This window comes from Cricetulus griseus, chromosome 3 (assembly GCF_003668045.3).
Source record: "Cricetulus griseus strain 17A/GY chromosome 3, alternate assembly CriGri-PICRH-1.0, whole genome shotgun sequence".
NCBI lineage: Eukaryota > Metazoa > Chordata > Mammalia > Rodentia > Cricetidae > Cricetulus > Cricetulus griseus.
In genome coordinates this window covers 223,694,628-223,982,985 of record NC_048596.1, presented here as the reverse complement: position 1 = coordinate 223,982,985, position 288,358 = coordinate 223,694,628, and the positions used below count along the sequence as shown (strand labels likewise).

The following is a 288,358-nucleotide window of genomic DNA, read 5'->3' as shown; positions in this document are numbered from 1 at the left end:
CTGGTTGCCAATGGTCTACTCGAAGTTGAATGTTGCAAAGGAGAAACTGTCTTTTACATCTTTTTTTTTTTTTTTTAAGCCTCTACAAGACAGAGGATTCCAAAAGAATCTGCTGTCTTGTTCTCTAGTTGGCTATAATAAGGTAAAAATAATTCCAAAACATATTTGAATAACAACTTCTGCTCATGGTATATGCCAGAAATTGGGATGTGAAAAAAAAACAAAAAAACAAATTAAGAAGTCATTGTTCTACTTTAGTTCTTGTGGGAGAGACAGGGAATGCACAAACATATGATAGTTTTTTGCTGTATGTTTCATTAATTTGGATTAGTGATGGCCTCTATTCTTATTTAGATTTCTCTAGGATGCTCTGAAAAAAAATACTTATAAGTCTGTACAAAATACTTCATTAAAGTTAGAAAATGTTGGGAGCATTACTAGAGAGATGACTGTAACTTGAAAATGGCAGTGGCATGGAATTTGACTTTGACTTTAAAATATAAATAATATATTATCAGACAAAATCATGGGTAGGATTTAGGAAATAGAAATTATGAAATCATGTACTTGAATTCATACACAGTCTGCTTTTGTGTGAATAATTAAAAGTATTGCTTAAACAATGTTTTAAAAATCGCTAGTTTTCCATTGGAGGGGAAATCTCAGATCCTATTGATAATTAGAAACAAATCCATGGAAAGGGGAACAGAAAAAAACACATAGTTTGTTCTAAATTCTGACAAGAGAGTGGGTAATTATAATCTAGAGATTAACAGACCTCTTCAACAACAAAAAGTTCTTTTGCTATCAAACACTAAGGTCATCAGTATATATACACTTTTAAGTGAGCCTAATGACCCTGTTAATATCATTATGGAAATACAAGCTCTAGCACATTAGGAGAATCCTGTTGGGATAATCTGTTACTATTGCATTTTGCAAAGGGTTTCGTTTCTGAAATTTTTCTACAGGTAAACATCCTGTGACCTCATTATAGTTGCTAATAGGTAATGCGGTGGCCTTCTGAATATTCATATCTGTTATTTTTTCTTACAATTCAAAATTTTGAGTAAATTGCATTAATTCTATAATGAAATTCCTCTCCTCAAATTTAATTTAAAAGAGTAAGTATAATCTAAGGTTTCTGTAATGTTATCATTTAAGACATCATAAATCAGTTTTCAATTCATTATAGAAAGGAAAACTAAACCAAAAAGAAAAAATTGCCTTAACCAACATCATGATATTACTTAATGGCTGACTTGAGTCTGGCAGCCAAATCTCTAATTCTATTTAATTGCGATCCTTAGTGACCACTGGGCAAAATAGATTTAAAAATTTGAACAAGTGCCTCAGAATACTATGAATTAAAAGAACAAGAGATTGTTGAGTATATCTTGACTGGCAAGTTGTTATTGGAGAACAATAGAAACTCCCTTTTTGAAAGTTCTCCATAGCACTTTTACATGTATTGTTTAGTCTATCCCAACTACTTACTTTAGGTTATTAGTATTGTTGTTTTCCTCGATTTACATTTGAACCATAAAATGTAAAAAGTTTACATGACTTGCTGGAATTTATATGTGGCTATACTGCAAAATTTGAATTCCAAAGCAGATGATCTGACTCACAGTCTTTATTTCTGCCTCTCAATCTATCTATCTATCTATCTATCTATCTATCTATCTATCTATCTATCTATCTCTAAAATGAGATATGGTCATTGGAAAGTTTTATTCCCAAATTTCCATCTTCCTTGTCTTCAAAAGCAGCTTTTATAATTTTATAGTAACTGTATAGTTGGTAAAATAAAAAGACTGAGGGGCTGGAAAGAAGGTTCAGTGGTTAAGAGCACCGATTGCTCTTGCAGAGGACCCAGGCTCTATCCCTAGCACACACATGGTAGCTTACAACCATCTGTGACTCTGATCCTAGGGGACTATGACCTTCTGGTTTCCATGGGTACCAGACACACATGTGGTACACTTGCAGACAAAACATGTATACACATAAAATAAATTTTAAAATTTAAAAAAACATTTAACTGCACATGACTGAAGTTTCATTTAAGTCCAGTATCTCTGCCATTTCTACAGCCCTATAATATAGGGCAGTTCATTGAGGAAAAGCAGGATCTCCCTGGTTGAGAAGGTGATTATAACTACTGCAGCACTCATAGTGATAGCAACCTTTTTGTTTCCCCTTTGCTTTTAGACTCTTCTGACTTGAGACAAGATTCTGAACTGAACAGTATCATTTGTATCTGCCACCTGTGTCACCTGAGAGTAAAAGCCACATCTCTCTCCGAAAATCCAGAGGAGATTGGGATCTAGGCTCCTACATCATTACATAAATAAAATAGTGTTGTTGAGAAAGGTGTGATGGAGCAGGCTAAAATATTTGATAACATTGAAGCAGCTTTTTTCCTCTTTTACAATTAGTCCATGTCTCCATTTGCAGTTGTAGAAAAAGTGCCTGACAGCACCAACAACAAAGTAAGAAAAATGCACAGCCTGAGCAATAAATCTCTCGAGGCATTCAGCAAGTGCCACAGGGCTCATTAATCTTGATTATTTCCAGTAATAGATAACTTCACAAATCAGCTATTATTCCTAATCATGCACATAAAGATAACGGATGGATAATAGCTTCTTGCATGGTTAGACCAAGCTAAAATTTCATTACAAATACATTTCTATAAATTCCAGTGAGTGGTGTTTCTACTCTCTTAAAGAGGCAGGGAGAGGTGGCTGTTACAACCACTGCAGGAAAAAAATGATGTTCAAGCATGAGTTTTAAGACAGAAGACTAAGTAGGTTTCAGTGGAGACATCTACCGACTTTTGTGTTACCATTTTACAAGGTAGGTTTAAGTACACATTACACAACAGAATTGTGCAGTTCTAGTTTCTAGAGGCTACTATATCATTATATAAAATAAAATACAGTCTTTGAGAAGGTGTAGGTGGTGTTTCTAGATGATGTTTAGGAACAGTACCCAAATGAGAAATGGTGGTGTGAGGGTTGTGTGATAATTTTTAAAGAGTGGCATATGCTACTTGGATTATCCGAAGCATGCTCTTCAAATATTGAGCAGAATAAACAATAGAGGGCATTATAGGTGATGGGAGATATGTTTTCTATGTAGTTGGATTATCTATAAATGATTAAATGGTTTTGGTTTTGGTTTTGTTGTTTTAGGAGGTACTACTAGACTTACATAACTAAAACCTCACAGGGGAAAAAATGAGTGTACATTGAGTGCTCAAAGAGAGTTCTAGCTAAAGTTGCCCAGTGATGGATATTAGTAACAGCCTTCCTTTTGAAATTATACCTTTATTTGGGCATTTCAGTTGCCTGGGAAATGGCTTTGTTAACATATAAACAGAGGCTACCCCTCCATTTTTCCCTCAAAATGCCAGTGCTTAAAATACGGACTTGAAATGAGACATTTCATATTTATGATAGGATCTTAACTCAAATTCAGTTTGTAGCAATCGCCCATCTCAATAATACATACTTATAGAAGCATTGCATCATAATTTATACCTTTTAAACTGACCATATACATTGGCAGAACTTTAAGTTCCTAACTTTTAAGTTTATTTCTAATCTTTTCTATACCTAATATAAACTAGTTTTGCTTTTTCAGAACTTTGAAGACTTCAGGGCAGGAGGTACACTTTTCACGGCCTACTACATATTTAATGTTTGTTAAATGTTAAAGTAGAAGATTTTTTTTTAGTAGAAGAATTTTTAAACCAGTATTTTTTCTGAAGATGCCTGTGCAAGGCAATATACTAGGAGCGACAGCAATTCTAGAAATTCAGTGTGAGTCTTTAATGAATTTTACAATTCAACAGAAGAGAGAAAAATATGAAAATACTCATGAGATTAAAGGTAAGACATGTCAGAAGGTAATAAACACCGGGAACATTTGTGTATAGCAGAGCTGCACATTAAACACATAAATTCATAAATGTATGTCTATGGTATGAGAGAAAAGTACTTGAGCAACGTCAGAAAGGTTTAAGCACGAGCAGATTAAGGCTATCTATAGAGGACAGTAACTAAACAAATTGAGTTAGATGGTCAGCAATATAAAGAAAACATAAAGTGTAAATGTAAACTAAATTATGGAACACTGCATGATGAAATAAAGAATTTGGTGGGGGTTTTTTATAGATGCTGGTGATCCATGGGGGGAGTGGTATTATATGGTCTGTAGTTTAAAAATAGTGATTCAGCAATGTATAGACTCAGTTAAAAGAGGAACAAGTAGAAACTGAGTCAGTGTGCAGACTCCCACTCACTTTGTCTTATCTTGGAAAACATTGACTTACCTTACCTGTGTAAATGGATATGAGACAGCCAGTTCCTGGAAGGCAGGAGGATCCAGGAACGATTTGTGATTTTATTGGAGATAGTACTGTACTGTACTATTACTATAGTTACTATAGTGTAACAGCCTCAAACTTGGCTAAGAACACCTCTACTTCTTTGAAAACATGGCTTTTTGGTTATTGCTCTACAGTGTCGTACAGCATCAGCTGCAATTGTTCAAATGGCTGATGATAACTCAGATGCCTGATACTGGTATCATTTGGAGATCTAGAGACTGCTTTGCTTACATGTATAACATGCAGGTTGAGATTCCTAGAAAGCTGGGTTATGATGGACCTGGTGACTAGAATACATATAGACTGTCCTAAATTCAAAGGGAAAGAATAAATATCCCTTTCTTCATTGGGAAATGGTAAGGTCTTAATGTACCAGAGTATTGGAAAATTGTTATTGACTACATCTTTTAAAAACAGTCTGTTAAAGTTGGCAGTTGGCAACAACAAAGATTACTGCTTGAATTTTGTACTTGTCGTGTTTGAGATATCTATAGGATTTTGGAGGAGGGAAGGTATGGGAAAAATTACAGGAATTAATACTTCAGTATAAAGATAGTGCATTTTAAAGGACTGGGTATGTGAAGATAAGAGAAGGCATTTTGAGATTAGCAAAGTTCTTTCAGGTATTGTTATATTCAGAACAAAAAGAAAAGGAGCATAAGAGACACAGCTGGATTCTTGAGAGAATATAAACCATGGAAGCTGAACTAAGAAAGCATTTTCAGAAAGGCATACTTTACATGATCTTTAAAAGAGGTTCAGTGACTAGTAGAAGCAGAGGACAGATGGCAGATGCTTAGGGAGTTAGTAAACAGTGAGAAAGTCAAAACAGTATGTGGCCTGTGGAGCACCTTAACTCTGTTGAAGCAGAGAGGAGGTATTTAAAGATGCAGCATTAGATATTTTTATCTAATACTGTAATGCATACTTAAAAGAATAAATAGCAGTCCCCCAAGATGATAGGCTTTCTATTTTTAACCTTTGGAAAATAGGGAGTAAGTCATGTCTGATTCTATATATGCCTCCTTTAATGCATTTTGGGGGATTATAATATTCAGAAAGCATAATAAACTCACTTGAGAGAATTCTGAGTGGTTGATTTTTAAGTGTTCTTGAAATTAAAGAGTCAGGTGCAGCATTAACAACATTGTAGTCAGCAATGAACCATGTTTAGGTCAGTGATTCATTCTTTTAAGTAGGATGATTTTAGAAGGAAAAATTCATGCGCTCGCGCGTGTGCACACGCACGTGCACACACACATACACCCACACGCAGAGGGAGAAGGGAATGCTGGCTGGTGCTCAGCTCTTCTTTTCATTTTCATGTAGTCCAAGTTCCTAGTCCATGGAAGGGTACCACACACAGTTGGGGTGTGTCTTCCAATCTTTTACCATGTTAAGGCAGTATCTGTTGTCTATCTTGTTTCTACTACTTTATCCAGGCTCCATGGTCCTTGAACTACTGCTAGAATATCCTGTATACATCTTTTTCTCATAAGAACTTTGGGGTTGCGAACTTATGCTGATCGCATCCAGTTTTTGTTTTTTGTTTGTTTGTTTTGTTTTTACATTAGTTCCAGGGATCAAATTCATGTCATCAAGTCTGTGCTGCATTTATACTTTTTTGGATGAGCAAATTCCCAGACTCCAAACAAGGTTTTTACATGTGTTATCCAAGCTGTATCTTTCAGTCCTTTGACTGAGAGTTCAGTTAACACAACTGAGATTGTCAGTGTAATCTCAGCTTCTCATTCATTCGTGATCTATATTTTTTAGCTAGAACTCCAGAATAAATTACAAATAAAGCCAACCTGTGATATAATGATAGCCCCAGACTTTAGCTCTTATACTCAGACTAAATTAACTCTTTTAAGGTTGAGTCAGTATTTTTCCATTATTGTCATGGGCAATTAGTAGCCACTTACAATTGGTTACGGTTCATTTCTGCTAATGGTATTACAGATGAGATTGTATCCATCACATGATAGTTCACATGAGTTCTTGGAGACTGGATGTCCAAGTGGTATTGGAAGTGATTCCATTTTCCAGGCCGATTTGGAAAACTGCTTTTTGTAGGTTTGCCATGCTTTATTTGTACAGAATTTTATGAAACCTGTCTTTACGGCAAATTAACTTGCTGGAGGCCTTAATGCCTGAATGAATTGAATTGTGAGCATTAACTTTATACTAAGTACATAACAGTGACAAGAACTGAATGTGATTTTAGAAATATGAGACTGTTATTTTTCTAAAAGGCCATCATTTCTAAAGAATAGCTTTGTAAGAGAAGTGTGTCAGAATTACTAGTGATTTGAGAGATTCCAGTTACCAATATGAAATCCATTTATGACCAAAGAGCTGCATTGTTTTTCTGAAATTGCTTTGTCTTTTTGTCCTCATTCTTATTAAAATGAGCTTGTGAGCGTTTAATTAAAAAGGTGACTTGAAACATTTTAATGTTTTTTCAGCCTTTCAGTATTGAAGTTGTCTACAATAACAGCTTCCATAGCAACTGGCTTTTTTCTGAAAACATTTTCTTTGAAAGTGGGGAAAAGAAAAAGAAAGCAAGTCACGTTTATATTTAACACTTTGGCTGATTTAGACAAAGTATTGCAAGCACTGTGGGAAAAGATGACAAGTCTTGTGTCTATGCCATGGTGTCACGTACACTGAATCCTCATGAGGAAGAGTATGTTTCTGGCACTTTAATCTTTTTTTTTTCATTATAAAATAATTTTTATCATTTTTATTTGAATTAGATTGATTTACATGACAATCCCAGTTCCCTCTCCCTCCCGTCCTCCCCTACCACCCCCCCAACTAAAACCCTACCTATCACATACCCTTTCTTCTATTCTTCACCTGACTCAACCTTTCTGCTCCCTCATGACCTCTGCATCCTTCCTCTTCTTCCCTTCTCATTGTCATGGCTCCCTCCCCCCTCTTCCCATGCTCTCAATTTGCTCAGGGGATCATGACGCTTTCCCCTTCTCCAGGGGACAATGTTTGTCTCTTTTAGGGTCCTCCTGGTTTACTAGTTTCTCAGGCAGTGTGGATTGTAGGCTGGTAATCCTTTACTCTATGTCTAAAATCCACATATGAGTGAGTATATATCATGTTTGCCTTTTTGTGATTGGGTTACCTCACTCAGATAGTGTAAATTCTTGAAATAGGGGAAGTTGGTAAGAATTCTAATGCAAAACCTTTAGGGAATATTGCTTTTTTTAATTTAATGCCATTCTCTACATTAATTATTGTGTCCAGTCTAATTTGCCAAAATGGCAAATAATGATGTGTGAAAACAGTATAATTACATTTTGATATTTTTGGTAGAGTAATAACTGGGTTTGATTTGCTTTTGATCTTGAAGTTATTTATTATTCTCAGCAATCATTCATTCTTTAAATTATATCTTTTCCCATTTTTCTGTTTTTATTTTTTATTACATTGCAAAATCAGCCCTGCTCCTGATCTGTGTTCCTATGATACTTTGTGTGGGAGATAGACAAAATGAAGTTTTTTCCTGTGTTGGCTAGCAAAATACTTTGAGAGTCTCTTCCTTCAGAGAAGTGGTGCTAAAGCATGCTTGTCTGCACACTGGTGCACACACAATATTCTAATGTAATAATCAGAGTTGGTGACTTCCTTAAAATTAACATCTTTGCTTTTGTCTGGCAGTAGGATGTTGTTTGGTTATTGTCAGGTCCTAAAGAAACCCAGGACAAAGGCTAACTGTGGTACCTATTAGCAAACTAAAATGTATGCTGGCTTCTAAGCTCCTCAGCATCACAGGTATCTATTACAGAATTCATGCTGGCATCCTGGCTCCTCTCATTTCTTCTCATCCTGTACCCTACCATAAGTTCTCAAGCTCAAGGACTTCCAAACCCCAACCCTGTCATTCCTGTATAACCCTACCACTTAGGTCATGTGCTCTCTTTGCTCTCTTGGTTCTCTTGCTCTTTTTGTCCTCTGGCTTGGTCTCCTTTGCTCCCTCTCTCTTCCTCTTTCACTCTCCTCACCCCCACCCTCCTCTCATGGCCTGGTTCAGTCTACTAGTCATGTTTAGTTAACTACTTTTTCTCCCTTCTCTGGACTCTCCCCATATAACTCTGGTTGTAGTCTCCCTCATATCTACAATAAAAACTTTCTCCTCAGCCATACATTGAAGCAGTCATGTCCTCATTTTATACAGTTATGTTCTGGATAATTTCAGAACATATCATTTGGATATAATCACCAAGGAATGTCAAGCGTTCTTGTCTGTAGTTGAATATTGTCCTTTGTAGCTCCTTTCCTTTAATCTTAACAAGAAGGAAAAATAAAACATTTATTTTTGTATGTTTGTAGTGTGTGTTGTCATGTGGGCTCATATGCAAGCTCATGGGTTTGTACACATGGGTATGTATGGAGGCCAGAGTGGGACATTTGGTGTCCTGCGCCATCACTTCCACTTTATACTTTTATTTCTTGAAACAGGATCTCTCACTAAACTTGAAAGAGAGGTTGGCAGCCAACAAGCTCCAGCAAGTGTCTTGTCTCTGTCCCTAATAACTACATTCAGGAAGGTTAGGGATATGAACTCAGATCATTATTCTTGCACAGTAAACTCTTTCTGTGTATTGATCTATCTCCACAGTCTATAGGCTTTTTTTTTTTTCCCTTTGTCACCAACTTACCAGAATCAAGTTGCAATCAAGGAGCATGTAATTCACAGCCTGCAGGGGGTTGGGCAGCTAAGGTTTCAAAAGGCATGTAAGCTTGTGTGTCTATTGCCTTGTGTTTTTAACTATGGCACAGAGTTGTTATTTGGAAAATACTTTTCAGCTTAGGAAAAGGTCTTATTGATTTTCATCTTTTAAAAAGTTGTGGTAGATTTTTTGTTTGGAGACAGAAAAAGAGTAACAAAAGCTGTCATGAGATATGCTCTGAAAGGTGATCTGGACATTAGTATTCATCATAATGACAGGTGACCCTTTGCAATATAACATGAGAACAACATTTAGAATTGAGAATAAAATTATGAAACCACTTGTGAAATTCCCTTGTGGGGGAAAAGAAAGATGGATTTCAAACTGACTTTTAGAGTAAAACTACCTAGTGTGCTTGGACATGTACTTTGCATTCTCAGAGGTTACTGCCTCTTTTTACTTCCTGTTGCCTTTGTACTGATATCAAATCTGGTTTTACAAAGACAAAGAAGTAGCTGCATATTCAGCTATATTTATTAAAGGAGCATTTGTACCAAATGCAGAGGAGATATATTTACTTGCAGATCTAAATAACTAATGCTTAAGTAATGCCTTTCACTAAGGCATTCTTATGAATCAATTTTATACTTAAATTATAAAATCTGTATCCCCACCACCACCTTCTAATATCCTTTCTTTTGTCTTACTTTTAACTTGCATTACTTAAGAAAAGGAAAAATCTAGTTCCCTGCCCCCGTCCTTTTAAGGAGTGACAACTATAATGTTTATTTAAGCTCATTATTTTGAATGAAAACTGCATTGTCAAGGAAAAGACACTAGCTTAATTATGATATCTAATTACAAAGAAGAGTAAATCACTAAAAACAAATTAATGCCTTAAGTAAAATGGAAAATAAAAACAGTTAACAAAGTGGGGAAATACTGCCATCTCTAAAGTCTGTTTAAGTAAGCTAATTGAAGGCAGCCCATGTTGGCCAAACTAAGGATGGCAAACTTTTGCCATGGAACCCTTCTGACCAAAATAACAGAAATAAACATATTGAAAGTTCAGATGCTAAACAGCTCTAAGTATCTTTTAGTTGTAAGCTAAGAAGCAATAGGCAATTGCTCTTGGCTGTGATTCAATCTGACCTTTAAATAATTATAACCCTAACTTAAATAAACTGAAAAAAATAAAGAGGAAACTTTATGGTTGTCCTTAAGATATTCAGATATCTGAAATAAGCTCATTACTAACCAAATCCATCTCCTCATTCTACTTCATTAGTATTAGTATCTTATGACTTCAGATGCTTCCCAATCTAATGTTAAAAACAATTTAGGAGAAAGAAGTAGTTAAAAATCAGGTTTTTATTTTTCTATTAAATGAGCCTCAAAGTTGCAACCTAAGGAATGCTGTTGTTTCTTATAAAATTCTCCCTATCTTGACAATTTCCATATTGTTTTATCTAATGCAGGTTAATGGTTATTATAGTTCCCACAAGTATTCCAAGTAGAGCTACCCTGCCCATTCATTTTTATAGTATATCTATAGTAAAAATTAAGAAACAACAGCTGGAAGAGATATTTCCTTGAATGGTTAATAAAAGAAACTTGCCTTTGAAGACATTTATATAATTTCCCCTTGATTTACATATGCAAATGAAGTTTCAGTGGGCATTGTTTAATTTTGACATATTTAGAGAAAGGCCAGAAATTTTTTTTTAAAGATTTATTTGTTATGTACAGTATTCTGCCTGCATGTATGCCTGGCAGAGGGCACCAGATCTCATTACAGATGGTTGTGAGCCACCATGTGGTTGCTAGGAATTGAACTCGGGACCTCTGGAAGAGCAGCCAGTGCTCTTAACCTCTGAGCCATCACTCAAGCCCACCATCATTAGTCCTTTATTTTGAAAATGTTGGTTATACTACCTTTAATTTTAATTTAAGGGATATTTATAGCTTGAAAATGTAAGGGCAATTATTTTACAGTAATATATACTGTATGCAAATGATAAGATAAATATATATAAAATACAGACTATAATAAATGTATGATTATGTATATGTGTGTTAAGTTCCTTGATGATTTTTCTTTATTTATTCTTCTCTCATATATTAAATCCCAACAACAGTTTCCCCTCCCTTCTCTCTTCCTAGTACCCCTTCTCCCTTTTCTCTTCAGAAAAGAGTAGGCCTCCCAGGGATATCAACCAAACGTGGCATTACAAGTTACAGTAAGACTAGGCACATCCCCTTATATCAAGGCAACCCAGTGGAGAAAAGGGGTCCCAAAAGCAGACAAAAGAATCAGAAGCAGCCCCAGCTCTCACTTTCAGGAGTCCCACAGAACCCCAAAGATATGTGGCCATAATGTGTGCACAGAGGGCCTAGAGCAGACCTATATAAATTCCCTGGTTGTCCATTCAGTGTTTATGGACCCTTATGAGATTAATTGATTCTGTGGATTTTCTCATGGTGCCCTTGACCCCTCTGGCTTTTAAAGTCCTTCCTTTCCCTCTTCCACAGGGCTGCCCGAGCTCTGCCTAATGTTTGGCTGTGGGTCTCTGTTGGCATCTGTTCCTATCAGTCCTGGATGAAACCTCTCTGATGATGAGATAAAGGCCAGAAATTTTAAAAGTACACTCTTGAGTTGAGAAAGATTTTAAGAATGAAAAACAGAAGATGAAAATAGGACAGAAAACCTAACTACCCACTAAAGTGACCTCTTAGGGTAGTTCTTTTACCTACAGTCACTTAACTCCCGATTTTTGTAAGGTTTTCTAAACCCTGAACCCTGAACCCTGGGACCAGATAAGAAGTGAAGTAGTGTTCCAGTTCAGGAGCAGGAATCCTCCACTCCCTTTTCTGTCCAGTGTCTTGGCTCTGATAACCAAAGAGCCATCTCTTAGTTTTTGTGACCAAGTACACAGGTAGTATTCATCTTGTTCCTGATTTTAGGATCCTTCTGGGTGCCTGAATTTCTACAGTTTCCTAACACTTTGCTTTTTCTGCTAGGGATATCTAACAAATAACAACTAACAAATTGACACCTCATTACCTCTAATGAGGGACTTAGCTTGTAATAGGTTAGTTTCTTCTCCAGACTCTGGCCTTCCAGGATGTAATGCACCCTACCATACGACCACATGGAGGTATTAACACAAGATGTCACAACACGTGATTTTAGGTTCTCATCTTTGTGCTTCAGTTATTAAATTTTGACATACTGTGTTACTCACTAAAGGTCATGAAGTCTGTCACTTAACCACAGCATTCCTCATATGCAACAGGAAAACAAATTCTGAATTATTGAAAGAAGTGTTAGTGATGCTTAGAATAGATCAAGTAAAGGACGATGTTGTAGCTGAGACAAAGAAGCTGGTAAGTAAATTGTCCTTACCATCAACAGAAACAAGCCCCTCAGCCATCTTCATTCCTTTTTGTGAAGTGTCATGAGCTTATTGGCTTCTCTCTAGTTCATCTGAGAGCAGTAGATTCTGGTCTAGAAGCTAGGGCTGTTTAAAAGCACATGTCTAATTCTTGCTCCTGATTAGCCCTGTTTGTTCTTGGGTTAGGGCAAGTTTGATAACAGTTCAAATCCAAGTTTGCTGGGGAGGACAAAAGGATCCCTAGCATTGGAAAATGAATCACAGAGGAGGAGAAACTTATTGGGGAAAATTCAAAGGAGGAAGCTAAAAGGGGATATAGTAAACATTGGCATCACTCATCCTTTTAGAAAAGAAATGCTACAGGTTACCTTTCTTTCCTTCCCGCTTAAGACAGATAGACTGATTTTTTCTGTTACATACATTTATTTCTTCATTTTGTGTTCATTCTCTCTCTCTCTCTCTCTCTCTCTCTCTCTCTCTCTCTCTCTCTCTCTCTGTCTCTGTGTGTGTGTGTGTGTTGTGTGTGTGTGTGTGTGTGTGTGTGTGTGTGTGTGTGTACAAGAGCAAGTGCGTGCTATGACAGACATGTGGAAGTTAGAAGACAATTTGTAGAAGTCTATTCTCTCCTTCCACTGTGTGGACCCTGGGAACTAAACCCAGGTTGTCAGGCTTAGTGCCAAGCACCTTTACCTGCTAAACCATCCCTCCAGCTGTAAGACAGATAAACTTAGAATTTAACAATAGGTATAAGAGCACACTTTTCTCTATGCATAAACAATGAATATCCTATCTAAAGTAGCATATCTGTTCTTTCTCTTCTGTCAGTGGGGCCTTCCATCCTCTAATTTCTGTGGATTGCTGGAGAGATAATTTGATGGAAGTTATGCCCTGCATATGGTGATAATACTACCTTGGCTATGAGCTGAGGGGAGAGTATACAACTCCCTCATAACCCTCTTATCTCTTCAATTTGAGTAGACTCCAAAAGAATTTTTTAAAACCAGTTTAAGATGTAGATAACAGGCAGAAAGGCAATTAGGGTTGTGCTACAAGAAACACAGAGATGATGTTGGCCAGAGAATTGAGACTTTCCTCCTGGGACATCAGACATACTTTACACCAGAAGTTCCTCTCATCTTTCAGAATCTACAAAATAGGAGAGTTGCTTGAAAAAAACAAGGATTACATGCAATTGTGACTTCATGAGGAAGTAAATGTGCTTGTAGAATACCTTTACCTTTTAATACCAGTATATTGCATGAACTGTGAAAATTATTAATAGCCCTCATCCATCACACTATACAGTGTGGTAGATCTGAGTAGCAGAGAGCTTATAAAATATATTTGGCAATAATTCACAAAACATATTTTAATAACATTTTGAAGGAGAAAATATGTTTTTCAATAAATTCTGGCACATATTCCCTCCAAATTTTATTTTTCAATTAAGATAAACTTGGGGTCAATTTTCCCCACTTCATTGGCTCTTTACTTAGCTTTTTTTTCCAAAGATAAACTTATTTCAGAGAAAGATTGGAAAGAGGATAAGCACATAGCCTTGGAACTCTAGAGCTCCTATTTCTGCCTTGGTTGTAATACAGTTAACACCAGTGAAATTGATTATACTGAAAGTTTGTATGGTTATTCATGATCAAGCAAAACTGTTTCTCAACCCAGTTAATTTCTAGATTGTTCTCTTTACATATTTAGCTTTTCTTTGTAGATAACTTAGTTCTCCTCTCTACTATATAAGTTAGAGAGTCATTCTTAGGAAAATTGTTGCTACAATTTTAATGTAAGAACTGTATTTTTACCTACTTGTCTCTATTATTAGAACTCACAGTTCCTAATTTTTAAAAACATGACTTGTTTCTACAATGTATATCAGCTGGTTGGTACAGTGGAATATCTACTAAGAATGATACTAATCGTAGAAAAGTCTACTTTTTTGCCCTTTATAGGTAGCCAATACATTATTCATAAGTGACATGAGCCAGATTGAGTTCCTAGTAAATACAAGTATGCTGTATTTTCTGAAAAATGAAAAATTAGAACTATGAAATTTGTATTTATACTTAAGAAATGATACTTAGCCACTTCTCTACTCTCCACACCCCCACCAGTATTTGAACATTGAAGTTTATAGGTGTAATAATGTACAAGATTTTTCTTGTTTGGAAGAGCTCCCATAGTATTCTATAACATGAAGCACTTTCAGAGCATGGGAAAATGTTTAGTATTCAAAGCCAATGAACATATACCTCGGGGCAGGTAGGAAAAGCAAATTTTCGTCTGTGTTTGTAATGTGAATATCATATTCCAGCTGGCCGATCATCTTCTATGATTTGGAAAACTTTGGTTAGTAAAATGAAATCCAGAATAGGATACAGATGGTGAAATGTTGACACACCAGGCTGAGCCAGATATTTCACTAAATACCTCTGAGGCTTTCTAGTTATGAGTGTGAAGCTTGATTACTTCTAATGCTTTTGTTTCTCCATCCTACACATCTTTTAATTGAACATTTTAGGTTGATTTGGAAAGAGAAGCAATAAAATATTATGGATTGAATTGAATATGGTGAGTGAGAGACATGGAAGGTACAAATGACTCCAGTGTTTGTGTTTACTTCAGGGAGTAGTGTGATGAGAGAGAGACTACCACTGGAAGAAAAAATGTGTTTAGAGGAAATGATTGAACGGGAGTGTTTAAGACTAGATGTGTGGAATGAATTCATACCTTTGAGACATCCAGGAAATATGATAGTGAATAGTACACAGAGATCTCAGCATGATAAGAAAGATCTGAGTTGAAGACCTATCAACTATACGTATATAAAATCATTTCAGTTATGGGAGTGAGTGAGGTTGTTTAACCATTCATACACTTAGGAGCACGACAGTTGGTCTGCACAGGAGGTAGGCAGGAATTTTCCTCATGGAGGAGGAGATGAGGCGAGTACCAAGACAGCATTTATAGCTCAAACTAATAACCTGAATGACAAATGTGTGACTTTCTCTACCAGTTCCAGCATTGTCAAATGCACAGTCACATGTTGGCAACACCATAATCTAAAATTTTGTAGTAGAAAACTAGCAAAGATGCACCTTTATTAGTTGACTGATATATACATTTACTACTGTACTTTAATGATGAAAAGAAAGCCAACCATTGTATTCCAAGCATCATTTTCCCTTTGCCCGCAACAATTTTGCTTTGGTACTGCCCTGTGGGAAAGGTATCTAGTTTATGCCCCATTTTTCATGTTTTATATGGGATTATAATGATAATCATTTTTGTTGACAGTTTAGCTAATGACAAGAAAATATCATTGTTCCTGAGGTATCCTTGTTTAAAGACATTTCCTAGGAGAAGGCATCAAATTCTCACAATAAAGTTGTAGTATAAAATTTTAAATGTATTTTTTAATTTTTTCCTTTGCATAGAAGCATCAGGAGTCTTTATTGAGCCAGTTATTGTAGTAGAGCTACCACGTTGAAGATTCTAAATTTGACACTCATTTTAGAACAAATTGTAATCTATTACATACATAGAAATATATGAAAAATAGTAATCACTGTTTATTTTTCCCTGCATTCCAATCCATGACAAAAATAGGACTCAAGATACCTTTACCAGTATGCTGGCCTTAAAATATTGAATTAAAAGAGGAAAAAACATCAGCTGATTATTTTTAGTATACAATAAGAATCACAAATACCTAAGCAATTCTTACTTTATAACAACTTCCGTTTTTCTATAGAAATACTACTGTTATAAATAAAAACAGAGCAAAATTACTCACCACTGATTCTTCTGGCAACTTATCTGGGTCTTAACTGCCTGACTTTTGGTTAATAATAAAAAGTTTTCATATATTAATGTATATTTTCCTTAAACTGAACTTCTTTTGGACCATCATAAGTAGACCACTGCCATGTAACTTTTGCCCTGGGGGGGGTGGTTCCTCAAATTCTTGGGCCTATTTTCTTCCTAGGATTAAATATCTATAGATACTGTATCTGAAGATACCCATACAACACTGACTTCCACAACTTTATCTAAAGTTCTCCTTTTTGCTTGAATTGCAGTTAATTTTTATTGGATTTCTATTTAGACAATGAAGTTCAAGTGTAAAATGGAACTTGAAACTCCCTGTTCTATATCTTTTTTCTCTAAAGAAATCAAGTTTGTGAAGCGTGCACCATAATCATGTTTTATTCCCTACTTTCCCCCTCCCCAACAATTAATTAAACACTCACCTTGTTCGTTTTTCTTTCCTAAGTACAATTTAAAAATTGAGCATTTTTCTCTTCATAATACACAGACAGGCCATCTCCTCAATCGTGTAATTGCAGTAACTGCTTCAATCATCCCAAGCATGCTTACTAAACTCACTGACTTTTTAAGTCCAGACTCACTATCTTCTTCCTTATTTATAATTCTCCAATGTCTTACTTACCCTTGCCTAATGGATGCAGTTTCAACTTCCTAGAATATCATTAGAGCACCTCATAATGTGGCTCCAACCTGCCTTTTTCCAGTATCTTGTTTAGCAGCTTTTATTCACTCTTTACCACAGCTATCCAAACCCATTTTTAAGAACTTAAAAAAAAAAAAACAGTTTGTCAACAGCCAGTCCCATACCGTGATTTTGTCTATGAATATCAATTCTTAATTCAAAAGTCAGTTGTAAATTTTGCCCTCATGCCTTCCTATACATGATAGGTAATTTATTTCTTTTTCCTCTTCCATGACAGTGTATCAACTTGCAATAAATATGTTTCCTTTTACATTTTGTTAACATAATTACAGGAAGCTTGGAAGCCTGGTGCTTTTTAAAAAGGCATAATCTTGTGAATTATATGAACTTGAGTTTTTGAAGCCTGAATTTTACCAAAAGTAACTATGAAACCAAGGTATTTGACCTCTCTGAATTTTATATTCCTCATTACAAATTTTTCAAAGGGTTGTTGTAATTACCTGAAGCACATTAAACACTGTACATGGCTTATGTTCTATTTTTGTGATATTGGTAATATTTGTCTTTCAATATTATGAATGATAATAACTGGTGATTACACTGGGGAGGGTCTAGGCCCTGCTCCAAATGATATGACAGACTTTGAAGATTCCCCCATAAAAGGCCTCACCCTTCCTGGGGAGCAGAAAGGGGTTGGAATAGGGAGGTCTGTGGGGGGCCGGGGAAGAGGGGAGGGAGAGAGAACTGAGAGTGACATGTAAAAGAAGATTGTTTAAAATTTAAATTAAAAAAATAAATTACAAAAAAATAATAACTGGTGATTAATAGAATCAGGAGGCAGGTACTTAATAAAAGACTAACAAGTAGGCTAACTCACATATGAGTGATAGCTTCATATTCCGAAACACTAAACTAAAAATTCTTGTGAGACACAATACTATTCCATGAGAATAAAATTATTGGGTTTTTTAAACTTGAAAAGATGGAATGTTATAATGCTTAAATTTGGCCTTTCCTGCAATAGGGGGAATTTAGTTGTAATGTTAATATTCAGTCCCTTGTTTTTTTAATTCAGCAAAGCTTGGGGAAGAGTTAGTTACTGAAATAGAGACTGACATCACTCTTCTTTAGCTTCTGATATTTGAATCCCAGCATTCATTTGATTTTCAATGAGTGCCTACTATTCATATCATGCCAGTGTTTGAGATGTCCTAAGCTATATGAAATTAATCAATTCCATACGTTTGGAAGAAGATGATTTTTAAAGAATTGTCTAGTAATTCATTTCTTTGTTTGCATTTTTCCGTATACTATCAAAGTATTCTGATGCTCTGTCAAACAGCTTCATTTGTTTTAATTTGCTTTCTGTTGCTGTGTTAAACACCTTGACCAAAAGCAGTTTAGGGGAAGGAGAAAAGTGATTATTTTGTCCTAAATTTCCAAGTTATAGGCTGTCTTTGAGGGGAGTCAATCAGGAACCATGAAGGCATCTTGGCTTACAGGCTTAATTTTGTCATGTTTCTACTCTGCTTCATATACAAGCCAGGACTGCCTGTTCAGGGATGGTGTAGTCCACAGTGAGCAGGGCCCTCCCACATCAAACAACAATCAAGAAAATGTCCACAGACTAGTCTGATCTCAGCAGTTCTTGAATTGAAGTTCTCCCTCTTACCAGGAGATTCTGGGTTGTGTCAAGTTGATTGCTGAAGCTAACTATGAAAACAATCAAGATTTTGAAATGTCAACACCCAGAGGACAATATACAAAAGATCACAATGATGTTTACTTAAAGAGCTTAGATAAAACATAGTTTTAAAAAATTATTTAAATCAGATACATGTAAGTAAGGGGGGGAATGGCGCACACCTTTAATACCAGCACTTAGGAGGCAGAGGCAGGTGGATCTCTGTGAGTTCAAGGACAGCCTGGTCTACAAAACAAGTTCCAGGACAGGCTCCAAAGTTACATAGAGAAACCCTGTCTCGAAAAATTAAAAAAAAAAAAAAACTTAAATCAGATACATCTCATTTTATCCTTGCTATCTGGAGTTACATGTAGTCATTTTTTGGTAAAAATGGAGTATTGAAAGCTTTTAAGTCAATATGTGTAGTTTTGTATTATAGTTGTGTTATATATACTGTGTGCTAGGCACCAGTAGCTTAGTGAGGAATATGAGTATTACCTATGGGAGCAGCTGCCACTTACAGTTGTATATTAGCACCGCTGCAGATTTACAGCTAGAGAATAAAAGCCTTCATTCAGGTGTGGTGTAACTTGGGCTAAGCATCTTAAATAGTGTGATTTCATGACTGGCAAAATTAAAACACTGATCTCAATTCATGTCCACTTGGATTATATGTTAGAAATAAGAATTCTTAGGTCCAGATTAATAAAGACATCTAACTTTCATTGGATAAAAAGTAAAAATAGGTGTTCTCTCTCTGTACAGTGGTGTTGAAGAGCACAAATTCTGAGGCCAACTTGAGTTTGAATCTGGCTTTTCCAGTATATAAACTGATACCATGATTGATCCCTGGTATGATTAAGGGGAAGGATTTTTATTGTAGATATTTGAGAGAGGGAACAGCCAAAGGCATCTGGAAGAATCCAGAGCAGAGAGAGAAAGAAGCAGAGAAAGAAACCTAGCCTGCAGACTGGACATGGACAGAGATATCTAAAAGATATGGGAGGATAGAGAAAACATAGTAGGAGAAGCAAGAGCAGAACAGAGAGCGTAGCAAGAATAGAAGGGTTATAAGGAGAATGAGTATCTGGGGTAGGAAAGCCTGTGATTTAGGATAGGGGAAGAAGTGTGAAGGGACTTTGAAATGTACTTGTGATACTGAGGGGCCCAGAGGCCAGCATGTGCTTTGATATACTAGTAAGTCCCACATGTAGCCATATGTCCCTAATGCCAGAGGTCAGGAAAATGACTTCTTTTGGTCAAGGGGAACCTGCTTCACAAGTTCCTGGGGAATGCTTCCTTTTATCCAACTACCAGAAATCTTCCCATAATCCAGGTTGAGCACATTTCTGGATATTTGGGCTGCCTTTTAGAGTTTGTGGAATTGGAGTGTCTCTTGGACCTGACAGCCAGCTTATAGTTGTATGGCCTTGAATTGATTGGTTTGGTTATGGAATACAGTTTCCTAATCAATAGAATGGAAAAGTTATATTCTAATCACAAAATGGTGTTACAGTGATTGAGATGATATGTTCATAAAAGAGCAGCTCCTAAAAAGTGAGAAGTGGTAGCTGCAATTGCTCTTACCTTTCAGGATGAGTAACCCACAATTTTTTTGTTTGCATCCAAAACAGTATCACGCTCCTGTCTATGTATTCAGTCCCTTTTATGACAGCTAGTTGGTATTTGTTCGGTACCTAGTAAAGGTCACTGCTGAGTTTTCTTTTTAGGCTGTATATATCTACCTGTAATTTAATGTAATTTTTGTTGTCCTAGCCTATTCTAGATGGTCCCTCTTCCCCATTTCTTGCTCTGTTTTCTCTTAAATTCTGACCTTCCTCATGTTTGAAGAAACCTGAAAGTACTTCTCTTCAGTATCCTTGCATTTACTCTTTCCTTTTCATAGCTACGTAGCTTGGAGTTCCCACATTTGATTTGGGGTCCTGTTCCAATGTTAGGTCTCCAGAAAGTTATTGGGGGAGGCTGATGAGATGGTTCAGTGAGTAAAGGTACTTTCTGCCAAGTTTGCTGAACTGAGTTTGATGGTCCCTGGGATTTACCTGATAGGAAAAAAAGAAGATTCCTACAAGTTGTTCATTGACCTCCACACACATGCCTTGGCATATGTGTCCTCTCCTACAAAGAAATATAGAAAGGAAGGAAGAAATGTAATTTTAAAATTTTAATTATATCTTTCTTTATTATTTTGTATAATATATACTCAATCTTACCCTTAGCATTACCTGTATGTTCACTTACAGATTTTTCTTAACTGAAACAAATACATGCTATATATGTATTCCTTTAACTGTTTTGATTTGGCTTTATTACTGTGTAGCACAAATTCACATTGCAAAGAATATGGCAATATAACTCTCACCAGAATTTCCACAATCATTTTGAGAAGGTATGACTCACTTTAAAGACAGGCTTATTCCAGAAAGAACAATTAAAGCCAGAATTTAGTCATGTCAACTCTTTTAACATTGGTTTTAAAATATAAGCAGTGTATTCATTTAATAGAACTATGAAATGAGAAGATTCAGGAACCCTTGGGTAGAATTCTTAGAGTTCTTAGAACCATTTGCATTAGATATTTCATTAAGGATGAGAAAAGTGATATAAATTGAACAATAAATAGTCATCACTTGTACTTTCATCATCTTAATGGAAAGATGTGATATCTGATCAGGAAAATAGTGTGATATTTTGAAGGAATGCTGTCTAGAGGGAGAGTGACTTCTGGGTATATTGGCTTTCTGTCAATTTCAGCTTCCTGTCTTAAGTCCCTACCTTCAAAAGGGTTCTTAGGGACTTCATATGTTTAAATATCTTTCTACCACAGGAGATCTTGAGAGCTTCCCTTTCCATGTTCTGTTATTTTCTGCTACTTCTGATTCCAAAGAAAGTAAAACCTTCATTCTAGGCATCTTACTTAAATGAGCTTAATACCCAGTTTAAGATAGATTCACACCATTTATATTTAAGGATCTGTGTTGATACAACTTATAGCTTCCTCTGAAGCTCTTAGGGATGCATGGCTACTTCCCCCTACTGGCAATGAGTGACTACATGTAGTACCAACTCGTGTGTGTGTGTGTGTGTGTGTGTGTGTGTGTGTGTGTGTGTGTGTGTGTGTGTGTGTGTGTGTGTAGGCCCTTAAGACAGTATGAACAACTAAAGAGAGTAGGTTTGGCAGAATAGGATCACATGTCCCCTATAGGAGGGCAGCTCTGAGAACTCTCAGGCCTAGATTTAATGTGAAATCTAAACATTGATCAATTATTATATTTTAATGAATATTGTCTAAACTGTATCACTTGTTCCTTAAAGACAAAATTGCATCATTATCAGACCTTTTAGCATTATTCTTGTTTAATAAAAACAGAAAATATTCTATATTGTTATACTACTCATGGGAAAACCAATTAGTACTCAGCAGGTGTGTGTGTGTGTGTGTGTGTGTGTGTGTGTGTGTGTGTGTGTGTGTGTGTGTGTGCCTGTAAGTTGTAGATATATTTCTTTTTTGGTTCCTTTTTGGGTTTTTTGTTTTTGTTTTTGTCGAGACAGGGTTTCTCTGTGTAGCTCTAGCTCTGTAGACCCAGGCTGGCCTTGAACTCACAGAGATCTGCCTGCCTCTGCCTCTCAAGTGCTGGCATTAATGGCGTGCTCCACCACTGGCCAGCTTCTTAACCCCTTAACCTTAGAACTTGTCCATATAAGAATTTACAGAAAGCCAGCTTCCATTTACCCGCTACTTTCACTTTTCCGTCCCTTTGATTCCTATCCTCCTTTCTTACCCCCTTCCTATTCTTTTCTTGTCCTGTTACCTTTATCCTTCCTCTTCCTCCCTTTCTCTCTCCCCTGCTTCTTCTCTATCTCTAGTCCCTTTTCTCTACCTATCTCATCTATCCCCTTCCCTTCTATTCTTGCTCTCTTCTTTTTCCTTGTGTTACCATACTCTTTTCCTTCCCCTCTTTTCTCTCCTGCAGACATACAGTAGGGATAGATAGAGCCTGTTGTTTGGTATCTGACAGCAACTTGTCATTATCAGACCTTATAAGAATACTGTCATTTCATTTTCCCTTCAGCCAGTACCCTTATTCTAAGTCCCATCAAAGATAATCACTAAAGAGCCTTAAATGTTTGTTTAGATGTATGTTTTTCCTGGAGAACCATATATTTGCATGAATGAACTTTATAATTAATTTATGTAGGATTATAAATTTCTACTTCCTGTGTTTTGTTTCATTGATGCTTTTAGAGCAATTAAAGTTGCTACAAAGAATCTCATTTCTTCTGACTGCTCCATGATATCCTCTCATGTAAATCTTTATTTATTCTATTAATAATGCTCACATGAAGCAATCTCCCATTCCCAGGTATTTCACGTAGTTTTGCTATGAATATACTGTCAAATTATGGTTTTATGGGAGAATTTCTAGTTCTACTCTCAGGGATATGGGCGAGGACTGTGGGATGAATGAGCAAGAGATCACCCTCCACAGTGACTAGACCCACTAAGCCTTCCGAGAGCTGTGAGCAGTGTTTTCCCTTATCACAACTTTGTTTTGACTTTGTGCTTTTAATGAGATAACTGTGTGGCTGTCATTTTAATCTGTGTTTCTTTGATAACTGATGAGATAGAACTTGCTTTACATACTGCTTAGCCTCTGGAAATTATTTTCTTCTCTCCATTATAAGTTGTATCTTTTGCATATCCTTCTGTTCATCTTCTTTTATCTCATTCATCTATACATTTGTAGTAATATTTCATTCATTTTAATATAGCAAATATCTCTTTTGTTACTATGCTCTTATGATATAGGCATGTTTATTAGTGTATTCCTTTAAATGTTTAATAAATCCTTTGTATTCCATTCAAATGAGCTGCCAGGATATTTTCCAATATAAATTATTGCTGTTAGTTTCATAATTTCATAGATTGAGCATCTCTAACTAAGAAATCTGAACTGCTTTACAGCACTTAAATTGAGAATTGATGCTCAGAAGGTTCCAAATTAGAGATGCTTAACTGCTCAAGTCCATACAAAGCCTCTAAATCTGAAAAACTTAAATATTAAATGATTCTAGAACCAGACATTTCAGATAAGGTCAGATAAGGGTCATTTGATCTACTCTTATTTGACAGTTGATACACTGGGGGTGGGAAGTAGGTTTGTTTGTATGGCAGTGAGATAATGATTCACCATTTTTTGACTGTGGAAGGCTGGTTTATATAGTTCCATCTTGTAATTCACCTACTTCGAACTGATTTGCATTGTTACCTCTTTCATATTAAAAAAAATTGCCATATACACAAGGATCTTTTTAAGACCCTGATTCAGTTTTGAGATAGCAGACAGACCTAGGCCCCAGAGGCTTCTAATAAAGCAGTGACAACAGGAATTCTGAAAGCTGCAGAGAGTTAAAATTGAAAAGGCTTTAAGTATGGCCTACTTCCTGATAGAGTTGAACTAACTCAGAGTGGCATGCCACTGGCTTACTTAGGACTGTGAGCCAACTTTTCCCTAGGGCAGATAATGTTTCTGAATCAGTTAGGTCAGGCTGCTTCTTACATTTCTACCTGCCAAGCAGGTATTTTATTATACTAACTTTGTATTCCTACCTGTTAATTTCTAGTTGTGTGATTGTGCAGTTCACTTGTTTGTTTTTGTTTTGGGGAGGCATTCTTCTGATATTGAGCTGGTTATTTTCTGAGTTGGGAGCAGATGTTTCATATTTTCTCCACTTTCCTTTCTTCCCTTCCCTTTGTAGCAAATACAAATTTATTTTTACCAGTCCAGGAACAGGCAAGAAGTCCAGCTGTAGAGCAGCAGTGACAAGAATAACCTCTGGATTTCTTGTATTTTAATAGGTCTCAAAAAAAATCACCTACCTTTATTCCCTTCTAGAAGCAAAGTCTTGAGTTGCATTAACAGGATGGTATCTGAGTAAAAATTTTACATTTACAAGAGCCACCCATTCCTCCAATTTCCTATTAAGTGATAGAAAATAATTGTGTGAAACATCTCTTTTGAGAAGCCATTCAACCCTTAGTAGTTCTTTTCTGTTGAGCTACATAAGCATGAACCAAGCCTAATTTAGGCTTCTTATTCTCTTTGCCTGGTCTAAATACTGTTTAGGTATATAACGGAGTGAGGCTCTTTCCTATGTAGCACAATAGTGCACTTTACTGAATTCATATTTTCAAAACTGCATAACTATGTAAATGGTATCAGGAGGCATTTGGGGTGAGTGACTATCAGGTTTGGAGTCAGTGAGCTGAGCCTCTTCTCTGAGTGGTATATGTCTAAGATCTTTTCCATGCTGTTACTTGTATCTGAAAGTGAGAGCTGTCATTAAAAAGCTATGTAAAATCCTTAGCTGAAAAAATAATACATTATTTAAGAAATAGTGTTCATGTTTGTTTGTTTTGAACAGGTTCTTGTTATGTTGCCGTGGCTGGTCTCATTCATCATCCTCCTGCTATGCGTTCCAAGCACTAAGATTACAGGTGTGCACAAAACCACATCCCGGTAATAAGATTTTTCATTCAGACAGAGTTTCTGGTCCTCTGATGGGTTAATTTTCCTGTTCCTACAGGGTATTAAAATGATCAAATTGACTAAATAAGCTGATAATCTCTATATTCACTAAATAAGTCATTGTGTGTTATCTAAAAGTAGAGTAGCTCTGTGGAATATAGTATTTAGATTGTTTTGATTATGAGTAAGCTTGGTTTTTCTTTAGTGCAGATTTCATAAAATCTGTCTCATGAACTGAAAATTTTTCCTCTCTATCAAAGCCAAACTTCAAACTAAGTTTTTTTTTAAGATTTATTTATTAAGTATACAGTATTTTACCTGCATGTATGCCTGCTGAACAGAAGAAAGCACCAGATCTCATTAGAAATGGTTGTGAGCCACCATGTGGTTGCTGGGAATTGAATTCAGGACCTTTGGAAAAGCAGGCAGTGCTCTTAAGTGCTAAGCTATCTCTCCATCCACCAGCCTGAGTTTTTAATTTTTACTTTTCCCTTTATTAAAAAAGATGTGTGTCTGTTCTTTGTGATGGAATAAGTCCTTTACTGTCTTATGTAAAAATATTCTTGTAATCTAACTTGGAGGTCAAAACCTGAGCTTCAAGTCAGGTCTTATCACCAGCCCCTTAATAAGTCAATTTTAAAAAATTAAAGTAATATAGGAAAAGTGAGATTGGTTTAGTGTGGGCATATTGGAAGAGGAAGCAATCCAGTGACTCCCAAAGTCTGCCTTGGGGTCCTGAAGGGAGATCCTGAATTTGAATGGAGGGCCAAGGATTTGTACTTGTAAACAGTGCTAGTCAAGGTGTGGTCCCACCCACTGTCAACTCATTGTCTGGGCTTCACTTTATTCTTTGAAGGTGGTCTGATAGGTTGTTAGAACTGAGACAATACAGGTATAGAGAGAGGTATGGCACAGGGGAAATGTTAGGGGATCCACAGGGATGACCCCAACTAAGAATCCAAGCAGTGGTGGAGAAAATGCCATTGATGCCCTTCCTCTATAATGAGATTGGTTCTACCTTGGTTACCATTCCTAGAGCCTTCATCCAGTATCTGTTTGAAGCAGAAACAGGCACCCACAGCTAAGCACTGAACCATATCCCTGGAATCCAATTGTAGAAAGGGAAGAGGGATGAGCAAAGAAACCAAGACACTGCTGCAGAAACCTGCAGAAACAGTTGACCTGACCTAGTGAGACCATGGAGACCCTAGTCATAAAACTGCGGAAACAGCATTGGACCCAACTAAGCCTTCTGAAAGTGGGTGCCAGCTAGAAGGCCAAAACAGTCAATGGGACCTCTAACAGTGGAGCCCGTCTTTAACCCTAGAGCACAAATGGACTTTGGGAGCCCATTCCCTATGGAAGGATACTATTGCAGCCCAGATACAGCAAGGAGGGCCTAGGCCCTCCCCCAAACGATATGACAGACTTTGAAAGTCCCTGGTGGAGGGCCTTACTATTCCTGGGGAGGAGTTTGGGGATAAGTTGGGGGATTTGGGGAGGAACATGGGAGGATAGGAGGACAAGGGAATGGGGGGTGGATATGTAAATATGAGTAGTAATTAAAGAATTTAAATAAAAAGAAAAAAAGAACTGTGTAAAACCCTCTCTAGAGACAAGTTCCCCTTTGGTTGTGACCCTTTCCCTCTCCCAGCATGAGATTCCTAGGGAAATTCATCTTGGCAGAGGGCAATGGGGAAGGAGAGGGTCCTGGTTTTTTGTTTGTTTGTTTGTTTTGTTTTTTCTTCAATAGTCTGATAGATTAGAGGCACCAAATATGTGTCTCTTTAGAATATCTTTATTTTTGCCAGGCTTGTTGTATTCTCTCTCACTAAACAATGGCATAGACGTTATAGAAGAAGAAGAATTGAAATTATCTGAATAGGTCACCCTATTCCATATCTAGTAGAGGCAAAAAAAGTCACTGACACTAGGTGTGTTTTCATTAGCAACTTGAGAACTAAGCAGTACTCAGAAGATGACGTCTTCCAAAAAGAATCTTCTAAAGTGGTTTTGATTGGAAATAGTCATGTTTTTTGGTGGGGAAGCTGGCTTAGTGAGTAAAGTGCTTGATGAGAAAGCATGAGGACATGAGTTTGGTCCCCCAGCACACAAATAAAATGCTACACATGGTGGTACATACCTGTAAACCTAGCTCTGGAAAAGAGAAGACAGGAGGATCTCTATGAATAATTGGCTAGCCACATTAGCCCAATTAGGATGCTTCTGGAATGAGAGACTCTGTCTCAAAAAAACAAGGTAAGGAGGAATTGAGAAAGGCACCCAGCTTCAGCCTCTTGCTCCACATCATAAATACAGAGTAGTACTTGGTAGAGAAGCACTTCATTCTTTGACAAAAGATAAGTCCATGCTATTCATGCACCACAGCCTAGCTTTTATAAGGAAAACATGCTAAGTATTTGAGAATACTCCAATGTGACTTTTAAATCTACTTCCCTATCTATGTCTTATCTCCAGTTGAGTATGCCTTCTATATTTACACCTTTAAATATACATCGTATTTTAGCACTGATTTTTTTCAGCACCTTATGTTACTTATGTGACTGTTCTACTCAAGGAAATCTTATTAATGATAGGATTTTTCATACTGTTCTTCATCTTAGCCATGGGAATAGTGACCTTTTTTGTTTCTAGGTGGAGCTCAGAATGTAGAAAGAATCTTTAGAAAATCACAGGGTTAGATTTGTGTTGATTATTGCGTGCTGCATGCCCTCAAGAATGATCCGTAGTCTGTAAGGCTAAGATTTCTTTATTCAGATAAACACCAGCCCAAACACAAGCCAGAGTGTGCCAGGGGCAGCAAGGCAGCCAGGCCAGAGAGAAAGGGCTATTCACGTGTGCGTGGTCCCTTAAGAATCATGCCCAAGTCACCTTACACCTCCCCTGACCATGCCCCAGCGGTGTGTCCCTGCACACCTGTTGGGGCTACTAGGAGGCAGGGCTACAGTGTCTCCCTACAGATTTGAGATTGTGAGTTATTTGATCTGAGAAAGAAATTAAACTGAATAAGTAACTGATGAAATTAAAGATAATAACAAGTTTACATTCATAGCAAAGCATATTCATATGTGTCTGTATGCCTGGTAATCACAGACATGTGTGCACATGGACACACATAATCAACTTCATACTAGAGAGACTGGAGCTGTTGGCTGAACTACTATAGGCTTATCAGTTTTCTAAATTATAATAAAAGCAAATGCCTCAAATGAACTATTTATTACGTTTTAAGTACATATTTGTTTTTAGCAGCAAAGTGTATGGTAGATGATGAATGGTCAGATAATTGCCTTAATATTTGCTTAAGGAAAAAGAATTCAAGGGCAATCAACTATAGCAACAATATATATATTGGAAAAAAATCAATCTTAGTAATGTAGGACAAAAGAAATTTGTGACATAAAAATGATTTGTAAACAGAGCTATGTCAAATGTACATTTATGATGAAAGGTAGCTTTGAAACAGAGTCATTGTAAATGGATTTCTTTTCCATACATTTCAAAAGTTGATGTTCTAACATCAAAGAAACTTTATCCTAACTGTTGGTATTTAGAAAGAGCCAATGGACAAGGAAATGGATTTTTTCACTCTTTTTTTACTAGTGTATCATATACAAAATTATGGGTTTCATTTTGACATTTTTTACATACATAAAAAATGTATGTGCTTTAAGTCATCGTCACTCCAACTGTTAGTCTATCTCAGCTGCTTTCCCACCTTAATCCCCACATGGCTATATAATAATCCCCATTCTGCTTAAATGCTATGGCTTTTTAAGAGAAATAAATTTAGTCTTTAATTCTTCAGTAAATCTATACAATATTTTAAAATATGGAGGTCCTAAACTTAAATTTTATCCCTGATGATGTTGTGATTCTTTCCAGTGTGTTGCAAGTACCTCATGATGTTTGGAAAATGTTTCTAAAAGGAAAAATCATGATTGTTTTATTTGCTATTACAGTGGTCGTTTTAGGTGTTTTAAATTCATTGAGAATACATAATCAGCATCATCATTACTATTAATAGAATTATCATCACCACTAGATGGTGTGTGGGGAATTAGGGGCCCTGAATATTATAGAATTAATTTTCCTGTCTGCTATCACTAATTGGCTGTTAGGGGAATATAGGAATGTATTATAGAGTAGAAGAAAAGAGTGATAACATTTGATGAACTCTTCTTGCTAATTAAAGTTGTCTTGGAGGTAGGGGGATAGATGGCAAAAGAGAAGGTCTCCCAAATTTACACCTTTAAGTTAAAATAGAACACTAAAGTGGGTTTTATAAATACCTTTCAGTGGAAGCAAATATTATTTAAACTGCAGTTGAAAAGGGTCTTATTTTCCAGTGGAACTAGGTTCTTGAGAATCTCTTACTAAACAAGACAGTTTGCCTTAATCTGTGTTTCCAGCAGGACTGCATATATGAATTTGCCTGAATGGAAGTTCTGACTCAATTCCTAGCTTATCCTCTCTATGTAGCCTCCTTAAAAATGAGAAATGAAATAAAGATTTTTGATCTGACAGGTATCATTTCCAGGACCATCACTTCTTCATTTCTTCTTTCTTCTGTGATTTTAACAGACTTGAGGGAGGCTCTGATATCAGGAAGTGTGCTGCCCTTGAGCTTCGTGTGTGATGTCTTGTGTCAGACTTTCTCTAGATTGAAAACAGAGTGGAACACATTACAACTGATGACATTCTGATGATAACTGAGCAAAAGCAGCTCATAAATCCAATTCTGAGAAATGGTTCTATGCTTTGATTATTATTTCTTTCCTATTCCTCATTTTGCTTAACTTTTAAAAGTAGGATGTAGTATCTTATGTAAGGATTTGGTTTCTCATTTTTTTTCTAATCATAGAGCTTAACAAATGACCCAACACTCAGCATGCACAGAGAATAAAAGCCCATAATATTATAGTTAATAATGACCCAAAATACTTGCAAAACTGTTTTAAACACTGAAATTGTTTCTTAATATTTGTAAACATAATAGGTTAATAGTGATAATTTTAAAATACCAGGATAAAGCAGATGAAAAGATTGTTAATAAGTAAAGATTATATACCTACCAGTAAATAAATAGCTTGCTGAAGACAATTTAATATTTTAGATGTTGTACCAAATCTTTTGATATCACAAAATTTATATTTGTTGTAAGATATTTAATAGCTACTGAAAACATTATTCCTACTTAGATATATTCTTATTGAGTCATAAATCAGTATTTAGGCCTGGGGTTGAAATTTTAATGCAATGCAGTCAGATGACTTTTTTGTGGAGTTGAGTGAGTGAGAATGATGATAGACTTTTTAAAGAAAAGATTCTGTGATTATCTACTTGTGTGTTAGTAAAGGCCTTTTTAAAAATTGGTAAATTTAAAATAGCAAAGATCTTTAGCCTCACAAAGATGTTTCCACTGTGGGAAGACTAGAATCAATTTTATGTATCAGAGAATGCAGCAACCTTATCATGTAATTTTGAGTTTTCATCAGCCAAGATATATAATAAGCACATAAAAATCTTTTTATTTTTTCTGAAAGTTCATCAGCTCAATGACAACTGGCATTCTATATGTAACTCCACCCATCTTGTATTATCAAAATGTTTGCAAAATATAGCACATGGCTTTTGGCATATATTAAGGGCTTAACAGATGTTTTATTTATATTAATGGATATATATTTTATACACCTAGAAAATAAAATTATCCCCATATAATTATGTGGGAATGTACTTGTTATAAATAGTGCATTATACAGATTGATCAAGATCACCTAAAGACCAGTAAGCAAAATGCAGGAGACATATACACTGGTACAAATTTCAGTTCTTTTCAGCTTCATTTTGATTGGTAACATTAGGTGGGACCTAGTGGTAGAATTCACACTGGTGGCTTTCTGATGAATTCAAACATTTGGTGTCCAAATCAACCTATACTATTCATCCTGTTGGGATGAATAGATCCCACTGTTGTATGCATTTCACAAATCTTTGTTGAGTTCTTGAAAGACAAATTCAGAATTCAGTTAGTTATTAAAATTTTCTCCTTTTCTAGTAGAAAAGAAAGGGCTTGCTTATAAAGAAGTTGTATTTATGAGTCATAAGGATCCATTATCCATATCTGCTGAAGGGCTGACAGATATAGGAAGTAAATTTAGAGACCTACTTGTCTCTTTAGCTATTCATCACTGTTGACTGGCTCCAGTGACAAGCAGCGGTAGTTTTAGAAAAACAAGTGATAGGGAATTTCTTCATGTACAGAATGTTATTTGATACCATTACTCAAAGCTACTCAAAAAGTCACAACTGAGACATGACAGAGCTACAGAAGAAAAACAATAGTTCTAAGGAACAAAATATAGAAATATGTGAGAAAACATAAAGATTCAAATTACTCATCACTACTACTAATCCAGTTTGTTGCTACTCTAGTTTGTCAGTGGTATTAAAAATAGTTTTCATATGAATCAGTTTTATGCATGTCTCTTTCCACTATCAGAGAGTGAAAAAATGGCTGATTTTTCACATCTTATACTGTTTTCTTTTGAATATATGTAACATTTTTGCTTTGACAATTGGTATATGAAGACAAAACATAAAGACATTGGTCCCTGTAGCCGCCATGCAGGTTCTTGCTCTTTGTTTTCAAATAATGAATGCAGGAAATAGCAAATATTCTTTAAAGTGGTTTTAGTATCTTCTAAAATATAATTTTGAATTTACTAGTATAATTAATGTGTTATAATTTCTTTTCTGTGAGAACTCTAGACAGTACAGATAAGCAGACCAATTCTTCAAAATATCAAAAGTCTAAGCCATATGTAGTTAGAACTGTCTGTAAATGGGTATCTCTTCCCCAAAGAAGATCCTTTTCATCATTCTTTTTCTGACATAGTACTGGAAATGGTGTGTGTGTGTGTGTGTGTGTGTGTGTGTGTGTGTGTGTGTGTGTGTGTGTGTCATAAATATTCTTTTATTCATAAACATCTCTCTCTTCACATCTTTTATTGAACTCATTAAGAGATTTTGCTGAATGCTATCTATGTTAGATTTAGAAGTGTCTTTCACTTGTAACATTTATTGTGTGGCTTTGGAAGAGTTATCCTTTTGAGTCATTTTCTTAATTAGAGTAGATGCAAAAATTCTGTTGAGACTATCAAAGAAAAATATTCTGTAAAACGCAAAGCACTATAGAAAAGAAATAGACATCAATGAGAAAGACCAGAGTTTCTCCAAAGACAAGAATGCTTGTGAGGGTCTTGCTGGCTTTCCTGTGGTTCAGCTTTCCTACTGTTCAATTAGCCACTATATAGGGGCTGCTTTCTTTAGACTTGGTCTTGCTTGGGATGTCTTATCTACTTAACATTCATGATAAAAGAAAAACCCACATATGTATGCGTATGATCCTTTTACACATTAAAACTGATTAGTAGAATCTCCATTCTAAGTGATAAGGAGCATACTCACCGAAGTATTTTTTAAATGTATGACTCTCCAAAGAGAGTAACATTGAATGGCTTTGGCACTGACCATGAGCAATGTGATATTGCACTTCTAAAGCATCTAGCTCAGGCTAGCTAATATTCATCTTTGCTTCTGATTCTGATCTTGTAAAAGCTAACTCTTGCATGCACAATATATTAGGCCATGTTATGCGTCACAGCCCTTTTCTGTGCTATCCTTTTATACATTTTTAAGGCAGGTATGTCCAAAGCATTCTGTCTCAAAAGGCACTTTTTTCTAATGGCTATGTAGAAATGTTTATTCTCTGCTTCTGTTTTTGTTTTCTTTTTAAGAGAGTAATGAAAATGGCTTAATTGTCTTAGATGTTCAAGTAATTAAAATTAAAAGTTACTTTTTTAGATTTTCAAAAGTATAAGCATATCTGCTGATTAATATGGTCCTTTGTTGATCTTGATATGAACAGCAAAGTGATATACTATTTAGTAATGTCAAAACTTTATAAGCAAATGCCATTGAAATCTGTGTTTCTTCTCTAATCCTCTTCACTATAATTTAATCCAAAGATTGATGACATTTTGTTACACTGGGGTCTTGCTCAACTCCCCTTTCCCATTCTCTGTCATCCCATTCCAAAGATGAGTGAGCTATTGTTAATATGTCAGCTACACTGGATGATGCTTGTTTTGGTCTTTAATACATGACCCCCAAACCATGTTAATTTCATCCATCTTGAAAGTTTGAGTATACTCAGAATTCTGCCATGTTTGTTTAAAAATTAATTTAAAATTTCAATTGTCAGTTCTTCTAAGTTTTGATCAGTTGTAGCTTTCTGTAATGGTCTCCATAAGCTAATAAAAGAAACTTTTCTGAAGAGGAATGCAAATTACACTTAACTGTGGGCATAAGGATAAGCATTTAGAATGCATTTAGGAATTATACAGGTTTAGGATTGTAGCAGTAGTAGATTCTGATCTAACATCCATGATCTTATTACAGGTTTATAGGCTAGGTTTATAGTAACAGGTGTGAATTCTCACATACTGAGTGTGTTTTAAGTCCAGCTAGATGATTGATAAAATTACAACACAACTAAGAGAACAAGACTAAGACTAAGAGAACATCAATCATGGAAGTGGGCAGAGGATTATAAGAACCAAAGAACCAGAAAGTCTGCTGTGAGATAATGTCTTCTATATATTGTAGGAAAGTTGTACCAGTTCCATCTGAGCAGTTTGGCTGCCTAAACAAGACATGAACCTTGACAACACCTTTTAACATGCCAGAGTGTGATAAGGGACCCAACTCCACCCTAGATTAATATGCCCCAACCTGCAGGACTTCAACCTGGGGCAAGAGAGTCAGGGATAGGGAATGGGGACAAGAGACGCAGAAAGAACAACCACAAGACAGGATTCTGATCAAGTGGCAAACTACTTTTCTCAGGCTAGCTTATATAGTCAGGATATGGGGAGGAGCAGAATGGGTTGTTTGCACACCAGGTGTTGGTATAGGCAGGATATTAGGAAGCCACAAAGAGGATGTTTGGCAGGGTAAAGAGTTTATGAGTAAGTGGTCCAAGAAGGGTTGCCTAGGTGACTTAGCCTGTGGGTGGAAGACTGGGTCAGGTTGTTTCTTTTCTTGAGCTGAGGTTCTAAGGAGCTGCTATGTAAAGGTTAACTATGTGGCCTGCCAAGCATGGCCTAGGATCTCATGCCAAGCCCTGAGATTTGGCCCCCAACGTTAATAGCTACAAGCAATTAAAGACTGCTGGGAAATGGAGGATTAGTCTTCTCTAATCCAGGTGCTCAGCCGTAAACACAGATACATATAAGCATCACTAAAAGGACTCAGTTTATATATACATATATACATATACATATACATATACATATACATATACATATACATATACATATACATATATATGCATACATAGTGTGCATGTATAAATTTGAGTGGCAATAAGGAAACATGGATGAGGTTGGAAAGATAAAGGGAAAGAAATGATAAAAACACAATACACATGCATGTAATTTAAGAAATTGTTTAGTAAGTGCTTCTTTAAAAAAAAATTGACTCTTTGGGAATTTGAAATCTTGTACCCCAATCCCACCCATCTCCTAGTCCCTCCATATCTGCCCGTCATGCTTGTAGTGTCCCACCCAGGAAGAACTTAAATAATAAAAGAAAGATAATGAAAATAAAATAAAATAAAAAATTAAAAGTAAGATATCATTATTAATTAAAAACAAACAAGCAAACACAACAAACAAAAAACAGTTCACTCCCCTGGCTTCATGTACACCGTCGACAGTAAGTACTTATTACTGTCCCCGTTTTATAGACAGAAGATATAAGGAATAGCAGCCTCAAATTAATGAGTAATGTTACAGAAACCTAGCAGAAATACTGGTTGCTAACTTTTGGATTCTTGGCATTCAGTTTTCCCTACCAAATAGCCTTTCCTTTGGATATCTAAGGGAAATGTTAACCTACATAAATGTCTGAATTCATCATGTATAAGGAAGAGACAATCAAAAGACTATGTTATTTTACAGTTCAGAAGTTGTTTCTCTTGTCTTTGAATCATTTTAGCAGTAGACAGACAAGGAGGTCAGTAAACCCCAGTTCTATTTTGTTCCTGACCAATGACAGGTTGTATGACTTTTCACAAGTCATTTAACTGCTCTGTCACTCTCTGCTAAATGAGCATGGAAGGCCCTGCTCCCCTGCCTGTCTCAGACAGTGACTTTATCAGTAAAGGTAAACGTTGCTGCTTAGATAGAGTGGCCTGCTTGTAGCATCCAGTTGTGCAAAAACATGAATGAGGACAAAACTAAACGAAGAATGATGTCTTTCTAATAAGAGATATCAAAGAAACTATAACATTTGTCACCTTTTATCTTTTTGTGTTAATGAGGATGTGATCATTCAGAAGTAATATTTCCTTCCTTAAACTTTACATTTCCTGAATGTTTCTGAACAGACTACTTTCATAGCTCAATAAAACAAAGCATTCTTATTTCTGGAAGTCAGAGTTTATTACAGCCTTCTTGCTAGGAAACAGTACTGTTTAGCTGTCTCAGAAGACTTGGGGGATTTCCTAATTCATGATAGTAGTCCTGATTCCCTGTGAATTGGTGTAAGTAGCATGCTCTCCATAAACAACCCCAAAAAAATCTAATAGAGAAAATATATTAAGTAATCAAATTTAAGGTTTACTCTAACATAATCTAACCACTAATAGCTCATCCCATTAATTAAAGAGAATTGACTTATTCAGAAATTATATCTTTATGCTATAAAATTTTTGTTTTAAAGCATTTAAAATATTTTATATATTTTGAAAAACTACTTTTCTTTCCAAAAATCAATAACACTAAACTAGCTTTTCACATAAGTATGCAGAATGCTAATCACAGACACACACATATAATTTTAAATGACTATTTTAAAAAAGCATGTTTATTTAAATTTAAACCCCTGTTGTACTATTTCATTGATGGTCGCTTCCTTTTTTTGTTTAATAAATTCTGACTTGGCTAAAGTGGAATTCATCATTTTATGTAGAGTGTGATGAATTTTAATGTTTGAATACAGTTGTTCAACTTCTGCTATAATCCATCTAGTTCTTTATATATCCATTTTCCTGTCTCAAACTTTTCACTACATAAATAAGAACTTGATGGGAGGATCAGTCCAGTGCTAATTATACAGGTCATGGGAGAATTCATTTGCAACAGTAGTCACTGATTCTTCAGGCACCATTATCAGGTGCAAAGAGATCAACTTCAAGGAGTTTGTATAGCAGGAAATATAGACAGTTGCTGGTAGAAGTACTCATTTTGTCTATTAATTTATACATTAGAGAACAAAGAAACTCTTACTTAGTAACCGTGACATACACCCCCCCTAAGTAGTTATTGATCAAATGGTAGGACTGTTCTCTTAAAGTATACTATTTTGCCCAAGAAGCAAAAGGACAACTTGATGGGGTTTGCTCCACATCCATAATATCCAAACAGGTCTCCCTTTTCAACAATTGAATCATGATTAAATAACAGAAAATTTACCAAGACAACTTCAGGCTCAAACTAACACCAGACTATCTAAAGAATTGCCTAATCTGCACTATGTTTGAAACTGAACTCTCTGTATCAAGCATCTCCAAACGCCTTTTTTGAAGCCCACAACTCCATTCACTTTTCTAAAATCAAATTCAGATTCAAAAAGCTCCATTAGACTGTGAATTTCTGAGTGACTCTTGACTCTCACCTTGCTATATCTGGGGCACTATTGATTTCCTTCAGTCCTTTGCAACTCCTTCATAACATGGCTAGTATAGGCTGTGAGTTTCCTAGTTTATTGCATAAAAACAGAAAAATGCTGCTCCAAAGTGCTTACAGATACCCTGGGTGTTCCTACCTAAAGCTTGTAGTCTTTGGAGTGCAGAATAACTGAAGGTACAGTGTAAATACTGTTTAGACTTGCCTCTCAAGTAATAAGTTCTTAAATTACAATCTTATTTATTTGTAAATTGTTTGTTTATTGTAGAGGCAATGCGACCTTACACATAAGCATACAGCCTACAAGTGAGCTCAGTGTCTACAGTGTAAGTGACTTAAACCCGAGGGCTTATTTTACTTGGATTATAAAACACCAACTTAAACACGTCTTGCCTGAGATATTTTTGTCTGCAAAGTTATATTTTACAACTACATGCATTTTTGTAAATTCAGAAGTAATAAAATTCCCACCAGTTTCTAGACACAGAAAACCAATTTCTTCCTTGGTGGGTCCAATTACATGGTTGATATAAAATGTCTACATCTATTTTGATGATTTTTAAGGATAGCCACTCCCCATGGTCTTATGGATGAATAACACATGTAAGATATTTGAATATTTATAGATATGATGTGAACTATTTAAATGTCAAACCACTAAGCATCACTTTCAGTTTTGTACTGCTCTTTCTTCTTGTCTCCTTTTCTTGGCGGCTATCCATTTCTTCTCCAACAAACATGTGGAGCCCTACTGTGTGCCAACCACCATTCTATTCTGTGGTCACTTTTATGGACAGAAACAAAAGTGATTTGTTTACTTGAGATTCTTGTCACCAAATAAAGATACAGATATTAGTCATATAATTTCAAAACGAAACCTAAATTCTTTATTTTGATTAGTACAATGTGAAAATTTTTCTTCAATGCTAAAAGTTAGTGTCTTTCTTTTCTTTAACTTTTCATTTCTGGAAAATGATTATGCCATGTATTTTTGAGCTGAAGAATGTTTCCATAGTGCTTATTGCAGACACTGTCTTTAGGTCTTTAGTGGGGCTCTTATTCTAAATGCACAGAACCTCAGTATGCTTAGAGAAAGGCTCTAGTGAAAGGAAAGAAAAAATAATGCCTTTATAATTGAGTCAATTCACACTTCAAGGAAAGACTCAGTACTAGGTAAGGGGCCTTTATCTTTTGGATTTGCCCAATAACTGTGTAGACAAGAATGACAAATAGAATATGAGCTCATGTTAAAGGATCTGAACTACTCCAGGTAATATACCCCCAAGATTAGAGCACCTGTGGCCACTGCTTTTTGGTTCCTATCCCACTTCTGTTGTGTTTACAAGAATGGAATACTTTCTTTTCTTTTTTAAAATGTACATAGTACTATTCTGCATTTGGAAAGGCTGTTTTGAAAATGTGTCAATGCTGCAAGGCCATGACTATGTCCTGGGTCCTCTCTGAATATGATATTATGTCACTCCCAGTACTGCACTGAACCATTGTGATGCTTTCCATTCACACTCCTTGACCTCCTTATTTCTCCCTTCCCACTTTTAGCAATGAAGATGGCAGCCATTAGAATTATGTAAACCGTGCTTACTAGTGAGTTTAGTAACAAAATTTCAAAGGCTTTCATGATGTTCAGAAATTGTCAGTCAAAAATTCTAGTGGTAAAATCAGGTGGTTTTATTGGTTTGTTTTGGTTTTGGCTTCCATCCAGTTAGCTGTATCCATTAGACAGTAACATTGAAAAGGTCTTCAAAGACTAGTTCAATTAAAAATAGTACTTTAGCATACTTTCTAACTTAATTATGGTATTTCTTGTCCTTTCTTTTCTTTTGGTGTTTGCTCCTTTAAACCAGAGATAATATTCTCCAAAAGCAAGTAACTCTAATAAAATTAAATTTTAAAATGTCTCTTGCAGAACTTTAAAGCTTCATTTATACTTAGCAAATATTTATTGGCCAAACTTTTTGTCCAATAAAATAATTTTTATCTTCAGGAAACTTATACTCCTAGACTGAAACAGGAAAGTATTTTAGCACTTGAAATTGCAATAGATGTTGGTTTGGAGACCAATTAGGATAGGACTTACAGGAAACTTCCTACAGGAGCGAGGAGAACATCTATTCTAGCAGATAAAATTATCACATCTTGGACCCAAATTTACAATTTTGAATATCATTTTCTGTACCAGTTTGTTTTCTGGTAATGCAAAAGCTTAACCAAGACTGTGAGGCTTTTAACAAATAAGTTTCTTTTGCTCATGTTTATAGAAGCTGAGAGATCCAAGACTATGGGACTTCATGCTATATCATAATACTGTAGAAGGGTAATCATGCACACATGAGACAGAGAAGAAAAACTGTTCCTCATAATCAGTAACCCACACCTAAGATACCTAACCCTCTCCTGCTATATTAGCATTAATCCAGTTATGGAGAACCTCCCTAATCACAGCTCTGAAGATCCACCTCTACTTCCTTGTGTTAAGAAGTATATTTCAGCACAGATTTTAGAGAAGACATTGAAAGTATGGCTGTCAGAAGAAAGGAGACAAAGAGAGAGAGGAGGGGTAGGAGGGGGAGGGAGAGAAGGAGGGGGAGGGAGGGAAGGAAGGAAGGAAGGAAGGAAGGAAGGAAGGAAGGAAGGAAGGAAGGAAGGAAGGAAGGAAGGAAGGAAAGGCAGAGTGGGTTTTTTCCTGCCTTTATATTGCCTGTCCTACTAGCTGATCTTTGGAGTAGAAGTCAGAGATGTAAAAAGAAAAGAAATTTTCTCTAATAAGAAAATTAGTGGCCTCTGAAGTGTCCTTGTTTACAAAGATATTCTGAAAGAGGACCTTCAGGTACATGAAATACAAAGCTCTGAAGGCCAGAAACCATAGTCTATGTGAATCACCATTTCTGACTTTAAACCTTTTCTGGTTATCTCTTTATAGTTATACTTTTAACCCTTCTCCATTCCTTTCCTTGGCCACTATAAAACTCATCCTGTATCAAGAAAAAAAACAATCCTGTATCAAGAAAAAAACAAAAATAAAACAAACAAAATGATATAAAAGTAATGGGCCCAAAAGACACAATATTGCTCCAATGCCAATACATGCAGTATTGTGTGGAGAGTCGGGCTTTGTATTTCTTCTTTGGTTTTGATTTTGAGACAGGGCCTCATTGTAGAGCCTAAGCTAGTCTGAAAATCATTTGTAAAGCAATCTGGCCTCAGACTTGAGATCATCCTGCTCAGCCTCTTGAGTGTTGCTATTATAGGCATTGGCTCCTAATCATAGCTAAGATCCCATTTCTGAGACAGAATGGCAATAGGTGGCTAGAGATCAATGTTTGCTTAGACTATTCTGTGAAGTTCATAATGGGACTGGGATGAACATCCTCTGAATTTGGGCATGGTTCTTTGAGAATTTGAAGTACTTGTTCTATACTGAAAACCTGCTTCTGTTTTCTTGCACATTGCTCAGCATGCTCTAGTGACAACTCTATTGCCAGATGACAAGCTGGTGAAGTACTTTTGAGGAAGGGAATCTTAGGAAGTTAATATGTACAGAAGGTGAACACCTGTGTCGTTCCATTGTGTTTACTCTCTCCCTCTTTCCCCTTATTCCCTCTCCTCTTGATTAGACATGTGCATCCAAAAATACACACCTAATATAACCATGCTTATTATTCTTGATGATTTTCCTGTGGAATGAGATCTCATTTTTTAGTACTAGTAAAGATGAAAATGAAATTGAAAGAAATATAAAAGCAGCTCATTTGAAAGTAAGAAGTAGTACAAATATGCATGCAATTCATTTCATGTTTTTCATATCTGAAACAGACACTGATTTTATATTTTGAAACAATATTAAATGACAATATTTGAAATTTTCAGAAAACTAGTGATCATTTGTATTGGAGAACAGGAAGTTTTATGAAACATTGCCAATGATTCATTGATTTATCTACTCCATATATATGAGTGTGTGTGTGTGTGTGTGTGTGTGTGTGTGTGTGTGTGTGTGTGTGTGTTAAATGCCTGTAGTATGTCGTGCACTAAGATATATACAGTCATAAATTCATAGTATCTTACGGATAAAACTGAAAAAGATTGTAAAATGATTGAAAACTGTTTTGATACATACTGATCACTTCTAATTATTTCGTAAATTTTATGAATAACATTGTGCTCTGATTCACACTTACTCCTTAAAAAAATACATGGAATTGCTTCTTAGACAAAGGTGGAAAAGGAGAAAGAAACTGACTGAAATTTTTCTTTCTTGAAACTATAGGAATATTCAAATAGGCATAAGGCAAAATTTCCTGCTTTTCCTTGTGTGGTTGCTTTACTAGTTATTTCAATCTACATTACTTCTTTTCTAGTAGAAACCACTTAGCTGGACCATTAAGTGTGGTGGTTTCAGGTTCAAAGGCTCTCCTTTCAAGCTGACCCAATCAGTGGTAGAAATCACCAAGAATTTAGACAAATCTAGTGTGAAGACCTCTAAGCCCCAGCTGAGATCTGCTCATTAAACAGCAGGTACTGGACAAACCAAACTCCTAAACTGCGATATACCCAGAGTTTTGAGAGGGGGGGGGTCATTTTTCTTGTTGGCTGTAAAAATAATTCCCTTGAACAAAAATATAAACTACTTTGAGTCAGGAATCATGTTTATTCAATGACCTTTGTTACTTGTAATGTGACAATAGGGGAAAAGACCCTGAGTATGAAACATTGATAAAGAAAAGCAGTTTTAAGCAAATAATTTGATTTTAAAAAAATCACTTTCACACAGGAGCCAAATGGAAACTATAACACAACTAAATTCTGAAAACATTCCTCCATTGAGAATGTCAACTTCCATTCACCTTCTTTAATAAATTGATGATCAGTTACCTAATAAGTCCCTTTTCTTCATTTTTAGTTACTTTAAAATGACAAGTGGTAGAATTGATGCTCTAAAATAGTAATAGTCTCATTTTGTCACATTGCCTGTCACCTCTCTGTTTCACAACCCCAACTCCTTACTTTGTCACTACTGCCTTAAATCCCTGCTGCCCCCATTAAAGTGTCTATTTGTCTCCTAAAAATCATTTATTTGGTTTGTTTTTTAGTCCTCTGTGGTAACTTAATTTATATGTCTGTCATTTTCAAACAGATTAATACTCTGCTCTTCACTAAATTTTCTGTGTTGTAAACCTCAGCCTTTTGATTTGCTCTTCTACTGATGTAAACCATTCATCTCATTCCTCTCCTACATGTACACATAATATTCAGTATATTTCTTCAAATTTTCTTCTCATCACTCTGAAAAAGTGGTCTGTTTTCTTGACATATTACATCCCACAATGATGGTGGCTTGACCAACCAGAATGCTTTATCTAGAAAGCAATGAATCCCTAATAATGTTTTGTTTCGATGACCAGTAGCATAGAAGAGAGCAATACCAGTGACTTCCCTAAATTTCCACTTTATGTTATGTTTAAAAATATTTCACAGCCCTTTCTTTAATAACCAAGAAATCCTAGTTTCAAACCATATGTGATCTCTGTATCTCTGAGCCACTTCTTGTGTTTTCTCCCACCATCCATCTATTCATGGTTATCAATATCAAGAATAGATCTGAATACTTGCCTAGGTATGAATTCAACTCCTCCAAAGATATTAAGGAAATTAGTAGTAAGTGAGGATTTAGACATGTCTGCAGAAATTTCTAAGGTGGTAATATATATACAAAATCATATATACATGAGTATAAACCTATTTGTATCAATATAATGAGATTATCTTTTTAAAACTTTGCTGAAAGACTATTACTATTGCTGAGTATTTTAAAATATCATTGTGTAAATATACCACATTTTCTTTATCCATTCTTTAATTGAGGGGCATCTAGGTTGCTTCCGGGTTCTGGCTATTACAAATAATGCTGCTATGAACATAGTTGAACAGATGTGCTTGTGGTATGAATGTGCATTCTTTGGGCATGTGCCTAAAAGTGGAATTGCTGGATCTTGAGGTAAACTGATTCCCATTTTCCTAAGAAACCGCTATACTGATTTCCAAAGTGGTTGTACTAGTTTGCACTTCTACCAGCGATGGAGGGGTGTTGTCCTTCTCCACATCCTCACCAGCATAAACTGTATTGGTGTTTTTTATTTGAAAGTGGGAAGTACTCTTGGTATAGGAGACAACTTCCTGAACATAACACCAGTAGCATAGGCACTAAGATGGACAATTATAAATGGGACCTCCTGAAATTGAGAAGCTTCTATAAGGCAAAGGACACAGTCAGCAAGACAAAACAGCAGCCCACAGAATGGGAATAGATCTTCACCAACCCCACGTCTGACAGAGGGCTGATTTCCAAAATATACAAAGAACTTAAGAAGCTAGTCACCAAAATACCAAATAATCCGATTTAAAAGTGGGGTACAGAACTAAATAGACAATTCTCAATGGAGGAATCTAAAATGGCCGAAGACACTTAAGAAATTGCTCAACATCCTTAGCCATCAGGGAAATGCAAATTAAAACAACTCTTCGACATATTTATTGCTAGGTTATATACAACTAAATGTAAAGAATGCTGATACCTCTGGTTATAGAGCATGAAAAATTCTCAGAAGTGATTTTAGTGCATTTCTTTATTGTTATAAAGAGATATTCATTGAAATATCCAAGATTTAATAGACACACTTTCATTCATTCACTCACACACAAAATCACACACAGTAGTTTGTAACCAAGAAACAGTGTAGACTGACTTGCTTCACATTTTGCAATTACACTAAAATATGTTTAATGAAAATACAGCTTTAAGGTTTGATTATTTGGCTTAGTGGAAAAAAAATACTTACCAGGTTTGGAGATACTACTGAGATATGCCTAGAATCTAAATCAAAGAGACAGTTGAAAGATCACAGTGACCTTAACACATGCCTTACAGGCAGGCATCTCTCCAGAGTACTTTCAGTTTTATGAAAGATGCTATGTTCCAAAAGCACAATGGAGACTGGGAACTTGCTGTGGACATGGAGGATTGTGTTACTACAGAAAAGATGTCATGGTGTTTTTGTCGGACTAGGTGCAATGTCAATTTCCCGGGTTATCATTGTTTAAGAAACAAAACAAACTTCGGATTAGCTTTTGGATACCCTGGTCATAATAAACATGCTGTGAGAGCTTTACAGTTTTTATTTGTAATATCCAAGTATATTTAAAAAAACAACAGCAACAAGATTTTGTGGCAAAGAATCTTTAACCATTTTTTAGAAGTAGGCTACCTCCTTTAGTATTGTCTGCATATTATTGCCCCTGAGGACATGTGATGTATTTTCACTATTGAGGTAGTAAGCCTAACTGCATATTGGAGTAAATGTGTCCTGATTGTGTGTGTGTGTGTGTGTGTGTGTGTGTGTGTGTGTGTGTGTGTGTGCACGCACACACACACATGCGTGTTGTTTTACGTCAACACTACACAAATAATAGTTAATCTGGAAGGAGGGAACATCAATTGAGAAAATGCCTCCATCAGATTTCCTATCAACATGTAGGTAAGTTGTTGTATTGATTATTGACCTGGGAGGGCCCTCTCCACTGTGTGCAATGCCATCACTGGGCAAGTGGTCCTGTGTTGTGTAAGAAAGCAGGCATTGCAAGGTATGGAGAGAAGCCTGTAAGAAGCCTGTTTCTATTGCATCTGTGTCAGTTACCTCTGGGTTTCTGCTTTGAGCTCCTATGTTGGCTTCTCCTAGTTATGAACTTTAACCTGTAAGCCAAATAAAACCTTTTCCTCAAATTGCTTTTGGTCATTATTGAAGCAATAGAAAGCAAACTAAGACAAAAGACAAAGGGAAAGGTAAACTATTATACATAAAATATACTCTGTAGCTTGTTTGAATTCAGTTATAAATTGACCATGGTTTTCTTTTATGTTGTTTTGTTTTACATGGGAATAGTTCTTTAGTGAAAGAGGGATCATTTAAGTTTTGACCTGGGGATCTAGTTGTGAAGCTGCTTATTTAAAAGCCAGCATTCCCAAATGGTAACACTTAATGAAAAGTTGAATTTCTACTAACTCATAAAGAAAATATTTTATTATTGTAAGTAATATTTTTTAACAGATACTGGTTTGCTTCTGTCTTTGAGGCAGTCTCATGTAGCTCAGGCTAGTCTTTTTTTTTTTTTTTTTTTTGGTTTTTCGAGACGGGGTTTCTGTGTAGCTTTGGATCCTATCCTGGCACTCGCTCTGGAGACCAGTCTGGCCTCCAACTCACAGAGATCCACCTGCCTCTGCCTCCTGAGTGCTGGGATTAAAAGTATGCACCACTAATGCCCAGCCAACTCAGGCTAGTCTTAACTCACTATGTAGCCAAGGATGACCACAAATTCATTATCTGTCTCTATATATTTCCAGGTACTGATTAAATTTTTATTCTTGCATTCAGAATTAAAACTCATATTATAAAAAGTGAAAACTTCTGATGATTTAGATCTTTATAAAACAATTTAGAGGTATATCCTGTTTTAGATATTTTTTATTTTCTGTGATAAGACACTATGACCAAGGCAACTTATAAAAGAAAGCATTTTTGAGGGGCATTTAATAAGGTTAAAATCTATGACCATCATGGTGGGGAGCATGGCAGCAGTCCAGTGTACATGGCACTTATGCAATAACTAAGAGTTCACATGATCCACAAGTACAACGCAAAGAGCAAACTGGGAATAACCTGGGCATTTTGAACTTCAAAACCCCAGTGACATACCTCCTCCAACAATGACACCTCCCAATCTTTCCCAAGCAGTTTCACTAACTAGGGACTAAGTATTCAAACATAAATGAGCCTATAGATCCATTTGCATTTAAACCATCACAACATGTATCTGTTCAGTCAACTCTCATTGTATTAGTTGTATTATTGTCATCCCTTGCCTTTGTGTTTAGGAATTTCCATGGAGATTAAAGCTATCCTTGAGTGTACAGTCAAGAGAAAAAAGAGAGGGTAGGGAGTCACTGGTGATATTTCTTGCTAATGCTATATTTGAAAGGAGCTTCTGAGTATTTTTACGTATTAATCCATTTGTACAATTTTTTCAATAGAATATTTTTCACAGAGGGAAAGCCCTACAAGAGAGTAATATCAAGTGAAAAAATATGGTTATCTTTCTATGATGATAAAGGTTAATGTGGCCTTAACATGACAGTCAAGGAGTGAAAACATAGTGCTTCCACACTTCCACAGAAAAAAAATAGAGCCCTAGAAATCAGCACAATCCTGAATACTCGAGGCTAAGTGTGCTAAACAATGACAGGGCTAATGAAATAGTCTTGGTGTTATTTTCAATTTCAGTTACAGAAAGCTTCAGTTCATTCAAGACCTAATATCCATAATGTAGTCTGACAGCAGCAACATCACTCTACTGGTAAAAGATTTCAATGAAAAGCACTGATAAATGCCTGCCTTGGATATAAAATGACACAGTGTTGTCTAATTGCATGTCCAAAGGGTGTCGTAGGAAACAAAAGAATAGAGCAACCAATTGAACTCTTAGGCCTTTGTTATCATGCATACCAAATATTGATTGTTTGTACAGTGGTATCTACTTTGTTCAGTCACCAACAGAGTCTCTCAACTTCAAAATAGAATAAATAATATTATGAATGATCTAAGAAGCAGTATGGGAGGTTATTTGAACAAAACATACAGTAATAAGAAAGAAGTAAAAATGTGGGTTCACTATGAACATGAAAATACCATTAGAACTGGTCTTATGTTCAAAGGAGAAAACTGCAAAGAGTTTGAAGAAAACAGTAGGACTTCCTGTGTATTCTAAAATCTTGGCAATCTTTTTATCATTAAGTAAGAAAACAGGAAATGTGTATATAGGGAAGACTAATTCATTCTAAAGAGATCACTTTGTGCAAAAGGAACCATTAAAATAGTACCAGATAAAAATAACAAGGGTTGGGGTTTTAATAGATAGGTATCAAAAACCTAAATTTCTTAGGATTTTTATTCCATTGAAATCTTAAAAGCTAGAACCATTGAGTCCACCCCCATCCTAAGGTTGATTCTAGCCACACTGAAAGATAGATCTTGTATCCAGTATGTTATACTTTGAGACAAAGAACAATAGAAATATAAAATAGTCTACATTCCTTAATTTAGAAGTCTGAAGTTATATTGTAATTATTGGTGATATTAATAAAGAATTGCGAAGAAGCCTTATTTACATACACATCCAAGCTATAGAATATGTTAAGGTCCTGACAAAAGAATAAACAAAAACATAAGAGAAATGTGTTATATTCACATTGCTGTGATAAATATATCTGAGATCAACTTTTTAAAAGGAAAGATTATTTTGACCCATGGTTTCAAAAGTTTAAGTTCATGGTCAGTCTGAGCCTTAAGTGAGGCTAAGTATGTTGCACAAAGCCGCTTAAACTCATTGTTGCCATGTATTGTACAAGTATAATAAGAAGGGGCCATGGACAAGCTATACACATCAGAGATACCAGCACCCCACTTCTACCAACTAAGTTTCTTTTTTCACTGCTCCACCACTTCTAAATGTTCTGTTGAAATTTTGAATCCACCAGAAGACTAGGTCATAGCTATGCTCATACTGTTGTTCTCTGGAAGTGCTTTCACTGACATATCCAGAGGTATGCTGTTCTAGTGTGAGTATCTCTTGTCTACTCTATTTGACATTCAAGAGTAACCAGCACAGCAAATGGTGTATATAAAGGCCAGGCTGACCTATTTATATCATTGCTGCTTCAGCCTACTGAGTGTCTTCAATACCGATTTGTAGAGGAAAGTCAAGTCTCAAAAGGCTAGGGAACTTACCTACTGGGTCTGTCTCCTGCTTGCATACATGTAGCCTTTGCTTGACTTGGTGATATTCATTGACCCAATTTTTTCATCCCTAGAAGTCTAGTAAAATGTATGCTTCCTGACATAATCTCTGGGGACAGATCTGCTTAAAAATTTGAAATCCTTTAAGAAGCTCCTTTTCAGGACTGGAGAAGTGGCTCAAAGATTGAATGTAATCTGCTCCTTCCCAGGTCCTGGGTTTGGTTCCCAGCATCACTGGGTGTCTCACAGCCACCTGTAACTACACTTCAAGGGGATCTGAGGCTCTCTTCTGGCCTTTGCAGATCCACTCACACACAAATAAAAATGTTTCTAAAAAGAAGCCCCTTCTTTCCTCAGCAAATTTTAAGCAAAAACAGGATAAATATTTGTGCAATAACTTGTGTGGTATAACAGCTGCCTTTTATCACAAATAAATTCTTTGTGTCTTGGATTGCAAATACATACATATATAAATATTAATTCATTCCACAGACTATAAATTTATTAACATAAATACATACATATACTTTTTGTGATTACCAGCACTCTTAAAGAGAACTGAGTACCATTGTTGTTCTTTCACTTGTTCCAGCTCCACACCACAGGAATGCACAATAGTATAGCAGTCATCACAACCTTATATGAAGCCAGAACATTTGCCCTTGCACTTTCTCTAAGTTTCAAGTCACTGTTTCGAGAGCTGTATTTTGATTGTGTAGCTCTTCCTCTTCATAGTAAAGTGGGGAACAAGCTGTTTTAGGGAGCTCTGAATAAAAGAGTGATATAGGAGCAGATCATCATGTATTGCCTCAGAAATGCAATCTATTAGAAGTTTTAGATGACTCCAAGCAAGGCTTTCTGTATAACTATATTTTACCTGATAAAAGCTTTGGATTTTTGCATTGTTTTGTCATCACTGTTGTAGTCTCTCAAGATATGCTGTATTTTTCCTTCTAGTATTTGCTGTGTTATGGACCTCCATAGAGTGTTTACTAGGTGATAGAATAAATTAATACTGTCAAGTGTAGGCTGTTTGCATTGCCCTATGACAGGTAGAGAGCAAAGAATCAGAGGCTACAAGGGAAACCTTCCATTCCTATGCCTCCACTCAATCAAAATTGCTGCTGGTTGATGAAGGTGAGGGACCTTAAAGGGGTTTTATATTTGTTATATAAATGTATTAGTTTCTTTTTAAATAGTTAAAACAGCTATAGACTCTGGCTTAATAGAATATTGCAATCATAGTACCTAGTGTCAATGGTGTTTGAAATTTTAGGTGCTCATCATTAAATTCTGGTTTTTGCAAATTCAAAGACTCACAGGTTCTTCTTATAAGGTGTGTTTATTAAGCAATGCTTCCCAAAGTTGGAGGACACCATGGGGAAAAGATGAATGCTTGGTTTCAACTTTCTGCACCTTTCATTTGAGAAGTTATCTGCACCAACGAGTTCTGGCATATTATGACAATATTTTATTCTGTTTCAATTTTATTCAAGTTGTGTGAAAAGAACACTGCCCAAGGTTTCTCCAATAGTACTTTGATGTTTCTGTCAGAACTTGTTTTAAAATAATTTATATTCAACCTCTCTATTAACCTGCACACCCTGACACTCCTCTTTTTCATACATGACATGAACTAGGGGCAGTCAGAAGTTAAGATCAAGTCATTATCTTTCCTTTGCTTTGCTACAGAGCCATGAAAACTCTCACGAAAAAAATAACATTTCTTCTTGATTTGACACCATGTTAATTCAGGGCTTTGCAAACAAAGAAAATTCTAAAAATTGAAATGATTTTATCAGGTGGAAGGAGAGAACTAGTTCCACAGAGTCCCTCTAACCTACAAACACACATGATTTGGGATATACGTGTCCACACATGTCACATAAAATAATAAATTAAAGAATGATAATTGGACAAATGTCATTAGCTGCCTTTGTTTAGTTTTTTTCCAATCTATTTTCCTTTAAGAAGCTAAAATGTGAAAATGAATGGCATATTTCCATTGGGAACCCATCTTCTGAGTATGTTAAACAAAGTAGTGTTCTCCCTCCTAAAAAATAATGTACAGTGATTTAAGATGGAACCTTGATGCTGTGACTGAAAAGGGTCATAAATTATCATGTCTAAGAGAAAGTCAGTACCAAATTGATATGAACTAATATGTAATTACTGGCTTTTACACTGTAATTATAATGTTTATATTTTATTTTTTCTATTTTCCTTTGGAAAATACAGTATAATTATTAACTATAGATATAGGCCCAATGACATGAGTCATCAAAATAAGTTACCATTGTATTGAGAATTTATCAACTAATATGTATTAAGAATAACTATAAAAGTAATAATCCTTTAAGGGAAATGGAATGAAAAGATGTGAAATTTACATGAGAGGTTATAGGTAAAAAACAATGTCAAAGTTTGATAGTCTATATGCATGATATATAGGTATTATATCATTTGAGTTAAGTTAAATTTTTAAATGATAAGGACTTTGTTTTTAAAAAGTTTATCTGCAAAATACACTTTCAAATTGTTTGGAAAGAACTTTAAAACAGAGTTATACTTCAGGATTATTTTTCAACCCTTGATCTACTTTTTGAGGAATATTTTGAAATGACTAAGAAAAAGTTACATTAATACCAATAGTACTATTTGTAAGATGCAGATATATTAAGGTCTCCTCAAAAATATTTTGGTTACTATAGGGGCAAAACTTCATTCAGATGATACAATTTTTTATATAGAAGTAAAACCCGAGAGAAGGAAGTCATTATCACCCATGCTTGTGTGGTATCTCAGTGCAATTAATAGAACATTTTCCTTATTTACATAGAAGCTCTTTAGATAAAACCTTTGAAGTTTTTAGTTATTTCCTGTTTTTTTTCTACTAAGTCTGATACTTGAGGCATCCTACTTCTAAATTCTAATTTTACAAATGCATATTGTATACTGTCCCTTTCTATTTCTAGCACCTTAAAATCAACTACATCACTCATTTATTTTCTTTAACATCCATCCCTTCAGGTCATGTCTACATGTCCCTTGGGTCTGCCTAATTGATTCACTTCTCTTACTCCCCATCATTAACACTCTATATTAAACCACTTTCAGTTTCTTACCAGCCTTGTGCTCTGGGATGATAAAGTCAGAAACACTCTCAGAGGATTTCATTTAAAGCAAAGCAAAGCAAAGCAAAAAAAGAGGACATTTTTGGCATTTGAACATGTATAGCCCAGTACTTCCTTGGAAAACCACCTCACCTCACCTCACCGTTTAATTGGTTAATCAGAGATAACTAAAGTTCATTTAAAAGAAATCTACTTGGTATGTTTTTATATGTACCCAGAAGGTCAGTAATTCCATGGAACATGGAAAGCATTATCTTTGGCTGTCACAGTAACTCATTTCAGTTGTCTAGTATTTTCCTCTATGAAATGTTGTGGGAACAATATAATCTCCACTCTCCTTTTATTTAACCTCATGAATCTCTCTGCAGTGGTAGAGTATTGGCTTTAAGAAAAGTCATTGCATTTTATGAGCATGTGTTTTTAACCATGAAAAATTGTTATATTCAAAATATGTACAAAATATTGGATTATCTTTGTCATCTTATAAATATATCAATTTCAGTTTAATGTCTCCAGCATTTTTAAAGTTTTAATTTTCTGTTGAGGTCTTTGATGCATTTGGAGTTTAGTTTTTGTGCAGGGTCATAAGTATGGGTCTATTTGCATTCTTCTACATGCAGATGTAGGAAGCAGTAGTCTAGAAAGTTTTTCTAAGATTAATGAAAAAATTAAGGAGTCCAGGATCTTTTTTTCCTTCTGTTTAAAAAGCAAACATTGCTCTGCTTCATAGGTGCTCTGCATTTGAGGTGTGGTGAGATCTTTGCTGTTCACAAGATATAGTAATGGTTTAGTTCCTTATAAATAGGATTGTGGGGAGGACATACAAAAAGTAATACGGAATTTTGAAACAGTATCAGAGCAAGTGAATTTTATTTTTTTGTTCATTGTTGGTGGTTTAAAAAATTCCCCCATGTTAAAAAAAAAATCCACCCATGTAATTATTGTGAACACCTTGCTTTGTGGTCACTGTAACATTGGAGGAGAGGGGAGGAAGTAATAGCCCACATGTACCTGACATTTGTTCAAAACGTGCAGAATGTAATGCTCTTTTATAGGAAAGGTTTCATGGTTTTAAAAATAAATTTACTGAATCTGGAAAAAATAATTTTTTCCTTACTTGCATTAAAAGATGGGACTGCTGTAGTGATGACAGCATAGGTTTTAAGCCCAGCACTTGGGAGTAGAGGCAAGCAGACTTGTTAGTTTAAAACCATGCTAGTCTATATAGTGAATTTCAGGCCAACTAGAGATACACAGTGAGTCAGTCTTGTTTCTGTCTTTCTCTCTCTCATATCATTCTTTCATCTCTCCCTGCTCCCCTCTCTTCCTCCTGTTTCTATCATGTTGTCTTTCTTTCTCTTTTCCTCCCTTACCCCATCTGTCTCTGTCTCTCTTACACACACACATGCGCGCACATGCACATGCGCATGCACACATGCACAAAGATGGATAGATATAAATATAGATAAATAAATGTTTGCATTCATTCATAGAGTAAGTAACGATTCTATACATTTTTTGATCTGTGAGGCTCTGAGAATGAAAACACGTCTTCTTTGAAAGGGACCTTTGTCTATGTCATATGCATGAAGCTTTTTTACTTAGAGCTTCCTAAGAAGTGTTTCAATAGCAAATAAAATTTTGCCAAATAAATGTAGGTGATGGGCATTCCCATACTGGAGAGCAGTAGAAGGATGAATTGGGCATATTCTGGGACAAATGAGAGACTAATATGTCTGGGACAGAGAATTTGAGTAGGATAATAGTGACATTATATAGAATTTTACACCAGTCTGCTCCTAGAAAGTCATGACCATTCTCAAGAGTTTGAAGATTCTGTGAAGGAGCTTTAAAAGATTTTAGGGAGAAACAGAAGCATATTTACATTCTTGAAATATCCTCTAGAATCCAACTGGAAAATGAATTAGTGTGGACAAGACAAGTTTGAAGTGGGGAGGAATACTAAGCAACAGGCTATGGTTCCTCGGGCCCTTTGCCATTGACTTTGAAGTACAGAATAATCCATCCTTGCATATTTATTTAGTTCCTGTTGTTCAGGATGTGTCTTGATAAATGAAGCTGAGAATTCAAAGGACTGTTAGACCTGATTTCTGCCCTTAAGACATTTAGAGTATATTTCAGAAGAAAAACAAAAAACATAAGGTATAGTATATAGTGTTTTAATAGCTTCCAGTATATTTTTACATGCAATACCTTTTTTATATCCTTAAAATACTGGTCTCTCAGAGAGTAACTGACATTTGTTAAATGAAAGCTTGTAATTCATAAATATAATTCCAAATAGTCTTATTGACTCGTAGGAATATGATCTAGCCACTACACTGTACTTTTCTACTTGTTAAAAACAAGATCAATGGTTGATGTATATGGTAAAAAATATGTGACATTGTGTAAAACATGACTACTACTCAGACACTTTGAAAGACAAAAATTATGTCGTAAATTTGCAGAATTGATCAGTCTGTCTTGGATGATAATTTCTTAATAGAGTAGGATGCCAGTTCAAAGGTACTTCTGTAAAGGAAGAAATGTATGCAAACAGGCAACGGGATGTGAGACTTGGTACATTGTGCTTCTTGTAGGAGAGCTTAAGAAAGATTTAGACTCATCAGTGGAATGTGTCTAACAGTAAAGATCTTAGTGTCAATGTTTAAAGTGTATGAAATTTTCTAAATAGGGTAGTGGCCACAGAATTCAAGAAATACAATTAGAAAAAAAAAAAAACATTGGAGTAGCACTTGGAATGAACGGGCAGAGAAAGATAGATGTGAAGCCAGGTAGAAAAATGTTCTGATAGATGTGCTCTTCCTCCAATGGACAAACTCACTGTTTTTGTTCTGTTTCTTCCTCACAGCCTTTACTTGCCTTGAGTTCTCACGCTTATCTCACACCTCTGTGTCGTTCATTTCATCTTCTTGTGCATCTGGTTAATGAAGTGTTTTGTTGTTCTTTAATCACCATGGTTCTGATGACTTGAAAATCTGGAAACCCTTGAAATGTTAGACTTGTAGAAAAACACATTTACAATGCCAAGCATGGTGCTTCATGCCCAAGGTCCCAAAGCTAGGAGGGAGAGGCTGGAGGATTGCAAGTTAGACATCAGTCTGGGCTGCATAATGAGATCCAGCTTTGCAGAAGCAAAGCAAACAGAACAAAACACAATATTACTTTTCAGATCCTAGACACACAGCCATTGAACTTACAATTTTTGCACTTCTTCCACTTCAATTTACATTTTGGTTAGGCTCATCCTTAACTAGAAGATCCTTACCATTTCTGTCTCCTATCTTCATTGACATTTAGAATATCTGCAATTTTTGTTTGCTGTTTTGCTTTTCTAAATAGGGATTCACTTATATAGCTTTGGTGTCCTAGAACTCGCTCTGTAGACCAGGCTGACCTCAAACTCAACGGAGATCAACCTGCCTCTGCCTCCCAAGTACTAGGATTAAAGGCATGTGCCATCACTGTCTGGCTGGATGCATCTTTTCTTCCCAGAGGAATTAGTTGGTCATTCCCATATGCTTATGTAACTTTGAACAATTCGCATGCCCTACAAAATTGCATGCTGTTTATTCCATTTCAAAATTTCTATCACAAATGCTAGTCTTCATCTAGAATTTGAACTGACTTTTCTAATGCCATATCAAACATTAACCCAGACAGTCTCCAGACATATTTTTAAATTTATTGTAACCTCAAAACTTATTTTTACTTTAACACCTATGCCTAAGTTATAAATAAAAATTTTGAGTGATAAATTTCTTACTCCTTAAAAATTGGAAACTATTAAATAAAATACTTGGACTTAGAAGAGCAAGTTCTTTAAATATGTTCATAGCATTACCATGTAGCTATGGCCTCACTGATGTAAAGCATCTTGGTGGATCTCTGCAGTTAGTGTTCTGTTACATGTTCAGAGTTACTCTCTAAACTTGTAGTGTAGCTCATGGGGACATTACCTAGTGAAAATGTTACATTTTGTAATGTTGAAATGAAATTTCACAGCAAGATATTTGCAGCAGTACATTTACAAATCAGTATCTGACTTAGTAGTAGCAAGGTCAGAAAAGAAGAAGACTTATGAGAAATTAAAAAATAAAGTTCCTTATGTTCATAATGATTGTTGTAGTTGGGCAGTTAGAGAAAATACAAAAATTAGAGTTTGATGTAGGAGCAGATTTAGCCACAGAACATAATGTCATCAGGAATGTCATCTTCTTTGAACAAAATACAATACTACAGGTAAAATACTCTGCTTTATAAATGGATAGTACATAGCTTCTAGTACAGCTATTTGCTGTATTCAGACTACTGTTAGCAGAGAAGTCAGAACAGTAGACTAAGGAAAATAATTGTAGAAACTAACTTCAACATAAACTACATTTACTTTTTAACCCCAGTGAAACTCTGACTGGAGATTGGAAGTTGAAAACATACCAATTTCTATGTTAGAGGCAAGATAACTTAATAGAATTTTAATATGACTAAATTCAGCCATTTAGTATAACTGTCTGCCTTCTTCTAATGCTATAGCCAAAGGTAATCTGCTTGTTATGCACTTTCCTTTATGATCCCAGCAAGTCACACATTCTGGAAGTAAATGTTATATTTACCATAATCCATGAAAGGAAAAAGCCTGAGCTAAAAATACATAACTGAACAAATGTGAAACACTGCTGCTCAAGTTTTGTAATTGCTCCATAAATGAGATTCAGGCATCTGTGTGGCAGAGATACTTTTATGTATCATTGAAAGAGCTGGCTGAACTTCAGAGGGGTTTGCAAGGGCATCAAGATTTGTGAGCATCTATGAAATATGTTTTGTGCTGACCAAGCAAATAATAGCAGGTTGTATGTAGGACTCTTAGGTTTGAAAACACAGTTGCCTGGTGAGGGATTACATTTAATATTAGAATCAGGTAAAATTGTCTGCATAGAGCCAATTGGTAGAGTGGAGATATTAAAGGATAGAGTTGCTCTGGGAAATCTATATTGTCAAACTAGCTACAGAGAAGGATGGGAGTGCAGAAAGCAGGAAGTAAAATGTGGAAGTGAACTGTGAGTGACTACAGACAGAACATCATGTAAACAGTGAACTCTGTTCAGCATGAATGTAGAACCACAAGGAAACCAAATAGAGTGTAGAAAATCTAGCTGGCCCTCCATAGTAGATGAGAAACTATTTATTTTTCAAATTTCTGTAATGTCATGATCAACATATTTAAGCTTTATTTAGCATTATGGATTCAGGGATCATGTTAAGCTGTGTGGATTCTATCTTTAAAAATGTATTTATTTTGTATTCTGCATATTTGCTTTATATGAGAAACAGTATTATTTATACACACTTTTTAAAAAGTGTCTTTTAGATTCTTCCTTACCTAAATCAGAAAACATTCAGCCCGTACTCTTTCCCAGCACTGTTAAACATGCAACATTTTTTGTTTAATCCTCACAGTAGAACGGAGAAGCGTCACATGCTCATCCTGTGCCTGTGTTATCTGGAATTCTGAGTAATTTTGCCAAGTTTTACAGAGCCAAGAGTGCTGCATAGCTTTGAATCAAACTTGGGTGTGGCAAAACCCCTCCAATTCATTACACTTTCTCAAAATATAATATTTTACAGGGACTTATATAATTAATGGATTATTTTAAATAATTGTACATTACTAGAAACATTCTGTACATAAAACCATGAAGTTCCCCCAAAAGAAAAACTCCAAAGTCTAATCAAGCTTTTTAACCAAAATATTTTTAATTTTTTAAATTTGAATTATTTTTTCAGTTTTTGCTGTTCTTGGTTTTTAATATTAATTTTTCTTGATAAGTTCAAACATGTATAAAGTAAAACGCAATTATATTCAGTTCCCATTTCCCTCATACAGCTCTCCCCAAACTCCCTTCAGCATGGCCCCTCCCAATTTCATTTCCTTTTTTTTAAAGATGTGTTTAAATAACATCTTTGGTCCTGTAGTGCTACCCATATGATATAGGTGTGGGACCATCCCCTGGAGCATGGGTAATCTACCAGTAGCCACACATTCATAAAACAAAGAATGATCCTCCACAAGCAGCTATCATCTTTCATCAGATCCTCAGCAAGGAATGGGGCCTAAAATGGGGCCATCTATGCCAGAATGTCAGCTGTATGAGTCTCCTGAAGGCAACAACAGTTGGTGTGAGGTCATGAGTTAAATAGCCATATCAAATTCAAAAGCCTGTACTTCACAACCTTCCTTCCCATCAACAAGTTCTTACATTCTTTCCATCTTCTTCTCCACAATGCTCCTTGAGTCTTGGGATGTGATGTAATTAAGGGAAAATGCCCATTCAGAGCAGAGCACCAGAGTTTCTCCTCACCACTTTGACTAGATATGCGTCTCAGCATTGATGCAGCTCACTGCACCCCCCCAAAAAAAAGACACCCACAGCTAAACACTGAGCTGAACTCTGGAATCCAGTTGCAGAGAGGGAGGAGGGATGTGCAAAGAGGCAAAGGGGTCAAGACCAGGTTGGAGAAACCCATAGAAATAGCTGAACAAGGGGGAGTTTATGAACCTCAGACTGATAACTGGGAAACCAGCGTAGGACTGTTCCAGACCCCCTGAACGAGGATGTCAGTATGGGGCCTCTGGTAGTGGATCAGTATTTATCCCTAGTACATGAATGGACTTTGGAAGCCCACTCCACATAGAGGGATACTCTCTCAGCCTAGACACATGGGGGAGAGTCTAGACCCTGCTCCAAATGATATGACAGACTTTGAAGATCCCCATGGAAGGCCTCACCTTCCCTGGGGAGCAAAAAGGGCATGAGATGGGGGTTGGTGGGGAACAGGGGAGCAGGGAAGGAAGAGAGAACTGGGATTGACATGTAAAGCAGGCTTGTTTCTAATTTAAATTTTAAAAAAGGAAAAAAATCTCTTGACCAAGGTTGAAGTCTACGCAGGTCTATGGGTATAAACATATTTAGACAGCAATTTGACAATATAACCATTTAGCAAAATAACAATAGGTTCTAATCTAAGGTCTGTCAATTCCCCAGTCATAGTCACTAGGCTTTTGACCCAGCCATGAAACTCCCTTGTATGGATCAAACTTCAATTTCACTCAGAATGCACTTTACTGTCTATAACAATAATGCCATTACCATACCAGTGAATACATCTTGCCTAGAAGGTCAGTATTGTAGCTTGTAGAGTCCTGCAATAGGGAAGACCACTCTTTCTTCCCTACAGCCTACATGCTACCATCTGACACTGTTAAAGCTACAGTGGAAAGAAATTTCCTAGTTGGTTTATGATTGATTTTTCTGTGTCCTATAGGCAATGTGTGTAGGACTTAACAGCAATATATCTCTTGTTCCTTTTTTGGTGTTTATTTGTTTCATTTTCTTTTGTTTAAGACAAGGTCTAATATGGACCAGACTTGCCTCGGATTCACTTTATTATCAAAAGGCTGACCTTGAATTCCTAGTCCTCTTGACTCCCACTTTTGATATGCTAGGATTACAGGCATGTACTACCACAGTTGGCTCTAAGGCTATTTTTTTTAAACATACCTTTAAAAGTTAGAGTACAAAAAAAATAATAAGCATACCTATATTCCATATCTGAACATTCAAAACTTGTATAAAAAAGGAAAGATTTTTGTTATAATCTCAATTTAGAAACTTCATTTTTCCCCTTTTCTCTTAACCTTATGTGATATGTGTATCTTCTGGTTAATCTTTAGCTTTTTTTTAATTAAATTCCACAGAAAGTCAATTGGAGAAGAATTCCATTGGATCACATTGCCATAGTCTGTGGTTCCCTAATAAGAAAAGGTCTCAGTCTCTATCTGTGGATTATTGCTGTTTACTTTCTTAAAGAGTGGACTCTTTTTTATAGTCTAAGAAGTCTTTCCAGATTCTTTTCCTCAAAGACCAAAGGCTTCTGGACTCTCCATGTCATTGGATACCTTATCTTTCATTTATAGTTCATAGCCACATCCCCAAATGTATTCATCCATAAAGTATTATCTTTGCTGAGCTCTCTGATACCCTTAGGTAAAAAAGCAGTTCATCAGCTACTCATCTTCAGAAGGGAATAGTGCTGATTTGGTAAATGTAGCTATTCAAAGGGATAGTGAGGTTACGTGGCATGTTAATAACAGTTGTTAGGAACCATTAGGTTAGATCAATACTTGAACTAAGAAAGGTTACTACATCCTGTTCATCTATCTGATATCTTTCTGACAACCCCACCCCCTAGCACATGGGGGTGGGGCTGGGATGGGGTGGAGAAATGGCTCAACAATAAAGAAAACTAGCTGCTCTTCCAAAGGACCTGTTTTGAGTCTCAGCACTCACATGATAGCCAAAACCATTTATAACTCTAGTTCTAAGGGATCCAGTGCCCTCTTCTGCCCTCCGTGGGTACTGCATGCATGTGGTACATAGATACATGCAGGTAAAACACCTGTTATATACATAAACTAAAAGTAAATAAATATTTTAAATGATACATGGGCTAATAATGACCATAGTACTGAGAAGTAGGAGGTAATTCAAAGAAATTATTACTCAGGAATTCTTTTTTTACTAGTCTCTCATACAATATATCCATATCACAGTTTCTCCTCAATCCACTCTTCCCAGCTCCCCTTCCCAGATTCAGTCCTCCTCCAATTCCCTTCAAAAAAGAGTAAGCCCCTGAGGGATATCAAGTGAACAATAAGAATAGGCACAAACCCTTCTGTCAAGGCTGGATGAGGCAACATAGTAGGAGGAAAGGGGTCCCAAGAGCAGGCAAAAAAGTCAGAGACACCTGCAACTCCCATGTTAAGAGTCCAGCAAAAAACACAATCTGATCAACCACAAAATATATGTAGAGGGCGAAACACAGACCCATGCAGGCTCCATGATTGTCACTTCAGTCTCTGAGCCCCTATGAGCCCTGCTTAGTTGATTCTATGGGTTGTGTTCTTCTGGTATTCTTGACCCCTCTGGCTCCTACAGTCCTTTCTCCCCCTCTTCTTTGGGGTTCCCCAATCTTTACCTGATGTTTGGTTGTGGGTCTCTGCATCTGCTCCCACCAGTTGCTGAATGAAGCCTCTGATGGTGATTGGGCTAGGTAGTGATATATGAGTATAGCAAAATATCATTAGGAATCATTTCATTGACATTTTTGTCAGTAATATTTGGTTCTATCCTAGGTCTCTGGGCTATCCAGCCTCTGGTTCCTGGCCATACCAGCAGTGACAGGCATGCGCTCCCTCTCATTGCATGGGTCTCAAGTTAGACCAGTCATTGGTTTACCTCAGATTTCTAAGTGTTTGCTTTCATGAAAGATACTTGGTGTCAGGTGATTGCTCTGACTGGCCTTGAACTCATTATGAAGCATTGTCAATAGTATTGGTGCCAACAAAACACAATGACTAGACAAACCACAGAGATGGTATTATAGTTTCTGAATGTTTAAGAAAACCTCTGAAAAATCTCTCATTAAGATTTTTTTATTCAAAGGTAGAAGTAATTAAAAGTCAATCCTGTTTCTCTTTTTTTTGTTGTTCTTTTAATGTAATGATTCCCAAGATCGTCTATAGTCATTAAAAACTAAAATGCTTGTGCAAAATTTGTCTGCATATGCCCTTTTGAGTGTGACTTCTATGAATATCAACCAGAATGTCTTTGTTAAGTGGGCCAATCCTGTTAAAATCATTAGGTTCAATGTTTCATAAGCACAAGGAAATATATATGAAACAAATTGATTTCCCTTGTCTTGAATGTGGAATGGATGTTGCAGAAGCATACATAATAACTGTTTGCCTTCTATTAGAAAGAAATTACTCTGATTATTATCTCTATCTCATAGAGTGGAGAGCTTGTAGTTCTGTGTCACTTGAATATCCCTTTTTGTGAATACCTGTCTATAAGCCTATAAAAATGTCAAGCAGATCTTTGTTGGGGCCAATGCACAGGGCCCAACTGCTTTCTTCCACTAAGAACAATGAGGTAGCAATAGCACAGAGACTTCTCTGTCTTGGAGAAAGTCACATGTCAGAGTTAGGATCAGCCTGAAGGTGTCAGTAAGGTCATAGACCTATGTGAAGTTAAAAATAGATTTTACATTAAAGGACTACTACAGCTTAGCACCAGCAGAGCTACCAAAAACCTGTACTGGTTTATTTGTGAATGTTTCACAGCAAGACCTGTCACCTGTATAATGAGAATTTGGTTTAATTAGGAATGGACTCAACATGCTTCCTAAATGCATGTATTATGTCCTTGTAGTAAATTGATATAATAAATGGTAGGTACTCTAGCCACATTTAAATTGAGATTATTAGTAATAGGACCACTGTGCTGTGTTGCATTGTTCATCATTCATATTTTACCAGAAATAGTTTTTTACTTCATTTACCCAGTACAAAGCACAATAAGCTGTTTTTGCTGACTGGTCTAAAATACTAGATCAAGTGTAAATATTAGAAGTGCATTTTGCCCAATGTGCTGCTTTCTTCTATCTTTAACCAATAGAAATATGGAGTTGTAAATAATGGAAACTGAGACCTATCCAGTATTAGAACCATACATGAATTTTAATAAAAGTCAATGCTTGCAAAGCAATCCACCTTTTATATCTTGGGTTAGAATAACATTCTGTCCTTCCTCTTTCTAAGATACTTTGATTTTTTTAATGACCACCTTTATTTAAATTAAGGACACATTTAGAGTAATTTTAACAAAATATGGTTTCATTCATAAGTAACTCTTTAATTTATTTCACCATAATACTTCTCTACCAGAGTTTTCAATGATTTTGTTAATTTAAAAAGGCAGTATTTACTTTGACCCAACCAACCTAGTTATTCTTAATATAGATTATTGAAATAAAAGCAAACAAACAAAATTTCAAACAAGCCTAGTTAGCCTGTCAATAAGGGCCAGTTAGTGAACTAAAAATTGCCTTAGTAAACCTCATTGTATGATTTCACAGGGAAAATGCATCCTAGCTAGAAGCTATATAGAGCAGTAACCTTATAATTTGCGACAAATCCCTGCATCCACACCTAAATATTTTGATATATGTGTTATATAAATCGACCATCTCCAATAGTTTATGAGATTTTTATTTTTCTACACAGCTAAATCCACAATTCTCTAGATTTTATTTCACTTGGATAAAATATGCTGAAGCCCAATTCCATTCTATAAATCCTGTGTCAATAAATAAGAGAACTGTGCTGTCAACTTTGGAAAAAAGTATTCCAGTTTACTGTGTTGAGTTGGCATTGTACAAAAATTATCAGTCATATTGGTCTAGAAATGTTGAACTTAATTTTTTACCATTTGTACAGAGGTAACACACTGTATTAAATATGTAAGGTCTTAAAAAAAAAAAAAGAAGGGATTTTGAGAGCCCATCCCTTGTGTAGGGATGCTCTCTTGACCTGGACACATGGGGTAGGGCCTAGGCCTGGCCCAGGATGATGTGGTAGACTTTGGGGAGCCCCTTTTGAGGGCCTTACCCTGCCTGGGGAGTAGAGGGGGGATGGCTAGGGGCAGGTGGGATGTTGAGGGGAGGGGAGGGAGAGGGAGAAGGGATTGACATCTGAAGCAAGCTTGTTCCTAATTTGAACTAAATAAATAAATAAATAAATAAATAAATAAATAAATAAATAAATAAATAAGAAAGAGCACTGTGCCAAAGCAGGTGCCATTTCCAGAAGTACTGGCCAAGAAAGCATGAGGGTTTGCACTCTTGAGCATGGCCTTAGTACAGTCTGTTTCTGTTATTTCTAATTTTGCTTATGGTCTACTCTCACCTACTTTCCTTGACTCCTCCTTATTCTGAACTCAGTGTTAAGGAGACCCATTGCCAAGCTACTCTTCATGTTTGCTGTTCATTGGGCCACTAATGAAATATGTTTGGAAGTCTCAAAAACAAGCTGATCTCAGTGTGTGTGTCTATAAAGTTTCGGGCACATAATTAGGAAGCCATCTCATCATCTTTCATTCCTCCCTAATACTATTTGTTCTTGGGTGAGCATTCACTTAGCTGGGTGCTCATCAACTTATCTCTAAAAGTCTTAATGCCTTTGTACTCTTAAAAATCTATTCCCAATACTCTGAATACAAAAACTCACACAGCGCTTAATTTCCCTCAGAAGTGTAGGGTTTCTGATATTTATATCATATGATTTTGTGGGGGGAATTGAGATCATTTTTTAGCCATTGGGGTTGTTCTTAATATTTCTATCCTTGATAAGTGCTCGGGCTTCAACATTAATAATGTTTCTGTGTCATTTTTATTTGCAGTAATATAAGCCATAAATCTTTCAAAGAAGTTTTGTTCTCCATCAATCATTCCTATAAAGGAAAAAGAAATTTTGATTTTTAATAACTGAAGGTAGGAGAATAGGTATCATAAATGTTGCCTTGGCATAGTTACTAACTTTGTGATGCACAGCCTTATAATTGTATTCCTGTTAAACACAAACCTAGCATCCATGTTCATGTTGTTCCAGAAAAGTGTATTTAGTAGTAGCAATTAGATGACTCTATAGTTTGGGAAATCTCCTTTCAATTTATTTGAATTGGTTACCCTCCTTAAATTGCTTATTCAAAAAATATATAAAAAGCTAAAATCTAACAGATACCTGGAAATGGAAAGTGTTGCTGTTCTAGCAATGGCCAGCACTGACTTCTTGCTTTCAAGTCAGTAGACCTTTAGACATTGAAGATCTTCTGCATAGCCTAAAGTCCCCACATTAAACAGGAGTAAGAAAGTGAAACTCAAGAGAGAGATCTGTATTTTCAGCTTTCACTTTTGAACTTGTTTTTTATACAAGTGCCACATTCATAATATTCTATTTATTTCCCACATGTATAACTCCTTTCACTTCAAGAAGGCTATTTAGCAAATATTGTCAATTCAGGAAAATTATGATTGCAATTTTGGTTGCCCCAGTTTACAGCTGTTATTTTAGCACAGAACTATTTTAAGACTGTGTTACTATTAAAAATCAGTTATTATTTCAATAATTTAAAAATACCACAAATAATAATTGTGGGTAGTTTTCAGTTTCAGTATTTGACTTCCTGAGTATTTCTCAGCGTATTATCATGAAAAGACAATGGAGGAAATATACAATATTTTTAAACAGAAATTTTCTGGAAAGATAAAGTTGCGTGATTAGAATTGTGATGAAGGAATGGTGTTGATAATCTTTTTTCATTCAACAACTATGGATGTTTCCTTATCCGGTGTTTAGAAGAATAGTAGTAGAATTTAATTTACAGATGTAAGTTCTAAATTCTAAATTCCATTATCAAAGTTGTTAGATTTAAGTTTCACAACTCTTCCTGAGTATTCCCTACTTTAGGTCGCCAATTAGAACCAATACAGCAGTCATATAGCTAGTATACTGGGTTTTGTGTGTGCTTCTTGAATTATTTTTCCTTCTGTATCTTTTCATGAGTAGGACAGCAGGAAAATCATCCAGGAAGTGGATAGGGGAAACATTGTACAAGCTTTTATTGTTGTTGTTGATAGTATTTGGTCTGGCTTGTGAGTAATTTTACTTTGAGGAAAGGCTGTCTCTTGTGGTTGAATGAGTTGGTAGAATTTTGAGCTCCGAAGTCTATGAGTTTATGACTCCAACAGATACACCAGTATTATATATATACAGTAGCCTGTAAGCCACAGTATAGATAGAGCTTATTGTTCTGCATAGTCAGTTTGACTATAAGACATTCAAAAGATCATTGTGGCTTTTATACTAAAAGGAATTGAGATAGATTCTTTTAACAAAACATTTTTAGTTTCATTTTACTTATGTGTATGTGTGTTTTCACTTGCAAATATGTATGTGTATCACATGTATCCCTGGTACCCACAGAGGTCAGAAAACAGTATAGAATTCCTTGGAACTGGAGTTATGGATGGTTTTGAGCCACCATATGGGTACTAGTAACTGAACCTGGATCAGGTGCTTTTAACCTCTAAGCCAGCTCTCTAGCTCCCTAAGACAATTTCTGGTAGACCAAACCTTTAAAAATATCCCCGAGTTCTCAAATCTCATGTGAAGTGAACAAAACTGAAAAGAATAGAGCTAAGTGTGACTAGAAAAAGTAACTAGAGGCTCCAGATGAAGTCATACTGCTGAATCTCACCTTGCTCATTCATCACACCTGTGAATGGGAAGCAGCACTATGAAAACACAAGAAGCATGTGGAGTTACAAAAGCACATTCTAAAGAGAAGAAATCCTGTGTGGGGAGCAATAACTTGCACTTTTTTCGTAATTGGTGCTGAAAGTTCCCACCCTAGCACCCTAGCCCACTTACATCCTAGACTTTTTTTCCTGAAGATTGTTGTGGAGTAAAATGAGCCCAGAGTGACAGTGAGTCAGGGAGGTGGTTTGATACAGCCTGCTGGTCCTAAAGTAGAATTGTAGGCTTGCCCCAGAAAAAAACTTGTTCATACAATAATTTAAAAATAAACCAAACTTTGAATAGAAAGAAAAGAACATCTTATTTAGAACATTGGATGTCAGATTGTAAAAGCTAGTAAACAAAGACATTTGCAAATAGTGACACTGTTGTCACTGTGGTCTAAACCAAGTGACTAGCATACAGTACATTCTTAGTAAATACTTGTTACATAAGGGGAAAATTTACCTTTCATATTAATAATAATATCAGTTAAATAACAATGTAGGAGTTAGCAAAGATAGCATTAACTGTGTAAGAAACTCGGATGAACAGGTCTATCCTATGTACTGTCTTCTGGGTTTGCAGAAAAACAACCTTTAACTTAATTGCTTTAACTTGACTATTCTTTTTAACTAATAATACTGAAAGGATATTTTTGAGCATAACATAAAAATGTCCCTCATTTCTAAGTAACATTTATGGCTATTCCCACAAAATAAAGTTTATTTTTTCCATTCAGTTTTATTTAATGGAATCCTCCCTTGGTTGGTGGTATAGTTTTAGCCTCCATCTTCAGAATGCATCAGATTCATAAAGATCCACAATTGTCATTTTTTACCCTCTAAAATTTCAGTGGCATATCTTTATCTGTAGAATAGTCAAGGATAATTCTGGATACTGGCAATCCAGTTGGTTACCTATCTAGTAACCTAGAAAAGAGAGGAATATGTGGGCTAAATTAGTTCAGGTGCCATGAATTGTGGTAGTAATTTCTTTAAAGCTCTCCATATGCCATGGCTAGAATTCGTAAAGGTCTCAGCTCCTAAAATAAGAACTTCCTCCCTAACCATGTATTTGAAAAATTATGCCACCATTGGTTGAAAAAAAAAAAAAGCATTTCTGGATACCAGCTGAAACATCCCTAAGAGCCAAGAGTAATGTCTAATTTACCAACCATAGAAATATAAGCTATTTCTAGAGTGATCTCTCCCCTCTTTTAAATATAGATAGATACTTAATTTTTAATACTTTCCAGGTTTTTGACAGGTTCACATATGCTAATAGAAAATAGGCTTATTATTTGAAGCACAGAGCTGCTTGTCACTGAAGCTTCATTAACACTGTTATCGCTGCCTGACATTTATCTTATAATTTTCTGGAGCTGACTGTTGTGTCTCCATGGAAACCTAAATTGCAATTGAAACAAGTATGATAATAAAGGCATCGACCAAGATTGACAGCAAGCAAAGCCTAGTTACATTTGTTTATAGTTCCTTCAGTAGCTACAGCTAGAGGCAAAGAATGTACACTTTGGGTACTTGGAATTAACTCTCTCCTGTCACAGTGGGACCTGACTCAGCCTAGATGGCAAGCTTATTATAACATCTTCAGCTATGATGTTAGTAATAATGATACTCATTTTTGCTGGAATCATACCAAGTCATTATGAATATTGAACATAAAATTAACCATAATCTTATTTCAATTCAAAAGAAAAATTTATATCATTGTACCACTATTCAGTGTTGGTCAGTCCTGAACTGCCAGCTTGTGATAATGTATGAATAATTTGTTTTAGGGTAGTGGGAACAACCATAGTTGTACTAATTTTTCCCTTAATGTAGAGGAACATGAGCTCTCTCAAGTTCATGACTTAACATTGATTTGGTCTCTGCCTCAAAGCAGAGTCATGGAAGTAGAGTAGGTCCAGAGGGAATTGATTTAAAATTTATTTCATTCTGAAAGACTTCATCCATCTGGCTGTGTTTAGGAAAGGTACTTAGAAAGATATATAAACACATGATCATCTGCATTCATTGTGCCAGATGTAGTGTCCAAAAAATGAAGAAATGTCTCAAACATTATCTATGGGGAATTTTTATCATGTAAGAGCCATTATGATTTAGCACATAGTCTTATTTTAATTCTATTTGATTAGAAGGTTAGCTCTAATGGTAGATAGTTTTTAAGAACAAGTAATTTAAATGCCAAAGTCTATTTCTGATCGAAGATACTAAGTAATTTTTTACTGGTGATTTAAGCTATTAAAGGCAATTTCTTTCTGGGTGGTTGTGGTACATGCCCTTATCCCAATACTCAGGAGGCAGAAGCAGGTAGATCTCTGTGAGTTCCAGGCCAGCCTGATCTACAGAGTGAGTTCTAGGACAGCCAGGGCTACAAAAAGAACCCCTTTCTTGGTGGGGTGGAGGGCATGTAATTTCTTATTGGAAGAAAGGGATACAAATTTCCAGATCAGTATGTTCTAATTGTTATTAATTCAGCTTATAGTTTAATTTAGGGATTTAAAAACTAGCCAAGTAAGTTGTCATTTGGATTTTCCCTTTTCATGGATGGTTTTATAACATGAAAATCTACCAAATCAGTATTTAAAACAAATAATAAACTTACATATTGCTAGCAGCCTTCTTTCAACTGCAATTGCATTTTATTTGTATTCTTTGATTACACATCATTTAAGGCCATAAATGACCAAGAAAGGTAGGCCAAGAGCAGGTTGAAGAGAGACCAACTCAAGCTTAAAAACAATGGAATCTTTAAATTCGCAGGCAAGTGGGTGGAACTAGAAAAAACAATCCTGAGTGAGATAACCCAGTCACAAAAAGACAAACATAGTATGTACTCACTCATATATGGATTTTAGATATAGAGCAAAGGATTACAGCCTACAATCCACACTGCCAGAGAAGCTAGGAAACAAAGAGGACCCTAAGAGAGACATACATGGTTCCCCAGAGAAGGGGAAGGGGACAAGATCTCCTGAGAAGATTGGGAGTACAGGGTTGGGGGAGCATGGAGAAAGAGAAGGGGAGAAGGGGAGGGGAGAGGAGGACATGAGGGATCAGGAAGATTGAGTCAGGGGAAGAATAGAAGAGAGCAAGAAAAGAGATACCATAATAGAGGGAGCCATTATAGGTTTAAAGATAAATCTGACACTAGGGAAATGTCCAAAGATCTACAAGGATGACCCCAACTAACAATCTAAGCAATAGTGGAGAGACTACCTTAAATGCCCTTCTCCAATAATGAGATTGATGACTACCTTATATGCTGTCCTAGAGCCTTCATCCAGTAGCTGATGTAAGCAGAAGCAGACACCTTCAGCTAAACACTGAGCCAAACTTCTGGAATCCAGTTGTGGAGAGGGAGGAGTGATGAGCAAAGGGGTCAAGACAAGGCTGAAGAAATTCACAGAAACACCTGACCTGAACAAGGGGGAGCTCATGGACCGCAGACTGATAGCTGGGAAACCAGCATAGGACCGACCCAGACCCCTGATCTTGGGTGTCAGTTAGGAGACCTGGGCAATCTATGGGGCTGCTGGCAGTGGATCAGTATTTATCCCTAGTATACAAATGGACTTTGGGAGCCCATTCCACATAGAGGGATACTCTCTCAGCCTGGACACACAGGGGAGAGCTTAGGCCCTGCTCCAAATGATATGGCAGACTTTGAAGATCCCCCACAGAAGGCCTCACCCTCTCTGGGGAGCAGAAAGAGGGGAGGATAGGAGGTTAGTGGGGGTAGGGGAGGAGGGGAGGGAGCAGGAACTGGCATTGACATGTAAAACAAGCTCGTTTCTAATTTAAATTTTAAAAAAGGAAAAAAAATCCTGAAAAGCAGGTGACAGTGAAAAGCTATCCATACAGCACTCATTAGTGGCAAATAGAATAAAGCCGGACTGTTATTAAAAGAACATTATTTTTTAAAACAATTTTGTTTTGCCATGATATGTGATGAAATGAATAATGAATGGATGGGTGATCACTGTTTAACAGAAAGGTAGGTGGAGTCTGAGTGCCAGGTTACTAGTGGTTAAAGCAGGAATTATTTTCCTTGAGAGGCACACCTGCAGAAACCTAGTCTGCAGTAAACCAGACATTATGTTATTAATTTTGAAAAACCAGTTCCACCATTTTGTCCAAATTAAGGCAAGCTTTTATTAAAATATTAAATACTGACCAAGATGGCATTTGGTCAAGACAATCAGCTGGAAATTTTCCAGGTGAGTGACCCCTAGGCATTTGTGGGGCTTATAAGGACAAAACCCACAGTTCACTGTACTTTCCCATAAGGCTTTGTTATTTTCTAAGAACTACAACTCCCAGCATTGCAGGAAGTTACCTGGGCTTTGGATAGGTGGGGCAGATGGGACTTACAAATTAATTTAGGGTGTAAAAGTGTCTATATTATTTGCTCCTCTTTTGTGAATTTTTTATTTTTTTAACTTGATGTTAGATTTTTTATATAGGTGGGACAGGGGATAGAATAAAAAAAAAAATCAGTGTGTATTTTGGGAAGTGTGAGCCCATGTTGAGTTCCTGTAATATCTGTCTTCATTTCATAGTGATCTAATTTTCAATTCGTTGATAGCTAAACTAATCTCGCAGTCATCCATTCTCTCATAGAGAGCCATTTTCAATTAGTTACCTGCAGCAGACAGTCACATTTGGCAGTGAGGTATGAGCAAGTAAAGCAGACTGGGCGGACACTTTCAGTTGGTGACCTGAAGAATTTTCTTCCCTGTAAAGTAGAAGCAGTGGTAGTGACCTTGGCCATCCAGAAGAGGGCGTGTCCTGTGAGTCTCTGTGCACTTTAGAAAGGCGAGGGCCTCTGAAAGTCTTATTTGGGATGATTGTATCCCTGTTGCCATTTCTAAACATTCATCAGAAACATCTATCCTCTAGTGAAAATGCCTTCTGCCAAAGCCCTAAAGTCCACTAAACTATTTGTGACAAATCTCAGCAGGAAATGAGTTTTTCAATGAGGGCGGTCTATAGCCAGTGCTTTGCTACATTCCCAGCAAGAGTTATTGTGTGTTCAGCCATCATGTACCCTCCTGCATACCTCCAAATTTACTTCTTTGTGGGGGTTTTCCAGCTTTCTGCTTTTTACTAGCAGTCAAATTGAAATAAGGTAATCAGGTTTCCTTTTCACTTCATGGGTCCAAATGCTGGTGTTTTGTGACCTTTTCTAAAAAGAAACAGTTCCCCATGAGTAACAGTTACTTTTTGCCCTCATAACAGAGGTATATATAGCTTTCAGATCTCTGACAAGATACAATGCAGTATTAACTCTAGTAATTTAGTAAAACATCCGTCACAAATGTGTTGTTTCCAAGATGCTTGTCAAAGAAAATGACGTCCTATACATGCTTATGGCATTTCTTTCCCCTCATTTTTTGTCAGAGCTTATAGACAAGCAGTATTACATGTATGTTTACATAGAGTAATCTTGAATTTTTCTTCAGAATAACACAAGCTAATTAACTTAAAATTTTATCATTGGAGAAAGGTCTTACTCTTTCAGATATTTTGGGATTATTTACTTCAGTTCATCTTGATGAAGTTTTTTGGGCTGATGCATGGCGCTTCCACCCCAAAGATCTAGGGTCTTATTTTATAATTGGGATGGCTGTAATTCAACAGGTTTTGCTACACATGATAAGCGATAACAGTATCTGTTCCAAGTAAATACAGGAACATCATTATTATTATGTCTTATTGACGGTACAATTGATATCAAGAGTTTTAAGTTTGTTAAAAGTATTCAGCTACCCAGAGCCTCAGTACAAAGCCTTAGGACAGAGTTGGGTAGCCTAACAATATTCAAGTGCACCTTGCTGAAAGGCAGCCAGGAAAGACCTCAGGAGGTTTTTGTCAGGTCAGACATTTAAAGGAACATTTTAAAAGGAGGTGCAGTTCCCATAGCTTGACTTGAAATTTTGATTCTTCCTTTTAAAACTGAAAAACTGTAATAAGTTTACAATGACAGTTGAACTTCAGGAAGTTGGATAAGTTGTGACTATCCATGCAGGCAACCATACAGTGGTTCTGCCTGTTGGTTGCCATGTTGTCAGTCTGTGAAGATAATGTTCTTATTAAATGACCAATACAAGATGGACAGTGCAGAAGATTGTTAGCTCATCCTGTGGTCTTCCAGAAGCTCAGACCCATTGCCAGTCCTCTCTTTTCTGTTCTTTCTTTCTTTTTTGCCTTACTCATCTCTCTCTCTCTTGGGTAGTTTTCTATGACAACCAGCCTAGTTTTTTGTGTGCTCTCACTTAAGTACAAGTGATATTAAAAATTATTTCTATTGAAAGAGTGGTTTTGTCAGCTGATTGTAATGATGGAATTACAGATCATTTTGTTATGAAGAATGCTGGCACATATTATGAGGGATGGCTCTTTGACAGCACCCTTGGCAGTTGGCCACTCGCAGTTAGTTTTATCTGAGCCTGTGTTGCTCCCACAGTATACATGACACCTTGTCAACTCTCTAACCTGTGTGCAGTTGCCTCTGAGTTTGGGGATTAAATTAGACACAGAGGAGCATCATACTGAAGTTTCAGGTCACTGGTCATAGTCTGTAAATTACCTTTTCTGTAGTCACTCTATGCAACCAAACCATAACCAAACACACTGAAGGTAGAATAATTTTTTTAAAACATTAGTACAAGTATTTACAAGAACTGATCATTTCTTATAGCCTTTTTGTAGAAATTATAGCCAAATAGGAGAAGCTGCTTGTTCTCTTCGGATTACAAGGGAGTGGGGTAAGTGAGGAGGGCACATGGTTAAATTGATGCTGAGCCAAGACCAGCCCCATTGGCCCATTATCTGCTTGTAGTTATGAAACTCAGCATTAGTAGGATTTTCAAAACAGCTCCCTCAGAATAATATATTTAGAGGAATCTCAACTCTAGTCAGTGTTATTGTTTGGTTGGTTGGTTGGTTTTGTTTAAAGATGATAAAAAAAACACTTTATTTTATTCAGACTTGCTTTTTCTACACACATCATCATCATATCTTGGGTTTTTTTTCTATTTTTTATTTAAATTAGAAACAAGCTTGTTTTACATGTCAATCCCAGTTCCCTCTCCCTCCCCTCCTTCCCTGCCCTCCACTAACCCCCATCCTATGCTGTTTCTGCTCCACAGGGAGGGTGAGGTCTTCCATGGGGGATCTTTAAAGTCTGTCATATCATTTGGAGCAGGGCCTAGGCCCTCCCCCATGTGTCTAGGCTGAGAGAGTATCCCTCTATGTGGAATGGGCTCCCAAAGTCCATTCTTTTGCTAGGGATAAATACTGATCCACTGCCAGAGGGCCCCATAGATTGCTCAGGCCTACAAACTGACACCCATGATCAGGGAGTCTGGAATTAGTCCTATGCTGGTTTCCCAGCTATCAGTCTGGGGTCCATGAGCTGTTTCTCTGGGTTTCACCAGCCTGGTCTTGACCCCTTTAGTCATCGCTCCTCCCTTTCTGTAACTGGATTCCAGGAGTTCAGTTCAGTGTTTAGCTGAGGGTGACTGCTTTTGCTTCCATCAGCTGCTGGATAAAGGCTCTAGGATGGCATATAAGCTAGTAATCAATCTCATTATCGGGGAAGGGCATTTAAGGTAGCTTCTCTTCTATTGCTTACATTGTTAGTTGGTGTCATCCTTGTAGTCAGTGTTTTTAAAGAAGGAAAGGGAGTATATTTGTTTCTAAAGGTATTTAAATAAAATTAATAAAAATTCATTTATATAGTTACATTAGCCACAGCTCAATACTCAGTAGTCATATGTAGCTAGTGCCTAGCATACTCAGGTATACACATAGGAATCATTTCCATCAGGATAGACTTGGATAGAACCCAAGAAATAAGAACAGGCTAAGAAAAAAAAAAAAAAAAAAAACCTGGACACATGGGGAAGGGCCCAGGACCAGCATAGGAAGACTTGGTGGACTTGACTTGGCAGAGCCCCCGTTGAGGGCCCTACCCTGCCTGGGGAATGGTGGGTGGATGGGGTGAGGGGTAGGTGGGGGGTTGGGGGGGGGGAGAGAGAGGGAGAAGGGACTTGAAATAAGCTTGTTCCCTAACTAGAACTAATAAAATAAATTAAATTAAAAAAAAAGAACAGGCTAAGAGCAAACAAATAAAAATATTAAGAATAATAAAATTGCTTACAAACACCAATAAGATCAGCTATCCTTAGTCAAGAGTATTCAGAAAGAGGTATCTTTTGCATAGTATTTTTGGTTTAATACATTAATGTGGGTATTTATTGGCACTTGGAATTTATCACAGCCATTTTGTAAATTTGTTTCTTGTTTTATATAGATAAAGGAAGTTAAACATAGAAAACTATCCAAAGACAAGATACAAAATCAGAAATTTGTTTCTCCTGTTTCCAGTCTTGAAAAGGATGCTTGAAATTTTTTTAGGTCTTATAAAACCTTTTCCTGGAGTTAATAATGATAACAATAATGCATTAAACCACTTAATTTTAATGATATTCTGCTTTCTCAGAGGAACATCTTCTCTGCTGATCTGATTTCTTATTACTAGAAAATAGAGTAGGTAAGTAGGTCAGTGCAGTGCTAAAAGCAAAATGTAAGCACTGTCACCATCCTCCCAACATCATTAGGTTTTCATCTTGGCTCTAAGACTCATACCAACAATGTCCCCTGGCTCCATGCTCTTGACTTATAGTCCCATTCTATTTGGCACCTGTCCTAGAGGAGTCACAGAGTAGGTTCTTTGCCAAGGGCAAATGCAGAATTGGTATTCAGGATTCTGTTGAAATTCTTAGGCAAGGTGCCTACAGATGTATGTGTCTTTGTTCAAGATCTGCAAGTGGTCACAGAGTCCATGTGAAACATTCTGTTGGGGTTTCTCCAAAGTCCAGTTCATGGAAAAAGAAGGGGAAACAGTTGGCTCTTAAGTCTTACTGTATTCTTATTTTACTGTCATGATTCCTTATGGGTGTTACATAGGAAACACATTATCCCTGTGGCTCTCATTTGCTTCATCTCTAAAATGAAGATGATTCCAACTGGAGCTGTTGTGATATTGTGTGACAATTACTTGGCAAAGGTTTCTGGCAGAGGTTAGGCCCTCGGTAAATTTATTTGGATTTGAATTCTAAATTTCTGCACTATAAAAAGGATTCCAAGGAAGGTAAGGAGTGAAGAAAAGCAAGCTAGTCCTGATTTTCTGAGTCAATCATATTCCTTTTTTTTTTTTTTTTTGACAAAGATCTTAGTAGAGGGTTTTGCTGAGATTGGGGTATATGTATCAATAATTCTGTTTGAAGAGTACCTTGGCTCTCTGTGACCTCTGTCAGGGAATCTCCAAAAGTTCAACTTAAAACATGATTAACATATCATCTTTGGCTTACTCAGAAGCATCTGTGCCTACAGCCCATGAGAACAGAAGTCACCAGATTGCCAAGAGAAATGAGTTTCAGCCAAAACAAAAGATTCAGAGTCCAAAGGAAAAGCTTAGGTGTATTAAAGCAAATTTAACTAAATTGTCAGATACATCAAGATGCAGGAACAATAAGAAAGTCACTGTGATATGAATACCTATCCCAAATAAAAATTTTGACTGAGAATTTTGGGTGGTGATTTTAATTTATACTAGAATTGTTGTACATCTCATAATGGATACAAATGGTAATTTTCAAAATGGCAGACAAGAAAGGATGAAAATAAGGATATGTGACAGCTACTCATCAAAGTGACTCTGTGGGAATAGAGATGAATGGATCTGGACAAACAGGGATCTTACGTGATGACTGAGAAGATATACTATTCAAAGCAGCCTTAAAGGCTCATAAGTTGAGTGCTAGCAGCTTGTTTCCCACAGATAGAAGAACCATGTGTGTAATTTTTTTCCAATATTGCTTGTTTTTATTTGGGTGTGTGATTCTAGAGACCCAGTAGGACTTGCTCTGGAATTTGCCTTCCTCTTGATTTGTTATGAGCTGTCTGCACTCTACTCAAGCCAGACTATACAGAACGTTTGGCCACATTGTGGATTAAAAATACTTTGCCCTTTTGGATCCAAGGGGCATAAATTTGTATTCTAACTATAGTTTATAATCTGGTAACCTTAGGGACAGAATGTATTTCTCAGATGTTGGCATTTGAAAAATACTAGTTTCTCCGAGGGTTGTCTTGAGGATTAAAATGTAAAGCACTGCCAGATGTTGTGGTTCACCCATGTAATCATAGCTCTTGCTAGGCAAAGGCAAGTAGATCTCTATGAGTTCAAAGCCAGGCTGTTTTATATAGCCAGTTCAGACCAGACAGACAGATCTACATAGTGAAACTGTCTGAAAAACAAACAGCCCCCAAACCAATAAACAAAAAATGTAAAGTACACAACATAGTATCTGTATATGTAAGATACTATTATTACTAAGGATATAAGCCATGTTTGGATTTATACCAAAAAAAGTTTTAATTGAAAAATAGATGTGTGGTGGTCACTCATTTCAGTTATGCAAAGGAAATAAACACAGTGATATTGGCAGACATTTATAGAACACTTATTCAGGGTAATGTTATTTTATGGGGCATAATCTCTTGTTGCCATTTTTTAAATGAAGAACCTGAAGCTCAAAGTAGCATAGTTAGAAAGTGATGATGGGGCCGTGGTGGCGCACACCTTTAATCCCAGCACTCGGGAGGCAGAGGCAGGTGGATCTCTGTAAGATTGAAACCAGCCTGGTCTACAAGAGCCAGTTCCAGGACAGCCTCCAAAGCCACAGAGAAACCCTGTCTCAAAAAACAAAAAACAAAAACAAACAAACAAAAAAAAAAAGGAATGTTCATTGGAGAGCTAAAAGTAAACAAGTGCTTGCTCCGGAATTCTAAGTTTATATATTAGACAAGTATACCATGGCCTAACTCTTGTACTATATTAATCATGGTCCAACTTCCACTTTCTGTTAGCTTAGACCTGTGGCATTACCTTCCTCTTTTCATCTAGCTGGTTGTCAACAGCACTAACCACGAGTCCTTCCTGTGCCAAAAGTGAGTCTTGCTACAGCTCAGCTTTAAGAGCGCTATAAACAATGTTATACTCTACTGCAAAGAATTGTGCCACCTCCAGCTTGTGCAGTCACAGCTCCACGGGTTAAACTGTTTATTGAATTCTCGGTGATGGAAAATAAGGAGAGGTGCATGAGAACAAGATAAATGATCTAGCTCTAATATAAACAAGCATTGCATTATACCTGAATTGTTGAAAAAGATCTTGTACTCAATATTTTATTCAGTAGAACATTTTTATAACAATAAGGTTGATTAGAAAATGGTCTGAAAATGCTTCAAGTTAGACACTCTTTTTGCTTCAAAGATAAAAAAAACAAGTAGTAAAATAGGGAGGTAGAGGTAGTAGAAGTTGAAGCAAAACCTAGTAAAAGTAATCTGACACCATTCCCTCTCCGGATTAAATCTGAATTGAAGTTTCTCAGTTCTTCTAGACTTTGGCTTTTAGGTAGGTAGTGTGGTGTGTGTGTGTGTGTGTGTGTGTGTGTGTGTGTGTGTGTGTGTGTGTGTGTGTGTGTGTGTGTGTGTGTGTGTGTGTGTGTGTGTGTGTGTGTGTGTGTGTGTGTGTGTGTGTGTGTGTGTGTGTGTGTGTGTGTGTTCTCATGCTAAAGAATGCAGTCATGCTGGTTTTGTTTTGTTTATTTGTTTAAGGGCTCAGATCTGGTGAACCTAGGGGGTGTGTGTGTGTGTGTGTGTGTGTGTGTGTGTGTGTGTGTGTGTGTGTGTGTGTGTGTGTGTGTGTTCTCATGCTAAAGAATGCAGTCATGCTGGGTTTTGTTTGTTTATTTGTTTAAGGGCTCAGATCTGGTGAACCTAGACCTGTAGCAGCTTTAGAGTGTTTGGGGGATTTTTGGTTTTTGGGGGTTTTTTTGTTTTGTTTTGTTTTTTTCCTTTGAGACAAGGCTTCTCTGTGTAACAGACCAACCTGGCCTCGAACTCCCAGAGATCTGCCTGCCTCTGCCTCCCGAGTGCTGGGATTAAAGACATGTGGCACCACTGCCCGGTTTAGACTATTCTTTTTATTTGTATGTTTTTTGCACCAAAATAAGAAACTCTGTTAAAATCTTTTTCCAGTACATTGTTGTTTTTTTCTGAGGCTATTATTTGCCATTTACAGATTAGTGTATCTTTTTTCTGTCCTACTTATGTAGCAGAATGGTCACCTGCAAGGCTGCAGATCCTGGGCTGCTGGCTGTGTACTTGTTCAGGTGCTTTATATTTTCACATACTGAGGAACGGGAACCACCAGTATTCTGCTACAAATGGGCACATTCCATAGCATTTAGTCTTCCTAAGAAAGGAGCTGGGATATACAGTGTGCTAGTTGGGGGTTATGAAGAAAAAAAGGTGTTTGGTTTGCTTTGTTATTCTAGTACAAAGGGGTTGTCTAAGGTAAAAAGGAATGACTTCTTCACCATATCAGGCTTGAAACAAGTATCCTTTTCCAAATGTGGGTCTGGGAAATGATAGGAGGAAAGACATAAAAGCTTGTGCTTTAGTTCTTTGTATCCACCCCAAATATTTACTGAAGCTAGGAGAAGAAAAAGCAGATCTTTTTTTTTTTTCCTTTCCCAAACGTGTGATTGTTTAGAACTTAAGTGCAACATCTGGAAGTCAGATATACAGAGAGCAATTTATGGAGTGTGAAAGATTTAAAATATTCAGTGTCCTTTAGTGGGAACTCAACTTTCAGTGCTGTATTTTTTCCCCAACACAAAGAAAGCAATTCTGAGATCACTTTTGCTTCTCTGAATTAAGCCCTTTGTATTTGGGTCCCATAAACAATATGCTTTTTAAAGGGGAACCCCCCCCCAAAAGCTCTGGCCCTTTCCTCCAGTGCAGGCAGCCAATCAGCTGCACCGAGCTGCATAGCTGGAGCACTTTCCTTTCTGAGCAGCAACAACGTACTAATTTGATGCACACATGGATGCCTCTCGCACTCTGCAAATTCATCACCAGCATCTTGCATTAGTCATCTGATGGACTGCCAAGTGTTTCATTTTCTTTCCATGTGACTTTATTATTACCACCTCTCTCCTCTCTTCCAAAACCTCTGAAAAAGGGCGGGGAAGGGGAAGAGGGTGAGAAATCCAGCAGAAATCCAGCTCAGCCTTTCTTTCCTAGCGATAACCAGTGCAAAGCTGATAATGCTGCCGATTTGTGATGTGTTGATGGCAGCCTTGCCAATTGAGACCTGCACTTAACTTGCAGCTGCCTCCCAAACCTGGGTTCTGAGATGTCTGTGCCCTGGGTGACAGGGGGCCAGGCACTGCCCTGTGCTCGGGAGTCAGTGCTGAATAGCAGCAGCATGCAGTGAAAGCGTCGCGCACTGCCGCTGAGAAGCCACCTAATGGTGCCTCTGCTTTGTTTTAGTTCATCAAATTTCTACGAGTCATTAGGCACTTTCCCCTGTGCTCCTCTTCCTCTTTCCGCCTCCTCACCCCCAACCCCCACTATTTTTTTCTTCCTGTCCTTCACCCTGAAGCCCTAACTCTGGCTCCTGGTTCCGTTTTTTTGACAGTAACGGCACAGCCAACAAGATGAACGGAGCTTTGGATCATTCAGACCAACCAGACCCAGATGCCATTAAGATGTTTGTCGGACAGATCCCTAGATCCTGGTCAGAAAAGGAGCTGAAAGAACTTTTTGAGCCTTATGGAGCTGTCTACCAGATCAACGTCCTCCGGGACCGGAGTCAGAACCCTCCCCAGAGTAAAGGTACAAAATGCATGTGGCACATGGGGTAGGGGTCACTCAAGTGTCAGGGTGGGGTGTTAGTGTTAGTGGCTGGGGTGGGCATCCTGGGCTGGCCAGAGCTCCCAGAGCCTTCCATCTGCAGGAGGGAGGGCGACAAAGAGGAAGAAAAGGCAGTCTGAGAGCTGCTGGTGCTGGCAGCCCTGGTGTTCTGACTGTGCCTCGGGCTCCTCCCAGAACTCCCGCCTGCTGGGACAGGTGGGACTCAAGAAGGAGGGCATGAATGAATGCTGCCCAGCTTTTTATGGTCTCCTGATTGCTCTATGAGGTCACTTTCTAAGCAGTATGGCCTCTGGGTGGGGCTGCTGACCCTGTAAGGAACAGTGTTTCTCAGCCTCTTATATCAGGAGCTAACTCTGTCTGTGCTACCTTCTCATGATTACTCATGTAATTACAAATATATTACACTTTTCCATAGCCTGTAGACCTTGAAATGATTTGCAAACTGTTAGTGTGATGCCACTGGTGGGAAAAAGGGGTTTGAAGATGGACATCCATTCTTAGAGACCAGTAGGGATCATTAGGAGAACTGTGCCTGCTGGAGCCAGGGGTAGTGCCCTAGTGACATGAGATAGTTAACACCTTCAGGGATACTCAAGGCTTACACCCTTATAACAGGTAAGATTAAACAGAAAAGTCTGGTGTTTATTACCACCTCCATTTTAACAGAATGGTGATGAGGTGGAGGTTACGATTATTAAAATAGAGGCCAAGAATTATACTAGGTTGATGCTTCTGTATTCTTGGGTCCTACATTGTAAGCTCTGTATGGACTATATTTAAAATACCTCCTCTGCTGCTACTGCTTGGTGTCTGTCTCTATTTTAACCTTCTTGTTTAGTGATGTTCTTTTTTGGTCTTTCCTCTCAGGGCCTCTCCGTCTTCTGTGGATATCCCACTTCCTTTTTCTCTGTGCCTTGCTATGTCTTTCTAGCCTGTTTTATTTTTATGTGCATCTTGTAAGAGGGAGCTCATTGCCTGGCTTGTATGTGCTCCTTAGGTAGGCACATGAACCTCTCCTCACACTTTTCTTTGAGCATTTTGAAAATAGAAGAGTAAGAAAATGTTAAGGCCAACATTCTGTAATTCTGTGAAGTGCTCGGCATCTCCTATTCTCTATGGTGCTAAGGTCTGTTGAGCTTTGGGGAGCTTTTAAAGGGAATTAAAAAGCCCATAGCAAATACTCACTTTGTAAAGGTCGACCAGCTTGCCTTCAGATTTTGTTAACAAACTAGGTCTTTTTTCCAACATCCATGTAACACTACAGCTATTAAAGAGATTAGAATTTTGTATCTGCAAATATGATTGCCTATAATTAGAAAAGTAGAAACTCAGATCTAAAATCAGTAAAATATAAAACCTCAGAAATCAGGATTGTATTAGAGACCTTTATGAATATTTAGATATTTTCCACACAAAAAACCAGTTAATTTTAATACTTTAATAGTATCCTACTTAGGAAACATACTATAATGCATGGTTATCAACTAAATAGCTTTCTAATTAGCATCCTTCCCATTTCTTAAAGTAGTACCCAAAGAAAACTTAGCTATGCTAGCATGCATATTTCTTCCTTACCTTGGAAAATTGGACACTGAAATTGGATTTATTGGTATTTTTCAAAATGACCTCTGGCAAAATAATCAGAACTCATTTATTATTATAATGCCTGACTGACTGCTTTTTATCTTTTCAGTATATGTTCCTTACATTGGCCCAAAAGACCTTTTCCCCTATCAAGTATATTCTGTGTATGGTTTAGTTATGTTACTATTTCCTCTGTCTTTTCCATACATGCTTCATTCATACCTTATCCAGACTAAGTTTGAGACTATATACATTGTTAATTCCTGTTCACTGGGTCTAAGTAATTTCATGAAAGTAGTTTGCGGAAGCCCCAGCTCTTGAAGAGGGAGAGAAGCCAAATAGGGTAACTTCAGGGGGTATATGCAGTATTTCAGGTCCTCTAGTAAGAGCTTTATTTATGTTTTCATTTATCCAGATTACCAAAATGTTGAAGATATGTAGTATGAGTCATAGTGTACAGATAAGGATACTGAGGCTCAAAAAAGTTAAGAAATGTAGCTCAGTTTCTCCTGCTGGAAGTGTATATGTGACCGCTATTCATCAGACACTTCACTGTTTTGTTGCTCAATCAATGAGATCAAAAACAGCACCATCTGCTCCATTTCATGGCTTCATTTTCATGGCTAAGTGTTCCCCAAGTAAAAGGAAAAGATTTTTCCCTTTAAGAGCACTGATGGTTTCATTTCTGCCTTTGTGTTTTGTTTTTATACTCGTGGGTTTGGGTAGTATATCACTCAGATTCATGGTGTCATGGGATAGGAGTTAGAGATGAAATCATTCAAATCTTACCTTTGGAAGTATAGGTCAATTCCCATTATTGTGAACTCCAAGTCTCACACCAAATATTGCTTGAAATATGTGGGCTGTCAGCCAAAGCTTGAAAGGGTTTTGTTATACAGACATCTCTGTTGTAATGGTATTTGTTGGGTGGGATTGGGACTATATAATGACATTGCTCTCAAAGGATTACAGTTCTTAGCTGCTTACATGTAGATAGAAAGCAACAACTACCATTTTCTTCACATCAATACTGGTGCATACTGTGTAATTTTACCAGTTCATATGTAAATCTGAACCCCAAGTTTACATTGGTTTTGACTCTGACAACATACTTTCACAGCACTGATCTTAGAGCCTCAGAAACTAGAAATACTGGAGGCTTTGTCTAAATGTGGTTTAAATTATCTAAGCAAGGTTTTTGGATGGCCTTAAACCTCATTGGCTTTGATGGTTTCAAGGAAAGAGACAAAAGATATGCTATTACCTAATTCAGGTGACTTAGATCTTTTCTTTTTCTTTGCATTTTATGTTCTGTTTAGTCATGAGATATACAAGTTTTACCCTGTTCTCATCCTTTAAGAGTGGAAATCTAAGCTGTCTCTTTCTTCTTCTTACAGATGTATTGTCCAAGCAGTTTCAGAAACTAGGGAATCTAGTAAACTGTCCTAACCTGTTGTTAGGACTTAAGAGGAACATTTTAAAAATTTCTCTGTGTTTTATATGTGTGTTTGTGTGCATGAGTGTGAGAGCACATGTGGAGATCAGAGGATGACCTTGGGTGCCAGGACATACATTGCACCCTGTTTGATTTCTTGACAGTTTGTTCCTGTGCTTACCAGTAGGCCTGTAAGCTTACATGGAGGCTGTCTTTTCCTCTATTCTCCATGTAGGAGTGCTACAATTGCAATATATGCTACTACACTTGGCTTTACACGGATCTGCAGAGCTGAACTCAGATTCTCACATTTGTATAGCAGGTACTTTTCTCACCCAGCCATTTCCCCAGCCTATAAGGAACATGTGTAGGGGACACTTGTAACCAGCCCTGCTGGGACGTGGTCAGGCATACCTGTAACCAACCCTGAGCAGCCGTGGTTAGGGTGTCCCCTACAAACATGTTTTTTTGTTTGTTTGTTTGTTTGTTTGTTTGTTTTTGTTTTTGAGATAGGGTTTCTCTGTGGCTTTGGAAGCTGTCCTGGAACTAGCTCTTGTAGACTAGGCTGGTCTCAAACTCACAGAGATCCGCCTGCCTCTGCCTCCCCAATGCTGGGATTAAAGACATGCGACACCACTACCCGGCTGAGGAACATGTTTTGTTCAGTAATTATCTGCCAATTCTGCAAATGATGAGAAATAGTATATAGTGAGTTAAAATATGGCCTTTAAAACCAGACATGCCTAAATCCAATTCTTGACTCTGATTCTCTAAGTGTTTCCCTTGAGTACTTTACTTAAACATATCAAAAAAAAAAAATTAGACAGTTCATAGAATGCTGTGTTAATGTACCAGCTGGAATATGGTAGGAACTTGTTATAAGAGATTATTATTATAGTTGCTATCTTTATCATGACTTGTCTTTTAAGAACTTAAAAATCTAAGCACATTAAAGTAAATTTATAGGTCACTGCAATAAAAAAGAATATGAGATAATAGTAACTACAAAAGAAGAAGGCATACACATTGAAATTAGAGAAATTCACAGAAGAAATAAATAAATTTTCTTTTATGGGATATATGAAAAGATAGCATCTTTACAAAATTTTGAAATCAGTAATAGAATTTTAGTAAATAGAGATGATGGTAAAAAAAAAAAGAGATGAGTGTAATCTGTTATCTTGTACTCTGAGAAGAATGTTGCCTTTCCTGAGAATATCAAGGAAAGGTGTGAGTGATGGAGGTATAAACAGCAGTGTAAAGAAGGAGAATTGATAAATAAATTAGAGCAACAATGATGGAGAAGTTTCAGGTTATCTGGAAGAAATGTGGAAGGAATCAGCAATGGTGGGGGAACAATGAGAAAGAGAAAATTTTGGAAACAGAAACAGGTTCAATTTTGAGGTGCCCCTAAAGGGTCAAGAAGAATGGGGGTCAAGAAAACACATTGAGTGTTGTGATTGAGAGGACTAGACAGCATTTCAAGAACAAGGTGACAGTGCAGGAGAGGAGAGGAGTTGAAGGTGTGTGTATGGGGCTGTGAGTGTAGATTCTCCCTTGATCATAAAAGAATGTGTGCACACACATGCACACTCGCACATGCACACATACACACATACACACGCACATGCACACGCACACGCACATGCACACACACACACCTACCTGTTACTGCTTCTACAAAAGAAAAAAAGTGATCATAGAAATGTGAAGACCACCTAGTCAGGATCCTTGAAAGAAGAGAAAAAAAAGCTGAAAAACCTAAGTAGAAGGGGAGAAAGATGCTTAGTTTGAGACAGCAGTGCAGTTAGGAGGAAGTAACATGCAGAAAACGTCAAGATAGAGGAGGAAGTATAGTATTTAACAGATGATATTTAGTAAATATGTCCCCTGGTCTTGTAGTAAATAGTAAACTTCTGAGAGCACTAGGTGGAATTGAAGATTTATGAAGAATAGACTTAAAATTATTGGTTTGGAAAACTGAACAGAAGAACTACTGAGGAGCAAAAAGCACCCTGTACACTTAGACTGTTTCAGAATGGTCCCTAGAGGCTGTGGGCCTAGAGGTGGCTAAGCTGATGTGGCAAAAGGTTGGAAGTGGTAGCACATGTGTTGGAATATGCTCTCTAAGGTCTAAAGTAGCGAGCTGATAAAACTGAACGGTTATCACCTCATCTCAGAAAAAAAGGAAGAGTTGTATGCCGGAAGAAGTAGAAGATGCAGCAATTGTGTTCAATCATGACCAAACATGGGAACTATAACTACTGGTAATGAAATATGGGGGTTGCACCAAAATCAAAATCATAATTCAGGATTGTGGCCTCTGAGGAAACATGGTCTATAATGAAGACTATTTCTGGTTTTCTAAATTTAAATCATTATCATTCTGATTTTACATGAATGCAAACCAAGTGATTAAATTGAAATAACTTAACCTTTGAGGACATAAGGCAGGAACAGAACCTCTGTCCTCATATAATGTGTTGCTGATCATATTTTACTGTGACTTCTAAGCCAAAAGAAAGTAAAAAGTAGGAGTGATCTGTGTTAACTATCTCTATATAGACTAGGCCAGAAGAACAAAACTTCCCTCTTTTCATGAAATATGTTAGGAGGTTATCAATAATCACTGAACATCTGTGCACCCTGCATTGCTCAGAGCTCAGTATTTTCTGGGTAGAACAAGATTTTAGTTCACATCTCCTTTGGGAAGAGTTATTACCTTCAAATTTCAGAAGAGTAGCTTTCATAATGCTTGTGACACTATTGCTATTTCATCTTCCTTTCAGTCAGGCTGCAGTTTGGGTGGCCCCAGAGACTGGCCCCATTGATCTTAGAATATGATGACAAGACATTTTCTCCACCTCACAGACATTACTTGATGTTTGATAATTATCTGATAATAAAGTCTAACTTTGTCTTAATCTCTCTTTAGTTCAATACAGTGGATACGTTTCCTGAGAATGAGACTAAAGAATGAACAGTGACAGGGGAAAAGACCCCAAAGCCTAACTTTTTTTATTTCAGAATTGAGCAGAGTGACAGCTCACAATCCAGATGATTCTTCTTGTTCTGGTAGAATGAGCATGGGCCCTGGAGACAGGAGACTTACAGCTGGTACTTATTACTGTGAGCTAGCTTAGAGAATGAACCTCAATTTCTCTATCCACAGGATAGAGGTAATACCTACCATTCAGAGATGTTTTACATTTCCAATAAATACCAAAAGTGAATGCTGCTAGAATAGTACAATGAAGGCTGATAATCCTACAAGCTGCATTCTTCTTGAAAATGTTACAAGTTTATAATTCTAGGGGTGCAGGAGCTGCAGTGAGGTGGTAAAATATGATTCAAATTTCATGCATTTCCTTTCTTCCTAAAATCTTCTATCAGAGCCCCAATTTAAGTAATACAAATGATGCTAGGATTATGTGTGTGTGCCATCACATCTAACTGTCCTATATTTCTTAAAAAGTAGGGTTGCACCCTAGATTATGTGTGACTGTCCTATTTTTAGTGGTCATCAGGAAGAATACTTTTATCCTAAGTTAATTTTAATCCTAACAGTAATCATTTTATTGCTTACCGTGACACTCTTTCATTGTTTACTGAGAACCAACAGGGTAAATATGAAGCACAAGTAGAATTTCTATAAATGTGTAGGTATGGATCCTAATCTTGCCTTGTGAAAGATGAATTCACTAGCTATATTATATGGTTATATTAAAAATAATTATCAGAGGGCTAGGAAGATGGCTTAGTGGGGTAAAGTGCTTGCTATGCATTTGTGAGGGCCTGATTTCAAATTCCCAGGACCTATGTAAAACTGGATATGGTAATGTACATATATAATCCCAGTGCTCCCTCAGTGAGTGGAAGACAAAACACTTCCCCCCAGAAATGAATGCTGCACTCACAGGCATGCACACATAAACAGGAACACGTATGCATGTGCATCACATACAAAAATAAAAGAATTAACAATATAGATTTTCTTCAAATTGAGTTTTAAATACCACCCATTGGATTATTTGAGGTAATTGAATGAGAATTGCAAAATAATTTTCTTTAAGTTCTCATAAGAAGAAATCCTCTCCCATGACCCATACTGTGGAAAGAGTTGGTGGACTATGTTTGATTTCTGTTATTTCTATCAAAGGGCTATTTCTACCCTAGCCATTTCTGGGGAGAGAAAAAAAAGAAGAAGAAGAAAGGGGATGGGGAGATACAGAACACACAGAGTGCCAGTATCAAAGCCAATATCAAAGTAGACAAGAAATTACTTGACTGCGTCTGACAATTTTGTTTTGCCTCTCCTCTGTCTGGGACATTAAGCCTTCAGCAAGTCCCCAGTTGTCTGGTCCCTGGTAGATTTATGTTTCTGAAAGTAAAGTTTTGGAAAACTAAAGAATACAGGCTCTGGATAGAAAAGGGAAGACTTTTACTAAAAATTGGAGAGAAATTGATAGAAGTGAGAGAAAACCTAGGATTCATGGCTTGTGTCTCTTTGAATCCCTCCAACACATGGCTGGCTGATAGAAAAAGTGCAATCTAGGTAGCCTCACAGTCTGCATTTGCCATTTTATGTTGATAGCTTGTCTGCCTAGAGGCTATTTGCCTTTCATTGGTGCCCAATGAGACTCCTGTCTGGTGGAAGGGCTGTAGCATCAGTTACACAGTTGTGCCACTGTGGATGACCTGTCTGTGGGACATGATGAAAACAGTCCTTTGGAAATAAGCAGTCCAGCTTATTCACCAGAAAGAGGTGCCCTCTACATGGCATTCCTGTTACTTATTTGGAAACACCTTAGCCATTGCAGAGAACTGCCACAGCTTGCCTCCCTTACTCACTTTGGATCCAAAGATCCTAGAAACTCAACATATTCTGGTTAAAAGGCTTACTTTCCTCTGTATCCAAATTTACCTCTGATGAAAATTTAAAATTAAATCACAGTTATTTTAAAAAGAATTTGAAATACATTTAAAAAACACTGTTACATACCTTTTGAAAAAGCCTTAATAATGCCACCCACTGTGAAATGTAAAATTATGTTACTGGGGTTAATACCACTGTTCATTCTTACACATATTACTCAAAATGCCAACAAAATTTATTTAGACTTAAGGTCTCCAGTTATTATTGCCTCTTCATCCTAATTTTATTGATTTCTGAGACCACCGATTCTCATGCTTCCTTTTCCAATTATTTGTTGACCCAAACTTTTTACAAGAAGTGTTCTTCCTCTAGTTAGAAGTAGGCATCCTGAAGGTACCCTGAATAAAGATAGAATAATCATTACAATCATCAAAACTTTTTAAAAGTAACAAGAAATTTATATAACTAGCCAAATGGGAAAGGAGAAGTTAACCTAAAATAATATTGTCTTAGAATTCTGTATTTTGGTAATAGAAATGATAGATGCTAGTTATATTGGCTTTTAGGAAAGTTGCTTAAAGAAATTGAAAGTATTCTGATCCATATTGTGAAATTCAATATAAAATTAACACTAGGCATCTCAGGAATGCCTTATGATTAGCAACAGAAACACTCTGGCAGTAAACTAGACCTGTTAGACATAGTAAAGAATCAGGCCTTCAGATTAACTTTGCCATGGAGTGAGAAACACAGAAAGTCACCTGAGATGATGCATAGTGATGGGCTGGATTTCTGGAGGCTTCTTTTTAGCTTAGTTGTGTGGTCAACCATATAGAAGTAGAAGGCAGATAGCAAGTTTTCCTACAAATAGAAAAAAGGCAGCTGAATCAGGACATATCACAATGGGAAAATTAGTGGATCAAGGTGGATGGGGATAACAATTCAGGCACCACAGAAATTGGTATTTAGGATCAATATGTTTTCACTCTCTATGTAAATGACTAAGAGAGAAGTTTCTAATCCAGTTTTACACTCTGGTATTAACTCAAATTAGAGACACCCGTGGTATACACTTTAAGCAGTGCTTATGTTGAAGAACAAAGAAATATAATTTCTCTATTTCCTTTAGAGAAATTATAGATAGGTTGGAATCAGAGAACAAAAAGAAAAGATTGAAATAGAATGTTCAGTGATAGTATTCGTCAGCTCTCCTGGGGTCACATCATTATAAAATGTTTTGAGGTGAGTTAAGCCTTAAGTTTAAATAGCCCAACTTGCCAAGGGACCAAGATGTGTCTTCTGCAGTATCCAGGAAGTGCTGCTACTTTTTTTTTTTAATCCTTCTTTCACCATTTTAACTTTAAGTTAAAACAGATGCTACTATAATTCAACAGACATCATATTCATAGACATTTAGAAAGTTATACAAATATTATAGGCATTGGAGTGAATAGAAAAGGCATCTGACAAGATAATGGGCTAAACTGCTCCCCAAATGCTCAACATTCTCATACCAGAGGCAAGCACTGTGGAGCAGGTAACTTAAAAACTTCCTACCACACAAAGCCTTTTTGCTGCTATCTAGGACATCATACCCAGTATTAGGGAATGTTATTGAAGTTATATCAAGGAGACAGAGCATTCCAAAGGAGAGCAACATGAATCACAAAGGTCTAGGAAGGTGGACCCACATGGAAAGGTCTAAAAGGTTAACTTAAAAGGACTGAGAACTTAAGCCATAAGAATGAAAAGAAGGAAAACCTATAGCAAGACATTAAAAGAAGGGCTTGTGCTCTCAAAAGAAGAAGAGGAGGAGGAGGAGGAGGAGGAGGAGGAGGAGGAAGAGGAAGAGGAGGAGGAGGAGGAGGGAGTAGAATCTGATTGAAGATTTCAAGATGCTAAAATGCAGAGTGAGGCTCTGTATAGATAAACTCTTTGAATTAGTGCTAAACCCTGGGACTCTGATGCTTATACTTAAAATGTTGGAACAGCAGGTAAAGTGCAGGGTCTGAGGCAAATTTTTAAATAGAGGTGATAAACTTAGAGCACTGCATAAAAGTTAAGAAGCTGGAGATGTGTTAGCTAACTTAGCAATTCTTAAGAGTAGATCTTGCCCATCTGTCTTAAAAGAACTGATGCAAAACCTTTGTAACCATGATTTAGAGGCTAAGGTATTGAAAGGAAAATAGGTGGCCCAGAATCATGTGGCAATAAGTACTTTTGAGTGTTCTATGGTTTAAAGGGAATTATATTCTTCAGAGTTCAGTGCTTTGCCTCTGACATAGATGAAATGAGAGATTACAGGATCTAAGGTCATGTGACAGGAAGCATGATGTTTCCCTTTTCAGTATCATGCCCATATAGCCTCCTTCCTCTTTTTCTTCATTTTTAATATTCCTTCTTCTTTCACCTCCTGGTGGGGAATTTAAAACAAAACCCGTTAAAGTATTTTTCCAGTGTGCCTTTCTGAAGGTTTTCCAATTAAATACAAGGAGAAGGAGTCTGCTGCAGCCCTTGTATCAATCTGGCTTTCTGCTGCATTGTTTTTCCTGGGGATACATGAATAAACATCTGTTTACCTGGATAAGTCACCAGTTACCGATTGACGAAAGGATTCCACCCAAGTCTAGCATAAGGTTGCTTGCAGGAATGTGGGTGATTCTGAAGCAGCTGCATCAATGAAAAGTCCCAACCCCAGCATGGGTGGCAACAGAAAAGCTGCATCCCTGGAGGATCTTATTACTAGCAAAGATCTTAGGCTACATTCCACTGCGTATTGGACTATTTAGTATTGTACTATAATTTTCAGGTTTAAATTTGTCATTGACAAATTAACATTACAGCTCAACTATCAACAACATGTTACTTCTGAGTCACATTTTGTTCCTTATGCCAGTTATTTGATTAGCTTTTACACAACCTCTCTTACTATGAGCTATATCTAATTGTTAAAAAAAAAAAAAAAAAAAAAAAAAAAAAAAAAAAAGATGGTGGATTGGTTTTACAGCTATGTCCTGTGCCCACTAGAGGAAGTTCGATGACTTGCATGACAGGAACCTCTAAGAACCATAGCTTTCAGTAATGAACGCAGTCATTTCCAGAGACTACTTTTTACCCCAATTGCACCATACCCAGAATCACCACTGCTTTCAGAAGCCTTTACAAGATAGCTCATTTGATGGGGGAAGATAATTCTTACAGAAACCACAACACTGAGAAGGAACTAAATGTATTAATAGTTTTGATAGATACACCTCTCTAAAATATTTATTGCTAATACATCCCTTCCAAGAAGATTTAAATTGTGTTTAGTAGGAAAATATTATGATAATTGATAGTAATTCAGAATAGGTCCTGTTGCCATATTTTACATCACACACACACACACACACACACACACACACACACACACACACACACACACGAAAAGAAAGGTGGCTAACCCTTTTTACTCTGTATAATGCTTTTAAAGGTTCATCTTTAAATCGGGTTAGTTAACTGTTTTCTTTGTGTTGGTATGTGAGAATGTTTAAAAATAGAATATGAGCTTATTTAAAAGAAAACATAATAAAAATTCTTGCATGTGTGGGGAAAAAATCAATGAAAGAACTACTTCATTTGTACACTCTTCAGCTATGCACTCTAGTCGCACATTTCCCCCTCTCCCTTCATTAAGAGAGAGAACAGAGCAAGCAGCCCAGTCTCACTGTTGAGACTGAGTCACAGACTTCAGTGGGCAAAACAGAAAACTAAACCTTTGGGCTGTTTGTTTGCTTTTTTTATGTTTTCCATAAGATACTCAGTGAGATTACATTTTTTAAATATTTACTTATTAATTATGTATACAGTGTTCTGTCTGCATGTATCCCTGCAGTCCAAAAGAGGGTCCCAGATCTCATTACAGATGGTTGTGAGCCATCATGTGGTTGCTGGGAATTGAACTCAGTACCTATAGAAGAGCAGCCAGTGCTCTTAACTTCTGAGCCTTTCCAGCCCTGAGATTACAGTTTGAAATGAAGAACACTTTGCCCTTTCTCTTTAGTAACTTTTTCATCTGGGGTACTTATATTAGTTAACACAGCACAAGTTAAGGAGGCCCTTTTTCTGCCTATTGTTTCAAAATATTTTCCCTGACACTGTAATGAAAGCTGATTGTGGGAAGTTACAATCCTCATTTATCTCTGAATTATTGACATGTTCTAGCAGTGGTCTTAGAAGACAGCCATTGTGTGACTCAATAAACCACAGCCTAATTAAAACAAATAACAAACAAATAAACAAAAACCAGGATTTCTAAGTAGGATAAATGAGAAGCATACAATCTGACTCTGACTCTAAGAGCTATTGCCATATTACCTACCACATGCCCTCTGGCTTGCTGCCGTACAACTTGGTGCTTTAGTAAGCAACCCAGTTAGGCAGAAAAAGTAAGTACAATTTCCATGCCCAGTCACCACTCCTCTGCCAACCAGGCTGCTGAGTGTGACATTCCCTTTGTGAAGTGGACATCTGTCAAATGGGAACTGGACTGTGACTACCAACCAGTTCATTTTACATAGGGCCACCATACAGCTGCCAGATGGTGACAGGCTGTAGCTGTTTTGTGAGTCCAGTATGAGTTGTATTTGACTCTAGAAATGGAAAGTATACAATCTTTCCACAAGCCCATGGCTCTTCAAAGAAAATGCTTCCAAAAACCAAGGCTTTACTCTAATCCGTGTGAAGGAAAAAAAGACTTAAGGAAAGGTAATGAATAAATATACCATATTTTACAATTGCTCCTTTTAGGCACTTCCTATTACTTAATTGTGCTCTAATCTATGTCTAGGAGTAGTGCTTTTAAGCCAACATGTCAGGCTTTTGTGCCACAGGTTAATTTGCAAGGCAAATAAGTTTGTGACAGTTTAAGGGGCAAAAGAAGAGTATCAAATGTCAGAGTTGGGTTGTTAAACCTAGGCTAATCATTAGTTGCTGACCTGACACATATCATCAGGACTGGGGTGCTTGGGAGATAAGGAAGGGACTCTGGATCAGTGGCTTCTTTTCCCATACATCAACTGAAGAGCTGCATGAGAGTGAATAAAACTATGGACAGGCTGCCCTAGCAACACAGAGTGCTGTGTTGACAATACTCCATCACATGTTTGCAATAAAAATGCTATATTTTTAGAACACTTCAGTCAGGAAACCGTTAAACCATACTGCATCCTCCTCTGCCCTCCAGCAACTTCCCCCACACACCCCCAGGAAAATTTGCCCTAGTTTGTAGAAAAGGAACCTGAAACAAAGATTAAGTGGTGCATTTGAACAAAGTTTATAATCCCAGGAAAAAAAATGTTGATCTAGTCTTAAAATCTAACACATCCTTCAGAGTAATTTTTAATGTTCCTATTTTTACCTAAACCATGCGTGCTCCATATGACCTTGATCTAAAACATTTATATTGTATATGAAGTTCAAAAGCCATGTGATGCTGAAAAGAAGGTATATTCTTTTGTGTTTGGATGGAAAGTTCTATAGATGTCTGTTAATCCCAATTGGGTCATAACTTCTGTTAGTTCCTTTGTCTCTTTGTTAAGTTTCTGTCTGGTGGTCCTGTCCAGTGGTGAGAGTGGGGTGTTGAAGTCTCCCACTATAACTGTGTGGGGTCTTATTTGTGATTTGAGTTTTAATAATGTTTCTTTTACAAACGTTGGTGCATTTGTATTTGGGGCATAGATGTTTAGAATTGAGACTTCTTCCTGATGGATTTTTCCTGTGATGAATATGAAATGACCTTCTTCATCTCTTTTGATTGATTTTAGTTTGAAGTCTAACTTGTTAGACACTAGGATAGTTACCTCAGCTCGTTTCTTGGAGCCATCTTAGCTTCCATTTTTCTCCTTCCTGGCATTTGTTCAAATAAAAATAGACATATAATATTATACTGTTAAAAAAATCAAAGCTCCATGAACACTTTGAAAATCTTTTTACATTTCTAGTACTTGTTTTCATAAAAATTGTTCATACAGCTTCCTTATATTACTTGTTGGAAGAATGCCTTTTGTATCTCAAAATTTCCTATGCCTAGATAAGTGCCTGGAAAATAGAATGAATGAAGTAAGCTCTACTTTGTGATTTAGTACTAGCTTATTCATTTTTACAGTTGATTCTCAACAAGCAGGCTTTACTTTGCTAACCTTATTTGATAGGCAGTGTGTAGTATCTTGGGAATAGAGGGCAAAAGGTGTGGTCCAGATCCACAGGCCCTCAAAAAGTCTTTTAGAGGCACAAGTAGAGTGTACAATTGCATAGATGAATTTGTGTGTGTGCATGCATGTGTACATGTGTGCACATGTGCATGTATATATCATAGGAAAAGGAAATGTAACATCCGTTTTTTTAAAAAGCTCCATGACCCAGTAAATAATAAGAACAATAGCAATTTACAAATCAGAGGAAAGAACATTAGAACTGTTCTACTTACATAGCATATTGTTCAGTGTGTACAGTATCTTACCAAATACATACTAAAAACCATACTTTTAATAGTAGAATTTATTAGGTTCCAGGTAAGGCTGCACCTGACCTCCACTCTCAGTACAGCTGCAAAAGAAGAGGAGGAGGAGGAGGAGGAGGAGGAGTTCACTCTGGGGCTGGCAAGATGACTCAGTGGTTAAATGTGTTTGCTGTATAAACCTTTAATACGTGAGTTCTATCTCCAGAACCCATGTAAAGGTAGAAGGAGAGAACTGACTCTTCATGCATGCCATGGTATGCATGCAACACACATGTTTTAAAAAGGTATTTGTTCTATTCCCAGTCCTGTGGTGGTTATCTGTCAGCACCCCAAATGTACAGAACTGAGGCATTTCCTCTGTGTAGTTCTGTTTATTGGCCTGTCTATAGCCCTCAGTTATTTGAGTCCAGAAAGAACAAACCAACCAAATGTGAAAGCATTCTATAAATTGTTGAACATCATACACATTTGATGTCTGAGTGTGTGCTCTTTACTAGTTTAAGTTAATCTCTGTGCCATGTCCTTCACTTACCAGATAAAATACTAACTTCACATAAAAGATTTGAATGGTGGTATGTGTCTGAAGTAAGGGTTGACTTCCAATCCCTGATCAGTCACCTCTCTTACCTAGAATAAGCTACTTGATTTCTCCTTGCCTTGGGCTTCTACTCTAGAAAACAATGCCACATAAAGGTGTTACACAGATTAAGAGAGGTCCTAATTTAGAGCACACAGTGAAGTCTGGGAGACAAGAAGCTATTAGTCCAGATGAGGAAGCTGATGTACAGAGTAGATGAGAGTAGCTTTTGTTCAACAGAAACTGGCCTTTTGGCAAAAACAGTCCTCAGGGTCATGGCAGTAATTGCAGCACTGATACTTATAGACTACTTGTGCACCAGGTCCATACCTAGATAATGCCAAGAGCCTACTATTTATTCTCTTATTGTCTATTCTCACAGAAATATCTAAGACACTTTGTACTTCTTACCATGTCTAGTGTTTTCTGTTTTGAGCTACATTTGTGTGTGTATTTTATTGAACTTTTAAGTTTCTTCCTATCAGAGACCATTTTATCTATTTGATATTCATATTTCTTTATTTTTTCAGAGACCGAGTCTTGTATCTCTGACTGGCCTTGAACTCAACCTTTCTCCTCAGCCTACTAAGTATAGAAATTACAGATTTGCACTACCACATCCAGCTAGGGCTATTTTAGTCCATCAGTACATTTAGAACTTAATGCAATGACTTCAAACAGTGATAAACATTTGTAGATTGAGCAAATGTAAATTGTTGTGGGGGAGAGAAGTGTTCTATCCCACCAGCTTATCTTCTGTCTTTTCATGTTTGAAATACAGGACCCATTGTGTTCCTGGTTTGAGTCAACTGGTGGGCATTCTATGGAGCATGAAATAATATTGTTTCAACTAAAACAACAAAAGTAAGGGAATCATTTTAGGGTGCCACTGTGGTGTGAAGAGCTTTGACATTTAAAATGAAAGGAAGAAAGGAGAAAAACAATTCACTATATAGTCGGAATCTCTTACCATCATAGGCTCTGAGCCCTCTCAGCAGCATGTTCATCTGAAACCCTGCCAGGCTTACAGATGTTTCCTTTGGCTCTGGCGTGAAGAACCACACTGAACTTCCCAGGAACGATTCTATTCTGGTAGGGACTGATGTAAAAAGGAGGCAACCACAAACAGAAATGACCTCACAGGTTTTACCCATTTCTAGTTTCTTAGATCCTATGGAGCACACTGTCTTTCTCCTTTGAGTTTTCATACATTACTCTGCTCACTTAGTGCCAACACATAATCTCTGATGAGGCTGTGAAAACCCCACTTTGCTGAGTGTATGTTTGTAACTGTTAAGATGATGATATGTTTTACCTCAGGGTGTGATCCTAGAATTTTCTTTAAAGGTCATGTGTAGGTGAATGGAACTCTTTCAGACTTCAGTGTTGTGTTTTGTTTGTTTGTTCATTTATTTTTCTTTGAGAACTTGGATTGTGTCACACAGAACCAAATTATTTTCAGGGATGAGAGGACAGACAGGAGAAATGAGAAGTATGAAGTTGAAGTAATTATGCAGAATCCCAATGTAATCTCTAGCCTATCATGTCTCATTGCAAATTTTAACTGTTCCTTGGAATTAAATGTTCTGTTAGCCGATGGCTTTACATACACTTCCTTATATTGTCCATGTTTATGTGAATAGCCACTTTGCTTGATGTCAGATCCTCTCACAGTTGTAGAGTTATCTTTAACTCCTGTTTCCTTGCCTTCAGCCTTGAATCCTGCTGATTCTGATCACTACTACTGCTCATTCTGGTTTCCTATAGCACTCCAGTAGTCTTTATAATGGCCTTCTTTTAAATATTTATTTTGCAATGTAATTGATAACAGTAAGTTTTGCATACTTAAAATCTAAACTGTGGTAAGTTGTAACATATGTATATACCCGTGAAACAATCACTACCATCTCACTAGTGTACATATTTCTTAGTATCTTATAGCCTCCTCGGGCTATTTGAAATTACCACCACCACATGCATACATGCACAGCATACTAATTTGTTTTCTGTTCCTATATATTGGTTTTTATTTCTTCAAATTTATTATAACAATAATAATACATCATGTACTTATTTGGAGTCTGGGTCTTTTACTTAATACTCTTATTTAAGACTATATTAGTAGTCAGTAGTTCTTTTGAATCAATACTTTCCTTTTCCTTGATGAATACTATTCCATTGACTGAATATATTACACATGTATTCATTGTTGTTTTTGTTGAGTCTCACTCTGTGGCTTGGTTAGCCCCAAATTCACAGTCTCGAATTGCCTGCTGAAACCTCCTGGATTCTGGAACTAGTAATGTGCAGCACCATGCCAAATAACACATGTATTCATTTTTATCAGATCTTTTTTTTTTGATAGCTTGTGATCATATTTTTAAAGCTCCTGTCAGTATTCAAACACAAATACTTTTAAGGTATATGTTCTTCTCCTAGCTGTATGTCTACAAGTAGAGTGACTATCTAGTAAGTTTATGCTTAGCTTTCAAAAAACTAAGGTAATTGTACCCTTTTACACTCCTATAAACTCTGAGCGTTTCAGTTTCCACATTATTGTCAATTTGGTGTAAACTGTATTTTTAATTTTAGTTCTTTAGTAAGAGTGTGCTATATGCTATTGTGGCTATAATTTTCATTTGCATCATGACTAAGGTTGCTAAGATTATTTTCATATATTGGGGACCTGTATATGATCTTTGGGATGATGTGAGTTCATTTTTAATTGAATTGTTTTGTTTAGAGCTATACATACACTCTGACTTAGATAGATAGATAGATAGATAGATAGATAGATAGATAGATAGATAGATATAGATATAGATATAGATATAGATATAGATATAGATATAGATATAGATATAGATATAGATATAGATAGTGCCACTATTGCACCTTTAGGGTTATTGTACCATGCTGGTCATTGTTGTGGTTCATAGGTGTCATAGCTAGTTAAGACTGTTGGTTGCTTCCCTCCTTTGGGAGCTTGTATGATGCCTTCTGGGAAGCATTCAGGTCATTTCCAGCTCAGGGACCTCTGGGCCCTATGTCTCAAGTACATGGTGTCTTCAACACAGACTGACCTTCTATCTCTAGGGAGCAACCAACAGGCAATAAGACAACCATGACCAACAACTCCAAAGAGTGCTTCTAACATGTGGTGTTGAGGTTTTGGTTAGATGATTTTATGCTCTCAGAAGGAGCATTATCAGTACAGATGAGAAATTTTCATTTAGGCTTTATATGTGTATATTTATACAGATTTATCTGTATCATAGGGTTGTTTGTTTGTTTTAGGATTTTTAGGGAAATAGTTAATAATATGATGCCTTATGACTTTTTCAGACATACTGTTATTTTACTCTCCTTCTGTATTTACCTCCCTTTCCTCTCTAAAATACTCCCCTTTTTTTCTAATGCCCCCACTCAGGTCACTTGTACCTTGCTATTCATACTCTCTATTGCTCCCCAGTTCCCACCCTAGCATTGGTCCCTTTTTACTTTCCTGGTTTCTACAGTTACACATGTTACATAGTTACATCTGAAGGTTTGGACCTAGGAGCCCCCAATGAGAGAGAACATACAATGTGTGTCTTTCGGGGTCTTTGTTACCCCACTCAGTATGATCTTTTCTAGTTCCATCCAGTTGCCTGAAACATTAATGATTTCATTTTTCTTTACAGCTGAAGAGTATTCCATGATATATACATAGATAGGTGTGTGTGTGTGTGTGTGTGTGTGTGTGTGTGTGTGTGTGTGTGTGTGTGTATTGTTATTACCCACCTGTTGGATCAGTTGAAAGACATTTAAGTTGTTTCCATTTCCTAGCTGTTGTGAATTAAAGAGTAGTGAACATGACCAAGCAAATGTTTGTGCAGTAGGATGTTCAGTCCTCTGAGCATAGGACAAGTAGTAGTATATCTGGGTAATGTGGTAGATTTGTTTGTAGCCTTTTAAGAATTCTCCAAACTGATTTCCATAGTAGTTGCACAAGTTTGCAATCCCATCATAATGACTGAATTTGAGTTACACTGTGTCTTGGTTTGCATCTCTTCATTTCTTGTATTTGGAATTTCACTGAGCTTTTTATATCTTTGAGTTTATGGTATCCATCAAATTTGGCAAGACTTCAGCACTCTTTTAGTACTTTGAACTGCCTCTTTCTTTCCTTGGAGATTCCATTCTCCCATACCATGTGACTCACAATTTGCTTTCCTTTTGATGTTTGTTTTTTTAGGTAGGGTCTTGTTTTCTGTTTGATTTTCAGATGCAGATAATTAATCTTTTTCTGGGCAATAATTAATCTGTCTTTAATCCCATTCACTGTCCTTTTCATGTCAACATAGTTTTTAATCTTTAAAAAAATCCATTTTGAATCCTTTTTTAAATTCTGTTGTCTTATTTTTGAAACATCCTGGATATATGGGTAATAACTACTTTTTAAAGTTTTAGCTATTTCTAACATCTTTTATTTTTTCCATTCTAAAGTTAATCCTTCCTGAGTTCTCTTCTCAATGTGCTATGGATTACAAGTTTTTCTCAACTGGGAGGAATGCACTATTTTGAGCTTTTAAACCTTTTCATTTTTTTCAAATGCTTATTTCTTGAGACAAGGCCTGAAACTCATCCTCTTGCCTTTTTCCTCCTACATTCCACATTACAGGCATGTACCACCATGCTCAGTGAGCCTTTAATCAGTTTGAGTGATTCTTTTCCTTTGCTTTGGAACCTTTTTCATGCGGTACATTGATCAGAATTCTGTAAATACTGGAGGGGGACCTTCTAAGGCTTTCTAGAGTTCCTTTTATGCAGCCTGATCCTTGAATTCTAACTCTCACTACACTCAGCTCCAGATCCCCAAGTCTGGGAATCTAGAGAGTTCCACTCAGCTTCCAACTTGTATTATGACCTGCTTACTTCAGAGCAGTAAGCTGTGTTCAATCTGGAAGGTTATCAACCTATGCCAGATTCAGAGTCTGTCCTTACATGTTTCTTATCCCTGGTTCTTTTTTATAAGTTCTGCCAATTTATCCAGAGGATAAATTGATTATCAAAGAGCTGATTATGGTACATGAACCTTTGGTGGTACATGAACCCATTGCCTAGTAAACACAACCCAGGTTCCTTGGTGGTGTTTTTCCAGACCATTCATAAACCAGACTGTTTTCTGTAATTCTACTGGTAATTCTAATTTCCCTTTATACAGATCTGTTAGCTAGAATTCTTGCACTTCGGCTCTGTTGACCTCTCACCTTCCTTCAGCATTTAACCATTTCCTACTAAATATTAGCACATCTCCAACTTGAAAATAACTCTTCTTTATCCACACTCCTGGCAAGTTTTATGTATAGCTAATTTTATTTAGCCTGTTGTGTTAATGCACATGACTCATTTCCTTTCTCTATAAATCTCACATGGATGTGATTTATATCCTATTTACATGTGGTTAGAAATATCAATGTATATAAAATAGTGAGTACCTACAGGTCCACTTAGTGTACTTGCTCCATATTGAAACCAGACAGTTAAAATAAAAGAAACTAGGCAGTTGAGTAGATATTGGTTACATCTTAGACCAATGATAATAAATGACTTAGACTCAAAGTCAGTAGGAAGATAGAATTGACTCTTTATGATGTTTGGATCCCACTCTTTTAAAGAAAAATTCTTTAATTACTACTCATATTTACATATCCATCCTCCCATTTCATCACCCTCCCTTCCTCCCATGTTCCCCAACAACCCCCCAACCCATCCCCCAACTCCTCCCCAAGGTAGATCCCACTCTTAACCTTCTCTGGATAGGTCTCTTCTGGGCCTCAGTTTTCACATAGAATCGCTCCTTTCCCTTTGAATGAATGAACCTTGAAGGCAGAGATTTTTGTGTGCTGTATTTGTATTCCTTTAACCCAGAAATGTGCCATTCAATAAATGGCTGTTTATCACAGCAATAACTCTCAGTGGGAGGTATTGGCAAAAGAATAATGCTGTCTTTCTCTCCCCCCCCCCCACAAAGTAAGCAATACCTAGGAAGCAGTTAGGATCACTTGTTTTTTTTTTCTTCTAAAGTCCTTTTGAAATGCTGACAGTATCCAGAGAAGATGAAAGTAAATTCTGACTTCCAGTCAACACTGAGTGTGTGGTCTTATTTTGAAAAATTCCTTTGGAATGATTCTACTTACAGGACATACCTAGATGCATTAGTCAATTTTTTGTTCCTGTGGCATACACCCAAAATAATCAACTTATTAGGAGAAAAGTTTTCTTTCAGCTCACGGTTTTGGCAGTTTCAGTCCAGGATTGGTTGGCACCATTGTTGTTGATCCTATAGAAGAGGTGTTACGTGTGTATTGGCAATAAGTGATAGGAAAAGCTCATGCACTTCATGGCAAATGTGAAGAAGAGGAGGGGAAACCCATCAAGAACATGCACAAATGTTTCTAACTTCCTCTTTCATTGAACCCTGCCTTTAAAGGTTCTACTACTACCTAATGTGTCATGGGCTGTATAGCACTGTAGTAAAATTCAGAGACAGAAATTAAGTTGGGAGTTGCCAGAGAGAGAAAAGAAGAGGTAGGTGTATGAGTGTATGAGTGTAAAGGTTCAGTGAGAGAAAATGTAGAAGTCCTGAAAATGGATGGTGATTATGGTTGAACAACAGTGTCACTGTTGGTAGTACCACTGTACTGTATCCTTAAAATGGCTTTACTATACTTATTTCAGTAAATGAAAAAAAATACATTGGCATACTAGCCATGTTTTTGGAAGGATTACAGGTAAGTCAGTTTAAATTCCAGTCACCCACAAAGTAGGACAATCTGTTTACCCTCTCTGACTCAGTTTCTTCATCAACAAATGTGGCCTAATGTATTGAAAACTACACTGTAACACAGTGAATATTTGTAAGTACCCAATGAGTTCTTTCCCTTGTCAGCTTTGGAGACAAAGTTCTGTTACTTAGATAGTTCCGTCCAGGTTAAAGAGCAAAAGAACAAGGCTGGTGACGTATAAATGGGTAGTGATTAGTTCATCTGAATCAATAGATATGAATGCCTCTATCCTCAAATTTATAAGAGGCCCCATCCTACCACAGAACCCTTCATCTAGTCTTGGGAGATACACTGGCCTAGAGGATTCTCTAAGTTGTGTCTCCTCTTACAGTAGGAGAGACCAGTTTGTACAATTGGAGGTGATCTATCAGTATGGTGACTTGCAAGGGTATAAAATCAGAATACTGTCTTGAAATCTGAAGTTGATGAACCCTTGAGAACCTTGGATTATCTCCTATCTGGCATTATTTAAGTGTGATCTCCCTCAGTATATACTCGATAGCTGCTGCTTTGTCAAAGATTAGGTTCTTCGTGTCATTAGATTTAACTTCTTTTGTAAGTGAAACTGTTTACTGAATTGTTCTATTTGTGTTTATATTTCTAAAGCCAGTGGTCATCTGAAATCTGATAATAAGTGAGGGAGGAAATGTATGGTAATGTCTTCATATAAATAAAATTTGGGGGACGGGGGGGGGGGTTGTTTTCTCCCTCTGCATTTCTCTGACAGTTTTCCTTCTTAGTAACCTGACAACACAGAGAATTTTCCTAGGTTGTTGCAGTTTGCCCAGAAGAGCCAATTAGCAGTGAGGGATTGTCACCTGCTCATCTCTCGCTTTTCATCAGTTTTAAGGAGCCAGCTGTCCCACCTGTGCAGCTGTGCAGCCCCTCAGGCTGGAATCTTGTCAAACACCTAACCACTAAGTAGTGTTTAGTCACAGTTGAGATGCAGCCCTTCCAGTATAATTTCACAGTACTCCAGCAAATGATGCTGAGGAAGCCCTGCCTCCAGAATTCCTGTCTGGTTTGTCCTTGTACAGTTGGGAATTAGAGAAAGTGATGCAGTCACTAGAAAGCAGCAGCCACACTGTTTGCTTTGCTCTGGTAGAATTACAAAGCATGGATGTTTTTGATTCCCAAGATGCCATATCTCATGTGCTAAGTAGCCTGGCAAAGATGTGCCACCATACAACTAACTATTTGAGAGAGAGAGAGTGAGGTGTCAGGTGCTAATATTACCATGTACTGGATTGCATAAGAGTTGGTTTCCATGGAAGTCAGTTACTTTACTCTTTCATCTCCTTAATGACTACTGCTCTGTGACCAGCTGTCATAACAATAACAATTGAGCCTGTTATTTTGGAAAGAAGTCAGTGACATTGAGTTGGGATCCAGAGAATATCAGCCCACTGTGTGGTCTGCAGTATGTGGTCCACCCTCTCAGAGATCTCTTATCACATGTTCGATATGAAATTCAAATTAGATTCTTGAGAAGGAGTTTTCAATCCTTCTGTATTTTAGAATCACCTAGAGAAGTTTGAAAAAAAACCTGGCATTAACCTTCATGAATTCTGATTTAATTCCTCTACATAAGTACTCAGGTGCATCTAAAGGTGATTCTAATGTACAGCTAGAGTTAAGTAGGACCAAAGTAGACATAAGAATGCTTGGCTACAAAGGAACAGTGTTTTCTGGACATAGTAGGGCATTTGTACATGTGGACTCATAGCAGTTGAGACGGCTTACACAAGACCTGTACAAGCTCAGGCCAGACAACAATCTAATGTAGAAAGGAAAGGTGGGTATGACATCGCACCTCAGCTCAGGAATTATTGCTAGATGATAGCTGCTGGAAGAAGAGTAAACAAGTTTGAGTAAACAAGGAGGACCCTAAGAGAGACATACATGGTCCCCTAGAGAAGGGGAAAGGGTCAAGATCCCCTGAGCAAATTGAGAGCACAGGAAGAGTGGGGGGGGCTACGAGAATGAGAAGGGAAGAAGAGGAAGGATGCAGAGGTCATGAGGGAGCAGAAAGGTTGAGTTAGGGGAAGAATAGAAGAAAGGATATGTGATAGGTAGGGTTTTAATTGGGGGGGGTGGTAGGGGAGGATGGGAGAGAGAAGGGAACTGGGATTGGCATGTAAAACGATCTTGTTTTCTAATTCAAATAAAAAACCTGAAAAGAAAAAAAAGAAGAGTCAGCTTTGTGTGAGGGTGTATTCCCTGATGCATTGACCACCCTCAAGTGAAAGCTACACATCTGAGAAAATACAGACTATAGACAGCACTGTACTTGATGGTAAAGGGAGGAGAGAACACAAAGTTGGGTGGGTAGGGAGCAGGGAATGGATCTGGGAGGAGTGAGGAGAGCATAAATATGATCAAAATACATTGTACAAAATTCTCAATGAACTAAAAACAAGAGAAAAGGTTGCTTGACTAGATTTAGTTTGATGTATATGTCATTACATTTCCATTCCTCCTCTCATAAATATAATCACTGATGACTTTTTTTTTCCATACGAGTGTTACATCAGGTTGTTTTTAATGAGAATTTACCAGCTCAGTTTCACAGACTTGAGAACATACCCACAAATCCTCAACCTTTCCTTAGGCTTCCAAGAGTATCTCTGGAGGAGATAATCTTTTTCCTGGGAGAAAGAAAATGGACTTTTGTGGAGTGCTCCCCCCCCCCAGTTACTTACTGGCTGTAATTTCTTCTTGGTTGGAAAATCTTTAAGATCTCCTTCAGGGAGGAAGATGCCAAATATAAGGCTGCCAGTGGGTGGGGTGAGAGAAGAATGGCTTTGATGGATGAGATGGTTTCAGTCTTACAGCTCAGTGTGTGGGGAAATGACAGATATATGTGAACAGAACGACTCAAAAGTTTCATAGTGACAGGATAAGTGCACTAATTATATTTAAATGAGTACAAGGGAAAATTTTTACCACAAACTGGGTTACCTAAAAGGGTTCTCAACAATGGGAGGTAAATGAATTAATGGTAAGTTCTATATGCAACTTCCTGCCATTCTGTCTGGACTAATGCAGTCTTCAGCCAAGGATTCCTAGTTGTTGCATGTGGAAGAGGAAGGAAAAGAATGAAGACAAATCTGTCTCCTGCTATATGTTTTGTATAATAGATGATACCTCTTAAGGGCCCACAGTAGTTTTCACTGTAAGAAAATAATACTGCAGTTGACTAGAAGAATATAAACTTTTTAAACATTAATTTTCTGAAATGTTTTGCTTATGGGATTCATTCCCAAAAGATTATAAAACATGTGCTTTATGTGTTCTTCATTTATAAATATACAAAGAATGAATTCTCAGTAGAATTGGAGAAATGCTAACCATTTCATAAATGAGTTTACAAGCCAGAACTAAGATTCTCACAGGTTAAATAGTGATCATTGCTAAGAATTTCACAGATCAGGACTTAAGTTCATTGACTCCTCATCTTGAAATACTCACTTTGGTGCTTTTTCTGTCTTACAATTTCATAATATGTGGGTTTGGGGTTTTATTGTTGGTTTGGTTTGGGAAGGTTTCTTGTTTGTTTTCACTTTTTGTTTCATTTAAGTGGTTAGAAATAAAAAATTTTAATTGGTTTTTCATTTTCAAGTAAAAAGTAGGAAATTTGAAATGAAAATTTTAGCTTTTTCTCAATAACCAAATAATTGACTTATGCCTGTACATTGTTCTAGCCCTATAGAAGAAATCAGTCCTTTTGCTGCAAAAGGTGTCTTTAAACCCAAATATTAACAGTGGAAGGAAAGAACAGTAAAGCAGACTACACATAGAGATTTCCTGTTCTTTAAATAGACCCTTATTAGGCTACCATTGATATTATTGACCATTGCATGTTAATATATTTGGTATTTTATTGTAACTGTAGGTTGTGAATTGTAACAGGAACTCAGGAGCTTTGAATATGGAAAAAGGTGATAGTGGTCACAGACATCAGTGGAGAAGCTCAGCTGCATATTTAAGTGCTGTCTGTTTCACAGGAAGTAGCTAACCTCTGTATCTTATATGACCTGCTGGGTTATCAAGATACTGATAGCTCTTTGTTTGATAATGTATAGTCAGGAAGGGGTGGACATGAACTTGTATTTGGCTGGACCCTACTAACAAAAGCTTAGTGAGCCACTTATAGGCATCCTATGATATGAATGCCATCTAATTATAATAGGGATAATAGAGCTATTCCTTGTATAGTAAAACTTTTGAAGTACCCTTTTGGAAACTAGAGGTCTGTGATATTTGTCATCAGTGTTCAACTGTGAACTTAAACTCATCTTTTATCTCACTTCTATATTTCCTTCTGTTAAAACAGGCTAATGCCACAGTTGGCACTTTTACTGTCCTTTTCCTAGAGTATCACAAAGTGCTTTCTAAGTGTATTAATTGATTTTTGGCTCATTTTCCTGTGCAATAGATAACAGAAACACAAGAAGCATTTAGAGATTTTGTGTACAGTGGGTCATTCCAGAAGGCAACTAGAACAATTTGGTATCTGCTGACACCTACTTCTGTGACTTTGCCACAGGGGGTCATTATCTCCTCAAACTATGCTTATGTTCCATTTCTTTTTATTCTTTAGTATTCACTAATCATCAGACTTATCCATATGAAAAGCAATACTTGTAGAAAAGTGTGTCACAGAAACAGACAAGAGATAACCTGTGTTTAAAGTTTAGAATAGAATCTGATTGGAATAACAGAAATTAATTCACCATCATTTTGGAGCCATAAGCCAAGCTCTGTTGGCAGACCTAAATATCGAAGTTGTATGCTTACTGGAGAAGGAGGGAAAAGATGGAAGTTAAGCAGTGATCACCAGCCTAGTAATATTTTATGTGAACTGGCATTGGTGTACTGTTCATCATTTATCTTCTGGTATCTTGATCCACATTGCTTTACATTATAGCTATGCCAGAGAGTGAGTGGAAAAATAGTGCTATTACTAAGCTAAATTGAAAACATAATGGCTTTTTGAATGTCTTCATTCACAGATGATGCCAGACAAGTATCTTTATAAACATTCTTTGTTCATGTCCCTGATGAACACCTCACAAGAAAAAAATTAGTCCCTTGAAGATTATTTTATATTTGCATATGTTTTGTACTCATAATTGTGCTACATTCATTTGTTGGCAACTATATATTAGCAACTATCTGGGAGTGTATAATTTACAGCATTTGGACCAGTCATCACACAGTAGCCCTGAGAAGCATGTGAGAGTTGTCAACCCCTTTTCAGAAAGACAAAAATAAAGCATGGTAAGACCTGCTGAAAGCTGCTTAGCTTCTGCTGTCACCATGGGTTTTCTGCCTCAAAAGCTTAGATGCCCATTTGGTAAGACCTAACATCTGAAAGGAATCCATCTGTGAATAGGGCATTTTCACATCATTCTGGCCCAGTGAGAAGACAGAATAAGTTTTAATATCCTCATTTCTCACAGCAAAGGAATCTGTAGTCCAAATCTGTGAGAAGTGGGACTAAGACCTCAATAGCTCTGAGGCCTACACTTTTTCTGCTACACCTGAAGACTGTGGGATCCAGGATCCCTCCATTCTAATACACAATGCCCTTGTGAATAAAAAGGTTACTTAAGTAGCTTTCATTTTATCTCAAGTTTCAGTTCCCATAGAATAAACAGATTCTAAGGTAGCAAATGGTCCCTTATCAAATGTCACAGGGGAAAGAAAGCACTCATTTTCTCCACTCTCAGAATACAGTTTAGTCGCCAGGTTTTCTAATACCTCTGAATACCTCCAATGAAAGCAGCAGCCACCAAATTCACTGGCCAGCTCTCAATGAACTACTTTTATTTTAAACAATACAGACTGTGGAAGTAACACAAACAGTCCTTTGGGATGCCTTGCCTGATCGATGCAATAGAATCTTACTTCTGTTTGATTTGTACAGTCAATAGGAGGAGAAATGGAGAGTACACTTACATCTTTATTCCCAAAGGGGTGTCTGGTATTTAGGTGCATACAGATACAATCTGGTCAATTCCCTTACATTTGTAATTTATTGGATAGTGTTTAATTTGTTTCCTTATTTCTTCTTTGGTGACTTTTTGACGCTGACAGTTTTATTAAGGCCATTTCTTTGGCTTTTTATTATTCCTTTAAAAATGTATTTTTATAGCAGCTTTAAGGCAGTTGAAAAATACTATCTTTTTCAATGCAGAAGTTGGATTAAAACTTATAGTAACTATCACCTGATAACCAGACTACACATAACTCTGTCAACATTCACCACTAATTTATTACTTTAAATTGGAATCAGCTGATAGATGGCTATGTGGTTTTTAACACTGCAGGGTTAATCTGGAACCTTCTGGTGCACATGAATTAGTTGTTTTATCTCCTAAGACTGATGAAATGTTTTAAAGATAGCTGTGTAATCGTACCATTATCTTCTAGTGTTTCTGCTTATTCTGTTCTATGTGGCAATGTGCAATCTCAAAACTAATTATTCTTCTGTAGCTAACATGAGAGCCAAAGGTAGCAACTGGTAAAGTACATCTAGCATTCCCTTTCCCAAATGATAGTTCTATTTTGTTATCTTCTTCCAGGAAAACAAGGTTATGATCATCAGACCTCCTAGAAGCCCATGAGCTTAGGGCAAGCCCTGGGAGACACAATACTTAATCTATTGCCAATGTCTTTTTGTACCTTTGCTCTTTTGTTTTTAGATAAGCTTGATTAGGCTAGACTGCTATTCATTCATTTAGATATAGGTAGCCCTCCTGGAGTTTGGAGTGCTGATGGTTACAGTTTTCTTTTGTTGTAAAGGCAATCAAAAGATACTGGATGCATGTAGACTTCTAAGCAAAATGTAGGCCAGTGTTCATTTTTAAATATTCTACTTTCATAGACAGTTATGAGTGTAAAGAAGACTTATAAGATGTAGCGTTTTCTACAGAATTTATCTTTAAAGATTTGTTCATAAACTGTAGTCTCTAGAGATTATTATTCCTGTTTACAGAAATGTTATCACTAATCTGTATAATATTTTTAAATACTTTTTACTAATCTTTGAGAATTTTAAACAAGGTATTTGATCATATTTACTCCCATTCATCCCTGGGAAGAGTGAACTCACTCTTCCCAGGTAATCTGTAGACTGTTACTGATACTTCAAGGAAGACTTGAGACCTAAAATCTTTTATACAAAGTTTAGTCAGTTAGAGTATGTGGACTGTGAACAGTAAGTGCCATATGTGTTTTTCAGGCAATAAAGAAGAAATATAATAAGTTACACTATTGGGTAGTTCTGTTCTACCACAATGAGTTTGCTTGTAAAGTAACTAGGAATTACTTATGGTACAGAGGTTTGCAGAAGATAAGAGTAAGATGATACAGAGCTGTATGGCTGTTCTTTTATAGGTGAAAATTATCAAAGGAGAAATTGTTTTATTAAAACACAAATATGGCTTCCAGCACCAAACCCTTTTTTCTTTTTTTTTTATTTGAATTAGAAACAAGATGGTTTTACATGTCAATCCCAGTTCCCTCTCCCTCCCCTTCTTCTCTTACCACCTCTCCCCAACCTCCACCCCCCACCCTCCCCCACCCCCGCAACTAAAACTCTACCTATCACATATCCTTTCTGCTCCCCAGGGAGGGTGAGGCCTTCCATAGGGGTCATCAGAGTCTATCTTATCCTTTGGGATAGGGCCTAGGCCCACCCCTGTGTGTCTAGTCTCAGGGAGTATTCTCTATGTGGAATGGGCTCCCAAAGTCCACACCTATGCTAGGGATAAATACTGAACTACTATAGGTGGTCCCGTAGATTTCCAAGGAAACTAGTTAGACATTGTTGGTTAAGAAGATGAAACAGGATGTTTGTGTGTGTTTGTAGGATTCAGTTGCCAGTCATCTGTTGGCTCTTTCTATTTGCTACTTGAATATATAGCTAATCACTTTCAAACAGACTTAGCCCTGCAGCCAGACACTTCTTGTGTCACACAATTTGAGTATGAGCCATGTTTTCTATGGCAGCCTGACCAAAAGTACCAAAAGAAGATATCAAGCTGAATCATATATAGCATATTCTGTCTGGATTTTCAATTTCATGTAGCCAACCTAGAAATGAATTTAGATATTACCCCACATTCCCTGCCTTCCCAAGTATATATTCTGGAAAAGATGGTTATTACAAAGAGTTTACTTCTAGTAAGTTACAAGCAGACTCCATTTGAAGGGGAAAGCATTCAGAAATTTAAAAGCTATTAGCAGACAAATTTAGACTTGATGAGTGGAGTTTAGATGTTTTTAATTTTTTTAATGCCAACAAAATCTTTTCGTTGTTTCTCCAAAGCAGCATAACTTAAAGAAGTCTCAGCATCAAATAAGGAGTATGAAGAAGACTAATGAGATGAAAAACAATCTGAGTGTTTAGATTCTAGAACTTAGAATTGCCCTAATTGGGTGGCCTGAATTTCCTATCTGGGGACTTTCTAGAGCAGCCAACACCCAGATATGCCCTAGCATTGGTGTCACAAAACTGGGTCATGAGAGTATGTTCTGGATAATACCTTCTAAAGTAAATCTTCTGGGTACAGATTTTAAGAGTCTAGATTTTCAATTGTAGTTGAGAATAAATCATGTTAAAACTCACCCAAACTTTCTAAATACCACCTCAGTGGTAAGAAAACAGGTTTATGAAAGTGGACTCTTTGGAGTCACTAGAGGAGTTATACAAATAGTTTTCGAGAAGCAAATTGTTCCAGTGATTTCTATTCTTTTTATTTTAAGGATCACATTTACATGTGGATGTCTTTCTTATATTTTACTTAATTTTCATTGCAAATATAAGATTGATAAATATAAGGATATCTTCTCATAGCAATGTTACTTTATACATGAAATTCTAACCAATGAGGATAAAGAAAAAATGATTTTTTAATATTTATGTGGTACCACTGCTCTTGATCTTGATAGCATTCATCTTGATAGTTCTATAACACTGTCATATGTGGGCATGTACTTACATTCATGAATACTTTACATGGACATCCAGAATGCCCATCTGCTAGCTCATAATTTACCAGGAAAAAAAAACCACATAGGATCCTGCTTCTTTACTTTGCCAAATCATTCTAGGCTGATATTTCTAGTTCATATTTATTTACATTGCCCCCCCTACTTGCTGTACACCTACCTCTCAGGTCTTCAGGATCGCTTGAGACCACTAATATTTTAGGGAAGCGGTAAAGGAAGGGAGAGTGGAGTTTAATCTGACCACTAGGTCAGCTTTATTTAAAGTACTGCAAGGAGCTGGAGAGATGGCACAGTTGCTAAGAATACTTGATGCTCTTCCAGAAGACCTGAGTTCTATCCTAGCACCCACATGGTACTTATACCCATCTATAACTCTAGTTCTAGGGGATCCAACACCCTCTTCTGGCCTCCAGAATCACCAGACATGCACATGGTACATAGATAAGCATCCAGGCAAAACACCCTTACATATAAAATAAGAAGTAATAATAAAAAATATTTATAAATTAAAAAATAGAAATGCTAACTGAAGAAGGAATAAGTTGGGAAGGATAGAAATTAACTTTTGTATGTTTTTTAGCTAAATTTTGACATGTACCAATTTTTTCCTGTAAAAAAAATAAATTTAAGGATTATTAACAATGACAAAATGTTGGACATAATTAACAGGAAGTATTTTTTCCTCTCAGTCTTGTGAATTTTACCAAGTGGTTTATTTTTCTAAAAAGGGAAGGGATATGCTCCCAAGGTGGTGTAAAAACAGGTTAAACACATCAATTACTTTGTTCATACAGCTTCTATGCACTTGTTAAAAATTTAAAATTAAATTTATCCTTACAATATATTTGAATATATTTAGAATAGTCCCTAGAAAATATGCTAAGGTGTGAAGACACAGTATGTGATGACCTATTCTAAGCTGTCATTATTTTACCTGTCATTATTTTACCATACAGTTTTTTTTTAAGCCACCAGGTATTACGTTAATGAGGATATGCTAAACTATAACAAAGTTGATTACTTTTTGTTAGTATAAAGAATCTTACATGGGTCAGGCCTGACAGTGCATGCCTTTTATCCCAAACCTCAAGAGTCAGTTACAGGAAGATCTCTGAGTTCAAGGCCAGCGTGGTATACAAAGTTCCAATACAGGTAGCGCTATATAAAGAGACATTGTCCCAAAACAATAACAGAGTCCTACATGGGTGCTTCTGGCTGATAGACAACTTGCAATCCCCTATGAGGCTCCAAGGATCTAGGCATCCTTGTCTTTTAGTTGTGCCATCTCCATTCATGTGATTCAAAAAGGAAAGAACACAAGGAGGTCTGTCATGTCTGTTCTATTAAAAGTTATGTCCTGGGGCAGCAAATGTCAATTCTACTTGCATCCTCCTAGATGCCTGTGGCCTCATGAAAGGAAATAGCAAATGTGGTTTTTAACATGTAGCCTAGCCCTGACACTGTGGGTAAAAACAATGGGTTTGGGTAGATAACCAGTATTCTCTGCCACAGGAGTTCTTTGGGGGTGGGGGTGTTGTTGTTTGTTTTTAAATACTGTTTTTCTTCTCACATAGTATATCGTGATTAATGTTCCCTTTCCTCTTCCCAGTTCCCCTCTCAAACCAAATCCACTCCCTAACTCTCATTAGAAAACAAACAGAATTCTAAGGAATAATAATAAATTAAAATAAAATATAGCTTAAAAGATAATAAGATAAAAACTAACACATTGGAATTAGACAAGCAAAACAGGGGGAGAGGAACCCAAGAGAATGCACAAGAATCAGAGATTCAGTAGTTCATACAATCAGGAATTCCATTGAAAACAATAACTGGAAACCATAATATGAATGCAGAGGACCTGGTACAGACATATGAAGGTCCTATGCACACTGCCCCAGTCTCTATGAGTCCGTATGAGCTTTGATAATGTTGATTTAAAGGACCTTGCTTACTTAGTATCTTCCGTACCTTCTAGGTTTTATATCCTTTTGGCTTCTTCTTCCTTAGGGTTCCCTAAGGTCTGAGGAATGAGATTCGATAGAGACATCCCACTTAGGGCTAAGTGTTTCAAGGTTTCTCATTCTCTGCTTATTTTCTCTGTATTTGTTCCCATCATCTCTAATGATGGCTAACCAAGGCACTGATCAATGGGTATAAATGAATGGCATCAAGAGTCATTTTATTGCTGTTATTTTTTTGAACAGTAATATTTGGTTTTATGCTACATCCCTGGATTATCTAGTCTCTGGTCCGTGGTTACCAAATAGTGTCATATATGGATTCCATCTGGTGGAATGGGTCTTGAGTAAAAACAGATACTAGTTGGTTATTCCCACAAGTTTTTGCTACTATTGCTCTACCATATCATGTAGGCAGGATACCATTAAAGATCAAAGGGTTTGGGGCTGGGTTGATGTTTAAATTTCTCCTTTGGTAGTGTGCAGAGTACCTTCCTGTACTCAAGACTGTAGAATGTAAGAGTGAGGCTCTATGTAGGCAAGTCTCCATATGCAATGAGCTATTTATATGTTGTTGTCAGCAGTGGGGCCTTGCTGTCAGTTTGTGGAGAGAAATCTATAGTCTTGACAACAGTTGTTTGGGGATTACTGTGGGACCCTTTTGGCAAAGAACTCAACTAGCTGTAAAGAAATCCCAGTATTGAAAACTTCACTTGTTGACAAGAGATGGCCATTTAGGAATATGTCCTCCCTTAATATTTTGTGACTTCATTTAGATTGTCTTCATGTATATATACTTTAAGAAGCTTCTATTGTATTAGATTTTCATACTACCTCTCAAATGACCCTTAATTTTAGCTGACTCTTCCTGTTTTCCCTTCCATTGTCCCTGCTTCTTCTCTTACTTCTCCCTTCCCACTTGATCCTACTCTTTGAGCTCCCCATCCATCTATAGCTATCTATTCTGTTTTCCTTTCCTAATGAGATATATCTGTACCCCCTAGTCCCTTGCTGTATACCTAACCTCTGTGGCTCTACAAACTGAAGCTTGTTTATCATTGAGTTAATAGCTAATATCTATGTATTAGTGAATCCATACCATATATGTCTTTCTAGATCTGGGATACCTCACTCAGGGTGATTTTTTTCTAGTTACATCCATTTACCTGCAAATTTCATTTTTTTAAAAAAAGTGAATACTCCATTATGAAAATGTACCATATTTTCTTTATCCTTCTGTTAAGGGTCATCTAGGTTGTTTCCAAATTCTTCGTATTATAAATAGAGTAGCAATGAACATAGTTGTACAAATATTTATATAGTAGGATGAAGGGTCTTTGGGGTATATGCCTGAGAGTAGAATGGCTGGATGTTAGAGTAGATTGATTCCCATCTTCCTCAGAAACTGCCACACTGATTTTCATAGCTATATAAGTTTACACTCCTAATGCAGTGGATGAGTGTAACCCTTATTCAACATGCTAACCAGCATGAGAATTTGCTAGTTTTATTGATCTTAGTCATTCTGACAGTTGTAAGACAAAATCTCAAAGTTGTTTTAATTTTCATTTCCCTGATGGCTAAGGATGTTGAGAATTTCTTTAAGTGTTTCCTAGTCGTTTTTTTGAGTTTACTCTTTTGAGAATTCTATGTTTAGATCTGTACCCATTTTAATTGGGTTATTTGTTTTCTTGAAGTCCTGTTGTTTTGGGGTTCTTTATATATTTTGTATATTAGCCCTCCATTGGGTGTATAGTTGATAAAAAAATATTTTGCTGTTCTGTAGACTGACATTTTGTCCAAATGACATTATCCTTTGCTATGCAGAAGTTTCTCAGTTTCAAGGAGTCCCATTTATCAATTGTTGATCTTTGCGCCTAAGCTAATAGTATTCTATACAGAAAGTCTTTTCCTGTGCCAAAGAGTTCAAGGCTACTCACCACTTTCTCTTATATCAGGTTCAGTTTATCTGGTTTCATGTTGAGGTCTTTGGTCAATTGGGAATTGAGTTTTGTGTAGGGTGATGAGTATGGATTTATTCAAACTTATCTACATGAAGTCATCCAGTTTAACCAGCACCATTTACTGAAGATGTTGTCTTTTTTTCCAGTGTGTTTCTGGATTCTTTATTAAAAAAATTTATAGGTATGTGGATTTTAATTTTTTGGTCTTCAAATTGATTGCACTGATCAACATTTCTGTTTTTTGTGCCAATACCATGCTCTTTATTACTATAGTTCTATAGTACAACTTGGAATTAAGGGTGATGATACCTCCTTTGTTTTTATTGTTGTGGTTGTTGTTGTTCAGGATTGTTTTACCTATGCTGAGTTTTTTGTGTTTCCATATGAAACAAAATTTTGCTTTCAAAGTCTGTGAAGAATTGTGTAGGAATTTTGATGGCAATTGCAGATTGCTTTCAGTAGGATAGCCATTTTATTTATTATATTAATCCTACTTATCCATGAGCATGGAAGATCTTTCCATGTTCTGCTATCTTCCTCAGTTTTTTTCTTCACTGTCTTAAAATTTTTATCATACAAGTTTTTCACTTGCCTAGTTAGAGAAATCCCCAAGATATTTTATGTTATTTGAGGCTTTCATAAATGGTGTTATGTTCCTTATTTCTTTCTCAATCTGTATGTCATTTGTATATAGGAGGACTGCTGATTTTTGTGAGTTAATTTTGCATATAGCTTCTTTGCTGAAAGTGTTTATCAGCTGTAAGAATTACCTGGTGGAATTTTTATGGTCAATTATGTATACTGCAAATAAAATACTTTGAGTTCTTCCTTTCTGATTTGTATCCCCTTGATCTTATTGCTTATTGCTCTAGCTAAGAGTTCAAGTACTATATTGAATAGACATGGAGAGATGGACAGTCTGTCTTGTTCCTGATTTTAGTGGAACTGCTTTGAGATAGTCTCCATTTAAGTTGATGTTGGCTATGGGCTAGCTGCAAACTGCCTTTATTATGTTGAGGTATGTTCCCTGTATCCCCTAGTCTCTCCAGGAATTTTATCATGAAGTAGTATTTAATTTTATCAAAGGCCTTTTCTGCATCCAATGAGATGATTATGTTGGGGCTTTTTTAGTTTGTTTATGTAGTGGATTACATTTCTAGATTTACATGTGTTGAACCATCCATATATCTCTGGGATGAAGCCAACTAGACAATAGTGGATGATTTCTTGATGTGTTCTTGGATTCAGTATGCAAGTATTGAAAATTTTTGCCTCCATGTTCATGAGGGAAATTGGTCTATAATTCTTTCTCCGTTGGATCTTTATTTGGTTTGGGTAGCAGGGTAATTGGCCTCCTAAAACAAATTGATCAGTGTCCCTCCTGTTTCTATTTTGTGGAATAATTTGAGGGGTATTGGCATTAGCTCTTCTTTTAAAGTCTGGCAGAATTCTGGGCTAAAACCACTGGACCATGAGGGTTTTTGAGGGGGTTGTTTTGTTTTGATGTTGTTTCTGTTAGAAGTTTTTTTAATTACTGCTTCTATTTCATTAGGGGTTATAAGTCCCTTTAAATGGCTTATCTGATCTTGATTTAATTTTGGTAAGTAGTATGTATCAAGAAAATTATCCATTCTAGATTTTCCAATTTGGTGGAGTACAGACTTTTTATCTTTTATTATTAATTTATTTTTTGCATTCCAATCCCAGTTCCCCTCCCTCCTCTCTTCCTGCTCCCCCACTTCCTCCCCCACCTCCCATCTGCTCCACTGAGAGGGTAAGACCTCCCCTAGGAAGTCTACTAAGTCTGTCCCATCATCTTCTTGAGGCAGGACCAAGTCACCTCTCCACCCCACATACCCCTATGTCTAGGCTGAGCAAGGTATCTCTCCATATAGAATGGGCTCCACTAAGTCAATTTGTGCATTACTGTTAGATCTTGGTCCTACTGCCAGTAGCCTCATATATTGTCCCAGTCACACCATTGTCACCTATATTAAGGGAGTCTAGTTAGGTCTTATGCAGGTTCCCCATTTGTCAGACCTGACTCAGTGATCTCTCACTAACTTGGGTCAGCTGATTCTGTGGGTTCCCCCATCATGGTCTTAACTCATTTGTTCATATATTATGGTTCCTTCCTCACTTTGATTGTACTCCAGGAACTTGGCCCATTGGCTAGTTGTGGATTTCTGCATCTGCTTCCATACTATGACTTATATCAAGAACTTAGGATATATCACCTATGACAGTTCTTTTAGCACAACTCAGTGGATAGAAGTGACTAGTGAGGAAGTCTTAGGATAGTTTTCCCCACTTCTGTCAGTGTTGAAACTCTCAGGACTCCGTCATGGAAGGTAAAAGCATAAATACACTGGATGAACAGTGATTGGATTTTCTTAAATCACTGAGTAAAAATTGTTTATCATACCATAAACAGATGGAAAGGAAAGCCTATCTCTCCAGCCTTCTAGATATTCCAGAAGAATGACACATGTATAGGATGTTTGTTCTGTAAGCTTTCACGGTAAATTTGAATCCTTGGCCCAATGTGCTATGCTGCTCACCAGTCTATATGAGCAAAGGCTCTTTGGCAAACTGGAATTTATTCAGGGAAATCCAGCCAGCTTCAATAATAGCCTTAGACAGTTATATTAATAAAAGTAAGTGTTCCTGTCACTAACATCCAAAGTATTCCAAGACTTTGTGAAAAGATGTTTGGAATATTTATGGCTTTGAATTACTTGAACTATTTTTAGTCATATTAGAGAATAGAGCTAGAGCTATAAGATGCATAGAAGTAGAGAACTCTCTTTTAAACACAAAGAAATGTTATTATAATTTGTCTTCTGCACAATTAGAAATCAATCGAGTAACAGTGACTTTTCTATGTAAATAAATCTTTGACACCTACAACTTTTTGTTGGCAGATTTTTTTGTTTTCTTTAATAACAAGCTTTTTTTCACACCCCCATAATAACATATGTTTGAGGTAAAATCTGAAGAAGCAGTGACCCTGAAATCCAAAAGGGCTAAAGTACTAGGAAATCAATCTTTACACAGTCATCTAAGGAAGAACTAAGAGACCATGAGATATTTCTATTCCCTTTTTTTCTAAGAATATAGTGCCTGCTACTGAATGAGGAGTTAACTGCAGCTAAATTAGGGGAACTTCAAGTACAGGAACTATATACTTTTCTTCTATCCAAACTCAGTTGCACCTTATTCTATTTTCTGAAAAATGGAAGACCATACTTAGCATCTGTGTACTTAGAGATTTAAAACAATGAAGACATAGCAATCTCTGGAAAGTGTAAATCTGCCTGCCTGCCTGCCTGCCTGCCTGCCTGCCCTGCCTGCCTGCTGCCTGCCTGCCTGCCTAGGCTATGTCAGTAACTAGTGTAGATGTTCTGAACACCCTCTTTATGCTTCTATTCCTTTTACTGGAAATAAACATTAAACTAGATAGCTGTTTCTAAGATCTACTTCTTTCTTTAATCCAACATTAGAAGTTGATCATGAGGAAACCAGAAGCAATACTTGTCCAAAATCACAGTATAATTAAAATTTGTCACTTTGCCCAAACCATGTAATTTTGGGGGTCAGTTTTTCCTCTTTCACAGCTTTCTCGTGGCTGACTGAGCAACCACATTCTCACTGTATAGACATTTACCAAAGCCTGTCATCAAAGTTTGCTTACAAAGAAGTTTAGATCATTAGGAATGTAGATTACAGTGCTGCTTCCTACAAGAAAATTTTGTTTTGCTGTCAATCTAAATTGTAAAGTAAAAGCACAAATCTCAAAAAAAAAAAATGAGAGGAATGATTGGGACAAAAGATAGAATCACAATACACATTACACCATCCACTTTCAGAAATTCCATCACCTGGGTGGTCTTCATCGATGCCTCTAAAACAAGGTATCAGCAGGAATAGAAGAACCTACCTGTTTTCTACATGCTGTGTCCTGATTCTGAATTTAACACTGATTCAACATTATTGATTAAATAGACTAAACCAAATATATTTTGTATAACAGCTAAACCACAGCTGTCTTGAATCAGAAATCAGAAAAGTATACTCAGTCCATTCTCAGAAAATGGAATGTTGCATGGACAGTACTTACCACTTGTGTTCCAGATTGGAAAGGTATACTTACAGAATAGAAGGGACAAACAAACAAAACTATAATGTTGTATGTTGAGCAGATGGGGGAAAGCTCTTAGATGAGTTAGACACTCACTTCAAAAACTAGTGTCAGGGTTGGAGAGTTGGCTCAGTAGTTAAGAATGTTGAATGCTCTTGCAAAGAAACTGGGTTCTATTCACAGCATCCACATAGTGGATCAACAACTATTAGTAATGCTGGTCCAAAGGAAAACAACATCCTTTTCTCGCCTCTGCTGACACAAAGGCACATACATATGCATGGACATACATGTAGACAAAACCCATATACATTTTTAAAAATATTAATCAATTGAAAATTTTAAAAACCTATCATTCTGAGACACCATGCCTGACAGCATATTGTGTCCCAGATAGGGGCAAGGAGACATTGAGCTCACAGAGATGTGGTGATCATTTAAGTAGCAAAGGAATAAAGTCACCACAGAGTTGCAGCAAGAAGCAGTTTAGGCAGTAAGGGATCCTTTCATGCATTTTTGTATCTGCTGGGAAACTCTGAGAATGAGTCTAGCATCTGGGAACTCCTTTTTGTGGAGGTACCTAACATTGCTGGCAATGTGTGCCCCAAACTTCTGCCTGACACTTTTCTCCTCCCTTTCTGCTTTGGCCCCCAGGACACTGCATCTCCATGCAAAGTCTGGGATGACTTGTTTTTTCTTTCTCTATTGTTGAATAACATTAAAGTGACAAAACTGGGTTTAAAGTCTTTTTATAGTATTGACACTCTTAGATAGCAACAATTTTTATTTCAGATAAACTTTTAGGGATTTTTTTGCCTTGTAGAGGCATACTATAGAATATACAACTGGGAAAATTTTTGTTGAACCCTAAATAAGAAAGTCAATCAAAATGATTCCATTAAAATTGATTTTCTGTTTAGAGGCCATATAAATGGATGTTTGGAGTATTCAGAGGCCATTCAAATGGTTGAACTTGGATGGTTCTGAGTAATTACTTCAGAAAGACAGTTAAGACAATCAATTCTAAACCCTATTAAAGAGTTCATGGTCATCACTTTCAAAATAGGTCCCTTTTCCCTACCTCCTCTCCAGAGACCCATTGAGGCAGCTTAGCATGTGGTGAGTGTGTCAATACTGCCTTCCCTTTGCTCAGTGTCATTTGTTAAAAGATTGAAGTCATAATGTAGCCCACCCCCCACCAGCCTCAAAAGGAAATCTGCCTAGAGTGTGTTTACAATCAAGGCTTCCTAGAAAAGCATGATAAACTAAAGATAGATGATAATCCTTAACATTTGTAAATGACTTTTTGTGTATTTTATGTGTGTTTAATCCTAATGTTAACCCCACATTCCAAATAAGAATGAGAGACTTAAATGTGTAAAGTAATTTGTCAAACATTCCATCAAACTGAGACTCTAATAAGTGACAAGTAACTGATATAGTCTAAGGATCTTGATTGGGGTCATTTTCTCTACCAGTTAAAGAATTAAAAGGCAAGAAAAGTCTCAGATCTGGGCTGTGGTGGCGCACGCCTTTAATCCCAGCATTTGGGAGGCAGAGGCAGGCAGATCTCTGTGAACTTGAGACCAGCCTGGTCTACAAGAGATAGTTCCAGGATAGGCTCCAAAGCTACACAGGGAAACCCTGTCGTGGGGGGAGAAAGAGAGAGAGAGAGAGAGAGAGAGAGAGAGAGAGAGAGAGAGAGAGAGAGAGAGAGAGAGAGAGGAGGGAGAGAAAGAGGGGGAGAGTGAGAGAAATCTCAAGTGAGACAGGAACACCACAGACAGGAGCAGAGAGAATCAGTAGTTGAAGAAATGCATTTATGGGGACTGGGGAACATATGCATGCTGCAGACATACAGAGGAAGAAATCTTTTACAAAGCAGAGGGAAGACCCAGGAAGATGAAAACCCATCTCTTATAAACGACTGGGGTTTTTTAAGTTCTCTAAAGAGTTTTCCTCCACTACTTTAGAATTGGTCTATTTGAAGAAAGATAGGATGGTTTATTGGCCCAAAACTGTTGCATAACATGTCTTGATCTGGCCTTGAACTTGGTGAGCCAGTTCATTAACAGAAGGCCTGCTGCTGGAAAACAAAAGCCTACAAGGCCTGCTTTTAACTGCCTGGCTTCTGTCTCAAGTCAGACAGTGAGGAAGAAACCAGGCATCTTGGAAGTTCACTAGCACCCCTCTCTCTACCTGGTTATCTTTCTAACTCCTCCTAGTCCTTCACTCCCCAATCTCAAAAGTTACCCTGAGGGATTTGAGAGTGTCAATCACTTTCAGCTGTTTCTAACTGACAAAAGGGATGACAAGGACAGGTAGTAGTCAGAGTGCCTCAGAGAGAGGTATATCTAAGGGATGATTATGGCTATGATCCACAGCATAAGATGGCCATGTGGTGGTACTTTGTATCTTTGGAGTTTGCCATGTTGGAGGTAGGATCTGTAACACATTTTTTTAAAAGGTTAAATAGTTAGTAGTCCTATAATTCCTACTATTATTGCAGTTAGAAAAATAGCTGGGGTAGTTTTGACCTTATTAGAAGAAGACAAAAACCATCCAAAAAGTTCTCAGCAGTCTTTGTCATAGGTATCAGTGAGATACCTATGCCACCACCATCTACCATAAGATATACTCCATGGGACCTGGAGAGATGACTCAGAGGGTAGGAGCACTTGCCGCTCTTATAACCTGGATTTGATTCCCAGCAACCACATGGCAACTCAAAATTGTCTATAACTACAATTTGAGGAGCTCCTGGTGCCCTCTTCTAGCCTCTGAAAGATCAGGCATACACACAATGCATATACATGCAGGCAAGACACCCATACACATAAAATTAAATTAAAATAGTTATTTTTCAAAAAGATGTACTCCATGGGGGAGGCCATTCATTCTACCTCAATAGTTCAAAGAGCCATTTTAAGTTTAGCCAATTTAAGTTCAGAAGTCAGTCATTAAGTTTCTTGTACTCTAGCCTCATAGGGAATATCAAGAGATGGGTTAATGAGGAATTCTTCCACATTATGATAAACATAATTCCTATTGTGCAGCTGACTGGACTGTGTATCAGAACTTTCTCACCAGAATCTTGTTGAAGGATTAAATAGAAGAAATGGTCTTCTGTATGTCTAGATTGACTTAAGTTGTGTTTGACAGATCAAAATGTAACTGTGCAATAAGCTGCTTGATACATAGATCTCCTGCATAAGGAGCAAACACCTGGAAACATTGTGAGAGATGTCAGTTAAAGTAATTGTCCTTTTGGGAATGCCTTTCCAGAAATATATGTCTCTGATGACATACCAGATGTCCAGTAGAGGCAAACATGACATACATTGTCCAGTAGAGGCAAACAGAATGAGCAAAACCTGAGTAAAATCAAGATACTATTTGTTGATTTCACAACCAGATATCTGTATCTAATTCACAATCTAAAGAGGAGTATCTTTTTTTATTGGCTTGTCCAGCAGTATCCTAGGGACACCATTTAGCTATTTTTGAATAATTTCCCAAACCTATGAGTTTGACAACAGGGTATCAAGGAGCCTCCTTTAATTGGGAAATGTGGGCAGTTAGGACTTAGGACATAACTACATGGGATTTTCTGGAAAGATCATGAATGAAATAAAGAAATAGCCAGTGTTACTTAGAAAACTGTCACATCTGCCTTGAAAATTCAGGAGATACGTCTATGTGGCTCCAAAATTTTATTACACAATTTCCACTATTTCAAGTGTGCTGGCTTTTTTTTTTTTTGGAGTGATGGGGAACAATTGTAATGGTGCTTATAAATATTAGCTCTCAAGAGTTCATAGGTGGTAATAAAAAGTCTGAAGTAAATAAAGTCTTTATGTCAGCTTAACATTATGGTTTCCATAGCCAAAGGACTTCCCTCTTCATTTTACTTTGTAAAGTCCAGAGTGTGGAAGTAAGGATAACATCTTCCTTCAGTTCCTTAAAAACAAAGACAAACTTGCTCTGTTTATGTTGCAAATGTCCCCTTGTGGAGCTCAGACTAGCAGTGTACAAGGGATCATCCATTAAAAATTATAATAAAAGAACATTGGTGCCACTAATATGGATTGAGTCATGAGGTTAGGTTGAAATTTAGCCAGACTAACATTATAGGGCCTATGTCCTTATGAATGAATACAAGTTGACATACTACCTGAACAAAACCACACTACTGAGACTGAAGAAATTGTCCTGACCTAGAAGCATCTAAGAATTATTTGTAATAGCCAGAACCTGGAAACAACCTAGATGCTGCTCAACTGAAGAATGGATAGAGAAAATGTGGTACATTTACACAATGGAGTACTTCTCAGCGGGGGAAAAAAAATGGAATCTTGAAATTTGCAGGCAAATGGATGGAACTAGAAGAAACCATTCTGAGCGAGGTAACCCAGTCACAAAAAGACAGGCTTTGTATGCACTCACTCATATGTGGATTTTAGACATAGAGTAAAGGATTACCAGCCTGCAGCCCAGGCTGCCGGAGAGGCTGGTAAACAAGGAGGACAGTAAGAGAGACATACACAGTCCCCTGGAGAAGGGGAAAGGGACAAGATCTCCTAAGCAAATTTGGAGCATGGTGGGGTGGGAAAACTAGGAGAATGAGAATGGGAGAAGGGGAGGGGTGAGGAGGACATGATGGGGCAGAGAGGTTGAGTTGGGGGAAGAACAGAAGAGAGCAAGATAAGAGATACCATAATAGAGGGAGACATTATAGGTTTAAAGAGAAATCAGGCACTAGGGAAATGTCTGGAGAGCTACAAAGATGACACCCACTAACAATATAAGCAACAGAGGAGAGGCTACCTTAAATGCCCTCTCCTGATAATGAGATTGATGGATAATTCATATGCCATCATATAACCTTCATCCAGCAGCTGGTGGTAGTAGAAGCAGACCCCATAGCTAAATCTTGAACTGAACTGAAATCCAGATGCAGAGAAGGAGGACTGATGAGCAAAGGGGTCCATACCAGGCTGGTGAAACCCACAGAAACCGCTGACCTGAACAAGGGAGAGAACTCTTGGTCCCTAGACTAGGAAACCAGCATGGGACTGATAGAGACCCCCTGAATGTGGGTGTCAGTGAGGAGACCTTGGAAATCTATGGGGTCTCTTGTAGTGGATCAGTACTTATTGCTACCATAGGAATGGACTTTAGGTGCCCATCCCACATGGAGGGATACTCGCTGAGCCTAGACACAAGGGGGCTGGTCTAGGTCCTATCCCAAAGAATATGACAGACTTTGAAGACCCCCCCCCCATGGAAGGCCTCACCATCCCTGGGGAGCAGAAAGGGTATGGGATAGGTAGGGCATTAGTTGGTGGGGGGGAGGAAATGGGAGGAGGGGAGGGAGAGGAACCTGGGATTGACATGTAAAATAATTTTATTTCTAATAAAAAAGGGGGGGAAGAATCCAGTGTGCTAAAATTGAAGTTCATAGGAAAATGGATATCAATTTAGCCTATTCTCTGCCACCAGACACCCAATCAAAGTGCCATTCTGTCCTCAAGAGACTCTATATTATGAGATAACCTTGTATTAGAAACTTTGTTTTAATGAGATCTCAGTACTTTAGAAACTAAATCCTCTTAAATTGGATTTAAGACAGAACTGCCATATACAACAAACACTTAACTCTGTGGTGTCTTTCTTATTGTTGTTAGGATACCTTGATTCACTTCCTCTTTACAGAACACCCATTATTGCCAGCCCTACTGACATCTAATCTACCTCACCAGGATGACTTAGGAAAGTGCCTGGCCAGTAAGTTGGGCCAGTCACAGGAACCTTAGGGAAGTCATTCAGTGTCGCCTTCTTTACTGGCTTGTTTTTTTTCACCCTAGTTACATTTTTGTTTTTTACTTATGAGAAAAATTTGGCCCTCCTTCTCTAGACTTAGTGTTTGAAACATAGAAAATGTAAACAAATCCTGTTTGCTTATTACCTTTTATTTCAAAGGTCAAGCAGCATTTCTGTAACAAGAGAACCTGCTTTCTTCCTTAACACTGTCCCCTGTGGGACCTGAACAAGCATGCACCTCAGCAGTAAGCTTTCCTTTCTAACACTGGGAACTGGGGCAGGAGAGTCAAAGAAATAGCTAAATGTAGCAATTGTCCCATGAGGGGGAAAAGATGACATCAAAAATCTTCAGATACTTTTACAAGTGTCAGACATTTTAAAGGATTTAGCGTAAGTGGATTATTCCAGAGAGTCCATAAGAGGAGAGAGCAGACCCTTGCAGTTTCATCCTTGACCTCTTAGGTGAGAGCCACACTTGGAATTGGCTTACAAAAGAGTTAGAGTACACACCTCAGGCCTCACTTTCTTTGCCAGAGGGCTAGAAAATGCAGGTTTAATAGAGGTTTTTAAAAACAAAAACAACTACAAAAATCAAAAAAAAAAAATATGTGTGTTTTCCTGGTAGAAGATTTAGAAGACAAGCCTTTCTTCAGAAAACTCTGAGACTTAGAGAGAATGGCTCCTCCTCCAAGGGAAGCTCCCAGGTCAGGAAGAAACTGACTTCAGCCTACTTCTCCTGGGCAGTTAATAGAAGTGTGTTCATACTTTTCAGGTGAAATCTGAGGGGATCTGTATGTTGCCACTTAGCTGGATGAGATCAACACTCCTGTCCCAGTTTAGCTGAGAAGTTCTAATTTGCTGTGGAGGAATGGTCCTGTCTGGAGTGATTCAGGGTTGTTGGAAAGCACTGGGCCCCAGTTCCAGGCAGCCAGAGGAACAAGTATGGCATTTGGTAATTCAGATAGTGGTGCCTACATGATTCAAGTTCTAAAAGCAAATAGCATATCTCCGTTTTCTATGTAGTGGCCAGATGGTAGTACTTTGTATGTCAAGGTGCCAGCTATATCAAACTCTAAGCTAATTGGCTATGGTTTCATTAAAAATTGATTCATACAGGATGATGGATGGGGGGCGCAGCTGCTGTTTTAGCTATGAAAATAGCACTTTTAAAAGGAAAGGAGTATTGGGGGTGACTGAGAGATATGTAAAACAAGTTAGGTTTGGGTTACAAAAAGATATTTAGGTGACACAGAAGGATCCTCAAGCATCTCTCATGCTTTTAAGGTAAGATTAAACCTATCAGGTGCTTTGAGAGATGGCCTTTCTATGCTGTATATGGTAGGCAGTGCCTTGGAAAACTGCACTTCTGCCAGTGATTCTCATGAAGTTTCCTGCATCTTTTGCTTGTTTTGTGTGTCTTTGAGACAAGATTTTGCTGTGTATCCCTGTCTGACCTCAAACTAGTGGAGATTCTCTTGTCTCAGCCTTCCTTTGCTGGAATTATAGTACTTAGGTGAATGGAAACAGTGTAAAATGGGAGAGGTGGAAGGCTAGGTTAGAAGAGTCAGCTTGTAAAATTATGTCATCTTATAGAAAGGGCATAGAAGCCGTGGAATGTAATGCTACTTTTATTTCTTCTTGTTTTCTTTTTCTTATTTTGAGGGTTAAAAGTAATTTTTTTCAAAAAAAGGAGAGGGTATGCAAAACAAGCCCTCTAATTTCTTGCAGCTTCTTACTTTAGCTAAATAAGGCTTGCTTTATTTGTCACTGTTTTCATGCCTTCCATTCCTGTCTCTGCTTATGCCACTACAGCCCTCCCAGTTCCCTATCCAAGCACAGAAAAGCCACAGTAATTCAATCATAAGCAAGAACACATGAATATGTTTAGCAGATAGGGGACCAAGTTTAAAATATTAGCTTGTGAAAATAATAGTATCCCTTTTAAAATCATACCTCACATCTCCCCTAAGCAAACCTCATGTTAAGAACACAGTAGAATGAATCAACACATAGGGCACTTAGCCACCAACACCAGGAGTTAATAACCGTGCATCTGATGTGTTTTAATTGGCAAGTGCATGTCTTCTGGTAGGTAGATTTGGCTGAGGTGAGGGCTGCTTCTTTGACTCTCCAGAGTACCAAATAGCTTCCCGAAGCATCTCTGTACTTTCTAAGAATAGCATTTGGCCCATTTTTTTAATCTCAAAACACTAAAGGTTTAGTCACATTCTAAACCATTAAGCAACACACTTGTCTTTTTAAAGATGGATCCTAACATTGCCTTTAAAAATTAATTGGGACTTTTGAGGGCTTTTAAAAACCTTTAACTACTTGGTAAAAAGTTAAAATAGATGGTCTTGGCAAAGGCAAAGCCAGAAATTTATAGGTGAAACCATAGTGAATTGCAGATTCATTGAGCATAAAATGAACCATGTAGATCAAGAACCTTTAAAAACCTTAGATCAAGACTCCTTAAATAGTAGCTAAAATTGAGGGAGGAAATAGATCTCAAGAGAAACTGGGTGTTTGTGAAGTATCCCCTTTTTTTGGCTTAAACTGGCTTAAATTCAAGATCCAGTTGCAATCCTACTTCAGTTAACAGTCACATGATTTGCTCATAAATGTGGATATCAAAAAATTAAAATCTTCATTCACAGTAAGAAAAACATCAGGTTTACTGATTTAGCCTTCCAGGGCTCTCTTTGGTCCCTTGATCTCCCAGCCCTTCAAAATTCAAAGGCAGCTTGTAAAGAAAATTTTAGTTTACATGATAACTATTGACATCATGAATTCCAGTGTAGCTTGAATTGAATTTATCTGCCAGGACTATTACTTTGGTGTGTGTGTTGGGGGTGGGGGGACAGTGATGACACAAGTGCAGCATGCAGTCATTAAATTGTCATTCTGTAACTGATTTTAAGTATGCATTTGCTTCAGTTTAGAAAATAAAGTAGATTTCCTATGGTTATGTTAAATAACCTTGAAAACATGGATAAGCATCTTGAGTTCATTTATGGTAGACACCTAACTAGTACATAACACAGTAAGCTTCAAATCTGAAATACTTGTTTTTAAAACTACTTTAGCAACAGAAAAATTATTTTCCCCTTCTCAGACTTCAAGATGCATGGCTATTTATTATATTTTTTTAATGTAGTGCAATTTTCCATATTAAAGTGTTGGTTTAAGAATATGTACATTCCATGAAACATAAATTATGAGATAAGAATTATGAGATATAAGATATGAATTTTTAATTCTGAGTTATGAATTATGAATCATGAAACATGAATCATTAATTAGGAAATATGAAACATAAAACATGAAATATCAATTCTGATATATGAATTCTGAATCATGAAATATGATTATGAAATATGAATTCTGAATCATGAATTATGAAAAATGAAATGCAGAATAGGTATTATGAAATATGAAATATAAGATAAGAAATTAGAATTATGAAATATAAATTATTAATTATGAATTCTTAATTATTGAGCTATGAATCATAAGATTTGACATGTGAATTATGAAAGTATGAAATATGAACTATGAAAAATGGATTATGGGGTATGGATTATGAATTATGAAATATGAAATAAAAATCATGAATTATGATTTTAAAATATGAAACATGAACTATGAATACTGAAATATAAATTGTAAAATGAGATATTAATTATGAATTGTAAAATGTGAATTATGAATTGTGTTTATGAGATATGATTTATGAATTATTAATCATATATTTTGAATTATGAAATTTGTAATATGGATTATGAATTATGAGTCATAAAAATGAATTATGAAAGATGAAATATGAAAAAAAATGTACATTCCAAATAGGCCATTTTTCAATATAGGAGTGTTCGTCTTTGTACAAGACTGGTGACTGCAGGAGGTATATGAGGCCTGTTTCCTTGATACCAGCAGCACATGAGGCTGGCTCCAGTCACTGAGAATGGATGTTGTCAGCATGTGACCTTCAGTGGCCAGTATTGCCTTACTGTCTCCTGACTACCCAGAGATGTTCTTCTTGAAGCTGAGCACAGGTTACCTTCATATAGAGTGTGTACCCCCAAGTCTCTTCCATGCTTATGGTTATGTTCCCTTCTTTAAAGTTTACCAGCAGAATTAGTTCTTAGTGAGTCGTTAGTGGTCTGTAAACACAGAAGCTCAAATGCTAACACGTATACCAGTGTGTGCCCTAAATATGGTATCGGATAGGTAGGGTATTAGTGGAGGGCAGGGGAGGGAGAGGGAATGGGGATTGACATGTAAAACAATCTTGTTTCTAATTTAAATAAAAAATTTAAAAATATATATACACATTATCAAAAGAGTAACCAGTAAAGGAAATACTAGACTCTACATGAATCAGACACTATGACACTGAGTTCTAGGATCACTCTTCAAAATTTACCATTGTGCCAGTTCCTGTGAATGTCAAAAGCCCTACTGAAGGATAGTGAGGAAGGGTTGATAAATGAACACATGAAGGATGATTAGATGTTTTTTTCTGCTCTGACATTTATTAACTCAGTGAGTTGTTGAAATTGTTGTAATCGGGATGCCATAGGTAACCAGGATATTGTGTTTGTCTTTTCTATACTTGAGCTTTGCCAAAAGGCCAAACATGTATGTTACCACTGACATTAACTCCTGAATGAGTAGGTAAGTGTGAGACAAATTATAAAGTGTAAGTGCTCATTAGACACTGTCAAGTGAGCAAATTAGAAAAATATGAAGCCTCAAAAAATGCCAGTATAGAGCAGAAATAGAAGAGCTGGGGCTTGTTGAAACACATGGCTCAGACTACATACATCTCTGGTGATCTTCAGAGTCCCTGAGATACTTGTTGCTCTTCTTTGAAGGAGATCAAGGCTTTTCTTGATACCGCATGGAAGAGGAGTTCTAGGAATGAACACTGCCACGAGAGGTCTAACCCCCTGTTATGTGTTGCAGCCACTGATCATGGAAGAGCATCTAGCTATTGGAGGTGTTTAACCATCCACCTTGAAAAACTGGTATTGAAGCAGAACATACAGAAGGAGGGAGGCTTGGCCCTTGAATTTGGTGCCTGAGCCATATGGTATTACATCTGACCTCAAAATGAATTGAGTACACTTCAGACATGAGTTACAGCTGGCGTGGGGAAATCTAAGAATGGGTGGGTCCCTTACCAGCTGTACTTACAGTTAGGCCCAGCAAAAAAGACAGTTTTATGCTTGTTTAAGCCTTCATGGGTTATCTGAAATCTATAGTTTTCCCCTTGTCTTTGCCAAAATTATTTAAATAGTAAGAGAATATTATATTTTTCTCTTTCTTTTCTGAGATACTCTCTACTGATCAATCACTCTAATATTTTAAATTAATATTAGGACATAGGTAGGTAAAAAAAAGTCCATAGTAAACTAAAAGAGTACTCAACAGTCTTTAAATATATTCTAATTCTGGAAGTATACAAATCAAAGTCCCACTGGGAGGGAAGCACTAAATTCTGCAACTGTGGTGACTCCTTAAATGTGGATGTCTATATTTACTCTACAAATTTTAAGACAATAAATAGTTTTCATGTGTGTGAAATGAAACGCAAGTCACTTTTAGCATAATAAATGAAAAAAGAGTTTAAATTTTTAAAAATTTAACAAATTTTCCTTTACCAATTTAGAGTGATAAAAAAGAACTAAGATACAAAAAATATTTTTTCCTAAGTAATCCAAGAACAAAACTATGAAACCAAAAGAAAATATAGGATAATATCCCTAGTTTTATTGCCTGTCCTGTGACACCCCTCCCACATTACTAAGATTTGTTTGTTGTGAGAGTACCCAACTGAGGCTGTGATTAAGGACACAAATATAGTCTGGACCATTAATGAGCTATGGTAAGAAACTGTATCCACTTGGAGGTGGGATGACTTTTTGAATTACCTAAAAATCTCCAAATTTACTTGCTAAAATGGCACTACTGGAACTGAGCCACTGGGTTCAGCAAATGAAAGAAGTATGTTACCCATGTCTTCCAGATATTCTTCTATGGTATTATAGTAAAAACAGAGCTTATCTTGGTATAATCGTAAAGAGACCATGTTTAAATTGATGTACAATAAAAGCATTAATGAGCTATGTATATTTTAAAAGAATGCATAGTGATCTGTCCTTGGTTTCACCATAGTGACTGCTCAGATAGAGTGGATGGACCTTAGATAACTTAGAAAGAATGGGAGATTTGGGATAGCTTCCCATTTTCTCACAGCTACCTTCATCCCTTTCCCTTCTACGCCTAGTATCCCATAACTGCTCAAATGCTATCTTAGGGTTTCTATTACTGTGAAGAAACACCATGACCATGGCAACTCTTATAAAGGAAACATTTAACTGGAACTCGCTTACAGTTTCAGAGGTCTAATCCATTATCATCATGATGGGGAGCACAGCAGCATGCAAGCAGAAGTAGTGCTGCAGGAATAGCAGAGAGTCCTACATAGTATAGGCAACAGGAAGTCAATTGAACATCACACTGAGGGAAGCTTGAGCAAAAGTGACCTGAAAGGACACCCCCACAGTGACACACTTCCTTTAATAAGGCCACACCTCCTAATAGTGTCACTCCCTTTGAGGGCCATTTTCTTTCAAACCACCAAAAATGTCAACCTCAAAATTTTCTTAGAAATATTTTAAAAAAGAAAAACACAAGCCACCTGACTTCTGTTCACCAAAGGAAAATTTTTCAACATGGAAAAAATCAGCCAAATTCACACTAAAACACAAATGTCTAAAACAGTCACATACCTCCTTCTTCATAGCTGGCAAATGGAATGCTTAGATCTCAATGGCTCCCAAGGAGTAAGGAATGGCAGTGATTTTGTTTGGATGTCCAAAGTGATAGAGCTTCTTTAATCCTGAGATGACTATGTTGTTGGGTCAGGACTCTTCAAGTAGTCGCAGTGTGGAAGAACATGTGATTCTCTTATCTATAGCATCTGTGTTTGATGTTATTTCTGCTGAGTTCATCATTTTTAATCCCATCATTTCTCCATTCTTTAGGCTAATCTATATATTCTTGGCTCTAAATTTTAATTTTTGACCCTGAACTTTGTTTTGGTTTTTGTTCATTTGGTTTTAGTTTTGTTTGTTTGTTTGTTTGTTTTGAGATAGTCTCACTATGTTGCCTCAGCTGGCCCAGAACCTTGCAGTTAGTCCACAAAGGCCATCAGTGAGGTTTATTACAATGTGAGGTCCCCAAGGCCATAAGTAGGCATGGAAGTAGAAAGGCATTAGACAAAAAGACAATATATGGATATATCTAAACATGATAGCACTTTAGAGGGAAGGAGAAGAAAGGAGAGAGACTTTCCACTAGAATCCAGAGAAGAACTTCTTTGAGCTTGAGAATGAGAGAATAGGGAGAGAAAGAATCCTAGAGACCATGAGAGGGATTGTGGGGGAGAAGCCAGAGAAGCCACTTCACAGACCAGCCTTAATCTCCAGATCAAAGCCCTTGAGAAGTTTCAGACCAATCCCCAGAACAAAGTCTGACCTTTATAGCCTTTTAGGAGTGGTAAGAAGTTTCACTTCACATAATTTAGTTCAGCATAGCATACATGTTAGGGACCTTGGAGGAGCCAGGTACCAATTGGAACCTAAATTACAAAATGAAAGGATGTTACTACACCACAGCACAGACTTGTTAATTCTCCATCCCAGACAGTGCTGCAGGAGATATGGCTATGGAATCTAGCCTAAACGTTCAATTCTGGATTGTAACAATCTCAAGCTTATCAGACAGCCCAGGTCAAAGATAGAATCTTTTCTCTTCATAGTTGTAAAGTTGGGGCAGCAAGACGACTCATTAGGTAAAGGCATATGCAGCCAAACCCAACCATCTGAGTTTGTTCAGTCTCTGGGATTCATGTAATAGAGAATTAATTCCTTTAAGTTGTCCTCTAATCTCCCTCATGCTGCAGTCTGAGCATATAATTAACTCATAAATAAATTTATAAAGGCTTTTGGGGGTAGCTTTTTTGTTTATTTGGGAGTGTTATTTAGTTTTGAGACAGGGTCTCACAATGTAGTCTTGTCTGGCAGTTTGTGAAGTTTTTGTATATTTCTTCTTCCCAAGATGATTATGCCTAGAAATTTTATGGTGATTAACAGATTGTTGATGTTAACCAGTTTCTTTGTAAGTTGATGAAAGGGACAAGCAAGCCTTCAGGTCATTGTAGTAATGGTCTGAGAATGGTAGAGAAAATTGGTTTGAAAGAGGTATCTTCTGGCCTGCTTTGGAGGGATTTTTGGCCTGGGTTTCTATCAGTTCTTAGAAATGAGGAACCCAGAAATGTGCCACAGCCATTATTTATTACATGAGCTAAATTCAGCTCACATCTATTAGGGTGTATGCCCCTTCATATTGGAAGTGTTTTTGTTTTTGTTTTGAGACAGGGTTTCTCTGGGTAGCCCTGGCTATCCTAGAACTCTCTTTGTAGACCAGGCTGACTCAAACTCAGAGATCTACCTGTCTCTGTCTCCTGAATGCTGTGATTAAAGGTTTTCACCACCATTAACTTGAGCCTGGCTCAAGTTAATGTTAAATTGGTTAAAATTAGCTAATCATTTTGTAGCAAACAAGGATTGAATGGTCCTATGCACAGAACTTGGCTTTATAAGATAACGTAAGGCACTATCCCAGCTTTTCAGAACCTTCCTATCTATCCAGATTTCTAAACCTTTAAGCTTAGAAAGTGTTTTATAAGTGTGACATTCTAGAGATACTCTAAGAAAATTATAGATAATATGTTTATGCAAATGTTACTGTGGTTAAGTACTTCTCTTTATTGTAGTTGCCATGGTCCAAGTTGCATTAACACCTTGCCCTCCTTCTTCTACCTCCTACTTCCATTTCTAAATAGCTGTATCCCAAGGAGCCTATGAATTGGTCTCCAATGCAGGTAAAGCTAATAAATATGATTTAGGATGAAAGGCACTGTGTAAATGCTTGAAATGTTGTTATTACTGCTCTCATGTGCTTTATTATTTTTAAATTGTGCATCCTTTTAAGTAGATTATTTGTTCACCACAGTCTCCATTATATCTAAGCAAAGCCGTCACAGAAATTTCTAAAACCTTTTCATTTCTCTCTGTAGGTTGTTGTTTCGTAACATTTTATACAAGAAAAGCTGCACTTGAGGCCCAGAATGCACTGCACAATATTAAAACTTTACCTGGGGTGAGTCGGTTTACTTTTGTACCAAAATCACTTTATTGCTTGAAAATGGTCCTTTCAACTAAAGGTTCTAGTTATGGGTTCTTAGTGCCAAAAATGGCTTTGGTCCTTTGAAGAGTATGTTCTGACCCTTCTGTCCCCTGCGGTCACCAGACTAGCCAGCCAGCCCACAAAGAAGGCTTGCATTAACACTGATGGGAAGAAATCTCAAATAGCATGTCTCCTGGTTTGGAAATCAGAGTGATCCTACTGGGTACAGCAGCTGCCAAAGAGTATGGGGTGGGTTAAGATTTTAAAGGTGGTGGGAACCCACACACACAAGGAAAGCAAATGGAAAAGGAAAAGCTTTTACTCTCCAGGGTCCCCTTTTCAAATCTATTCTTTAGATTTTCATTTGAAAGGACAGAATGTGCTCTGTATAGACATAATATTAAAGCTTCTAATGACTTCTAAACAGTCAGTGGTGGTTAACAAAGTCAATGTTTTAATGCCAAATGTGTGCCTTCATGTTGGTGTAGAACAGAAAATGGAAAGCTTACAGTGCCTGTTTTTTATTTCCTTCCTAGTTATAGCTGATGATTAGTACAGTTATTAGAAATGAACTGATGTTGCTTATGACATCTTTGTCAAGGTTTATCATATTTTTGTGGGATTTTTATACATTGCACAGTAGTACAAATTGTCCTTTACTGTTTATATGGTCTATTTTCTCCATTTACTGAAATGTCAGTGGTGAGTTAATTCAATATCATAATGATACGTGTTTGTTATAATAAAGGACCTGTGGTAAACACTCCAAGTACCATGATTTTATTGAAACATGTTTTGGTGAGGAGAAAAGAAGGACAAAATGCTCCTGGCATTTCAGGGTATAATTTTAGTGTTTGTTTACTTATCTGTCCCTTTACACATATGCAAACCATGTGCATCACATACTGACAGGGTCACACATATGTGTTTTTCCTTCTGCCACCCCAAAAGATAGAATTTGTGTAATTCATGTTAGGCCCACTGAAAAACATGTCTATAGTAGAAAGATGATTAGACTGAGTTACTTGAAGTAGGTTAAACAAAAATTTGAGAAGTCAGATGTGATTAGTAAGATTTAAAGTTACTTGCTACATTTGCCTTTTCACTTGTAGTCATTGGGGATAGAATCTCACAACTTGCATTTATGTGTAGCTGTGTCTTAAAAACATCACTCTTAACAGCTGCAGGGAAGACATGAAAGCAGTTGCCTTTCAGTTGTGAGCCTTTGGTAAACAGGAAGAAATGGGACCAGACATAAAAGATTAATGCATATTCTTAGAGAAAAATATTACAGGGTGCCTTGCTGTTTGATTACAAGCCTTAGAATTAGTCAACATTTCCATAATTCTAAACCAATATACACCTGTTTTCCCACTGTGATGTGAAGTCATGACTTAATTTAGCAGAAACCCTGCTGTGCTAAATCTCTCATTAAATACCTGGTAAGTTCAGTTATTTAAAGTTGTAGCATGACTATTTTAACTGGTTGCCTTCGTATTATAAAATTAATAAGACATTAATGATGCACTTTGCCATATGCCTTTAGTTTCTTTGTGAATAAAAATAAAAGGGACAAAGAAAAGCATATCATCTGCTGACACTTTAAATATTTTCTGGTTGTAATCATTTTCCTGTGGATAAAGTCTGTTACTTGCTGTCTCTTTTCTAACGTGTCCAAAACTTTCAATTTATAACAAGCTCAAATAGTACATTTTTCTTTCTTTCTTGTACAGTTCATGTTTTGTATCCTAAGGAAATTTTATCATACAGTAGAACTTGACTGATGTCCGGGGTTTTCTTTTGGTCTGAAGTACCAGTTTCCCATCTTGAAGGAAACAAAGAACTTGGTTAGTACAGGAGGGAAAAAACCAATAGGACTATCTGTCAGGCAGTTTGATGTGTCTGCTCTTTGAACTTTGAAGCACCCTCCTTTTCATTAAGTAGGATGTGACTGAGGTAAAGAGTTGGGGACCTGGTAACCCAAGATGTATATCTTAGGCCTGTTCTGAGAAATGTGTAACTAAGAAAACCCCTAGATTTTGTATCTCCATGGTCAACACAAACCCCTAGAAATAGAGTAGTAGAAACAAAGGAAGCTAATCCTGAAACTCCACCCTGAGAGGAAAGAATGGGTCTAAATTGTTTTTTTCCATTTGATCCGTTGCTCTTCTAGAAGGGGTTACTTAATGCTGAAGCAGCAGATTAATTTACAGTGTTCATTTATTGCTAATACTTCATGAGGTTAATAAATCACAAGTAGTTACTCTTTCCCGGTACTATATAGGAAATAGCAAGGATCAATACTGACAAGGCATCTTCTACTTGGTCTAGTTAAAGGACAGTAAACAATACATACTTGATCTGTACTTTAGTGCTGTTCTACTTCTGACACACTATGGAATTTTTACACACACACACACACACACACACACACACACACACACACACACTTGAGATCCTCGGTAAGTAGTACTCTTATAGTCTGATGGAGAATATTGTAGCCCTGTGTGCACAGGCTAGGATATATAATAAGCCATTGTATTTCCTGCAGCAATTTTGATTGACTTTTCTATTCCTAAGCCATTTATGTTCTTAGGAAAACTTGGATTGCCTCCTATCTCAAGGTGTGACATTCTAGGTCTAAAGAATTGTCTCTTTTCATGATAAGAATACAGTATATCCCAGTTGCAGAGTTCTAGCCTCATTATGTGCAGAGCTTCTGGTTCAATTCTCAATACCATACACACAGAGAATATATCTATCATAATTTTTAAAATCATAATGTCCCAAGGAGAGCAGGGAATGGTATCAGCTCAGGACCCACAAGACCCAAGTTCTCAGCACAAAGGAGAAGGAAATAAATGACAACGACAGGAGATAGAGGATGAGGGAGAAGGGGAAAGGAACAAGGAAAAGTAAGAAGAGGCATTTGTCCAGGAGGGGGTTAACAAAGAACTGCCTCTGAATAAAGAGGAGACAGATGTGGCCCAAAGGCAAATTATGATTTATAAAGGTAAACCTTGTTAGGATGAGTTGTTTGACTTTAATTGTGTATGTTAATTAGGTGAACTAAAGGGGGCTTTTATTTCTGGACTTCAATACTTTGATAACTGGACCTTGATAGTCAGTCTCAGGAGGAGGAAGCAGCCAAATAAGGGAATAAATAGACCTTAGTGGCTAACTTTAGGAATGTAATCTAACAGTTTTCGAAAGACAGAAAGGTGAAGACTAGAGTCCCTTCAGAGGTTTCTATAAGAGCCTTGGCGGGGGAGGAAGGGGATGGGGGAAACATTATGATTAAATTACAATCTCAAAAATAAAAAACAACAACAAAAAGATAGTGTCCTTTTTTTCTTTGTTGAGGCAAAAAAATGGCACAGCCCAGACTGGTCTCAAACTTGCCTTAGCCTCCCAGTGCTTGAATTACAGGTTTGTGTAACCACTCTCAGCCATAGTCTCCTTTCAAGCAGCTACAACTAGGAAGCAGGGCAGTGTCATTCAGAAGAAATGTCAGTGTCTACCACTGTGTATTTCAGAGAGGATATTCTTATGATGGCAACCTGGATGCTGTACTTTTGTTTTCACTAATCTAGTTTATTTAGTTCAATTAAAAACTAAAAATAAAGAAATCTGAGGCATAGAAAAACTTCTAACACCTTTTAGTGATCAGATGTTAGAGTCAAATATTCTCATGCCAGTGATAACACTGCCATGTACTACTGTTCTCAAGGTCTTAACACACACTGTCTATGGCAATAAGACTTTTGGATTGAAATCTACAGTGGTTCAGTAGAGAATTCTCTGTATAAATTAATTTAATTAAGGATGTAATAACATAGAATACAATTTTGAGAAAGCTCTTAAACCTTAGCAGCAAAGAAGAATCCGAAATCTAAATGTCTTGTAAAATATTAATCATAAATTGCTTTCAGTCATTTTTATGAATATGCCTTATCCTTTTCTTTTTAGAATCACTACCAATTTTATTAAATGCAGTTTATATTAAGGAGATATTGCCCTACGAGAACATTTGTTTAGAGCACTCCATTTTAGCAGAGGCATACTGAAAGGTGTTTTGTAATAACACATACAGGGTGAGCAACAACTACATATATATTTGAGTTATAAAAACAAATTATCCTGATACAGTAGGAAGAAGCTGAAAGTAAAATAGTCTCCTGGGACACGTATGTTCACCCACATGACAAGAATGGGCCCTTTCCTGGATGCCCTGTAGGAAATAATTTACCCTTGTGGGTAGGTACCTTCCTTCCAAATGGAATTGACTAAGCTATCTATAGAATTGTTTTCATGTCCTTAACAGTAGAATGCTAGAGTTACTCTTTTCTGCAGAACAACTGGGCTCTCCCTGGGACCAAATTCAGTTTTGCCCATTGTAATATATTTTGAGTCACTCATTTCATTGAGGTACTTCTCCTAAATATTAATGTGTGTTTAATGTCCTTGTTCTCAGAGACATGATTATGATTTTACCTTTATCATCATCATTATTTTTGTCATAAAATGTCTCAACTCTTATATCCTCATATCATGTATAACCCCCCCCAAAAAATTCATGTTATTTGAATTAACACTTAACTAGATCAACTTGAGTAAATTTCTTCTCAGGTGTCCTTTATATATTTATGAAAAAATAATGAAAACATATATATAAGTAGGTTTGCATCTCCAAAATTGTGTGCCATGTGAAATATAAAATATGCATTCATTAATTCAGCAAATACTTAGTAACTTTTTATTGTTTTCCCAGTACTTTTCTGGATACTAAGGAATATAAATATAAAGTAGTACTATTGCCCTTTATAACTGAATCACCAAGAAGAAAATGATTGCACCATGTTTACACTAAGTAATTTTCAATAAATAGGTATAGGAAATTTAATTTCTAAATAACAAGCTAATCTAATTTATTCCAGTATTTCCAAAGTAGTCAAGTTTTGCTTTTAAAAGAAAGATATTTCTGCCTGTATTGTAAATATTCTAACACAAGATGAATATAGATTTATGTTAGTGCATATATATGGGAATAGTGATCTGGTTCATTCTACATATACAAATCTATCCATGTACATCTTTATGCAGCTATAAAGAGGTGTATGCAGTTCTGTAGGGGTACCTCCAAACAGAATTTCCCCCTACACAGTTCAGTCATGTAAATGCAGAAAGATAACATGTAAGTCTTATACTCTTAGTTTGCCTGCCAACATATTCTTAATTACTTCACTATAGTCACCTTTTTTAGGTCTCATCCATTGACTCAGCTCCTCTGTACAATAATAAGTCTTACATTTCAATGAAAGTCTTGGCTGTTGCATTGTACATTGTAAAAGAATAGTTGAATACTGCTATTAAATAGTGATGATCCCTGCCTTTCACCTTAACAGAAGACTTGGTAACTAAATGGCATGTTACCTGTGAAGCTCCTGGAATCTGGAGACAAAGATACCTTAAAAGTCATTGTTTCTACTTGGTAGCTTCTATAGGTGTGAACTCTTCTAGGCAACCACCCAGAACAGAAAGTATACTTTCTATAGAATGTGTAAACCTGAACATCCATTTTTGTTTTCCTTCTGTAGTTTCTATTGCTGTGAGAAGACACCATGACCACAGCAACTCCTGAGGACAGGGTTCTATTCTCAGTAGTCACAGGTGCCTCACAACTGTCTGTAGCTACAACTCCAGGGGATCCAGTGCCCTCTTCTCACCTCTGTAAGCACTAGACACACAGATATATATATATATATGCAGGCAAAACATTTATACACATAATAAAAAATAAATAAATGAAATTTTAAAGACTATAGGTAATTATTTATCTCATGTTGCTGGAGTTTTCTTTCCCGCCTGGTCCCACAGCCACTTTTCAGCCCCAAATAAGCACACAGAGGCATATTAATCATAAAATTGTTGGCCAATGGCTAGGGCTTATTAGTGGCTAGGTCTCTCTTAATTATTAACCCACAACTACTAATCTATGTATTTTCACCTGGTCTTGGCTTACCAGAGAATGTCTGGACCTGTTTCTCCTTTGGCGGCTTCATGACATCCCTTCTCCGTGCCTCTCTGCCTACCTTTCCCAGAATACTCCTCATCTCCTAGTCCCGCCTATCTTCCTGCCTCTATTGGCCAAATAGTGTTTTATTCACCAACCAATAAGAGAAACATAGGTACATAATGACATTCCCCCATCAATCCCACCCACTGTAAAGCTTTGCTTGCTAACTGAATAGCAGGATGTTTGTTTTGGCCTGGCAGTCTATCAACTTGTAGAAGCTTTGACTGGAAGGTGCTGTGTTGTCTCTGATTAAATGAAATGAAAATCAAGGTACTTTTCAAACGTGGCCTAGTCAAGGAAATGTACAAGAGAAAATTAATGAGAATTCCTTAGTGATAAAAAGTTGAAAATGCTAGCACCGGATAAAAGTAGAGATCCAGCTACACAATCTTTTTAAAAAATTGAAAAATAAAAATAAAACAGAATTCTGTAGAAGGTTTTTCTGTTTTATATAGCAAACAGTCTTGGTGACATGCCTGAATAATGGATTCTTGTGAGGCTTTATGAGAAAATTTGTATAAATGCCCTGGCACTGCTTCCTGATCAGCTTTTCAAAATTGCTCTTTGTTATTCTTTAAAAAGGACTATGATTTGATTATTTATGACATTTGAGAGAGTGACACACTGGCAAAATAAAGTAATAGATTTCAAATATCACCATTTTTCTACAATTGCTCAATAGGAAACTTGCAATGCTAAGTTCACTTTTAAGACCTTAGATCCCAAAAGATTGATAAAACTTGAAAAGAAAATCAGAGAGGAAGTTATCTATGAATTTGATTAAAGGTCTCCATGGAATTGCAAAGAAAGAGACAAATATGAGTTTTAATGGTCAAAGATAGAAATTTTTAAATAAAACCAAATAATTGTTCAAACACTGTTATTGTAGTATGAGATTTCCATAAGAATTCATCACCTGCATAGGGGCAGGGCATTAGTCCTTCATTGGTAACTGTGTAGGCTTAGAAGACTTATGTTCACTTGAAGCAGGCCGATCAGTTCATAGCTTCATGAGGCTCCCAAAATAAAAGTGTATGACATGACTAAGTGTGAAGAATGTTCTCCTGTAAACTCCAAAGTTTTCCCTTATCCACCAAAAAATAGAGAATGGAAGAGCCTGGTCAAAAGAAGACAGAGAACCCCACTGCTCAGGCCAGTCTTCTTAGTACAAAAGAAGTCATTTGTCACTTAAGAGGAGAAACAGAGAAAAGAGTTTCATGTATTTTTGTGCTTGCTTTCAGTGGAATGGCACTGTACACAGGTGCTCAGGAAGTCTCATTAGTATTATGACATACACTACTAAAGTTGTTTTCATAATCAAATAGCATTTCAAAATGCCATTACAGCTGTCACAGTCATTGGAATGGAAAGAAAAACAGTGAACAATATGTGTGAGAGATTGCAAAAAAAGGACAGTATGGCAAATACTCTGTTATCTTCTTCATTGTTCCTATCATTGATTCCCATGAGGACTCATCACACATATGCCTACTGCCATCCCTTCCTCTGCAAGCACTGTAACACATTCGAAATTGCTTTCTTCTTTACCTGCAGAATCAAAGTGTTGGACTAAAGGATTCTTAAAGGAGTCTTTTCCAGTCTTACATAATTATATTCTGCCTTCTATACCTTGTCTGTAGTCATGTCCTATTTAGCGAAGGAAAAAAAGTCTACATCTCTCTGACTTTACTTCCTTCAGTATTTGGAGAGTACTTTATATAGAAAATCTGGATCACACAGAACTTTACTATCCACTAATTCTCTAGGTACCTGCTTTCCTTTCCCTTCTAAGAACCTACAGGTAGCTTAGCACTCATAATTTTTCCATCAAGGAGCAAAAAGAAAGAGGAAGCAGATGAATGCTGTCAAGTCAGCTTAATTCCTTGTCTACAACCTTTGGTTAGATTAAGTTGAAAGGATGCTTAACCTAATAAGGTTTTAGGATTATTAGTGAACTTTTTATCTGTTTGATTCTTGTCCCATTAAAAAGGATAAGTGAGTCATCTCTGTTTGTAAGTAGGTTTGTGGGTTACTTTCTACTATCCTTTCTAGAAATGTTTTGGGGGTATATCAGTAGCATTCACCTGGTTAAACTGAGGACACTGAAGTGCCAAAGTTCAAATTCATTTCTCTGGCCTCCTATAGCAAAACAGGACCAACTAGAAGAGGTCAGTCTCTAGGATTCTAGTATCTGTATCTCTTGAGTGGATTTAGACAGAGTATTTTAGAGGGTGGAATCGTGGCTTGTAGAAACAAAACAGCACAGTAAGAAAGCACATGCCATACAAGCTTGAGGACTAGAACTCAGGTCCCTTGCACTCGTGTAAATGTCAAGTGGACATGTAATTCCAGCAGAGACAATTGGAGACAGTATCCAGGAACAATCTGGTTAGCTAGACTATCTCAGCAAGCTCTGGGCTCAATGAGAAACCCTGCCTCTCAGTGAATAAGGTGGAGAACAATCAAGGAAGACTCCTGACCTCCACTCCTAGCCTCTACAGATATTTACACATACATATGCACTTACAAATAAACCATGTTATATATACATAAACACATACAAGCGTGGACGCCGTAAACATAGGCACATACAAAAAGTAAAAACAATTGAAATCATACTCCTGCTTGATTGCCCATTTGGAAGTTCCAACACTATATTTTAACTTGTTTTAACTTTGACTACAGCATCACAAAATACAGGTTGAATTGCTTGATTTTTCTAACATGGAAACTTAAAAAATAAAATTTTTAAAAAATAGTATCCTGTTTGGAGTACCCAAGTGGTAATTGAGTTCACAGGCAATCACGTTCAAAGCTGAGAGTCTGGATTATAAAGTCAATGAAGGGCTTTCTTCTGTTAATGGACCCTATCTGGCATGGCAGTCCCCATTCCTTCCAACAGAGTCTGCCAAGAGTCCAGGAGTTCCTTTTGGGTACTATCTCTAAGTCAAAAGTCCTCAGTCCTTATCCTGCTGCAGTTTGGTAGTGTGGTGTGCTGAGCTGTCGGGGATATCAGGACAGCTATGCAGGTTCCAGCTCTTCAGGATCTCACCAGTGGTTGAAACCAGAAGGTCATATAGACACCTCCACACACGCTCACAGCATATGTATCAGAGTGTGTGGCTCAATTCTGCCCCAGATGTGAAACCATACTATCTAGCAGACACAGGTCATACAAAACACTGTAGGCAAAGCAAGAAGTTTGTTCAAAACTCAAGTATGAGGCTGCTATCTTAGGGTTCTTCAAGAAGAACATGAATATTGAAAAGAGCCATTTTTCTAAGAAGTACAGTTTTGCAAAAAAAAAAAATTATAAATACAACACCTTTTTTCAGGGGAGTATAGTTTTACTGACATCGTCCTATTGAGATTCATGTTTTAGGGGGCATTTCTTTATATATACACATGGGTTTGCTGCCAGCCCACCATCTGCATTCTAAGACCTAGCTCTACCCAACTGTCCTCGCTACCCTTCCCCATTGTTTCACTGTTTTTAGGGGAAAGGGCAGGGCCTGAGGCTTATCTTTAAAAACTAAGCAACCCTATGGAAAGAGCAGGGGGAGCAGAAAAGATATGTGACAGATAAGGTTTTAGTTGGGGGGGTAGGGGAGGACAGGTGGGAGAAGGGAACTGGGATTGTCATGTAAAACAATCCTGTTTCTAATTCAAATTAAAAAAAGTTGAAAAAAGAAAACTAAGCAAAAACCTCTTAAGGTTGAAGCAACAAGAAAAACAAGAATCATGGTCATTGGCTTAAAAATGTGGAAACAACTACAAGTTTCAACCTACCCAGAATCATCACACCTACCACCCTAGATACATTGGGGCCTTTCAGAAAGCAGCTGTGTTTACCCTGTGGGTTTATGGATGAGGAAACTTAGATTTGTACAGTGCAGTCTTCATAACCATTTCAGAGGCCACTGCTGCTCTACTGCCACTGCCAGTGAGAGATTGAACTCCAGCACAGGTAAGGGCTCTGAGAAACATAACAAGACAGCAGATTCCTTAGAGACAGTGTAATGACACTAAGCACAGCCCTCACCTGCTGGAGAAACCAGGGACTGCTGCACTGGGGACACAATAATCAGTCTGCAGAAGTACTCATGTCTGCCCTCCCTGTTCCCATTAAGAGATGAAGCAGTGAATGGAATGTTAATCTTTCTGTTCATTGTGATCTCTTGTTTTCATGAATTTAAAGGAGCAGTCATGTTGAGGAGATTACTTTTTGCCACCCCTTTAGGCCCATACTTTCCATGGCACTGTCACACTGTTCAGTGACAGGAGGTACAGAATGACAGGAAAGCCATCTTTACCTCTGAAAGCTTTACCCAGTGACTTCAGCCATGTTACTGAAGTACTGATAAACTGTGAGCTGAGCAGTTTATCAGCTTACCCAAACACATTATTATTGTATCTTCAGAAGAGCACCTTTTCAAGTGCATAACAGGGAAATACGTGAGATACTTTGTACTAGGTAGTCTGTGATGTCCATTGTACAACAGAAGTATTGTCAGCAAGTCATGGAGATTGGGAAGTTGTAAATAAATTACTGTCTGTCATTTCATGTATTTTATGTGCTACCAGTAGAGCAGAGAAGTAGTTACAGAACATCAAGATAAGTGTGTTTCTATCAAGTTTTGCTTCTATAAATGTTGATTTCTGATTTTCAGTGGCTTTCAAGCTTTAAATAATCTAAAAAAATAATAGTGCATATTGAATCAATAAAAGTTATAATTAGGGCCTGGAGAGATGGCTCAGCAGTTAGGAGCACTGATTTCTCTTCCAGAAGACCCAGGTTGAATTCCTAGCACCCACATGATAGTTCATAGCCAACTGTAACTCCAGTTCCAGGTGATTCAACACACTTTTCTGCCTTCCATGACCATCCCAGACAAGTAATGTGTAGACATGCATGCAAGTAGAATACTCATACATATAAACTAAAGATAAAGCTTAAAACATTTAAATAGTAATAGCGTTTGTGTTTACTGTGTCCTGGGAAATGGGTCAAAAGCACTATGTAGCTACCTACCTGTATCTGATTACATATAAATAACAAAATAGTGATTATTTATTTTGTGTTTCTGGTTGCCTATTTCAACCAGAACCTGTTAAGATTAACAGTGAGTATACATAATAAATTTTAAATAACAAAATCAAATGAATCAATATCTTTTATGACCTTGCCCAACTAGATGCAAGTGAAAAGTATATTTACCCATGGGAGATGGAGTTTTATTACCTCCACTTTACACCTGAAACTTCATAGTACTGAACCCTATATGTAGTTCTTGCAAACATACTTTTAAATTCAGACAGTATAATACTGGTATGTTAGACAAACGAATGGTTCACAGTCAGGGAAGGACTAAGCAAAATTTCAGCATAAAGCTCAGAATGGCATGGTATTTAAAACTTATAGATTACTTCTGGATGCGTAGGGGGGGGAATTGTGGTTGGTATGCAAAGTGAATTAAAAAATAAAAAATAAATAACTTCTGGCAATTTCCATTTACTGTTTTAGGGCTGTATTTGACCATGGAATGCAACACCTCTGACTAGTGCTTACTATATAACACAGAGGACAACTGTCATTTAATTGAGGTTTAGCTCATCCTGACTTTCTAATCCATTGCTAGTATCTGACTTATGAACTATTATTTGTAAGCTGTCTTTTTTTTGTGATTCACTGATGTATTTGACCATTTAGCTATCAAATTTGAGGTACATTTTAGGAAAGCATGGTGTAATTAGACAGTATTTTGCAATATATTTCCACAGTAAAAGAATAAACAATTGCAGAATAATATTGCTAAAGTCATATTTTAAAAACTACTAACCCAAAGTGAAAGCCATTCTTTTATTATGGACGTAAATAATCTAGTATACTAGTAGGACTACAAAGTACCTATTCAATTATAAATTTATCAATATATAATATAAAATACATACAATTTAATAAAATTGAAATACTCTGTGTTACATATTTGTAATTATGAAGCATAACAGATATATTAATCATACAGAACATATTTTAGCCCTATTTCAAATATCTCCTTTTAAATAATCACATTTTATTTTATTTCCTTTACTTCTGAACTATAATGTATTGCACTGATTGGAGATTTGAAAAAAAAAATCAGAGATGCCCTGATTGTATCATTTCACATTGTGTACTTGTATACAATTAGCATACCACACTCTATTAGTAACGGACAATTAAAATTATAATAAAAAAGAAAAATAAAAAATTATTAATCAATTATTTATGGCATGGACCTTAGCCCTTGTACACAAATTTTTAGATTAGTCACATATCATTTTAGACTATATGCAGATTCATTAGATCCTTCTGTATTTACAGACACAAGATTTCACAGTCTTCTTTTTATGAGAACATAAATTATGGACAGTGTCATATCAGATTTATACATGTAACATATTTGTTATCATTATTGCAGCAGAATCTTAAAGATATATAAAATAGATTATTTATTTTGTCTTCTTAATGCATTTCCAAATGCCATCAACAGGTTTTTGTACATTTTGTAGGAACAAGTATAAAATTTCAAAAGAGAATCATATTTCAGGAAGTAGATACATGATGGTGATGAAATGTGTTTCTTGGATTGTAATTTCTCTTCTTTCCTATCCTAAGACTAACCTGAATGTACATAAGAAGCAGGTTTAATAGCTACTCTAATTCTGTCACTCATTGTAAGCTGTCATTTAAGTAGGTGTATAAACTCTAGCCTGGATTTTGATTAGTTCCGTTTTTGTGTTTTGTTTTTTGTTTCTGCACAGCTCAGAAGATAACCATAGCCACAGTTCCACTGAATCACTTGCACATAATCACTTCCACATAATCACAAAGTGACTTATGTCACTCCTGAGTCACAGTTGACCAAATATAAAACATTCATAGGTCATTAACAAAAGTTATCAGTACAGAAAATAAGAGTCAAAATCTCAGGAAATCCTCTAGCTAATTAAAATAGGTTTCTTTGTTTCAGTTTACTAGGTCAACAGAAGAATAAGACATATGGAGGAAAGAAAGTAGGCCAAATTTAATGATAGTTCATATACTGCAGGAGCTTATATTAGCCAATCTCCTACTTTATAGATCACCCAGAAGATCACATGATTGCTTCTGTGCTAATGATAGTACAACCAAATATTGGTGGATATAGGACAACAAATTATGTCATGTTCTCACAATTTCCTGATAAAATTGTGCAAAGGACATTAATTTAAAGAATCAGATATTCAGAGTCCTCCTTCATAGGAGGCTGTTGGTGATCTTTCCTCATTTTCATTTTCTGAGGAAGACCTAAAGGAATAATACTCATCTTTCTGGCCATTTAACTAAAATGACCGTAAAGTATGTGAGTTCATACCATTGATGAAGAAAATGAAAGCCGCCCTTAATCCTCAAGTCTATTTGCATCTACAGCTAGGGCAGTAATTCCCAACTTTGTCTATAAAGTTATGATCACTTGGGAAGCTTTTAAAACTATGTATGCCAAAGCTGTGCCATGGGTAGATTAAATAAGATTCTTTCTTAGATGGGAACCTGGCATCAGTATTTTAAAGCTTCCTAATTGGTTCCAGTGCATGGTAAGTTTCAGAACTGCTAGTTCAAGAAGTATCCTGTATCAGCTTCAAGGACTGGGTATTGATGAACAAACACAAAGTTTTCTTTTACTGTAACTGGTGTTTTAAGGTAGAAGCACTGGCCCCAGCTAGCCCAATAATCTAGACTTAGCCAGTTCATCAATTAAAGAAACAAGTGGTACTCATAGTGAAAAGCAGACAAAGGGGATTTAATCAGTGTGCATTGGGAGGAGAAACTGATAAAGAGTCCAGTGACACCAATTTCATTTTCACACACTGACATTAGCTTCACATTTAAATAGAGGAAAATTGTGGCACAGGATTAGAGAATGAATAATTAAACTGTCTTGACCAAAGTGTAGTCTGTGGCCCTTCCTTCAGTTCTAGTTCTACAGGTAGCCCAAAGAGTCCTTCTTACTTGAAGGGACAAGCTGTTTCTCAGAAGATGATTACTCATGCTTAAGGTGCAGACTTGCATCATGAATAATTGCCTCAAGGGGTTTGTCCTGTGTGGGCCTGCTGTTCCTGAACTCTATGATGACTGACTGCAGGTTTAGGAAGATTTGACTGAGGACATTTAGGCACCTATTGGAGATCAGGAATATGATGGTCACTGTAGTATGCTAACAGCAATGTGTCTCAGTTACTCTTACCTTTGTGACTTTAGCTTTGAAGAAGAATGAGAGCAGTTAGGCATTGTAGTTTCTAGATAGACACACCTTGGCAGGTTAACATGTATATTAGTTACCCCCTTGTGATAAAATACCTAAGAAAAATAACTTGAAGAAGGAAAGGTTTATTTTAGCTCACAGTTCAAGAATACAGTCCATTGTGCAAGAAAATCATGATAGAATGAGTGTGAGGCAGCTGATCACATCACATCCTCAGCCAGGAACAAAGAGAGACAAAAGCTGTACTCAGCTCATTTTCTCCTTTTTTTTAAAGCAGCATCTCAACCCATGGAATGGTACCATCAACATTTAGTGTGGGCCTTTCCACCTCAGACCCAGTCAAGCAACTCCCTTACATACATGCCCAGATGTTTGGCTCGTAGGTGATTGTGGATCCTGTCAAGTTGACAGTGTCAGCTATTACAGCATGCCTAAATACCTACAAAGGTGAGCAGGTGGCCCCAAAATAAAGTAGATGGAAACAGTAGAGATAGACTATGTTTTTATCCAACTTTTAATTACTTTTTAGACCCAAGTAAGGAGCCAGTTCTTTTTAATGCAAGCAGTTTCTGCACCCCTATTGTATTTCCATAATTTATCTGGACTGTCATTGCTGATCTTCCCAATTCAAGGTGTCTTCACACTATCAGCATGAACATCACCTGAGACTGAGTAATAAATGAAACTCTCAGGCTCTATTCCAGACCTACAATTAAATGGGATCCTTAATTCTTACCACACACTCAACAAAGATAAATTTTTTTTTCCATTTCTTAACTTGGTTGTGATACTCATTCCACAGTGCTTCTTGTCTATAGGATAAAATATCACTATGTGTACAGTACACACTTTTCAAAAGCTAAACTTAAGTTACAGGTCATATATACAGTAACATTTCAGAGACACTTTTTGATAGGACTAGGTGTCATCAGTACTGTGTTCCTAGGTTTCTCTTACAACACATGAGTCAACTTGGATCTTTAGCAATCACTGAATTGTTATACCCCCCTCGTCTGGCAACTAAAAAGAAGCAAAAAACTGCTGTGGCAAAAAAGACTCATTTTGCTGACTCTTTATAGATGTTAAAAAAAAAAAAGGTAAGGTGACCTGACCTTCTAGGAAAAGAAGTAAATAGATATATAAGGGTGGCCTGTATTTTCTGGGATCTTTAGTGCATAACTCTATTTTCTCCTCTCATTGGTACTTTAAACCTGCTGGGAAAATCTTTGAATGAGACCTACATAGAATTAATACATCCTAGATGATGAGGAGATTAATGGAATTGGTGATATTTCAAGCAGTTTTCCTTTGTATTATTTTTGTTCTTCCTGGCCAGAATAAGCTAATCCTAAGCATGAGGAACAATTTTCTGCCCACAATGAGTTAATCAGTAATGCTCAGCAGCCCATTTCCACAGTATGGAAGCCATAAGAATGTACCATTCCTTCTGCTTCGTCATTCATGAGTTTGAAATTGCTTGCTAGGAAAGCAAAGCATTTATTATGCTGCTTTTACTTGATACCCACAGCTTAAGAGACTTTTGCTGAGGAAGAAAATATAACTACCACATGAATGCCAGGGTAGATCTACTACTACATAATAAGAGATGCTGTGTATGCACTTATCTTTCTACTGTTTGGAAGACTTTAAAAGAATGTCCTCTTCCCTGAACAGTTGTAAGATTTCTTTTCTAATTAGTTCTTGAGCCCTAGTCTTATTTCTTATATATCAGTTTTTCACAGTTTGGGTTTTTTATGATTGCTTATAGTTCAGCAGACATCCTTAATAGCAGCTTGTTAGTACAGTCATTTATTACCACATAAGACTGAAACTTACCATTGTCTAAATTAATAGCCATGCTTACCAGCCCAGTATTAAAGGGTGAGCTTTAGTTAGTTGACCAAATATAAAGCAGATAGAGGAGCCATGTAGCAAAAGAAGCAAAGTGGAGATGGTGTACATGCCAAGAGGAAAGTAATCTCAAGGACTGCTGTATCAGCCAGGTGATGTGCTAACCCTAAACAGGAAAGTCCATTCAGAAAGGATATGTGGAATGGAAGATAAAACTCAGGCTTCCTTTCAAACAAAAGACAATAAATTTTGTTTATTTTTCTCATCACAGCTAATTATCTAACTTTTGTGGTAAAAATCCTGTCAACTGAGTTTGTATACAGTTCTGACACTGTTCATCCAAACATTTTTTTGCAATTTTTCTATTTTAGTATCTAATTGAGGATGAGCTGGTAGACTGGCAATGAAAGAATAGCTGCTTCTTACGGGTGTTTTGAAGACTTCTTACTGTTTGGAAGATTTTAATCCTTACTGCTTTCTCATTAGTATCTATGCCTCTGAGCCTTATGAGTTAAATCTCCCTGACCTTTAGTCTTAGGGTAAAACATCTAAAGGCAGGCTGCTTACACAGAAGCAAGATCACAATCAGCATCTCAGCTTACTAGTAAAATTAAGTCTGGACTGGGCCCACTTGACTAATCTTGTTGCTTGGAAAAGAAGAAACGAACAAAATTAAAATACTTTCATCCTTTTGTAAATCTTTGGTAGTACCATTCACATGGTCTTGTATGGGTAAATGCTGTCTATCCATGGTTTCCAGCTTCATTTCTAAATTGCTCTATTATCCTTCTCTACCTTTTCTTCTACCGTTTAAGTTTTAGTTATAGGTTGTAGATTTGAAAGCTTAAGCTTTGATTTAATGTTTAGATGACTGGGCTAAAATATAAAGCTTTTTTAATAAAATAGTTGAACTGTCATCATAATTTCCCTAAACTCTGCCAACAGATAATTTCTGAAGTTGATAAACAATGTCCCATAGTGAGCTAGAAGGTAGAAATCAAAATGAGATAATTAAATGAAACTCACACTCAAAAGGATTTGCAGCCCTAGAAAGGAGATCTTCATTTGGGATCATTTCAACCAAAACTAGTACTGTGGAAAGAGGTAAATAGAGATGCCGACATAGTGTCAGATGCCTGGCTCAGATGTTTAATAGATTTGTATTTTAATTGGGGGTGACATGAAATTGTCCATAAGGGATTTTTTCCCTCAATTTGTCATCTCTTTTTTACTAGAATTTATTTTGAGCAGGTGTGTGAAAGGGAAATGGGGTACAGGGAGGACAAGAGAGGGAGACACACAGAGATAACTTGAATCATTTTTGCTTAAACATAATTTAGAAAAAATTACTTTGGTCATTTGCTTTAATTCAGTTAGCAAGAATCCCAAAAATACAGAAGTAGTTTAATAAATAAATGGAATAATAATGTAAACTAAGATATGGATTTATGTCCATTGTAAACCAGTCAAATCATGTATTTTTTAGTGAGAGGTTGCAATTTGCAAAGAGTTGGATATATTAGACATTAACTAATGTGGCTTAAAAACTACTCAATTCAGTATAGAATTTGGTGATGCTTTTCCATTGTGATAATAAAACTACCTGTATCCTGTCAGGTTCAAAATAAAATACAATTGGCTTAAATTTTACAAGTTAGTTTTTTCCAGAGATTTTAATGATTTGCTTGTTTGGAGTATTTCTGTGGTGAGTTTAGATTGTCTTAAAGCTGAGAAGAAGCTATAAATTACTAAGTAAAACATCAATAATAATACAGTATTTAAGTTGTTTGAAGTAGATGAAGGAATACAACCAATAAGTCACAGTGAACTTAAAGTGCAGAGTCAGGTTATCAAGACTGTTTACATTTACTTGATTAAAATTTTAATCCCAGCACTCGGGAAGCAGAGGCAGGCTGATCTCTATGAATTCGATGACAGCAGTTCTACAGAGTGAGTTCCAGGACAACCTCCAAAGCAATACAGAGAAACCCTGTCTCGGAAAAAAAAAAAAAAAAAAAAAAAAACTAGTAAATATGGGGCTGGAGAGATGGTTCAGTATTTAGCATACATAGTCCTCTTGCAGAAGATCTGCATTTGGTCCCCAACACCCATAAGGTGCTTCACAACTACCTGTAACTCCAGGTCCACCAAATCCAACACCTGTTACCTCCTCACCTGCTCTCAGGTATACACACACAGAGAGAGGGGGGAGAGAGGGGGAAGGAGGGGAGAAAGGAAAGAGAGAACTAAAGTTTTTAAATCTTTAAATATTTTAACTAATATATAAATAAATAAAAACTAATAAATATTATGGAGGAACTACTGGAAACCTCTCCAGGTCTATGAAAGTAAATAGCCTATAAAATTAAACCTTGGAAACTTTTTATCAGTCATCTGGAAAGGAAATAATGCAGGTTTTTGCCATAGATTAATTTGGATTAGGAAATTATCCTATTAAGCCATGCTTAATCAACAAAAGTAACAGTTTTAACCTAAATTTGAATCCTAAGCTTTGTCTAGAACAGATTACAGCAGTTATGTTGCAAAAGGAATGGTGTGTTTATATGCATAAGAAAGGATTCTGATGCTTTTTGTGGGTTAGCATATGGCAAAAGTTCCAAGAAAACAGAGTTAACCAATTTGAATAAAAGAGAAATAGAACTTTACAATGAGAAACAAGACTGACTAGAGTACTAGGTTGAAGCATACAATACCCTAAATTAGGCCAAAGAGTTGAACTGAATTTAGAAGATACTTGAGAGTTTTTGAACATGGGAAAACTTCTAGACCTGGGTTTCAAGAGCATTCAAAAGGCAATGGTGTAGAAAACAGTTTGGAAGGCAGTGACCAGAACTGGTGAGGAGGAGCTGAAGGCATTCAGGTGAGCAGAAATGAGGAGTTAGCTAAAGTAGTCACTGTGGAAATAAAAAGCATGAGAGGGGGAAAATTGGTAGAAATAGCTCTACTCTGGGAACTCCAGAGATAAGAAAATTAAGCATATTGAAGGCCAAATCACAGTGTTGGGAGGGTTGTTCCTGTGCCAAAGAGGACACTCCCAAGAATAGTACTCTCAATCTAGCACCTCAGGTTTCTACAGAGTCACTAAAACTTAAGTCCATTTGGACAGATTTCTCTTTCTCAAACTATTTCCTGTGAGGATGAAGTAATGGTATGGCTTTTTTTAAGGTCTGAGTAAAGATTTCTCTGGGATGCAATTCAAGAAATCATTTTTTTATATACACAAAATACTAATGATCTTTATTTATAGATGATGGGGACTATGGGTAATCTGTTTATTCCATTTGTATTTTTTATTTCATTTTATATTCCAACCAAAATATCCCCTCTCACTGCCCTGGCCTCTTCCCCCAGTCCATCCCCCATCTACTCCTCCCAACAGATAAGGGATCCCATGGGGAGTTGATAAAGTCTGGCACCTCAAGAAATCATTTCTAAGGAAGTTAAATGCTGGGAAAAAAATGTTTAGAAACCCAGGTGAGGAGACTCTCCAGCATTTACCACTAAGAGAAAAAGCAGGCTGTAGGGTCCCAAGCAGAGGGGTACAGGAAGACAACTGGGCATCTTCCCACAGAATGAAGGTTGGTAAGCAGGAGAGACTGCAATGTTACATCTTGTCTAACTGCAGGACTCTTTTTAACCCAACTCTGGGAATGAGAAATTGGCAAACCTGCAAACAAACAATGCTGGGCACAGGGCCAGAAGCCACATTCAATAATTATGGGCAGAGATTAATATCAAAAGGGATAATTTATTTTAAAAACTAGACTTATTTCTCTTAAAGTATGAGATTATGCTAAATTTATGGCATATGGAATTTCATACTAGAAGTGAACACCACCTACCAAATCATTGAGCAATCCTTTAATAGGCAAGTACGGCAGTACTGTTTCAGTATGTATGTTGTCTTGCTCCACTAAACATCATGCCTAATTTAGCATCTGTTTAACATATGGATGAATGATCATTAGAGCAATTGTTGACTTTGGAAGACAGTTCCACAACAAAAAGAAATAGTTAGAAAGGATACTGGTGCATTTCCCACTTAGTGATAAGAAAGGGCACATTATTACCTTTCTCTTCATCTTGGCTCTTTAATCAGTAGTGATTTTGATCTTCCAGCTGTGTTCACTGTGGTCTTTTGCTCCAATTGTAGCTGTTGTGTGTTTAACTTTAGCAGCGTTGTAATTCTGTAAGGTTTTTCATATCTTGAACCCCCCCCCATTTATCTCCACTTTTAAATTGCTTCATACCTTTAAATTTATTTTAGTTTTGGGGGGTGTCTTGTTTTTGTCTTTAATACATGAGGATCTTAAGACCTAGACAAGTCTTAGCAAGTTTTGCTTTTAATTGGCAGTACAATTATTTAGACCAGATACTCTTATCACAAACATGCAATGACAAATGTGGAAGGACTGAAACGTTACCCAAGAAATTTGCACACACTAACTGCACAGTGCCTTTTACTGAAAAATTTCCAGTTATGTAACAGATCTGTTAAGAGAGTTAAAAGTGGCATGGGGTAGAGTTATAGAGATGCCTCAGTGGTTAAGAGCACTTGCTGCCCTTGGCAGAAGACCCACGTTTGGTACCCACATAACATTTCACAATTATCTATAATTCCAGTTCCAGGGAATCTGATGCCCTTTTTTGGTCTCCAAGGGACCAGGCATGGATGTAGTGTGCATACCTAAATGCAGGCAAACACTCATACATAGAAGAGTAAAAGAAACCATATTTCTAAAAGTAACATGGGTTTACCTTTATCATTAATATGTCAAAGAAAACTAAAAGGATTTTTAAATAGCACTGTTTCTGAACAGTTTGTACTTTTTTATTATAGTTATTCTTTATTCATGGCCTGTACTTCCTATTTTAAAATTATTTCTTTTTTCTTCTAATTTTAGGAATAAATAAACCCAAATGGAAGCTTGTGTTTTTATTTAGTATGAAAACAGAACCTAATCATAGCTAATGAGTATAATAAATGCTAGTCTGTACCTCTCTTGTTTAGTTTGTGTTTTATACGCAGAAGGTAACATGGACTGAATAACTACGATGCCAAGTTACAGATGGGGTTGGGAATGTTATTTGACAGCCGATTAGCGTAATCTGTCAGAAATGATGACTTAATCACCATAACAGACTCCAAATTCCCTCATAGAATTCTACCCAGAGTAATCTAATTTTCTTGCCATATTTTATTTTATATTTTGCCAGGACTAAATAGTTATATTGCTTATTTTATCCCCTTTAGTATGTTGCATTATTCTAGCAGAAATATAAATAGATCATGTTATTGTGGCTTTAAAAGGCTGAGTTGGAGCCCACTAAGCCAAAAGCAGATACAGAATTCTGAGTTATCTGTGTTCCCTATCACTATATTATTATTATGTATCAAAAAAACTGGGAGTTGAGCATTCCTACCCAAGGACCAGAAAAGGCCATTCTTTAACAGTGCATCCTTCTAGATTCCAAACAGACTTCTACTAAACCCCCCAGGGCAAGTTCTGTATAAAAAAAGATAATAGTTTTATTGGGCACTTCACATAGCTCAATGACTATGAGGGAGAAATCATAATTTTTGTTTACTGAGTTTTTCTCCATTTGTGATTTGCTATGGGAAAAAAATTATATGGTGTATTTCTTGTTTCTGTCCCTTTCAAATCCTATTTTTTCCAGGCTTAGAGCATGTACATAAAAATATGCCAGCAAACAGTAATTGAAAATTCTCCATGTACCTTTGATGGTAACACAATTGTAATGCTCCAAAACAGCTATTATGAATGGTCCTGTGGCCATATGGCCCAATGTAGATGAATCTTGTATACTCTGCTTCTCTCATGAATGTGTATCTTCAGAGGGTAACAACTTTGTCCAGAATTTATAAAGAAGCATTGAAATAACTATAACAAGGATTAATCTAAAGAGTTAACACAGCCTTTGTATGTGAATGATGGCTTACATTACCGTAAGTTGTCCATACATTAATTGATTTTAAAGATTGCAATAGCTAGAAATAACTGAATTAAGTGAATTAAGGCTGTCTCAGAAAGACATATATGTTTTTGTTTGTGTTTTCTATATTTTATGTAGATATTAAAATCATATAGGTATAGGATAGAGGCTATGGCCTTATTATGGTCATGCCACAGACAGACATGAGTTATAATCATGCCCTGTCTTTGTTTGCTATGAAGACTAGGCCAAGTTATTAAGCCCTGCCCTCTTGATTGTTCTAAATACCAGCTTCACAGGACTATTGTGAGAAATAATTAACTAACTTACAGAAAGCCTTTAACAAATTGCCTGGGCAATTGGGATTGAAAGGATGATTTACTTTGTATTCATAATAATTGATAATTATTGATTAAAGTTGTTTTTGACTGATCTGAGAAATTATTTTTGCCATTTGTGTTCCTGCTTAGCTGTCATTCTAGTAGCCACATCTTAGCTGATTTACTTTTAAAACAACAGTGCATGCAGAGGTTCTTGATCAGTGCTGATAAGTTGACAGTCCTAAAGCCACCCATGTTTCTTCCCTATCTCCTAATGCAGAGCATAATGTAGCAGTAACTGGACTGATGGAGTACTTAACTTAGAGTGGCAAAGCTATATAACTATGGGGTGTCTTACTGTAAGAAAGAGAACCTTTGATTGTACATATAATCTCCCATTTCAGGGAATCACCTACCTACAGTTGGTGGCAAGTCTTTTATAACTTGCTCACAAAATTGTTTTCATAAAAACTATGATAGCAAATATAGTTGTATTTTATATTTCATAGTTATTATGGAAGCAAGATACCAAGTATTCTGCTCAAATCATTTTTATGTTGTCATGGAGTGAAAAAGAAATTCTAGTTTGTTTTTTACAAACTGGAACCCTTTGATTCTCTCATTTGACATGGAGCTCTTTCACAATTTGCCTGTTTCATTCCCCTCCTTCTCTACTTTTAAATATTTCAGTGTAGTAACCTTATAATATGTGCCCGCACAGCTGTTCTATTAAGGGGTTGAGATAGCTTTAATAATATGTATAACAGTGACTTTCTAAAACATATTTTTTGGGTTTAAAATGCCATGTTTTATTTTGAATCTTGTGTGGAAGGTGGTGATGGCTAGGATTAAACTGGTGATGGCTAGGATTAAACAAGTTCAACATGAGTTCTCATGTGTATAAGAACTCAGCCAGGCTATCCTCTCATCATCCCCTGCCTTCCCCAGTGATGTGTTATAAATAGTATTCTTCCTTGTAAGTATCACTGGACTGAGAAGAGAAATTAGGAGGGATCAGTCTAGGTTCTTCTATAATCAATAAAGAGTGATCAGTGATTGCTGGTAATGTGGCCTAGTCTTGTACCTGTCACTGTGGCATAGTGCTTGGATTCTAGGCAGTGACAGCTGCTGCCAGAGCTAGGTGCAGTACTCTGTTACCCTCACAGACCTTCAATAGTGGCTCTGTTCCAAAGTTCTCTCTTCATTTTCATTTCCATCACCTACATCTGGCTTCTTTGTGATAAACCTAAAATACTTTCAGAAGTGAAGCATATCCAGTCCATTCAACAATTTGCCATTCTGATCACCAGTAGTGGACAGATCAGTTCTAGAGTATATATGAAGGGAAAAGAGGAAGGTGAACTCCATGATACTTAAACAATATGAGGAGGGGTCAAAGTGGGGAGGCTTCATACAGGAACGCTGTTTACTGTAGCACCATTCAGGGTACATCCAAGATCCAGCATCACACAGAAGAAGCTGTATGTTGTAGATGGTGTACAGTCATAGCTTTAGGATAGAAAAGATGATAATATAGAAATGTGTGCTCCACAGAAGCATTGCTTAGTGTTCTGAAGTGAGAAATATTTCTCTGAATGACTCTGCTTTGATTATACACATAATTCCAGTAGTCAATGTAAAAGAAATTAAGCAGCCTTTATATGAAGACCATATGTAAACTACCCTGCCCCCGCTAAAGAAGGGAGGGAAAGAAGGATGGAGCTGTTAAATTTTCCCATTTCATTATGTTCCATTTGTTTCAAAACAAGTAAGGCTAACCAGAGACCAAGAAACTGGCCAGCAACTTGATGTGTAACCATGGGCAAAGTGTAGTTATGACATAAAGAAGAAAAAAAAAAGATTCCTGTCTAAAGCTCTTCAGTAACACAAATTCAGAAAACTTTCTTCATAAAAATGCCAACCTGAAGGATGTTAAGTCAGCTGTACTCCTGTGAGCAGGATGTGTATATGTGTAAAACTGGCACCTTTCATTTTCTCTGAAAATATGTTACCCACAGAGAATAGGGATATGAGGGTTTTTTTTTTCAGTTTATTACCAGTACATGAGTAATGGGCTTATTACTCATGTTTCATCATGACCCAGGAAAACTACCCTCTTTATGTCAGAGGCTGGTATTTATAAAACTTCCTAGACTCATCAGAAATTTTAGACAGATTGTGACAGTACAGACAAATCAACTGAATTTTTTTCATGCATGGTCTATTATATATGATTGTGAAGACATAGCCTTAATTTAACTAGTACACATCTCTAAGGAAATCTTTGAGGAAAAAAGTCTTGATAATCATATGCTCACTTGCCACCCAGAAGTAGGCTCAATTCTGACTCTGGAATTCCCTTACAACTGATGAGACATGAGACACAGGAATGGAAACTACCAAGTTCTCAGAGCCTTTTGTATTGTGTTGTCATCAAGTAGAACATCCAGGTGCCATGCACAGTGTAGAAATTTATCCTTGGGCCCTAACCAGCCTAGGGAGCAGATAAGGTTCCCTAGTCATGTTGGAAAATGTTAAGCAGCCATGCTGACACCATTGGTTTCATCTCCAGTTCTTGAAAAAGGTGCTAATGATGTGGCATTCAGCTGCCAGTCCTGGTGACTAGGACAGTTTTAGTTCACAGTCGGGTAGTCTTGCATCACTTACTTCTTTGAAAGTCTCTGATGATTATAGACCTCCTTTCCTAGTTTTACTATGCTTCAGCTACTTTGTTCATTGTGAATGGTCTTTGAGAACTCCTGTTTCTTTGGTTAAAAAGTCATAGCATCATTCTATAATAACATACATACAAACATACATACATACATACATACATACATACATACATACATACATACATCCTGTTTAAACTTGTTTTGTGCCTTTGGATATGTATTCTCTTCCTTAAGATATCCTTCCTGCCGCTCTTTTTATAGTACTAGGGATTAATCCAAGGGCCTCATGCACGTTATATAAGTGCTCTCCCACTAACCTATATCACTAGTCTACTTTGACTTTTAAGACATGGTGTTGCTAAGTTTCTCAGGCTGGCTTTGCACCCATTCTGTAGCTCAGGCAGGCTTTAAACTCACAATCCTTGTGCCATAGGCTCAGTAAGGATTTATTCAAGAAGGAACACTTTGAGTTATGGAAGACACCCCAGTTTCTCCTTTCTTGGTCTATATTGGGTGTTTCTGAATTCCCATATTGTCTTAGCTCAGCACATATTGTACTCTAGAAAACTGTTGATGGAGATGTCTCAGTATCCTCTATATATTCCATCATGATGACAGCTCTCCTTTTCATTTCCTTCATCTAACAATATATGAAAAGCAAAAACAAATGAATAGATAAATAGACCCAGGATAATTCTAGGTCAGACCTTTAAACCCCCTTTGTTGAAGAAAGAATTCCTTTATTATAATCTGAAACAAACTAGAATGCCCATTCTTTTGTAGTAACCTCCCTATTCCACTCAAGAAACCTCTCAAAGTTCTTTGAATCAGGAGGTTTTGAGAGAGTAAAGCAATATGATAAGAATGACTCCTCCATACTGCTTTTGTCCTTTTTGGCATTTATATCTTGTATGTGATCAGAAATTTGTAACTCAAATGAACAGTGTTCATAATTAGCCATTCTTAATACAGTACTGATTGAACACCTTTCTCAAAGGTTACAGTGCTTTACATACATTACTAAATTATCTTCAGAATGTACCTACAGTAGGTGACCACCCACTCAGAGTTCACCATAATCTAACAACCAAAATTTCTGTGAACTAGGTTCACACCCTCTGGGCCCAATAAGGAACAAAACAAAGTTCAAGTCTATAGTGGCAGTAGCTGCCTTATTACTGCTGTTATTACTTGTAGATGGTCTTAGGTCAGATAAGATGAAGAATGAGGTATTACTGTAATACTAGTCATGAAGCTACAGAGATCAAGTGTTTGGGGAGTTTAGAGAAAAAGGGGGAATACTTTCACCTAAAGGTATGTTACAGGCACCTTTAAATGAGTGCTTACCTTACCCTGGTGAGTGAAGCCTGAAGTTCTTAATTCAAGGCCCAAAGATCCAAGTCCCATGGTAGACAATTTGTGAAGAAGCAGTGTGGTCTAAGAGAATCATCACTGTGTTAAAAGCAGGGAAATTCGACCTCTGATCCAATTCTGTCATTAACCAGCTGTATGTCCTTAGTGAAGGCACTTGTTCCCTTCATAATAGCAACTGTGTGCAGCTTTATAGTAGAATGCTGATGTTCATGTGGCTCTCAGATTCCTCCTTGGTGTCCTATACAAGTCACAGATAAGCCTGGATGGCCATAGCATTTATGCCTAATGCTCACAGCACCTGGTCCTTTTCTGGTACTTGTCACTCACTCCCTTTTATGAAAAGTGTGTGTCAACCACCACAATTGGCAGTAGACTTCCTGAGGGCAAGACCCACATTCATTTCATCTTTATGTCCCATAAGGCATACACTTACCTCTTTCTTTTGTATCTTTAAATTGTGAGTCTCATCTTTGTAATATATTAACCCATATAGTTTTTTATTATCTTGAAAGAAAAGAATGCCGTCTACCACTGTTCCCATCTATTAAGAATTGTATTTTCATCCCTTTGCAAATAATGGAAACAGTAGTCTTCATTTACCATATGCACTGTTGTCTTCCCCATTACCTACTCCTCTACTTCCTATAATCTGGAGTTGGCTCCACAGAAACTGTTTTTAACAAAAATCCCTAAGTTTTTGTTACTTAATCTAGAAAGATATTTTAGCATTTATAGCCTTCAACACCATCTTCTCTGATCATTTCCTTGGATTTTTGTTTTTTTTTTTTTCTTTACTTTAGTTGTATGTCTATGAATGTTTGATCTGCATGTGTGTATGTGACCCAGAGGTCAGAAGAGTTCTCCCAGAACTAGAGTTACAGCCACGTGTGAGTCACCATGAGGGTGCTGTGAACTGAATCCAGGTCTTCTGCAAGAACAGTCAGTACTCTTAGCCAGTGAGTCATGTCATCTCTCCAGTCCCAACTTCCTTATCTTTTTTGGGGGGGCAGGGGGGATTTTGGTTTTGGGCTTTTCAAGACAGGGTTTTTCTCTATGTAACAGTGCTGACAGTTCTGGAACTTGCTCTGTAGACCAAGTTGGCCTTGAACTCACAGAGATCTGCAGATCTGCCTGCCTCTGCCTCCCTAGTGCTAAGATTAAAAGTGTGTGCTACCACCACTACCACCACGCTTAACTTCCTGATTCTTAAAACTCCTGTCATGGCTCCCAGCCCTTCTGCCAGCAACTTGCTCTGTCCTCTTAATAACCTCAATGGTTCTGCCATTGCTCTTGGTTTCTTTTAGTCCATAAGTTTCCAACTTCTTGCTAAACCATAGTCATACCAAATGTAGTATTTTCAGACTGGCATTGTTTTCTTGAAATGATTTGCTCTCCTTTTCCCTAATTGAGCAACAACTCTTGGATCTATCTGGCTGTCTGGGCCTGGAGTTCTTCTCCCTCATCTCCAAAAGAGACAGTTAACACTGAATTTTATACCTTCATAGTATTACTGGGGCTGTTTTCTAGCTGTCATCCTGGCTCCTCTGACTTTTATATAATCTATCCTCTGTGATGTCACAAAAACTGACCTTTTTTCTAAACTCAAAACTCTGCCTGGTTATCTTTACTACTTAAATCTCTATCCTGACCATACACTTGACAAACCAACAATTTATTAGCTTACAAGCCCCTCTAACACAGTGGTTCTCAACCTTCCTAATGCTGTGACTCTTTAATACAGTTCCTCATGTTGTGGTGACCCTCAGCCATAAAATTATTTTTATTGCTACTTCATAAATTGTGATTTTGTTACTGTTATGAATCATAATGTAAATATCTGTGTTTCCCAATGGTCTTGGGTGACCCTTGTGAAAGGGTCATTTGACCCCCAAAGGGGGTCGAGACCCACAGGTTGAGAACCACTACTACTCTCAGATCTGGATACTGACCACCATCACAGCCTTATGCTGCCTTTTTGCTGACATGATAAACTCCTTTTGGAAAGGAACTGTGTTCGCTCTTTTTTTTTTATTTACATTCTTTAATTACTACTCATATTTACATATCCATCCCCCATTCCCTCGCCCACCCATCCTCCCATGTTTCCCACCACCACCCTAACCCACCCCCCAACTCCTCTCCAGGGATAGTGAGACCCTCCACCAGGGACCTTCAAAATCTGTCATATTGTTTGGGGGGGCCTAGGCCCTCCTTGCTGTATCTAGGCTACAATAGTATCCTTCCAGAGGGAATGGGCTCACAAAGTCCATTTGTGCTCTACGGATAAAAACACTGGCTCCACTGTTAGAGGTCCCATAGACTGTCTTGGCCTCCTAGCTGGCACCCACATTCAGAGGGCTTCGTTTGGTCCAATGCTGTTTCCCCAGCTTTATAACTAGGGTCTTCATGCTATCAGCAGGTCAGGTCCACTGTTTCTGCAAGTCTCTCCAGCCCCATGTTGGCTCCTTTGCTCATCCCTCCTTCCTCTCCACAACTGGATTCCAGTAGTATGGTTCATACTACTGGTGTTTGCCCTTTTAACTTTTATTTAATATAGTTTTTTATAGAATATATTCTGGTTATAGTTTCTAATTCCTCCCAAGTTCCTCCCTTGCTTGCCTTTTATTCAGATCCACATCCTTTTTGTCTCTCTGTAGAAAACAAACAGGCATCTAAAGAATAGATGTTTGCACTGTTTGCCAGTCATACAGTGCATGAGGGGAAAACCCTGTCTTGTGGCCTTTGACAGTCAGATGGCCTTAGCCTAGATCCTGACACAAGAAAACCATACAAGAAAAATAAACAAATTGGAATAGGACAAAACAAACAGAAGAAAAACTTAAAAAACATGCTAAACATATAGAATCACAGACACACATGTTAGCAGATATGTAATACTTAAAAATAAAAATGCCCTAACAAAACATTATTAGACAAAAAATTTCTGAAGAAGATTTTTGTGTTGGCCATCTACTGCTGGGCCTGGGGCCTGCCTTTAAGAGTTGTTTGTATCCCAAACATTACTTGTGTAAAAAAACAAACAAAACCCCACAAAACAACACTAGCAACAAAATGGCTCCAGATGGCTGCTGATGACATTCCACTATACTCATATATCAGCTTAGCCATCATCACAGAAGCTTGCTCCTGAAGTGGTAGAGAACAAATATAGAGACCTACAGCCAGATATTATACAGAGAATGAAAGACCTTGAAACACTAAGCCCTAAATGGGTTGTCTCCATCAAATAAAAGGAGACAGAAAGAGTGTAAAAGCCAGAGGGGGATGGATAATCCAAGAAAACAAGGCCCTTTAAATCAACATGATGGATGCACATATAAACTCACAGAGATTGAAGCAGCATGCACAGGGCCTGCACAGGTCTTCACCTGTTAGTGTGCTAGAGGCAAAAGGAGGAATGGATACAAGTTCCCATCCCTAACCCAGAATAAAGATTTGTTTGGTTGTATCCCTATTGAAACTCCATGGAGAAAATAAATTATTCATTTGCAAGTGATCATCAACTGGAGATTGCTTCTAGGTTAGAAATGAGGCTCTCCTGAACTCTGAGAAAGTGGATATGATGGAGACATCCCACTTAGGACTGAGTGTTCCACTCTGCAAATTGTAAGGCTGTGGTTCTCTATATTTGTCCCCTAATAATGCCAGAAGAAGCTTCTCTGATGATGGCTGGGCAAGACACTGATCTATGAGTATGGCAGAATGTCACTAAGATTCATTTTATTGCTTTGTTCCTTTAGCAGGACAGTAGTATTTTGTTTTCCCCTAGGTCTGTTACGATAAATCTTTCCGCCAAAAGCCACCCAAGCCCCACCGCCACATGTGCGCTTTACGCCAGCCGCCCGCCCGAGTTAGGGCCCAAATTAATACACAGAAACTTGTATTAGGTTCAAATGCTGCTTGGCCAATGACTAGGATTTCTCATCTGTTGGCTCAGACTTAATTATCATAAATCTATATATTTTATAAGACTTATCTTATAGAGGATGCCTTCATTTGGCACCCTCTCTTGCCGGTGGATTACATTGTGCTGCTGGAGGAAGAGTGGAGGGAAAAAAAGGACACTTCCTGTTTCTCCTTTTTTAAATATGAGTCTCCTTGCTATGTCACTTCCTGCCTGGAACACCACTTCTCTACTACATTTCCCAGAATCCTCTTTGACTTCTCGTCCTGTCTAACTTGCTGTCTCATTAGCCAAACAGAACTTTATTTAACAATCAATAAGATAAACATACACAGTACATTCCCCATCATAGGTCCCTAGCCTATCTTTTCTCAGGTTCTTGGCCACACATGCAGTATCAGATATGGGTTCATTCATACCATTGGGTCTTTGATGGGACATCTGTAGGTTTGACAAGCTGTCTTCTTCTCTTTGGCTAACAAATCTAAGAACTGAAACTAAATACCATGTTTGCTAGGAAACTTTCTCCTTTCTTGGCAAAGTAAAACGTCCTTTGTCCCTTGTTCCTAGAAACTATGTGCTGCCTCTCCTCCAGCATTAAGCCTGTTGCTCTGCTAGCTGTTTGCACTGTTTGCCAGTCATACAGCACGTGAGGAGAAAATCCTCTCTTGTGGCCTTTGACAGTCAGATGGCCTTAGCCTAGATCCTAACACAAGAAAACCATACTGACTAAATGAGTGGACAGAAGGAACTAAAGGATAACCTACTCACAGACACTGTTGATCTTCCTTAAACCTTGTTCTTTCCCTCTTCCTTGGTCGAATCAGAATTTTCCACAGTTTGGTGTTTTTTAAGGACTATTTAGGACTCCTAAACATTATATTCTTAGCAAGCTTTCATTGGGCCACCAACCAGCTGCCAAATCATGACATAGAGTTACTGTTCTGACTGCTCAGCCTTTTCTTATGCTTTTTCCACTAGGTCGTATAACTTAATTTAACCTGTTTATCCTGGTCTACGTTTTTGCCTTGGAGCTCTTTACCTTTCTTTCATTCTCTATGCCCTATTCCATGTCTGGCTTGCTTGTGGCTACCTGGCTAGCTAGCCTGCTGGGCCCAGAGTCTGCCTATCTTTCTCCCTGTGTTCTCTCTCTCTCTCTCTCTCTCTCTCTCTCTCTCTCTCTCTCTCTCTCTCTCTCTCTCTTCTCTCTCTCTCTCTCTCCCTCCCTCTCCCTCCTCTCCTCCCTCTCTCTCCCTTCCTCCTCCCCATCTCCTTCTCCCCCCACCTCTCTCTCCCCCCCTAGATTCCTCCTCCTTATTCTCTATGCCTGCCAGCCCCACCTATCCCTCTACTGCCTAAATATTGGTCATTCAGCTTTTTATTAAACCAATCAGGTACCTTATGCAGGCAAGGTGAAACAAATACAGCACATCTTTATATAATTTTAAAAAATGCAACATAAACAAATGCAACACATCTTTGCCTAGTTAAACAAATGTAGCATATCTTTACATAGTTAAAATAATATTCCACATCACCCACAAGTAGTCTCTTCTCCACAAATTGAATGTATGAATGTATGAGTTGGGAATGCTAGTAGATGCTGCATCTTGATGCCTATGCTCTATGGATAAAAGCATTCTGCCTTTCAGGGCATACAACATCTCTGAATTACTTAGGGTCTTATCACTTGGCAGTTATTTCTCACTGTCTTCTTCCTTTGGTATTCTAAAGACACTGGTGTGCATTTGGCGTGCACACACTACCTGATAATAATGACCCATCATGTAAGTGCCATAACTAAGTATCATTCCCCTTTCATTTAAATTGGATAAAACCCAGAGCTGTGGCTTGCAAGTAATGGAAGTCCACTGGGGAAATTAAAAGTTCACAAAGAGTGGACCCATTATAATAAAAGGTTTTGCACAGCCAGTGATTCTACCCACCCTGTGGCTTCCCTGTTCCTTGGGGTGTGATGAAATATCAAATAAGAGGACCTTAGGAAGTAGTTTGAGGAATTTATTTTAATTGGAAATAGTGGTAGCATTCTGTGCTTGGAGTAAACTCTGGATCATACACAGCAGTGTCATCATCTTTGTATAACAAACCATGGAGCATCCAGGTCTGCCATGGTTCAGGATCTTAACCTCATTTGTTTCAAGTTTTCTCTATTCCTTCATATTACTAGCAGAATTAATGGGCTCATGTCTCTCTCCTGCCCTTGCTCCTATTGTTCCCTTTATCCCTGTGGCTCTGCATTATATACTGGTACCTAAATCAAGCCACTGATAGACTTCAAATATTTCCTGTTGAGACTTGAGATAAACCCAGAAAACAGAGTAATTGGTAGACAAACAAAAATGATCAGCATTTAAGTGGTACAGCCATAATTCTAAATTCTTCAACACATCCTGGGGCCTGCCCATGCATTAAGCACTTTACATGTGTGGGTCATCCTTCTCTGCATATGAAGAGACTATATTAGAGAAGTTACACTAGCCCAGATTACATAGCTGTGATTGCAGAGCTAGAATTACCTATAATATAAAGGTGGAAGCTATATTGAATGGCAAAGCCAGGTTTTTACTCCAGCCTGACTCTAAAGTTCAAGTTTTTCAGTGCTATTCCAGTGTCCCATGGCTTGAGGGCTAGATTCCTGAACGTAAAGTTTAGGTAACAAACTAAGGTAATAACACCATTTAAAAGCCTTGTTATTAATTACGTGTCCTTGTAATTAGCAGTACTTGAATAGTATCATGCTTCTGAAACTGGTTTTACAGTTGTTCAATCTGCCTTTACTTTCTCACTTTTATATTTTTAGATGCATCATCCCATTCAGATGAAGCCTGCAGATAGTGAAAAGTCAAATGGTAAGTGGTAACCAACTCTCTAATGTAATAATGTCTGCTACTTTAGATCAAGTCTGGTGGGGGAGGAAGGAACCAACTCTAGTTGTTTTCCCTCTGGAAAGTGGACAGCTGCTACCCCAGGAACTTTGCATTATGCTTAGTACCTCTGGTGGAATTTATGCTTCACTCTTCTTTTTCATTTATCTGTGGGGGAAAACAACAACTGTGAAGACTGTGACAAAGAATGGTTTTCTGTTTCCTCTGCTTAGGGATTGCCCTATCTGGTAACCTTGTGGGGTTTGGCTAGTATTAATGTACTCCTAGTACCTAACCAGTGGGGAGAGCATGAATGGAAAATGAGTAGTCCATTAAGAAACAGGTCATCATTTTTTGCTCTCAACATTGTTCATCTTTGACTGTCTTACTACATTTTTCTCTAAATTGTACCAATACATTTGCATCAGAATCCATTCAGAATTCAGTCTGCTGATTAAATGAACATGCAGTTGCTGTGGAAAAAAAATGTATTTGATAAGATCTATAACAAAATTGAAATTTGCCTCTTCAAGTCACTTCAGGGTGATAGTCCACACTTTTTTTCAAGTTTTTGCTTCAGTCTCTACAAGCCTCCTGCCCCATTTTGTTCTTTTAATTTACTGAAATGTATATTAAAAAAATCATCTACCTTCTGGGACCACAGAGCTCCTCTGTCCCGTAAGACTGACATAATCAGCACTGTTTCCTTCCAGCAGGCAGTTTTGCACCTCATTAATTAGTAATCAGGGCAGAAGCCATGCACTTAGAGATCTATATATCTGCAAATGTAAATTTTGATTGGGTTCTAAATCTCTACAAGGTTTTTGTTGTTTTGGTTTGCTTTGGTTTTAGATTTTTGTTTGTTGTTTTGGCTAGTTGTAGTGTATTCCATTTTCTGGCTTCTTCATAGACTGTAAGGTTTGGAAGAAAACTCCCACGTTGTCACAAGGGCTGCTGGCACTGGTTTGTCAGAGCTGGGGCTCACTCTCTGCCACTCACCACTCCCTCTGAGCAGGTCCTGATGCTTTGTTCCTATCTCTCAGCCAGTACTTTCGTCAGTGCCGATTCACCTTCCCTATACTATTTTATCATAAACAATGGCATTTATCACAGTTCACAAGAAACTGATTCTAAAAATCTGTCACTGCTTTGTTATGAGACCATGATCAAATTGCTTCTTTCTTCCTTCCTTCATTAGTTACTCATTTATCATTTACTGTGTGCAAGGCAAATTGTCTAAGGGATGGTATTACAGCAGTAAATCTGAAAAAGAAAAAAGACTATGTCCCTGACATGGAACTTTATTCATTTTACTGATTTAATGGCTAATAATAGTCACTAACATGGAACTTTGCATCTGAATTCTTGTTTCTTCTAGAGTCTCAATAAGATATTTGTAATGATGGACACTCCTTGAAGTGTTAGTTATTGCCTCCCAGAGGGATACCCTGGCTGTGAAGCATTCATTGCTGAGCATGCCTTCCTCTAAAGACAGCCATTTCTACCCCAGACTTCCCATATATTCTTTTACTCTTTCTCTGCAAACAGAGGAGAGGAAATTTGTGGTACAAACCCTCTCAGTGTATGTTTTCTTGGAGCTTCTAGCCACCAAGAGATGCTCTCCCTACCTTTGGCTCTATACTTGTCTAAAGTATATCAAAGTAAAATCATAGAATGAAAGTCTGTGGGAAGCTTTATATTTTATTTCTAAACATACAAATTAGATATTTGACATAAACACAAAGGGTGTGAAATGCCCAAGTATTGAAAGATGTTATATTTTCTTCTTTATATTGTCTACTGTCCATGTGTATAACCAGATGTATGAACCCATTGCTCAGGCCAAAAGTTCTCAGTGTTTTGCTGCTTTTATTATCCAGTGTCAACTCTGGACACGTTGTTTGGTTTAACTCTAAAACTACTGCATACTAAACTATGTGCCCCAAATTTTTCGTGATCTCAAAAATCAAGGAGGTTTGGGGTATCCTTATTACTACAATAAAAAGACGTTAAATATCATTTTGATGAAGCTGTATGGGATAGCAGGTAAAGTAAGCCACAGCTGGGACCAAGTACTCACATGAATGAGCCTATGGGAAACATTTCTTAGACACATCACCACATTCCATTCCCTGGCCTTCAAAAGTTCATGACCTTTCATAATGCATAATGTATTTAGTCCATCTTCAGAAGTCCCTTAGTCCTTAAAATCTCAACACTGTTTAGAAGTTCAAAGTCTGTTTTGAGATTCAAAGCAGTCTCTTAACTGTGACTCCTATAAAACCAAAAATTAAATTACATACTTCCAACATAAAGTTGGAAAATTCCAAAAGGGAGGAATGGGGACATACTAAGGAAATATTAGATCAAAGCAAGACTAAAACCCATCAGGGAAAATACAGAATCCTGTAGCTCCGTGTCCAGTATCTAGGGCTTTAGTTTGAAAGAGATTAGATGTCTCAGTCCTATAGCTTTGCTGTAAAATATAACATACATCTCTTTTTTTGAGCTGATTCTACACCTTGTATTCAGATTTCTTTGACAGATGTCTCCTGCCTCTGACATCTCCAACATCTTGTAGTCTTCACTGCAACCAGTCTTCACTTTCACAACTTCATGTAATGGCCCATTAGGGCCTTCTCAAAGGACTCCAGCACTGCCACATGTTGCCTGGCTTCAGCTTCTCTCTAAACTATGGGGGGCAGTGCCATCTGGATAAACTGCCAAGTTAACTGCCAGCTTGAGATGAACCCCTTGTACCATTTGACTGAATTATCAGCAGTTTTTCTGTGTTGAAGCAGTTGCTTTCTATGAGCCCCTTTGGCTTTCTCCTTTCTTAAGTTGTAAGTCTTAGCTAGATAGAGTCTTCCTGAGGGCACCTTTCCTATTGTTCCAGTGCAGAGCAGGAGGCCTCTACTTTCTGGCCCCACTCCCCTTAACAATCACAGTCTCTCCTTTAGCACATGCCTTAGCTGAAACATTAAGCTTCCTAGTGTTGTTTCTATTCAACCTATACATTTTTAATTTCTTCCCCATTTGCTGTTTTTCATTGTAGACCTGCATAAGAGTTATTAGTAATAACCATGCCAAAGATTCAACATTATGCTGATTTGAAATCTCTTCTACCAAAGAAATTAGGCCATGACTATTTTATTTATTTATTATGGAAACAAGATTTCTTTATGCAGCCCTGACTGGCCTAGAACTCACTATGTAGAGCAGGTTGGCCTTGAACTCACAGAGATACACTTGCTTCTTCTTTTCTAAGTACTGGGATTAAACACCCAACAGTCCATTTCTTTTTCATTTATCCTCAAAATTTCTCAGAACATACACAGAAAACAGTCGGATTCTTTGCCAAAATATCATAGAAATGGTCTCTAGCTCTGTTGCTAATAAAGTTCGTATTCCCCTATGAAACCCCTTGAGCCAGACCTTCACTACTCTCAACAATTCTAGCTTTCACACTGTCACTAGAATATGCCATTACATTCTGCTTACAACATTTAACTACTTTTCTAGTCTGAAGTTCCAAAATCTTCCACATTCCTCCAAAAAACAACATGGTCAGGTTTTTATCAGAAACAATACTATTTCTCTGTACCAGCTTCTGTATTGCTTACATCTCTGTTGCTCTGAAAAAAATACCATGACTAAAGGCAACTTAAGGAAGAGTTTATTTGGGCTTATAGTGTCAGAGGGAGAGTCCATAAGGTTAAGGAAGGCATGATGGTAGGAGATCAGAGCAAACTCAAGCACACATAGAAAACAAAGTGAACCGGGAAGTGAAGTGAGCTTAGGAACTCTTCATAGCTCACCTCCAGTAGCATATTTACTCCAGTAAGGCTCCATGTCCTGAAAATTTCATAACCTTCCCAAAAAGTGCCAGGTGCCAGATGCATGAGCCTATGGGGGACATTTATCAAACTCCCACAGAGTTCATAAAGAGCTTGGCATAATACCTGGCACACCAGAAAAACTCAGTTTGCTATGTTATGCTAATGCTAAATTAGCAGCATAGTCCACAAACAGATGTTTTGTTTCATTCTAAGTGGCCAGTCTAGCATGCCTCGACTGCTCACAGTACAGTATAAGCTCATATACAGGCTAAGGATCCCCAAACCTGCCTGTGGGATGAATTCTCCTTTTGCCTTCATTTTCTAAATTTCTTATTAGAAAAGTCAAAACATGAGAACAGACTTACAATTATATTTCAAAAACTCTTATTATGGGAGCTCAAATAGAACTTTGCCTTTCATAGATCTGAACAGCTTATATAGTTCCCTTTGAACCTAACTTGGGATCAGAAGAAATATATGCTTTTCTAACTCAAATCATAAGTGGTGCAGCCTTTTCTGATTCCTCATGGCATTTTTGACAGGTAAGCATAGTTTCAGAACCATAAAGAACACAAAGATTTCTTTGGTTCAGATGCTCTGAATAGCTCCTATAGCAGTGAAAGAAGTATAACGAGCTCTAATTGCACTTTTATTGAGTTTGCTGACATTTATGTATAGCACAAAAGACTCATCACAGCTAGACAGTTACTGTTTTCATTATCTGTGTGCTCAGATTCTGAAATTTTGTATTTTCTGAGCAAGGACTGCTAATCACAGATCAGTTAGTTATGGATAAGTGAATTCAAGCAAAAAAGTCACCCTTTGAATCACTAGCCATCTACAGTCTGATATGGAGAATCTCTAGTGAGACCAGAAATGTTAGATGCTTGTACACCAACCCTGTACTGTTGCATCTTAGATGAATGGGCTTCCAAAACCTCTGTGGCCTCCTTTAATCCACCATTCAAATAACTATAATTTAATCTCTGTCCTCTATCACATTTATTCTACTCCACAGCATTTTGTTTGCTGTGCTACTATATCAGATGTGCAAGGGGAAGAATAAAAAATACCATTCTAGATAAGTAATCATTGATGGGCGTTTAATAAGAACACTTTTAAAATACTCAGGCATCAAGAAAATTCTAGTTTTTGTTATTTTCCACTGCAGAAAATTGAGTAATGGTACAAAAATTTTTTTGAGGAGGTATGGTTATAAGTACTCTTGTTAACTAGCATAAGCATAGCTCCTTTCTTCCATTCTATATATCATAGATTTTTCTATAGCATCCAGCTTTCAGTCTTCAATCAGCTTTTAGTTCTCTTTCTACAAAATAGAAGGCGCCAGCTATGCAAGATTGAAAGGCAGTTGTTGAAGCTAAACTACTATGAGTGATAACAAAAGCATTAGCTTACCTCTTATGGGTCTCATTGGCTAGAGCCAGGATTGACTGTTGTCATGCTTCTTGTTGTCAAGGAAGAAAGTGTCTAGAAAGAACACAGAAAACATCTTGTTTTAACTTTCCAACTGTACATGTTGAGGGACCTTAGTTCCTAGACTCCAGAAATGCTAATTAAGACCTGTTTCTTTCTTAGGACCTCTGTATCCATTTGTCAAGCTCAGAGCTAGCCAATCTAATAACTTTTCATGGGAAGGTGAAAACCTTCAAAGCCACCATTAAAAGTAGGAATCACTAAGTATATTCATAAAGTCACTTTCTGATTTTCTAGAAGATGGAAAAATAATTTTGAAATTCAAAGTGGAGCCACCCGAAGATTTGGAGGCAGTAATTAAATGCCATATGTTAGCACCAACACATTGAAAAGTTGTTAATTAATTCAAGCAGCCTCAAATCCAGGTGTGACTTTGACAGATTGTATGCCAGGGTGTTAGCACAGACTTACAATTAGGGATGTTTTAAAATGACATTTCTAGACCTCTCACTTTAAGAAGTTACCCTTATACTCAAAACATTAACCCTTTCTCATTACACCATGAGAGGAAGGTTTTTATTGACCTCTGGTCTGGAAGGCCTTTGAGTTCTATTGCTGCTATTGATGAAATAAAGAACCTATCTATGCAGCACTTAATGTGTGAAAGTCCAGTCCTTGCTCAATTCACCTTATCCTGAAGCAAAATGAGATTTCCCTAAAGAGAAGGGAGCTTACTTTAGTTTTTATTTTTTTTTAATTCCTCTAAAGTACCTACCTACCAGATTACTCTGAATGCTGTAGATTGACTTCAGCGATCCATATTCTTACTGATTGACAATTAGGCATGAGCCTCACACAGAGAAAAGGAAACTAACATTTTTACTATATACCCTTTAATCCTTGCTAATAGTATATTAAAGAAAAGTTGTCTTCTTAATATCTGGTTGAGTTTATTCTTAGTGGTAACCCAGGAAATTGGGATTTCCTCTTAAATTATTCTTATTTTCATAGTACTCATCCTTTTGCGGATGAGGGTCATGGTTTAGCTTAGTCAAGATCTACATGTATAGTTTACTGCAGTACCTCCCTGGAACTCAAAATGTACAAATTGTTTTAAGCTAAGCAATGTAATTTCAAATTTATGAGTGAAACTAGAAACTAAATGAAAGTTTTGAAAAATTGCTTTTATTTTAAAGAACTAAATCAAGATGCTTTGAGGTAAGAAATATGACAGGAATTTTTATTCTCATACAGCTGCCAGCCATAGTTTGGTAGGTATAGGAATCCTAAGCAAGAAACGATAAGAACTGGAGAGCAGTGGTCTTTCCCTTACTTCTCCAACCATTTCCATGTCTCCATCGAGGGTGTGCCACATCCTCCTCACAGGGCCTCTGTGCAAAACTCTGTATTCAGGGGCCAGCCCACAGGTACCCTCTATCATACAGGTGGGGAGACTATAAAGGCTCCTTGTCAAGGGATCTGGAATTGCTGAAGCTTGATGCTCTAGACCACTTAGATTTGTGCTAATGCACAGTACATAGTTGGTATTTCACTTGTTCTAGAAGTACAAAAAGAACAATACTTGAAAATTTTTATCTAAATAAAAGATACTTCATAGCCTACCCAGTGACTTTTAATTCTATTGATGTCCTTATCCATTGAGCTCATTCTCTGATCGTAAGTTTTTTGGGTTTTGTTGTTGTTGTTGTTGTTGTTGTTGTTGTTGTTTTGCTTTTTCAGATACACCACAGTTATTCCTAACCTTGTCCCTTGTATAAGTATCTTATTGTCCCACCCCCCACTACAGGTCTCTTCAGATTCTTTATTTTTCATCTCAGGGGGGACATTAAAAGAGCCCTAGACTTTCTCTGAGTTATCTTGGAAAGTATCCAGAGTGTAGAAGGAGATAGGAGAAGGGGGACTCTGCACACTGCTCTAGCACCCTCCATCCCAGGGCTTCGTTTAATGAAAGCATGTGGCCGGGTTGCCTTCTCTGCACTGCTAAGAGAAAGAGAAAGAAAAGGGAAGGAAAGAGAAGTTGACAAAGATGAGATGGTTATCAAGGTCATGTTTCAAATTAATGACAACACAAGAGACCAGAGTCCATAAGTCATGTTCATTGTTCTTCCCTTTAGATCTCATCTACTTCCTCTAGCTTGGAGGAATCAATCAGTAAAGCAGTAAGAATACTGGACTGGGAGTAGGGAAGTGAGTCTGTAGTCCACGTTAGACCACCTATTTCTTGAGTGACCCCTTTATGGACTCAGAAATCTGTCTTACAAATGGATGGAGTAAGTCCTTCACTTATTATGTGGAATTCTCTAAGAACTTTTATTTAGCTGCTTCATTTCCATTCTTCAGAGCTGCACCAACCAATATAATACATACATAGGGCTTTGAAATTTTAAATTAAAATGAGATGGCATTTAAAAGTCTGTTTCTCAATCATACTAGACCCTTTCAAGTGTTCAGTGAACTCACATGTCTTTGGCTATGTATGGGGCAGCACAGAGATAAGACTTTGGAGTCATTATAAAGAACTCTGCAACAGTGTTGCTTCAGGGTAAGTCATTGAATAGGAACAGCACTTCAGGAACAGATGACCCAACCCTGGAGCATCAGATCACATACCTTCACTTGAGTTCCACTGGCACCAGGACTCAAGATCCAGAATACTGTGTACATGTAAATGAGACTCTGCCCTATAAAGGACTTTAAAAAAAAAGAAGTAACTACCACCTAAACAGCAATGGCAAGAAGTTAATACAGATTCAATAACAAAAGTCACACAGTGACTTGTAGCAGAGCCTAAGCCAGTCTTGGAGGTGTATGGCTATCTCTCTCCTCCCCCACCCACATTTTTAATTCTCAGGAATACATTAAATCAAAGCAACAGAAGATAAGCATGTCTTATCTCTAAGAGCACTAATATCTTTAAAAAGGGCCTGTCTCTTAGAATGGCTGCAAACATTGTCCTGAAATCAGCTGTAATTTTGCCTTATAGGCTAATACTGTGAGCAAATATTATAAGCTAAATATAGGTCAAATATTGTGAGCAAAAAAAAAATGGAGATTTGGGGGGAACCTCCCAGATCTGAAGAAAAACCTGTCTAGTCTTTCCCTCTCTGTGTCTAAAGTGTGTACAATGTTATGATACCCAAAATGTATCTCCATTCCATGAGAAACCTAGCTCCAAGTTACTGGACTAGTACAGTTTACAGTTTCCTCCTTACTCTTCTGTTTCTGGTTTTGCCAAGGTTGGGGCTTTCAGAGATGATTCTCAAGGAACAGCAACAACTTTCTCCTCTAGAATAGACTGCCACATCAGGTGTCACCAGCCTGGCTAGTTAGAAGCTGAACAGATTGTTGTTGGGGTCAGAGTGGAAGACAGACTAGATAGGATGAACTGGAGAAAGAGGGCAGATACAGGTCTACAGTGATCTCTAGGACTGCACTCATTCTCACATGGCCAAGTCTGGTTGTAATAAAGCATTGATTACAAGAAAAAAAGATGATATGGCCTTTGTTCGTTTGCTATTTTTATCTCCTAGCTGTGGAAGACCGAAAATTGTTCATAGGAATGGTTTCGAAGAAATGTAATGAGAATGATATCAGAGTGATGTTTTCTCCATTTGGCCAGATAGAAGAATGCCGGATTCTCCGGGGACCCGACGGGCTGAGTCGAGGTGAGTGTGCTCTGTGTAAAGTCTCTCTCCTTAAGTGCTAATTGGAAGTCTGTGTCACAGTCAAGGGAAATGTAGGCATCACATGCAGTAGGAGGTCAGCTTGCAGTACATCCCATGTGATCAAGTTATCCAACCTGAACTTTTCTCTGTAACCAAAATGATCATCTCATACTTCTGTAGGTGAAAAGTTCTGAGTACCAGCTCCCAGGGAATGCTGGAAGGCCACCATAACTCTGTGCCCCCCTTTTCATCCTCAAATTGAGCAAATTTGGGGGACAAGGAGAGAAGGTGGGAGATGAGAATAGATAACTCAGCTGTACTTTTCTGTTTGCCTGAACAAACATAAAAATGTGTTCCTATAATAGCCAGAAAAGCCTAGAAAGAGTGTCACTGCTCATGCAATGCAGAGCAGGTATATAATCTCAGCAACCAGACCTGCCCTGCATCTTACCAGACCTCTAGTCCACTGTCCCATCTTGTCAATGATAGAAAAATGACCTTAAGAAAATTGTAGGCTCTTCTTTTGCCACAACAACAGAAGAAAAAGCTGTGGTTTACAACCCTGAGGAATACTACAGTTTTGTAAAGCCACTGTATGAAACAGTGTGGATCACCCTTTCCATACTTGCCTCCCTCTTAACAGGACCACACACCTCCTTCCTTAAACTACACAAAGGTTGACAGTATGTGTTAACAATTGTCTGACTGCAGTTTCCCAAGTCAATCCAAAGTAGAAGTGTATATGTCAAACATTTTTCAATTTGAAGAATAAATCTTCATTTTGCAGTGCAGTTTCCATGGGGATAATTAATGAGCTACTCATTCTCAAGCTCTGGTTCTGGGCCAGGTCTGGTACCCAAACCACACATTAAAAATAAGTAGCCAGGCAGTAAATATCAAGGTGATAATGTTCATCTGTCTCACCATTCTTAACCTAATTTTAAAGCCATGGGAGGAAGTTGGGGGTTTTTTGTTTTGTTTTGTTTTGTTTTGTTTTGTCTGTTTAATCTTAGACAGAAAGCTTCATGTTGTTGGCTCCTAGACTAAAATCCCAGGGAACAAAAGTTTTACCCACATCCACCTTCAGAGTTCCCAAATGGAGGTCGTCAAGAAACTAGGACACACCAACTTTTGATTGCTATATTTTCCTCAAAAGGTGCTTTAAAGGGGTAGGGTAGGGAGAGCACTTTGCAAATTACAGTTCATTCGCTATCTGTCAATTATGAAATACTGGTAATTTAACCCTCACTTCCAGGCTGAATTTCTAAAAGCTGAAGAGGATACTGTGGCCCTTAAATAACAACAGTACCTGAGAAAAGCAATGCAGACAGCATGAAGAAAATAATTGGGTAGGGGGTGTTTTTAAATAATCAGAGTGAAGTTTACAGTAGCTCAGGTGTCAATGACTCTAACTTCCAGTTCCAGAATTTTTGATGACATGTGACCTTAGTCGATTTATTTTCCTGCTTCTATTTCTTAGTTTCCCCATTCATAGATGACAGCAGTGAATGTATATCTGACTTGCTTCTCTCACAGGACAACATTAGTAACCAGTTTCTGGCTTTTCACATGCTTACTGTCTGTATGGGTGCATAGAGACTGTGAGTGTGAAGCTGAGTGCTGGCTTTCTGTCTTCCCTCTGCTTACCTTAGCCAGCTATGGCATGACCCTCCATCTCACTGCGTCTGCTGTACAGGAGAGATGGTGAGGAACATACCAGGTATCTTTAGGTATACACTAGTATCTTCTGCCTATAAGATTTCAAAGCAGCACAACTTTCATAGGAAACAGTAGAATACTCACTGCTTACTAAGTGAGCTTAGCTAATTTGATCTGCAGTTGATTAACCAATACTTAACCCCAGAAGTAGCCTCTTCCTATACTAAGTTATGGGAGCCTTCTCATTTGTATTTTATGATGGGATGAATGTAAAGAAAAGAATACCCTCCCCATGACTGCTTTAAACAGAAAAGTAATTCTTGGTGAACTGGTGAGAATTCCCTATTGGAAAAAAGAAAATACTCATTTATAACCATTTTTTTCTGAAATACAAAGACAGACAGTGGTATGTTTTTTTCAGTTAGGACCTAGGGACTCCTGGCTTCAGGGGCCTGCTCCTTAATCCCTTGTATTTGATATAAGAACAATTCTGTTTCATGCTACTATTTTGTTCTCACTAAAGAATTTCAGTTTTCAATCATATAATAATAATAAATGCCCCCTATTAGTGGCACTTCAAATAAAAGACACATGACATTTTTCCCTCAGTATCTGTTGCTAACTCAACTGTTGAAGAGTACCTGTATATAAAATCAGAGTATAAATTACTCAGTAAGAAAGATTCTGCATTAGACTGTTTAGTAATGATAAAGTCCAGTGATTGGCCACTTACCTTTCTTCTGGGTTTACCAGTTAAGCTATAAATATGAAGACAAGTAGCCTCTCCACCATCCTTCCTCTGCCACATCAGCCATTTTAGTTCCTCCCTAATAGGTAGGCATTCTGCCAAGGCTCCTCAGACATGTTGACCCAGGACACCACTCAGAAGCATAGAGGCCTGAAAACTTCCAGGGCTCATAGCTGTACCTTTCAAGCCCTATTTATACTTTCAGTTAGAGGCATTATCTTTAGGGGGAGGTGACTCACTATAACTAGTATATGTCCCAGAACAAACATCCTTAGGAAATGGTTGTAAATATCTACCTAGAAAGTACCCATCACCTGCCAGTCATATATAACTACTCAGCAAATACTTTCTCTCATCCATGCAAAGGACAGTATGCCCAAATCTAAGGAGGCCTTTCCTCCACTGGGAACTTTCTGTTGACTCTCTTATTTTGGAAAGCATGTTGCTGATCACTTTCAAACAACTTCATATCAATAGTTACATCATTCTGCAAGGACAGCTGCACTTCTCAGGTACCTGGACAGCTAGGTCTCCATGAGAAAACTACTAGCCACCATGGCCCGTGCATGGCATTTCCAGTGAGATAGTTACTCTCAAAAGCAAAGCTTGAGGTTTCTAAACCAAATGTATATATTTGACAGTGTCACTTTAGGATGTTGAGCTCCTAAAATAAACATGTTCTCACTGATCCATACAGTCAGAAAGTAAGGTTATTGAGATCTAACCTGTGGGATTTTCTGCACAGTGGCAGTTGAGTATATATAACTAGGAGTCAGTGAAAAAGTTGATTTTGTTTTTCTTTTCCACAAACTGTAGTCAAATCTTCATTACCATTTAAGGTAACTTTCTTTCTGCCTGCTCTAAGAGTATTCCAGCTGTGTTCCAACATTCCCCTGCCTAAACCCTTGACAAATGAATGTTTTCAGGGAAGAGCACAGACTGGGTTTAGGAGTTAAATCCTTGTTTGTCCCTTGTTGTATTCAAGCAGTATATTAGGATAGGGTTTTTGACTGTTCAGACAGGTATGTGAAGAAGACTGTTTTGTTCACAGTGTAGTCCTGTCCACACAGTACCTAAACATTCATCTTAATGGAAAAATTTCATCATATGTCCCTTGGAATACTGACTACATTTTGCCATCTTGTTCAAAATAGTCTTCTAGAAAATCTCATCATAGAAATGAGATTTTTGCCAGTTGCTAAGTGGGTCCTAGTCTGTACCCAAATTCAGATGCCATAAATGAATGATTGATGTGTCAATGCCAGTTTTTAGTAAATTAATCCAACATTCCCTATGATATATTAGATTACTAATGCATGTGCCCAATTATTATGCTGTACTATGTGTTTGATCATTCCTGCCAGTACTAAAAAGATACAGCAAGGAAAATTGGCTGCATTAATGTCTTTGTTAGGTGATGATTCATTTATAAGTAAGTTTTCCATAGTTTGAAGTCTCCTTCAGGCTGCACAATAATTTAGAATCATGTTTCTTCTATTTGAGATACAGCAGGCCATCACAAAAAACTAAGACCCTGGCATCATTCATGCTTTTAAAAGTACTTCTAGCTTTGGGGTTTTTTTTAGTTTTTGCTTTTTAGTGTGAAGCAAGAATTCATCTAGTTCTGTAAAATTGTCTTGGTAACTGGGATAAGAGCTAGAACCCCTGAGTTAAGATGCCTTTTCACTGCGTGCTGGTGGCACACTCCTTTAATCCCAGCACTCAGGAGGCAGAAGCAGGCAGATCTCTGTGCTCAGGGCCAGCCTGATCTATAGAGCAGAAACCAAAACAGCCAGTGCTACACAGAGAAACATCTCAAAAAAAGAAAGGAAATAGGGGTGGGGGAAGAGATGCCTTTTCAATGGAAATGGCAAGGGTGATAGATGTGTTCCAAGAACCCTCTATGATAGGGCTTTGAGCTTTCTTTAGATTCTGTCTGTAGGAAGAAATCACTTTGTGAAACCTTTCTCCAGTCAATCTTCTGTTTTAGCAGCAAGAAGGCAACCTCACTGAAATAGGAATTCCACTCCTCATTCCTATTAGTAATCTCTGATATTCTGAAAGTGGACACAGTAATTGCAAGCTAAACTACAGGTTAGCCACAAAAAGATTTTTTTTCTGTTATATTTATTTGGCAGTTTTAAGACAGTCATATGTATAAATGCTACCATATCCAAACCAAAAATAAAAAAATACATAGTGTCATTGTTTTAATACTTATATTCTTCTCCTCCAGTCTAATTTCTCCAGCATTGAGGTCAGTTACCAGAGTACTAGTTGCCTAGATAGTACATTTCCTAAATAGTTAAGGGCTGACACCACAAAATCAGAGGTGCTATCCTGTCAAGACTCAGTCAGTGCCACTGCATGCAGAAGAAAGGACCAGTTAGGATATAAGATACTTCTGCCTAATAGAAAGCCTTCTCGTTCTGTTATAGAAAAGGCCAATTTTAATAGTAGAACTCTTAGGACCTGTGTTGGTGAAAAGCCACACATCAGAAACCAAGAACTGGAGCCACTGCTGTGCTTGTACTTGTGTTGAAAAGAAAATTAAAATCTATCCATACAACTGCCACAACTTCTCCTGATTTAGAAAAATTACAAAGGTTAACAATCGTTACTATCCCAAAAAAGTAGTTGACTCCTAAGTTACTAAACTTCGTCCAGAGTTTCACTGATAGTAAAATTTCTCACCATGTATTCCCACTTTATAAATGACACAGTAGGTTTTTTTTTTTTCCTAAGTAATTGAGCACAGCACACAGTACAGACCTTGACAAAAGCCCCTAAGGAGACAGTGTCTCTCTTCCTGCATTACTGCCAGTAAGTTGAAAAGGTTAAAGAAGTCATCACATTTGTCAGATCATTTTTTGAATAGGTTAGAATTAGAAGCATTGCTTGAGCTTTTAATTGCAGGCTTCTTAAATAAGAGGGCAGTGGGTTGAGTTGATAGAGATTTTATTGTGCTGCTAATTACTTTATCTTTCTCCCAAAGTTACTTACAAGTTACTTGTGTGAAATTGTGATAAATACATAAACTGTGCCTTATTGATTCTTATTGATATTTTACATGTTTTTTATGCATTTTAACCTCCATTTGGAAACTGTCAGTTTGGCACTCATTCCTAGTTAATAAGAGAAAATGAAGTGAATAGAGCAATTTTTGTGACTATTAAAGCAAAATTTATATGCTTTCAAACAACCTCTGCTAGATGATTTCCTTTGGACTCCATATTATAGTTCCAAGGCAAGAAGTCAAAAAATTAAAATCTCTTAGTCTCATTTTGTCTGTAATTTAAGTGATGATCATAAAGTTTTAAGGAGATATTAGTTTGAAACAGTTGGTAAACTTGAGAGTATAATTTTAAACCTCAGAATCAATATGGAAGCCAATGGAGGCACTGTCAACTATCTCACATGCTATTTTACACACATGGTCTAGATGCCTTAGAGAAGGCCATTGTTTTCATTGATGACAGAAGCTGCAGTCATGTCTGGGTACATGCAACATGTTTAAATAGTTGGCTTTGTCTGATGCTGCTCTGTCATAGAACTACATGTAACAGCTCAGTACTCATAATAGCTAGACTTCTTTCCTACTTCTTAAGACCTGCTCAACTGGTGGAGGGTATGGAATGACCTTCCAGTGTACTGGGAATATTAAAGATTATAGAATGCTGCAAAAAATATGCATTTGCTTACTTTCATTACTGGATGTCATTGTGCATGGGGATCATGGACAGGCAGGCACTGCTTTCTCTTAATGCTGTTTGATTAAAAGGCACTACAGCAGTATTAACTTGATATTCTTACCAGGTATACAATGCAGGACAAAAGAAGAAAATGTATTTTATGACTCACAAATTGCTTTACATAAACCAAACAATCTTCTGGATGTTTGAATGTAGAATGTTCTATTTTGTTTATTGGCCACAGGGGCAACAATCTTACACTGTTGATGCCAGAATTCTGCTTTCATGCATCTGCTCTGAAATGACAATAGGCTTCAGCCTCTCAGTGTTTAGATCTGCTTCATTTGGAAATCTTTTAAGTAGTAATAATAATGTTCTGAGGAAATTGGGTGGAACACTAAATTATTCGCTGATACCTAAGTTCAAACTGTGCAAGGCAAAAGAAGCTGAAAATCAATGCACTTTTAAAGTCATTAGAGATCATAAATGAAATAAGTCTGTATTGCTTTAGCTAAGCTTTAGTGTGCTCTGGTATTATTATAAAATCAGCCTAAATCTGCATTAATTTCACAGCCTTTTTCTCTAAGAAGCCCAAGGGGTACATGATGAATAAAATGTAAATTCCACAAGGCAGTATTTTTATTAGTACAAAGGGTGATGAGCCATGTAGTTCAAGCAGTGACCTGCGTGGTGGCCAGTATGGCTATCAGAAGCAGGAACCAGCACTACAGATGTAGTTATTTTATGGCACTAGATAAAATAAAAACAGAAAGCTTTACAGGTCTCATAGTAGATGTTCAGAGAAATGTACATTGTCTTGTGTGTGTTAAACTTTAGGTCAAATCTCTGATTCCTTTCAGAAAGTTACAACTTCCAAAGTCATGAAAATTTTTTGAACAATTACAGTTTTTATAATTTATTTTAATTGCGCTGTTGAATTTTCTGAGTAATAGTTTGTTTTGTCGCTAATTAGTAATTACTACTTTGTAATGGATTTAGTATATTTGTTTACATTTGAATAGCATCAATTTCTATTAATATATGTTTTTAACTGTCCAAAATGAATTTGACATATTTATTAACATTTTGAGATCTTGAAATTTATTTGCTTATTTACCCTTGGTGTGATGAATTCCTTATTTACTTATTAAAATTCAGTGATAGATTTTGAAATACAGCACCCTGGTGTGCGCATGCTATCAGCCAAGGAGAAGATAGAAAGTAGCCCACTTTTGACTTAGGAAATGCAAGTTACCTTTTGCTACTTTCAAATCTTGTAGCTTGAGGGAAAAAAAAAGTACACAACATGCTCCCTATGTCCCTTTAAAAAAAAAAAAAGCTGATGAATATATTGTTCTGCTTTGGTCGGATTAGCAATTCAGCACTGTGAATAAAAAGCAAAATGAGATGAAACCAAAGAGAGAAGCTGTTTATTTTTATGTACTACTGAGAACAGTGTCGTCTTGTGGCAGTTCTCGTAGACTGTGTTGGTTTAACAAGCGTCCAACCCTTTTGTCTTGTTGTTTTTGTCTTTCCTGCTCCCTGTCCCCTTGTTTCCCACAGGCTGTGCGTTTGTCACATTTTCTACAAGGGCAATGGCACAGAATGCAATCAAAGCCATGCATCAGTCTCAGACCATGGAGGTACTGTATCATCTGCCCTTTCTTTGTTTTCTTTGTGCAAATGATGGGGAATGGTAAAGCAATTCTCTCCTGTGTGGATTGTTCACATGACAATCACAGATTTAAACTTTCACCATTTCGCTTTTCATTCACTCATATTCATCCTCCTCTCTCTTTCTCTTTGTTTCTCTCCTCACTCCCTTCCCCTCTTCTCTCCTTCCACTTGCATTTCCCCCTAATGACTTGAAAAGCACTTTAGTGAAACCTTCCACTTGCCCTACAGCTGTCTTTTGAGCCTTTTATTGGAGTAACACAGGTCCTGAAATGTGAGGCACTTGGGCACAATGTCATTCTGGACCTAGAGGATTGAATACATATCCCACAGCAGGGTTGGTATGGGCTAAGCTGAACAACCCCCACCTCAGATTGCTGCTATAATAAATCATTTGACTAAAGAATTATTTTTCATCTCGGGAATATTGAAGAAAGTTAATAATTCGTCTATTTAACAATGAAATGCTAATTTTCAGTCTCCTGAAAAAATCAGATTGGTCCTTTTTACTTAAAAGTGAACAACAAAGAAATGCATGGGCTCAAATCCAATCTCTTAAGAGGTTGTGACTTGAACAAGAGAATCAGCAATGTGAAATATGCCACAGGTGGAGACGCACGGCTCTCTGTACTCAGTCTGTGATTTGGGTCGTGGCCTTTCAGAATTTTGCACAAGAACATTCCAAAAGTGACATGCCATCACTTACTCTTCTGTATGGTCTGATAGGGCCATTTGAGAGTGCATGTGCTGCTGTGTTATGTACACCGTATCTGTGTATGGGTGATTTCTCCAGAGGTGGTGGCCTTGTGGTGTTATCTGAAGCTGTGTTTTTCTATTTGAACAAAAATACTTTCAATTTTATTTAATGTGCAAAAATAATTGTTTGAGCTTCTTTTAAAAATCCCCTTGTGATTGGGGTTTTAATTTTGGGGTTTTTTGTTTGTTTGTTTGTTTGTTTGTTTTTGTTTTGCAATGCTGCATCTTCCAAAGCATGCTGGGAGCTAAGTGATCATTATGCGTCATGTTTTATTGGAAACTTCTATATATTCATTCAGAAGGTGGGTGGAAAGGGTGGGAGACATGTGCATGGCATTGTCATTAAGTGTTTACTGTACTTTTTTGGGTTGTGACACCAGCATTGCAAAGCCTATTGTCTATTTTGAAAATTTATTTTGACTTTGATATTCCTAACATATATAATTAATGTGTTTTCCTTGCAGTGCAGTGCATTTTTAAGACAATTCCACCACCCCACCTGAAGGCAAGCTCGGGTGAAAATCAAACATGATAGGAAATAATAAGCAGGATTCCAATCTTTCATACCATGCAGTTACATTCCTGATATTTTGACTTCCCCTTTCTTGTAGGCTGCTCCAGACTGGTGGATTTTCAGCTGTTTTTCAACTTAGACATTAAAATGAAAGTGCTACTAAGAAAACAGTCCTCATATGTACTTATTTACCTACATGCATTTAACTATTTTTGTTTCTTATAATTGAGAGACTTATACCAAAACTCATCTGCCCTTAGATAAGGTTTTCAATTTCTCTTGACACTTAAAAGTGCTGCCATCTCCAAATGAGTTCATAGAGAATGATGGTATGGTCTGAGTCTCTCATTCTACTGCAAAGAGCTCAAGACACAAGGCAGAACTGGGCATGAACCAAAACCAAAGTGCAGGAAGCTTTTATGTGGAAAAAAACACTATATAAGGCTGGCATAGGTTATTTTTAAGATTTCTATTGTGATTCCATGATAGTTGGCATACTCTTTTTAAAACTGAAAACCCATGTTTAAACAAAGAATCCTCAGTTTGGTTTACAAAAATTGACCTCTAAACAGAACCATACATGCCATGCAGTTCTACTAAAATCATACAGTTGCTTGATTTTTAACTAATTACATTATTTTCAGGACTTTGGTACACATCTTTAAGTAAGACAGTATTTTTAACTTAAATTGATATGAATGTTTGTTCAAAGATTTGCTTTTAAACATGCATAGAGCATCTATTTCCCCATTTTCCTCTACACTAGGTCCACTAGTTTTTCTTTCATGACTTAAACAGGTCACATTTAAAGCTATAGTTATTTACCTGATTTTATGCCTTTTTCACATTTAAGAACAAGAAACCAGTAAGTGTACTATTAGGAGAAGATGCTGTCATTCGTTATGGAACACATTTGATGCAGCAGTAGAACTTCTCCATGCAAAACTTCTCTGTGTTATTTTCATCTTTAGAATATTTTGCTCTCATTTAAGAAGTAGTAAAGTACTAGAATATGGAGCAGATAAAGAAAAAGGCATATTGGATTTTTTAATGGTGGAAATGTTACAATAAATGTAATGTATTGACCTTTAATGTTCTGTACCATGACTCTGCTTAACAGAGCTATAGGTTGGTAGACTAGAAGTTCTACACCGAAACAGTCACCTCACTTTTCTCACTTTCTTAAATAACAGACATGATAGCCTTAATTCATAGTAAAATTCCCAGTAACTACCCAAAGTGATAAGGAAAGGCATGCAAATTTTAGAAAAAAAAAGAAAAATGACCCAATGGGGCTAGAAGGGAAAAGTTCATTTAAATAGGAATATATCTTTTGTGAGAGCTGTTATCACATAATAAGATTTTATTTTATCAATTGGGTAGAAATACCTTTTTCCAAAACAACACAGCAAAATGGAACAGAATGGTGATGGAATATGCTTCATGCTCTATGTCAAAGTGAAAGTTCAGGAGGGAGGGTATTTTTCTGTCGAGTTCTTACCAAGTAGCAGATGTTTCAAAAGTGTTTGGGATAGGATGATCCTGCTCAAAGTAGTAAGCTAATACTTTCCCAAAGATTATATCTAACTCAAAAATTAATTTATTTTATTACATGGCCCTTGACCATGTCTTTCTCACTATTCTTACTCCTTACCTTTTAAAGGAAATTAAAACTGAATGAAGTTTGTAGAATAGTGAAATTAATAGAGAAAAGGAACAATGTAGACTACTTCTCCTGCCATTTAAGATACATCACTCTGACTAGAAAGAATGTGCTTCTGGATCTTTGGGTTTGCTCTGGGGACTCTGGATAGAACAGAAGTGACATGGAAGGAGGAAAAGAGACCTTTTGGAAAACATGTGAATAATTTATTTGATAAGTGAATATATGTATTTTTTCATATCTCTGTCCTTCATCCATGTTCCTAAAATGAAACTCACTTCTTTCTTTCACTGTGTCAAAATTATTTTCACTGTTCCAGTGTTCAGAAATACATAACTGAAAATAAATGAATGGTAAAAAATGAGTGAGATATTTTCATTCCTATTGCGATTTCTGTCCCTTTATCCTCTATCCATATATAGAATTGGCAGACACACAGACAAGCCATCTTTAAGTCAAGCAAACCATTAAGTTTAATTAAAGATAAGGTCTTAGTCTTGAAGGAAGTCCTGGAAAGTTGAAGGAAGACACATGAAGAGAGAAGAGAGGCAGTGTAATAACCAAACAAAAAGCAACTGGCTTCACCAACCAACAGATCCCCTTAAAGAAACCAGTGACAGTATATGGAGTTCTCTGTTGATGGTATCATTCAGAGAAGAGGGAATATCAAACCAAACCATTCCAGACCATTCTGTGTGCCCCAAGATAGTTAAGAAAGATAAATCCAATGATGACTGAATATTATAAAGGGATTCAATCAGGCTGTAACATCCTCTTCACTTTCCAATGTGTCTGACCACAGGGTTGCTCTTCACCTATCGTGGTGAAGTTTGCTGACACTCAGAAGGACAAAGAACAAAGACGCCTCCAGCAGCAGCTTGCACAGCAGATGCAACAGCTCAACACTGCCACTTGGGGGAACCTGACAGGGCTGGGCGGACTTACCCCACAGTACCTGGCGGTAAGTGCTAGAAAATGTGGGTCTCTGTGGTCTCCAAGGAGGAAAGGAATATAACTCCAAAATTGTCAAAAGCTACTTTTCCATAAGTATGCCAAAAATTTACTTTCCATACATCTTGAGTCCTGGAATTAACAAATCAGCATTAGAGCAGGTTTTTGTTAATTAAATAATTAGCATAAGAATATGCCGCATTTTACTGTGGCCAGTTGGCAACTGAGTAAAACCCAATACACTAGATTTCTAAACAGTGTTTTAAGGCATGGTAAAAAGCCTATGCTAGATAAGTGGTACTGCATGCTTGATAACTGGTCATCTGAACTTTAGATTCTAATATTCCAAGAGAGAGGGCTAAGAACTCACCAGCTGCCGGTTAGTACTAGTGGTAGTAACCTGTAGGGAGACTTCAGTGTCTGTGACTTTCCAGTGAAGCTGTTTTGATGTCCTTAATGTTTCTTTTTAGGCCAGACCCAGATCTTTGATCCATCTCTTGTATTTCTCATAGTCTCTGAGTGTTTCCTTTGTATTAGTCATTGTCTTTATTGAGATACAGTAGCCAAAATTTAAGAAGATTCCTTTCTCAAGATCTAAGCTAAACAGAATAGTGATCCCAAACATGGACTTCAGAACCTCTTACTGCAGCTACAAGTGGTAGACAGCCTTTGTAGAAACTGTCCATGTGGGCTGGGAAACTGTAAGTGCTCTGCTTCTCCACTTTATTTGCCTGTTTGGAAACCTCAGCTCCATACTACATGTGTATTAATTAAGTTTAACTTTGTGATTTTGAGATTTTATTTTATTCTAGCCTGAGAGTTTTAGCAAGAACATATTCATGCCCTAACTCTGCCATTTCACATTTTAACTGTGTCTCTTAGGCACATATCATCCATGGGCTTTACTCTGCAGCAGAAGTAAAACAAAACATGTCTGTTTTGTAAGACATCTTCCCTACTGCCTTAGAAGGGGAGATGAGGAAAGTGGACTCAAGGGGGGCAAGTGCCTTTACCTAGATCATATAGCTGCTAATGTCTATGGGCCTTCAGCTACCTAAGTTCTCAGCCTTTATCACCACCACTTCTACCCTCTAAAGCAGCTAGGGTATGGGAGAGGGGGGGAATATGCTTTTCCTGTCTTTGTCTAGGCCAGTAAAAGATATGGTTACTATCATTTTCTAGATATTTCTCTATTTTATTCTTAATGATATCATGGATAGTTTTGCCGGGTGTCTTTCTTAAATCTACATATATGTTGCCATGTTTTATTACTAATCTGTGGTTTGTTGATTTTATTTTCAAAAGAGAATCAAAACTGCCCTGTTTTCCCTCCCCCAATGTTTCGCTTTCTTTCTCTTTTCCAGAAGTATTCAGTATTCTAATTGTTTTTTTAACCTTTCTTTTAATTTTTGGGACTATAATTAAAACATTTCTCCCTTCCCTTTCTTTCCTCTAACCCCCTCCAATATATCCCCCTTTCAAATTTATAGCCTCTTTTTTTTTTTTACTATTATGGTATGTAAATGTATGTATAGGCACATACATATATATTCCTAAATATAACCTGTTTTTCCATATAATGCTACCTGTATTATGTTTTGAATGCTGTTTGTTTGGCACTGGACAACCAATTGGTGTGTTCTTCGATAGGAAAAACCTCCTCTCCAGCCGGGTGTTGGTGGCACGCGCCTTTAATCCCAGCATTCGGGAGGCAGAGGCAGGCAGATCTCTGTGAGTTCGAGACCAGCCTGGTCTACAAGAGCTAGTTCCAGGACAGCCTCCAAAGCCACAGAGAAACCCTGTCTAGAAAAACCAAAAAAAAAAAAAAAAAAAAAAAAAAAAAAAAAAAAAAAACCTCCTCCTCTCCCAGCTTTCCTCAGTTGCCTCTAGTTTTTTATGTAAGGTTGAGACCTCATGGGTTTTGCTTCATCCAGTTTGACATGTCTATTGGTGTCATCCTTGTTCAGTTCATGTTCTGGCAGTCATGTTTGTAAGATCTTATAGTAGCTAGACAACCCTACAACTATACCTTTGTATTTGTGAAGTATTCTATCACTGCATTATACACGCATTTAAAAGTTTTTTAAATGTAATAAAGTTAAAATTTATGTTATTTTCACAAATTTTTTGGTTAAGGTAGTTACAGACCATCAGCTTAATTGTATTCATTCAGTGTTGACATCAAGCTTGCCTTTTTATACTTTCTGAATCCAGCTTCTTGTTCTGCCGTTTCTGAAAACCAAGACACGGGTATTTGTCTCATATTCTGACACATTTCCCTTGCTTCACAGCTTAGAGAAATCTATAGTATGTGTTCCTGTGACCACATCTGAAAATTATTTCGATAACCTGAAAGATAATAAAACAGTCTCACTTACAGAATGGCCTTTTTATAAGCTGTAAGTTTTCTCATGCCCTAATATCAGTCTGTTCTTAGCCATGCTTCTCTACTTTTTTTTTAAAGATTTATTTATTTATTTATTTATTGTGTATACAGTGTTCTGCCCACATGTAAGCCTGCATGCCATAAGAGGGCACCAGATCTCATTACAGATGGTTGTGAGCCACCATGCAGTTGCTGGAAATTGAACTCAGGACCTCTGAGCCATCTCACTCTTGTCACTTGAAAGTATTCTTGTCTGAAGGGGCTTTGGACTCTTAAGGTACTCCCTACTTCTGTGTTAAACCAGAGTCCAAGCGTGTAAATATTGGTGATTGTTTCTTGACTTTTCAAGTAGTCTGTTTACTTCAGCAGGTGTTACTAACTCCCTAAAATACCTTCAAAGCTAATTTTGCAGCTTTAATTAAAAAAGAAAATATATACTATGGAGAGCTGCCACTTTTAAGCACAAATGGATGAGAAACTCAACAAATCAAACTAAAATAAGATTTTTTTTTCAGTGCAAAACTATCTCTCTTTAATGAATGATAACTATAAGAACAGGCTCATAAATAATTTGTCAAAATTATTCCACAGCTATATGATAGCAGGAAAATGTCACCATGACTATTCTACAACATCAAAATAAGATTTTTGTGTATTAAAATGGGTAATCCCTAGGTTTTTCCCTTCTCTCTTCCTGTTTTCCTCTTCCTGTGTGTGAGAGTTTGAGAACAGACTTGTGTGTACCTAACTATATGCTTTCCCACATAGAAGCTGTATCTTTATTGATCTATCTTACCAAAAGAAGAATGTCTCTACATCTACTCAGTGTTCTACGATAGCACCTAAATTAGCCTACAGTCCAGCTGAGGTGAACAAGAACACTTCAGAACTGGAACCATGTGCCTTTACCTCGTGATACCCACTGATTCTGCACAGCAGAAAATGTATTTTTGAAAGTGGAAAATGAATATTTCACATTTTATTAATATCTTATTTAAAAATTTTGACATACCTAAAATATACAGACTCAGTGCATACCAGATAATTCCAGATTTTGACAAGTAATTTGTCTTTTTTCTGCTGGTAAAGACCATCTTAAGAATGGCTGACCACTTCCTTGGCAGTGTGGCTATTCTTAGGCCTGCAGTCATCATTATGATTCTTATGTTGGTCTGAGTCAGTAAATACATGTTCTTCTGATGAAGGCTAAAGAATCTCACTCTGGACATGGATGAGGAAGGAGCAGACAAGACCCTACCTCTAATTGAGAAGCTATTATCAGATGATGGCTGTTGGTGATGGGGAGCCATTTTTTTCTGTCAGTGTATGGCCCCTGATAGGTTGCCTATGCTCCATGGACAGTCTCACATTCATTTACCAGCACATATTGGTGACTAAGTGGACTCAGTGGGATATTAAAAAAAAAAAAGAAGAAGAAGATAAGTCTGGAGGGGATACATAGGGGGGATTGGTGAGAGATGAAGGAGGAAAATGATAAACTATATTGTACACATGAATGAATAAATATTTTTAATGTTACTTAATAAAGAAGAAAGGAAAAACTGAGCTGGGAAGGAAAGTAGAAAAGAGGAGGAAATAGACCTTGATTGACAGAGATGAGTTATGGTAACTACTAGACTACAGAGAGTTATAATTAGTCATGCTTTGTTGGTGTCAAAAGATTTAGCACCTGGTTGTTAAAAAGAGTAGATTGATTGTTTTAAGGCAGCAGTGTTAGTGAGCCTCCCTAGTGTCTGTGTTTCTTAATAGAGATTAGACATTAATATGAGTTCACACCTCCAACTCTGGGGCCCTTCAGTCCATCAACAGGGAGTGGCAGCCAACATATAAATGTAAAGGAAAATAAGCCAGTATAATGAGGAAGTTGCTTTGTCTCCACATTGTTCTGACTGAGGTCTTGTGTTTTTTGTAGCTTCTGCAACAGGCCACCTCCTCCAGCAACCTGGGTGCATTCAGTGGCATTCAGCAAATGGCTGGTAAGTCATGAAGCATGTCCTTTTGTCCATGCTATTTTCTGAATTTTTGGTTGTTTCCGAGGATAATGGGAAAGAACCAAAGAAAAGGAGTAAAGAGTATGTACCAGGTAAACTAGCTTTTTGTGTCTTGGGTATTAAAATTAGAATCAGCTGCTCTGAAATATTTTTCTTGCCTTTGCATTTCATGCTCACACTTCACCTTGCAGAACAATTATGAGGCAACTGCAATTTTTGACAGAATATATTCTTTAGTTATTTGTGTGATTTGTTGTTGTTGTTGTTACTGGGTTAGTGATTGGGAGGTTTCCAGTGATATTCCTATAACTAAGGGCAGCTGAAATGATTAACATCTCTCAAATTTTTAACAATAGGTGATCAATAAGAATGTTCTGACCTCCATAACAAAAGCCAAGATTTCCAGCCTAAATTTGATACAGTTTGTAGTCCCTTGATGACAGACAATTAACACAGTGCCTTTTTTACTTTAGTGCCCAGTTAACAGAATTGTGCATCAGAAGCTTTTATGTAAAAGTATAATCTTTGTTCTCAGAAAAATCAAAGTGACTATATTTGAAAAGCAGCTTATTGAAGGATTCCTTTTCATAATGAGCTGTGCCAGTAGCTGCTGCAACACAGTGATTAGTGAAAGGTCAGTCCTGCTGGGCCACCTTCCATGCTGACATCCTACCCTAGCTCAGGGCCAGGAAGATAGTATGTGCAGGAAATCAGAATACAGGTGCCCATTAACCTGCCAGGAGGAGCAGTAAAAAGTCTTTCCTTGTTTGATTCTAAAGTAGGGGAGGCAAAGAAAAGATTGGGGGGTCATGTTGGAAGGAAGCAGCTTTCTTTAATTAGGGACACCCCCAATTAACTAAATGAAATCCACTTGTGTAAAATAAAGGCCAGGTTTATTTGTTACTACAGAAACTCCTCTTTTCAACTTAAGTTTTTTTTTCCAAATGCATACCTTTAGTTGGCATGGAGCAGATGGCTAGTTTAAAGACATTTTGTTGTTTGGTTTTGTTGTTTTTTGTTATTGTTTTGCATTCTGAAGGGTTTCTCCTCATATATATTCTGTAAATAACACCCTAGTGGTCTCTTGTGGTCCACAGGGTAAGTGCAACTCACCAGGTTGTATAAGTTAGTCAGATCCTGTAACACAGCTTTTAGATTATTCAAGAAATGTATTTTAAAATGACAAATAGTTAATGATTGCATTGTATTTAAGAAAATGTGTTAGGAAGCTGGCCTTGGAGCTAAGAATCACATTGAATGGCTAATGTATTTGTAACCTGTGAAGGAAACTAGAAAGATAGTAGTAAAATGTTGAGGGGAGTGTGTATTCTTTGAAAGGAAAATTGAAAAAAAAAAAAAAAAACCTGTTGCAAGCTGCTAAATACATGCTAATATTTGTCACATTTTGAGCAGGTGGAAGCTTTGTTTTCCTTCTAGTAGCACAGACCCACCCATATTCAAAATTAGGGGTTTTCCTCAGGAGGCTTCAGGCCCCCTACTCTCAGAGCTGTGTAATGCAGAGAGGTCATGTATTCCTGTGGCTTGCACAGTATGCCTTCCCAGGTGGACAGGGTGTCCTACCATTTTTCATTAGGATGTGTGTACTTCTGCCATGTCAGATACAGGTCAAGATATTAGCATTTACATGTTCTGTGTGCTCCTTTGAAAATCAAGGGTATCTAGGAGTCACCCTAAAAGGTGTCATGAAACAGATGGTTAATTTAAAGACATTGTATAAATGTTCTGGGGTTTCCAAAATACCTTTTCTTAAACCTTCACCATGTTAAATTCACCACACTAAGTCTGCACAGACTGTAAAATCAAATACTGAACAGTCCATTATATACCAACTATATTAGCTATTTAAAGTATTAAAATATCACACCTCTTTTTTGTAGCTTTAGAAAAGTACTTCTCATGAGAATAATCAAGTTTTAGCTTTCTAAGTATTTAAAGCTTTGTGGGTTGGGGTATTTATTTGCTCAATAAGGTAAAGAAATGTCTTTTCCCCAAAATAATACTTAGCTTTGATAGGACTTACTTTTTTTTTACTTGTCATTTACCTACAGGAGCATTGTGGGGTGATCATGGTAGATGGGTGACATTAATGGCTGCTGTTTTAGTGCCTGTTCTGTTTTTGTGAAGAGACACTATGACTGAGGCAACCTTAAAAGAAAGCATTTAATTGGATACTTGCTTACAGTTTCAGAGGATTAGTCCATGATCATCATGACAAGAGGCATGTTGGCAGGGAGGTATGGCATGGCACTGGAGAAATAGCTGACAACTTACATGTGGTTCATAAGCACTACACAGATGCAACTGGGTCTGGCATGGACTTTTGAAAACTAAAGACCATCCCCAATGACATACCTTCTCACCCTTCATAAACAGTCCACCAACTGGGAACCAAACATTCAAATATATGAGCCTATAGGAGTCATTCTCATTCAAACCACTACACTTGCTAACTCCTCCAGCTTCCCTAAAGTTGTTCCTCCGTCACCAGAGTATCCCTGATTACCTCAAACTGGTCAGTGCTCCAAGCCACACTGAATTCCTGGAGAGCAAGACCTGCCCCAGTGGCTTATGGGTACACCTAGGCCTATAAAGGTGCTAGAGGCTATTTCTGAATAGATGAGTAAAAATAAATATGTGAATTGAAAGATGTAAATTTGTGTTTTGGATACATTCCCAATAGAGCTCAAGTTAAATGCCCAGTTGTTTTTTTTTTTTTTTTTTTTTTTTATAAAACTTAACTTTAGCCTTACATATAAACTGGAAATAACCATAAAAACCATTGTTACCACATTCACAAATGCATTACTGAGAATTTGTCTAGTATAAAATGTCTTATAGAGCACATTATATATGACAAATATAGTAGAAGCCACAGCATAATAAGGTAGAAGTAACCCAAGAAGTTATTTAATCCCAGTCCCACCTGGAGTTCAAATATTCATTGATTGATAGTCTGACATACTAAATGTGAGGATACATACAACTCATACTCCCAAAGAGTGTGAAACACTTTGGAAACCAGTACCGTTTGGCTATGAACAGCTTTCAAAGCATAATAGTTTTTCATGGGACAGAGATTTAAAAAACAATTTGTTTATATGAGCAAAACATTTTTCATTTGAAGAGAAAAAAGGCAAAAAGAAAACAGAAAAAAATAAATTTTAGATGACACATTGCTAGGTAATTGCATCAGTAAAGTCTGAATGTTAGACCACAGACCCTGTAGCTATCTGCCTTTCTCTCTCAGTCACAGAAAGCAGGCCACATACCACTGCATCTATTTTCAGGGCAGTTAAAAAGCTATGCTACACAGTATCCTTGTAGCCCCTCCCTCTTGCTGCTGCAAGATAAGTTTAAAGTACTACCTGATGTCTACATCTTGGCACATACATTAACCATACTTAATCATGTGAAGTGGGACTTCCCCCACCTCCTAGGCTTTCCTTTAGTAACCTCATCATGCTCATGTGTCTACCTCTCCTCTCTCTTGTGGCTCTCCTCTCGTCTACCACTTCAAGCTATCTCCCCTAAAGAAGCTACTCCAGGTCTTTTAAAAGAAGGCTTTCTCCCTTCAAGGCACCATCATGTTGTCTTTGATATGATATAATCTCTCCCAAGTGGTATCATAATGCTCATTCTGAAGAATAATTTCATATAAGCTCCTTTCCCAAACCAGCTGCATCTGGCCTGTATCTCCTATTTGTGGCATAATGACTATGCTTTATACTGTAGCTATATATCAGTTATGTTTTCTTCAAAAAATCTTAAACATTTTCCTTTGAAGCTACAATCTTTTATAATTTATATAAAACAGAACCTTTATTAAATGTGGAATTTTAAAGCAGAAATGGATCTAGGATTAAATCTTCATAGGCTAAACTCTTTTATGTATACTTACTGTGCTTGAAGATAATTGATTTTATTTCCCCTTTTAAAATTTCTAATAAAAACATACTTATATTTAGCTCTCCTCTAGTATTTGTTCAGTGAATTTTTGAAATTTGAGAAACATAGGATCTGTATCTGGCCTAAGAGTATGTATCCTAGGTGAAGAAAAGAGAACCAGGGCCAAGTACCCTTTTGATCTTTAACTTCTTTGTGGCCACTTTGCACCTCCAAAGAGTATCTAATCAGAAAATGGAGGTGACACTTCAACATTTGCATTTAACCTAGGTCCTTGTAATATTATGCAGTTTTAAGAGTATACCAAAGCAAAAATCACCTCTCTACTACATTGCAAATTGGAAAAGCAGACGTATGAAATAGTTAAATAAGTTACATTGAAACAGTAGCACCATTAAGTGGAGTGGTATGGATTAGGATACAGACCTCTCAAATACCATTTTATGGCATGCCAATAGGCATGCCATTTAACAAGTGGGCAAGTGAGGCTTAGAAGAAGCCAAGTCATTGAACTAGTGGGTATAGACCCATATTTCAAAACCATTTCAGCCTGATCCAAAACCTGAGCGTCCTGTCCCCATCAGGCTTATGAAACAGCACTGTGTCCCAGCCAGGCTAGGTATATTTATATAAACATAAGCTCCAGTGAGGTGCCTACACAGATGACCCAATGGGCAAATAATACCCAGTTGAAGGTAGAGCCCCACAACTGCTGAAGAAGTAGCTGGTCAGATCAAACAGTAAACTGCCTCACTTCATTCTGGAAAATGTTTCCAGTAATAAAGAGTAGACTGTGTATGTAAATGAGTTTTGTCTGAGAGTGAGTTCTTTTTTTCTAAAAACAGGCTCTCCTATAGCCCACACTAGCCTCAAACTCAATAATGTGACAAAGAATGACCTTGAACTCATGACCCTCCTGCCTCTAGCCTCTAAAGTGCTAGTATTGCAGGTTTGCACCACCACAACCAATTTTTGTGGTGCTTGGTATGGAACCCAGAGTTTGTACATGATAAGCAAGTGTTCTACTGAGTGAACTCTGTCCTACCCACTCTTAGAATCAGAAAATCCAAGAGGTCTGAAGCTATGGGTGAAGAGAAATTATCTGCTGAGGACTAGAGTGGAACTGCTTCCTTTTAAATCTGATTAAGCTTCTAGAAGTCTGCTCTAAATTTTGAAAGAAATAATAAAGTGTAAAGTGAAGCATTTGCTTAAAACCACAAAGTATTTCTCTCCTTTTGTGAATTTAAAATCCAGTCTCTGAGAAGGTTGTCTGAAAGTGTCTTTCACAAGTAGGGAAGAGGGTTTGCAAAAACAGTGTCTGGGCAATCTGAGAAGCTCCAGTTGGAGCAGCTCCCAGCATGAAGTGTGCTCATAAGCCCACAAAGACCCTGTGTTCTTCCCTGAGTCTCCAACAGTCCATACCACAGACACTTCCTGTGAATGTGCTAATAGGCCTTAGGAGAATGTTCTATAACCACCCATCTGTCACTTTTTAACAGACCTGATTGGCAAGCACTTGTAACAACTGACATCTGTTCTCACTTATTGATATGCAGATTTATGGTAATTGCCATGAACAATAAGACACAAAATTACCTAAGGTGAACATTAAATTAAATTTTCATGCCCTTTTCCTTATAAATAATTTTTATCTTAAATTTCAATTAGGAATATTATGTATGTTTCATACATAATTTCTTCATTTTTAAGGAATTTTCTTATAAAACAATGAGTGAAAACTTGAATCTCCTTACTCCTCTTTTATTTTTGCCATCATCATAGTAGCTCACTTTTAGATTTCCTAAAACTTAAGTGTTTCATGTGTTTAGCCACCTAGATTATTAACCTTGGTTTGAGAGGTGCCCAGCTGAGCAGAAGTTAAAAGTGGCCATTTTTCTTCTCAGAAAAGCTGTTTGCCAAGCCAGAACCAGCTTCCAAGAAGGGTGACAGGCGCCTTCCTGTCTGGTGCCCTTTCATAGTGAAAGAGAAAGTATGAGAGGGTGGGAAGATGGGCCTGCTTCAGGAACTGGGAAAGAAGGAAAGACAGAGAGCACTCCCTGCCCACACATACACCTTTGAAGAAGTGAAAGGAACCAAAGTGGGAATTCCAAATGACTGGACAATGCAAAGACCATGCAAGACTGTCTTGCCTGTCTTGGGCCTAGGGAGAAGACAGCAGAGTTAATGAAGGAAAGGAGAAATGTTGTAATCCCTCAGAACAGCTTTGGGTGGGAAGCAGCTTAAGGCAGAAGGTAATCTACTGCTCTAGGAAAGTCTAGTGATGTTAGGCAGCAGAAAAACTCTGAGAGCCTGCCCCACCCAATTTCTTCTGTGGAGCTATTATTTTTCCTCCAAACAGCTGACCCTAAGGAAGAAAAGGGGAATGGTAAATGAGATGTTTACTTTTGAGTGAGAACACCCTGACCAGGTACTCATTTGTGGCAGAAAGAGCCCAAACCTGTCACTAGTGATATGCTGTTTGTCATTCTTATGATCTTTACTTGATATAATATTGCTATTGCTAGTTGAAGTTAAGAGAACTTACTATTTGAACCCAGCTCTGTCCAAGGTCATGTTCTTTGGTCTGGTTCACATACTGATTGTCAGAAAGTAGATTCTATTTGAATTAGACTCTAGTTGGGGATCTCAAGGCACAGCAGTTAGCCAGTTTACTCTAGATAGCTAGATTTAGAAAAGGTGACAGTGCTGAGTTTATTTACATCCAGGCCATCTCAAAAGAGAGCCTGCACACTTCTTCACCAGGCTACTGCTTCTGGTAAATTGTGATTGTTGTCACCAACGTAGAATCTTGTGCATTCCAGGCACTAGAAATAGAAGATATGGGTAAAGGATGGGATATTCTTGCCAGTACTGTATTGAGAAACTGAAAATGTAGGGACCATGGCTATAAATAGGGGGCCTGGTGATGGAAGATGTCCTTCTACATGTATGTTTCTCTTATTGGTTGATGGATAAAAAACTGTTTGACCCTCTGACCTGAGTCTATAATAACTGTCTGTTTTGAATTGGTTTAATTTCAGTGTTAAATCATCTTCTTATACGCCCAACTGTCTGTTGGTGATAGAGTATGGTCATCTGGTTCACATCATTAGAACATTAAAGGGACCGTTAGTAATCAAGGGAACAGATGAATCTGTGCAGTGGGCCTCACTCACAGTCCAGATGCTCTTGTCACACTTGAGTATGAAGTGTGTTCATGTAGCTTTCAAGAAATAACAGCCTTTATTTGGTCTGAGTAGGTCTCCACTAAAGCCAGGCAGCTCCCACACTTCTTCCACTTCCAATTTGCTGAAGTGAAACTGAAAATTTAGCCAAGTGTTTCTTCATACCCATAGTGCTTCTAATAAATATGCCACTGTTTGACCATTACCAGAGAGACAAAGAGAGAGCTTTACTCCCAGAGACATTTGATCATTAGATTTCACCAATTCTATATCCTGCTTCTATGCATTGTCGCCAAAGAAGTAGGTGGCTCTTTGGACTTTACCAAAACACAGTAAGTTCAATGGCTCCTGGAGGAAGGCAGGATGTGACTTGGGGCATACTGAGAACTCATTTTACAGCAAAACCCTCAGGAACTTCTTTTCAAACCAGTACCCCAAGAAAAGAGCACCAAAGCACTGCGATTTCTAGGGCTTAGCAGCCAACCCCTTATTCATGCACTCAGCCAGCCATGCACTGCTGGCTGCAAGTCTGCTTAGGAATGTCCCTAGAAAAACTATCTTCCTTCCCCCGGCACATATGGACCTTTATCAGGCCACTCTTCTTAAACAAATCAAATTTGTTGAAGAGATAGTTTTTGAGTATCTGGATTTGAGTCATGAGAAGGTAAAATTAAGCTGATTATTTGACTCCAATCTCTTTCTATATAACAAAGAGAAACATGGTTACTTTTAGTTATTGGGAGGAGAATAATGGGGGAAAGTACCTCAGGTATTTAGAGAAGCCGTTGATTAAGAAATAGAAGGAGTGAGGGAGAAAAGTTGAAAGTTTAAATAGCAAAGGCAGCAGGCCAGAGCCCAATCTCAGCCCATCCTACTACACTCTTGCACATTTTCATTTGCATTTTGTTTCTTAACTTTTACTAATCAGAAATTCATTCTAGTTAAAAATATGTTGACTGAGTTCATGGGCTGCAGACTAACAGCTGGGGAACCTGCATAAGACCGAACCAGGCCCCCTGAACATGGGTGTCAGTTGGGAGGCCTGGGCAGTCTATGGGGCCTCTGGTAGTGGAACCAGTATTTATGCCTAGTGTACAAATGGACTTTGGGAGCCCATTCCCTATGGAGGGATTCTCTCTTAGCCTAGAAACATGGGGGAGGGTCTAAGTCCTGCCCCAAATAATGTGACAGACTTTGATGATTCCCCCATGGGATGCCTCACCCTCCCTGAGAAGTGCATGGGGTGTGTGATGGGGGTGATGAGGGGGGAATGGGAGGTTGGGAGGGAGAGAGAACTGGATTTGGTATGTAAAATAAGATTGTTGTTAATTTAAATATAAATTAATTTAAAAAATTGTTGGCTGTAAGTTTAACATGTATGTGTCTGTCTGTCTGTCTGTCTACCACCATATACTTGTGTAGATCAGATGACCACTTGCCAGAGATGGTTTTCTCCTTCCACCATTTAGGTCCTGAGGATGAAAACCTCAGGTCATCAGGCTACACTTACAGTGATTTAAGGTACTGCCAATTTTTGTCCATCTTATACTGAGCTCCTACTGTGGAGACATGATAAATCTGGAGACATTCATCACTAACATTCATTGAGTACTTAAGATCATGCTAGAGTAATTTGCATTCATTATATTTATTTGCATAGCTCTCTACATTCAGGTACAATTAGCCTGGCCCCCAAAAATGAAGAGGCTGAGTAATTTGCCTACATCCACGTATCTGGAAAAAAATGACAAAGCCAAGATTAGAACCTGTGTCAGTTCAGTTTCAGAGCAGGACCATTTAAGCAATGAACTTTAATTCCTCTGTAATATCTGTGTACCTGTCAAATTAAGAAATGCAGTAACCCCCCACTCTGTGCTTGTTCTGTAGCCACCTACACCCAGCTCTCACCATCTTCATGACAGCTAAGTCATAAATAAAAGTTGCCAGTCCCTATTACCCTGTCCCGTCCAGTCAATATAGAATACTCTATGAACTTCTACAGCATTGAGAGAAGACAGTCCTAAGTTAGGATAGATAGTGCCCCACTGAGCTGAGTCTGCTTAGAAGTACTGGATATAAAGCGGGTACCCCTTCTTAGCATTCTATCACAAGGAATGGAAGATGATATCATTAAAACTCAAAGGAGGTGTCCTCTGAGAAACAGATCCCAGTTCCTAGTCAAGTGGTGTAATCACACATATCCCTAAGGCAACTCTGAGTACAAAATCACAGGGACAAGTGCAGGGATTTGTGTGTGTGTATGTGTGTGTGTATGTGTATGTGTGTGTGTGTGTGTATGTGTGTGTGTGTGTGTGTGTGCGTGCATGCATGCATGCACGCGAATTATAGTCAATTTCAATTTAGAAACAGGAAAATTTGGGCCTGTGGCTGACATCACTTTTTTCTTTCCCCTACAGGCATGAATGCTTTACAATTACAGAATCTGGCAACACTGGCTGCTGCTGCAGCTGCCGCCCAAACCTCAGCCACAAGCACCAATGCAAACCCTCTCTCTACCACAAGCAGTGCCCTGGGAGCCCTCACAAGTCCCGGTAAGTGGAAGGCCTTACTCTTCCTGCACATGACGTAAGACTAGTGTTCATGCAAGTCTTCATGTACCCAGAGCAAATGTTGGGACCCCATGTGCCCAGGATAAAACCAGGAGAACTTCACAGGGACTCTGACTTACTATAGTTCCTACTTCTTAAAAAGAATTTGAATGTATGTGTTTCATTTTCCAAAGAAAAAATGAGAAAAGTTTTCAATGAGAGTTTACATGCTCGCCTTAGTTTTACAAAAGTTTCTTTTTGTTCATCTGATACTTTCGTATTAACTACAGTGACCTTCAGACTCACAGTCCTGCTTTTGTGTCCTATTCTCTTAAAAGGGAAAAAGGCCATTTTCTGCTGATTCTCAAACTCTGATCTTTTTGGTGTTGAATTTCGAACCAACTCCATCCTATACCTTTGAGTTAAAATTCTTGGTGTAGTAAAGGACATTTATGGTCACATTCTGGGGTTTGTAATTGTCTTTTTCCCTGGAAGTTTTGTTGCCTTATACAAGGGCTAGTACCATTTTTTTTTTCTTTTTTGTACAAGAAAGTCTTGATATGGTTTCTTAGATACCATAATTTGTTTGTTTGGTTGGTTGGTTTGGTTTTTCGAGACAGGGTTTCTCTGTGTAGCTTTGGAGCCTATCCTGGCACTCACTCTGGAGACCAAGCTGGCCTCGAACTCACAGAGATCTGCCTGCCTCTGCCTCCTGAGTGCTGGGATTAAAGGCGTGCGCCACCAACACCCGGCCCAATTTGTTTTATTTTTAAAAAGAATATTGGCTTTCTTCTCTGAATTTTCTGGGCCTCAATACATAATCTCCTCTCCTCTAACCTATGAGGGAGTCGGCTTGTACAATCTTGCTTATAACTTAGAAAATTCCATAACATTCTATCATCTGTGCCCAGATGATTAGATAAATAATTACAGAACTTTATTGTAATTCTGCAAGGTTTTCTTATAGAAAAACAGGAAATGAAAGCTACAGCATATTACTGACCAGCTTTCTCAAGAATTCAGATTTCAAGAAGCAATAAAGCATGCCCTTTGAACATGTAAAACTGCAGGGGAAAAAAATAGCCCTTGGGTCTTATAAGATATTGTATATGTAAAACATTATACCAGCTTAGTTTTGAGAGAAGAAACCAAAGCAATATTTATAAGAATCTCCTATATTTAACCCTAATATGCTAAAAATCTCCAAACAGACTATATAGTGATTTAACTCTTTCAAGTATTTTAAAAATACAACATTACTGTGTGTGAGCTTCATTTTATGCAATGAGTAGTATTCCCAAAAATCAACTTGACAGTTTAATTTTTCAAGAAATTATAGATTTAATTTGATCCACAAATTTATCTGAATAAATCCTTTAATGACCCTACATTAACTACTTTTCTTACTCAGACAAAAACAATTGAGTTTTTTTTTTTTTGCTCACAGTTCAAGGGTACAAGTCCATTATAGTTGGGAAGCCATAGCTTCAGGAGCTTAAGGTTGCTGGTCACATTGAATCTACAGTCTGAAGCAAAGGATGAATGCTGGTACTCAGCTCACTTTCTCTTTCTTATTTAGTACCTCTGTAACGATAACTCTTTCCACTGAAGCCACCCAAACCCCACTGCCATGTGGGCGCCCAGAAGAACACACAGAGACTTATATTAGGTTCAAATGCTCCTTGGCCAACTAACTAGAATGGTGTCAGTGAGTGGAATCATCCCACACCCCAAGGTTCCCAGAGGAAGCAGGGAACCTGCCAGGCGCCACAAGCTGCCTTCCTGTGACTAGTCAAGCAGCAGCAGAACCCAGGCAGCTGGCGGTAATGTTACGAACTTGCATGTAAACTTCAGAAAAGCTTAAAAAGGGATTTTTGCAGCAAAGCAACAGAGACAAGCACGACTTCTTGGTAGCAGCACTTTCTCAGGTGGGCTCTGTTTTGCTAGAGACAAGCAGAGACTTGAGCAGTTCCGTTAAAAGAGGTTTCCTGACTTAGCAAAGCTGGGGGCGGGGGGGGGGGCAAAAAAAACAAAAACAGAAAAACACAAGACTCTTTTTAAGAGGCTTGGCTAGCTCAGTTGGTAGAGCATGAGATTCTTTTTTTTTTTTTTTGACTTTTTTTTATTTGAATTACAAACAAGATTGAATTACATGACAATCCCAGTTCCCTTCTCCCTCCCTTCCTCCCCTACCACTCCCCCAGCTAAAACCCTACCTATCACATATCCTTTCTTCTAATTTACCCCTGACTCAAGCTTTCTGCTCCCTCATGACCTCTGCATCCTTCCTTTTCTTCCCTTCTCGAGCATGAGATTCTTAATCTCAGGGTTGTGGGTTTGTGCCCCATGCAGCTGGCAGTGGCAGTGACCACATCTCCAAGCCGGCAGTATCCTTGCTTGATAGCAGCATAGACCAAAGCAGTGAGCACAGCTCTCACTGCTGGCAGTGAACATACCTCTGCCATCTTAGAAAGACGGTGGCTAAGAAAGCAATCACTTTATTTTTGGTGGTGTTGTTTAATAGTTTAAAGATTATGTGGCCAGAAAAAGGTAAAGATTTACAGTAAAGACAGATTCAGATGAAGAAAAACCTCTAAAGGTTTATACTGTGCTTAAAAATATATGTTTGTAGGTTTGTGGGGAAAAAAAAAAAAACAGGAGGAAATAGAGTAGCTGGGTGTGGTGGCACAAGCCTTTAATCCCAGCATTCAGGAGGCAGATACAAGCAGATCTCTGTGACTTCAAGGCCAGCCTGGTGTACGGTGTGAACTCAAGGGCAGCCAAAGTTACACAGAGAAACCCTATCTCATAAAAGGAAATTATAAAAGTAAAAGGAATAGAATAATAAAAAGCCACATAAAGATGGAAAATACACAGAGAGTCTGGATACTATATGCTATATTGTTGTCTTTAAACTTTTGATTACCGAGGAAAGAGCAACAACTGCTAACAGACATTTGATTATCAATGCTGCTAAATTAATCCAACTTATACATTCTAAAAGTGCTTTGACTTCAAAATTTAAGTCTAAGGACAGGCTACTTGGGACCTTAACTTGGCAGCGGGCTAAACTCAGGCGCCGTGGTGGAAAGCGCCCACATGGTGGCAGGGCTTGGGTGGTTGGGGTAAAGACTTATTGTTACAAGTACCCCCTCCAGATCATAGGATAGTGCAACCTACACTTAGGGTAGGCCTCCTCTCTTCAGTTACACATCTCTGGAAGACCCTCACAGAAGAGCAGAAGGTTTGTCTCCTAGGTGGTTCTAGACTTTGTCAAACTGACATCAGTCATCACAAACATCTTTCACATAGCAGTTTCTCCCATATAAAAACAGCATTGATGTTTTTGAAACATATTAAATGTGAAGATATTATACTTCAATAAATACTATCTATAAGTTATTTCACAGTGTTAGATAGTGCCTTTATAGTATGGCAGGTGCACCACAAACACATACTACTACCTAGGAGTTGTTAGACCCTCGGGAAACTCAGGCCTCCGGCGTCCCAGCCCAGGACCACAGTCACCCCAATCACCAGGTGGATTCAAAAGCTTGCTGCAAACTGCATTTATTGTTGTTTAACGAGCTAACCCCATGTTAGCTCGGGTCTTTCACCCACTGGCCATAGCAGATGGCTAGCAAAGACAGCTCGAACCAGCTGCAGAGAGATCTTGTAGGGCAGCGTAAGGGGAGTGTCTAGGGGTACGCACAGGCTCAGGATTGGTGTGCCTCCAGGCTTGGAGGGATTGCCCTGTGTTGATTGGCCAATTGGTTGTTATGGCCCATAGGCCTTCCCAAGGTGGTTGCTATGCTCTGCGTCATTGCTGTGCATTTGTCCATAAAGCACATCCGTAAAGCATAGCGCCGCCAGCTAACTTCTCATTGGTTCCTTGCCATGAGGCAGGGATTTGACTTTCTAGTGACTAGGACAAGGTCAGACAAGCACGTGTTCAGCTCTTATGGCTGCCGACAGGGGCAGGCATCTAACCTTAGTGACTAAGACAAGGTCAGACAAGCTGTTATGGCTGCCAAAATGGGGAACTGGTCCCTTAGAGTCTTTTAAGTCTTTTGGGAGATCTCAGAAAATTAATAAATAGATAGATATTCATTTAGATGAGATAAGGCAGTTAATATTGAAAAAACAGAATAAGGTATACAGTGAAGGATCTAAAGGAAGTAAGTCCTTTATTGAAAAGTGGCATTTGTGCCAAAGCCTGAGTAGAGTGAAGGAAGCCATGTAGTTTTCAGAAAAGGACAGAGGCAAGGAGCTTGGAGTGACAATAAACTAGCAAGAATGCCCTGGTATTCCCAGGAATGAGGGAGAGAGAGGGAAAAGAAAACAGTAAGGCTAAGCTGGGTATGGTGGCTCCTGTCTTTAATCCCAGCACTTAGAGAGGCAGAGGCAGATAGATCTCTGTGAGTTCCACCTCTGTGAGACAAGGCCAGCTATGTCTACAAAGTGAGTTCCAGGATAGCCAGAAAAAGTAGTGAGACCCTGTCTCAAAAACAAAACAAAACAGGCCCATGTCCGTGGATCCATAGTCATCTGTGTTAGTCAGCTCTCCCATCACTGTGACAAAATGCCTGCCATAATATTGCAAAGGGAAGAAGGATTTGTTTTGCATATGGTTTCAGAGGGTTCAGCTCACAGTCATTTGGCACTGTTTCTGGGCCTGTGGCAAGGAACTTCACTGTTTGTGAGGCTATTTGCCTAATACCAACAGGAAGTAAAGACAAAATACAGGAAGTAACCAGGGCAAAATATGACTTCTAACAATATGCCACCAGTAATGTACTTCCTCTAGGTTGTTCCCAACTCCAGAAGTTACTACTTTATGCCACTAGCTAGGGGGCAAGGTCTCAAAATATTAGTCTATAAGAGACGTTTCAGATTCAACCCATAATGCCTTGCTACCCAATATTTTTGAAAATCATGATTTTTTTATTTTATATTTTATTGTATTATGTTTTGGGGCTTTTGAGGCGGGGTCTCACTGTATATCCCTAGCTGGCCTGTAACTCACAGAGATCAGCCTGCCTCTGCCCCCAAGTACTGGATTAAAATCGTGTGCTACCATGCCTGACTATGAATTTAATTTTAACCTTTTTAAAATAGAGGGTGCTCAGCCTAGGAAAATGGCCTGCTTATCAGAAGGGAATTTTAATGATTTGAAAAAATTCCATTTTCTTACAACCAAAGAGAAAATGTATCTGAAGATGTATTTGTCTTCTTTCTGCTGTGGGCAAAGTGTCCTCCCCTGTTTTCCTGCAGCAGCATGCTGCCCTTCAATAGATGAGGCTACCTGAAGATCACTGAAAGTGCTTTTCTCTGCTAAAGAATGCTTTTCAAACTAGCTAAAAGTATTTTATTAGAACCTTTAAGTGTGACAGCAGAAACTAAATCTTACATTTTGATTATTTTTTTCTTCAAAACTAAAAACAATTATTGTTGTTTAACTAAAAGTCAATGTATTTGTCTAGTTTCCATCAGGGGCTCTTTCATGTGGTTAGTAGCATTCCTGACTCTATTCTTCATCAGAATTATCACTTATAAAATAAAGTGTTAGAAACCATTTCCAGGGCTAGTGCTATTACACATTTTTTAACAATGATAGTAGAGTGGGCTTACTATCTGTACCATGAACAGTCATACTGTAAAAGGCATGAAGCCTCATCTTCTCTGAGAACTTTTACATGGGGCTTGAATTTGCCCTGTGTTTAAATATGTCTCTTAATTTCCAGACAAATTCATTTACAAAGGAAAGGGACAATTTAATCCCCAAACTGTTAATTTTTTTATAATTGTAAATTTATCTTTTTAATTTTGTGAACCAAGAAAATGTCTCCCTACAGCATTATTATAAATGATTTTAAATAGTCTTGGCTTTAAAACATGAAAGATTAAGCTTTAATTTTTGTTTTAAAAAATTCCCTTAAGCAATAAATAGGTTCCTTTGTCTTGTGGCCTTGAAATAAAAATTAAAATAGTTTAAATTGCCCATGGTTAGAATAAGTGTTTCATGCAATTATCAGATAGTAGTGAATAAAATTAGAAATTAAATCATGAAAGAATAAAAACCAGGTAAGTGCATATTACTCCTTTTATGAGTTCCTCTTGGGTCTTTTGGAACCTAATTTAATCTGTTTCTTTTATTTTGATAGGCTAATTTTTCCTTTATTTACTTCAGTCATCTATTTAGTTAATTAATTCTTGGGTCATTTCTTATTATCCAGTTTTAAACCTGTTTTTGATAATTATGCTTGTTTTTTATATAGAGAGGTAAATTGTATGTCCAGCAGGAGGCTAGGTATTAAAGTCAGTAATATTTGTTTCCTACACTGTTAATAGATGGCTTTTTTTTCTGATAATGTAAAGAGTTTGGAAAACAGCATTACTTTCACCATATGTGAATTGTTCTTTGGCATTTTCTGTCTAAAACCTAATACTGTAATACTGCATTCATTTCACTGGCCACCTGTTTTCTTCTCTTTTCTTTTAAGAAAAAGATGTTTTAAAATTCTTAAAATGTTTCTGTAAGTGCAGACTCAGTCAAGTGCACACTTCAAGATAATGGATAATTTCTTTCAATAGCATAAGACATTTTTAAATGCCAGGAAGCATTACTCCATTCCCACTGCTGGCTCTTCAAAGACCTTTCCCTTTAAATTTTTGGCAGTCTTTCCCCTTTCTTCAGTATCCTTGAAGAGTACAGCAATCTTAGAGTTCCACGGAAATGTTGATGCAACCTGCTGGAGCACTTGAGGTTAGAAGAAGTAGAGGTGTTTTCATGTGATTCAGACCCATTCTGCCCTCCTCAGATAGAAATGACTGATGAGTGGGTGCTGTCCCTGTTACATATCTGTGTCACTCATGCAGATGCATATATAACAGGATGCAAAAAATATCCCTGGAGGTTATCCTGCAGCATTTCAGTTTGTAGTAGGCTTTGTCATCATTAATATTATGTATCTTCATCACCAGAGAGTCTGCTCTCTGTGGAAAGAAGTAATCCACAGTGTACCAAGCCACAGTGTGAGCCTTTCAGTGTGTGCAAATCCATGTGTTAGGCCCTGCATTGCCCGCAAGTAATTGGGGTATATGCTAAGGCCCAAAGAGAGAAAGAAAAGACACCGACCGATGCTATCTCTGAAGCTACTACATTGATGCATGAGCTTCAGGAAATCCAAGACTAAACGTCTCCCATTGACCTATACTTCCTGCTACCTTCCCAGTCTGTTCAACCTAATAGGATATAGTGGCTGAGCCTCACATCCAGCCATAGCAGCAGCATACCTCAATCTTCATCCTTGTGGGTTCACCATCCAGGTATCTTTCCTTACAGCTCACACTAGCAGCCTGATGGAGGCCCTTGTTTTCATATTCTCTATACTACTGTAAGAGCCCCCAGTATGGTCTGGAGAGATGGCTTAGAGGTTAAGACTATTGTAGTGACCAATGGGTTGAAAAGCATTGCTCCTACACTTTTGAAGTAGAAACAGTTTCTCTGTTCATAATTCCTCCTTGCATTTGAAATATCACACTAGCTTCCAAAGTGTTTTTTCTAATGTTTTGGTTTCTTGTGCAAATGGAATAGCCAAATGAAAACTCTACATTCAGTGTGTAAGAGCCATTCATTCTACCCAACCTAGTCGCAGTGATGTTGACAAGGGCAACATAATATTTGGTTCCTGAGGAATCCAAACATTGCCATACCTTACATGGATATTCACCTCTGACAGGATGCTGGGAATTAATCAATGTTAACATCTTAGAACAAAGTTATATAAGGTAGTTTGTTTTTTATTAGAAGACTCTTACAAAGTGTGGCTTTCAGAATGTTCTTATTTCATAATGCAGAATAAGGAAGCACTGTTTATCAACTAAAGCACTTTAGAACCACCTACTCTAATGTAGATATCTCAAACCAGCCTTGTAATTACATGTATATTTCTAATTCCATATAACAATCGAATGCTACACTGGTCAAATAAAATGAGATCCATTTAGCTTAGAGTATTTTCTACTTATACTGTACTTGTAAAACACAGGGCATTTTATTAGTTCGTAATGAATTCATAATTAGTTCACCTCACTCATCAAGAATACCTCAGTTTCATACCCTCCCATTTGTCCCTCATGCATATTGCTTCTCATTGCTTATCATCATAGAAAGGCAATAAATCTCTCTCTTTTTTAGTGGTTTTTCAAGACAGGGTTTCTCTGTGTAACTGGCTATGTTCCTGGCTGGCCTAGAACTCACTTTGTAGACCAGGCTCGAACTCAAAGCAGGCAATTCTTACCTGTATTAGTTATTCTTGTGTATGTTCTAGTTAAGCAAAGTCAAACCAGTTAGTAAAATGAGCTATTTATTTGTGGGGTTGAATCAGTCAAATACCCTCATACCCTGTTCACTACAAAAACAGATTGACATTCACTTCTTGAACCATTTTCTCTTAAGTTTTACTGGCTCATTTCCTATAAATATAACATTTTTGAGGTGCTTTTCTGAAAGTTTCCACATCTGTTCTTGGTGTTGACATTATGGAACACAACAGAATCAAACAATACATAAGAGATTTTGTAAGTAAAATGGCTTACAATTATAATCTCCTGATGTAGTGTTCATTCACTCAGCAAATATTTGTTGAGCATCTATTGTGAACCTGGATTTCTTTTTCTCCTTTATTCTATTTTATGTATATAAATGTTTTGTATGCATGCCTGCTGCCTTTGGATGTAGGAAAACGGGATCAGATTCTTTGTCACTGGAGCTATGGGTGATTTTGGGGACACTGTAATGCTAGGAATCAAACCTGGTTCTCTGCAAGAACAACAAATGCTCTCTGCCACTAGCCTCATACCTGGAATTCCTCTAAGTACTTAAAATGTTAGTACATAAAACTGACAAAAAATCTTTTTCCATATATTGCATATGCTACAATTAGCTTTTTGAGAACCATTATTTTCTAAGTCTCCCCATAGTAAAATAACTTCAGCAGCCTTTAAGTATAAACTATAATTTCTGCCCTCTTAAAAAAACTTCACATAACATTTTAATACCTAATATTAAAGTTTGTGAATTGGATAGAAGTGAGGTAAGAACCTTCTTTGGCTTTCCTTACCTTCTTTAAGGCTGTATGTTTTTCTATATAGTCAGTATAACCAGGAGCTCTGGGTAGTTTTTGTCCTTTGGAGATTTGACAAGGAACAAAACTAGAAGCACAAGGGTTTTGCCGTGGGAAAGAGTCTACTCACACTGCTGCTTGTTAACTTCCCAGTAGATGCACTACATGATAACCAAGGATATTTCCTTTGTATAGCATTTTAAAGTCTGAGATTTTGGAAAACAAATAGTTAGAAATATACTGTTCTACTGAAAGGTTCTCTCTTCAGCAGGAATTAGCCACTGAGAGAGAGGGGAAAGCATGCAAATATTGTGTGTGTGTGTGTGTGTGTGTGTGTGTGTGTGTGTGTGTGTGTGTGTGTGTGTGATATGTATGAATGCATGCAGTTTCCTTTAAATTACACTTTTCATCAAGAAAATGGTGAGTGGGGGGACTGGAGAGAGGTAACTCAGTGGTTAAGAACACTGGCTGCTCTTCTAAGTTCAATTCCTAGCACCCCTATGACAACTCACAACCCTCTGAAACTCCAGTGCCAGGGGATCCCAGGCCCTCTTCTGTCTTCCACAGACCCTAGGCACACATGTAGTACAGGAGACATACATGCAAGCAAAACACTCACACATTTAAAATAATATTTTTTAAAGAAAATGATTGTGAAGAGTCTGAAATAGTCAAACCCACATCTAATTCTCTAATGCATTAATATCTTTATATGGCAGAACAACTTGGGCACAGAAGCTGGGCACTCAGTGGCTTGTATGATGCTACTAACCTAGAGCTTCTTAAAAGTTCTGAACTAAAGTTTACTGAAGTTGAACAGTCGAGGGGATAGAGATGTTTATGGCTCACCACAGAGCCCATAAACTCATATGTAAGTAGATTCCACCTATGCCCCATATTCTGCTTTTGGGAACCTGTCATTCTAAAGAGAAGCAGTCCATGTGATAACTCAGTGCATTGTTATTTTGGATTCATTTAAAAATATATTTACAGACATTGACTCTTAATTCTTTGTTTGCATTTTTGCTTTTACTGTATCTGGATAAATGTTAAGTGATGGACTTTTGATCATCGGTCTTCACAATCTCTTATACAGCAAATCCACACTCAATCTTCTTGTGATATTTGGGAGAATTTAGGGTATGTTTTCTGTCCATCATAACCATTTAATGAGATTTTTATTCTGCAAAAGTATCTACATTGCTGTGAAATAGCCCTATACATCATTACTAGCACTGGTGAAAAGTATTAATTGCCTAGTTGTCCTCTGCAATAGATGGGGAACACAGATCATGATTGCAGTCATACCTCCCTAGAATTCTATTATTGAATGTCTATTTTTTTAAACACCTGAGAAACTTTTAGAACCAATGCCCTCACACGTGCAAGGCAAGTACTCTACACTGAGCTATAGCCCAGCTCTAAAGTTTTGCTGAGACAAACTGAAGTCAGTAGATCCCTTTTTTCCTGGAAGTAGTGGGAACTGAACCACGAGTCTCACTCATACTAGGCAAACAAATTTTTCAAGAAAAAAATAAAAAGAGTTTTCATTTTATATGTGGATTCATGAACTCTTTGATTTGTGTTTGTCTTTTGTTTTTTGAGACCGGTTTCTCTGTGTAGCCCAGGCTATCCTGGAACTCATTCTGCAGACCAGGTTAGCCTTGAACTCACAGAGATCTGCCTGTCTCTGCCTCCTGAGTACTGGGATTAAAAGTGTGCACCACCACTGCCCAGCTCATGAACTACTTATTAATTATGTACCACAGACACATAGAAAAATAAGCAAGACACTAGAACCTGTAAATCTAGTTGGAGAGCCGTCAGATAGGTAAAGTGCCTGCTGTTGGTGACAGGAAGTATTCTCTGTCCTGAGGAAATGGAAAGGATTTTGATAGATAAGTTGGTACTAAAACCAAAATCTTAAGAATAAGTAGAAATTTTTGCAGGTAAAAATGGAATGAAAAACCGTCAAATATGAATGTATACTTAAAATGATCTAATTAGCAAATGGATCTTCTCATTTATTTCAAAGCATAAGATATACAGAAAACAATAACTATGGAGGCCCCTAGAAACCAGGGCTTAGAGCCAGAACTTGTTTCATCTTTGAAGAGCCATCCATGTATGAACTTCAAGCCTAAAAATGTAGTCATTAGACTTAGGTACCAATTTAATGTGAAGAAGAACAAAAGGTAAGAGAAGAGATGACCACAGTATGTTCAGTTTTGGTGAGCAATAAGGCAGCATTTGTGCTAGTACAGAGGTGTTTAAGAAGAAGGAAACCTTTATAGTATGATTTGATTTGATTTGATTTGACACATGTTAAACTGAAGCCTGTGAATGAGCCTCACTGGAATATTTCAAACAGAAGTTGATGAGCTCATCCTCACAGCTACAGGGACAAGCTGCTGACTTAAGCTTAAAAGAAGTCATTATAGTAGCATCAACAAGGAAGAAGATAGAGGTCCATGTATAAATTCTTAGTTTCTGTACTTGTGGAATAGACAGATGGAGCAAGAGGTAGAAAGGAGCTCTCTAGATGATTCAGTCTCAAGAAGGCCACACAGAACAGGATTGGAAAGGTGAGAGCAGCAAGGAGATGTTGTGACATTCACATTTATGATGTTGCTTCTCTCAAGAATAGTCATCTACATTGGTAGTGCAGAAGTCTGTTCTGTAGGCAGAGAGAGAGTTAAAGACTGGGATTACAGATTTTTTTTTGATCTTTGGAGAGATGATTAGCATTTAAAAGCACTTACTTCTCTGATAGATAACCTGAGTTAGTTTCCCAACACCCCCATCAGGCCACTGACAGCCATCCAATTCCAGGGGATTGAATGTCACTGGCTTCTCTAGGCACCTACATTCACATGTGCATACCCCATACACATACACATAATTAAAAGTAAATTTTAAAGGTAAGCAATTCTTTTTTAAGATTTATTTACTGTGTATACAGTGTTCTGCCAGCATGTATGCTGCAGACTAGAAGAGAGCGCCAGATCTCATTGCAGATGGTTGTGAGCCACCATGTGGTTGCTGGGAATTGAAGTCAGGACCTCTAAAACAGTCAGTACTCTTGACTGCTGAGCCATCTCTCCAGACCCCATAAGCAATTCTTAAAAGTCTGTAAAAGTTATATCATTGCTAAGGGAAAAGTTTTTAAGATGGACAAAACAAACGGTTTTTTTAGGCTGAAGAGAAGTATCCAGAACAAAAGAAACAAAAATGAGATGAATATGAAATGAAAATTGAAGGACTAGAACAGGAAGGCAGGTTGGAGGGTTGTGACAGTCGCAAAGCAAGTCTTTGTAAGAGTCAGTCCTCATGTTGACCTCACAGAGTAACTGCTCTGGCAACATTCCCCCACTGTTGACTTTTCATCTCTCCCAGGCACCTAATGTACAAAGTGAAAGGCACAATGCCAAATAAATGCTGAATAAATTGTAACCTTTTTTTTTTTTGCTGCTCTGTTTGATTTGTCATTTTTTTGATGTTTTTTTTTCATTGATTTATTTAGTTCATAAATAAAGTCATGCACAATTATGATACAGAATACAGTACGTTCACAATGGCATGGCTAAATTAAACCAATTAAGATATTATATCACACATATTCATCATTTTTGTTTTGAGAACACTTAAAATATACTATCTCACAACTTTTAAAATATAGCATATTGTTATCAACCATATTTATCATGTTCTCAGTAGACACCAAGACTTCACAGAGTCCATGCCTCTTGTCCAACTGCAGTTTTATATCCTTAAACCAATCGTTTCCCCATTGTTAAAAGTCCCACATTGAAGCCTAATAGCCACAATTCTGCTCTCTGTTCCCATAAGTTCATCATTTCTAGGTTACACATAAAATTGAAATTGTGTGACATTTGTCTTCCAGTGTGTCACTTTTTTTTTTTTGGCAAGCATATAACTTTACTACTTATTAAAGATGAAATCAAATTTGCATGCACAGGTGAGCACTCACTGAAACACCTTGGATTCATCACATATTTGAGTTTCAATTAGCATATATATATATATATATATATATATATATATATAGAGAGAGAGAGAGAGCAATAATGGCAATATGTTATGCATCAATAGCAGCAACAGCTTTTCCAGGTTCTGCAGTCATTTGAACAAAATTGTAGAGACATCCAGCACACTCCATTTTTAAAAAAAACAAAAACCAAAACAAACAAACAAACAACAACAACACAACAACAAAGTAAAACCAGAATCCCAGAAAACAGCACAGTTCTGTTAATCTTGTGGTACTTGGCACCATTTTTTTTTAAAAAAAATTAGTTTCTCAGTCATCATCTGGGAGGAAACCATTCTGAGCAACATCATTAAAAACAGCTCTGATAAAGCATGGTCACTACTATGTATCATAAAGCAGGTCCACATATGAGTGAGTACATACCATGTTTGTCTTTTTGTGATTGGGTTACCTCACTCAGAATGGTTTCTTCGAGTTCTATCCATTTTCCTGCAAATTTCAAGATTCCATTGTTTTTTTCTGCTGAGTAGTACTCCACTGTGTAAATGTACCACAATTTCTCTATCCATTCTTCGGTTGAGGGGCATCTAGGCTGCTTCCCGTTTCTGGCTATCACAAATAATGCTGCTATGAACATTGTTGAACGTATGTCCTTGTTATATGAATGTGCTTCTTTGGGGTTTATGCCTAGGAGTGGAATTGCTGCATCTTGTGGTAGACTCATTCCCATTTTCTTGAGGAGTCGCCAATAAATTGTAACCTTAAAACAAAGAATGAAATATGTACAGTTTTATAACTGGCCACCAAGATATCCTTCCAAAGAATAGGTGGTAGCCTGCTCATTCTGCCCCGTACTGTCCACCTAGCTAAATAAGACTTACTTCTGGAAGCCCTGGGAAAGATTAGGGACTGACCACAGAACCTGGTCACTGGTTCGGTCAGCAACCCCAGCCAAGTATATTGCAGATACTGCCTTGATTTGTCAACCTGGTTGACATCTTACAAATGCCTTTCCCAGGATATGAGGATACTGCTCTATATTATAGCACTTAGTTAGCATACATAAGGTCCTCTCTACAATTCCTAGGAGTGCAGAACGGGATGGGGGAATTCTCATCCAGGATGTAAAACTGGACCAGCAGTTCCCCAGTAAGTCTGACAGTGATGACTATGCAGTGTCTTGCTTAAATAAGTCTGCTAACTGTGGATTTAACAGAGCTTCTGAGACATGAGGGGAAAACTCAGCAGAATTGGGAACATTGCAGAAGTTGAAGCTGAAAAGTATTTATTACACATATAGATCTAAGTATCAAGGTCTAGAAACAAGAAAGACTCCTATTCAGGGTAGAGTTTAAAAAACAGTAATGATTGTAATGAAGTAAGTGCCTTTGTCTTTATAGAGAATGCTGACACCTTAACAAGAGTCAATGGAACTAATCATTTCGTTTTCTCAGTCATGAAATGGAATTGTTTCACCTTCCTCATTGAAATACTGAGGTTTAATATACATATATGTACATAGTATGTATGTATTCTAAAATCACTTTTTCTAAAGTAAAATTCTAAGTATTATGGGAAAGTCGTTATTTGGTATGGGTGTACAGTGCTGTTCATGGAGACATGCTAACCAGGATCCAGAGTGTTCATGTGGTCACCTGCCTTGGAAAACACACATTTCTGCAGTCTTCCCAAAAGCGCTAGAAAGTAAATGTAAATGCTAGTATGGCTTCTTCACAGTTCTCCTTTTGTGCTTCAGTGCTCAGCTGGCAGGAAACTTCCCACGGTGCCTAAAATGCAAGGTTGGAAGACTAACCTCTCCTTACCAAAGATAAAAACAGTGCTACTGGATGAAATAGAGTGGGACACCCATGTCTGTGTGGATTTTATTATCAAGGACCAGGCACTGAGGCCTGTCCAGAGTCATTTTGGTTTTGGTTTTTGGTTTTTCTGTTTGTTTTGTTTTTTTGTTTTTGTTTTTGTTTTGTACAAGCAACACACTAATCTGTGGTCTGTGCTGGCTACTTGAAAAGCAAAGCTTTATTGATCCTGACACAGACACAACTACATCCCTCTTTTCCAAATGGAGGGTAGTATGACATGAACTTTCAAGGTTCTGTTATCCAGAGGAAAATCTATATCATAGCACTGACCATCCTCTTATCTGGGAAAACTCCCCATTTCCACCGTGATGATGGCCAGACATAAGGCAGGAAGTTAGTAAAGCAGATGACTTGGGTCTTCTTTCCTCAGGCTGTTTTTCCAGGACCTACAGCCTGTCCATACCATATTATATAGGGGTAAAAAGTCTTCCTGATCATCTATTCAGACACCTCATCCATAATCAGGGAAGAATGTTTTACTAGATGGCATTGAGACCATTATTTTTTAAACTATGAAATACTAGAAAGCAAGAGTTTCTGGGAACCAAGATCTGATTTCTGGATCTTTATATTTCTGTCTTCTCATCCTTATCAGTCAGTAGTTGTCAACGTTTTCTGTCTGTACCCATGACCATATGCAAACGTGCTTGTCTGTCTTGGGGCTCCTAAGACTAAGAAGGGGATGTACTTTTTAAAAGACAGGATCTCACTATGCATCCCTGACTGGCTTGGAACACTTTATTAAACCAGGCTGATCTTGAACTTACAGATATCCAACTGCCACTGGCTCTGCCTTGCTGTCCTTCCCAGTTGCTGTCATGTGCCATGCCCCACCATAGTTGACTTAGTACTTTTTATTTTGATAAATCATGAACGAAATGTTATTGAAGTAGCAGTGTTATCTTTTTTCTACTCCTTTCTTAAAAGATCCAAGTGATTCTTTCAAACTCGAGGCCTCAAAGGCCATTTTCAACCATAAGTGTATCTTTATGGGGGAGAAGATACCAAAAATAATACCAAGCTTATTGACAATTACTATAGTAGGTGTTTTTTTTTCAAATAAGCTAGTGAGAGTTCCAAAAGGCATTTAAAATGAAAATTAAAGTGATGAAGTCACTGAGAGTACTTTGTATATTAAAATATGGCTTTTGTCCACATCAGTTTCTCCTCTTCCAAAATTTTGTCTCTCAGAATAAAAAATTTAAAAAGTAATTTCAAGTCACAACCTATTCCTGAGACCGAATTTTCCTCTCTGGTCTTACAGAGAATCCCTCTGTACCAGTGCTGCACCAAGCTATATTTCCTTCCCAGTGAGTGGGCAGTGAGAGTGGGCCAGTGTACGTGGGGTAAAACACATGCCACTACAGATCCTCGAGTAATGAGATGACATAGCCTCAGAACCTTCTATGCTGATGTATAGCACGCTCCCTCCTCCTCCCATCACCCTTCCTTTTCTCTCCCTCTTCCCAAAAATCTTTTCAGAAATAAGTTAAAATAAGAGGTATGGTTATTGGAAAATAATTAGGCCCCATGGGAGAAGAGCCACTCAGAATTTCATTAATGCCCTAGGGTTGTGATTAGTTGATAATGACAGTGCCTATGTCATTGCATAACTATTCTGCCTCTCATGTTGTTTTCCTGCACTGTTGGAATATAGCATCCAAGCTGATCAGAAACAAAACAACAACCACAGGCTCCAGTGTCTTACATTCAGTAGATATTTTCTCTGTGTTTACAATTGTTTCCTTTCTTAAACCACAAAGACACTGTGCTTTCACTGTCTAATTATTCTGTGGAAAGTGGTTAATGAATACACTAAAAGCAACTCTTGCTCTCTTCTATTAATGTTTTTTTATGTAGCTTAAAAGAAGACTCTTGCTGCCTGGAAAATGTAGGGAAGAGGGTCAATGTAAGAAAATCTGTTTTTTCCCTGGGAACGTAGTATATATCTGTGTTAGACATGACCTGAAAATACCCAGGTAAGGAAAGAAAGAACAATTCAGTAAAGAAGTGGCCAGTGTGAAAGATCAACAAACCCCTAATGGGCACTTTCTCTGCCTTCCTTGGAAGGATTAAGTATAGACCATCCCTTAGCATTCAGCAGTCAGACTTACCCAAAGAAGAATGTTGTATACTATCCCATCTTTTGTAGAGTATATGAAAGCAACAGTGAAGTTTCTTTGTGTGTTTTCAGTGGATCTCAGGGCAAGTGGAGTCACAAAATGGCCTGGGATTTGGGCCTTCCATCTCCTGCTTATTCACAAGAGTGGCTGCTTGGAAACTGATAGTGGATTCTACTCACTTCCTCCCAAGAATTGTCAGGAATAAAAGTGTCTCTGGCCCTGTTCTAGTGACACCAAGACAGCATCTAGCTTCATCAGTTCTGGTTTTTAAATACCTTTATTTTCTCTGGCATACAGCAGAAAGAAAGCATGTTGAGTATTTTACGAGATACAGCTGCTTCTGTGTCATCAGGAGCCCTCACAAAGGCTGCAACCTAAAGACAAATGAGTGCCCTTGCCTGTCTAAGGTCTGCATATCAGCTTTGCTGTAAGAAAACTAGATGAGGCTATTCTATCCCCCTGCCTCAGCCCTCCATTCATTCAGTAGGTGCTTAGTTGGTACCTACTGTGTGTCATCACTCTTGAGGTTCTAAGAAATTAAAACAGGAAAAAATTCCCGTTCTTTAATATGCTTGCCTTCTGGTAGATTTGTTAATATAGAACAGAATCACACCTATTACAGTTTTTTGTTTGTTTGTTTGTTTGTTTGTTTGCCTTGGTTTTTTGATACAGGGTTCTCTGTGTACCCTTGACTGCCCTGGAACTTACTCTGTAGACCAGGCTGGCCTCAAACTCACAGAAATCCACTGACCTTTACCTCCCAAGTGTTTGGATCAAAGGCGTGCACTACCATCGCCCAGCTCTATTACAGGTTTTTTAACTCTTAATTTTCCCTGACTGACAACTGCTCTCCTTTCCTGTCAGAAACCAGACCTGTTTTCTCTCCATAAACCATCACAGTTCTAAGGGAAACTTATAGAATTACATCAGACATCCCTGAGACCAGTGGTTCCAAATCATGCAAAAATAAAGTGAAGATGGGTTTCTGAAATGAGATTTCTAAGAGCCCTTCCCTGCAACTGTAGCATTCAGTGAACAGAAGTGAGCCCCAAGAATCTTCTGATTCTGAAATGTGGGAACTAACTACCTCTTAAAAGAAAACTTGATCACTAAGTGCATATGTGGTATATATGGTTACAGCTGTTTCAAAAAAAAAAAAAAAAAAAGCCAACTCTGACCAGATGGACCAGATAGCATGCCAGAAACATTGGCTTCTGGGTTTACACCACACAAAAAAAATCTGGCCTTTGTGGTTGTTCATTTGGAATTTTGTGGCATGTACTAGTAAATGTCCTTTGGAGAGAAGACAGAAACGACAAATAGGGCAAGCACAATGAGTCATAAAGTTACATCGATACCTTTGATACTGTCTAATTAGGGCTACATTTTACATCTTCATTTATGCTATGGGAAGTGAAATTGGAAACGTTCCCAAAATTTTGCCTTGAACTGTGAGAATTCTGTTTCATTGGAGTGCTCATTTTGGAGATGGGAGCATGCTTGCACCTAGTAAAACATGAAGCCCTTTTAAAAAGCTATTGAAGAGATTTCTGACGTTACCAAGGCTAGCTCCAAGGTTTGCAGCAAGCCCTTCATACATAATTATTCCGGTCCCTGCATTCATATGCAATATGAATGAAGAGCAATATGTCTCTGAGACAGCTCCCCTCACTTTAGAAGACATCTGTTCTCAGATGAGTCTCCTTCATATTAACTGAAATATATCACTTTGTAACTTCAGTCCACTGATTCCAATTTTGATATCTCAAACCACAAAGAATACCTTTTTGATGTCAGAACCTTTGTTTTCTCTTTGTAAACTAAATATTATGTTTTTAAACTTTTCTTCTTTTTTTTAACTTTAATATCTCAATATCCTCCTGGATGTTCTTAAACTACACACACACACACACACACACACACACACACACACACACACACACACACGGTTGAGAGGGGATGGCTTTCTTAATGAGTAACTTAGCTGTAAAAGCTACACTTTGTCATTATTTATCAAGTTAACAAGGGGTGGAGAAGCTTTGAATCTTCAAGTGTTGCAGAATGATGAAATGGTGGTGAATTTCTCTTAAGGACAGAATAGCCAAAGGTTTTCCAACAAACTCATGCCCTGCTGTAGCAAACACCAGTGCCACCTCATCTGATTTTCTTGCCCTCTCTCAGAGATAAATTACATTACTTCTTTGGAGTTAATGCTAAGCCTTAGTTAAATTGAGATTGCCTAATATCTCACAGATTGCAAACAACAGAGCCAAAAAAAAAACATTAAGGTGGATCTAGGATCCAAGCAAATTTATTGCCTCCATAAGTAAATCTCTGTGATACCCACAAGGTCCATTCAAAACACAAAATAGGATTTTTAAATTCAGTGTCAACATACTGTTAAGCCTCTATAGTTAACAAGCTGCATGTAAATCCTAGTTCCACCATTTACAATGCCTAGCACCTGTATGCACTAAAAAGTATTAGCTACCATCACTATTAGTGCCATTCCTGGTGAAAATGAATTTTCTATTTCTGTTACTAATTACCACAAGCTTGGACATCTCAGGAGGATGTTGTTCTGCCTGTCTCTTTCTTGAAATATAGTCCTTTTGAACCAAAGCTTATTTGCCTACCCAGGATAGAAAGAGAACAAGCAAGAGGGCCCTGTGAAAGCACCATGGCATTTTCAGTTCAGTGCTCTTGTGGTTCATGGTCAGTGAATGTATGATGTTGCCATTCTCTCTATCCCAAGAAGTCACCTCTCTTCCCATAAGCAAAGTGAAAATGATGATGGGAAGAAAAAATATGGTCCTTTCATCTCTGGAAAACTAAGAAAAGGAAAGCAGGCACTTATCTCTGGGTACACATCACCTTTGAAATAAAACAAACTAAGGTATTTGAAACCAGATCCTTGTATATGGTAAACATGTGTTCTACTACCCTGCATTCTCCCAGCTCCAGATTAAATTTCTTAACAGTGATGACTAATCCTACCTTAATATCTGGGCTGGTTAAAGAAAGATTTCTGTAAACCAAAAAAAAAAAGCTGTTTATATCTGCATAAAAAAGTCCTGTGGTCTTTCTGTGAACCATGTACACAGCTGGAATTCTAGCTGGCATCTGTACATCTTTTTTTTCAGATATTTTTTTATTTGAATTAGAAACAGGATTGTTTTACATGGCAATCCTAGTTCCCTTCTCCCTCCCAACCTCCCCTACCACCCACCCCCCAACTAAAACCCTACCTATCACATATCCTTCCTGCTCCCCCTGGATGGTGAGGCCTTCCCTAGGGTGTCATCAGAGTCTATCATATCCTTTGGGATAGGGCCTAGGCCACCCCCGTGTGTCTTGGCTCAGGGAGTATCCCTCTATGTGGAATGGTCTCCCAAAGTCCACACCTATGCTAGGAATAAGTACTGAACTACTACAGGAGGTCCCATACATTTCCAAGGTTTCCTCACTGAAACCCATGTTCCTGGGGTCTGGATCAGTCCCATGCTGGTATCCCAGCTATCAGTCTGGGGAGCAAGAGTTCCCGGATGTTCAGGTAAGCTGTTTCTGTGGGTTTCACCAGCATGGTCTGGACCCCTTTGCTCTTCACTCATCCTTCTCTGCATCTAGGTTCCAGTTCAGTTCGGGATTAGTTGTGGGTGTTGGCTTCTACTTCCACCAGGTGTTAGATGAGGGCTATCGGGTGACATATAAGTCAGTCATCAATCTCATTATCCAGGGAGGGCATTTAAGGTAGCCTCTCCTCTGTTGCTTAGACTGTTAGCTGGTGTCATCTTTGTAGATCTCCAGACATTTCCCTAGTGCCTAATTTCTCTGTAAACCTAAAATGTCTCCCTCTATTATGGTATCTCCATTCTTGTTATCATCTATTCTTCCCCTGACTCAACCTTTCTGCTCCCTCATGTCCTCTGCATCCCTCCTCTTCTCCCCTTTTCATTGCGTAGCTCCCTCCCCCTCTTCCCATGCTCCCAATTTGCTCAGGGGATCTTGACCCTTTCCCCTTCTCCAGGGGACCATGTATGTCTCTCTTAGGGTCCTCCTTGTTTACTAGCCTCTCTGGCAGTGTGGATTGTAGGCTGGTGTACATCTCTTGTGTACTAACCAGGTCAATCTATTTAACATCTTAATCTATGCTTTCTCATCCTTAAGAAAAAGAAAAGGCTTCCAACTAGTTTTCAAGTGGTCTTAAAAGATCCACCTGTAGTGAAAGAATGTCTGAAAGACTTGTTACTTGTTAATGTTAACAACTTGAGTGTAGAAACCAGGGCTGGCTTTGGTTGAGTACCATAGTAGGGGATCTGCTAACACTATTGTCTTTCTGCATCACAAAGGCCTGAGTCTGTGACCCACAGTTTTCATCTGAGCCAATAAACTCTTGGATATATTGTTTACCAAGGACAAATTCTAAAGACAAGCCATCATGTTCCCTCCATTAGGGTTGGCATTAGGGATTTCCCAATGTGGAATTTTTACAGTAAGGAACAAACTTACTCAGATGAGCAAAGAAATTTTGTGATCATATTGAAGTAAGCATATCCTTACCACCAATCTCCTTTGACTATCTCACTTCTCAAATTTTATACTACCTGTACACACAGTTTTCACAAAAGGGCACAGACTGTGTGCCACATGAGCTAATAAAGACAAGACTTTTGTCTACTACATTTCATTTTCTTTCCTTGTTAGTCAGCTTATCCAAACATCTATAGACTGGTAGGTAAGATATAAGCTGTGGTAAGGCAGGCTTCAAATGCCATGTATGAAAGCTATCACTGTTACCATATAAACAAGGTGAGGCAAACATTGCTGGACCCCATTTGGATTCCTCCTTATCTTATTCTGCAGCCTCTTGTGTGAAATGAAGCAGCTCCTACCAACAGGCACTCTTGGAAAAGGAGCCAACATTTATGCACACCTTTCCTGAAGTGTTCTTTTGGCATTTTACAAAGTTGTGAGAAAGTGAAAGATGTCGCTCCCAGTGAAGACTGAAGAGAAATTTAGGTGGACAGAATGCAGTTATCCAAGACAGCTCATTGCTAGACTGCCAACACGGAAATAGGAAAATATGTGGGTTGATGTCATTTAATTTGTTTCTGTGTTGTATTAAGGAACTTTTTCCTCTATTGTGCATCTGCTGGACATTTAGTTTTTAAGTGCTTGGCTGAGATTGGCCCTGTGACAAATCTGATTTTAAACAGATTGTTAAACTTCAAATGGTTCTTAAAGGCAACTCTATATGCAATAGAAAGATCTCTTTGCAACTAAAATTAGGGCAGATTTTTAAAGTGTCAGCCAAAGATACAGCATACATGGATTCCTCTCACTTTAGGACACTTCATGCAGTTAGCTTCTCACATTTTCATACTTAATTCTACTTTGTGCCTGTTCTTTGCCTTCTATCAGGAGTTCCAAAAATAGTGCAATAAAAGGTAAGAAACTGTATTTCTTACAGTCTGTCTTACACTCTAGATAGAAACTCTCTGTGTCATTATTTCAAAGCTGGTATAGAACAATGGCTTGATTTTCTTTGAGTGACACCTCTGCTCTTCAGAAGAGTTTCTGTACAAGAGTCATAGGTTACACTTTTCTTGACTTGCCTTTTCTAGCACAGATTTCTAGCCTATAAGTGATGGTGTGAAAGTAAGTGGAGCCGGTATTCTCCCAGCTGTTTAGGGAAAAGTTCTCCACTCTGCATGGCTTGGAATATCATCTGTATAAAACAGAACAGAGGAGAAAGGAATAGGGGTAGTTAGAAATAGTGGGGTCTCTACCTCCCTTGAAGGGACCCTAGCTCTAGATTTGGACCTGTGAGGAAGGGAGCCTGCTTCCTCAGTCTCAGTCAAGCTTCTATTAAACTCAACTTCATGTATGATACTGAGACACCCATGGAAGGAAACCTGTTATAGACTGCTTTAAATGCCACAGATTCCTTTGATTCTTACAGTTTTCAATAGATTTCTTCATTTGTTAGGACAATTTCTAGAGAGAATAACTGTTGCATTTTATAATTTTCACTAGTTACATTTACTTCACAGAGGAGAGGGTCCACAGATAACCTTACATTGCCCTTTCAGTTCTTTACTCCTGTCACTTAAATTCATGTTTTGTTTTGTTCTTTTCAGTATTTCTTGCTAGTTTAGAATTCAAACATACATCATGAATAGTTTTTCTACCTTATTCACGAGCACAATCTGGTAAAGGCTTTTACATGTGGAATAACAACAGATAGAGTCCATGGGGACATGTAGACTAACATCAGATAGAGTCCATGGAAAATGTGCCAGATATTTATAAATTAGATGAACTAGGTTATCAGAAAGAATTCCCACTGGAAGAGGAAAAGCTACCATGTATAGTAAAATATTGTTGTGGTTTGTACTTTAATCACATCAGTAAGTAGTAAATTAGTAGAAAGCTTAGAGATGAGTGGTAAATAAAAGGGCAAACCCAGGAAGTAGCACAATGAAAGTAGCTTACACATTAGAGGCATTTGGTGAATTAGAAAAACTTGAGTATAAATTTTCAAAGGGTCCTGGTGCATAAAAAATACAAGAAGTTTGTAACCTATCTGAGGTATCTCATATAGGACCATCTGAATATACCTCTGGAACCCCAAAAGGCTAAACTGTTAGTATGAGATGAACTAAGAAGGGCTGTAGGTATTTCCCTCTGAGAATTTATAGTAATAAACAAGCCTTCACATGAGCTTCTTCAAGCCATTTGTAAAGGTCTGTAGTTTGCCTTTTCCTCCAGTACCTTATGTAATCAAATAGAAATCATCCCTGAAAAAACCCATCTTCAATCCAGACCTCAAATCAAAGATCAAAGATTTCCAGAAATAATCTCTCAATGATATTAAATAATACTAAAGCTCTCATATTCAAAAATCATAAACTATAGTTAAACTAAGCACCAAAAGTAGGAAATCAGGGGCTGGACATAGCTCAGCAGATAAGAGTGTTCAAAGCTCTAGCATGAGGACTGGGCTTTGAATACCATTACCCATGGGTGGCTCATAAATGCCTGTAACTCCAGCTCCAAGGGATCCAACTCCCTGTTCTGGTTTCAGCAGGTACCAGTATTCATATGCAAATATATCCAATAAGCATATGAATAAGCAGTAAAAAATAAATCTTTTTAAAACCTAAACAGAAGCCAGGCGGCAGTGGTGCATAGTGGTGGTGTATGCCTTTAATTGCAGCACTCAGGAGCCAGATGCAGGCAGATCTCTGTGAGTTCTAGGCCAGCTTGGTCTACAAAGCTACACAGAGAAAGCCTGTCTCAAAAGACCCAAAAGAAAAAAAAAGAAAAAAAAAAACCTAAACAGCTAAACAGCTGATTTAGAGTTGGACAATATATTTAGATCAATCCATGACCTCAGATATTAGAACTATTAATACATTTACAGAAAGAAAGTAAAACTAGTATGTTTAGAGAAACTTAAAGGATTTAAAAAATTAGAATGGCAACTGATTATTTAAATAACCATACTGATGCTTCTGAAAATGTAAATTATAATGTAACATACAGTGACTCTAAAACTAAGAGCATTTTAGATATAGCTAAAAAAAAGTTTGGTGAGTAAAATAGTACAACATATAAATTTGAGAGTCTCCTATAGTGGAACTAACAGAGGGTAATATAGACTTGAGAGTTGTCATTCACAATTTTTTCCCAGGAAACATCAAGCAGCATATTCATTATGCTGGCAAATCAGATGGAGGTGGGCTATTTGCAAGGGTGGGGACTGAAATTAAAGGCCTTGCTCAATAAGGCTGAGAACCACTGAGCTATGAGCCAAGCCCGCCATGTAATCTCTTCAGTTACTAACTCTGAGTGCCAAAGAGCCTACAAGTACAGTTCCATTTGTCTTTTACAAAAAAACTTTAAGGAAGAATCACAGGTCTGTGGTGTTTAAGTGGCTCCACAGTTAGCCTTGTATAGTGACAACGGTTTCTTTTTATTCCAGTTAGCTCTCATCTTGTGCTTTCTCTCTCCCTTTCTCTTTTTCAGTGGCTGCTTCAACCCCTAATTCTACTGCTGGTGCAGCCATGAATTCCTTGACCTCTCTTGGGACTCTGCAAGGATTGGCTGGAGCCACTGTCGGATTGAATAATATTAATGCACTAGCAGGTACCTTAAACAGTGAGTATTTGCTGCTCTGGTGGACAGCCTTCCCCTAAATTCTTCAGAAAATGGTCAGCCAGAATTGACCAAAAAAGGATATGAAATTGGGAGAACTAAAACTTGGGATGGAGGAGCACATGGTTCAATAGGCAAAAGCTTTCCCCCTTTGATTGTAACTCAAAATAAACCCAACCACATCCCACCTCAGCTTCTTTCCAATGTGTAGTGTAAATCCAAATCCTTAGATTTCTGTGGCTTGACAGCTAGTTTTTCAGGTTCCAAAGAAGTTTGGTTTGGTTTTTGGTTTTCTCAGCCCTGCTGCAAGGCAGTGTATTATAATAGAAAAGTTAATGGAGTGGAAGTTGGGTAGCATATGCCCAGCTCTACTGCCAGTCAATTGTAAGAGCTGAGGCAAATCACAGCTCCCTCTCTGGCCTAGTCTCCTTGGGAAAATTGAAAATTCTGGGTCAAATGATATTAAAGGTGCCCTCCAGCTTGAAAAACCAAGGATTCTAGATAAGTGTAAGAGCAAAAAGCTAGTCGTTGGAAGCCAGAAATGCAACTGAGTGGCAAAGACGTACTGCTAGAAAAAGAAATATCTTCATGAAGTGCCTGGAGATATGGGTGCCTCTACAGCAGTGACAGACAACACAGGATATGGGCAAATAGGTTAGCAAATTACACTTGATTCTGAAACAAACTGACCCGTTTAGAAAGGAAACTAGCCTCTGTCCCACACAGCTAACTAGCTGTTCTGTTATTCAGATGCATATGGGGAAATAGTGCCCAGGCTTGAGGATGAGTCACACAAGTTTGGTGTGGGCCTCTGCACTGGGGAACTGAGCCTCAGTCATAAGGAGGACATATAATTTACCTGTCCTTCCATTTGTTCACCCTCCTTGCCCAGGAGGCCCAGAACAGCCAACAGAATTTCTGCATTGTGGACCTAGTTATCTACCAGAAGGCCCAAGCAATGTAACACCTGCCTGCTAAAAATGTGTAAAAAGTAGGTCCTGGCCATTTACCTCACTTAAAGCCATCAGTTAATAAGTATTTTTAGTGAGTGGCCAGACCACAATTTTTTTAAATCAAAATCCTAATTTACATGTAAAAGTCCAAAAAGTAATAATTTGCAAAAACAAAGTTGGACCAGCAAGATGGCTTGGCAGGTAAAGGTACTTGCTGCCAAGCCTGATGAACTGAGTTCAACCCCTAAGCATCCTCTTGGTAGAAGGAGAGAACAAACTTAAGCAAGTTGTCCTCTGGCCCCTCCACAAGTTTTTATGCATGCACGAGCACCCACACACACACACACACACACACACACACACACACACACACACACACACACAAAGTAAATAAATGTAATGAAAGAGTTTAAACTCTAAAATGTATCCACATAAAGATTAATTTGTATAATCCTGACAAGAAAATAAACCATATTTTAGTAAGTAGATAATGTTCAGATTTTATTAAGTCTTTTCATTTAGATGCACTAGGAAGGCAAAAAAAAAAAAAAAACAAAAAAAAAACAAAAAAAACAAACCTAGACTGAGTTTTATCTGACCATAAAGAAAAAAGTGTTTCCTTCCACATGTGATGGCTCTTAATTAGCATATAGCACATGGCCTGGTAGCCTTGTGACAGCCAGAATGTTTTTTTCCAGTTAAAACTGCCTCCAGCTTTTACATTTTCCAGCAGCCACCTAGGAGCCTGGAGGCCTGAGTCCTGTTCTGGTGCGGCTCCTCTTTTTGACCTTGTCCTGCAGCTGTGCCAGCCCACTTGCCCTTCACCTGGGTTTCGGATGTGTGTGTGCATACATCCCTCATGCTGCTTCTCTTGCCCCAGGACCTAGTTCCCCTCAAACAAGGACTTTGATTTGATCGCCTGCCTGTCCTTGGTCTGCAGAGTAACAGGCCAGTGGGAATGGTTGTCCTCCTCAGCACGTGCTCATGACTGCTGTGTGTCTCTGTCCATGTCTCGTGCCTCTGCACCAGCTTTGTTTTGTGTTACTGGGCTTTTCCCATCTTTATTTTGAGAAACCTGGGGGAACTTCATTGAATGATGAGAAACCACATCTAGTCTTTGTATGGGATCATACATTACACAAAGTTTGCTCTGGCAAGTACAACAGTTTCAAATTGGGTTGTGATTTTCATTGTTTACAATTGGGTTAATAGAAGTACATATAGTTTGTGACAGGTTAAGAAAGAATGTTTTTAATTTCACATATCCCTTACATATGCCTACTTACCAGTCAGTGTGAACCAGAAAATGTTTAATTAAACAAAAATTATACACAAATTGAAATAAATTCATTCCTTCTTGATTGTTAGTAGTACAAACCTCTTCTACAACTTTAGCATCAACTTGGGGAGAGTATTTAATACTTGTCTCATTAAATATTAAGGGAAACTCTTTTAGGGTAGATTATCCTCTTAGTTCATTCTTCCTCACACAAATTATGATTTCACCTGTTGCAGATAATTCTCTCAAGGTAATCAAGAAATACTTTTCTAGACAGTCAGCTCCTACAACAGTTAACAACAGCTTGTGTATTGTTTCCCTCCCAGCTATGTCCCAGGGATGGTTACTGTATGGTACTTTGGCTACAAAGGATTTCTGAACAGAACCAGCTATTCTTCATGAACAGCAACAGAAAGGAAGTGGATAGATGATGCATCTTGGCCTAGACTTGGTCCTCTTCCCTGCCAGAGGGTTAGCCCCTCTCTAAAAGGGTCCATAGATAAACTGCTAGCTTAAACTATTTGAAAAACCTTTCCTTTCCCTTGTATATTAATGAGTGAAACTAAATAAAAGTTCAACTCTCTAAAGGTAAAGCCAGAATCAATACAATCAAAAAGAAGGTGAGTCATTCATAACTTTCATCTGGATAGTTTGAGGATAGTTTGAGGATATAATAGTATCTCAAGATGAAAAACTGCTTTGTGCAGATACATCTACCCAAGAGCCTCTATCTGATTAGTTATTTCTAAATGTAAGAGAAATGGCATCCTTTTCTTTGTTTAAATTATGTTATTCTTCCAAATGGCTTAACATGGCATCCTTGAAACTATGACTGTTTTACGGTTACTAGTCAGAAACACTTGGTGAAGAGTGATTTTGAATTCTTTTATGTGAAGAAAGAGAGAGAGCCTTTGGACACATTACCCTAGCTTACAGTGCTCTTATTTACATTGTGGAATCATTGATTTAATCTGTCAGCTAGCAGTTTCTGAAGATGAATATCATTCCATCCCAGAGCACAACCCAAACACATTTGCATTTGTGATCTTAACAACATAGGTAAACATGGAAGTGCCACTATTATTACATCTTCCCTAGTTCCAGTTATTTTTCCCAGATCCTCATTCATTAAGGTGTTGGTTAGCAGAATACACCTCATCTATCCAAATGAAAACTTAAACTCAGTCAGTAGGTCATAAACCTGTTCTAATACATTCCTTACTTTTTCCCTCTTATTTGTGTGATCTATCTCTTAGAAGAGTGGCTCACAAATAAATGTAGTCTGCTTATGGTACACTCCTTGTAGTTCTGCTTTTTAGTACCATTTCCATGATGCTCACAAAAATAATTGTTGGTGTGTCTGTCATTTAACTAACTTAGGTCTGAAGAGTAAATGTAACAGACTGAGTAATCAGGCTACATACCAACTATTTTGTCAGGCCAGCTGCCCAGACCTCCCTTACAGAGGTTTGTCATACCCATCATTTTATCCATCCTTCTTTGTGTTAATAGCATACATGAGAATTTAGATGAATAGGGGGAAAGAACTGTTCTGCAGCTTTCTCAAAGAAAAACCCTATTCTTTTAAATTGAAATAATTGAAATATTTTATTCAACTATACTTACTTCAAATCTCTGCTTCTATTGTCCAAGGCTTTTAGAGGTAATCAGATACCAGCACCTGAGTAGTTGTTAAGTGTTAACTCTGATATCATGGTTATCTTATGTATAATAAACACCAGGTAATTCATAAGAATTGCTCTCAAAAGTTGAAATCCTCCTCTGATGACTCTGCAGATGATTCCATGAGGTCCTTTACCCATTTCTCCCTGAATCTGGCCAACACAGCCTTCAGATTTTCCAAAATAGTATAAATATTCTCAATGCATTTGTATTTGAAAGATTTTTAAACAACCCCCTTATTCTTTATTCAAGAATATGGTTATATTCTAGAAGAAGTACGCCTGAGGCTAGGAAGACCAAGACCACTCTTATCTGCGCAGGTCCCTGACCAGTTGCCCCTACCTTGGCATCTATACTCCATCTACTTCTTGCCTCCCTATAAACATCCCCAAGCACATATGGCTAGGAGTTTTCTTCCACACACATAGCAGCAGCAGAAGCAAGCAGAGCTTCAAGAAAGTATGTCTAAGTTGGAGTATAGTGTAAGAACACAGGCAGCCATGACAGAATACTACCCAGAAGATGGGGGACATAGCTGGAATGTTGCTTGCTAGAGTGGCAGGCCTCCCACATACTCTACTATTCATGAAACTTCCTTCCAATATTTTGAGAGTATGAAGTTCATTCTGTTTTTATTTTAAGAGGTAAAAAATGACAAAATGGGGGAGAGCTCTTGTATGGGACTTATGTGACAGTGAATGGGAACCCCACAGCCCTTGTCAGACAAACTATGGTAGAGTGACAGGTAGGTTTGGAGGTATTTATTAGAGTGAAACAGGCCTCAACACATGTCAGGCAGTTGGGCAACCCAGAGTCCCAAAAGCACTATATGCACATAAAATCACATGGCCTGGCACAGAAAGGCAACTTCCCTTCAGAATTCCCTCCTATAAAGAAATTGAGTCCACAGCTTGATGGCCTGTATCCCTAACATCTGTTATGAACTGAAAGAACCAGTTGTTCCAAGTTGTCTCACACACTTCTTTAGGCCTCTCAGAAGTAGCACACACATACTGAGTAGTCAGGATAAAACCTAACCAAAAAGGAAAAAGAAAATTCCTCTCCAGTCCTTTGGCAGCCATAACTACAGGGATGAGTGGGAAGAAAAGACACAGTGAGGCAAACATGATTATTTGGTGTTGTACCACTCTTCAAGGCCCAGTTCAGTCTCCTGAAGCCCCACAACAGGAAACCCAAACACAAAGCACTAGGAGAGTCTTCTGCTGCTAAGTCATAGTCGACTTCTTATCTCAAGAGATGACATTGTCCAAGTAGTGTAAGTACATATGGTATAAATAGGACATCTTCTACTCCCTTTCTTTCCTGTGACCTGCAGGTAGTAACAGTGATGAAGTGTTAAGTGCTTCTGGTACTTTATTCGTCTTCATATTTTGCAAGCATCTTATAGTAGCTATCCTCCATACCATCAAGATTAGAATTATTTCCAGTAAGTTGTTCTCAGGAACAGATCTTTTTTAAAGCCTTTTTAATCATAAAAGAAACCAAAGGCAATCGTGTTACCTATTCCATTTCCTGTGTTCATGTAAAAGCTCATATTCTATGAAGCATTATCTATTTTGACTCAATATTCAAGAAAATGACACAGTCAGCAACCAAAATAGAGCAACCAAGACACCAGGACAAATCACATGCTGGCCTACGTTCAGATCTCCCAAGCTGCTGCCAGAATCCAGCTTATAGACAGTGTTGATCTAGTGCCCTGGAAAACGTGGCATTGATTACTATCTGTGCGCATGTGTGTGTGCCTCTCATAGGATGTGAGTAGCTTGAGGTGTCCTACTCCTCAATTCTGATCCAGCTAGGTTATGTATTCCTGAGGTCCCAGTCGTTCACAACATCTTTGACTGTTTAGGAAAAGTCAATTCTTCGATGGTACTACTGACTCACTGAGATGCACAACTAATACCTTGTCTGCTCTGCCACTTCCTAATCACACTGCTTGAATGTAAAGGTTTTCTCTTTGCTCCCAAGCTTCCTGAACCACCCATGGCCTCTAAGAGCCTAGTCAGTGGACAGCAGCATACAGATGTGATAGGCCTCAGCCACTAAGGTTTGGGTTTGGGTTTGGTTTTCTTTTCTTTTACATGCTTCTCAGATCTAAGAAACAGAGGTACATATTTCAAAAAAGTAACAATGGTTCTTGCCAGTAGCACACTGTCTGACTTCAGAGCCTCACTGCATTTTTATCACTGGCATAGGGAGGGAGAGTTATCATTGGTTTTTTTTTTCTCCACATTATTGTGATTTATTTCTTCATATGTATCGTTTTTTGACTTTATGTTGGTTTCATTGGTGTGCTAGCTGCATGCACTTGCTGTTGTACTGTGTCAAATGATTACTCTGACTTCCTTTGGAAAGCACTAATGAATAAGTGCTATTTCTCTTCTCTATTGTTGGGTTTTTTGTAAAGTTGCTCAAATGCTCTCAGGTATGGCGGCTCTGAATGGAGGACTTGGCGCCACAGGCTTGACGAATGGCACGGCTGGCACCATGGACGCCCTTACCCAGGCCTACTCAGGAATTCAGCAGTATGCGGCAGCTGCACTGCCCACTTTATACAGCCAGAGCTTGCTGCAACAGCAGAGTGCTGCAGGCAGCCAGAAGGAAGGTAGGTATCTATCTGCACCAAAGGGCCTGGCGGGGCCAGCCAGATCTGCATTTGCCTTTAGAGCATGACCAGAAGGTGCTGACTTAAACCAGTGTCTTAAGAGAAATCACCTGCTTACTTTCTAATATTCATGTTAAAGAAAAAATTCTCAAGCATGAGCCCTTTGTCACAGTCTTTTGTTCATCTTACACTGTCCTCAGTTTTTCATGAATCCCTTATGAGGTTCTCATCCATCAGGTGTTTACAGGAAATGATTTACAGGAAATGTTGCTACTATCAAAAATGCCTAATACATCCTTTCCCCAGTCAGCATGAATACTCAGTCTGTCTCCTCACACAGAAACTCCTTAGTGAGATGTACCATTTGATTCAGTGTGGAGGAAGAGCTTCTCTCCTGAATTCCCTAAGTTCTTGGTGTCCACATCCCTAAAAGTTGTGTAGCTACCTTTCAGTGAGCAATAGGCTCCAACTAATGATGGAATCCACAGTTAGGAATGGCTTAGTTTGCTGTATATGGAGCATGTCTTCTGGGAAATAAAGTAAGTGAAGGGTTCAGTAAGGAAGGGTACATTTCAGAAAGCTAATACTAAGAATAAATTAAAACTAATTATAAAATGGTACATGGGCTCATCCAAATAAGGATAGTTTGTCCTTCCGTTTCATTCTTCTGCTTTATTGGTTGGTTGGTTTGTTGAGATAGGATCTCATCCTATAGCCCAGGCTGTCCATGAATTTGTGCCAGTCTTACTGACTCCACCTCCCTAGTGCTAGGGTTATAATTACATTTGTGCTACCACAATCCACTGTTTTAATTTCTCTTTTAACTGAAGTTGCTTTAAAGTAGTCAGCAATGTGCTGTTTTAGTTCTGACTTGTTCAGAATATGGGGAAAGGTAAATCAGAAGAATTTTTGGGTTTTTTTCCCCTTTCACCCTCACTCTGTAGTTACAAGTGGCTTCTACTTGGATATTAATTTAAAGGTAGTAATTTGTAAGGGGTACCATAGTTTTACTCTGCAAAGTTAGGATTTTTAAGGAGATACAACTTAAAAATTGAAAATAAATTTTCCTTTGACAAATAGCATAGATAGAGATCATGGGAGAAAAATACATGAGACCTAACTTCTCAGATCTTTCCTCTGAGCTGTGACTTCTATAGGTCTTCAAACATGCACATCTGTTTAGACAATTGTATCTCACTTGGTGCTTGAAAGGGACCCCACATCATGAGCACCACAGGTCTTCCCTAAGAAAGCCTGTCTTTGTTTAGTCGCTTTAGGGTTGAGAGCCATATGAGAAGTAAATACCATGGGAGAGAACCTGTAAGATAACAAAGCTAAGTTCCCTAAGTGGCTCTGGAGAATGCTGGATGTCTCTCCATTATTCAGCATGGCTTTGTAGTATAACTTGTATCACTCAGATATAAAACTGCCACCAAAAGATTTAAAATCAAATGATTAAGGTCTGGGCCCTGTAACAATATTTTTCTAAATGACTTCACCCCAACCCACTGCTGTAAGCTGCTGTTCTTTGATTTGTAAGGTCTGGAGGTCATGATCATCATGTTCTAATTCTAATTTAGGGCTGTGGCTAATAGTGATATGCTTTAGGGCTCTTTATTTTTTGGTACAAGTCATAGCTTTTGGTTTGTTCATTTCATTGGTTTGGTTTGTTTGTCCCTGCCTCCAACCCCATCTCTTACCTTCTCATACCTCTCTTGATCATCTTCTCACCCAGTTAATCTAGCTCAACAGTACCATCCATCTGCCATTAGCAGATTTTGAGATTCCCTAATCTAAAGCTCTGTCCTTTACCGACCTTTAGTTAGAGTTGAAATGTACCCTGAACTATTTAGTCATGGACTCTGGTATATTTTGCCACCACAGGAAAATGAGCCATTTGGACTTGGCAAAGAAATGATTCAAATCTATGTTTCCATAGCTAAAAATTTTTTGAAGGATTATAGCATTCCTAAATATCAGGAAAGCCTAGCACCTTTCATGCCCTTGTGAATACCCTGGGGCTACTCTCATACATCCCCATCTCCCTTCCTTAACAGGAGGAGGCAAGTTATGAATACACAAATAGTTAGGGTCCCAGCAAGAGGCCAATTGGCACTTGTAGGTTTGGTGTAGCTTTGTTCTAGAAGATAGTTGCCTCTGGGCCTTGGGGTTTTGTGTTACATCAGGTACCCTATGAGAAATACAGAATACAACTGCCAGCCTGTAGGAACCAGTCCTATAACACAGCTGCCAGTTAAGATGTTGTGCTAGGAGAAAGTGGACAAACAAAAAGGGTGAGTTGTGAACAGGTTTTTAATTACTTTTAGAGATCTAGATTGTGTGTGTTTGTATGTATGTGTGCTTGAATTTTTGCTGGTTTTGATATCAGCTACATGAGTTGCATACAATGAATGTTTTTCTGTATAAAACTATTTTTAGTAATCTCAGTTTGGGAGGGTTAAAAGATCAAACTGCTTATTGGTAATAGCATAGCAGAGGAAGGGGACCAAGTGGATGTTGGAATTTTTCCCTGGGAAAATAATAAACAAAAGGAGCAATACCTCTTTTTGTCCATCTCACTGTTCATGGTCTTCCTCTCTCTAGCATGTACAGATCAGAATATATATGTAGCCTTCTGGATTCCCAGGATCATTTAGGCACATATAGTCTGTCTATTCATTAAAATTGTACTTACTGCTCAGGCTTCAGGAGTAGCAACATTCCTTGCAGTGCAAATTGAGCCCCATTAATCCTTCTTGAAGCATTTAAATCCTTTGTTTAAAAGGTACACTAAATCTAGGGTACACATTTGACTAGTATACCTATTACTAAGAACACACATGGTACAGTAGCACTTAGCACGCCCATTTCCAGCATTTGAGTTTTCGCATCTATCCATATCAAGACCAGAAAATAGTTAAAGGAGCAGTGTCAGCCATACTTGTCTCCCTTTAAAACAGGCTGCCTCCTTTGAGCTGGATTATAGAAATACCCACAGACTCTGTAAGCAGTGTATTAATACAGACATGTTTTTAAGGAAAGAAGAAGTAACTACATCTCTGGCTTCAGTAAAGTGTCATTCTTTACAACACTTTCTTCATTAATATTCTGGGGACAGACAAAGATACACCAATTCGTTTATTTTTACAAAGTCCTATTTAATCTTCATTATCCTCGTGTCCACACACTATTCCCCACTGTAAGAGTTCTGTAGGGAAGGCACAGGATCCTGGCCACCAGTCTCCTCGTGGAACAGACAGGCAAGTTCCCTCTCTGTGATAACCAGGTGCAGATGTCACTGCCCCAAGTTCTGTGAACTCCTTTTCTTCCTGGTGCCCAAGAAGTATCCTGACTTTATCCTCTCTGTCCAGTTCATCTGGCTGCCTTCTTTTCGTATCCATACAGCTCTTGTATCTGTGAATTTTGTGTTCAATGAGGAACTTAAGAAAACTAACCTTCCAAGGAGTACAGCTAAAAAGACCTTCTCTCTTCCCCCTTAGCTTCTGGGATTTGCATGAAAAGGAAAGACTGTATTTAACTCAGTCTTGGAGAAGCTCATGAGTCCACAGCACTCAAGTATAATTCTGAGTGATAAAGGCCTGTCAAAACTGTAAGATTCTAGCCACCTTTTCCCCAGTTGTTGACTTCCTGCCAGCCATTCTAATAAAGATGATTATTACAGTGTGTGCACACAGATTTGCCAAATCAAAACTGGCTGAATAACCAGGCAAATGATTGAGAAATCCAAGCAGCATTACTGCTGTTGTATTCATTTTTCTAAATTGCTGCAGTTTGCTTAGAATGCAAAGAACAATCTCTTCCACCTCCGGAGATAGTCTGCACATAAAACATGGCTACCCAGGAATAACCCATGCCTAAATTCTGTCCCTGTCCTGCCTACTACCACCACCTTCTCACCGTGGAGATGAGTGCTAATGCACAGCTAAAGTGAGCCAAAGATTCTCTATGAAAAAGAAGCTACTTAGAGCATCCTCACTACACCCCTGCTACCAGTCAGAAAATTTCAAAGGACGAATGTTTTCCTGGGAATCATGCTGGCACTTAAAATTATCCATCTGCATATTCTTTATAATAAAAGCCAATGACTAGCCTGTCTATTACTAAAGTATTCCTAAGAGGCTTTCGGGACTGAGACTTGGGGGATACCTTACTCTGATTTTTTCTTCCTCTTTAGGTCCAGAGGGGGCAAACCTCTTTATTTACCACCTTCCACAGGAGTTTGGAGACCAGGACATTCTGCAGATGTTCATGCCCTTTGGAAATGTTATCTCTGCTAAAGTCTTCATTGACAAACAGACCAATCTGAGCAAGTGCTTTGGTATGCAAAAGAAACCTAGCTAAATATTGCAGGTTTCCCAGTCAGGAGTCAGGATAGGGCCTTCCTTTTGGTGGTGGCTCCTGACTTTCTAGTTGCATGTAAACAGATTTGGGCAGTCATTTAATCAGAAAAGGGGGAAGTGCTATATAAAAAGGGACATTCCCTTATGTTAGGTAATAGTCTATACTGTAGCATTAAAGTATCTTCCTATATATCTGATTCTTTCTCACCATAGAGCAGTAGTTGTTTCTTCAAACCCTGTAGATAGATCCATGAATTTTCAGTCTGTAATGCTACAAATGACCACTGCTAGCACTTTGCCACTAACTCCTTACTCCTACAGTCTCAAATAGCTCAAACACTGTATCAGGGCTTGTTACTCAATACTTAGATGACTAATGTACACACTCATAAGCAGGATATGGTCAGGCTGCTGCCACAACTGCATCTCTATAGCAGTTGATGTATCCTGTGGTTACAGAGAACAAAGCATTAGGATGGGCTTAGATTGTAAGATTGGCCAGGGCTATGTGCATAGGCCAGAGCACAGGAATATGCAGGTATTCATCAAACACTACAAAGCACCTAGCTGTCAGGTCTTGCACCCTTGGGGTCCAGAGGGAGCATCTTCTTTTTCCCCTTCTATAACAGAGTAATGAAAATTTCTGTCCTGGTGTTTCTGTATGACTAGGACAGCATTTGTTAAATTCAGGACTTCCTTATTTGTCAAATGGATTTAGCTCCAAAGACTTTAAGAGTCCAGGGTATTCAGAGCCTTGCTTAGCAAGCTCTGGCCCACTCCATTTTCTTGATATCACTCCTACAATTTAATAATTAATATTGTGAGAGGCAGTACATTTTATAAAATAAGATAAGGGCCAAAAGAAATAGAATTATATGTGTTACAAAGAAAAATATACAGGGTAGACTACTTCTCAAACAGCCACAAGTTCAAACCTTCTCTGGCTGACTGATAGATAGTGTTTTGGTTCTACAAGCTCTGGTGCTAAGATGTCTCATCATCCAGGATGACCTAAGCCTCGGGGTTAGAAGAATTAACAAATCAGCCATTTCCAGGGATTGTTTTTACCCTAGAAGAAAGGCTATCAGCCTAAGTCCACTACACCTCTGTGGGAACTGTATAGAAACCTGGTAACAGCTGAGGAGTAAAATGGGAACTAAGCTGTCCTGTGGGGTGCATGCATGTGAGAGCCAGAGCTTACCTTTGAGAAGGGTTCCTGTGTAAGGTTTTTAGACAGACATATTTGCCACTGCTTGCTTTAAGTTTATATGGAGACTGAAAGGGACTGTAGTCCATGATTTAAGGAAACATTACCTTGAAAAGAGATTTTATCAGTCCAGAAACTACTTAACCAATATGTTCATGATAATACAAGCTGTAGCTATGAGAATCCGAAATGCATTTTCAATTTGTCCTAAAAGCTTTACCTCCCAAGTTTCTCAGTAAGTGAATCTGTGTCTTAAGCTCCCAGTTTGCTGAGTTTCTGGTCATAATAAACCCATCCTTTCATCCATGTCACTCTTGACTCATTTCCATTCTTTAATCATCTTGCCACTTCTACCTAAAAGACCCCAAGAGAAAGGAAAGTCTTAGATTTAAGATTACTGTTACTGCGAATTGGAGTTAACAGAAATGTAAACACCATTTTTGCATACAGCCTACCTATTGAAAGCTTTCCTGCCTTTTACCTTGTGTCCACTTTTATCAGCTGAGAACTCTGTTCCAAGTATGTTTATGTCCTTTGCTCCCTCCACTGGTTTGTAAAAGAATTTTCTCTTTAGTTTTAAGCCTCATAGTAGTAGATAGGTGGAAATGCCATAATCTTCCAAATTAATGATGTTTCAAAGTAAAATTCAATACATGGAGTAGCTTTCTGTTACCACTCAAAGTCAGGAGGTGCATACGCTTACCACTTGCTTAACTGGCTTCACACTTTATACATACATATATGTATGTATAAAATCTTACTCTATTCCAAGGATTCCAAAGGACTCTGGGAGGGGGAAGGAGGGGAGATAAACAGGTATCACTTCAAAGACTAAATAGAGGGACAAAGTTCATAGAACTTAACTTTAGTTTTGTGGAGAGGGTTTTTGCCCTGCATGGAGAATTGCACTCCAACTAGCTCTTTCACTACTTGCCAATGTTCATTACCAATGTTGTCCATGGAAATGTACTGTACATGCATGGAACAGCATAAACCTAGCAGGCACCTCTCAGCATTTGCAGTCACACTATGCCGGCCAGCCCCGCCAGCCCCGTTTTCTGCTTGACTTCCCCTTCACCCTGACCTCCGTACCTCCTTCCCCTTTATGTCTTCCAGGTTTTGTTAGCTATGACAATCCAGTCTCTGCCCAAGCTGCAATCCAGGCTATGAACGGCTTTCAGATCGGCATGAAACGTTTGAAGGTGCAGCTGAAGCGCTCCAAAAACGACAGCAAACCTTACTGATCCTAACCCCAGAAGCTCCCTGCTCTTATTTTAGCTTTCTTAGGGTAAGTCCCACAAGCCAGCCTGTTCTCAACAGGGAAGGCAGAGGAGGGACCACAATGCCAACTTTTACCAAGAGAGACGGTTATTTTTACAATAAGGCCTCCATTTCTTCCACTCATGCCCCACCCAATTTGCCATAATTAAAAGATGGGCTACCTTGTTTCTGTTGAGTAAATTCTTCCTCTAATTGTGCCACTGTATTTATTCTCCTTTGTTTTGCAATTTGAATACCCTTACTCCTTTTTAAAAATTTTTTGTTTTGCATTTTAAAAGAAAAACATATAAACAAATAAATGACATCTTGAGATTTTAAAAGGCAAGCAAACACTAATGTGCAATTCTAACTCTGAAACCACTGGTGCCCCAAGAGCACTGCCTGGAGAACCCACCCGTCCTTGCCCGCCCGCCCGCCCACCCCTCAGAGGGCCCGCGTTTATAGTTAACGTGGTGGCCTAGCAGAGGGAGAAGCCAGGAGAAGCTTAAAACACCACAGAACATCCTCCCACTACATTGGTTTGTTTTAATATAAGTAGGATTTTATTTTAGGGTTCAAAGAAACATGACATTTATTGGTCAGATTATTACACTGGTTGTCTATTTTGTTATTGTTTTATTTTGTTTTTAGAAAGGATTAATGTAAAAAAAGATTTAGAGATCTGTTTCTTAAAGCTACAGGGTTTAAAAATAAAATAAAATGAGTGAAAATACTTGATGTTTCTTGAAAGATAAATTTAATAATAAATAAATACATAAATAATACATAAATAAAAAGAAAGCCACAGGCCTGTAAATTTTATTTGTAAAAAAAGCATTTCTATTTTTATACAAAATTTTTACTGCCTCAGAAATAATGGAAGTTATTTATTGCCTATTGTTAACTTATTGGGTACCTAAAGAGCAGTTCTCTGTCTAGCTAGAACCTTCTGAAGTAGTCTCTAGAGGAATTGTTCTAGGAATGGGCTTTTTTTCACTGTTGAACCCTAGACCTAAAGTTCATGCTTTATCCTCTTGTTGTTTGTATCTGTCTGATTATTTTGTTTGTAATTTCCATTATCTAGTTTACAGTTCAGTTGTCTTGACTTCCCCATATGTCACCTTTGTTCAAACTGGACCCTCTCCTCTGTCCCTTGCTAGTCCCTCACCCCAAACACCCAGAATCCATCCCCTCTTGCTCGCTCGCTCTCTCCAGATGGATTCTCTTGGGGTTTCATTGTGCTGTGGAAAAAGAGTGTAAGAAATGCAAATTATGTGAATGGCTCATAGACTCCCTGAAGACCTAAGATTTGCATTAGTTTTTCTCCTGCACCCTTGAAAGTGATTTTGTTGCTGCTGCGTAGATTCTGTGTAACTTTTTACTCTTCCTTGTTTTTTCCCTAGACATCTTCATGCCCGTTAGTTCATCGTTTGCCTAGCATGTCCCTGTGGCGTCTCAAAAAAAGTTTCATCGTCCCGTCATTGTTTCTGATGTCTTTCTGACCTCACATCATATTTGGTTCTCCTACTGACCTTTGATCTAGTTTGACCTTTGAAATTTGCATGTGACCTCATCTAGCTATGAATTCTGGGAAGTCAATGTGAAAAACATTGCTGCATTCATGCAAGACTGAAATTATTAGACAAATTATAGAAAAAAAAACCTGTGGCAAAAATGTTTCTTTCTTATTTTTTTTTTCTTTTCATAACACAGACTTGAAAGTATTACACAGGGATTGGCATTCTTCCCGGTCACTGGTGACAATAGCAATATGTGTCCAGGGACACAGAATGTTGGTTTCTAACAGACTACTTCCAAAAACAGTTTGAGAAAAAAAAAAAAACTGTCTGATTTTAAGTCTCTAGAGGTCTGTAATAGTTTTTACATTTTTCAGGCAGTGTAAAGTTTTTTGATAAGGCCATTTTAGGTGGCTCACTTTCTCATTAAGATATATATATAGAACCACTTTTGTAGATTAGTATAAGAAAAATATTTACCCTGTTTTGGGGCAAATGCTACCTATTTGTGTCACCTTTTGCTGAACTGACTCACAGTTAGACAATCCATGGTTTAATGCACATGAAATTACCTATATTTTATACTGTTTCAATGTACAGGAGAAAGGTTACTGTAAACTGTGTCATGTTGGTGCTTCTGTGGATTCAGTTGTGGTCTCATCATGAGTCTTAAGGTCTTAATGTTATTTGTTGATAAGACAAGCTTAGAATTGGTTTACTTAAAACAAAAAAAAAGAATTTCAAAAAAAAGTTGTTTGCTTAAAAAAATAATTTCATGTGAGAGAAAAAAAATACTATTCCAGAATAAGTTTTGTGTTGGCTTGAGAAGCATTGATGTCACTTTTTTTTATTGTGGACTATTAGATGTGTTTGTGTTCAGCAAAATGTGATCTGTTTTTGTTTTTTTCTTTTAAAGAAAAAAAGTGAAAACTATATAGTGCCAAATTCCAAAGGTACTTCCTTCTAGAGCTTCGGTGTGTTTCTTGTGAGAAGTAATTTGATAACATGGGTATTTTATTATGTGTTTTGTATAAATCCCTAATATTTAAAAAAAAAAAAGGTTACAAAGTTTGTTAACTTGCTATTCTGTGGTCTTGTTGCCTGAAATTGTTATTGTTTGTTATTTCTCTATGCTGTTTTTTGTAAGACATTGTATAAGTGCCCATGTCTCCCTTTTTTAACCACTCTACACATCAATGCTGTGAAGGCAACCCTCACAATGTATTTTCTTCATAATATCTGGAAACCTCTAAGGTGAGAAAGTCTTGAACTTTTAACCCTTTCTACCCAGAGCTATCTGGAATGTTGGTAACTTTTTATACTTGTCATCCTTGAGTTGTTTTGGGGTGTTTCTGATTTGGATTTTTCCCATCTATATCTTCTAAGTTCTTAGTTTTATTCTTTGAGATCCACCCACCTAAAAACTCTTGTCTTTTTCCTATACCATTTTTTATTTTCTTTTTTATTCCCCCATTCCTATTATCCTATGCTCCTTTAAGTTTAAGTTTAAAAGCTTGAGTTAAACCCTGTGAAGGTAAAAAAAAAAAAACCAAAAAAACAGGTAGACTTAGCCCCGAAATAAACCCTGACGACACTGTTTGCTTTTTGAGATCAGGTTTCATGGTTTTGTCGTAGTGTACAATATTTTCATACACCCTGCAGTTAAATGGCTTTTGTATGGTCTAGTCTTTCAAGGAATTTTGCTTTTGTTTCTTAAACGCTCCTAAGTAATGCTGAATCAGCCATTGTGCTAGGAATTTTTGAACTCCAGTGGACACCTGAATATGCAAGGTATCTGTGGGAAAAGCCCATGGATCTTTCCTTGCCTCTCTGGTTTTCTAGGGTGTTTTGACTTTTGATTGAACACATTTAAAGGGGCCGGCCATGTAAGAGGAGCTTGGCTCTGTTCTTGACCACAGTTACTAACCAAATACCTAGGGTCAGTTCCTGCTGCCACTTTGTAAAGTGCCACATTCTTCTGAGTCTGGCTCTGTATGAACAGACCCTAATGTCACACCTACAGTCCCAGCACACACCCAGCCTTGGGGAAAGCACACCCTGCAAGTTTCTGCCCTGAGCCCCCTTTTCCTTCTCACCCACCCCATTGATTTAGTGTGTGTGTGTGTGAATGTGATAGCCCTGAGATGGAAAGGATTAGCCTCTCACAATGCAAAAAACAAGTTTCCTCCTTACAGCACGTGCACTTCCAATGACATGATTCGTGTTACCCCACACCTGTTTACTACTGCCGGGGCCTTCCTTCATCCTTGAGGGCTATTTTGTACTTTCTGCAGCACTCACCTTAATAACAAAGTGGTCACACACATTTCTCAGTCTCTACTATATGATGGTGTGTAGATACACGTGTAGAAACACAAGAGAATACCAGTTGTATTTCATAGACCATCTCATTCAGAATCTATTCATTTATCAATGACATAATTCTCAAAAAAAAACTCAAATTTTTTTTCCCATGGATGCAAACTGCCCTCCTTCCTCTTAACCCACCTGCAGTCCCCCCGAAGAGGCTTGGGCCAGGCAGGCACTTTCTGTTGAGTGTTTCTAATTTTGCAGGCAACCAAGACAGTACATGGAGGGGGAGGTTTTTGGTTTTGCATGTTCCATTGTTAGAAAGATAACCTTCCTCAGAGACAAACTGTCCTTTATCTTTCAATGTCAAAAGGAAAAAGCTGCAAGGGTGTACAGGGCCTGTTTCTGGAAGACAAAAAAAAAAAAAAAAAACACAGGGAAACTGCGTTTTTAAAGTCAAGTCTAGAGCATAGTCTTTTAAAACTCACTCAGAGAACTCTGATCAAATGGCACCTCCAAGGTGTAACAAGTTCATCTTTCTTTCACCGCAGGGGTTCTGGTTCTTTGGCTTGTGCTACTCTGGAATCATTTACTGTTTCTGTTTTTATTATCTTAAGTGCTAATTAAAAAGAAATAAAATTTAAAAAAAATGTAGTTTCATTACCTTTTGAATAATGTCATACAAAAATGTACTTGTGTTTTTTGTGCTGTGGGAATTGTTGTTTGTAGATTAATAATACCATTTTGTTTAGAATTACAAAATAGTTTTTAAATATTGTCTGAGAAAAGCCAAAGTTAATGCAACCTAGTGGAAACTGTAAGATCATTGAGTATTGTTTCTGTTTTATTGATGCATTTGGATTTTGTTGTTTGATGGAATTTGAGCCAAAAAAACAAAAACGCAGGCTTTCCTATTTCTACAACTGATTGTACTTATGCATTTTGTACCAGTGGGATTTTTTATACTGGAGATTAAAAAATGGAAATTTTTGTGGCTTACTCTTGTGGGCCCCTGACAATGACTGATTTCAAGTTTGATTTCTGGTTGACAGAAAGAAAGTTGCTTTTCTTTTAAGAATTAAAAACTTTGGCTTGATTTCTTTTTTCCCTTTGCTTATATCTAGCATTAGAATTTTGTCTTAAAATACAGCGGTAAGTTTCACTTTTTATTCTGTATTGTGCAGTTACACAATAAGATAATTAGACTTAGAAGTACTCAGTCACTTTAAGTGGATAAATGTATTAGTTAAACTTTAGGAGTTTGCTTTTTTGCTGTTTAGATCGAAGTTTTTTCTGACCCTTCTGTCCTCATTGTGAACATAACCGTGTAGTTGAAACAGTCAGACTTATTTTTGTAATGTATGTTATTGTGTGATGCGGTTTTTTGCTTCTGTCTCCAATATTAAACCATTTTCCTAATACTTGTTTCTCTCTGCGTGTTGTATCGTTGGTAGTCATTCTGTGTTGGTGACGCATCTACACACCTCACTGTTGCACGTATCTGTTTTTTTTCTATATGTTGTGTAAAAAAGATACAGTCGATTCCACCTAAGTGAATATCTGATTTGGGAAATGAGGAAACGGCACGTCCCACCTCTGGTTTATGTGTAGCCTACCCTAACCACTGCTTCCAAGATGACATGCTTTTTCCCCGAGATTCATCTAATAACTGCCTACAGGGCTGGGCTTGGCAAGGCAGTTTTTGGTCTTTTGACCACACATGTTCCTTTCCTCTCTTCTCCCTCATATCCACAGTTCTTAGGATATTAAGTCTTTGCAGCAACCTTAAGAGGAACAGCAGCAGTAGACCCAGGGTCTCTTCTGTATAGTCTCAAGTCCAAAGTCACATAACTAGAGTCAGGCTTAGAAAGGGATCATCTTGACAAAAGAGGTGAGCCCTCAGGGGAGGACAAAAGAAAACTAGCTGCTCAACAGGGTGTATAAAAAGAGTTCAACTTAGCTGTGTGTTACATCAATTGATAGGTATGTTTAGAAATGCATTTATTTCTATAAGCTGATCAGTTTAATCCAGGAGTAGCTTCAGTTATTAAAACTGATGGAAGTGAGAAAAATGCCAGCTACTCCAATGGAAACTGGACTGAATGAGGGAAGTGGGGGAATTCTGTCCATTTCCAGATGGCAGCTCATAATGCCATAGGTCCTGTGCTCCCTCCTGGATGGACACAGGCTAGGAGTGAGCTGTGCTCCCACTGTCATTCAACCCCTGATGAGAGAACTGCCCCCTTGGCCCTTGCAGTGAAAGCCACATGCCCGCCTTGCTCTACTGTCCTACTGTCCGCCAGCTCAGGAATCTGGCTGTCCTCAAGATGTTCTTCACAGATCCCATGACTGTTTGCTCTGTTCCCTTCTCCCTGCTTCTAACTTTTCAGTGCACGTGCTCTGCCTGCATCAGGCCATCCTGAGCCTGGTACCCTTAAGAGTCCCCTGAAGCTCTGGCTGTCCACCCCCTGGTTTCAGCTGGCCCCTCAGGCCCTTTCTTCAGTCAGGTCAACAACCTCGGGCCTACCAAGCAGAAGAAAGGCTGCTCTTTCCTTAGGCTGAACACTCCACTGGGGATGAGTTTCAGATTCCTAAACCTTCACTGATGGAAGCCAATTCCTAGAGATGCTTGCCGTCTATCTCACTGCCTTGTCAGTCAGCCTCCGAAAGGCCACTGCTTCCATTACTGAGGCTAAAGATGGCTAAAGGTGTGATTTCTTTTTTTCTTTCTCTTCTGGAAGAATGGGCGGCATAAGGGAGGGAAGACTGGGGAAAGGATGATCAAATTGTTTCCAAGATGTGTTTCTTTTTGAAATACAAATATGACCTCCATTCAGTACAAGGCATAATGTTTACGCACAGAAAGACAAAGCAGGTCTTTCTACAAAAGACACAAAGGCTCCTTCCTGTAAGCACCTGTGACTGTAAAGTCAGCAGCTGCTTAAATTCGCACTCAGTGTTGATTCTGTAGAACTCCACTATGGTGTGAGCAGGTCTGTCTGCTGCCCGTGCACAGACCATCTTGAGAAACCACAGAACCATATACATTTCCTGGCTGGTGGATGCCACATGCCCACCAAGCCACAGCAACGGAGTGTGATCCGCAGGCTCATAGCTAGCAAGCTAGGCAATGCAGTGAACATAAGCGGACCATGAATCGTTCCTGATAAGTGAATAAAACATTGTGTCCAGACAATCAGCTTATTCACTTATCAGGAATCGACTGTTCTACTAATTCACTGTTTTTGTTTTTCATTTCTGTTGTAGTTCACTTTTTTTGCTGTTTTTTCTGTTTTTTTCCCTCTCATGCTTGGGCAAAATCACTGGGAATATTACCTTCATGTGACCATGAACCATTTCTATCGAGTGAAAAATGGTATCTTAACAAAATCTATGCACTTGCTATCAGGAACACAATACTGGATGTGTCTTATATATATTGAACTATATAGTACTCAATTTCTTAAATAAAGCTTAAGAAAGCACTTATGTGTAAAATTAATGTGATTATTTCTAAGGGGTATTGTTTTAAGTCTTGAGTGATACAGGATATTTTTCATTAAAATTATATCATTGTCTTTATGAATTAATATTCAATAAATTGACTTTGGAAACAAAACAGTTGGAGGGGGGGTTCTTCTGAGTGCATTTTCGAAAGGGCTAGAGTCCCATCTTTCTGGTGGCTGTGGCTAATCTCTAGCCAAGTGCTGTGTGAGGCAAAACAGAAAAGTCCCTTCCTTCACTTCCAAAGGCCACTAGAATGCCACTATATGCATCCTCACCTAGAAAGCCTGCTGCCTTTTGAATGTGTGATCTTGGGCTCTGAAGAGGGGACAAAAGAGGAAGGCAGGCCTGAGAGTAATGCTGGTGTGTGTCAGTACTGTGTCAGATGAGGTGACACTAACACCACACCCTGTGGAGGACAGTGGTGGTTCTATTCAGGACTACAGAATGAGGGACAGCAGAGGCAGCATTCATTCTAGATAAGATGCTAAGATTTCAAAGTCGCTTGTGAGGAGAGCTGGCCTGGAAGTTTCCAGGCTTTCAATGGGAGGCCTTCTGCTTGGCCCTTTGAAAGTGGACTTTGAAATTTTCCTACAGGCTTTAAATTTAAACAGAATGGCATTTCTATTAGATCTCTCTACCTTGGGAGCTTTTGTATTAAATTTGTTTTTCTTTCTTTCTTGTGATTCTAAGAACTAATTTTCTGCCTACAAACATGGCACAGACACTTATGAAACATCTTACCCGTGTACTGAGGAACAGAAAGAGTGTGGCTACTGAAAACCGAGAAGCCAGAACACTTCTATTTTCTGCCTTCCCCACCCCCAAAACTTTCAACTTGTAAACCTGCCACACCCCAGAATCAAAGTTTGTAGTGAAAGGTGAGGACCAGGAACAGGTTGTCTCATTAAGGGAAAGACTTGATAGCATGCCCTAAGAGAGAAGTAACATGTCTAAGAGAGAAGTAACACTGAAAGCACTGGTGTGCTAGATGAGAGCTCAGCCATTAAGAGCTGGCCAGCCAAAGGACATTCCCTTTCTTCAGACCATGCCCAAGGCTGTTGGCAGGAGGCCTCTGAGCCCCAGCAGCAAGAGAAATGCAAACTAGCACATTCCCCTCGCCAGAGGCCTACAGCTCTGAGTCTGGAGTGCTCCATGCCTGGAAATCCATAGTGCCCTGCTGGGAGACCAGCTTAGAGTGCTCGCTGAGTTGGCATCATGTCAGGTCAATAGCAAGAGCTGCTTCGTGGGGAATATTACATTTTCTTTGTTGATGGTCAACAAAGCAGCTCCTCCTTGCTGGGTCAGAGGGATGTCTTTAAGGCAAAATGTGCATCCACAAACAAAACACATGTGGGCTCTGTGTTCTGTAACTGGTCAACCACAGCTTAAGCTACATATAAGGATCACCAAGTGGGGATCACTGGATAATGCTTCTGTCAGGAAGTTGGTGTGAAAAGTACAGAAAACAGGCACATTCCCTAGAGAGCCCAGACTACTCCAGTTTGAATGCCATCTCTCCCTTTACTTACTGGTTGTAGCTTCTGTGTGCCTTAATTTCCTCATTAACATAACAAGGGTGAAACTGTACCTAGCGGGTATGATTGTTGAGGACTAACCAAACCCACACACAAAATGACTGGATCACAGCCTAACTGTTCATTAAGACAGTTTCCTGGGTAACTCAGTCATGGCTGGCCAGAACCTGTGGTCTTTCCATCTGAGAGCTCTGTAGTGAGAGGTCCTAGAACAAACATTTTTCCCTCCTGACAAACTGTCCAGAGGTGACAGCCTCCTATGAAGCCGACAGAGTACACTTAGGACCTGAGCTGCAAACCAACACATTCACAACACAGTGAGTTCCTGTGCACCTCAGTATCATGTTTGGTCAGCAATCCCAATGAGAGCCTGGCTCTTCCCAGCACAGGAGAGACAAGTAACCTGTAGATCTGCTGCTTGTGGGTTCTAGACCAGTGGTTCTCAACCTGTGGGTCTCCACCCCTTTAGGCTTGTAGATCAGATATCCTGCATATCAGACACTTACATTATGATTTATAGCAGTAGCAAAATTACAGTTAAGTAGCAACAAAATAATTTTAGGGTTGGGAGATGAGGACGAATAACTGTGCTTTTGACCTCCAAATGTGCAAAGAGACTCTTCCCACAGAGTTCTTAGGCACTGGGTCCTCAATGGTGCAGATCTCAATTTAGTGACTTTTCACCCTTTCAGGAAGATTTTCTCTCCAGGGGGATGTTCTTTGATACAATTCTGACATCTAAGGGGAAAAGGGAATCTGTAGAACTGAGTACGATGCTAGAGAACTATGAGTGAAGGTAACTGATTGTCAGGTCCTCCTTAGATGTAGGTTCTCTGCTTCCTCCTGTGTTCTTGCTGGACCTGGCAAGCTGGAGTCTATAGCTGGCTAGAACCCAGCCCTCCAGCAGTACAGCATAACAGGCACTGCAACAGCCTTGAAGGGCTACCAGTATGTCCTCGAGTCCTAGAAATATGTCCCTATATGTCCATACATTCCAAAGATATGTCATAATCCATTAATTATTTGTTCAAAAGACCTGCTGTAAACAGTTCTGCCCATACCAGCTACTTAGGTAGGAGCCAGGATACACAGAAAACTAATATACCATCCCTGTCTATGGAAAACTGCCACAACTGGCATATCTGCCCAGTAATGGAAAGCACTTCAAAGGAAGATGGTTCCAGTCAAACCATACTCTCTACAAAGGCACTGGAGCACCATGGTGCTCACGTTGGTGGTGTGCTGAAGACTCATGACAGGTGGCTACTCCCTCAGAGTCTCTAGCCCATAGCTAAGTTCATTACTCCTGAGACTCAATGTCTTCATGCCAGAGCTTCGTGACATAAGGAGAACAACTGTGGGTGATGAGACAGACATCTGTATACAAGCATCTTCCCCAAGGGTAGAGATGATGAAAGTGGTCTGTGTGATCAAGAGGCATATTCTAACCATTTTAGAAGTGTTACCCTTGGAAGAACTTCACCCTTTTACAAACTATGAACTTAAGCAAATCCTGCCAGCCTTATGGAAGCAGGGAAGAGATGGGGGAGGGGGGGACAGGGACTCTGTAGGTATGCTGGATGGAGCTATGGCATGAGAAAATTGCTCCGCTAGGCAGGCTCTGCGGTCACCATGCAGCTAGAGCCCAAATCTGAAGCTCTCTCCCCCATCCACATACTCAGTCTGCTCACCTCCTATCCCATTGTGACTGTGTCAATCCCTGATGTGGCCAATTCAGTTCCCCTTATAAGCTTCATATACCCAGTAGCTATAATATGTTGGTCATCAACCTTCTGCTTTCTCTGGCACTGACCTCTGCAGAATAGAGGTCAAAAAAGCAGAAGAGACCCAACTACCTTCCTTGAGTCTAGGATGCAAATAAGAAAAGCAGCCTTCCAGGGTTGACTAGAGAAAAACCAAAAACAATTTCTCAACACTCTTCATGAAAGAATGTGACAGGGCTGGGGATATACGTCTGTCGTAAAATGCTTCCCTGCAGGCACAAGACCTTGGGTTCCATCTTCAGCACTGCAGTCAACAATGTGATGACCATGAAGGTATCACACACCAGGCAATTACAACTGTCCCTTTAGCATTTAGCTATTTTCTTCTGACGCTGGAGTACTAATTCGGAAGCACAGAACTACATTACCATCTCCCAGATTACATTACAAACATAAACTGCAAAGTAATCTTTGAGAGAGAGAAAAAAACATTTGGTGTTCAGAGAGAGGTGTGTAATACTGTCAGATTCATTTTCCTCTTAGAAATTCATCATGCGCCATGACATGTGAAAAGTCTCCACATCTCCCAGGGAGGTCCATCTACCTAAGTGATTAACCAGTGTTTAAGGTACACATTCCTCCTTGAACAGTGTTGCCATATGGCATACACTAACCAGGAGCAACAACATGCCAAAGAGCTACTGCCTAGGTTTAGCCATGGCTCTGCTACATATTAGCTGAATGACCTTAGCGTGTTAGTAAATCTCTTCCAGCCATGATGAATGTCATGATCACAGTACCTACCACTGTGCAAAGTGATAGTTCCTGCACTGCAGCACAGTGGGCAACAGGGCAGCATTTTAAACACCAAGCAGAACCCATGTCCTAAAGACACTTAGGGAAATAGTACAGGAAAATTAGAATTCCTGTAGGATTCTCGGGCTCCTTAAGAAAACTGATGACTAACAGATAGTTGCACTGGAGAGGCAGAGGCAGGTGGAGTTCAAGGCCAGCCTGGTCTATACAGTAGTAAATTCAAGGCAAGCTGGGAATACCTGGTGAGATACTGTCTCAGAAAATTACACATTAGTGGAAAGAGGGGAAATCATGAGAAGGGAATGAAGACTTTGGACCTCAGAGAGGGCAAGGAAAAATATTTCTAATGGTGAGGGAGATTTTGAGAGTCTGTGGCCAAACAGATATCAAAATGCCAGTGGGACTACACCAAGAAGAAAAAGGTGAGACATGACAGCAGCAGAGATGGGGAAAAGAGGGGCCAGGGGACTAAGTGTGAGGGTGAGAAGAAGGCCAGGGCAGTAGGGAATGCCCCTATGTTGGGTACAGAAGATGAATATCCTGGGAAGAGAGGGTTCAAATCTATCCTGGCCTTGAGCTCACATGGTGAGGTTCAGGAGACATAGTAATGAGAGGTAAGCAGTCCTGGGAGTACCTAGGCTCATGGTGCAAGAATGTGCAACCCTTCCTCATTTCCTGCCTCTTCCCAGTAGATGTCAGAGGCCTGAGATTTCTACCAATGAATATAACATGGGTCCTTCTTGTTCCATGATGGCTAGGGATTGCCAAATTCCTTTCAATCAATGAAACTATGTAGTACGTATTCTAAAGCATTGGAGCAGATGAGAAACTGATCGTAATGTGCCCTAGAATCTAGGAAAGGAGACACGGGGACCCAGGACTGCAAAGTGCCATTGATGGGGACTTCCTGAAGGAAGTGGTTCTGCAGAGTAAACAAACCAGGTCCACCCCTGCAATTTGGGTCAAAGATAGTAGCTTATAAGGTAGTCAGGAGAAAAATGATTTTGCCTTAGCCCAAATCCACCTCACATGTCTCCAGCCAAGAAAAGAGTTAGGCTTCGGAGGCCAACTTAAATCTCCCGAACCTGGGGTGGCTTCAGTTCCTGTGACTTTCTTCCTGCTCTGAGGACCAAGGATCTGAGCACTGGCTTCTTGCCACTTCCCTCATTTCATAGCCCCGAAACTGCAATTTGCACTCCTGCCTCCATCCAAGAAATCCAAATCAGTTCCTGCCATGAAGCTGGAACAAGTCAGCCTCTCTCAGCCTGTAGAAGGGAGAAAAAGAACAGCAGAAGCAACTGAACACATTGACCAAGTACAAAATGAAATAGACAGACTTAAGGAACAAGCCAGTGAGGAAATTTTGAAAGTAGAACAAAAATATACCAAACTCGGCCAGCCATTTTCTCAGAAGAGGTCAGAATTGATCGCCAAAATCCCAAATTTTTTGGGTGACAGCATTTGTCAACCATCCACAAGGGTCTGCACTGCTTGGGGAGGAAGACAAAGAGGCTCTGCATTACTTGACCAGAGTTGAAGTGACAGAATTTGAAGACATTAAATCAGGTTACAGAATAGATTAAAAAAAAATTATTTATTTATTTATTTATTTATTTATTTATTTATTTATCATGTATACAGTGCGTGCCAGAAGAGGGCACCAGATCCCATTACAGATGGTTGTGAGCCACCATGTGGTTGCTGGGAATTGAACTCAGAACCTCTGGAAGAGCAGCAGTCAGTGCTCTTAACCCCTGAGCCATCTCTCCAGCTCCAGAATAGATTTTTATGTTGATGAAAATCCTTACTTTGAAAATAAAGTTCTCTCCAAAGAATTTCATCTGAATGAGAGTGGCGACCCATCATCAAAGTCCACTGAGATCAAATAGGAATCTGGAAAGCATTTGACAAAATGCTCAAGTCAAACACAGAGTAAGGCCAGCAGGAAGAGCCAGAGAGCTTCTTTCCCTGGTTTACTGACCATTCTGATGCAGGTGCAGATGAGTTAGGAGAGGTCATCGAAGACGATATTTGGCCAAACCCCTTGCAGTACTATTTGGTTCCTGATATGAATGATGAAGAAGGAGAGGCAGAAGAGGATGATGATGAAGAAGAAGAGGAAGAGGAAGAGGATGGAAGCATGGATGATTAGCACAGAAGACTGATGGATTCCAACCCTCTTTTTTTTATTTTCTTTTATTTTTCAATTTTCTCCAGTCCCTGGGAGCACGTTGCAGTCATTTCCCTCCCCTCCCCAATCCCTCTTGTGCTCAGTCAAACCTCAGTTTTTGAGGTTTCTTCTCAACACCACAGTTCTCAACTTACTTGGGGGAAATAGCTTGAGCAAAATACAATGAGAAAACAATCTCCACTCTTCTGTTCTAAATTCATTTTTACCCTCGTCTCAAACTATGGATCCAACACCACCAATGTGCTCTGTGGGGAAAAAAGAAAAGCCCTCTGGCTCCCTGGGCTCTGCAGGAGGCTGGGGGGTACTAGGCCCCTGTGTAGTAGTACACAGAGATCTAGCTTTTTTCCTGTCTGTCTATATTAGGCTGAAAGATTGCACTGTATCGCTATGTGACTACAGACAGTTATCATTTAGCAACATGTATCTGTCTACTTTCTCTTGTTTAATAAAAAGAAAAAAGAAGAAAAGGGGGGTTAGAAGGTCAGCAAGGGTGGGTTTGAGGTGTCTGGGGGAGTTAGTGGGCATTGTGACAACATGGCTTCTCCTTTGGCATGTTTAGTTGTGATGGTTAACAGACATCCATGCAGTTTAAAGTGACCCTTTTAAAATAAAATTCTCTCCTAATGATGACTTGAGCCCTGGCACTCAATGGGAGAATCAGCAGAACCTGTAGGGTTTTATTTGGAATTGACATTCTCTGTTGTAACTTTATTTATTTATTTATTTATTTATTTATTTGTTATTATTATTATTATTGGTTTTCACTGGAAGGAAAAAGATGCTCATTTATAAATGTTGAGGTGTACAAGTTGCTTTGTTACAATAAAACTAATGTGTACACACACACAGACAAACACACACACACACACACACACACACACACACACACACACACACACACACAAAGAGTTAGGCTTCACAAGCTAGTAAAACTCCACACCCTACTCCGATGCTTTGCCTACTTCCAGTATGAAGAGTTGCTATGAGGAACAAGCAAGCAGGGGTTCTCTGGGGCAACTGTAGTAGATACAATTCATGATGGTGACAGTCAAGTTAAAACCATATAATATGGCAACCTAGCATATGAATAAGGAATATAGTTAAATTTATAACTGGAACATTGAGCTAGGGCTGTAACTCGGTGATAGCCCTCATATGAATAAGGGCCTGGGTTCAATCCCCAGAAAATACACACACACACACACACACACACACAGAGAGAGAGAGAGAGAGAGAGAGAGAGAGAGAGAGAGAGAGAGAGAGAGAGAGAGAGAGAGAGAGAGAGAGAGAGAGAGAGAGAGAGCAGTATATATTCAAATTACCAATAATTGCATCAAATACCTTCACTCTATCCCTGATGCCCTCATCCCTTCCTTGGACCAAATGCATCCCTGAGGTTCACTGAGGCAGAGGAATGGAGTTTGGAATGGATGCAGAGTCAGCAGTGTCTGTTGTACACATTACTGTGTAATAGAAAAAAAAAAGACATGTTTTTCCCTCTGTCATACCTATGTCAAAGCAGCTCTATCAAATCCACAGTAAAATTTCCTACCTGGAGCCCTGCTCATTTCTAGTCCCAGTGGTTTGATGGAATCTCCAGGCTATACTGGCTCATCCAATTAGCTGCCTCTCCTCTCTTGAAGAATAACACTCATCAAACACCATCAGACATGTCATTCCTGAATGAAACCCTGTTCTGGTTGGCTGACTCTCACTTTGAGGTTGTCTTAGCCAAGAATCGATGCCAGCTGTGGTGTGACCCTGAAATGGGGCAGGGAGCAATCTCACCCAGACAAGACTGGCAAGTGTGGGGGACATTGTGAAATAACCCTGGGCCAGGCCATAGCCTGGTCCCATGCCACTCCATTCCTCAGGCTGCCCTTGCTATGATGCCTACAACTAAGATTGTATCTCTGCGCCAAGAACCTCCTAACAAGTTCTACATGCAAGTGGAAGCCATTTGCACCATTCATTCCAGCTCAGACACCAGGACAGAACACAGCCATCCTGATACAGTAAAACAGCAAGAGACCATCTACACACATGAACGGTGCCTCTTTGACAGGTAATTTTACTCCAACTGATGAGGGAGAACAAATAAGATACAAATTGCCTCTCACACCCAACAAACACAATATCTGGCACCTCTGAGGTGTGCCAGGCATCGTGCCTTATGAGCTCTGTCTGTAGTATCTCATTTAACCCTCACAGTGTCCCAGTGAAGCAAACATTACTTTGTTGCTTTTGTTTGTTTGTTTGTTTGTTTGTTTTCATTTGTTAAGATCCCTGTATCCTTCATCTCTTCTGGTCTATGGGTAGCAAGGAGAAAGGTAGGAAGCCATTACCTTCCCCAGTGGCCCTTCCTTCCCTGACTCCAGCCCTCTGTGGCATCCCCATTCCAGAGTTTTCCCATCTCAGGCAGAAAAATAAAGTCAACCCAGCAATGTGTCTTTTAGTATTTCCAACTTTGTAAAATAATAATAATAATCTCAACACTGGGGAGGCAGTGGTAGATGGATCTCTGTGAGTCCAAGGCCAGCCTGGTCTACACAGCAAGTACACAGGTCTACACAGACTAGCCAGAGCTACATGGTAAGATTTTGTTTCAAAAAGTATGAAGGGGGATTTGACATCATCTCATGTGTGTGTATTACTTTTTTTATCATATTCACCCCCTTATTGACTCTCTGATCCTCTTCCTTCACCAGTGGTCCCCTTTTCTTCCCAAATAGTCTCCCTTCTACTTTCTTTAATTGTTTTAATCTAAATTCCATATTTTAAAAAACATGCAATAGGGGTTGGAGAGATGGCTCAGAGGTTAAGAGCATCGACTGATCTTCCAGAGGTCCTGAGTTCAATTCCCAGCACCCAACCATCCGTTATGAGATCTGGTTCCCTCTTCTGGTGTGCAGATATATATGGAAGCAGAATGTTGTATACATAATAAATAAATAAAATCTTTAAAAAAATGCAATAGTTGTCTTTTGGAGACAGGCTTATTTCACTTAACGCATGATCCATGTTCCTAAAAGTGACCTGATTGCCTTCTTGTTTGTTGCTGAGTAAAACTGCATGATGTCTGTGTATCACATGTTCTTTACCCATCCAGCTGGTGAAGGGCACCTCAGCTGACTCCATCACCTGTCTATTGTGTGAGCAATGATATGGCAAACATGGATGTGCAGACCATTGCAACGTCCTGACTTAGATGTTTTTGAGTATGTATACCCAAGTATGTATGCTATAGCTGGCTACTGGGTTCCTAAGCTTTAAAGTTAAGCATTGATGTTTTGTTCTTTGCTTTCACTCTAACTGAAGGGAGGAACATAATGAAAACTTCCCAATACCCAATTACATTTGAATTCCAGAAAAATACCAAATAATTTTATAGCAAAAGTATGTACCAAATATTGTATGGGCTACAACTTTTTCTAACAATTTGTTGTTGCTCTTCTTCCTCAAGTTTAATTTGGCATCCTGTATTTCTATTTACTAAGTCTGACAGCCACCCTTTGGGTCTACAATGGTCTCTTTTTTTTAGTACCCTCAATTGGAATAATGCTAACATAAATGGTCTATGTTTGCCCTTGGCAGACAGGAAATCATGTTTATACACAGTGTGATTTTCCCACTCAAAATGCACACTTTCATGGACTTAAAAAAAGGAAGCCTTTTATTTGCTAAAACCATGGAGTTGGGTATCTCAAGGCATTTATTCAAAATCACTAAAATCACCGTGTGCTGCACACGTTGGGAAGCACATGCTTCTGGACACACGGCACATGCATGTGCCACGACCTGCTCTCCTTGATTCTTTCAGGCCACAAGAGCAAAAGAAAATTCCACCAAAAAGAATTCAGCAAAGTCCTAGTGACTTCCCCACCTCTACCCCCACACTCTGTTATGGTTGAGTCCCAATTGGTGACTTAACTGAAGCAGCATCTATGACACTTCATAAGCAATTCAGACCCATTAGTAAAAAGGAAGCAACTATGACTATTCACCCTTCTCAGAAATGACTGTGCCCGACAGAAAGGGCGAGTAAGATGGAACACTTTGACCGAGGTTATCATAAAAGCAAAAGCCTTGCCTCGTGTTGCATTTTGCCTCACCTATGCCTAGTTACAGAGGTGTCCCTGCCCCAGGACTCCATGACAATGACACTCTGAAAGACACAATTAGCTTTTCATAAAGATGGGCCCAAAGTCATTTTTTCATTGCTGTAACAAAATACTAACTAAAAACCATGTAAAGGAGAGAAGATGGATTTGGGTTCCTGGTCTCAGAAGTCTCAGTTTACTGCCTCCAGTGTTCCTGGGTCTGTGGTAGAACATGGCATTATAGAGGACAGCCTGGCAGAAGAAATCAGCTCACATAGGAAGTAGGGAGATGAAAAAAACAGGGGTAAGATGGACCCTCAAAGACACACCCAGAAATCTATTTCTTCCAATCAGGCCTGTCTTCCATTCTTTCACCACATATTGATAGTCTGTTCAGTCACGAGTCCACTAATCAACTGATCCCTCGTGATTTAATAACGTTTTGAAAAAGCCCCAGTTCTGAACCATGCAACGGAATCCATATTTCAATATATAAACCTTTCGACGAACACCGTGTGTCAACTACACCACAACCTCACCCACCACCTTACATCCTCCTGTCACTCCCATCCTTCCTGAAGCAACTTCCCTTCATAAGCAAAATTAATATTCCTTCCTTTTCATTCTCCTTCCTTAGTATTGATGTTTCCACAGTCACAAGCAGCCACCTTCTTGGATTGCACTATGACAAAACACATAGCAACCTAAACCTCCAAAACTATTTTTGTACTTTTCATCCTGTATAAACTAGGCGTGGGGCGGGGGGAGAGACTGAGAAACAGATTAATACTAGCCTTGTGTCCTTTTGAGCTTTCTACCTAGTGGACTCTTTTACCTCTGTTACTAGAGTATCCAGGGCTCATCCCAGGTTTGGATCAATCCTGCTTCCAAAGAGCCATGCACAAAAAGACTTCATCTGGTCCAGGACTTGAGACCTGACTATGGCTGTGCAATAGCACACAAATAAAGGCATCATTTACTCTCTTCTCATTCCAGTCATCTGTAACCCTCACCACTGGGCAGCATCTCTGGTATAGAAGGCTATGGCTCAATCAGTAATGTGCTTGCTGTCCAAGCATAAGGACCAGAGTTCAAGGCCTAAAGCTCATGGGAAGGTAAAGTACAACAATGCCTGTAATCCAGCCAGTGATAGGGATGCTCAAGAATCAATGAGAAACTCTGTCTCAAAAAAACAGTGTAGAGCAAACTAAAAAGATACCCAAACCACCTGGCCTGAACACACACACACACACACACACACACACACACACACACACACACACACACGGCACACGGCACACGGCACACGGGCACACATGGGGAAAAGCTCCTGCCTGCAAAGACCTTTCTATACCAGTATCATGGGAGCTGGGCATCCACATGGGTATAACTGCTCAAAGGTGAGTCAGTCTGTCAGCAGCCTGGGATAACTGGGACAGGCAGCCTCAAAGATGGCTCTCAGCAGTCATGCACTGGTCACCAGGAATAAAGTAAGCTGAGGGAGCTGCTGGGAGACGAGGCCTCCGACTCCTCCCTTCCTAGGGCCACACATTACATTATGTCTCCTTTCCCACCTCTGATGTTCCCTCCTCAGAAAGTTTAATGGTCATAAATTGGACAAAAAATAATAATTAGAATTTAACTGAGCTCCTATTTTGCATGGCTCAGTTGATAGGGCTCTTGCCTAGCACACACAAAGCCCTGGGTTCAATCCTCAGCAACCCATAAACCTGGACATGATGGTACGCAGCTACAATCCCATCACATGGACATGGAGTAGGGGAATGAGAATTCCAAAGGCATCCTTGACTACAGGGGGTTTGAAGTCAGCCAGGCTACTGTCTTCAAAAGGGGAAGGGGCTCTAAGGAGATGGCTCTGTTGGTAAAGTCCCTGTCGCGTAAGCCAGAGCCCCAGAACCCACATAAAAAGTGGGGCAGCAGAGAAAAGATAGTCTTTCTGAATCCACGAGCTCCAGATTCCGTGAGAATAAAGTGGAAAGCAACAGCGGAAGACACCCAACGCCAGCATTTGGCCTCCACATGCCCCTGCACACGCACTCACAGACAGGAGTGATGGAGACAGATGGACAGACAGACAGACCCATGGATTGAGAAGCACAGGACCAGTATAAAGAGTCATGAAGTCATATATCTCCTTCCTTCTTACACAGACAATAAGAAAAGTCCGGGTCAAAAGCATGGCCAGGGCAGAAAGCCATGCGGGAAACCTCCAGTACAAGAATGCAGCAGCAGCCAAGCCTCCGTAAGCGAATGTTAAACACACCTATTATAGCAGTGACTAACAACGCAGGATGGAGTACACACGGTGTAAACACCTTTAATACAATTCTAATTCTCTCTCTGCTTCAAGAGCCACACACTGTTATGGCAACAGAACAGGAAAGCAGATCACAGTATTAATTTGATATCTCGGCTCCATTTGTTCCACATTTACAATACAACGCTCGCATAATAAGCAGCCGGGCCTGAGCCAGAGCTGAAAAGCACTCTCACCACTGAAGGGCACCATGGAGCATCCGCTCAGCCTTGGGTTTTGTGAAATAAAAAATAAATAATAATTTTCTACAAAGTATGCCAGTTTCATCTCCCATACAGTCTGCTATTTGATTGACAACACATGAGAAGCAGACTTTTGCAAGGGAGGAAGACAGAGAGACCCCGAAGGCAGCATAGCCTGCAAGGAACAGTTTCGAATCTGAGCTGAGGGAACACACTAAGCTGGGTGCTCAGGCCCCATGGATTGTGCCCCCTTTGAAAATCCCCACCCCTCCCAATGACTCACTTTACAACCAGAGAAATCTGCTCCCAAGAGAAACCTGAGCAAAAGCCCTTCCTTTTGCCAGTTGTATCTGTTAGTTATCTTGCTGCTGTGGCCAAATTCCTGGCAGGATGCAGAGTAGGGTTTGCTGGAGCTCATCGTTTGAGGATACAGTCCCTCACAGAGCGGGAGGTGTGACAGTTGGAACAGCTGGAAGCTACCCAGCAGGGGTGTGTGGATGCTAGCTTGCATTTCAGAAGACCAGAAAGCACAGAGAACCTGGGGCCAGGAGCTGTCTGGACTGTAACCCTCAAGAGTCTCCCAACTCCTCTAGCACCTCCTAAAGACCCTTACAGCCCCAAAACTATGCCACCAAAGAACCAAGATTCAAGCACACAAACCTATGAGGGGCATTTTCAATCCAAGCCATCACAGGGGTCCCTCTCCTATGAAACTGTCATAAGTTGAAAGTTTCATAAACTGGAAAAAACCCTAAGTCAACAGTTCATGCCATATATCTGAACCCAGTCACAACTACATGATGTCTGAGGCTAGCACCTAAGCACCAGCAACATGAAAACACCAGTTCACTGCTGGTGGGAGGATCAGCCTTTAGAAAAACATCTCTCAGAGGCAGAATTAGTGGCTGAATCACCAAAGGTACTGAGCAAACTGGGGCCTCATGCAATGAACATCTCTCTACCACAGTCTTGATAAGGAATGAGGTCTTTGTTCTCTCTGAAACAGCCTGAGAAGGCCCCACCTCTCAACACTATTACTCTTGGGATCAGGTTTCCTCAAAAATATTTGGGCAAGGCCTGAGAGACAAATTCAGACCATACTGGAGGAAGAAAAATAAAGAGGTGGGAAGAGGAAAATGGCTGTTTTATCCCAGGTCTCACATAGCCTAGGCCAGCCTCAAACTTACTCTACTACCAATGATGATCCTGAATTTTTGATCCCCCTGCCTCTATGTCCCAAGTGCTGGGGTTACAGGTATGAGCTGGCATACCTGGTTTATATGGGGCTGGGGATGGAACCCAGTGTGTGATGGCTAGTCTTGGTTGTCAACTTGACAACATATGGAATCCACTAAAACCCAAGCATCTGAACTTGGCTCTCAGGGATCATTTGAGGTGATACCCTAAATCTAGGCTACACCTAACCGTCCACATAAAACAACTGGAAAGAGTGAAGCTTTTGCTTTTTCCTTCTTGCCTTCACTCTAGCTGTCAAGTTCATCTTTCCTGTTGGTACATGGCTTTGATGGTATTAAAAATCTACATTTTTGGGGATTCCAACATAGGTTGAAGACCAGCTTGGACATCTAGCCATGGACTAAACAACTACGAGATTTTTGGCCTTTCTGAAAGGAGGCCACCATTGATGGACTGGTCAGACCACAGTCTGTAAGCCACTCCAACAAATCCCCTTTTAATATCTGTTCATTCTATCAGTTCTGTTCCTCTAGGGAACCCTGACTAGTGCACAGCACTTTCCTGCATGCTAAGCCAAGCACTCTGCCAACCCAGCCAGCAATCCCAGGTCCCCAAAAATTTAAGACTCCCTTGCCCTAACTCCACCCAGTTATACAACCAAGTCTCCCCCACCCTCCAAGAATACTAAACCATGGAAATATAGAGTGGGTTCCCAAAGAAGGCAGGCAGAAAGGAGGCAGCCCTAGACAATGAGGCTAGCATTCTGGGAAACAAGACAGACGGCCTCCACCGAAGCAAACTGGGCTGTGTGCCCAGCCTTTCTCCAGAGGAGCTGAAATAACTCTGGGAAAAGGAAGATCCACAAATACCATGCACAGGAGTCAAAAAGATCAGCCAACTAATGTTCTCCTTCCCCAGATACCCAAGACAATGAGCCCCACATAGGCTAACCCACCTCCACACACAGAACCAATCTTTTATTTTTTCCTTTCAAAGACAGGGTCTCACTATGTAATTCTAGCTGGTCCCAAACTCTCAAATCTCCTGTGTGTGGTGTCAGGACTAAGCTGTGACAGAGATGAGTTGTGACAATCATGTACATGGTGTCGGAGTTGAGCTGTGACCATGACATGTGTGCTGCTCAGTTGCGATAGAAGGCTGTGGCGCACAGCCCATCTACTGCTCTCCATCATGGTGACTCCAGGGTCACTCAGAGCTAATCATCCCAGGTTGTTCCTCCCCAATCCCCAGGGATGGGGGTTGGGGGGTGGGGGTGGGGGTGAGGTCTGCTGTAGAGTTGCTTGCTAAGGGTGAGATGGAGACACAGAAATACTTTAGACTAAAGGGACACACATATTTCACTCACCTCAACCTCAGCCACTTCCCCTACTCAGAAACCTAGCAGCACTGAACTCACTCCTCCATGTCACTCATCATCTTGCCCATCTGCCACCTGTTCTCCCCACCGACCCACCAAATGGGAGTGTTTAATGGAAGCAGCTTTAAAAGAAGAAAAAAAAAATCCAAATAACAAAGAATCGTATAATTACTCTACAGCTCCTTGTCCTTGGTAATTTTACGCCTGTGTTGCTATAATTACACATTACACAGAGTTACAGAGTCATAGTGCTTGTGTGGCCGATCAGTGACATCTGCAGGATTTTCAAGAAGGGGAGAAAGAAAGGAAGTCCCAGCATGCCTGAGTTTGCAGTGCTTGTGTGTAAAACCCTTCACCCAATGCAAATCCATTAGACTCCTCTCCTTTGCTTGTTCCCCTCTGAAAATGGTTCCCAAACTACTCCTTCAAGAAGCAGAAAGAATCTCCACTGAGGCTACTCTTCTCTGTCCGAGACCTTTGCTGCAGCCCTTCATGACTGTCTCTACTCCACATGCCTCTGATTCTTTTCTTAAAGACAAATCTGGTAATATTACTCTCCCCAATTTTCTTCATAGGCTTCTGCTATCATTTGGATATAAGTTGAGTGTGTCTGAGGGGTATGTATGTTGAAGCTTGGTCCTCTCTGTGGTGGTGTTAAGAAAGAAAAATCTTTAGAGAACAGGGCCTCATGGAAAGTTAATTAGAGGGGGGTGGGCAACCATATTTGGAAGGGATTAATGAAGGTCTGACAGAACTGGATTAATTCCTGCAAGAATGTCAATTGTTATAAAGGATCTGACATCATTCCTAAATTCCTCTCCTTGCCATCCTTGCACACACCCACCATTATGAGGCTCCCACCAAAGCCAAGTATTTCCTGGCTCTTTGCTCTTGAATCTCCAGAAGTCAGTGTGTGTGTGTGTGTGTGTGTGTGTCCTTAAAAAGGACCCCCAGCCTTAGGTGTTTTTAATAGCAAAAGAACAGGGTTGTACTGAGACAGTTTACCATTGTCTATAAGAGGAGGAGTCTTTCATAGTTTCAAAGATGAAAAGGAAGTTTGACCGCTTGTCGTTCCAGTTTCAGCTCAGACCTCCCTCCTTCTGGCATGGGCGTCACTCCAGGGTGAGAGTGTGAAGCCCAGACCCAGCCTCCATCACTGTGCCAAATGCCCAGTGCTCTTGCCTCTCCCTGGCATGAGAGGAACTGAAGCAGGTCATGCACAAGCAATAATTAAGACTCTGCAGGCCTGGCAGCTCCCTGGCAGACAGGTGCGGTGTTTTCAGAACCACACTCTTAAAGTTGACAGGAGTAACAAGAACTAGGTAAGAGATGAAAGGTGGCACAGCTTCTAGAACCTAAAATATGACATCAGCAGCCTCTTAGTATTGGCCTTGTATTTCTTCTCCTCCAACGGAGTCAGTGTGAGGAGTCCAGAAACCCCCTGATTCATCAGTTCAAAAGACTCTGGAGCTAGAGAACTGTGTTTCCACGAACAAGAAGAGAAGCTAGGTAGGTGCTGCCATGGAAATGAAGTTCATCTAGAGGCCTAACAGCCAAGATCCTCAAAACCAAGCAATCAGCATCAGCCACTGTCTTTTCAGTTATCTGTGCCCTCACCTCTGGGTGAGAGGGTTAATGCGAGCTGAGTACCCACCTCTGCCCCTTTAGACATACCTCCTCCCCAACCCTAGGCCCAACTGTGTATCCTCACTCCCATAGTTCTTCACCAGGGTCCTGTCCAGCCGTGCTCCCAGAGGCTAGTTCTCAAAAAGCTGATGGTCATCCCCCAGGGCACTGGGATACTAGAGAGAAGGAAAACCAGGGTTGGTCAGGGAGATTCAAGGCCCCTATCAGATGACAAGGACCCTGGAGTGATGTGATCATGTGACTACCATGTGAGAACAGATGATCAGGGCCAGTGTTAGGATACAGGCATTATGCTGGCCTGGCCCTGTCACCTGGCAGAATACACTCAGGCAGTACCCTGGTCAGCCCAGGTGCAAAGGACCCTTTTAAAAGAAAGACCCCTGCCCATTTACACTCTCTTTCTGCTCTTTCCCACTCTCTTTCCCGCCATTCCCCTAGGGCAAACAGCACTTTTCCTGTCTCCCTCTTTTCTGTCCTCTCTCTGTGACTCTTTACCTCTTTTCTCTTTCCTCCCCCTTCCCTTTCTAGTAAAACTTCTCACTCAAGCTCTGTCAGCCTGGCATGTTTGTCCCTCCACCTCGGTCACCCTCGCCGGCCATGGAATCTGCCAAGGTCCGCTGGCACTTTATTCCTAACAGCCAGAACTTGAAAATAGTTCAACCAGCTAAGAATGAAGCCTTTAACACGAAAGTCTTTGGGAGGAAGAGGCTTCATATCCAAACCGTAACTGCTGTCTACTCATCTTTCCCCTGTCCTGCTGTGCACTGAGCTCTGGGCCTCAGTCACATAGGCTGAGGTGATGTTCAAACAGTGATCCCTGCATAGTTCAACCCATATCAAGATAATTTCCCACCTCAAATAGGCACCACGCCTGGGGGAAATGACAGGTCCAGGCTCAGTTAGATAACCTTTAAATGTTTTACTGCCCTGGCTCAGAAGACATGGCTCTCTAAGAAGCCCACTGAGTCAATGGAAGCCACTCAGTCCCCACCCCAGGGAGAAGGTCCCACAGAGAGGATCAGTAAAGATAGAAATGGCCTCAGGAACCCATGCACCCCACCCAACCCAACCCACAAGTTCTCTGTCCCCAGAGAGATCCTCCAACCACTCAGCCTCCAGCTTTCTGCTAGGGGCGGGCGATATCTCTTCCCAGGAGGACTGTGAGAGCTCAACTATTCACAGTCTAGTCTTCCCCATAGAGGAGGGGCAGAAGAGAACATGGCTTATTGATGGCACCCTGCCCTGACATATCACCCCTCCCTGGTGATTTAACTGCTCCGGCTTCTGGTGACTCCTGGTGCTCCTCATCTCATGGTGACTTCTCTCTTTGCCCCTATCTTTCACATGGCTCTTCCCCTATGTCTCTTCTGTTTCCCACAGGAACACACCCTCATAGGGTCTTAAGACACATCTAATCCCATTTGATCCTTAGCTTAGTCAAATCTACAGAGAGCCTATCTCCAAATAACGTCACACTTGATGTTCTAGGCCAAAACAGATCCCTAGGAGGGGGACATGATGCTATAATATTTAATGTTCAACCAGGAAACTGAGGTTTGTAGAGCTTGAGTGCTTACTTAAGACCACATGCACCCTGAATCAGTCACCAGCATCCCTAATTCAGCTCTTTTGCATTGTCACCAAATTGTGGTCCTTCCCAGTACCATGTTCCCAGCTGGGGAAATAATCCCATGTTCTGCGCAGTTCCTCAGCTGTGGCTTTTGCCCAGGTTTGTGGTTAGGTGGAGCAACAGGAAGGTGATGACCTGAATGACTGAATATTACATAAACCCGGATCATAGAGAAGTCGAACCTATAGGGAGGCCTGCTCAAAAGGCCAGCCTCCCCCATGCTGGCTCTGTGGGATAAAACTGACTGGAAAGTTGTGCTCAGAAAGGTCTGTGCCTTTGTAGATGCAAGAGGTGAGAGAAGGGCATCTTCAAAGTGTTCCCTTCATTTAAACCACCATTGAGCTCAACCCTGTGCCGGGCACAGATTCCAGAAAAAGCATAGGGCACTGTGAGCTTTAAAGAGGGCAGCCACCTGGCTGCTGTGCAAGGCCCAGACTGGTAGAGAAGCCAAGGACTCAGATCCTGGCCTTGGAGACACCACACAGACACACAGAGAGTGAGGCAGACACAGACCAAGTAATGTGCTCAGAATAACACAGAATAAAGAAAGGCTGATTCTGGTCAGAGGGACCGTGCAAGAGAAAAATGGAATCAGCCTAGAACTGTCCACAGGACAAGCACTTGAGGACAGAAAGGAACAGCTTGGAGATTTTAGGTGGCCAGTGAAGATCCCCTGCCCTCACCTGTGTTTCTAGGAATCAGGAGAATCTGTCCCATGGTCTTTGGTGGAAGACTTAAATGCAGGCTTCAGCTTGGAGAGTGGGTCTGGGAACAAGTGTTCTCAGGGCCAAACAAGGCCAGGGGCTGGGGGTTACTGAGAAAGTAACGAGGGGAACCTGAACAGTTCAAAGGGAGGTCCCAGCAGAAAACAGGTCACTGGGTGGCACTGAGTGGTCCTCTAGATAGCAGTGCTAACATCCCCACATGCTCTACTGAGGATGCAGGTGCCACCTCCAGCACATAGGCAGATGGAGGAAAGGACAGAGTTCATATCCACCAGGGTCCCACAAGCTTCCCCTCTGAGGTGACTCATACTGGGTGGTGTTAGGTCAAGCAACCTAAAAGTCCTCCCTGAGTCTGTTCAGATGTCACTTTCTCCATGAAGGCCACCATAACCAGTCCTCTAGAAATTAAAATTCAGAACTTTCCACCCACAAATGAGTAGTGGGCTGACAGAAGAGTCAAAAGCTGACAGACTCAGTCCATAGGCCGCCATCATTCTTCATGCAAGAGAGACTCTGAGGTCTTTTTCTCAAGGACACTAATCCAACATGAAGGTCCCACCCTCATGACTAATCATTCCCAAGAGTCCTGCCTCCAAATACTACCATCTGTAGGGGAAGCTGAAGCCACACCTACTTAGGGGCTGGCTACGGGTGTGCCTGATCACACCTGGGAGGGCGTGGTCAGGGTGACGTAGAGTAAGAGGTTCAGGTGGCTGATTCATTTTCGTTTTCCCTTTCGGCTTGCTGTACAGACTGCTGTTATGATAAATCTTTCCGCCAAAAGCCGCCCAAGCCCCCCGCCACGTGTGCGCTTTACGCCAGCCACCCGTCCGAGTTAGGGCCCAAATGAATACACAGAGAAACTTGTATTAGGTACAATGTTGCTTGGCCAATGACTAGGATTCTCATCTGCTACCTCAGTCTTAATTATCATAAATCTATATATTTTATAAGACTTATCGGATGCCTTATTGGCGTCCCTTCTTGCCAATGGTGGCTCACATCCTGCTGCTGGAGGAGGCGAAGGGGAAAGAGGGACACTTCCTGTTTCTCTTCGCTCAAATATGAGTCTCCTTGCTATGTCACTTCCAGCCTGGATCACCACTTCTCTACTACATTTCCCAGAATCCTCTTTGACTCCTAGTCCTGTCTAACTTGCTGTTTCATTGGCCAAACAGAACTTTATTAAACAATCAATAAGATAAACATACACAGAAGTACTTCCCCCATCACCATCTTTGTGTGAAGATCTTTTTTTAAGATTTATTTATTTATTTATTTATTTATTTATTTATTTATTATGTTTATAGCATTCTGCCTCCATGTATGCCTGCATGGCAGAAGAGGGCACCAGATCTCATTACAGATGGTTGTGAGCCACCATGTGGTTACCGGGAATTGAACTCAGGACCTCTGGAAGAGTAGCCAGTGCTCTTAAACTCTGAGTCATCTCTCCAGCTCCTTTATTTATCTATTTATTTATTATGTTTACATGTGTGAAGATCTTAACACACTAATTTTGAGAGTACTGTTTTGTATCTGAAATGTCCTCCACAGGCACATGTTCTAAGTGTTTGTTCCTCCACTTGAAGACACAGTTTCTGGAGGCTGTAGACCTGCTAAGAGGGAGAGCTTTGTTAGTAGCAGTAGGCCAATAGGGGCAGATTTTAGATGGTTATGCTCACCTCTAATTTCATCTTACTTCTCTGCTTCCTGGTCTACCACAACCTCCCTCTGAAAGACTCTAAAACGAGTCACAGTGAGTCTCTCGTCCCTTAGTTGCTCCTGCCCAGGACGTGGCTCACAGGAACGCAGATATGAGTAACACAAGCCACCCAAGCATCCTATCAACAGCAGTGCTTTGTCCAGTAATCCCTACTGCTCTGTTCCCAGATTATGTCTTGCTCCCCGTGTTTGATGAAAACTGTAACCAGGGGCTGAAGAGATGGCTCAGAGGTTAAGAGCACTGACTGCTCTTCCAGAGGTCCTGAGTTCAATTCCCAGCAACCACATGGTGGCTCACAACCATCCACTATGAGATCTGGTGACCTCTTCTGGTGTGCAGGTATACATGGAAGCAGAATGTTGTATACATACTAAATAAATAAATAATCTTTAAAAAAAAAAGAAAAGAAAAAGAAAAGAAAACTATAACCAAACCATGACACCTGCTCCAAGTTCTTCCTGAGAACACTCTAGGTCATATGGCACAGCTATGACCTTTTCAGGGGGCTTCCATGGGGAAGGTCATGTATAGAGCCATGGACCATGCTCTGTCTTCTTGCTACTAAGACCCATCACAGACCCCCCTCTGAGTCATTTCACAAAATCTCCGTGACTTAGGACATATCAGGCCCATTTTACAGAGAGTAAGCAGAGGTCTGTTGTGCTGTTTCTGTCAACATAAAATCCTAGACTCCACAAGGGTCAGCCTTCTTGATTGGGGAAAAAAAAGCTCAGAATACTTAGGGGAGGGTACAATTTCTTCATGGAGTATCACAGATTGCTTCAAAACAAAAATCCCATGCAGAATTTTAATTCACACCAATCAAAGTAATGAGTGGGGCTGTGACATGCTAAAGAAGTTAGGAATGAAGCATTTATGAAGACAGACAATTATCTCCAAGCTCCCCAGCTTGGGAGCTCAAAGCTGGTCACATGGTCTGCCAAGCTCTGCAGAGGTGATAGTGCTTGGCGTGATAGATGAGGAAATGGGGTAAGAAAGGGGCATCTGGGTTTCCCTATTTACACAGGGAGCAAGCTGGCTCCAGGCTAGGCTTAAAAAAGACCCTCCCAGCTCTGAGCTCACCTGTAGCTGGTGCTAATGCAATCTGAGGTTTTATCAAACACTGAATGAATCTGATTCTGGAATGATAAGAACCACCCAATAAATCATGCCAGCAACGATATTAGAGTAGAAAATTGCCTTAGAGGTCACACATGGAGCTGTGGAGGCCAGGCCAGCCTCTCTTTGGGGCACTGGTCTGTGGTGCAACTGAGCATCAGTTTTTAAAGCTCCTCACTAAGTGTTTGTGGGGTACGGCCACAGGACTGGTCCAGCTTCCATTTTAGAGGTGAGGAGCCCAACTGTGGGGCTTTGGAAGGATTTTTCTCTATCTGAAGGCGTGCAGGGAACTGACCAGAGACAAGGCAGGCATGGCAGTAGGACCAGGAGGCTGCTTGCTCACATCTGGGCAGAGCAGCAAAGCACAGCTGAATGAATGTTGGCCCAGATGGGGCTCGCCTCCCCTGTAACCAGACTCTTCAGGTAAAGCCTTCCTCAGTTAGTCCTCTCTAGAAACACCCCTCAGGCAGACCCAAAGGTGGGCTGCCTTAATGCCATGGGCATTTCCTAACCCCATCAAGCTGACCATGGAAATAAAGCATCACAGAAGTTCAAGGTACGACATCCTGTTCATGACCCCAGACAGACCTGGATTCACTCAGTCTTGACTGTGTACTACCTAGCTGTGTGTTCCTTGACCAGTTAATGAACCTCTGTGAGATCTGGGCTTTTTCTTTACTATGTGAGGATACTAAGAGCACCAACTACACAGCAGTAGAGGACTGCTTTGCGGATAGCCGGCAGTTGGAACCTTTTTTTACCAAGTCATCCAAATCACTCCACTAGCCTCCTGACAACTGGGACCAGAATCACATAAGCAAATGGATATTCAGAGAAGCCAAAGCATTTGCTCAAGATCACACAGCATGGTAGGGGCATGAATGACAGCCTGAGACTCTCACTTAGCCCGTGGGTTTTCCACAGATGCTATTTGCCAGAACACCCATATCCGAAGCATCTCTCAGGCCTGGCCGGCTCGTTGTATTGCTTTTAATGAGCCCGGAAAATCAACTCCTTGTTAGAACTCCTGTGGGGAGTACATGGAAGGGAGGAAACCACCGTCCCCGCAGCCTCCACAGTCAGCTGAGCCCCTGGAAGGAGACTAATGAAAACCATGAATCCTGGGCTGCATCAGGCATCAACAGCTGTGGGGGGCAGGAGGGGGTGAGATGGGAAGAGAGGGAGAGGGAGAGAGAGAAGAGCTGATTTGCAAATGAGCACGAACCGCTTAGCTGTGGATTTAGTGTCCGAGGAGGGACCATCCGTCACATTTATGGGAGAGATAATTGCTTAGGACCGCCCAGAGCAGCAGACAGAGGCGCTGCGGGACACAGGTTTGGACAGGCCATAGGGATGCCTCGAATCAGCAGGAAACTCCAGACAAAGGCAAGGAAGAGGAAGCTGGCCCAACCCCCAGGATCGTTCTTCCCACAGTGTTTACTCACACTGGGGTCACCATCCTTATAGGACCTAGATGAAGGAAGATAAGAGGAAATCAATCAACTCAACAGCACAGAGGTAGCCCGTGGAGTATGGAGAGAAGACTTTCAGAAGCAGAAAACGAGGCATGACCATATTCAGCCGCAAATGTTGTGTGGCCCAGTCCATACCCCTTATCCTCTCTGGGCCTCACTTACCTTTTTCTGAATACTAATGCATTTCTTCATACATGCAGGAAATTATGTAGCATCCTGGCTACTCTCACACTCTCCCTTACTGCCTTCCCACCACTGGTAATGTCCGCTCCTCACTATAGAATCCTTTTCCATGTTTACATCTTTGTGTTTTGTTTTATGACCCCAGTGGGCTTAACCAAAACTCCTCATGTGGCCATTGGCATGGAAATATCCGAAGGAGCCTGGGTCACCAGTAGATACACACTTAAAAAAAAGGAAAAAATCAGCTCCTCCCCCTGCAGAATCCAGCTGTTCAGGAGGGAGGGGTGGGATCCCATGAGCCCTTCCTCCATCCATGGCAGAGGATGGGACCAGTATTTGCAGGCCTAGTGCAGGCTAGCCCGGAGGCTGTGATTTCATGGCTGCAATGGCTGTGTCATGCCCAGAAGATGTGGAGAAGGGAAGGAAGTAGAGAGAGGGCATTCGGGAAGTGGAAATGTTAATATATACACACAAGGTAAGGGGAGGCAAGGGGACTTGGGGTAGGGGATGACTAACCAGCTAAGTCTTCCCTACAGGGTGAGCCAAGCTCCAACTTTCTGAGGCTCATGACAAACAGAGAGCAAGGCTCACCCAGTTTGGGCCAGGCAGGGGGGTTAGCAGTTCCAGGTAGGTCTAGCAGTTGCTTGCACTGTGCCCTAGGCTTCCTTCCAGAAAATGACAGCTTGGAAAATGGCACCCATGGTCCCCACTCAGCTCCCAGAGTAAGTGACAGCAAGGCAACCACGGCCTTAGGGGGTGTTCCTTTAGTGGCAGGGATTTGGGGGGGGCAGGCAGATTGGGTTTGCAATGCCAGCATGGGGCACTAAGATCCTAACCCACTGGGATCTGGAGAACATTTGAGCACAGGGTGAAGATTAAGAATGATTGTGGCCAGGGGCAGCAGGAGGGAGAGTCGGGAATGGTGCAGCCTCAAGGCAAGAGCTGAGGCAGTAGCCTCTGGGAGCCCCTCTGTCTGAGCTCATTAAATTGGAAAAGTGGAGCCCACCTCAGGCTCTTTTCTCCTCCAAACACATTATATAATACTTCAGTGTAGATGTATTGTGGACATGTGCATTGGGCCGGGGAGAGTGTTGGTGCTTAGCAATCTGAAATTCCTGCTTTTTGTTAATCAGAGCTGAGAAGTCACACTTCAAAAATTGGCTTTTCCATACATCTTTACTTGCAAGTGTTCGTTGCAATGAGTCATTGATCTGGTTCGAGGCCTCTGGTTTCTGCTACACTATCGACACTGGGCCCTCACTGGGACTTCTCTTGGATACCCTGTTGTTGACTAGTGTCATGGAGATCCTGCAGCTTTGGATCTGCAGGACTGGCCCCTTCACATGCTCCAGCTGTTAGGGTTGCAAAGAACACTTGCAAGTAAAGATGTATGTGCTAGTGGGTAAACTATGTGACTCATTGAGACACACTACGATTCCCACGATAAGATTTTTTTCTTTTATATTTTATTTTATTTGAGTAGGGGTTGCAAAAACAGAGGGCTGATACAATAGGATCAAGGTACATGATGTAAAATCCACAAAGAATCAGTAAAAAGTTGTGATTTTTTGCTTTTTTTTTTTAATGGTAGTTAAGAGGTCTTTGGGATGCGTCAGTAGACAAAGGCACCTGCAGATCTGAGTTCTATCCTGGGGGTATGCATGGAAGAAAGAATCAACCCTGAAGAATTGTCCTCTTATTCCCCACTTACATCCCATGGTATACATGCCTACCTACACACACACACACACACACACACACACACACACACACACACACACACACACACACCAAAATGGCTTTTCCACAAGTAATGCCAACCACTCAGGTCATCCTGAGAGCCACATTGGGGCTACCTCTGAAGTCCCATCCATGGTGACAGAATCCCAGCCATGCAATAGAAGCAGCTGCTTGACCATCTCTAAGGCTTACCTCCCTTTAAACAGTGATCCCTCACTTACTATGCTGGCCTGAGAGCTACCTGCAGCAGCTCAGAGCTCTTCCCCAGAACCTGACTGGCAGAGCTGTGGTCCACAGAGTCATCATGGTCCAGCTTCCTCCCATGCCCCAGGCAGATTCACTCTTAGTCCTTGCCTGGCTCTGCATCCAGCTGAGGATGGCTCAGAAAGTCATGGTGGCAAGTGGTGACAGCTCTTGGGTCAGGCCCTGTGGCCTTCTTTCTTGTTCTATTACACTTGGGTTGTCTGGCAGGGGAGTGCGGTGCCTTAGGATGCTGTCATCCTTGATGTATGGGGGCCCAGCACATACTCTTTGCCCCACAGATGGAGAGGTAAGGTGAAGCATGAAGAAAGAGCTACACTTGGTCTCTGCTCAGTTCCCATAATACAGTTTCTCCTTTTTATCTAGTCTTGGACCCTGGTCCATGGTCCATGGGATAATACCACCCACACTGAGGGTGGGTCTTCCCTTCTCTGTTAAAGATTTCTGAAAATGGCCTCGAAGACACACCCAGAGGTTTGTCTCCCAGGTGATTCCAAATCCAATCCCAATGACAAAGAGGACTGTCCATCACACAGCATAACCATGTCCCATCTGCCTTGCCAGTGAGGAGCTGATGCAGATGACATAGTCCTGACATCTGGGATGTATCAGCAGCTCCCTGGACCTGCCCCTTCATTCTCCAGAGCTTAAGATCATACCCAAAGTAACAAAGGCTCACAGAATGACTGAGGACACTGGAAAGTTCTCAACTTCTAGTAGCACCTGGGATTGTAGGTGGAACAGGAGAAAGGACCCACGGAAAGAGGAATGCTAGGGTTTGAATGTGACCTCCATGGGTGACATATTAGGCACTTACTCTACAATACAACAACAGTACTGGAAGGTGGAATCTTTAACCGGAATGTGTGGGGAGGAGTGGGGTTCATGAATGAAGATATGGTGTTATCCAGGGAGTGGGGCGTGTTCCTCACACAAAGATGACCTCAGCCTACCTTGTGTGAGGTCTCTTGCCCCTTGGCCTTCTTCCATAAGGTAGAATAGCAAAAAGGCCTTTCCAGGCAATAACAATGTCTCAGGCAGTTAGGCTTCATTATGGTTTCTGTATGAAATGCCCACCATACATTGAAGGGATAGCTATTTAGGGAGGTTCTAGGAGGCCAGGGCAAGCTGGAGAGAGCAGTCACTGGAGGTACTTCCTTTAGTGTTGTATCTTGTGCCAGCTCCCTCCACCCTCTCCCTTTGCTTCCTGCCTGCCGTGAGATGAGGTGACACTTCTGCCACATGCTCCCATCCCTGTAATGTTCAGCCTCACCAACAAAGCCAAGGATTATGGACAGAAACCTTGGAGCCAAAGAAATAATCCCTTCCCTTGATGTGTCCTCTGTTGTAACAGAATGACAAGAACCAAGTGACTTAACTGATATCTTCATCTTTATCGGCTACATTTCTCCTCACAGAGAATTCAAGCTAAGGCAAATTAAAGGAGGATTTATTTTGGCTTATCCTTTGATATGGCAAGGAAAGTCTGGTGGCGGGAGCTCGCAGCACAGCCTGCTCACCTAGCCGGAAACCCAGAGCATCTAACCCCTAAAACCCACCACCCCCAGCAACCTACTTATACCAGCTAACCTCCTGAAGACTGTACAACCAAGTTTTAAACTCACTTTCTCCAATGAAAACCCATTCACACACCCCTAAAGATTTCACAATCTCCCCCAAACAGCACCTCTAACCATGGACAGAGTGTTCAAACACATGAGCCTGGGTGGGAGCTTTTTGCATTCAAACCATATTATCTCATGGTCCTAGAGTGTAGGAAGTTCACAGTGAAGTTTTGGGCTGAATTGGTTTCTGGTGAGAGCCACTTTCAGATATATTAATGCTACCTTTTGAGTTTATCTCCATGTGGTGGAGAGAGAGGTCTTCTCTCCTGTGCCTCTTTTTATAAGGGCACTGATTCCATCCATGAGGGTCCCGTCATGACCCAATTATTGTTCCATGACTCTATGTCCAAATACCATCACACTGGGAATTAACAATTTTTTCTCATATGGGTATAGGTGGCTCAGGGTTACAACCATTTAGCCCCAGAGGGCAAAGGCAGATCTGTTAAAGACTTTTAAGAAAATGCAAGTTAAATTGCTTACTGCTGGGGCTGGAGAGGCAGCAATTAAGAGCCTTGTCTGTTCTTCCAGAAGACTTGGGTTCAATTCCCAGAACCCACATGGCAGCTCACATCCATTCTGTAACTCCAGAATCTGACGCCCTGTTGTGGTCTCCTCAGGCAGCGTACATACATGGTGCACAGATACCCATGCAGGCAAAAACACCCATACACATCAAATAATAAATTAAAATTTCAAGATATGAAATAATAGCAAATAAATTTCTTACTGATTGGAGGGAAGGATGAAAAGGCCTCAAAGTTAGGGAACTGTGTGGTCAGGCAGAGGCAGAGTCTGGGCTCAACCCAAGGAAACTTTGTTTGGAAAAAAACTGACAATGTTAACAAACACCCTCAGGCTCCACGCACTGCCTGAGGTCCTTCTAGATCCAGGGTGATTAAGAGGAGGAGAAAGGAGAAGCCAGAGGAACTTGGAATAAAGAGAACCCTATTATAAACTTAGAGACAAGCAAGGTCAGGACCTGCCCCAAATGGAGGGGAAATGGGAAAGCCACACCCTTCCCTCCAGCCCAGAGCATGGGGCCAGTTTGGGTTACTGCTGTCAACATTTGAATAGGATGGTATTAAAGCTGAGATGCATGTATCCTGCAAAACACTCTTTAGCACTCAGGAAGACACAGAACAGTCCAAAAATACAGCTGAACCATCTACCAGGGAGACCCAAAGTTGCCTGCCCCACAGTGACTTTTGTACCCATCCTTCCTACTGGTGAGACCAGAGGTGAGACGGATGCAGGAGTGAGATGACTGGGTGGGCCAGATGTCAGGTCCCAAGCTGACACTTTTTTTGTTTTTGTTTTTGTCTTACCTAAGCAGCATATTGCCTGTGTCCTACAATAGGACTCAGGAGTGTTCGGTGCACAGCGAAGCCTGCCTGAGTTGGAGTTATTGAGACAAGCCAGGGATTGTCCCCCCACTCTCAGGGGCTAGCACTCTAGCCAGATCACTGAGACATACTCCTGAACACCCCACCATATGGCAACCCAACTGCCATTGTCACTTTCCTGTGGCTGTGATAAAAATATCCTGACAAAAGCAGCTTAAGGAAAGAGGGTTTATTCTGGCTCCATTCAAGGGCAGAGTCTGTGATGGTGGGTGACAAGAGCTGGTCACATCACACCACAGGAAGGAACAGAATAACGAATGCCATGCTCAATCACTTTCTCCATGTCATACAGTCCAGGGTTCCCCGCCACAGTTGGCAAGGGTCCTCCCACATAATTCACCTAAGCAGATAACCCCGCAGGCAGGGCAGCTGACCACCTAACTCCCAGTCACTCCTCATCCTGTTGAGCTGTCACTCAACTGCGAGCATCCGGCCATCATTTCTGGCCAGAGGATGGAACCCTAATTGGTGATTTTTGGCTTTCTTCAACTCTGACTACTCCATCCAGTTCCAGACAAGCAGGGAAGCAGAGCTATCTTCCAGAAGAACCGAACAGGAAACAGAGCATGGGCAACAGATTCCCACAGCCTCAAAGCCAAAGTTGCTCTCTGCCCTGTTTAAATACACTTTGTTCCCTTTGGAACTCATGTAATTCAATCCCCACTGTGAGGCATACACACACACACACACACACACACACACACACACAGAGAGAGAGAGAGAGAGAGAGAGAGAGAGAGAGAGAGAGAGAGAGAGAGAGAGAGAAGAGGGGAGACAGAAACAGAGACAAAGAGAAATTTTCACCATTGAGGCTCTGAGAGATCTCAGGGCTCTGCCAACAAGAGGGTTAGCACCTACCTTGAACCAGAACAGTGAGCTGAAGTAACCTCTTTGCTATTTTCCCAGTCTGTGGTGTTATGAGAAACAGAAACAGACCAAGATGCTGTCCCTCCATGGGTGCAATGGGGATGTGAGAAAGGGGGATTGTCCAGATATTACAAGTCCCCAGAGATCTCCAGAAGCCAACAATTTAAGGATTTGTATCAAAGACCCCTTCACTAATGGTATTATTAGGGAATCTTTCGGACAACTTAATGCCTGGCTTTGCTAATAGGCAGAGAAATGGAAAGAAGTAAAATCTCAAAATTCAAGGGATGGAAGGTTTTGTGCATTGCGTTAAGCAACATGGACTATTTCTAGAGAGCACTGGGCAAACTTTGAAGTTGTGTGGAGGCAGGTGAATTAGAGCCTGAATGTGAGTTAGAAACACATCTTATTTCCTACCAGGGACCCTTATGTTCAACCAGCTTTCCTCACCAGGGCTCAGTATCCAGACAAGGGTGAGAGGAATTTGCTGAAATAATTAATGGCCAATACAGTATGGAAACCCAGAGGGAAAGAATATTAAATAGATGTTAAATGTGACATGACATTTACAACCACCAATTAAAAACTCAATAATGAAGAACAAAATGCTATTCAGTTATTTCTCTTCTGCAGAGAAACCTCTTTTGAAGCAATATGCGTCCATGTTCAGACTGAACCAAGGATTTGCTCATGCTAGGCAGGCAAATCTCTTACTAAGACATAACCTCTGTCCTTCTGTTTATTAGAGATGTGCTCTTACTATGTAGTCCAGACTGATCCTTCTCCCTTAAGCCTCCCAAGTTCTATACTTTTATTTTTTTCTTGAGACAGGGTTTCTCTGAGTATCCCTGGCTGTTCTGGAATTTATTTTGTAGACTAGGCTGACCTCAAACTCAGAGATCCGCCTGACTCTGCCTCCCGAGTGCTGAGATTAAAGGTGTGTACTAGCACTCCCCTTCTCTTTCTCCTAGCTCCCTCTCCTCTCCCCCCATGCTCCCAATTTGCTCAGGAGATCTTGTCCCTTTCCCTTTTTCTGGGGGACCATGTATGTCTCTCTTAAGATCCTCCTTGTTTACTAGCTTCTCTGGCAGTGTGGATTGTAAACTGGTAATCCTTTGCTCTAAGTCTAAAATCCATATATGAGTGAGTACATACCATGTTTGTCTTTTTCTGACTGGGTTACCTTGCTCAGGATGGTTTCTTCTAGTTCCATCCATTTGCCTGCCAATTTCAAGATTCCACTGTTTTTGTGCCCCCCCCCCCCGCTGAGTAGTACTCCATTGTGTAAATGTACCACATTTTCTCTATCCATTCTTCAGTTGAGGGGCATCTAGGTTGCTTCCAGGTTCTGGCTATTACAAATAATGCTGCTATGAACATAGTTGAACAGATGTCCTTGTTGTATGAATGTGCTTCTTTTGGGTATATGCCTAAGAGTGGAATTGCTGGATCTTGTGGTAGACTGATTCCCATTTTCCTGAGGAATCTCCCTCCATACTGATTTCCAAAGTAGCTGTACAAGTTTTCACTCCCACCAGCAGTGGAGAAGTGTTCCCCTTTCTCCACATCCTCTCCAGTATAAGCTGTCATTGGTGTTTTTGATTTTAGCCATTCTGACAGGAATAAGAAGGTATCTTAGAGTTGTTTTGATTTGCATTTCCCCGATGGCTAAGGATATTGAACCCTTTCTTAAGTGTCTTTCAGCCATTTAAATTCCTCTATTGAGAATTCTCTTTTTAGTTTTGTATCCCACTTTTTAACTGGATTATTTGGTGTTTTGGTGACTAGCTTGTTGAGTTCTTTGCATATTTTGGAAATCAGCCCTTTGTCAGATGTGGCATTGGTGAATATCTTTTCCCATTCTATGGGCTGCCATTTTGTCCTGTTGACTGTGTCCTTTGCCTTACAGAAGCTTCTCAGTTTCAGGAGGTCCCATTTATTAATTGTAGATCTCAGTGTCTGTACGACTGGTGTTATGTTCAGGAAGCAGTCTTCTGTGGGAGCAGGAAGGTTGAGTCAGGGAAAGAATAGAGGAGAGCAAGATAAGAGATATCATAATAGAGGGAGCCATTACTTGTTTAAAGAGAAATCTGGCACTAGGGAAATGTCCAGAGATCTACCAGGATGACACCAACTAACAGTCTAAGCAATAGTGGAGAGACTTCCTTAAATGCCCTTCTCTGATAATGAGATTGATGACTACCTTATATGCCATCCTAGTGCCTTCATCCAGTAGCTGATGGAAGAAGAAGCAAACACCCACAGCTAAACACTGAGCTGAACTCCTGGAATCCAGTTGCAGAGAGGGAGGAGTGATGAGCAAAGGGGTCAAGACCAGGCTGGAGAAACCCACAGAAACAGCTGACCTGAACAAGTGGGAGCTCATGGACCCCAGACGGATAGCTGGGAAATCAGTATAGGACTAATCCAGACCCCCTGAATGTGGGTGTCAGTGAAGAGGCCTGGGCAATCTATGGGCCCTCTGGTACTTATCCCTAGCATACGAATGGACTTTGGGAGCCCATTCCCCATAGAGGGATGCTCTCTCAGCCTAGATACACAGGGGAGGGTCTAGACCCTGCTCCAAATGATATGACAGACTTTGAAGATCCTCCATGGAAGGCCTCACCCTCCCTGGGGAGCAGAAAGGGGATGGGATAGAGGGCTAAGTGGGGGGCAGGAGAAGAGGAGAGGGAGGGGGAACTGGGATTGACATGTAAAACAAGCTTGTTTCTAATTTAAATAAGAAAAATAGAAAACAAAGGTGTATACTACCACCACCACCCTACTGCCTCCCAAGTTCTAGAATGGCAAGTATGTCCCATGACCCCAGGCATAAGATAAGGTTTATTAGTTATGGTGACTGACATAACTATAGCAATATATAAAAGAAGATCATGAAGTTACCTTTTACAAAATGCTAGTCTAGTTAACCCAACAACTTTGTTTCCCTGGGCCCTGCATGGCAGTTTGGTGAGACACTGGAGAAGCATTTTGCTCTACCTGAAAGGGGAGAGGACAAGCCACCTGGGTTGGGTACTTCCTGGGGACAGGTAAATACAGAAACAGTCCTGGGAAGAAGGAAACACAAGTAAAACATCTCAAGTAGATCCCCAGTTAGCTTGCTGTGATGTAACCCTCTGTGTCCATCTCCAACAGGGTCTGTGGGTTGCATTATGTGCAAAGGGACTGTTTTAAATTGTTCCCAAGTTGGTACGGGGTAAAAACAGAGGCTGTTCCCAGTGCTGGGAACAGAGGGTAAGGGATGGTGGCTATCCAGTGGATGATTCCTGAGACCCCTGAAGCGGACCATCCCAAACACAGGCTAGACAGAGAGGCATGTGACCAGTGGGACACAGCACGCTGGGGGAGATTGGTAGACTCCAGCAGCACATCGCTCTGTGACCAGCTGAAGCCATCAGCTGCTCGTTCCCTTGCATCCCTGATTGTTCCAGTCTGTGTGGCACTTCGATTCTCCTAACTCAGCAGGCCAGCAGCGGACATGGGAAGGGCAGGAGAACAAACAACAGGGGCCAGAGGAAGCTTGTCATGAGAGGAAGCAAACACTCGGATGCATTTTCACTCCAAGCTCTGCTCTGGAAACCCAGCTGCTCACCCTGTATGTTAAATGTAGACTCATTAAAAAAAAAAAATAGAAAACACATCTATATCTTTAAAAGCCACTGGACTCATCTGAGAAAGACTTCCCCTGCCTGTCCCCCACTCTGCCTGCACCCCCACGACTCTCCTTGAGCTTGATACAACTAGCAATAGAAATGGAAGACTGTAATTAAAGTGAGGCCAACTGATGCTGCTGTTCAAATTAAACTCCTTTAAAAAAATTTTTTTTCAATAAAGCCATGGCTAAACTCAGCATGCTTTAGTCATTACTGTAGCATTTCTTTTCCAGAAGGATTAACAAACACGAAGTACAGGGCTGAGAAATTTTGATCAAACAAAGTGTTTTAAAGGGCTTTATTCTCTCCCTCTTTCATTAACACTGCACTACTGTGATCCAATCCAATGTGTAATGCGAATATGCACACGCATGCTGTGTCACTCATACCTGGTGAGGACAATGGAACCTTCTGTGGGATTGAACATCTCTTTTAGGATCTGTTGGGGGAAAGCCTTACATATGAAAATGTAGGTGGCAGTGAATGGCTCTGCGTATAAAAGCAGGTGCTTCCTTGGTTCCATTGTGAGGGCAATGATATTAAAATTGGGACCACAAGAACAGTGCATGGATGTGTTCAAGGAAGCTGAGCTGAGTTAGGGAGTGGCCTTCCAGGAAACCAGGGAGACCAGGCCAGACCTGTGGAGGAGGCTTTTCCTGGAAGCAAATGCCAGAGCTCTAGAAGAAGCCCAACTCTGGCTACCACTGTCTGTAGCCTGGGACTCTGTCTTAGCACAGGGCAATTCAATCTAGAAAGGAATGGTAGGAAAAGAGGGGGAAAGGAGAGGAGGAGAAGGTTGCAAATGAGCTTGGTCTTATTCAGGAGAGATCTGCTCAGACCAGCTCAACTGAAAGAGGGCATCGTAGAAGGGAGGCTGCGGAGGGGACAGAGCGGGCCAAGAGAAAGGAGAGCTGAGCATCAAGGGAGGGCAATGGGTACTATGAACAGGAGTTAGCTCATATGCACAATGGTGCAGACAACATATCAGCATATAGACAATGATACATGAAAATCCATAATGAAATGTAGGGAACCTTGCAGTTGCTGAGACAGGGACACGAACCACAAAGAGGTAAGAATGAAAACTTGCCTCAGATTGACTTGGTCAACCTGGATCAAACTTGGGGCGTCTGATGCCAGGAGTTCCAATGTCAGCATATTTAAAGCAGTACACTATGGGGGAAAGTTCCCAGGCATCGATCATTCCAATTCCAGGTGGACGATAAAGCTTAAGGGGTAACTATTTGAAAACTCTTGTGTGAAGTACATGTGGCCACGAGGGTGGATTCTAGGCCTAAATGGCCCAGAAACTAGTGTGGTCTCTGACCAACAGCAGAGATCAGCAGGCCATAAAGTACATGTGATACCCGATAAGAATGGGTCCTATTAACTGGGAGCCAAAGATAAAGGTCTAGGCAGGGAAAGTATGGGATGAACATTCTATTTGGATGAGGTCTGCCTCTATAGCAAAAGGTGGGTAAGGTCTACCTCCATAGATAGCAAAACGTCACCAGGTCATTAACAATATCCATTCCCAGAATTCTGGACAGGAAAACAGGTATTTTATCTCTTCCACTGGGGAGAGGCCCCTGCGTGTTTAACATTTTTGGTTTCCCTAGTAATCTGTGGGCAAAAAGACCTTTGTACCACCAGCACAAAACTATGGTTGTAATAATAATAACAGTAATGATAATATTAAGTTAATACATACAAGAGAAGCATCCATGACAAGGAAGAGGGGATGAAGAGCCAAGGAAATCTATATCATAGGCCCAAGGAAATTTCTAGAACAGGAACTAGCAACTCTCCCAAAACCCCATCCCTTCTCAGTCTCTTCCCTGTCCCCAACCTCACCACACACCCTCCCTACTCCACCCTGTTTTATTCCCCTCTCCACAGCCACTTTCTTCTCTCAATCCACGTGGATATGTACAATAAGCCCATAGTCCACATAGAGCTATGTGCAGAAAAACCCAGGCCACTTCGGTATCTCCAACCAGTTTCCCAAGAATAGGAATTGCACCAGCTTGCATGCACACATCTGTGAGCCTGACCGGCATCTATCCAGGAGGAATTTCCAGTCTGAAAATGAAATGTAAAATATGTGATAAAGAAGAGCAGTAAGAAGAGAAGAGAAAGCGTGGGAGGAGTCCAAGGAGGACTGAGGAAGTGTGGTGCTCCCCTCATCCTCTGAGAAAAAGGAGGAAATCTGGTCTCAGCAGACCGCCCCTGACATACCTGTGGCAACCTTTGGTATCCTCCTTTATCCCTTATTCAGTAGCTACCAGACAAGAGCAGCCTGTCAGATCCTCAATACTCACAGAGAGTCTGGGGAACATGAGCTGTGGGTGAAGATGACTGTCCTTGCCATGACCTAACTTCTTGTCTCTCCAGACTCCACCTCCTTTAACACCTTATCTCTTCTTTCTAAGAGAATCACCTAACAGAAGGCAAATAGGACTACCAGCTTTAAAATCCTGCCTTCCATTTACTCCCAAACAATCCATAGTTCAATGTAGCATAAATAATAAAAACCCAGAGATAGATATCGGGGTTCAAGAGGAAGATCAGAGAAGCAAAGCTGCCAAACTCCCAGAAAGCTCTCACCTCTACCAGGGCTGGGGCAATCTTGACCTCAATATGGCTGGAGACTAATTGCCCAAGACTGAATACTAAATGCCCTGCTCCTGTCTTATATACCTCTCTAGTGTTGGGATTAAAGGTGTGAGCTCTGTTTCTCCTTCAGATTGATTCACTCTCATGTAGCCCTGGGTGGCCTTTAACTCACAGAGATCCATTGGCCTCTGTCCCCTGAGTCCTGGGATTAAAGGTGTGTGCCATTACTGCCCAGCTTCTATGGCTGTGGCTAGCTTTGCATTCTGATTTTCAGTGGCTTTATTAGATCATAAACAATATTTCACCACAGTGAAAAGGATGTGAAATGGAGGAGCTAGGGTCCTATTGCCTTCCCTGTGCCCTACAGCTGCATTGGGCTGCTGCAGGGAAGGCTGTTTACATGGAACAGTCCTCTGCTCAGGGAATCCTCAGATGTGTTCACTTTCTTCCTCTGCTGGGCATACAATAAATTCTTCCAGATACCAGACCAGGCACCGGTGGTACAACCTTAACCACCACAAATTCAAGATTCCACTTTAACAAGAACCTCAGACTTGCAAGGAACACAACTGGAGAAATGCTGCTGGGTAAACCAAGAGCAGGGAGCGAGTGTACTGTGTGGGGAGAGAGTGGGTGGATGAGTCAGAGAAAGGTCGCTTGACTACGTGGAGTTTAAACAGATATGAAAGCATGTGCATTAGGGTTGTTTGAACAATATGTATTTCCTCAAACTTCTAGAGGCTGGAAATCTCTGGTCAAGGTGTCAGTGAGGTTGAGGACTCTCTCCTTGCCCTATACATATTATCTTATTTAGGTCCTTGTCTGGTCACCTTGGTGTGCATGTCTATGTTCTAATCCCATACTGGGTCAGCGTATGGGCCCAGTCCATGAGGTATTGCCACCCACCTCAGGATGGGTCTCTCCACATAAACAAATCATCTCTGGAAATGCCCTTGTCGGCCTATAGAAATAGCTCAGTCAGCAAAGTCCTTGGCACAGTATGAGGACCTGAGTTCAAATCCCCAGCATCTACGTGTGGCAGCATTTGCCATAATCAGACAGAGACTGAGGATCCCTCAGATTTAAGGCCAGCTAGTGCAGCCAACAGACTGCTTCAAGTTCACTGAGAGACACTATCTCAAAAGATAATTTGGAAAGTGATGGAGGAAGACACTCCACACTGACTTCTGCCCCCACCCACCCACACACATACACACACACACACACACACACACACACACACACACACACACACACAGGGTTGGGTCTACAACCTCAGAAAGCTGAAATCCCCGAAAATTGGCCATCATTGACCACCACACAGAAGAGAGTTTTTGAAATTAATAAGATGATAATTAAGCTGAGAAAGGAAGAAATTGGACTCAGCAGGAGTTTGACCTCCATGGACATGTCCTCGGGGTAGGTGATGTTTTCTGTGACATAGGAGCCTGAAAAGGGACCATCTACAGCTAGCAGTGTGTGCTCATGTGTGTGTTGGAGGGGTTCTTCACTGCCATACCTCCCATCCATTATCCCTCATTCACCAAGTGCATTCTTTACCAAGCAGTTTTGAACAAATGTAAACCAACCTTCAGTATTTACCCGAAAGCCTCCAAGTCAGCACAACACAGAGATATTTGCACATCAGGGTTTACTGCAGTGCTATTCCCAACAGCTAAGTCCCAGAGCCAACCCAGGTGTCCAACAAGAGAGGAATAGACAAAGAAGATGCATGCACGCACACTGGAATTGTTTTACTATAAGAAAAAAAATGTGCCATTTTCAGGAAATGGACACAACTGTAGACTATCATATAAGTGACTAAAATCAGCCTCAGATAAATACTCTAAGTTGTATGCTTATATATGTGTACAGATAGCACAAAGGTAGCAACTAGAAATTGTCTAAGGGAATAAAAGGGACCAACAGAGGGGTGGAGGGGGCAGAAGGAGCTGGTAGCAAGGAATGGGAGTAACAGCTCGAAGTACATTATCCCCTTATCTCATGTCACTGGCATGATGGAATAAAATATGCGTTTTGTAGGCAGAAGGACAATGGAGATATAAGTAGGTAGATGCATACATTGCTGCCTGTGTTCTCTGTAGACCCTAACTGACAGACACAGCGGGTGTCTCTGAAACAGAACCAGCTACGGAAAGGGCAAGGAAAACAAAGGCTGTTCCCAGTAGAAGAAACAAATGTGAAAGTCCTGGGGCAGGAAAGGGTTAAGTCTGCTCAAAGAACCAGAGGAGGTCAGTGTGGGTGAAGACCAAAGGAGTGATACAGGATGAGAACAGGAAGGTCAAGCTGAGCGTTGCAGCCCAGCTGTGACTGGAAGACATTTGAACACACCTCCGTGAAGCTGGAAAGGGACAGACAGGAGAGAGAGGGTGCCTCGGGAGAGGAGGTACTGTGACCTTGGGAGAGAGATGGGACAGTTCTGTGTTCACAAATTCAGAGCCAATAATGGAAACCTATAGGTTGAAGGGATAAATTAGTACAGGGGTGAACAAATGAGTAGCAAGAAATGCATTTGGCAAGACACATTGGCTTGGGCCTGTTGTTTTGTATAAGGGTTGTCCTAAGACATGCCCCTTGGCTATCTGGTACCAGCAGCAGCAGACTGGAGCACCTATTACCATGTGCAAGTAGGCCACCGTGCTACCCACAGGCAAACCAAACTTTTCCTGCAGAACGTTTTGAATTAGGTCTAAAAGCTGGGGGAGTCTGATTAAGCCCCTGAAGCTGCAGACCACAAAGCACGCAGGAACTGTGGCTGAGCCCAGGTCAGTAGGAGTGAAAACACCAGTTCTGCTTTGCTGCTGGAGAAGGGGGCTTCTCCATCCCCCACCCCGTTCCTCCTGCTCCTCCTCCCTCCTGCCTCTGGTCTTCACCACACCAGCACAGGTACCTCTGATTGCCATGGTACACCCACCTCTGTGGATCCTGGGGTCTAGAATAAAGCCCACTAGAATAACTGGGCCATTGAATTAGAAATTAAATCGCCCCCACAGGCCCTTCTCTTTCCAGCTAGTGAGCTCATCAGGGCTCAGATAATGGAACAGTTCTTGCCACTAATGGGCCATGAGCAAGTGAAGGAGGGAAAATGTCCCTCTATGACTCCACTAGAGAGACGCAGGAGGAGAAGGTCACTGGCAAAACCGCTGAAGTTTTTAGTGTTTGGCAAGAACTTTCCTTTGACTAGAGGAGATCTAGAGCATAAAAAATGAATACACTGGGACGTTTTTATAAACAGAATGGACATGTGTCCATGTACCTCAGAGACATTAAGTTCAGGCTTCTGAAATCTTTCACCCCAAAAGGTCCCATTGCTAATCCATCCACAGACAAGAGCATGTGAGATCTTCTGAGTCAGAAGAACCTTCTAGAAGCTGTGGGGCTGCTGGCCAGGAAAAGTGGAAACCACTGATGTAGCCTAGTTGACACAGACTATACAGGCCACAGGTGTCAAAACACTCAAGCATCCTCCCTTCAGGAATTGTGAGGATTTTGATAGGGATTGGACAACTAAATAGCAAGGTGGGCCAGAAATAGCGTGGCATTCCAAGATGCTTCTGGGATTCAGGTCTAGGGAGACATCTGCAGCTGAGGACAGCTAAGTAAGTTCTGCGTTTAGAAGTCTTTGAGAATTTGGACTCCATTGATGCTTCTTCTGGGGCTATTCCAGAGACCATGACAAAAAGGAAGACCCCCCTTCTTGCCCACTGCCTGTCATCCAGTTTACTTGCTTAGAATTCTGATCACCTTGAAAAGGTGAGAACTAATCAAGAAGAGGGACTATGTCTGAGGGTTTCAGGCATAATCAGAAGTACAAGTGTGCGTGGGCTAAAACGTCTTCCCTGGAGGGACGACATTGGTAGCCAAAGGGGCAACATCAACACAAAATGAAGAGAGGGAATGTCGAGTGCCTTGCACACAGAAGGCAACTGCTCCCAAATGGTCCCACAATGGTCACTCAGCCTAGATTGCATTGCAGTCCCCAACTACCGCTCAGGGTTGTTTTGCCATTCTTAGGCCTCTCTGCTGCCTGCTGAGCATGGTGAGCAACCCATCAAAATCTCCTCCATCATAGATCCTTCAAGAAGACGGCACACATCTGGAAAACCTGCTCTTGGAGAGGCCCGAAAGGGGTACTTAGGGTATAGGGGTTACAACACAAGTTTCACAAGCTACGGCTTTAGTTATATCACATATATAGGGGGCCAGAAGGGAGTTATCACTATGGCAACCAAATAGGACGCAAGTAGGATCAAGCAAGAGGCCATGTGACTCAGAAACTTCTCTTAGAGGATCTCCCCCAAAGATGCCCTAAAACTTACCAGTTAGGGGCAAAAGTGGTAACTGTTACAGTTTGACTGTGAAATGTCTGAACACTTGGTCCTCAACAGATGGTGCTGTTTGGGGACCTTTAGAATTGTGGTCTAGCTAACAGGGGTGGGTTATGGGGGTGGCCTGTAAAGGCTTTTTCTATTGGGCCACTAACCAGCTCCAAAGTCATAACATGGAGACTTATTAGTTATGAATGCTCAGCCTAGCATAGTCTCCTTTCTGGCTAGTTCTTTTAAATTAAATTAACCTGTTTCTGTTTATCTACCTTTTTGCTTGGGCTTTTTAGTTTTCTTTCCTTCTGTATATCTCACTTTCACTGCTTCTTGTGTCTGTCTGTCTGGTGGCTGCCTGGCTTCTTGCTCTGGGCATGTCACTCATTCCCTCTGCCTTCTTCTTTCTTCTTCTCTTGAGCCTAGATTTCTTCTCCTATTTATTCTCTCTGCCCACCAGCCCCACCTACCCCTCTTCTGCCTAGATGATGGCCATTCAGCTTTTGATTAGACCAATCAGGTGCCTTAGGCAGGCAAGGTGAAACAGATGCAACACATCTTTACATAATTACACACACATTCTTACACCATTAAACAAAGGCAGCATAAACAAATGTAGCACACCTTGACACAGTTCAAGGAATATTCTGCAGCATGAACAAATGTAACACACCTTTGCCCAGCCTAGGCATCCTGATGTATCGCCTTATATTCCTGATATGATCACTCGGGCCACTGTGCCTGTCCACTGTGATGGACTGACATCCCCTGGAATTCAGGCAATAGCAATCCTTCCTCCCTAGATTGCTTCTGTCGTGTATTGTCA

The 288,358-nt window shown here is 38.8% G+C and overlaps 1 protein-coding gene and 1 pseudogene across 4 annotated transcripts; both read left to right on the top strand.

The window, feature by feature from the left end:
* The first annotated feature begins 78,166 nt into the window (after positions 1-78,166).
* On the top strand, positions 78,167-244,948 carry Celf2 (CUGBP Elav-like family member 2). Of its 4 annotated transcripts, none has more exons than XM_035442834.1 (14): positions 78,167-78,341; positions 78,782-78,978; positions 132,877-132,959; positions 166,290-166,338; positions 175,178-175,312; positions 182,975-183,054; positions 186,821-186,979; positions 191,289-191,352; positions 200,894-201,028; positions 226,200-226,331; positions 232,693-232,872; positions 237,068-237,211; positions 239,557-239,728; positions 241,104-244,948. In XM_035442834.1, exons 2-13 carry the CDS (start codon positions 78,801-78,803, stop codon positions 239,682-239,684), a joined length of 1,467 nt encoding a protein of 488 aa, XP_035298725.1. In that variant the 5' UTR covers positions 78,167-78,341; positions 78,782-78,800; the 3' UTR covers positions 239,685-239,728; positions 241,104-244,948. The 4 variants fall into 4 exon arrangements, with proteins under 4 accessions (XP_035298725.1, XP_035298727.1, XP_035298726.1 ...); XM_035442836.1 differs by having other exon boundaries at positions 78,168-78,341; positions 226,200-226,319; XM_035442835.1 differs by lacking the exon at positions 78,167-78,341 and having other exon boundaries at positions 78,369-78,978.
* Positions 244,949-250,554: 5,606 nt separating this feature from the next.
* Positions 250,555-253,261, top strand: LOC118238507 (annotated as a pseudogene).
* Positions 253,262-288,358: the final 35,097 nt, after the last annotated feature.

What these genes read in the sequence shown, in the direction of transcription:
- Celf2 (XM_035442834.1), top strand. Translation starts at nt 78,801, where the DNA reads ATGAACGGAGCTTTGGATCATTCAGACCAACCAGACCCAGATGCCATT. An exon ending in ACTAGCAGGTACCTTAAACA is followed by an intron (nt 226,332 to 232,692) that starts GTGAGTATTTGC and finishes AAATGCTCTCAG; the next exon opens with GTATGGCGGCTCTGAATGGA. An exon ending in TGCAGGCAGCCAGAAGGAAG is followed by an intron (nt 232,873 to 237,067) that starts GTAGGTATCTAT and finishes CTTCCTCTTTAG; the next exon opens with GTCCAGAGGGGGCAAACCTC.